A 287,759-nucleotide genomic window follows, 5' to 3' on the forward strand; every position below is an offset into this window, starting at 1 on the left:
CTTTACAATGAGGTTTATCATACATCCAGAGATGTATACAAGTCATAGGTGTATTTTCACAAAGTGAGCACCCCTAAATAACCAGCACCCCCATCAAGAACAACATGACCAGAAGCTCAGAAGCCCCTGCTGGGCCCCTTTTCACCCTCCTCCACCCCACCTACGGGTAACTGCTGTCCTGACATCTCACACCGCAGGTTAGTTTTGCAAAGTGACTTTATCAGAATTTGCATTTTCTTGAATACCTGAGGAGCTAACCATTTTTCCATGTATCAGTCGATGCATTGTAGTTCCTTTTTTTGTAAACTGTCTCTTCACGTTCTTTGTCCAGGAAATGGTTGCCTCTGAAGCAATCTCCTAAGTTGAGTTTGGCTGGCGTTAAACTGCAGTCATCATGACACTGTTGAAAAATGGAAAAGCGTGTGTCCGTGCGTGTGTGGTGACGCTCCCATGATCTCACTGTGACAACACTCATTTATTTAGGCTTCTTCACTGCAAAGCAAGATGGCAGCTCTGTAGGCAACGTTTGGCGGGGCTAACTTTTCGGGGACAGAGCTGAGCCTCGGTAGACTCTGCTATTCTTTCGGTGTCTGTGAGAACTACAGAAATAGGTCACTGAACCTTTTTAAAAATAGAACTGACACATTTGGGGAAAGCATTTTTTCTGCTGAGATAGCACATGGTACAAGATGAAATCATCTCTGGAGGGTAGATGAACTGAGATATTTGATATTAAAAAGAAATATTCTTAAGGGCAATAACTCACAGGAAATAGAGTGTTTTTCATAAGAAAGGTCTCTAAACATTGTTACCTGAACGGCTTACGCAACGCTTTCCTCACTTTCAGTTCCAGTGTGGGTTCTTCTGCGGGGCAAGCGGGAACTTGTTGACCCCTGCCCAGCCACACCTGGCAACAGCTGTTGGTGAAGAGAAGGGCCACATATGTCATCGGCTATGGTCAGCCTTTGTTCCCTCACTGCAGCCAAGATCCCCTGTCTCACCGGGCTTGCTCTCTCCCCTTTTAAGCATTCCACAACCATCCGCTCACCTCTGGATGCCTATCCACAGCTGCAAAACAGGAGGGACAAGGCCATCTCATCACCTGAGTGCAGCTTCATTCCAGCTCTTTCAAGGATGAGTGCTTTATTCAAGGCCAACCCCAGCATCACTACCCACAGGTTCCCCTAGAGCTGTCTAGGGCCCCCAGATCTGCTCCGTGGGCCTGGGGGTAGGGCTTTTCTGCCTGCTCCTGAGATATCCTCAGAAAGCTCTCTAGCTCTTGGCCCAGTCCCTGCCCCTTCTCACACCCCCAACCATCCTTAAGAGATGGGATTCCTTAAGAGCTGTCTACACTACCATGCTCGGGCTCCACTAATGAGAGAGGCAAGATCTGTTGGCTGGAAAAGAAGGGCCCGGAGTTACAACAGAAAAGATTCAGCACCCAGGAGGTGGTTGGCTGTCCCATGAATGGGGGGTGAACAGGGACCAAGAGAGGAGGATGCAGAGCTGGGACAGGCAGACCTGTGTTTCAGTAAAGTCTAGCGGCAGGGAGAGAGAGGAGCGAGCAGCAGCTGTCGGGGAGTGGGGTTGGGGAACAGAAGGGGACAGGTATGAGCATTTCTCAGAAGTAGAACACACAGGCAGGACCTGATGACTTTGACACTGGCATGGAGAGAAGAGGAAGAGCCAAAGATGCTGATGCAGCACTTTAAAATGAGACCACATTTCCATTTATACAACACATATCCGTTCAATAAGCGTGTGTGGATCCATTCAATAATAGTATCTCCCTGTGTCAGATATGGTTGCAGATTCTGGGAATAACACTGCCCAAAGCAAGTTTTCACTCTGCTGGGTAAGGGGCTGGCAGTGCAGAAAACAAATAAATAAGCAAATAGAAAAGATGATTTCCCATGGTGAGGGTTGCTCCTGGAAGATCACTCTGGCTGGGAGAATTGTGTGATCAGGGAGGACTTTTCTGAGCAGGTGATGTTCCAGCTGAGACTTGGATAATATGGAGCCAGTTAGGAGAAGAGCCAGGGCAGAGCATTCGAGGTAATCAAGAATGCCTCTTCAAGGAGTTCCCTTGTGGTGCAGAGCATTAAGGATCCAGCTGCTATTGTTTCTGCAGTAGCTCTGGTTGCTGCTGTGATGTGGGTTCAGTCCCTGGCCTGGGAACTTTCAGATGCTTTGGATACAACTAAAAAAAAAAAGAAAGAAAAAAAAAAAAAAGGCCCTAGGATAGGAATGATCTTGGCATATTTCAGGAAGAAAAGGAAGACCACTGTGGCATGACAAGAGTTTGGCCAGACAAATTGTTTTCTGATCTATTTGCTGAGCTGCCCCTGGACCCACCCTGCCTTAGGGTTTCATCTTTGTTTTCGAGACACTACCGACCCTTTCTAGACCCTAGCCACTTCTCTTTGCTCCTTCTCTCCAGACCAGCTTCAGTAGAAAGTAAGACCATAGCCGTAAGATCCAATCTGGGGCTGAGGAAGTAGCTAGAACCAGTTCAGTCATTCCAGAGCCAAAGGGGGAGGGGGCCCTGGGGCTGGCCTGGCTCCTTTTCTCAGATGTTTCTTAATCATTTTTGAACTACGAACCCCTTTCGCAATCTGATACAAGCTATGGAAAATACACATATACACAATTCTGTACACAATTTTCGGGGGTTTTAGGGCTCTTAGGAAAGCTCATCATAGACCTCCTCCTCAGGTCTCTAATATTTGGGAGTCCTTTTAAAGTTAACCTTGTCCATTTTCTCCTTTAAGTTTTCCATGAGAGAGAGGATACATGGAAAAATCACCTTATATGAAGGTAACCTATCACCACAATTTTTTTTTTTTTTTGGTCTTCTTGTCTTTTTCAGGGCTACACCTGTGGCATATGGAGGTTCCCAGGCTAGGGGTCCAATCAGAGCTGTGGCTCCTGGCCTACGCTACAGCTAGAGCAATGCAGGATCTGAGCAGCATCTGCGACCTATACCACAGCTCATGGCAACGCCGGATCCCTGGCCCGCTGAGCAAGGCCAGTGATCGAACCCACGTCCTCATGGATGCTAGTCGGGTTCGTTAACTGCTGAGCCATGATGGGAACTCCAATTTTTTTTTGTTTTTATTTTTGCTTTTTAGGGTCACACCTGTGGCATATGGAAGTTTCCAGGCTACAGGTCGAATTGGAACTACAGCTACCTACACCATAGCCACAGCAACATGGGATCTGAGCTGGTCAGTGACCTACACCACAGCTCACGGCAAGGCTGGATCCTTAACCCACTGAGCAAGGCCAGGGATCAAACCCGAGTCCTCATGGATTCTAGTAGGGTTTGTAACCCGCTGAGCCACAGTGGGAACTCCCACCTGTATACAGTTTTAGGGGGTTTTAGGGACTTTAGGAAAGTTCATTGTAAACCTGTTCATCAGGTCTCTACCTTGCAGCCCTTTATAAGCTAACCTAGTCCATTTTTCTCTTTAATGCAGTGCTATCTCCACAAGAGAGGATACTTGGAAAAATCACCTTATACAGCAAAGCAGCCTATCACTACAAATTCTTTTGACCATATCTTCCAGAGAGACAAGTCCATGTATGATAAGACGTAACCATGATGACAGTAAAAATACATTTGTACCGTGTTTTGACTTTGTATACACGTTTCCACCCGCATCATTTTATGCCACTGACATCCTTGACACATAGGTAGGGAGGGCATTGTTGTCCCCTTTTACAGATGAGGAGACTGAGGAATAGAAGGCTAAGCGGCTACTTGTGATACCAGTGCCAGTTGACAATGGCTTTGAGACAGGAACCAAGATCTTGTCACTCCCAGGCCGAGCCTCCCAGAGAAGTACAGGTCAGGGCCATCTTGACCTCTCTCCCCTCTGGGAGAGACGCTGTGAAGGCAATCTTTGCGCATGCCCACTCTTACCCCACAGAGCCTTCCCAATGGGAAACAGAGTCATGGAGGAAATGATATTTTCCCACATGAGGAAAGCAGCACTGTGCCCCCCAGTGAAGCCAAGGTTGTGTGGATGGAGGGGAACTTCCTACTAGAGGCTTCCTCTTGGCCAGTGAAACCTAACCAGTCATTTCCTTTTTCTTCTCAAGACTTGCAGCATTTCCTCCTACAGTCCGGCAAAAATGAGTCTAGAGGAGCGCCACCTACTGGACCATAAGGATCGCCACTTATTTGCCCCGCCCCTCTCCAAGGGGCCATGCTGCCTATCGGAAAATTGGACCCATACCTCTTACCATCCACTAGGATAAACGCCACATGGACCAGAAACCTACATGTGAAAAATGAAACCACGCAAGCATGAGAAGACACCATGGGTGGACAAACTTACACCCTGGGTGTGGGAAAAGTCTTTCTCTGACCCAAACCCCGCTACAATCTAAGGGCAGCTCTGGGTACCTGCTCCTCCAGCTGAGAGAGAACACGTGGAGCAGCTTTCTCTCCTACGTAGCATCCGCTCCTCCCAATGAGCTACGCGCCTGTCCCCAACCAAAAGTTTCCTTGGGACAAGAAGGGATGTGGAACTCCTGAGAAACCTAAGAACTAATCAGTCTGGCTTGGCTCACAGTCCGCATCTCCTCAGCAGAAGGGGAAAGAGGTCTCACCATCATGCCTCACAAAAGGGAGACACTTTCAATACCAACATGCTCGGAAAGCCATGCCCAGTCCGACCCTGAATGAATGTTTCCAATGAAAACTAAAATATCCAGACGCAAAAAGGAAAATATTGATAAATTCAGCACATTTTAAAAAACCCTGCTTCCTGGCAAAAAAAAAAAAAAAGTGCAAAGTGAGAGAAAGCTTTGTAACATTTGTCACAAATCCAGGCTAATCTCTAATATTATTAATATAAGGAACGTTTAAATATTGAGAAAAAATGGCCAAGACTTGATAGAAAATTGGGCAGAAAGCATGAATAGACAGTTCCCCCCAACACATACAAAATATATAAATGCATCTTAAAAATATGAAAAGATGTTCGGCTTCACTCATAATGATATAGATGCATATTTGGACTACAATAAGATACTATTTTATTGAGTTGTCAAAAATTTTAAAGTTAGGTAATACGTTCTGTCATCAAGGCTGTGAGGAAAAGGGGAGTCTCATAATCCCTGTTTGCTACTAATCAAATATAAGACACAACTTAAATGCTCACCCATTCAAATACTAACTGAATAAACTATGATGAATTCACACAACAGATTAATATAAAGCTGAAAAAGTTGAGAGATATTTCTATGAATTAACATGTGGTGATTTCTAAAATATATTAAGTAAGAAAATCCAGGTGCTGGAATGTGGATATAGTATGCTACTTTTTGTATAAGAAAAAGAAACAAAGGAAGAGTAAATCAGAAAGTAATAAAAATGGTTGCTGGAGTTCCTGTCGTGGTTCAATGGTTAACGAATCCGACTAGGAACCTTGAGGTTGTGGGTTCGATCCCTGGCCTTTCTCAGTGGGTTAAGGATCTGGCATTGCCGTGAGCAGCTGTGGTGTAGGTCACAGACGCGGCTTGGATCCCGAGTTGCCGTGGCTCTGGCGTAGGCCTGTGGCTACAGCTCCGATTAGACCCCTACTCTGGGAACCTCAATATGCCCCGGGAAGCAGCCCCAGAAAAGGCAAAAAGACAAAAAAAAAAAAAAAAAACCCAAAACCCCCAAAAAACAAATGGTTGCCCATGGTGGATGGATAGGAATGGAGTGTGAGAAATAAAAATAGCAGTAAGGCTTCTGAGTACACTCTTTATAGAGAGAGTTTTGACTTTTGAACCATGTAAAAATTTTATGTATTAAATTTTAAAAGATTCAAAGAAAGCAAACGCTGAAACTAAATGCAAATACAAACAAAGAAATCTAACTGGGTATGAATTTGATAATAGACCCCCCCAACATACAGATACACACAACACACACACACAGATACACACACCACACACACACACGCGCGCGCGCGCGCGCGGTTAATTTCAATGCATTGTGAATACTTTGTACACCTTTAGTGGGATATATTCTAAGAACAAACAGAACTACAAAGTCTTGAATTTTCCTCTGAAGTCTTCTTGTTGGAAATGGTATTGGAACAGTAATTCTGAAACTGTTTTGAGTATGTTGTAGGGTTGAGTAAGTGATTAAGTATACTGAGGTTGATAGGAATCAGGGTTCTCACTGTGAAGGAAGAGAGACACAAACATGGAATGGGAAGGTGAGGAAGAACCCTACAGAGCTGGACTTGAATTGGAGGAAATTTCTTTCGAAAAAAAAGCGCTTCCTAACTCTGTCCACTAAGAGATCTGTAAGCCATATCCCAGGAGCGATGAGCAAACCTAGTGACCAGAGCCAGCTTTCTGAACGCTGTCCTCCATTGAAAGAAACCTTGGAGAGCGGACTGATTTCAGGTCTGGGGCAGGGAAAATGCAAAGTGAGCCAGAAAGTTAGAAAGTGCTCAAAGACCGATGGAAACCTATCAAAGGATATAGACGTCAGCTTGCAGAACTTCTGCTAACCAAATCTGGGAGAATTTGACTATCAGAAAGAAGTTACAATAGTCGATTACATCACTCAGGCGGCTGTTGGCAGGGCTCACCTCCAAGATTACTCCTCTGGGCCTTTCCATAGGGCCACCTCACGAGACACACACACACACACACATGGAAACTGGCTTTCCCCAGGGCAATTGATGCAGAGAGCTTCTGAATTGAAAACCAGTCTTTCTATTACCTAATTTCAGTAGGGACATTCCATATCTTCCGTATTCTAGTCTTCGGCATTGAGCAACTGGGTCCAGCCCACACTGAAGGGGAGGGGGACACATAGAACGTGAATCCCAGGACCTTTGGGACGGCTGCCCACCACACCAGGTAATCAAACATAATAGCATCACCAATAATGGGACAAACTGACATCATACGCCTTCTGATACAAGGCAGTGGGACCGACAGTGTCACCTATGCAGTTCTCTTTGTTTTTTTTTCAAACACCAGGGAACACTGGCACTCTAGAAGGAGATAAATCTGCACTCAAAAATGTTGGTATCATGAAAAAGAAAAAAAAAATGTCAAATTGTCTTAGGCTACAGGAGAGCAAAGAGAAAAGATAACTCAATTAGTGGCCCTTGATTGGATCAAAAAATAAAAATAGCTATAAAAGGATATTCCTGGACTAATTAGGGAATTTGAGAATGGACTATGTATTAATCATTAAGTGTATGTTAATTAGCTGGATGTGATAACAGTATTATGATTATGGAAGGGAATCTTTCTCCTTACCAGACACATCCCCAAATATTTTGGAGGCTGCAAATTATTATTTTTTCAAATAGTTTAGCAAAAAAAGCCAAAACACACAAACCCCCCAAACTCCTAATGTATAAATACATATATGAGAGTGTGTGTGTATGTATATGCAAATATATGCAATATGCAACTATCAAGGGAATATTCATGTTCATCGTCCTACTCTTTCAACTTTCTTCCAGGTTTAAAGTTTTCCAAATAGAAGGTTCTGAGGGTGGGAGACAGAGTTGGAGAGAGGGGGAGTTATTGGGATCTCAGTGCAAATCTCCATGAAGCAGACCCTTGGCATTTGCTAGGCTGTCATGAAGATCCCAGAGAACCCAGAAGTGCCATAACAGTCTCTTGGGGGTGCCTGGTGTACATGCTGGGGATTCTACAGGTCAGTCCTCACTCCATTATGTGGGCGAAAACGTGGGCTGGGGAGTCAGACAGACTTGCTCTGTCTAATCTTTGCTCCATCCCTTCCTGGCTGTGTAACTTGGGGCGACTTATTCAATACCGCTGACTCTCAGGTCCCCTTTGTAAAAAGAGAGAGCATGCCTACCCTGCAGAGTGGTTGTTACGTGCTCAATAAACAATACTTCCTAATCCCACCTCCTCAAACTGTCAAATCATTCGCTCATTCATTCAATAACCACTTATTGTTATTCCCTGCCATGGGCAAGGAATACAAATATGACTCCAGTAACTTCCGGAAGCTCAGACTGTGGGAAATGCTGAAAGGTCCGTGCTGGGTGTTCGCAGCAGCACAAAGACTTCATAGGTAGGGGAGGTGGGGTGAGGGGATGTCCCAGAAGACTTCACAGAGGCCCTGTGGTCTGGAATGGTGTGTTCGGTGGCCTGCGTGGGTGACAAGGAAGGAGAGTGATCTGTATGGAGGGCCCTCAGGGGCAAGGGGTGAAGAGAGTTGGGCGGAGTGGGCAGGATCAGGTCAGGAAATGGGTGTGGGTCCAGGTCTAGGATGACGGGGTTCCTCTAAAGGATGCATTTCCAAACATCTTTTATCACTGCCCACAACAGGCCTTGATGCTGGGTTTACAACACATAGTCATCGGAGTTCCTGTCATAGCTCAGTGGTTAATGAATCTGACTAGCATCCATGAGGACGCAGGTTTGATCCCTGGCCTCACTCAGTGGGTTAAGGACCCGCATTGCTGTGGCTGTGGTGTAGGCCGGCAGCTACAGCTCCGATTCGACCCCTAGCCTGGGAACCTCCCTATGCCACCGTGTGGCCCTAAAAAGACAAAAAGACAAAAAGAAAACATAGTCATCAGCACTCAGCCATACCACACTGGTTTAAAAAACACATAAGGGAGGCGAGCTCCCCATTAGAGAAAAAAATGATACAATAAAAATTAAAAACACTCGAACTGACAAACAAGAAGGAAGTTATGGAGCCTCACCTTTTCCCTGTGGCCCTTCTCCTAGCCCCCCTCCCAGAAGAAGAGAAAAAGTAATAGAAAGTGGCTGCCAAAGAGCAGAGAGTGTCTGTCCCCTTATCTGCCCCCATCCCCTTATCCAGTCTCTGTCGTCAAGCACCTAAGACTATCAGGTCCCTTCATCACCCCAGAAGGTAGAGATTTACACTTTCTAAATCCCACATTTCTGTAAGGCACTAATATTTCCCGGCTGGGGGTGGGAGAGAAGCACTGATGACCTCACCCGTGCCAGTGCCTGGGGGCTGAGAACTCCGGGTCTCCGGGGGTCGCCTGGGCCCTGCTGCTGGCCCCCGGGGCAGGGTGGCGGGGGCCGGGAGCGCTCAGCCCCGCCAAGGGCGCACACACAGAAAGAAAGCTACTTGCCTAATTCCAAATCATTTTTCTAAGAACAAAAACTATGTACAAATGAATATTTCCATCTTTATTTCAAATTCTAGGTTTCAACTGCAATATTAATGCTACTCCACAGTGTAATTTACTTGTAATAATATATCATTATTTCCATTTTACAGTTCTCTTCTTAAAGTAGTAAAGCAAATGTTTAAAACAGCACCAATCCACAGCCCCACAATTCTCCATTCAGGCTCAGAATTTGTGCTCTCCTTTCAGAATTGCACATAATTGAAAACAATGAAAACCCCCGATGTGCTAAATGCTCTAGTCATTAAAGCATTTTTTTACTTTGGAATAAAAGACCGTTCTTGTGGTTATGGTTATTATTTATTTATTTATTTATTTATTTTTAGAAGCCCCAAACAAGCTGCTTCCTGTTCCCAGACTGACATCTGCTGGGGATGTCAGGCTGACCGGCTTCCCGGGGCAGGCCCGCAGCCGGCTGCCACTCACCAGCCCTGGGGGTGGGGAGGGGGCTGACCCCAGGGGGCCAAGGCCCTAGGGGCAAGGCCAGGGCCAGGGCAGCCGCCTCTGCTCAGGGCTGCTCTCGCCTTGGCAGCGATCCAGGCGCATCAACTGGCCCCTGAGGGTCCCCAGTTTCTCTCCTGCTTCCAGCAGCTGGATGAAGCCCCAAGATGGTACTGTCGTGGCACAGGGTCCTTGGTGTTGGTGGCTTAGGCAAGGGGCTGGTGGGCAGGAGAGAGTTTGGGAGCAAAGATAGGCATGCAGGCAGGATGGGTGTCCTTTGTGTGCACACAGATCCCCAGACCTTTTAGAGGCAAGTCCTGTTTCCTTGCTTTCTCGAGCAGGTCTCCATGAGCATCTGCCTTCTTCCTTCCCTCCCTCCCTCCTTCCTTCCTTTCTTTTCTTTCTTTATGTGTTGGCTCCTTTGCCTTTAGTAGAACAGCTCCCTGCCTAGAAGCTCTGGGCCAGCTCTGGTCTTTGAGGGGAAGGTCTCCATTTTTCGCTATTTAGATTCTAATTCCACGGGCTTCATGGTTAACAACCAAGAACAAGCTTCGTTTTCCACCAAGAGTGAGGGCCCCTCTGCCTATTTCCCCATTTGTAGTAAGCCTGGGTATTCTCTTCAACCTAAACAGGGGTCGGGGTGGGGCTGGAGTGTTCTTTTCTCTCTCCAGGACATGTCCTCCAGCTCCAGGGCCCTATTAAGCAAAAGGATGGTCCAAACCTGCGTGTCTGGCTTCCAGCCCCATGAAGGACATTTTTTGAAAGGTGTCCTTAGATCCCCTTGAAGTCAGCATCCTGCCCCCACCAGCCCCCTAATGCACTCCTACAACCCCTGGCGCTTTCCTAGCACCTCAGGTGGGCCTGGATTCCTGCCCCTTTGAATCCTCCTGTCCTTCCATAGCTGGGCCCCATTTGTCCCTTCATGACCAGCAACCTTTTCTTCTCTCGCCCAACTTCTCCTGCTCCAGCCAAACTGCTCACTCCATACCCAGATGAAACTCTCAAAGGCACCCCCCAACCTACTTAAACACCCTTAATGAAACCTCATCATCCACAGAAAAAGCCCAAGTCCTTAGCCTGTGCTCCAGAGACAGCATGGCACAGTCCAGAGCCAGCCAGGGTTTCCTAAGGCTGGGAGCCTGCCCTGGGGGTCGGGGAGTCCATGGGGTGATTTTAGTTGAAATGAGGAGGAAGCATTAAAAATGAAATGACTGAATGAGAAAATAATGCTGCTTTTTTGGGGGGGCAGCGGTGCTTGGCATATGGAAGTTCCCAGGCTAGGGATTGAACCTTAACCTGGATCCTTAACCTGCTGTGCTACAAGGGAACTCCTGATTCTGCTTTTTATTCTCTTTCAGTTCTCAAGGTTAAGAAAGTCGACTTAAAAAAATAAAAAAAAAACTTTTAATTTTAGAATGCTTTCAGCAACTGGAAAAGCTGCAAGAGTCTCACTCAGAGTTTCTGTCTACCCTACACCCAGCCTCTGCATTGTTAACATGGCCAGTGGAGGCTGTGAACACCTACAGTGGGAAGGATGAGCCGGACTCCAACTACACGGCTTCCTTTGCAAGGAATGTATTTTCTGTTACCTTCTCTTTCCAGCAAGTGATACTACTCATCCACATTCTAAAACGCAGAACATTCTGAAAAACGAATTTTTTTTTGTAAGTTTGGGGCCAGAGCTGATTTGAGCCAAATTATATATGTCTTTGTCTTAGTATAAATATTCATACATTTCTCTGCAGAAATAGTCATTGATTCTTTTGCCCCCTGGAAGGTGTTAACTAATGTTGCGTATATGCGTTATTATCACCTTTCTGTGTCAGACAAAAAAATCTAAATTTCAAAACACATCTGGCACTTTGAGCTTTTCATTTATAGTGGTGATATAAAATATCTTTAGATAATAAATGAGTAAAAAGAACAAGTCATTTAAAGAAAAATAGTAAGTACATTGCATGTACAGATGACCTATATTTTCAAGTTTCCCTTTCATTCTTTTTTTTCATATAAACACATAACTACCCCCCCCCAACAAAACAGAGGATCTGCAAGGCCCTCAGGATCCAGACCAAACCCGTCAGCTGCCATTTATGTGAGCTCTGCCCACCCCTCCTGCTCTGCCTCAGATACCCCAGGTCCCGCAAAACACCAGTCACGCTCTCACACAACCAGCTCCATCTCCTGGAAAGGCCTCTCCTACTTCTTTCCCTGGCAAAGCCCCGACCCTTCTCCCAAACTCAGCTTGGATGCCACTTCTGCAGTAAAGCCGTCCGTGCTTGCACCGTCTTACCCCATGCAGTCCCATGGCACACTACACCCTACACCGTGCTGTGGGAAGGAAGTGGTTGGACCCTTGGCTCTGCCCCTTTTTAGGTGGCTGATTTGGGTCACTTAATTCTAAGTTCACTAAACTTAATCAGTGAGATTAGTAATGATAGCTATTACTATTATTATTATTATTTTTTGTCTTTTTGCCATTTCTTGGGCCGTTCCCTCGGCATATGGAGGTTCCCAGGCTAGGGGTCTAATCGGAGCTGTAGCCACCGGCCTACACCAGAGACACAGCAACGCGGGATCTGAGCTGCATCTGCAACCTACACCACAGCTCCAGGCAGTGCTGGATCCTACCCACTGAGCAAGGCCAGGGATCGAACCTGCAACCTCATGGTTCCTAGTCGGACTCGCTAACCACTGAGCCACGACGGGAACTCCAATGATAGCTACTATTGATTGTACTTATGCACTAATCTCAGTGCTTTCCATAGATAAATTCACTTCACTCTCATAAGCCTGAGAGGTAGAAACTATTTTGACCCCCATTTAGCACATGAAGAAACCGGAGTTCCCGTCATGGTGCAGTGGTTAACGAATCCGACTAGGAACCACAAGGTTGGGGGTTCGATCCTTGACCTGGCTCAGTGGGTTAAGGATCTGGCATTGCCGTGAGCTGTGGTGTAGGTCACAGATGCGGCTGGGATCTGGCATTGCTGTGGCTGTGGTATAGGTCGGCAGCTGTAGCTCCGATTAGACCCCCTAGGCTGGGAACCTCCACGTGCCCCGTCTGTGGCCCTAAAAGGACAAAAAGACAAAAAAAAAAAAAAAAAAAAAAAAAAAAAAAGAAAGAAAAGAACCATGTAAAGAAACCGAGGCCCAGCATGGTGTAGTCTCTTTTCCGAGGGTCAAAGTAAGGAGGTGCAGCTGGAATTTCTTCGTCCATCCCTCTTGCTCCTCACTATGGAGCAGCTAGAGCAGCTGAATCACAGGAGTTACTGGGAGCATTCAATGGAATCACCTTGACCACATGCTGTGTTTCATCCTCACAGGCTCCTCTTGGCCAAGCCTTCACTCCTAGCCCAGACACAGAATGGGCTCTTTTACCTATTGAGGGTAGCTCAGCGAGGGGCCTACAAGACCCTGCTCCAGCTGCTCCTCTTTGATTTATCATCTCCTCCTCTTGATTTATCATCTCCTCACCAGAATCTTCTGACTCAAGCCCAAGCTGGGTGGGGCTGGTACATAGCTTTTTACCGTAATTGATATTTATAATTTTGGCCTCTTCCTCTGAGCTCAGCAGAAAGAAATGTGCCAGACTGGAGTTCCTGTCGTGGCTCGGCAGAAATGAATCTGACTAGCATCCACAAGGATGCAGGTTCGATCCCTGGCCTCGCTCAGTGGGTTAAGGATCTGGCGTTGCCATGAGCTGTGGTGCAGGTTGAAGATGAGGCTGGGATCCTGCATTGCTGTGGCGTAGGCCGGCAGCTACAGCTCCGATGATTCGACCCCTAGCCTGAGAACTTCCATATGCTTCGGGTGCAGTCCTAAAAATATAAAAAAAGAAAAGAAAAGAAATGTGCCAGATCCCCATTTGTCTTTCATCTAGCACCCTGCACAGGGTCTGAACCGAGTTTGGCAAATGTGCAAAGAATAAATGATGAAATAAATGTATGGATAAATGGATGGATGGATGAATGAAACAGCAAGAAATGGACACATTTTTGTCTTTAGAATATCTAATGCATTTGACATACCATGACTAAAGCGGAGTGAAAAATAACATTATCCAGATAACACTCTTCCAAGCAGATGTTCAGAGGCTGAAGAAGAAAGAAAAAAAAAAAAAAAAAAAAAAAAGAAACCAACCACATCTCTTCACACTGCATTGCACTCTATGTCTGCGTTTCTAGGATATTCTAGTGATATTCAATCCTTATGATTCTCACTTGAGATGGGTCGCCGGGAAGGGATCAACTGGCATTTGTGATAAAGTTAAGGCATAGTAACTGGCGTTGAACAAATGTGGTGGTAAAATAACACTTACAAGTGAATGTAATGCAGAGCCGTAAATGGCAGCAAAGAGCTGCAGCGCGCCAGCAAGCATTGAGAGGTGCCGGGTCACGTGGGACGGGAAGTGCCGGTCACTACACTTTAGTCCTGGGAAAGTAGCCCCTTATGGGAAAACTACAAAGATGACCAGATATGATCTGAGTCAGGCAATCTGTATCTCAATGGTGACAAAAGGATGAAATGTCATTGACATTTAATTTATTACACGACCATTCCCCTCATCTTTTTTCTCCTCTTCTAAATTTGGCAGCGGAAGGATAACATATTAATTAATGAGTGCAGTTATTAAAGGTAAAAGTGTCTAATTATAGGATAAGAGGAAATTATTTTGCCAGGGAGTGCAGAAGAGCCCAGGAGTCTGGGAATGGCACCCTCAGGCTCTGCTGTTTAATTTATAAGCTATTTATCTCCTCACTTACACCTGGCAGAAACAATTAGCACTTGGTAATTTGTTGATCTTATCGAGGCTCTAGGACTTGTTATCATAGTTGCTACCAATATAAATGCGATGTGAAATAAACAATGGGGAAATGGCCTGCTAGTAAATCATGCCCGTTTAACTGGGTTTGAATTTATTTTAGTCTGGTGAAGTCACTGCATTTTGGCATCACTTCTAGATCAATGTTAATTTTCCCAGGGATTTTAAGATGCTTTCAGACCCCTATAATATCACAGTGGGAATCAGAATCCTTTCCAAAAGAGCCATTGGCACCTCAGAAAGCAGTACCTGTGCAAAACACAAGTGCAAGGGGAGTGGGGGAGATGCAGGCTTGTAAGAAATTTCAGAAAGCCACCAAGCACATCAAGCTCCCCCAAGTTGCCCTCTGCAGCCCCAAGACTCAGTTCTTCCAAGTCAACTGGGACTCCCTCGGCTGCACCCAGCCTCTCCTTTCTTACCTACACTCCAGAGTGAACTGTGGGCTGTCCGTCCTCAGACTGTGAGCCCCGAAGCCCTTTGGTGGCACTTCCTGGGCACCCGGCAGTTGTCCTCCATAGGCCACATGGGAAGCTGCTGGCAGATGGTGCCTGAAATATTCAAACAGGTGTGAATGGGTGAAAGGTATTTTCAGATACGTGCTTTTTCTCATTTCTCCCAATTTCATACTTTCTTCCCCATTTAAGCAGAAAGGCAGTAAAGTGCTCAGTGCCTTAAAGGAGACTTCTGTTAGGACAGAAAACCAAACAGCCAACCTTTCCGGCTTTTGTTATTTAAAATCTAAATCCTGGAGTTCCCATTGTTGCACAGTGGAAACGAATCTGACTAGGAACCATGAAGTTGCGGGTTTGATCCCTGGCCTCGCTCAGTGGGTTAAGGATCCAGCGTGGCTGTGAGCTGTGGTGGAGGTTGCAGATGCAGCAACCTAACTGATTTAGAGATCTTATCAGGGAACTGGTGCTGCTGTGGCTCTGATGTAGACCTGCAGCGGTAGCTCTGATTAGATCCCTAGCCTGGGAACCTCCATATGACCCAGGTGCAGCCCTAATAAGTAGAGGTGGTGAGAGAATTCCAAGAAGGAGGGAGGTAATGGTTTGATTTCATTTCCCCCCATCAATCTGAAAGAAAAGGACTCAGAATCAGAAATTAATAGCTTCTTAGACACTTGAGCCTGTGGCCTGTGGGAAATTTTCCCTTTTATAAGATTTCTCAAAATTATAGTATGCTGAAATAATTCATTCTGGGTCTCAGAGAAATGGATTCAATAGATTACTTGTGTGCTGGTAAATGATCAATAACTGATTTAGAGATCTTATCAGGGATTAAGAACTCTGACTGACCGTCTGCCAGTTTCCATGGCGTAAATACTCTGAAGGGCCATCCCAGCTCCAGAGCTCCCCCGGGCATTTGCTGAGGCCTGTGTTGTAGTTGTAGACCTGACCCAAGACATGTCCTTTTACACACATGTCATCTACTTTGATTAAAGGAAACCATTCCCTGATTCATTACAGTGTTTCTGCATAACTGGGTTCTTTAAGTGATTATAGCAATGCCAAGATCTATGACCTAAGAGGCATAAGATAAAGAACGAATAAAAGACAAGGTTCCCATGGTAGTCAGGTTCCAGGATGGCCTCAAATGATTCCTTCCTCTTGATATTCACACCCCTAAAAAGGGCTGATCTATGTCACCAATGGAGTATTTTGGAAATGAGTATGTGACTTCTGAAGCTAGATCGTAAAAGACACTGTGGCTTTTTGCCTTATCCTTTCTTGGATCACACACCCTTGGGAAAGCCAGGTGCCATGTCATGAAGACTCTCAAGACTCTATGGAGGAGTCCACGTGGTGAGAAACTACAAGCATCAGTTTGCCAGCCATGAGAGTACATCATTTTGGAAGCATCTCCAGCCTAAGATGACTGCAGCCAAGCTCCTGAACTTTCAACTTGCAAAAATCATGCCAGATAATAAATGTTTATTGTTGTTTTAAGATGTTTAATTTGGAGGTAATTTGTTATGCTAACTTGCAACTAAGGGAGTACCTCATCTATAGGAGCTTTACAATTAGCAGGGGAGAAAACACAGATATGGTTATATACAAAGATGTGAAGCCAGCATGTGTATGATCATATGCTGACTGTTATAAGTTCTGAAAAATGGGGAGAGGGGAGGGATGAGGTTGCAGATTTCAAAAATAAAGAGTCCCATTTGGGGAGCTTTCAAGAGGCCAATTTTGGAAGAAAAGGAGGTTTGAAGAAAGGCAGGACGGTATTTTGGGACTTCTCCTTTCTGGGGAATTCAAGTTCATGAGTTGATGCAAATGTTCTTTACAAAATATGAAGTTCACTTGAAAGTCAAGAACGTATCTTTAGAACAACATACATGTCAACCTGTTTTTAGCATTGTCTTATAACAAATGCAAAGAACTTACCAATCTACACAAAAGTTGTTACCAGTTTGCTGTCTACCACCTTTTGTGTTGAGTAAGAGATAACAGAATATTTATTTATTAGGTTGGTTTAAATTAAAAAAGAGATTGGTGGGTTGGTTTTCATGCTGGAGGAATGGACATAAACTGAATTAAAGGGAATGAATCCTATTTAGTTGAAAGGAATAAACAAAAGCCCTCCAATCAACAAGAAAAAAGAAGTACCTCTTTCCAGGCTATTGTTCACTTAGCTTTGCTTTTTCTTAGGGAATTTTAAAACCATAAGTTTAGGAGTTCCTGTCGTGGCTAGTAGTTAATGCAGGTTCGATCCCTGGCCTTGCTCAGTGGGTTAAGGATCCGGCATTGCCGTGAGCAGCTGTGGCTGTGGTGTAGGCCAGTGGCTACAGCTTCAATTCAACCCATAGCCTGGGAACCTCCATATGCTGTGGGTGCAGCCCTGAAAAAAGACAGAAAGACAAAAATAAAGTAAAATAAAACCCTATGTTTAAAACTATAAGTCATGATGGCATGGAAATGCTGGTTTGGAAAGCATCTCAATATCTTTTCATTTTGCCTGATTCTCATTCAAGATATTAGTTTCAAATGACATGAGAAGTTTGCTTAAATCAAATAGAAAATTAAAGCACATGAATTAAGCAGCTGGAAGAAAAAGTACTATAAATATAAAGTAGATGAATAAATATATAAAAAAAAGATACTCAGCCTCACAATAATTAAAGAAATATAAACTAAACTGCAAGGAGATGCAATTTTTAAAAGCCTATTGGGTTGGTAAACACTAAAGAGTTGGATAGTGCTCAGTAAGTGGGATTAAGGGGAATCAGGCAGATCACAGGGCAGGGGTTGGAATGTAAATTGGTACAACCATTTGAGACAGCAATTTGACAACACCTAGCAAGATGTTAAATGCATATACCCTTTGGCATACCAATTCCGTTCCTAGAAATGTGTCCCAGATGTGGATGTATAAGTGCAAGCTCAAGGAAATTCATTGCGGCCTTCTTGGAATTAGTGGGAAAATTAGAAATAGCAATGTACACAAGAGGGCTAGCTAAACAAACAGTAACAAACACAAGGAGTGCTTGCTTGTTTTGTGTCAGTACTGTTCTAAGAGCTCTATGTGTCTGAAACCATGCAGTCTCACAAGAACCCTGACACCTGGTTCTCTTCTTATGATGGTACAACCATACAAATGCCATTCGAACATCCCAAAGCACAGGGGTAGGTCCAGATGGGCTGACACAAAGACGACTCGTGAAAAAGAAAGGATAAGAGGAAATTTCAGAACAGGCTATAAGAGCACAACTTCATTTATGGTTAAAAAAATAATAAAGTGTATATATGTATATGTTCATATTTGTGCAGAAAATATCTAGAGAGATAAACCAGAAAGATACAGTTAGGGAGTTCCCAATGAGGCTCAGCTGTAACAAACCCAACTAGTATCCATGAGGACATGGGTTTGATCCCTGGCCTCAATCAGTGGATTAAGGATTCGGTGTTGCCATGAGCTGTGGTGTAGGTTACAGATGTGGCTTGGATCCCTGCATTGCTGTGGCTGTGATATAGGCTGGCAGCTGTAGCTCTGAATCAACACCAATTCATACGCCAGGGGTGCGGCCCTATAAAAAAAGCAGGGGGGGTGGGGAGGAAGGAAAGAAAGAAAGACAATTAAAGTGGGATCCTCTGAAGAAGAGGGACTGGTGAAGCCAGGAAGGGAGGAAAAGCTTCCATTATAAAATTAATACCTTTTTGCTTTTTATTTTTAAAAACTAAAAGTTACTTATTTATTTTTTTAGGGCTGCACCTGCAGCATATGGAAATTCCAGGGCTAGGGGTTGAATCGGAGCTGCAGCTGCCAGCCTATCCCACAGCTCACAGCAACACCAGATACTTAACCTAATGGGCAAGGCTAGGGATTGAACCCACAGCCTCATAGATACTAGTTGGGTTTTTAACCCACTGAGCCGCAACAGGAACTCCAATACACTTTTACTTCTAAAATTTATTTATTTACAATGCATGTGCATACGCTTTTTGACTGGAGTTAGACAAATGGCAGTTTGAGGTCACAGTTGCCAAGACTGCCTTCCCTTCTGAGACCAAACGCATGTTGGCGGTGGTGGCGGGGGTCGGGAGGCCCAAACCACTCTCAAATTTAATAATTCACTAAAAGGGCTCAGAGAACTCTCTGAGAGCTTTTACATTCGTGGTTGTGGTTTATTACAGGAGAGGGAGGCATATTAAAATCAGCCAAAGGAAGAGAGGCATTGGGCAGAGTCCGGGAGGGTTCCAGATGTGTGGCTTCCATTATCCTGTCCCACAGAGTCAGAATGCGTTTCTCTCCAGACATCCACATGTGACAGTATGCACGGAGTACTGCCCACCAGGGAAGCTTGCCGAAGCATCAGTGTCCAGAGTTTTTATTGGAGTTTCATTCTGTAGGCCTGATTGGTTGATTGCCCACATGGTTAAATTCAGCCTGCGGTTGATACTGTGACTCAAGCCCCACCCCAAATTACATGGCTAGTGTTTCTGGAGAGGCCAGTCCCATCCTACACTCCAGTGTGGGTGTCCTGTGCCTTACACAAAGGCAGCCCTATCAGGTATGCCACAGGTTAATCCCAGAAGCTGAGGGCAAAAGCCAGACCTCTCTTTGGGCGAGTCCGAATTCTTCACTGCACATTTTTATAATTAACACCTGAAACAGGAGTTCCTGTTGTGGTGCAATGAGTTAAGGATCCAACTGCAGCAGCTCCGGTCGCTATGGAGGCTCTGGTTCAATCCTCTACCTGAAGCAGTGGGTTAAAGAATCTGGCACTGCTGCAGCTGTGGCATGGGTTGCAGCTTCTGCTCAGATTTAGTCCCCTGGCCTAGGAACCTCCACATGCTGTGGGTATGACCATAAAAACAAAACAACACAACTTTAAATAGCTATGTGGTTGGCTTCCATGTGCTTCTCTGTATGTAGTATAGTTTCTTCTTCTATTTTTTCTTTTTAGGGCCGCACCTCGGCATATGGACGTTCCCAGGCTAGGGGTTTAATCAGAACTATAGCTGCCAGCTCTACACCACAGCCACAGCAACTCGGGATCCTAGCCACATCTGCAGCCTGCACCACAGCTCACAGCAATGCCAGACCCTTAACCCACTGAGCAAGGTCAGGGATCAAACCTGTGTCCTCATGGATGCTAGTCAGACTTGTTTCCACTGAGCCACGACGGGAACTCCATGTGTAGTATAGTTTCTAAGTTGTATTTTTTTATGTAAGAGGATTGATTTGCACTGAGACTTCCTGATCATGTGGAATTTTTGTTCTGTTTTCTTAGATTCTTTGTTTTTCTACTTGGCATCCATTGATCACAGCTCTCCCTTGTGAGCCAGCTTTTGTGGATGCACAAAAATCATATTACAAACCCTCTAACGAATCACTAGTCCAAACTCCCCATGACTTTCTTTATTTAACTCTCATACACCAAGCCAAAATTCCTCACCCCTAATTCCCCAGGACCAGGTAGCAAACAATAGATACCACCCCTACAGCCCAGAGTCCACTGACATTAGCCAACCAGCCAATCCTGGGAGTTTCCTTCATGGCTCAGTGCTTAACAAACCCGACTAGGATCCATAAGGATGCAGGTTCCATCCCTGGCCTCGCTCAGGGGGTTAAGGGTCCGGCGTTGCTGTGAGCTGTGGTGTAGGTTGCAGATGCAGCTCGGATCCTGAGTAGCTGTGGCTGTGGTGTAGGCCAGAAGCTGTAGCTCCCATTTGACCCCTAGCCTGGAAACTTCCATATGCTGCCTATGCAGCCCTAAAAAGCCAAACAACAACAACAACAACAACAACAACAAAAAAAAAACAGAAAAAGCCCCCCCAAATCTCCCCAAAACTAGCCAATCCTAGGCTGTTTTCCCTGCCTTGGTTTGCCTTTCCTGTGGAAAACAATAAAGGTCTAGGCCATGTTTTCCCTTTGCTGCTTCTGCCTCCTGACCAAACCTGGTGCCTCCCTGGGAGGCCCTGTGTGGTACAGCGAGCTCCCTTCTCTTGGGAAATATAATAACAATCTTCTTTCAATGGCATCAGACTCTGTGTTGTCACTCAGTCACCTCCATAAATTAAAATCCTGTGGGCACAATCAAAACAAGTTTGAAACCCCTCCTTCAGGGGCCTTGGTTTCAAGAAGGCAGTAGTCCTTTACTAGTTGGCACAGGCCTGGATCATTCACGCTTTTTGAATATAATGAACAAGTTTATGGTCATTTCTCCAGTGACGCAGGAGATAAATTATTCATCTTGCTTGATGCAATCATCGCTCTATGTGGAATCTGAAAAGAAGTTCCATGAGCCACTTACGGAAATGCACATTCCAACACATTCTGCCCTGAGTTTACTGGAAACACTTATAGCTGAACTTGGTCACTGTTCTTTTGTCACTCTTCCCTCTCCTGCCCCCACTTCCACCCTAATTCATTAGTTAGCAAATAAGCTTGTATCTACTGTCAGTAACTAAATCTGCCTTGGCCAACATAAAAGCTAAAACTCAGAATGAAGACAAAGCTGTGCTTATTCCTTCTAGGCTTGTTGCATGGTTTATTTTAGGCTCTGAGAAAATGTTAGTTTATGACTGTTTTTGCTTATTACAAAATACCAGAGATTTCCTGGAGCTGGCTTTAACCCAACCACCTTAATTGCACTCTCAGGTAAAGATATGAGAAACAGAAAACCTAGTAAACTGAAGATGTATTTTTGGTAGTTAATTATAAGTGACAGCATCATCGTTTCCAATTTGATGAGCAGTCCCCTCAAATGTGGTTTGGCCACATTCCCACATTTTCAGGGATATGAGGTTTAAAGATATGAGTGGATTGGAAAGGAGAAAAATTGTGATAAAAATATTAAATACAGAACACATCTAAGCCTCTAGTAATAAAAGTGAATAAAGTGCTGAAGTTATGGACAAAGAAGGTTAAGAGATGCCAAGCCATAAAGGATGAAGAATATTTTGGGTTTTGGTAAAACAGGTGAGCTGTTTTTTTTTTGGTCTCTTTAGGGCTGCACCAGCGGCATATGGGGGTTCCCAGGCTAGGGGTCGAATCGGAGCTACAGCTGCTGGCCTACCTCACGGCCACAGCAGTGTGGGATCTGAGCCGCATCTGTGACCCGTGTCCTCATGGATGCTACTTGGGTTCATTACCCCTGAGCCATGACAGGAACTCTATAACAGGTGAGCTTTTATAGCAAAAAAACAAAACAAAACATCAACAAAAATCCCTCACAGTGATGGCCTCAGGCAATAGCAGAGGCTGTTACAGTTGGTTTCCAATCATTCCCAAAGGCTGACACAATTAAGAACTCAAATTCTGAACCAGAAATTTTGGAAAAGCTTTTAAAGATGAAAACTCCAAAATGGCTATTTGGGAACACTGATACTCTCTTTCTACACACCAGTTAATGAAAAATCATTTTATTTATCATATTCCACTTAGCCAAAGTGCACTAGAAAATCAGAAGTATTAAAACACTTTACTTTTATAATACTCTTGGATCTTTAACTATATTTAACAAATTATGAAGCAGGGCTTAACAGCCAAGTGGAAGATGGGGAATTGTTTTTGTTGAGCCAGGATAGAGTATTAGTTATAAATGCTCTTGAGCAGAGTAAGTTCTGTGAAGTCAGCTGTGTCTGCAGGCTTTTAGCTGCAAGTAGTGGAATATTCAACTAAAAATGTCTTAAACAATGAGGGCATTTAATTCTCGCACAAAGAGGCTGATCTAAGATTGGCTAACATTTAGGGCCACCTCTTTGCCCATCTCTGGCTTTCCTTTTTCACTAGTCTAAATACAGTTCTTTATTAAATCTATTTTCGAATAATAAAGGAATCATGTCCAGGGTGTCCTGGACTTCAGCCCAAGTCCCTCATAGCAGAAGGGAAGAGAGAGTAGCAATGTCTTCTTGTCTCCTTCCTCTTTTTTTTTTAATAACATTTTTGCAAATCTCTTTAATGCCAGGGAGGAATTTTTCCTCCAAAGCTCCAGCAAATGTTAGCTTATGACTGTTTTTAACCTTAACCCTAACCCTCAGACCTCTTTAAAAGTCACAGGCCAAAGCTGGTGCTTATCCCTACTCAAGGCAGAAGAGAAGAGAGATCATATGATAAATTTAGACTAGTTATAATGCACTTCCTGGAGCTGGGCATACTTACTCTCCATTGAACAAAGCTGAGATTTTGTTGCAAGGCAAAGGGGGTGTACTGGATATGGGAGAAGGTTATGGGTAAATAATCAACAGTGTTTTTGATATTTGGAGGCATTGGCAGGTGGAAGGTGGGACACTGATCATCATTATTAAAAGCACGCATAAGAAAGAAAATATATCTTTCATTTGTTATATGTTTGAATTGGGTAAAGACCTTAGTCAAATCAGACATTGGATATGACTTTGTAGGAGTTAAGTCAGGGGACAGATCCTTCCTTGGAAATAATACTTGGTCAAATCTAGTACAGTTGTTCATTAAATCTATTTTCAGGCAAAAAAGGATGATGTCCTGAGGTCTCTGGAATTCACTGCAAAGTGATACAAATACAATAAGGCAAATGGCTGAAGTTGATTACATACATTATGTGACCAAAGCAAACTTGCTCTCACACTGTGATCCAAAGAGTGGCAAACTGGAGGCTTTACTCAAAGCAAAGAGAGCAGTGAATTCCAAAGATGAAAGTCCTCAGAGAGGGCAGAAAGATATTAGTAAACAGGGTTAGTTAATCCTGTCAGGCAAGAGTCACGAAAGTCCAAGACATGCTCTCTTGTCTGCAGTGTCATGGGATTTCAAAGGATGCCCATTTATTTATCATTGAGAACAGCAGCCCTGACTGCTACTCTTTACGAGGAGTGAAACTTTTGAAGAAGAGTAAATGTCCCAGAGACTGCTCAGATTTGGCAGGCTTCAAGAGAGCAAGAACTGGGGCATCTAACACAAATATAGGAAGATAAAATGCAGAGCCTCATGAGAGATTACCTTCAACACTGGCATTTTCTATTCCCTAGAATGAGGTAAAGAGCAGGAGCATGAGGGGTGAGAAGGTGCCCATTCCCCCAAGGCTGACACTCAGCTGGTGTGCCATCCCCGTTGATCCTGGAATCCTTCTGAAGTAACTGAGCACTGACTTGAACCTCCAGTGCTCTGTCACCTCCCCAAAAGCCAATAAAGAAGTGTTAATAAGTGGAGGCTAGCCCACAGAAACTTGGTTTAAAGAAAGAAACAAAAGCAAGTGAGCAAGTTGAAGAGGGCTACAGAAGAGCTTCTACTATTCCTTTGAACCTGCTCTCTCTACACACCCTCTGCTATGGCTTCAATCCAGAGCCCCCTGGGAAAACGAGCTACACCTTGTGTTCTTACTGTCTTCTATTCCAGTAGAAGCATCCCTGCATCTACCATGGGCCAGTCCCTCCACCTGGGTTCCAGACCCTTTCTCGCCCCCTACTTTCTCAAAACTACACTTCTTCTGTCCTCTCCTTTCTCTCTTGCCTCACCAGAGGAGCGATGGAGCAGAGACCTCAGGGGTAGGAAAGGAGAATGTCAGATGCCAGAGAGCCACACCTAGCATGCATTACTGTCCAACAGAAATATTATGCCTTCCAATATTTCATTCAGTTAAGTGAAAAATTGCTTAACAATTATAATCCCATTTATGTAAAAATATATGTAGATATACACATATATGTAAATACAACAATTACTATTTGGAAGGATACACACCAGTTAACTGAGGTTACCTCTGCAACCATACTATGCATATTGTTCTGCAACTTACCTTCTCACAAAGCAAAATGAATGGGAAATCTTTCCATGCCAGCTCATGTAGATGTACTTCATTCTTTTTAATGGCTGAAGGTATTCTTTTCTATGGATGTATTATAATTCATTTCACCATTTTCCTATATTGATGGATATTTAAATTGTTTCCAATTGTTTTTGCTACCACAATTGAATCTTAATACAACTGATACGGATTTCAATTCTTTGGATCACAGAAAATAATTTACCTTTGCATCTATGGGAACCAGTCTTTTATCACAGTTCCCGAAATAACACATCCTGTTCAGTTGGGAAATGTGGCCATCTTAAGCAGTAACACAATTTTTTGCATGCAGTTTATATATTGATACCACCACTAACCAGCGTCTTTAAAATTTTAAAGTACATAAGCACTTTATGAAGACTCAATATTACTAGTAATGCTTTGGGCACAAGGGGTATACCAACCAACCACTTAACTGAAGGATGCAATTTTTTCTCTTCTTTTTAAAACTGAGGTGTAACATATATAATAAAGTATTCAAGTCTTGACTGTATAGCTGGATGAAAGTTTACATGTACGTACATCTGAGTGATTGCTCCTCAGATTAAAAAAACATACCGCATGTCCTCCACCTTAGCAGGTAGTGGGCAGCACATTGTCATAGAGTAGGATGCTTTTTAAGCGGCTTTTTTTCCTTTAAATTTCCACATTCCTCATTTCTTTAGGATAAACACTCCTTTATGATTCTTATGATAACAGTAACTTGAACGTGAGGGTAAGGTGAAGAATAGAGGCATCCCACCGGTCTGGTGGGCATTCTCTCATCCCTACTTATCTCTAATCACTTACTAACTTTCAGAAGCTGCTCCATGGATATCCTAGGTTGGATTAATGGGAGAAGCATGGATTGCAGAAACTTTTCAATTTTATATAACACAGACTGGCTGGATTTTCATCCTACCCTCCCAAACTTGTTTCTATTCATTAAGGCCAAAATGGGTCATTCAATGCAAATAATGCTCTACAGTACTGGTTTAAGAATTATGAACAATCTTTTTTTTTTTTTTTTTTTTTTTTGACAGAGGAAATAATGAGCTGTGTAATTTGGGTTAAGGGGTTTAATTTCCTGTGTCTTTACAAAAATACGAATAATCAGAGAGAAGTTGGCTGTGGCCAGATCATCAATGGCCTCAACTGACAAGTTGAGATATTTGGACTTCCCTACACTTTCTTTTTTCTTGGCTGTCCAACACCCCCAACAGTTTTTCAGTCACAATGTGTTGAATAAAATTTTATGGCTACTCTGAAAATGTAATAACCATTTTCTGTGGGAAAGTTAATTTCAACTTCCAAATAATGAATTTATAAATTAATCTTTCAACACAGTTCATTATTTTATTACTTGTCCTGGTTTGCATTACCTTAATCTTTCTGCTCCTCAGTTGCTTTTTATTTACAGGATAGCTAAGTGAAGAGAGTCCGAAATGACATTTTCAGTCTGAGAATTCAATGATTTATATGAGGTCCTGGATTATTATTAGCCAAATGTCAACATTTATCACTTAATTCAACCATTTCCTCTTTCAGAATTTTTTCCGTTTTTTTTTTTTTTTTTTTTTTTTTTTTTTTTTTGTCACACGGGCCTCACATGTAATTCCCAGGCCAGGGAACCCATACTACAGTTGCAACCTGAGCCACAGCTATAGCAATGCCAGATCCTTAACCTCCTGTGCCACATGGGAACTTCCTCAGAATCTTCTTCAGCAACATTAAAATATTAGTATTTCCTCTATAGGACAGGGATGCAAATGACCCCCAGATAAACCTGCTCTATAGCTTTCCTCCATGTGGTACATAAGGATTGGGCCTGTTAAAAGCGCTTGTTTTTAGGTGATGTTAGAGGGAACTATATGGACTTTACATTTATCGTGTGGCTATTATATATAACTCTCTCTAGTCCTTTCACACTAGGCCATTTAATCAATGTTCTTCATTGGACAAATGACAAATCTACGACAGGGAAAGTAATTTGCAAGAAGGTGCTATCTAAGTGGTAGAGGTGGCGCCTAGTCCGGATAGGATTGGAAGCTCTTTCCACCCAATAAGCTGTGCTCCTAACACAGAACAGAAGGCGTCAACTCCAAAGAAGGTATAGCAGAGACAAGAACAGAAAATGGCTATTTTGCTAGAGGAAAAAGTTAAGCTGCTACAATAGAAATATGGTAGCTCAAATACAGTGGCTTTGTATAAACTATTTGTATAAAGGGAATAAACTCTAGTTTATTTCTCTTTCATGTACCAATCCCAAGGGGAGCGGTCAGGTTACTGGGTGTTCTGCTCACCAGAGTCCTTCAGAGCTGCAAGTTCCTGCTATCCTCTTGCTCCACTGTCCCATAAGGTGCTGTCCTTGTATGCATTAACAATGGGTTCTCTGGAAGGAACGTAGCTGAGGGGAGACATAGCCAAGGTTTTAAGGCCTATATCTGGAAATCAGCCTTCACTCACATTCCACTGATAAGAACTTGATCATGCAACCTATACCTAGCTGCATAGAGTCTGGGTGGTAGTTTGCAGCAGGACAGCCATGTGCCCAGCTATACTCTTAACTGTGAAGAAAGAAGATTAAATAATCTGCAAATAATTTTCTTCCAACAGTTTATAGTTATGATTTGGAGAGCAAAGTGTGTTTTATTATATGATCTCAAGAGACCTAGGAAAATGTAATTGAAACTAAATTAAATGAAGATGTGACCTATTCCTTACACCCTTTTCTTTTGGCTGTGCCCACAGCATACGGAAATTTCCAGGAGAGGGAGCAAATCCATGCCACAGCAGTGACCTGAGCCACAGCAGTGACAACGCCAGATCCTTAACCTGCTGAGCCCTCAGGGAACTTCCTATTCCTTATACCCTCAGGGAACAAAGATGGTTTATTTTACCAGAAAAAAACCCCTGCAATTTGCATTAAGACCAGAAGGAAAGTCAAAGAATTGAACATATCACTATTTTTCCTTCTCTCCCACACTCTTATGGCAACAGATTGCACTGACTTTACTGGATCGGCTCTTTGGCCCTCAAACGCAGGCCCCCTATAAAAATTTCTTCCCTCCTAAACTTGCCAAAACATGAAAGCAGCTCTGTTATCCATACGGGAAAGCAGATGCACAAATGCTCCCCTGGAATGGCATCAAAATAAGCCAGTCTCCAGTCTGGGAAGTATAAATTCAGTCAAAGAGCTGGATCTGAGAATTGCAACTCATGTGATTGAGAGTCTTTTTCACATTTCATTAAGAACTGTTATACACCCTAGAGCTTGGAAGTCTGTGATGCTAAAAAGGCAAACCCCTCATTTATCTCCCATTTTTATGTGTCTTTAGAAGAAATACCATAAATACTTGTGCCCATTTTTTCACTCTGACCACACAGAGGCAGGACTAATAAAATGACCTACAGGTCAAGTAGAAAAGACAAATCCTCAACTGGGGACACCCATGGAAGTGACTTCCTAAAGACCACTGACATTTCTCTCTTCTAATTTTACATTCACCAAGCAACGTATTGTGCTGTAGTTTTGTCTCTTGAGTGGATACAGATGCTAGAAGGAAGCACTCTAAATAAAGGTTAAAAGAATTACTAACATTTACTAAGTACTTAGTAGTTACTAAACAGTTTTAATGTTTTACAGGCATATCTCACTTTATGCCCTTTCCAGATACTGAATTTTTTTTTTACAAATTGAAGATTTGTGGCAATCATGTGTCACATTTTGGTAATTCTCGCAATATATTGAACTTTTCCATCATTATTGTAATGTCCATCTGTGATGAGTGACCTTTGATGTTACTACTGCAAAAGATTACAATTTACTGAAAGCTCGGATGATAGCATTTTTTAGCAATAAAGTACCTGGGTGGTGGGGGAGCATGCCTGTAGCATGTGGAAATTCCCTGACCAGGGACTGAACCCATGCCAGAGCAGCGACCCAAGCTGCTGCAGTGACAATGCTGGATCCTTAGCCCACTGTGTCACAGAAAAACTCTGTAATAAAGTACTTTATATTAAGCTATGTATGTTGTTTTTTAAAGACATAATGCTACTGCACACTTAGTAGACTATGGTATAGCATAAATTTTTCTATGCATTAGAAAACCAAAAAATTCCTATGATGCACTTTATTGGGGTATTCGGTTTATTGCAGTGGTCCGGAACCCACAGTCTGTCTGAGGTATGCTTATACATATGTAAATTAACTCAATCTGCACAACAACCCCATGAGGGTGGCACATAATCCCCATTTTATAGCAGAAGAAACAGGCTCAGAGCAGTCAAGTAACTTACCTAACCAAGGTCACACAACTAAAGAAGTGGAAGTCAGGATTCAAGACCTGGCCTCCTGAGTATGGGCCTTCACCACCACTTCTTATTTATATATCAGGAACATCTTTTACTGTAAATGAAAGAAAATGGCATTCTAGTTTATAAATTAGATTCTAAGAAGTTTGGAAAATGTCACATGCAGCCTCAGATGAGCTGGAAAAAAGTCAAGTCCCTAGACCTGCAAAGCCAAGGACCAGACTGGATACATGGTTTGATCACTCTGTGAAGTTATGCTACCTGGGGTGGGGTTGTGGGTGTGGTGTGTGTGTATATGGAGTCCCCTCTTTTTGATAATTCCTAATTGTAACACAAGGCTTTTCATTGATATACTAATCTACAAATGATTCGAGATATTCACAGACCATAAAGGCAAACCAAGAACTGTCAGTTTTTATACAGGGCCTCAAATCAGTTAGGAGACAAAAAAGTCACTCAAAAGTCAAACCTAGCTCTTTATTCTATCACTACAGTGCATTTTTACAAACTTACAATGAGATCAATTTCTCCAGTTAAGGTACTGTGCTATTAGAAACCACATTTCTGAAGTCTCTGGCAAGGTAAAAAAAGACCATTACGTGTATTTAAGTAGACTGATCAGAAAAATGTAAGAGACAGGAAAAGAAGAGATTTTCTGTCTTTGACGCTTTGAATAACAGGGGACAGAGGTGTTACAAAGGAGCTTTGAAAATGTAATACCCAGAGACAACTGTAGATAAACATCAATCTGGATTCTGAGGCAAGAAAGCTGATTAATGATGAGTAAGAAGACTCATTCTCCAAATGGAGCTGGCAGATTATAAGTGAACAGAAGCTTCATACAATTATGTTAATGATAAAAAAAAAGGTATTTGTGCTTTTCAGGGAGTTCTGATCTAAGCCACGCCCAAAGTGAAGTTATGAAGGCAATATGATAAAAAATAAACTGAAATGCTACCACAGATTTTTTCAAGTCAAATCTCTTTTAACTACAAATTTGGTTGACAGATCTACAGATAGGTGAAAAAGTATTCATGTATAATCAAAAAAATTAATTATCACCAATATTAGAGGAGGGAAAACATGAAGATACAGGCATATAACCAGTTACCTACAAGTACAAGCTCTTGGAATTCTCAACTTTTGTAGAAAATATGAATTTGTGTTTGTGTGTACCTATATACATATACACACACACACGTGTGTGTGGACTTATACACATACACACACACACGCATATAGATATAATGTTGCAGAACTTCTAACCAAATTAATCACTTTTAGCATTTAATTTCAGCTCCTAATGAATGCAGTTACCTCAAAACTAACTCCTTTCTCTTATTAATGGTTCTGTTCTGAAAATGCAATTAGCACATTAGAAGTTACAGAAAGTAAAATCATACAACTTTAAAGGCTTTTAAATGAGATCTCAAACTTCTTGAAGAAGTCTATGCAATTTACTTTGGGAAGAACTCAAAAGCAAGAGATTGGACTTCTTATACTGCTCAAGTTCCCAACAACCCACTAATCTACACATTCCTCTTATAGAAATATAACACCATTTTCATTGCAAATTTGGTCAACTGCACCTGTACCTGCTTCATTTATGTTTTCCTTAGATCCTTCTGAAAAAACTTTTCACTTACTTTCATTCTGATTTCTATACTGCAGTTTACTAATTTTTATGTTAGCAAAAGAAGACCACTATTTGATTCTCAAAAAGAATATACGCACTAAAGAGCTCCTAATTTATATTCATTATTCAATGGAATCCTTTTTAAACATCCTTTCCTCTATATAGCAAACTGCCTATAAAATTACTTCTTTTCTTGCATCTTGTGCTACATTAAGTAACTTTCAATGTTAAGCTTATGTGTGTTTTAAAACTTCCTTATCTTTATTTATGTATTTTTGGGTCTTTTTTAGGGCCACACCTGCGGCATGCGAAAGTTCCCAGGCTAGGGGTCGAATCGGAGCTGTAGCTGCCGGCCTACACCACAGCCACAGCCGCACCGTGTCTGAGCAGCGTCTGTGACCTATACCACAGCTCAAAGCAATGCCGGATCCTTACCCACTGAGTGAGGTTGGGGATCAAACCCATGTCCTCATGGATACTAGTTGGGTTCATTACCACTGAGCCACAACAAGAACTCTAAAACTTCCTTATCTTTTACGGCAACAAAGTAACAAAGCAGAGGCAAGGGCTGGCCTAGGTGGGAGTTTGCACTCCACTAAAATGGTCCTCTGACCACAGAGGAGCACAACAGGGCCAAGAATGGGGACAAGGGCAGTCTTGTAGGAGTGTTAACTGGGAGAGAAAGACAGGGCTCAAGGAAAATGGAACCCCTAAGCCTGTCCTCATAAGAGAAGAAGGCTAACTGGTAAATGATCTCCAGATAACAAATCTGTCATTATTTTCTTTCAGAATTTTCTGCCACAATTTTATTTATGTATTTACTTTTTAGGGCTGCACACTTAACCTATATAAATACTAAAATTTCAACTGGTCTTAAAATATTTTAAGAGTAAATATTTTAAAAATTTTATAAATTTCAAGGTCTAGTCTTTTTAGTAGTGAACTTTTTACACTCACTACTGAAACAAAAATATAACCCACCAGATATAAATGGGTTAGTTTTCAGAATAATTTCCTAATTTCAAAGGAATGATAAAAAATGAACACTATCTTCAATATGATCAGAACAACAACGAAATCCTTCAATTTAAAAAAAAATGAACATTATCTTCAATATGATCAGAACAACAACAGTATCCTCTAATTTTTAAATAATTTTTCTTCGGCATTATTATTATTATTGTTATTTTCAGTCACAGTCACCTATGTCATATCCTTTGTAATATCATTGCTATCATCTTTCAATAAATGTCCATCTACAAATTAATTAACTTTCTTGAGACAAGAGACAAATCCCTGGTATACCATTCTTCTGATTCCCATGAAAGACTCACTTTTAAGATACAATTGCAGCTGCCCCACACGCCAGTTACTGTGTCATACACACGCCTTAAAATTCTGTAATCAGCAACTGCCAGGTGCCGTATCGCATTCAGCACACCACAGTCAGTCAATACAGACATCCCCAAACACACCAAGGCTGGTTTTGTCAAATGTTTTATTGAGTGTAGACATCTGGAGTACTGTAAAACATGCATTATCTGTAGATTCAAAAAGGAGCAAGCCACATTGTCCTCACTGTCAAATGTGTCAGGCTTGGTATACATGATGGAGATTAATGAAGTATCATGAGAGTAATATGGTTCCTGAAAAGCTTCTACAATTTGGAGTAGGGTCTTAATCACGTGAAAAGCAAAGCTGTTCACATTTAGTGAACTTGCATTTCATTGGAGGTACACAGTATTTTAATTTTAAAACAAATAAAAATAATTCTGTTTGTAGAAGATTCCTATTCCCAACTTTACCCCATTCAGTTTTCAGAAATTTTGATTTTTCTTTTTAAAAAAGCATATGCCTTCTGGACGTTGTACATTTATCTGAGCAATAACTAAAATTTATTTCTTCTTCGGTTGTTGAGGTGTATTAAATTTGAAGAAGATAATATCTCCATCTTCAACGATATAATTTCTGCCTTGTTGTCTGTACTTTCCAGCAGCCTGTAAGTAGGAAATATAGAGGAAATGGGTTATTTTACAATTAAATATATAAGGTAAATGGTAAGAGCACATGTAAAAAATATTATACATCTTGGGTCATATTAAAGAAAAAAATATATATATACAGGAAGGCATACAAGTTCAAAACTAGACTTGGAGAGAAGCAAAGTACTCCTGATTTGGGCAGCACTAGAGTTTCCATACATACATAATCATAATGTATTCTCCACTAAATTGTTGGTACATAAATGTAATTATACCAATATCATTAAGTTTCATTACATGCTGTTTATGGTACATTTCTGATGTGTCTGCAAACATCCGGCAAGTCACTGTAACAAAACAGATCAAATCAGGCAGGAAAAAAAGATATATAACTAGGTTAAAGCTCAATTTGCTTAAAGAAATCCTTTGGTGATGCTGATAATGCCAAAAAGACAGCTTGCTACAAGGAAAATTATTATCAATTGTCATGTACACATTTTATTTTATTTAAAAAATAAAATTAAATTAAAATAAAATTTTTTATTATAGTTGATTTACAATGTTCTGTCAATTTCTGCTGTACATAAAGTGACCCTATAATGTACAGATTTTAAATTATTTCCTTGTAATTTTTAATCTGGTCTTGACAACGACCATACACAGTGGTGTCTACTAGAATTCATCATGGAGAAGTTTACTGACTGATGGCCCTGGTTATAAGCAGACTCTAACAGGTTGGAAATGCAAAACAGTTATTTTTTTCACTTGTAAATTAGTCAGCAAGGCAAGTGATTCCACCTGCCGGCATGCAGATCAAGGCTTGAGCAATCTGCTGGTAATTCTAACACAAACAAGCGGCAGTTACTGAGACCCAGGTTCACCCTGTGGCATAGCCCACACATGTCATCCTCAGCAGAACAGGCTCTTCAACACGTACATATCTTCACTTAACACTGCAGCCAACCAACCCAGTCCCACATGACCCCACACTGACTACTCAACAATGAGGACTTGAGGATCTTTTGGAAAAAATTCTCAAAAGTATTTTCCTTCTGTTGGAATTTACTGAGAACACGAAACCTTCGCCCAACAAGATTAGCACCTCCCTTTGAAGATACAGATAAGAATGTTCAAAGGCAAGTGCAATTACACTACTCAGAAACAACACTAAGAAAAATCATGCATCTGAGGTTAAAAATCAACAAACCAGATCACAGAGTCCTAAAGCATATTTCAATTATCTAGACCACATATAAAACCATCTATTAGTAAGTGCTATTACAATGATGCTAATTTTTAAAAAGGTGCACATGTGCGCACACACACACACACACACACATGATTTTTGTAGAGCTGTAATGTATGGAAGGCCATACATGCTACTTATTTTGAGAATCTAAAGTCCGATGTTATAAAACTATATAGACAATTTAAATCAAATACATACTGACATGACATACTAATGTAAGTTTATATACTTTGTTATCACTTAAGTTTACTACTAATTAAAGGTGACAGTGTTCCTTTAAATTCTCTAGAGACCATTTAATCCATTTCCACTGCTATCAGAAACACTGGTTGAAAAAAAAAATCAATACCCATTTGTGAATCTTGAGTATGTATTAAACAAGACACGTCTAACCAGTTCATTTGCACTTGAAAGCAGCCATCTGTAGAAGCCAGCTTTGCCTAAGCAGATATGATTGCTAATAATGTGATATCCCTGTAGACTACAAAGCCCACACAGAGCTATTCAGTATATAGTTCACAGCACTGGCATTAAATTAGTTATGCTGCAGTGGTGTTAGAAATACATATACATAGATACATATACACACAATCTTGCTCTCAGACTTAAAACCTACTTGATAATATGCAAGTAAGTATTTGCTGAATAAAAGAGCATGAAGTAATTTATAAATGCTTTATTTTGTTGGAGTTCATATTTTTAAATGTTACTTTTGGAGATTTAAAAACATGCACACATAAATTACTTAATAGCATTCTAAGCTGAAAATCCAGAGGTCATTTTTTTTCCAATTTATGTGTATAAAAGCTCCCAGTTAGTGTTAAGTATTTCTACAAGCAGGCAATATTATTTTATTGTATATTAAAAATTTCTCTGTACTAATAAAGAAGTATCCACAATTTATGAAGTTTATTACAACACAGACATCTCTTAAGGATTGGTAAAACAGGCTTATGCCATGAGAGTATAAAAAAAACTTTTGAGTTCTGAATTCTAATAGAAAAATATCATTATTTTAATCTTTATGGAAAAAATACATGCCAGCATGATGCAGCATGGTGAAAACGAATCTGAGATCTCTCAAGTTTAAGTAGTGTTCTTGACAAAGTTCAATCTTATACACTGCATTTGCATATCTATTGACACAGATGACACCATCAAAAAGTTGATGACTTGGTTTAATTGTAAACTCTAACTTCTTTCACTCCTTTAAAACAAACAAACAAACAAAAAAATCCCCCCAGAAAACGAAATGGTTCTCATTCCACTTTGAACCCATTACACCAAGATTTTCCCCTCATCTTCCTGGGGTTCCCACAATTCTATTACGGTCCTGTCATTCAGTATGATTTTTCCAATGAAAACAGTGACAATAAACTAAACTTGAAATAAACTTTTCTGCATTCCTTTCAAATTATGAAAATAGTACATACAAGAGAGACCTCTTTAAATTCTTTAATATTTTCTCTTGTAGACTTTGAACAACAAGTTAAAGAAGCGTTCTCACAATGTCAGTTTAATCACCTGACCTATCTATCAACTGATGACATACTTACTGGATTTTGCTAAGTAAACCTAATAAAGCCAAACAAGATGAAGCTAGCAACAGAATTTACATTTAAAAAAATCATTTACTACTCATGTATAACATAGCTTCACTATTAGTGGATGCAAAAATCAAATTATACTTATTAGCTAAAATAAAGCACAATTTTGGACCTGCCCTCTAGTGTTGAAAAAGCAAATCAAGTTCCCAAAGATCTATTTTTTTTTAAAAGGTACAACCATAAAGTTTCAGCAAGAACAGGTTTTATCTGAACTAAATTCATATTGTTTTTCTTGAATTAATCATAAGCATACACATACTACTATTTCAGATACTCAAATGTAATAAGCATATTTTTTCATGGGCCATCAGTGAACAAACCCTTTGAAATTATTTATAACTATTTAAAGCCAGCTTTAAATTTTTTTTCAGTTTTAGAAAAACACCACAAAATTACTGACAATTTGCACATTTAAAAAAATTATCTAAAAGCATGTAAACATCTACAGCTCTTTAGTCGATAGTAACATGAACACTGACACATAGTTTAAGACAGTTATATATTTTAATCATGAATGTCTTATATTAGCAAAAATTGAAAGTGTGAAACTAGAAAACAATTCCTTACCTTGACCGCATTTTCAGAACCTTCCTCTTTAAAATCTTCGTATTTCATTACTTCAGCCATAATGAATCCTTTTTCAAAATCTGTGTGAATCTTTCCTGCAGCTTGAGGAGCCTTCGTCCCTTTCTTTGAAAAGAAAGACCAGAGAAAACTAATTGCATTTAAGATGATTGATTGTAAGCGCAGAGTTTCTTTTCTCTGATGTGCAGTTGGGTTCAACTTAAACTTAGTTTAATATCAGTTAAGATGTCAGATATGCAATTAGAACATTTTCAACACTGGGCACTATCTGTGCAGCAGATTAGCACAGACAGATCAGTAGATATTAAAGACGCATAGCTTTGTTTTTCCTAACAGTCATCCACAGATTTATCGATTTAGGTGCAGTGGTCTGTCTTTGGCGTAGGTTTCAATTCGATTTTCTATTCTTCATGGTGGAAAAAAAATAAGGATTTTAAAGTAGCTTTCAAGCTGAATTATCAAAGCTTTTAAAAAGATAAAAAGCCTTGAAAATTTCAGTTCATCTAAAGAACATATAAAAATCAATACATAAAGGGACATTTTAAAGGCATTTTCAACAAATCATATAATCTATCTTCAGCAAATAATTCTGAATTTCTCATAAAATTTTAATAATAAAATTTTGAATACTTTACATAATATACCCTCCCTCTAACCATCATGCAGGAAAATTCAAGTTGATATAGGAAGAGAAATGTCTTATAATTACCCCATGTGTTAAATTACAAGGACATACATTCCAGACACACACAACCATGGAAAGAAATTTGAGAAATAATAGTGACCTAAAGGCTGCTTAATAAAGCATGTTAAAGTGATAAGGAGTCTGACACTATAAAGCACAGTTTTTACAATAAAAGATGTATTAGGTTAATATGGCTACTCACTGATGCTTACCTGACTAAATATCAGCACATTAAATCATGGATACTTACAATCAGTCTTAAGATAAACTGACTCTCACATTTTCAAAGCTTAGAACATGTTATCTTTTCTGCAGCACATACTTAAGTTTGGAAGTTTTAAGGCTTAAAATACAAAGTAAAAATAAACCCTGGTGATTTGTTTACCAGCTCAGATTTGCTTTGACATTATTTTGTAAGTCTATATAAAAGGACCTTACTTAGAAGTCAATCAAACATTTTTTTTTTTTTACAAAGGAAAGAAGAGATCAAAGAAAAGTGAATCTCACATTCACACAACACATTTAACATTATCTTGAACTGACTCCATGTTCCTACCCACCTTAAATCAAAATAAATGTAAGAATAAATTAAGGTAGTCAGTGAACACAGAAATCAAAGCAGCCCTAAAATTTATCATGTAGCATACATTAAAAAGCATAATAAAAGAATAAGACACTATTCCTAAAAGTTCTGATATTATTTTTATATTCTGTAACACTATTTTAGACTACAGAGAGTTCAAAATACTTTTCAATAGTAACTACCATATTATATTTTCATTTAAAAGCAAGCTATTATAGTTCAGTTTCTATTGTCCTCTGGGAATAAATTAGTCATTCTTTCTCATTGTAATCAGTGATACATCAATATTTAAAACATACATCATATTAAAGAAGATGGAATATATAAAACTGCAAAAATAAACACTATTTCTAGGAATTCAAACTAAAAAAGGCATGAATTATTACACATTGAGTTTAGCTCTTTGAGCTCAACTGTGTATCTATGAAGAGCATAATGATGTCATATTGCTTTTATTGCTGAAAATGTAATCCGAGCAAAGCAAAGGAGGAAAGAACCACCCGCAACCCAAACAAACTTAGCGAATACAAAATGAAAAGCAACATCAATTTCACTGCAGACAAACCCAGTCACACAGATTAAGCAAGCACAATACTGGTGCGTCTTATCTCTGACCACAGGAGGAGGGTAGACAGATTCTACAGGATGAAGAAATTCAGACTATGTAATAGGCAGAATCAATTGTTACCTGCCTCAATCAATGCCGCTCCACTTTCACTGTTCAGCAGCTCACAAATAATTAAAGTTATCCTGGACAAAAACCTCATCTGTAATGACTAGCTAACCGCCACCATGACAAACTTCAAAGTCAGTGATATCAATCTGAATTCAATAGTGTGGAACTGGATATAGCTGATGAATAAGTATGAATCTTACCCTGATGGTCCATGCACGCACTTCATCTGGGCCTGCAGTGAAAAAGTATTCTAGTTGGAGTGCTGCAAACCCAGCCTTAATGATCTTTGGCAAAGCACTGAAATAAAATGAAACAAATTCACTCAACATGTAAGTTGATTGTGCCAGAGATAAGTACAGAGCTAAAATGATTCATTTCAAGCAGAAAATGTTAGAGATATTAGTAAATGACCATTCATCTTTTATAATACACTCGAAGAGGTTAGAAAGCATATCACCATTCCTGAAAAATCCCTTCTGTAATTGGTTTTAATTGTACTAGTTTGAACATATCATTTTGAATTGTTTACTATAAAAAAGAGAAAAATTTGATCTACCCATTCTATGATTATTTTCCTCCAATATCAATTATTTCCAGGACATGGGTCATGAATGCAAAATTCTTTGATTGAAATCCAATGTTTAAACAATATATTACTGTTACTCAGAAAAAATTAAGGCAACTGATTCATTCTTTCCCTCCCCCACTGAACATGACGAAAGAGTTTTGGCGATCATTCCCTCTCAAAAATATACATAACTAATACCTATGTTATAATTAAAACACTGTACGGAGATGACAGATGACAGTTAAAAACTTAATTTAAAATAAATCTTTTCACTCTGTCTCATGGTAAAGAAAGGAGAAGATTCCCTCTTTATAATGGTAATTACTCTGTCATTTATTATTCTATCAGCGCAAGCAATTAAATTACTGCAAGGAAATAGTTGATAATAAAGTGTAAGGAAAATGAATGCTAATTAACCTTTGTGTCATGTTCGCTTCCAGATACTTCTGTCTCTCCTCAGCACTCAATTCTTGCAACTTGAGTTCCAAGGCCCCACTAAAAGGAATGACCAAGGCACCTGGGTCATACTTGTCCACCCACTCTTTAATTTTTATCAACCTGTAGACAAAAAAGGGCACAACATTATCTTGTAGTGCATGCATGACTGTACCACATTCATTATTATCAAGTAGCACATACATATTCATAAGAATTGCACGGTTTTATGATGCCATCTTTTTGTGTATAGCTTTCCAAGGTCAAGGCATTAACAGGCAGCAACTGCTTCAGGTATACGCCATAATATTTTACTGTAATCTAGTTTTACTTTAACACATTATCTATAGGAACTATTATACAAATATTTTAAAACTTTTTAAAGTTATAGTAAATTCATTCAGCATTAACACCTGTGACCTTGCAAACCTCAATGTTATGATTTATTTTCCATATTTTACAAAGCAAATTTTTAAAAAGCAAAAAACACCAAGTTCTATATGTATAGGTATCATACCTAAAACTGTCAGCTAATTTTGAAGAGCTGTGGCAAATAAATAATTTGTTCCACCCAGATATCTATATGCCCAATTCAGTTCCTTCTTGAACTAACAAGACATTACATTTGTCACTGGTTTTGGCAGAGATTTTTGCTAACAAAAACAAAACAAAAAAACCCAAACAAACACAAACATGTCCAGAAATAAAGATTTACAAATCTAGTTAATTGTGTACACACTGTTCTGATGAATCTCACTTTTGTAGGCTCATGCGTAATAGAACTACAAAGAAAATATTCCTTTTATAGCAAAGGGTTTGGAAAGCCAAATCAGTTAGGAAATTGATACCAAGAGTTACCTGAAAAGACATTATTGAGTGATTTTTTTTTTTTTTTCCAAAGCATAGAGTACTTAGCCAACTGGTAGTTAGAACATAAATGAAATAAGTATAGTGGATATGTTAGGCAGGTTCCAATCCTACCTCTTTGCTAGCTTTTTATTCCTGGGCTGGTTACTAAATCTTTCTAAGCCTCAGTTTCCTCATCTATGGAGATAATAATAGTACATATTATACTGTAGGTAGAAAGAACCTAGAAAAGTAAAGCTTGGCATATAGTAGACAAATATTAACAGCAGTTACTACGATTAATTTTCGCTCTTGGGTAATCATAGCATCTATGCCCATGATTCTGGAATAGACCTTAGTACAAAACTGAATACAGATTTCATAGCTGAATGCTTATCATAGTCTTACATAGTTCTACTGCCTCTCATGTTAGGACCAAGGTTTTAATAGCTATCATTGCAAAAAACTAATAAGGCAAGAATCCTTAAATAAACAATGCAAGTGTCACTACAGTGGATAAGAAACACAAGAACTAAACCACAAATTCACCAACACGCATTTATCAAAGAAAAATAGCAGGGATGAGAATCATTAGAAAATTGAGAATACGGCCCACTGAGTAGAATTTAGGATGGGATAAAGGAATGAAAAAAAAAATCACACAACAGTTCATACATGTTTGTAATACAAGGCTAATCTGAAATTTACTTACTTAATATTTAAAATATTATCAGTGGTTTCTGATCTTCATAATTTTTTTTCCCTTTTGGTCACATGTTAAAAATAATGGACCAATCCCCAAGATTTATTTTGGAATAAAGTTATATGTATTTTAAAATAGGGAATTCAAACCAATTATTTTCTTGTTCAAAATTATGAAGAAAAGGTTAAAGCAAAAAGTGAAAATTTAAATCGATATTCTGCCTATAATAACATTATGAGATTCTAAGTTATTTTTATATAATTTCTATAGTTATTTTCACTATTCAAACAAAACTGTGTATTAAGATGTAATCATCAATGTTTCAGTAACATACATTTACTATATAAATCAGAATCAGATATGTAGTTAAAAAAAATCACATACCATACATAGATTCAATGAAAGTAAAATAAAACAAGCCCATGTAGAAGGCTTAAAAATGACATAAAAAGATCACACACATTTGGTTTCATAAGTATGGTCAACATAACTAATAAAACTAGAATTGTTATCAGACAACAAGATAAGAAATAACTACTCTGGCTAAAACATCAATTCAGAATAACAATAGTTTTACTCTGTCATTTTAACAGCCTTTCCTGCAGATTCCTCAGAGGGATTATTTGCATTCCTCAGGTGTTCTATTGTACAATTCAGATGAATAAAGACTTACAAATCATTCCTCTACCGCCAATGTGAGACTTTGATCTGGTGAATACACCATTGTACCTTAACTATAATTGGCAAAAAACCTGACAGTGTAGAGCATCACAAGCTTAATAACAAAGGAGAATATCTCAAAGTGTTGACAGATGATCTTCATAATGCAGAAGCAGAGCTGGTACGTTTTAGCGATAAATGAGCACTGAGGTCTAAAGGTCTCTAAAGTGACTGACATCAGACCTGCTACAGCCTCACTAAAAGAAAAAGGTACCGTAGCACTCTCCGTAAAGTGAGTTAGGTCTTTGCCTGCAAGCTTCACTTTTGTGACTTTCACTGTCATAGAAAACACAGGGAAGATGAAAAGTGAGTTAGATTCTTTGGCTATCTGCTTTACTTTTGTTACTTTTACTATTAAACAAAAGTAAGAAATGTCCCAAAGTGATTGCTAATTACATATTTGAAATAAGCCTTGGCTAATTAAAAATATGACTCAATTTCAAGATTACAGACTGAAATACATACAACATATCTATTAGGTCTGATGGTTACAAAAGTGTGATAATGAGGACAAGATCACAAGTTTGAACCCCATTGGGACCAGTTCCCTCTTGCAGAAAAACGTCTATTCTATTGCTACAAATCATACCCCAAACTATAGTCAGTCATCTCAAAAAGGTGAGCTATTGGCACATGAGGGATATGGAAAATCAAAGTTGAGCTTAGTACCACTACGGGAAAAACACTTTCAAGTCCATTCTGTCAAAGTGACTGAATAATAATCTCCATATACAAATGTCAGCAAATGTTTAAAGAAAACTATCCAGGAGTTCCCGCTGTGGCACAGAGGGTTAAGAATCTGAATGTGGCAGCTCAGGTTGCTGCAGAGGGGCAGGTTTGATTCCCAGTGCCCCCAGCCTGGAGCAGTTGGTTAATGGATTCGGCATTGCTGCAGCTAAGACATAGGTCTCAGCTGCGGGATCAGATTCAATCCCTGGCCCAGGAATGTACATAGGCCACGGGTGCAGACATAAAAAAAACAAAATAAAATAAAGAAAACTATCCAACTGTTAGTGACCAAAATTATAATGATAATGACATCATCATGGAGTATTAAATTATAGAAGGGGAGAAAAAACGGTAAAAAGACAGTACAGTACTGGAGTTCCATTGTAAAGACTTTCACAGTATTCATTCTACAAATTTATGTGAACAGAAAACTGCACAAAGCCAGAGCCACACTAATTTCCTCAAAGTCTTATGCAGGACAAATGGAAAGAGGAACTGCCATTAGTCGTATTTTTCTTCCCAGTAATGATTCTATAGCAAGTGGACAAAGCAGGGACAATAAGTTTTAAGGCTAAAAGGGTGAAGTTTGAGATACACTGGCAGGTTGTGATTTAAGAGTCTTTGGCAGAATGGGATCTTTAATATTAAATTAGTATTAGATTCCTAAAAGACTAAGTCCCAAATTTACCTTTGGTCTTATAACCTAACCTTCTTATTCAGTCAGATTCCGTAATTTGATTTTCCTAGTGTTAATTTACATGGTTTGTACTTCTCTACCCAGACACTAATTTTATTTCTAAAAATTGTATTTGTTTCTCTTTCAAATCTACCTGTTCTTTTTTGGTAACAATTTACTCTTGTTTAATGAATTCTCATTCCTTTTCAATATTTTAAAAAGATTAACTTACAAGTCCCTTTCAGACTACTCTAATTATTTTGAGTTTCTTTTGTGTAATTCTGCCCTCCCACCATTTGTCACCTGCTATTGACCTCTCAAAACAGCTGGTTCCTGTGTACATGCTGTGTTGTTCTTGGATATGCGGTCATCTGTCAGGAGACTTTATGTTCCAAGAGAGTCTGTGATTGACTAGCTGATTATCGATGTGGTAGCTCTGTGGTTGTTTCTTCTAGAGAAAGACCTATGGAGGGTCTTGGGCTCTGGATCATTTTGAGGCTTAGTGTCTTTGCACTAGGTTATAGGTAATGCAAATTAAGATCCCCTTCTTATAGCACAGTCCCAGACTCTGATTTCCTAAGAGTAAGAGTTTCCTTCCTTTTCCAGAAGGGGCGGGAGTTGGGGGAGGGGTGTCTTCTATTATCAGATCATGGAAAGCTCTTTCTAGGCTTTATGAATGAGCCTCATTCCAGCACCTATAGCCTGAGGCCTGTGTCCTGAGTCTTATTCCTACACGGACATTAAGGCCTCTAAACCATTTAAGGCCAGGTTTCTCCAAGGGCCATACACTGACAAACTCACTTTCCACTATCACTGAGTTTCCTGTTTGTTTTTGGCACCCAGAGAATCCCTTTTCTTACTTTCAAGTCCTGCTGGGTTTAAAAATACCACATCACCGTCAATACTATCTTCCCTGGTTATTTCCTCGGGTGTTTCTATACATGAGAAACAAGAAGGGAGCTTCCTGTATTGGCTCAGTCTACCCTCTTAACTGGAAGCTCTCCAAACTAAAGTTAAATCCTCCATTTTATTGTGTCCTAATACAAAAGCTTTCAAACTTTTTTTTGACCAAGAAGAAATAAATTTTACATCTGATTCAAACATATGGTGCGCAGACATTATTTTCATATACATATCCAAACTTAGACTGATTTCATAAAACAATACTTACATTTATAATGGGAAAGAAAGCAACCTGCATATGATATTCTGTATAAAATTAAATTCTTTGTTTTTATTTATTTATTTAATTTTTTTTGGGTCTTTTTAGGACTGCACCTGTGGTATACAATTAGGCTAGGGGTTGAATCAGAGCTGTAGCAGCAAGCCTGCACCACAGCCACAGCAATGCAGGATCCAAGCCATGTCTGCAACCTATATCACAGCTCACAGCAACGCCGGATCCTTAACCCACTGAGCAAGGTCAGAGACTGAACCTGCGTCCTTGTGGATACTAGTTGAGTTCTTTACTACTGAGTCATGACGGGAACTCCAAAAAACTAAATTCTTGCAACTTAAACCCCTGAAATAGATCTCTATTACACCTTATTTTTATCTATCTATCTATCTATTCATTTATTTATTTATTTTGCTTTTTAGGGCTGCACCCACAGCATATGGAGGTTCCCAGACTAGTGGCCAAACTGGAGCTACAGCTGCAGGCCTATGCCACAGCCACAGCAATGTCAGATCCAAGCTGCATCTGCGATCTACACCACAGCTCACGTCAATGCCAGATCCTTAACCCACTGAGCGAGGCCAGGGATTGAACCTGCAATCTCATGGTTCCTAATCAGATTCGTTTCCGATGTGCCATGACAGGAACTCCCTACATATTTATTATATATATTTATGTTTTATATTTTATTTTTTGGATTTATTTATTCTTTACTTATTTGGCCTTCTTTTTTATTTTCATTTTTCAAGTTTTATTGAAGTATAGTTGATTTTCAATGTTGTGATAATTACTGCTATACAGCAAAGTGATTCAGTTATATATATATATATATATATATATATATCCATTCTTTTTCAGATTCTTTTCCCATATAGATAATCACAGAATATTGAGGAGGGGTCCCTGTGCTATATAGCAGGTCCCCCAACTCTTTAAAATTATTTGTTTGAATAAAGTTATTAGAAGAGAGTTTTTAAGGAAGTGAGTGGGGGAAAAATAGAAGAAATATCAAAAAAATTCTAGTATAATTGATTAGTATCTGGAAATCTAATCCCTCTTCTTTAAAGAGATTCCTACCCAGAGTTCCCGTTGTGGCTCAGCATGTTATGAACTCTGCTCGTATACATGAGGATGGGTGTTCGATCCCTAGCCTCGCTTAGTGGGTTAAGGACCTGGTGTTGCCACGAGCTGTGGTTTAGGTAGCAGACATGACTTGGATCCCACGTTGCTGTGGCTGAGATGTAGGACAGCAGCTGCAGCTACAATTTGACCCTTAGCCTGGGAACTTCCATATACCACAGGTGCAAAGCTTTAAAAAAATTTTTTAAAAAGCAATAAATAGAACCCCATCTTTAATCTATGTAATAGACTTCAAGTTCCAATGTTCTTGTTTGGCTTTATAGAACTATATAGAACAGCAATTAAATTATGCTCCTTAAGTTGTGGTTTCATCACTTGGGTGCTTCTTAGAAAAGCGGAATCTTAGAATCTTCGTTTTAACAAGTTCCTCAGGCATTTCATATGCATTTAAACAAGAAGTACTGAATAAAAGATTTTGAAAATGAAAGCACATTAACTGAAAACATGAAAACATCTGTAATAATTCTGCAGACCAATTGATAACCAAGCAGATGCTGACTACCTATCCCATTAATATGAGAGAAGTGAGAATAATAGAAAATTTCTTGCTTACATCTCCCAGGTTCAAAATCAAAAGAGGAAAAAAGTCGCTAGAGTTTTAGGAAGTATAAGGAAAACAGTTTGCTCTGAATCCCCTGCAATGTCAAAGAAGTTTTAGATTCAGAGTAAAAATAATTATTTTAGACAGAATTACTATGGTCAACAGTTTCTTACTTTAAAGATATAATTATGCTTCTCTTATTTTAATAAGCCTCAATATCTGGAAAACATCTGTAGTAAGTTATCCCTGGAATCTAGATTCAAATGATAAGAAATGATCCAGCAGTGAGGACTCTGTGAAATATGAATTCATATCAAGTGAAAGGGATATTACCACAAATTGTTCCCTATAAGGACCTCACTATCTGAAAAAACCTCATTCATTTTGTAGTCACTATTTAAAATGGCATTTTTGTGTGTGCACGTGCGCATGCGTGCATGTGCACGCATATTTGTACATAAGGAAATAAATTCCAGGGAAATAGAATTCCTTTTGCAGCAAATAAATAAAAACCGGGCTTCAGAACTTCCGTTTCAAGGATTAATAAGCTTTTAAACTCTAGTAGTTACTGGACTATTACGAGGAAATTGAAATGATAGGTGTTATGATAGACCTTAAAAGTAAATTAGAAAAATTGGGATATACTTATCCCAACACTTTGGGTTCACCCATGACTCTAGGATTTCTTCAATTCTGAACATGCTTAAAAAGAAAAGATAATACATGCAATTAGTCTATGTGTGATGGACATTTAACAACTATATGGAGACACTGTCTATGTTCAGCAAAAAGACTCCATTATAAAAATTATCTTGCAGTGAATAAACAGGAGGAAAACATCAGGGTGCATCCTAATTACTTTGAATAAATCATAGTAACTGCAGCTCTTCTTAACTGGTCTAACTCCAATTTATTATTATTATTGTTTTTTGGCCACACTTGGGGCATGTGGAAGTTTCCAAGCCAGGATTGAAGCTGTGCCATAGCAGTGACAATGCTGGATCCTTAACCCGCTGAGCCACCAGGAACTCCTCCAATTTATTCTTTAAGAAACCAGCTCCTGTAGAGCTCTCCCTGAGTACCTTCAATATGGATGGATGGTATTACCACACTCCATACCATACTATAAAATTGACTATTTTTTGGTTTATTTCCTCCCACTATAATAAAAACTTTTTGAGGTCAGGGGCTTGTCTTTGTTCCCTGATCTATCCCAGAACTCTCCGAGCACAGCACTGGCATACGGTGGGTGCTCAAACATTTTCTCAGTGGGTAACAAGGTGCAAAGTGCTCTGGCTAATAACTGGCTGAGCGACTACAGGTAGCATTTAAGTTCTCTTAGCTTTAGTTTGCCCATCTGCAAGCTGATAAGTAATTTTCAACCTATTCTGGGTTCCCTGTAAGAGTTCCCATGGTTCTAGGAAGAAAAAGAGTGGAAAGAGCAAGGGAGAAAGAAGGTTCTGGACCCTCCACTTTTGCATTTCAATCAGAGTTGCATCATTATTATACGCTGGACTTCTGCATCAGAAGAAAGAGTTCTAATGTTTTTAACAACTCTAAAGTTCAGTGATTGAATGCTACCTTTCAGATGGCAAACTCTACCATTTTATGGAATATGCCAGGAAGTGAACAAGTGCTGAAATCTTTAGGCACTTCAGATTTCTGCGTAAATGTTATTTTTCACCTTCTTAAAAAAAAAAAAAAAAGCCCCTCCTTCCTTTTCTACTTACTCTCACTCTCTATTCCCTCACCTGGATTTATTCTTCTTCACAGCACTTAGTATGTTCTTTTTTTTTTTTTTTTTTTTTTGTCTTTTTAGGCCTGCACCCATGGCATATGGAGGATGCCAGGCTAGAGGACTAATCGGAGCTGCATCTGCGACCTACACCACAGTTCACAGCAACGCCTGGATCCTTAACCCACTGCGCAAGGCTGGGGATCGAATCCACAACCTCATGGTTCCCAGTCGGATTCGCTAACCACTGAGCCACGATGGGAACTCCTGTTCTTAATGTTAATTGTCTTTCACCCAGCATTGGTGAATCCAATTAACCAGTTATTGGGACAAGAAATTTTTTGAATATTTTGTTCACTGCAATATTCCCAGTACCACTTACAATAGTGCCTGGCACAATAACGTTCGGTGGGTTAATGAGTAGGAATGAATTAAGCTGAACATTAATCTAAAATAGATTAGGTAAATAAATACTCAGAGTACACATGATTCTTACAGACCCCAGCTACCTGTCTCTTCTGCCAGAGTCAACCGTAGATTAGTAAGCTATAGCTGACTTGACAGTTGGAGGTATGCATGCTTACTAGAATGGTGAAGTGAAAAATCATACTAACAGAACATGGGGGAAGTAAAGCTAATTCAGGTCAGGCTATACAAGGAAAAAAAGTTATAATACAGTGGGGTTATTTTCATTCCCAAAGTAAATGTGTGGCTGGAACTACTACAACTCAAGTCAGAACCAAAGTTCACTGAGAATGTACTAAAATGAGCACCTCAAACTTCAAGATGTGCCCTGAATCTCAGGCTTCCTACCTCTTTAAGGCTACTAAGTTAAGATCTGCATACACACTAAGTGGTCGCAAGCAAGTTACATCCTGATATTTAAACTATGGTTTCTAGACTTGCGCATCTAGGACTATACCAAGACCCCGAGATTTATGAGCTCTGGAAGTGGGATTTGTACCTAACCCTTACAACACTTTGCTCTTTGATGTCTGAGAAACACTATTTGTGAATCTCTGCCATTTCTTTGTAATTCTGTATTCTTATCTTACACATTACACGTAAAAATATTTTGTAACAATAGTTGTCATGAGGTATAAAACCAATATTTATAGCTTGAGACTAAGAAACCACGTTAGTTGCAAGAAAACTTCCCAATTATATTATGATCCTATAGATGAGATTCAATTACTTCTGGCCCCGAGGCCCTGGGATAAACTATTTTTCCTTCTACTTTTGTGTAAATATATCAGGTTGATGCAGTCTATAATCAAAACATAAATTTATAGGGAGAGCAACAAATACTGATTTAATTATCACAAATACAATTTTTAAAATACAGATGTTATCAGAACTAGGACTTCCAAACCCAGACTGCTTATGGGGATGAAGTAAGTAAAAAAGACTATTTTTGATATCTTAGGTGTGAGAGAGAGAGAGAAGACAGAGACAGAGACAGAGACAGAGAGCGCACACGTGCGCGCACGAGAGTGAGCATGTACTACATGTGTCACCACGGTAATATGCCAATGAAACACAGTACCATAAAGATGATGAAAACTTCAGATTTCAGTTGTTTTGAGATTGGCCTAAATTTAGGAAGGACTTATAGATGATAAAAAGTAAACTGAGATAGGAATACATTTAAGAAAAGAAATATACTTGTTACAAAAAACTATAAAGCATCATTGATAGAAACGAAATATCAAAGTGAAGGCAACAGTGTTCATGGACTGGAAGACTTACTATTGGTAATAATTGATCTACAGATCGCATTAATATGCAATCTACTAAAATTCCAGCTGCCTTGTGTGCATAAACTGACAAGCCCATCCAAAAATTCATATGAAAAATGAAAAGAACCCAGGATAGCCAAAACAATCTTAGAAGAGACATATAGATCAAGAGAAGAGAGTTCAGAAATAAACCCACATATCTATGATAAATTGATTTTTTAAACTTTTGTAACTATGGTTAAAAACTAACATAAAATTTGCCATCTTAACCATTTTATTAAAAAGTACTGCTCAGTAGTGTTGACTATATTCACACTGTTCTATAATGGATCTCCAGAATTTATCTTACAAAAGTGAAATTTAATATCCACTGACTTTTATATCCACTATTTTCTACCACCCACCCTCCAGCCCCTGGAAACCATTATTGGACTTTGATACCTCTTATAAGTAAAATAATACAGTTTTTGTCTGTTTAGTGATTGGCTTATTTTACTTCATAATGTCCTCAAAATTCATCCACATTATAGCAGATGACAGGATTTCCTTCATATTTTTAAAGTTGAATAATATTCCACTGTATGCATATACCGTATTTGGTTTATCCATTCATTTGTTGATGGACATTTTTTTGAAGAGACGTTTATTTAAATCCTTTACTCATTTTGAAATTGGGTTATTTAAGGGTTTTTGTAGTTGAATTTATGCTATCTATGGTCAATTAACTTTTGAGAAGGGTACCAAAACAATTCAATGGGGGAAATAATAGTTAGCAAATGGGGCTTAGGAAAGTGAGTATCCATAAACAATGTATAAAATGGATCCAAGACTTAACTGTGATGTAGGCTGGCAGCTGCAGCTCCAATTTGACCCCCAGCCTAGGAACTTCCTTATGCCATGGGTGCAGCCCTAAATAGACCAAAAAAAAAAAAAAAGAAAGAGTTATAGCTGTAAAACTCTTAGAAGACAGCAAGTGGAAATCTTCATGACCTCTGATTAGGTAATAGTTTCTTAGATATGACACCTAAAGCACAAATAACCAAAGGAAAAAAAAATTAGACTTTATCGAAATTAAAAATTTTGTTCACCAAAAGATACTAAAAGAAAGTGAAACGACAATCCATAGAATGGGGAAAAAATATTTGGAACTCATACATCTGATAAGGGCCCAGCAGAAAGAATACATTAAAAAAATTCAATAACAGATGTGCAATAAGGTTTTGCCATATAGCATAGGGAACTATATTCAGTATCTTATAATAACTTACAATGGAAAAGAATCTGGAAAAAAAAATATGTAACTGAATCATTTTGTATATACCTGAAACTAACACAATATTGTAAATCAACTACATTTCAATAAAAACTGTACTCAATAGTAATTTAAACTTACAACTCAATAATAAAAAGACAGAAATCCAATTTTAAATGGGCAAAGGATTTGAAGAGACATTTCTCTAAGAAGATATACAAATGACCCACATGTATATGAAAAGATGCTCAGTATCACTAATCATCAAAGAAATGCAATGAAAACCATGATGAATCTCACTCCATATCCACTAGGATGGTTATAATTTTAAAAAAGTTGACTAGTAAGTGATAGATCCAGAAAATGGAAAGCAATTCAGTCATAAAAAGTAAAATACTGACACATGCTACAATGTGGATAAACCTTAAAAAACATAATACTAAGTAAGAAAAGCCAAACAAAAAAGGCCACATATTATATGATTCGATTTTATGAACTATCCTCAATGAACAGATCCAAAGAGACAAAAAGTCGACTAGTGGTTGTGAGGGGCTAGGTGGAGGAAGCAATGGGTAGTGACTATCAAAGGGCACAGCGTTTCCTTTTGGGGTGATGAAAATGTTCTAGAATCAGTGGTGATGGTGGCACAACATTGTGGATATACTAAAGCCTACTTTACAGGGAAAATTTTAGTTTATATTAACTATCTAAAAATTTAAAAAATCCAAAGTTAAACTGAGGATTTAAAGATAAAAAACAAAAATGCTAATATTCTGCACACTATGATCCCATAATGTCTAACCTTCCTGCAGAGATGGCAGGGATCAATAGAAAAAGCAGAGATTTGGAGTAAAGCAAATACCAATTCAAATGCCAGCTTAATCACATGCTAGTTCTAAGATTCTGGGAAAGCTACTGAAGCTTCCTGAACCTGTTTAATCACCAATAACACAAATAATATATCCTCACAGGCTGATGGATTAAGGTGCCTAGAACATAGAAAGCCTTCAAATGTTAGCCTCCTAATCTTAGCTGTCTCCTATCAGGGAGTGGGGGCAACAGTGACTACAGAATTAAAAATACCGTTTGATTGCCTTCAAGTAAAGAATGAAAGCTCTTTTTACCACTGCTCTTCAACATAGTTTTGGAAGTCCTAGCCACAGCAATTAGACAAACAAAAGAAATCAAAGGCATCCATATAGGAAGAGAAGAGATAAAACTGTCACTGTATGCAGATGACATGATACTATACATAGAAAACCCTAAGGACTCAACCCCAAAACTCCTTGAACTGATTAATAAATTCAGCAAAGTATCAGGATATAAGATTAACATTCAGAAGTCAGTTGCATTTCTGGATACCAGCAATGAAATATTAGAAAAGGAATACAAAAACACGATACCTTTTAAAATTGCACCTCACAAAATCAAATACCTCGGAATACACCTGACCAAGCAGGTAAAGGACCTATATGCCGAGAACTATAAAACTTTAATCAAAGAAATCAAAGAAGATGTAAAGAAATGGAAAGATATTCCATGTTCCTGGATTGGGAAAATCAATATTGTAAAAATGGCCATACTACCCAAAGCAACCTACAGATTCAATGCAATCCCTATCAAATGACCCATGACATTTTTCACAGAACTAGAACAAACAATCCAAACATTTATATGGAACAACAAAAGACCCAGAATCGCCAAAGCAATCCTGCAAAACATAAACCAAGCAGGAGGCATCACTCTCCCAGACTTCAAGAAATACTACAAAGCCACAGTCATCAAAACAGTGTGGTACTGGTACCAAAACAGACAGACAGACCAGTGGAACAGAATAGAGAATCCGGAAATAAACCCTGACACCTTTGGTCAATTAATCTTTGACAAGGGAGGCAAGAACATAAAATGGGAAAAAGAAAGCCTATTCAGCAAGCATTGCTGGGAAACCTGGACAGCAGCATGCAAAGCAATGAAACTAGAACACACCCTCACACCATGCACACAAATAAACTCAAAATGGCTGAAAGACTTCAATATACGACAGGACACCATCAAACTCCTAGAAGAAAACATAGGCAAAACACTCTCTGACATCAACATCATGAATATTTTCTCAGGTCAGTCTCCCAAAGCAATAGAAATTAGAGCAAAAACAAACCCATGGGACCTCATCAAACTGAAAAGCTTTTGCACAGCAAAGGAAACCAAAAAGAAAACAAAAAGACAACTTACAGAATGGGAGAAAATAGTTTCAAATGATGCAACCGACAAGGGCTTAATCTCCAGAATATATAAACAACTTATACAACCCAACAGCAAAAAAGCCAATCAATCAATGGAAAAATGGGCAAAAGACCTGAATAGACATTTCTCCAAAGAAGATACACAGATGGCCAACAAACACATGAAAAAATGCTCAACATCGCTGATTATAGGAGAAATGCAAATCAAAACTACCATGAGATACCACCTCACACCAGTCAGAATGGCCATCATTAAGAAGTCCACAAATAACAAGTGCTGGAGGGGCTGTGGAGAAAAGGGAACCCTCCTGCACTGCTGGTGGGAATGTAAACTGGTACAGCCACTATGGAGAACAGTTTGGAGAGACCTTAGAAATCTATACATAGAACTTCCATATGACCCCGCAATCCCACTCTTGGGCATATATCCGGACAAAACTCCACTTAAAAGAGACACATGCACCCGCATGTTCATTGCAGCACTATTCACAATAGCCAGGACATGGAAACAACCCAAATGTCCATCCACAGATGATTGGATTCGGAAGATGTGGTATATATACACAATGGAATACTACTCAGCCATAAAAAAGAATGACATAATGCCATTTGCAGCAACATGGATGGAACTAGAGAGTCTCATACTGAGTGAAATGAGCCAGAAGGACAAAGACAAATACCATATGATATCACTTATAACTGGAATCTAATATCCAGCACAAATGAACATCTCCTCAGAAAAGAAAATCATGGACTTGGAGAAGAGACTTGCGGCTGCCTGATGGGAGGGGGAGGGAGTGGGAGGGATCGGGAGCTTGGACTTATCAGACACAACCTAGAATAGATTTACAAGGAGATCCTGCTGAATAGCATTGAGAACTTTGTCTAGATACTCATGTTGCAACAGAACAAAGGGTGGGGGAAAAAATGTAACTGTAATGTATACATGTAAGGATAACCTGACCCCCTTGCTGTACAGTGGGAAAATTAAAAAATTAAAAAAAAAAGAATGAAAGCTCTTTTATAAAATCAGGTCTATATTTCTGCCTAACCAACTCTTTATAGGCAACTGGAAATGAGACTAGAAAGAATGCAAACACAATGACTGCAAATGTATATAGTAAAATAACTAAGCATTATGTTAGACCTTGAAAATGTAACTTTGGAAAAGGAGGTGTAGAGGGTGGGGGAGGAAAAGCAGACAAGTGAATAATTGAAAAACAGCATGAGGGAGTTCCCGTTGTGGTGCAACTGAGACGAATCTGACTAGTATCCATGAGGATGCGGGTTCAATCCCCTAGCCTCACTCAGTGGGCTGGGGATCCAGTGTTGCATGAGCTGTAGTGTAGGTCGTAGATGTGACTTGGATCCCGTGTTGCTGTGGCTGTGGTGTAGGCTGGCAGCTGTAGCTCCGATTCCACCTGTGGCCTGGGAACTTCCATATGCCACGGGTGCGGCCCCAAAAAGCAAATAAATAAATAGAGCATGATAAGCATCATGATAGGTGAAGGGATGTGCCAGGATCCGACAAGGAGGACCGGATGCACACTAATAAAAGGAGGTTCTGGCCTCATATGAAATCAAGACTTAGAGAAAAAGAAACAAATACACTTAATGGTCTTCTCAGTTATACAACTTTTTAAAAAGTAGTAAAAGCAGAAAAGGAAAGGGTTTTTTGTTTATGATAGAGCTGGGATTTTGCTGGGCCAGCAAGAAAATAAGAAACCCTCAAGGGAAAGACAAATATGGGCATGTACGTAAGAATCAATCTGCACAGACATCCTTCCCCATATGGTTCCTTCTTCCTGAGGTTGTTCTTAATTCAGCCTCTGGAGGGTGCTTCCATACAAATGAGTCCAGTTCCTCATGATCCAACTTAGCCAAATCCTCTCACTATCTGTTTACTGTAAATTTCATAGAAGCAGAAGCAGACACAGAAGGATACAAACCTAAGACAAATAGTCACTATAAAATAGGAAAGTTGCTGGTTCTGTATCTTTGGAGAAAAGCGATTTAGGGATAGTGGAGAAGCAGGAGGTACTAAAAAAAGAGAAAAGCTCTTAGTGAAAATCTCAATAGTTGCAAATAGGTACATGCAACTATTCTCATTAACAGATATTTTCCAAGGTGATAAATGAAACCATGTTAGATGAAAAATAATGTGATTTTTCCCTATTGGTGGTATGCAATCCGTGGCAAAACTTCCAGCTGCTTCTGAAAGAACACTTACTCTGTTATAGGAATATTTATTTTAACATAACTTGGTGTGCAGAGTCTTATGCAAAGTGCCAACTGACTTAATGGAATATTTTTACACAAGAAAGGGGATAATTAGGAAATGTGGGAGTAGAATCATATCTTCCAAAATTTGTAGTTGGTTTCATAACTCGTGGTTTGTCCTAGCAAGTAATACTACACCAGAGTCTGTAATTCTACTGAAAAGACGTATGCAAAATGAATTTTGTAAATAAAATACAAAAGTTAATTTATTTTAATGAAAGGAGCCTTATAATGAAAGGATTCCTGCACACAATCCCTTTGTAAAAGGAGGCAATACAGACTATGGTTGTATATAATAGAGTCCTGCAGCCAGATGGAGGAGGGATCCTAGCCATGTCACAGAACCTTTCTAAAGTTTCAGTTTTCTCACCTATATATGGAGATAATAACCACATCTATTTCAGTGGGTTTTTCTGAAGCTTACATGAGAAACTGCATGTAATATGCTTAGCATGGTATTTGACACAAACTAAGTGTTCAACATATATTATCTATTATTATTTATAAAGGGAAGAATGTGGCTTTACCTTTTTTGAATACCATAATGTTCAGGCTACAATTTCTTCAACAGAAGTGTGTTGTATGTTTATCTGTTATCTGGCTATTAACCAGATTTATCTGAGAAGAATTTATATAAGCACTAACCATTTCAAAACTTCATTAAAGGGATTTCTTTTCTTTCTTACTTTCTCCTTAAATTGTCCTGTCTGCTGTATAAGAAAATGGCAAATTTTGCTACTCATTAAAATCATTGATGAGTGATGTTCTGGCAGTGTCTAAGAAGGGCAAAACAAACAAACAAACAAACAAACAAAACAAAACAAAAACACCCAAAACTTAGGGTTGCAAATATATAAAATAGACTTGAAATAAACCAGTTTGCTATAATTTCTAAACTACTATTTGACTTTGCTATAATTTCTAAACTACTATTAATCAAAGTAGTCAGTCTAAGAACTACTTTTAATTTGCCTCTGAGTATTAAAAAACTTCTCAAATCCTGTTGGCTGGACATGTTGGGAGACACAAAATTGATGGAAAAAAAAACCATTTACTCCTTTGTTCCCATTCCCAGTTCAAAGGTTTCTCTCTACTGCCTTTACACATTGCCTGAGACACTTATCTATTGTTTTAAATAAGTTCACTTGAAAAGAAATTGCCAAAAGTAATTTTATTAATGATACGATATTACAGTTAAATGCATATTCTTGAATGGTTTTTCTTACTTTACAGTAAGATTTCTGCTCTTAGAATACATCAAAATAATCATTATAAATGAGAAATCAAATGCTATGCAAATGACTTAAGCCCATGTTTAATTCTGATCCTAGTGAAGATACATCTTCTTTCTAATAATCTGTCTAACAATCATTAACGGTATCCTATCTTTATATAGTAATCAAAAAAGTAAAATATACCACCCGTTGTCTATCATATTAGTAAAGAGGAAAGCAAGAATAACGCCCAGTGCTGACTGGGGTTAAGTAAAATGTACTTTCTCGAACTGCTACAAGGATGTTCACTGAATTTTATTCACTTTAAGAAAAAGGTCAAACAACCTTAATAGAAAACACTGGGAGATCTGGATAATTGAAAGGGGTTAATGACCAAATTATAAAAAGAAATTATACTACTCAATATGAAAAAAACCATACAACTTGATTTAAAAATGGGCAGTGGACTTTTTCTTTTTCCAAAGAAAAAATACAAATGGCCAATAGATACTTAAAATGATGTCCAATATCACTAATCATCAGGGAAAAGGAAATCAAAACCACAATGACATATCACCTCATATTTGTCAGAATGGTCATCATGGAGTTCCTGTCGTGGCTCAGTGGTTGATGAACCCAACTAGCATCCATGAGGACACAGGTTCGATCCCTGGCCTTGCTCAGTGGGTTAAGGATCCAGCGTTGCTGTGAGCTATGGCAAAGGTTGGTTGCAGACACAGTTTGGATCTCACGTTGCTGTGGCTGTGGTGTAGGCCGGCAGCAACAGCTTCGATTAGACCCCTATCCTGGGAACCTCCATATGCCATGAGTGCGGCCCTCAAAAAAAAAAAGAAAAGAAAAGAAAAGAAAGGTTACCATCAGAACCAACACTTGCTACCATCAGTAAGTAACAAGCGTTGGTGAGGATGTGGAGAAAAGGGAACATTTATGCACTGGTTGGGGGAATGTAAGTTGCTACAGCCACTACTGAAAACAGTACAAAGGTTCCTCCAAAAATTAAAAATAGAACCACCACATGATCCAGCAATTCTGCTTCTACCTACTTATTAAAAACAGAAACACTATTTCAAAAAGATACATCCACACCTATATTCATTGAAGCATTATTTATAATAGCTAAGATATGGAAGTCACCTGTGTGCATTGATAGGTGAATAAAGAACACACACACACACACGCACACTGGAATATTACCCAGTAATAAAAAAGAATATAATCTTGCCATTTGCAACAACATGGACCTAGAGAGTACTACTATGCTAAGTGAGATAAGTCAGTCAGAGAAGAGACATATACCTATGATCTGTAGAATCTAAAAAATAAAACAAAAAACAAAACAAAATGAAAAGACTCATTAGACAGAACAAACTGGTGGTTGCTAGAGGAGAGGATGGTGGAGGTTAGGTGAAATAGGTCAAAGGGATTAGAGGCACAAACTCCAGTTATAAATAAGTCATGGAGATGCACTATACAGCATAAAGAATATTTAGTAATACTATAATAATTTTATATGGTGACAAATGGTTACTAGATGTATGATGTCCGCTTCATAATGTATTTGACTATCAAATCACTATGATGTAGACTTGAAACTAACATAACATTGTATGTCAACTATACTTCACTTTAATAAATATAGCAGACCAATATAATATCACTCAGTAATTAGCAAAAGTATTATGAAATATGTGCAAAAACATTCACGATGCATTAAGACTATTCACTCACACAAGAGGTATTTATTTGCCATGTGCTAGTGAAGCGCTGGGTGGGTAGGAATAAACAAGATGAACATTGTCCTTGTCTTCACAGAGCTTACCAAGTCAGCCTGTTGATCTCTTTAGGTATTTTAAGGGAAATAAGGACAGGAAACAAGAAGCCACTGTAGCTTCAATAAGACCCCTAGCCTGGGAACTTGCATATGCCATGGATATGGTCCTAAAAAGCAAAAAAATAAATAAATTTTTTATTTTTATTGCAGTATTTATAAAGAATGAAATGTACAGATCATATGTGTTCAGTTCAATAAGTTTTGAGAATTTTATATATACATGTAACCATCACCCCGAAACAGATATAGGACATTTCCATGTCCCCAGAAAAATTCCTTTATGAGCTTTCCCAGTCAATCCCCACTACCTTTCCATATTGCTCTGTGTATTTCACTGGTGAAGTGAATGACTTCTATTGTATAAACATGCCACAATTTATTTATCCATTTTTCTACTAATGGACATGTGAGTTGCTCCTGGTTTAGGGCTACTATGAAGAAAGCTGCTTTTATTATTTTGTATAAGAAAAACACTCATAACATATGAACGTGTGTTTTCATTTTTTTTAGATAAATATTAAAAGTTGGAATCGCTGGGTAAAAAGATCAATGTACACTTAAAAGAAACTGCCAGTTTTCCAAAGTGATACGTGACAATTCCTATTCCCCTTCCTTGTCCACATTTGGTGTTGTCAGCTATTTTGAGTTTAGCCATTTTCAGTGATTATGAAATCATACCTCACTGTGATTTTAAACTGTCTTCGCCTGATGAGTACCTTTTCATGTTTATTCATGTATTTCCTCTTGTGAAGTGTATGTTTAAGTTTTGCTCATTTTAATTTTTTTAAATTTATTTATTTTTTTGCTTTTTAGGACCATATCCATGGCATATGCAAGTTCCCAGGCTAGGGGTCTTATTGAAGCTACAGCTGTCGGCCTATGCCACAGTCACAACAGGGATCTGAGCTGCGTCTTCGACCTACACCACAGCTCACGGCAATGTTGGATCCTTAACCCACTGAGCAAGGCCGGGGATCAAACCGGCATCTTCATGGATCCTAGTCAGCATTAACCACTGAGCCACAAAGGGAACTCTCTGCCCATTTTTAGAATTGGGTTACTGGTCTTTACAGTATTCATTTGTAGAAATTTTTATTTTTATTTATTTTTTATTTTTTATTTTTTTGTCTTTTTTGTCTTTTGTCTTTTTTGTTGTTGTTGTTGTTGCTATTTCTTGGGCAGCTCCCGCGGCATATGGAGATTCCCAGGCTAGGGGTCGAATCGGAGCTGTAGCTGCCGGCCTACGCCAGAGCCACAGCAACACAGGATCCGAGCCGCGTCTGCAACCTACATCACAGCTCACGGCAATGCCGGATCGTTAACCCACTGAGCAAGGGCAGGGACCGAACCCACAACCTCATGGTTCCTAGTCAGATTCGTTAACCACTGCGCCACGACGGGAACTCCCCCCAATTGTAGAAATTTTTAAAATATATTCTTGATATAAGTCCTTGGTCAGATATATGTAGAGTGAATATATTTTTCCAGTCTTGGCTAATCTATTCATTTTCTTTTGCCTTTCTAGGGCCGCTCCCGTGGCACATGGAGTTCCCAGGCTAGGGGTCCAACCAGAGCTGTAGCTGCTGGCCTACGCCAGAGCCACAGCAATGCGGGATCTGAGCCACGTCTGCAACCTACACCACAGCTCACGGCAACGCTGGATCCTTAACCCACTGAGTGAGGCCAGGGATTGAACCCGCAACCTCATGGTTCCCAGTCAGATTCGTTAACCACTGCACCATGATGGGAACTCCTTCTTTTCTTTTCTTTCTTTTTTCTTTTTTTTTTTTTTAAAGGCTGCACCTGTGGCATACAGAGGTTCCCAGGTTAGGGGTCAAATCAGAGCTGTAGCCGCTGGCCTACACCACAATCACAGCAATGCCAGATCCGAGCTGCATTTGTGACCTATACCACAGCTCATGGAAAGCCAGATCCTTAACCCACTGATCGAGGCCAGGGATTGAACCTGTGTCCTTATGGATACTAGTCAGATTCATTTCCGCTGAGCCATGATAAGAACTCCTCTATTCATTTTCTTAATGGTGTCTTTTGGTGAACAGAAGTTGTAAGTCTGATTTTTTCTTTTATGTTAGTGTTTTTTGGTATTTCATCCAAGAGCTCTTTGTCTATCCCAAATTGTGAAGATATTCAGTTTCACTGAAGGATCATGGATTGAGTAAATGCCAGAGTGAATATGTTTAAAGCAAATCAGAATGTCTTGCATATGAAAACAAGCTATAAAGCCAAGGGTGATAAGCTGGGAGGCTATTACCCAACTCAAAAATAAAATGATACAGTTTTGGTCTGGGTTGATAAGCAGTATAATGAAAGAGGAAGGAATGAATAAGGGCCAGATTTAGAAGAAAAAAGATGGAACTTGGTGATTAACCAAATAAGACATATGAAAGAACACAAAATAAGGAGTTTAGTTCTATACATACTAAGCTTCATAATGATAATGGAATAGCCAAAAGGAGATATCTTGTTGACAGTCGGGAATAATCATACTTGAAAAGGGCTAAGAGAAAAAACTAAGGCTGTGGATTTGCAAATCATTAGCAGAGAGCAGTGCATCTCAAAGTAACACCCATGTACCATCTGCACCAGCAGCAGCTAGGAACTTGCTGGACTTGACAATTCTCAGACTTCATCCCAAACCTAACAAATCAGAAACTGGCAGTAAAGGCAGCAATCTGTGTCTTAATAAATGCTGCAGATAATTTTGGTGCACACTAAACTTTGAGAACCAGTAACAAACAGGTTTAAGAGCAGAGGGAAAGTGAAAAAAGTCAACAACTGAGTGGAGACTCAATTAGTAATCCCTAGGGAAGAGGTATGGCAGGCAGAGAAAATTACTATAGAGAAGAGATTACAACTGGAAAGCGAATATTCCTGTCACATAAAAGCCAAGCAGAAGAGAATGTCATGAAGTTTCTAAGCACTATTTATTCAAAAGGGACAGAGACAGAAAGAGACAGGTACACAGAATGAAGCCTTCTATCATCTATTATATACCTCTTTGTCCCCACCTGGTCTTCCAACAGGGTCATGTTGTTTTGGGGAAAATATTATTCACGATATATTTTCCATACTAGTTTTCCTTTAAATAAGGAAAATCCACAAACAAAGTAACACACAAAAGACTAGTGTACATTTCTTTTAAAGGGAAAGAAGAAAACGACAGGCATCTCATATATGTAATTTCATTTAGTGCTTATATATTCTTTCCAGAGGAAGGAAAGAATGGGCTGTCATGTGAAAGGCAAGTGAGGTCAAAATAAGTTGTTCCAAAGCCTGGAGAAATGACAGCATTGCTTATAGGCCTATGGGAGATGCCACTAGGGAAGGAAAAACTCATGATGCAGGAAAGAGGAGGAACTACTTCAGTAGATGAGTGGGGATATAGAATCACGTGCACAACTCAAAGGCTATCTTTGGCTAAGCCATAGAACAGGGGTCAGCAAATCACTGCATATTTTTTATGGCCCACAAGGTGAGAGTGGTTTTTACATTTTAAAATGATTTCTTAAGCAACAACAAAGGAAGACTATTTTGTGGCAGTGAAATTATATGAAATTCAAATGCCAGGGTCCACAAATGACATTTTATTGGTACATGCCATGCCCATTTGTTTACATACTGTCTATAGCAGCCTTTGCAGTACAACAGCAAGGGTGAGTAGCTGTAACAGACTGTGTAGGCATGAGAGTCGAAAATACACCATCTGACCCATTACAGAAATCATCCACTGCCCCCAGTGTGGACAGTGTATCTTTATCTGCCTATGCTCTAGACCTCAGATGTACCTAACAAGAGACAGACTTCATAGATATTTCTAGACCTAGGTATTTCTATTAACGAAGATTAAAAGTCAGAGTTGAAACACAAGGGATACATTCAACTGATTTCATCCAGCCAGCCATTCAATCAATCAACAAAATTTACTGAATCCAGTGCCAAGCACTAGAAATATAAAACGAATGAAACAGACATGGTCCGCATTCTCATGGAATTTAAATTCCTAGAGGACAGAAAGACAGACAAATAAGTGAGACTATACAGCTTGTGGTAAGTGTTCAGAAGCAAATACACACAATGTTGTGAACAAAAGGGAGTCTGGAGAGTACTCTAGACAGGGTAGTCATCAAGGAAGGGGCTTCTGAGGAGGCCCCTGGAGCCAACCATTGTGTGGGAAGGGGGTGTGGTGAACAGGAGGAGCAAACAATTAAATGTTCTCAAATTTCCACAGGCATAGAAATATGCCAGGATGGAGAAATTTATACATTGTGAGTAGTGCATGCAGAGAACCCTTTCCCTGATGAATTTTCCAATGGTATTTTTACTACGAAGTACACACAGTGTAATTATATAATGGGTTCAAATGGTTTGGGAACAAAACACAAATTAAAAAAAATACAACACTGTATAATTACTTAATTACCCGAGAGATAGGAATGGTTCCAGAAAGCCATTTCTGCTTATCAGGTATATACAGTAAGTCCTTTTTTTTTTTTTTTTTTTTTTTTTTTTTTTTTAAATGGGGGAAAAAACATTCCACACAATGTAAGTTTTACAGCATACTGGCAAATGTAAATATGCCAAAGAAAGTATAAATGGAAGGCATTTCTTAATCGCTTAAAATAAAATTAAGCTTTTCCTCCTACATCACAACAAACAAATATCAAAAATAATCATAAAAGGACAAATAATACTAGAAGCCATAGAATGTATTTCAGTTGTAATTCATATATAGCTAATGCAGTATAACACACCTGACGGAGCTTGACAAATGATAAACTATGAACTTTGGGAAAGAGTTAGTATCACCTGGGGCTTCATTCTAAATTTATTTGGCATATACCAAAATAATTATTTAAAACACAACCTGTCCATTTTGTAGATTGGTTATGTAGTTTGCTCCATGTTAATTAATTTTTTCATTATCTTGCTTTTCAGGTGCAAATAACTTTCTACTTCAAATTTAAGCAGGTTGAGGGAATATACAATAAAATGTTCAGTAATCTTTTTTAGATTTTTATAACATTATGCAATTCTAGTTTATTTTTCCCTTATGAAAAATGCTAAAACATGACTTTCAACTATATGAAAAGCCAGACACAGGTCTATCGAAACGTAAGGTACATTCAATGTAATGATTCATAGTGTCTCTAATAGAAAGATTCAGCAGTTCTCAATCGAGACCTTTATTCCTTCTCTGAATAAATGATGCCTGAAATTTTTATTCTTGTTCTAATGGAATTTCAATGGCCTTCACTGCAAATCTACTGGAAATTTTTGCATATTAAGTGGAAAAAATTAAATGATGTTAACCACATTTTAATGTGATTAAGGCTGACAGGGTCATTATTTCTGCTAATCACTCAGTTTAAAAAGCTCAAACAAAACTTTATAACAGACAAGGTTTTTAATTTTCTGTATATCTTGTTGAAAAAAAATTTTTTTAAAGCTACAAAAGAAAAAGAAGGGAAAAATCAAACTACAGTCCTTGACAAAAACCAATGAGTATTTCCTACAATTCCCAGATGGGTTTCATTATACATAATCTGGTGATGTAAAAACAAAAATGCAAAACAATCTTACACTGCACATGCTTCCCTGGTTTCTTTCCCTTTAAACACGAAGAGGGTAAGAAAATACACTTTGTAGAATTTTGAGTTCTGTGTTTCCTATTTGCTGCTAAATGGAAACAAATACAGTTTTGTCTTTAGATCTTATAGCAAACTAAAAACAGAATTAATGTATAATACTGCCTCAAACAACCCTTCAGCGTTCTATTTTTTAGATTAATCTATGCCATACGACATAGAATATTTCAAATATATCAGCTTAAAATAAAAATCTTCACTGATACAAATCTCCAAGAAGAGTGACACTAATTGCTGTAAAAATAACAGGAATTCTAATGATCAGCAGTACATATCGATAATTTGTCTTTTCTGTTTTCTGACAAGGAAAATTTACTTTGTTCATGGCCATTCTATATTTGAAACTTAAATTAGTTACTTAAGGTGGCAGGTATATTTGATGTAATTTTGGTGCTTTATTTACAAAGAATTTTTTTAAAGTATAATATTCTCAAAGCAAAAATGACTAGAAAAAAAAAAAAAAAAGACTAGGAACCAAGCCTAAGAGACTTAACCAGTATCTTTTCTAATTTTCCTGGCATTTCAATATTTTCCAAAGAGAATAAGCTAGGTATATAACCCATACAATATGTAATGAATGAGTCAAATATCTCACTATTTCTTTTGTTAGCTGTCAACTGCTTAACTAACACTGGTTGTTGAAAATTATCTTTATCTTTCAACTACTAAAATGGTAATTTCTAAAAATGATTTGAGGACTGTAATTCATTTTGACACATGAAGGAAATATGACTATTCCTAATCCAGGAGTTACAATTTTACAGAAACAAAATCAATTCGCCTTTAGAAAAGTACAACGAGCAAATGATTTTTGAAAAGAAACACACACCTGAAGTTCAGGCAGACTAATTCATATTGATTCACCCCAATCTAGTAAACTTAAACCAAATTCTATGACTAAAAACAAAACACCTCACACAAAAAAAGATTAAGTAAATATTTTTTTTTGCATTGTAATTTTTCTAAAGCTGCATGAAACTATGATCACTGCAAATAATAGTTAAACCAACAATTATAAAACTTAAGCTACAGGTGCAGTAGCTTTATCCAAAAAAACCCCAACAGCAACAAACAAAAAACCCACCCCAAACCCAAAACAAAACAAAACAAACAAATCCAATCATGCTTTTCATGGTAAATTACTCAATTGCATGCAAATACATAAATGAGTTTACCTCACTGATCACAATCTAAACAGCTAACAAAAGCAGAGCACCTGGCCACAAACAAGTCCTTTGAAATACAATTTAGTATAAAGTTTGAGAGATTGCTGTTCTGCTTTCATATTAAAAATCATAACCAAACTACTTTTCAGCAGGAAGCTCAGCCTTTTGTGAAAAGAAAGAGATTAGGATCTGTAGTAGATTATATAAATATCAAGAAATTCAATATTAATGCTGCCTTGTAGGCTTAATCTTTGATGTCCATAGAAAGAATATCGTTGAACTTAAAAAAATTTTTAGTGTGATGCTATGCACTGGTGCATCAACTAATAACCCTCCAGAATTTCCATGCTCATCTAAAAAAAAGAGTCCCTGCTGAATGTTCTAATGCATCTTATTGTGAATCTTCAGCAAATAAAACTTCATGTATGAGCTCATGATGTGCTTTGCTGCCGGAAAGTCACAGACTCTGTGGGAAGCTCTTTATCTTCCCAGCAGTCAGTTCTCTGAGAACATCAGTGCAGCTACTGTAGTTACCTGTAGATTACTTGTATTTTCTCACATCTGTGTCCAGCAATCTAAACCATGATGATAAAGGGTCATTAGGTTTTGAGTGAGGAAGGGGATGGACTAGACAATTTGCTCTGATAAGCTCCTTGTTGGGAGCTCCAGTTTAGAATGTGAAATGTCGGTATGTATACTTTTACACTGAAAAGAAAAAAGAATTTCATTTTTCTGCACCAACAATTAAAAACGATGCATTTTAATATCTCACTATAGTCTATTACTTCACATTCTATTTGGGGGATTTACAATTAAAAGTACTTAAGAGAAATAATTTTCTGCTTGTAAAATGGACGTCTACGCTCTATTAGCCACAAAGAATTCAGGTACAATTACTAAGATAACTGCTGTTTGGAGCAGAGCAAAGCAATTTCCCACAGTGGGACTTACAGTTCAATTTACCAGTTGGGCAAATATTTTGTGCTCTGTAGTGGCCTAGAGAGTTAAAAGCTATAGGTAACATTTGAGCCGTGTTATACCTGGAGAAAAGTTTCTTCAATCCAAATGGATGGTTTAAATTTCAAAGTAAAGAGAGTATCCCAAAAATCACTCCCCCAAATTAATATTATATAATTTTAAAACTAACACAAAATACAGTTGTCACAGAAACCCTGACTGACCTCTTGTGCTCCCCAAAACAGAGCTCATAATTTAGAACTCAACTCTGTAATTTATTTTTTTTGTGTGCTGGATGCTAAATCATTCTGATAATCAGATTTTCCTAGTAATCAGCTGATAGATTGTTATATTTGTGACTAGATTATAGAATGGGACTAATTACTTAATTTCAAATGGCTTAGAACAACTGTGTCAGGTTACAGAAATAAAAAAAGAAAAAAATTTTCTGGCATCTTTCAGTTATCATGTGACACATCATATAGACAGAATGAAAAGAATTGTTTTAGTTTAGTGAAAGGAGGAGGAGCTTAAAAAATGCTTGCTAAATTTGCATTCATAATTTATCTCTTTATATTTGGTATGCTTAGTTTTGAACAATATTATATCTTCTACACATCCTCCTCCAAGAGGAAATTTTAAGAGATAATAGCGACTAGAACAAATAAAACAATGCCTTGCTTTAAAGAACTATATTAGTTTCTTACAAAAGTATGTGAATAAAAGCATACAATATTTTAAAATAAAACACTAAGTAGTTGATTTGGCTTTTTGGAAATAGTTTTAAAAATAGTATTCATTTGGATCATTGAAGGCTTTCCAATGCTGCTGGAAAGTACTTATTTTGAAAGTTGTCTGCTAGCACTAAACACAAGCAAGTAATATTTTCCAACAGATTAAAGATAAACTAAGCATTTAAAAATTCCTGTTCTTCCTTTCAGATATATGAATTTGTCTAAAATCCTTTTAAGAAAGACCATAAGATAGAGGATGTCACTATTACCAATGTGGAGACATTTCTTAAAAATTACTGTAAAATACAACATTTGGGTAATTTGGATAACAAACAGTAACATCCTAAAGCAATATGCGAACACAAATCCATAATAATTATTCATACACCAAGCCACTGTAAACCTAAATCATTTCTGAAGACCTGAATGTGTCAAGAACTTTGACAATTATGACTGGAGCCAGGAAACTGTAGCAGTGCAGAATTTCTTATGAATTTCTCCAGTTACTTTTTATAAATGCTGTCTTGGATGACAGCTTAATGTGTACCACATGCAATATTTATTCTTCTTCAGTGTCAGACTGTCTAGCCATCCAAGGGAATACAAAGAATGTCACTTATTAGGATAAAAGCACAAGGAAGGTAATCAAGGACATATGTAACATCAGCCAATCATGCCCTATTTCAACATCCTATTCCATTCATAACAGTTCAACAATTATTTGCTTACTGATAACTTGCTTTCAGGCTGTTTGTGTTCACCATAATGGTGGTTTGCATTTATTTTGCTCTTTAGAATTGGACACTTGCTGTGCCATACGTGTTTGTCAAAACTTTATATCTTCTGTCAGAAATGGCTTAGCATATCAAATAATTTCTATTTGTCAGGAACTACTAATACAACAATCAGTAACCCTTAATGTCAAGAGGGCACTGGAATAACCATAAGGCAGCAAATGTATAAATGTTAAATATTTCACAAAAAATCCCATTAGTGATACACAGTAAGAAAGTCATTATTAGCTAAGTCATACTCTTACACCTTCCCCTGCACATAGCTAAGCATACATAATAAGCATTGCTTTTCCTTTTGTTTCAGTTTTCCAAGACTGTAAAGCTGTTAAGAATTTCCCAGTGTAGTCTGATGGTCTTTAAACTACATAGCCAAACTGTCTAGGTAATACCAAGTCATATTATTAAAACATATATTTGGCCACCAATACAAATTTCACTTAATAGATTTAAAATAATGTCCCATCATACACCATAATCAGGAAACGGGTAACTGTAGAAACATAATTACTTAAACATACTTAATCATTAAACTTAAACCAGAGATGACTTTAACCATTTATCCTAGTAACATTTAAAAGCACTAATTTCAAGAGATTTAGACAATTAAGATGATTACCTCTGAACATACGAAAGGAAACAAATGGTTGATATACTTCATATTCTCCTCATCTCTTCTTTTCTCTTCTCAGACTTGGCCTGAAGTAAAGTTCTATGATGCAAGAAATACCCATGCAAACTATTCTATACAATATTCAAAAAAAGGGAAAAAGACTCAGAAAAAAAAACCTCACTTTTAAATAATAAAAACACTATTACTAAATTGTTCTTTTTCAGTCTATATCTACCTAAACTATTTCGTAAGCCACTGATTTTCTTAGAGATACAGTTCATGTTACAAGGTGGCTGACACGACTACGGAAAAATCCACTTGGATAGAGTTGGAAAGGTACAGGGATTAATCTGATTAATGAAAAGAGAAACAAAGCAAGATTTTCTAAGTGTCATTTTAAAGTCTTGAGAATTCACAAAACAGTAAAATCTCTCCAAATATGAAGTTTGGTACTTACGTTTCTAAACAGATTTATAACCAGACCCCAAACCTTAAAATGGGGCTTTTTTTGGTAGGGGAAGAATAGAGGAAACAAAAATACAAATGGCAGTCATTATTTTGCCTAAGACTTGGATATATGTGTATATATACACACACACATTTGTATATGTAATGTTCTTTCCATCACATTACTATGTGCTAGCATTTGAACAAAATATTGTACAATTTGTCTGCACCTCAACTTATAAAAGAGATGCATTCACATGAACATACATGTACAATTTCCTACTCCCAAGAAGATCTCAAAAATGAATCCCAGTTACTGAAAATGCAAGGAAATAGAACAAATCACTATGTAGTTAAAAACAAACACACAAAACAAGTGGTTGGAAAAAAGTATTTATCTTAAAAAAGGACTGATAATATGCATTTTCCATGTACAAATATATAAACTATTTTTGTCCTTATGAAAGGCTATTAAATTGGTACATGTTTGAAAAATAGCTTTCAAGGATAAGCCCATGGAAATATAGTTTCAGATAAAATTTTTATATTACATTCAGTTAGCATTCTCTAATCAGGTTATAGTGAATTTTCAGTCTCAAATTTTATAGTGTGTGAAGTATTATTTAACAACAAAACTCAGCCTAACTGAAATGTATAGTGATAGGAAAGGTGGCTAGTTAAGTGACCTATTTCTCAGGTCTTGCCTACCTGTCAACATTACCAGTTCCCTGAAGCTGATTTACTACGGTCCAGCAGTAAAGAACAAGAGCTCTGGAAATAAACCACTCGGCTATGCTTGGCGAATCTCGCCACCATTCCTGGCTAAGTTCCCCAATCTCTCTACATTTGCTTTGCCTTCCTTAAAATGATAATGGTACTTTATAAGATTGCTGGGAGTCTTAAATGTAATGCATATAGTTAAGCGTTCAGTACATGTTGACTGATGCCGACTACTACTAACACAACATTTTACGTGTACAGATTATCTGTTGTTATTCTATTTCATGATATTCTCTCATTTCTCTGTTCATTTACACCATCAACTCCCTCACCCCCAGCAGTGAAGAACCGTTCTTAACAAACTGGATGCTATTCTGGAAGAAAGAAAAAAAAAGAAAATTCTATTTATCACATTAATATATAAAAACTCGGGGAGTTCCTGTTGTGGCTCAGTGGTTAATGAACCTCACTAGTAACTATGAGGTTTCTGGTTCGATCCCTGGCCTTGCTCAGTGGGTTAAGGATCCAGCGTTGCCATGAGCTTTGGTGTGGGTTGCAGACATGGCTCGGATCCCGCGCTGCTGGAGCTGCGGTGTAGGCCAGCAGCTACAGCTCTGCCTAGACCCCTAGCCTGGGAACCTCTACAGGTGCGGCCCTCAAAAGACAAAAAAAATTAAAAAAATAAAAATAAAAACTCATCTGTGGTATAGCTATTTTGGGGGGTCTATTCTGCAGTATTATTTTAGACTCAGCAACTTGATGCAATTTTTAGATTGGTTTCGATGAGAACCACTGTATTTTATCCACCAAAATTTTCATACTAGGTATGTTTAAAAATGAATGCTAAAATGGGTGCCAAAAGATATTGCTACAACAATATCATAGAGTTAACAAAATATCAAGGCAAGACAAAAACGGCTGCAGCTAAAACTCATTATCCTAAGAAGGGCACACAGCTGTCATCTTGAGAATTGTTTCCTTTTATTAACCTTAAACAATTTGGTGGAGATATTTTCTGAGATAAAATATAACTCAAAGCAATATTTTCAAAGATTTCTGAAGATTCACAAATATATCTTGTACTATCATGCTGAGAAACTAACATAAACGTTCAAGTTTCTTCTACTTGCCTACTACAAGAACTTGGACATGCTCTGTAATCTCTCCAACTGTCTTATCTGTAAAATGAGCATCATAATATCTATGTTTAATAAATATTCTTAAATTTTGAATATACGTTTCACCTATTCTTCTATTAACATTTCGCCAATTTCTAAGCTCAAAGGGGTGCCTGGCACACAGCAGTAACTTGGTAATAAAGGATGGTTTGCTATGTATGTCTTTTGGTTTGGTGCATGAAAAGCTAGCTAAGTTACCGTCAATTAATGGGAGGGTGGAGGCAGGACAGAGAAAAGAAAAATGGCACAATTTAAAAAGGTAACCATTTAAAATATAAATTATATATGGAAACTACTAGTGACCTTCATGTTTCAAGAATCTAGATATGTTCTTTGAGGAAAAATGAAACACCATTCAAAAAAAAAAAAAGCTAAAAAACAATTACCAACAGATATCATTCAATCTCTTCTTTTTAAATTTCAAAATGGACTAAACCCAAAGACGTTTCCCACTATTCCTTTTAAAGACTTTCTAAGGAAAATGTTGATCATCAGGTAGGAATATCGATGACTACCCCTTGATATTACGACAAATACTTGAAGTACTGAAAAGACACCTTTATATCTGTATTAATGGAAACATATTTTATTCACCTCTCTGCTTGCTGAACCTATTCCTAACTAAAATGCAGCTCTCTTAATCTAATCACGAAAATTCTTCATTTTAGTAAAAATTCAATTCAAGGCCAAAATAATAGTGTCAAAAGTGCCATGTCTGGACTTGTCTGAGGATCCAATGAAGTAATGTAAGTTGAAACACTATAAAGTTTTGACAAATGTAAGTTCTTATTATTCTTAGTAAAGTTCAATCTACTTCCTTGAGGTCATATAGCAACGGGCTTTTAAAAGAAGTGATTTATGAATAGTACTGTGGATCAGCAAGATGCTAGAAAGCATGAGAAGAAAAGATGAAATTAAAAATAAATCTATATAATTTCAAATTTTTACCTGAACACATTTAGGATGTGTTTTAACATTCTTTTTTTTTTTTTTTCTTTCTATGGCCACACCTGCAACACATGGAAGTTCCTTGGACTAGAGATCCAACTGGAGCTGGAGCTGCCAGCCTACACCACAACCGTGGCAACACCGAATCCAAGCTGCATCTGTGACCTACCAGAGGTTGTGGAAACATCAGATCCTTAATCCACTAAACGAGGCCAGGGATCAAACCTGCATCCTCACAGAGATGATGTCAGGTCCTTAATAACTATTTAATTGCAATGTATCTGAGTAAGAACTGATAAGCACTTTTCAAGGGGCTGTCCTCACATTTTATTCTTTTTCGATGCTCCATCACATTTGCCTTTGCATTGGGTATTCCCTCTCCTTGGACTGAGCTTTCCTTAGATCCTCTTTCATGGTGCACTCACTCCCTTACTACATAAAGGTTTTCCCTGACCATCCTAACTAAAATAGCACCCTTTTACCCTGCTTTATTTTTATTCAGCGTTCTAATCATTTCCTGACTACCATTAAAATGTTTGTTGGTTGTTCATTATTCCATGAGACTGTAAGTTTTACGGAGGCTTCAAGGGCTTTTTGTGCTCAGGCTCAGTGAATATTTCCTTAGAAAAGGAAAAAGGAAACACAGTACCTATCTCCTCAATGATTTCAGTCTTCATAAGAAACATAAATTTGAAATTTAAATTCCTAATGACAGTTTTTATGAAGTTAAGTTCTCTTCTTGATACAGCATTAAAAAGAACAGGTACCAATGTGCAGCCCCAAATTTATAGATGGAGGTATACTCAAAGTTCCTAAGTCAGTTATTTTGAGACATTTTTAAGTAGAATTTTTAAATGGGTGATAAAAATGGTCACAGATATGTCTCACCAAACTACTCTTTCTACTGAATTGTGGATTAAGTAGGCTTTTGAGGGTGCTTTATAATCAAATGTTTTTGATGGGGAAATACATTCAAAGTCAATTTAGAATAAGGAAATGTAATAGTTTGAGTAATGTAACTAGCTTCAAATACAGATATGCCAATTCTACAAATAAGTTCTAGTTCTGTTTTGTTCTCATTCTAGCCAGAGCATTAGCTACCCACTATGAGAAAGATGGGAGCATGGTGAGATCCAAAAAAGACTTATTTTCAAGGGTTAGAGATATAGGAGCAGGAATGAGAGGAGGGGGAAAAAGCTAGGTCTACAATTCAGACCAGAAAAGTTGCTCATGAATTGTGTATCTGCAACCTCCAGAATGCTCTGGATTGTCCCAGTGTTAGGAAAAAAAAAAAAAAAATCTTACCATGACAAAGTTACATATGAGGGTTGAAAAGGTACTAGACATTTGCATGGACATCTTTTCTTGTGACTTTGCTATAATCCAATTCAGTAAGATCATAAAATTCTAGCCCTAGAGAGGAACGAACCTTAGAGATGACTTCCTTTAATTCTTATTAACCTTTACTGCCTCACCTCCAAAACACATATGTACATTCAAAAACAAAGAAACTGAGATATAGGTAGCCACAATGGAACTGTTTTAAAAGGCTTTTTAAAGAATGAACACCTATTTTCCCTAAATTATGCTATTGTAACAATTAAAGAATACTTTACTCTAATGGAAACCCTGGAGTGACAGTAAAATCCTTTAAGCTGCAGATGATAAAGTCACAGGGCCTAATCTGAGAGACAAGGGCAGAGTCCTATGGAAGATGGTGGTATCATGGGAGTTTTATTGCTACTGTACAACAGAGATGGTTCTCAGTTGTTTTTTTGTTTTGGATGACACCTGTTTCAAATCAGAGAATTACAGCTGCAAAATATATATGTTTTGTTCCTTTATCCACATAATGGAAAGAAAAACCAAGCGGATGTATCCCAAAGATACATTTAGAAGACTAAACCGTGCCTTCTACTATTATATTCTTTTTGAGTTATGTTAATTAAATTTGGGGAATATTGCTTATACGGAACACCTTTTTTGTGAAGATTATGATGAACTGTCTTTAATACATGAAAGGCTATATTATTTGCCTGAGGTCGAACAGCCAATTAGCAGCAAATAAGGACCATTAACACTCGCATTTTAAATTCTAACACAGATATATTCTTAATATTCCAAATTTCCTAATAACACACACTACCTAATTTACAAATAGACTACATGCTCAAAGTTTCTTAGAATTCATTCTCCTTATGGAACCAATGTTATTAATGGCACCAGAATTTTGGACTAGTCTTTATAACTCTATTTAACTTGTAATGCAGTTGAACTACAACAATATCTCCAAAAGTAGATCTTGTGACTGGGGAACATACGAGAGACCAGAGGAGAGGGGCACAGAAAATAATACTGCTCTCCTGCATAAGCATGAACTATTAGGCAAAACAATAAAACTGCCCCAAATGGCACTTTCTCCTTTCTTTTTCTACAGCCTTCTCCCAGGAAAACATCATTATTCAGATCACAAATTCTGTTTTAAGACTTCATTCTACATCCTTCACAAGGTCCTGCTCTATCTCTTTTATCACCAACAGTCCTAAGATTTCTGGGCTTCAACATTCTTTCCTACCTCTACCAACCTGTACTCAAAACTCCCATTTTATGAGTATAGTTCATCTCGACTCATAGTTTTAGAAACAAAATCTGACTCAGCAGTCCTTAACCTCTGGGACACAGATTTTTAAGGATATTAACAGACCTTGAGGTATTCACCAAAGTGAGTCGAGTAGAAAGGTAGAGAAATTCTTTGTATATATGAATTACTTGTGATTTGAAGAAAACTATATAGCTATATGCCAAAGTCTGTCTTTTATTTCCTATATATGTGTATGCATGTATGGGGAATATATGTTTTAATTTCATTAGAGAATCCTAGAGAACACTTACTTTTAAAAAGAGCTTTAGTGTCTTAAAGCCTGAAAAATATTGTAAAACTTCTCCCTATTATAAGTAGTGAAATTCATGTACTTTAAAAAAAGATGAAAGTCTTGACATTTTGATAAATTACGTCACTCATAAATCAGTAAGTCAATAGATGGTACTAATGAAGATAACAACTGACTCTCCCCCAAGTATCAATTTCTCAAAATCAGTGAATGATCTTGCAAAGAGAAATTACTGTCTATAAACTGTACTGGGCAGAAAGGCAATGAGGCCAGGGGAAATTCCTAACATGCTTAATATGACGGGTCAATAGTATTATGTCCATATAAAAAATGTGCTCTCTTCTATAACTGTCTTTTTCAAATATGGAATCAGAAGTGTGATTTGGTTTCATTATGACTATATGCTCTAGGGCACTAATACTTCTTGAAAGGAATATGAAATTGCTGAAAGAGTAACCAAAAATCATTTATTGAAAACCAGAAAAGCTCACAAGTATTATTACACACACATACATATACAAATGACACAGACATTCCAAGTAAAAAGATTCCTGAATGGGCAAAGGTCTTTTCCTTCCCACTTCTTTCAGCCTTCTTTTTGAAATAAAAAGATTATTGTGCTTTAGTATATTCTTTTTAACTCTCAAGATTTTGATCAGAGAAATTAAGAAACAGTCAACTCCACAAAATCCATTCACCTGAAATTATTTGAAAACCTAATTCATGGTGAATAAGGTACTATTTCAAAGCTTGATTGTAATAGAGATTTAAAAAGAAATAATTGTTAATTATCCAGTAGCAAAAATAAGAAACAGAGAAGGGGGTCTTAAGAAAATACTTTCTTTTTAGATTCATTTAAAACTTACTTTGGTAAAATTAAGAATACTTTGAATAAGATTTACCAATTTAATCAAATCCCATACAAAGAAAAAAGAATCTCTCAGTTGAGACGTCCAGAATACCCCTGACCTTTCCTATAACCCTTTTATATCTGCTAAAGGAGCAAATAATCACTAGTCCTCATAAAGGAACCTCCACTAAAAATTATAAATTATTGCTTATAAAATTTAACTCAGCTAAAAAACCCCTCACATCTTAAGACAAACTTATTAGTGTTATGTTGTGATTTCAACTAGGTAGGAATACACTTAGAAGAAATAATGTATTCTCACAGCTTTCATAATGTTAGGTACTTCAAGATGAAGCTGACACAACATTCCCCTCAAACTATATGAACCACGAGTGATTAAAAAAAAAAAAAACAAAAAAACAGAAAATACAAGCCCAAAGACACATTGTATGGATATTTCAGTGCTTTTACTTTGCCACACTAGTGGATGATAAAGTGAAACACTAAAAAAAAAACAACAAAAAAACAAACCTCATACATGTGATTCTTGCTTTATATACTAGGTTATGTTCCTGAAAATTTCTTATGAATTAAACTTAATTCCAAATTCACTTGAGAAGACTCCTGAGCAAAAATGAATACTTTGTTTAAGAACAATTAATCATTTCCACTTTATTTGTTTCAAGTAAATCAAATGTGTAACAATGTGATTTTTTTTCAAAGCAGCATATCTGTGTTAAATTTCTAGCTTCAGTGAGTAATCTTGTCAGAAATTGATGACTTTTTATAATAGTTTTACAGAATACATCATGGCATTCCTGAAAGGCCAAGGAAATGTTGTGGGAAGAAGGTTATATTAACCTTCTAAAAATGTAATTGTGAAGTGGACTTTTGCTCAAGTTAAGTGTATAGCCTGAAAAATAAAGAAAACCCATTAACAAATCCTCCTATAGTGGTGAATACTGCTCCTCTTGATAAGAGATAATGGAAATATGCTACTATATAATGTGTTGTGGAGAACAACGTCCAAGGATGAGTTAGGTAGAACAATTCCTGTCAGACTTCCTACTGTAAACAGGAAAATAAAACCTAAAGCTCACAGTATAATGGATGATCATTTAATATTACCTCCATGGAGGGTTGCCAATCAACTAAATACTTTTACTGTTGTAAGAATAGCAGTAATTATAGTAGCTGTGTAAAGTATGCTCAAGCGTCAACATCTACACCTATTGTGAATATATGATGAACTCATACAAGAAAGCCCAAGAAACCAAAAGATACTATAGCTCAAACTATCCTATATACCTGAAAGTTTCTTTTTCTGAATAGTATGTAACATATGTAAATTACACACACACACAATTATATGCAAGAAACGAACACACTTTCTCTTTGTAAACAGCTGCTGGGATACTGTGCCTGTAATCCTTACATATAGTTCAAGAAATCAAGAAAATATTCACTGGACTTATTCCATGACTTCCCCCAATCAGGTACCTAATGTATAATGTCACCAAAGTACATTTAGTTGTTACATACAAATTATGTAGAAAACTAACAAAAACAGAAAAGTTGGGGTAGGAGAGACTAAATCATAGTAAAATAATTAATAAAACATTCTTCTATTTAATATTCATTTAGTGAACCTGACCCATTGCCTTTGATTATATAATAATTGACTCATATAACATTGGTCAGAGTAATGTTTAGTAACCAAAAGCTCCCCACAGCATATGCAAATACATGTTTTAAACACACATACACACACACACACACACAAAATCCGAATGTGTAATAAACAACAAAATAAATTGTCCTTTATCAATAGTTTTAAGAGATGGGGACAAGAGAATACAAAAATGAAACATAACTGGCTACATAGGTGTACAAAATACAATTTGTTCTACTGATTTCATAATTGGATAGCATATACTACTAACAGAGCAGCAAAAGTGCAAAGATTGAAATTTACACCCCTAATTAAGCAACAGTTGGCAGATCTAATGTCCTGTACCTGCCTGACACCCTGACTCAGTAGGTGATCTCAAGTGAAAATTAATACTGCATGTAATAGGGTCTTAGGTACAAGTAACTGATCATGTTTAATACATGAAATCTTCAAGTGTTCAAAAATCATTGACATCCACCAAAGACAACAACTTTTGTGTACTTTTATTCATTCAAAGAACAGCAATATATAGTAAGAAAAAAAGGTTTCTGTGGATTCCCCTTCTGACATCTTGATTACTGTCATCTAATCACAACACAACTGTAACTAACCTGGCTGCCATGTCAGCCTCTCTTCAGGGGTGAGGTCTTAATCATAAATCAATGAAATGACTAATTCGACACTGTTAAAGCCAGTGTGTAGATGCTTGGAACCATTCCAGTTTTTACATCTTTCAAAAAGGTCAATATACCTATTCAGTAACACAACAGACTTTTTCAAAATGCTTCCTTCTCTTCTAAGATTGAAAAATATTGTTACCATTTAAAGTGAATTTTAACTAGTAATTAAAATGTTCATTACTTCTGAAATGATGATCCACTAAAAACATAGCTGTAGTCTTCTCGTGGCCAGAATCACAAACCCCTTCTTCTCTTTCCTAACTATTTTAAATAGGTTTCTAGATCTAAAAGACCTGCACACACACAAAAAAATATTCATTACTGCTTCCTCCATCAGTCATAATTTGCTACAGTACATTACATAATAACCTTAAAAAACAAACCCTTTTTCTTTTGCGAAAGGAGCAACTAATGCAAATGGAGCTTAGATAAAAACATTACTTAAAAAAAGCAAGATGCTAACATGCATTTAAAGGTTTAGTAATTAAAATATATTTTAAATATTTACATCTGCTTGCAATGTTACAAATGATGAAAACCTAGTGTTCATATCCTTCATAATAAAAATTTATTCTGCACGTTAATACAAAGGCTATGTTGCATAAACAGAGGATTTAAAGCTGTAGCAGAGTGGCTGAATGAAAGGAAAGTGGCAATCTTTCTGGCTCCAGTAGATGCCATTCCCTATCACACAATGTTTCCCACTCATAAATACATGACAAATACTTCCTCAATCATTTTTTACGAGCAGGGATGCACAGGGGGTAGTCAATGGCTAGCTTGAGGGAAAATAGGAACAGCAGGCGGCAGAAACTGTACAGAAAATGGCTATGTGGTAAATTCTCTTCTGGAACATCACTCAGTTACCCAGTCTTTGATCTTTCAGCCACAATTACACTAACTTCCACAAGATCTGATCCCCCACCCCCACCAAACATACACACTACTCCAAACCAGATCATTAGTTATACATAAAATCTAAAATTCGGTTTTATAAACAGGATCATCCATACCTGTACATTTTTATAAATTAAAATTTGCTATTTAGACAAGAGCTTACTTTCAATTGGCTATAACCATATCATCATCACAACTGGTCTCACAAAAAACATGGGGTGTCTGGCGACAGCTAAATCACAGACTGGCGTCTCTCAAGCAGTCTGTCTACCATTAGGGTCTGGGAAATGGTATTTACTATACAATTAGAGCCAGGGAGTTCTACCTGTAATCATCCAAATACAGGTGTGAGAAGCCCCTTTGGGCACGGAAACTGACTCATCCCTTTTCATGTAAACTTTGATGTCTGTATTGTTTCATGGAGCCTTAGGAAACTTTACCATTCATACAATTGTGAGATTTATTAACTGCGGTCAAATAATATATTTTAAAATTCCTTTTCAAAGGTAATTTTTAACATATTAGTCACAAAATTGATAAGAATTTTATATAAGAAATAAGACAAAACTATTTAAAGTTAATCATCTATTGGAGGACAATGACCAGTCAGAACTAAATTTTCATGTCAGGTTTATGCTTTCTAGAACATTACCAATAAAGAAGACAAATTCAGTTTCCTATCAGGAACACAAAATGTCTTATAGTAATATCAACAGGGCGTTTTTAGTTGCAGTAATTTCACAGAATTTATTCTAATGATTTATTGGAGTTAACCATCTGACATTAATTATTGTTTTGGCTTCCAGTCTATGAATGTTTATTTTTCAGTTTAAAGCTTCTCACTCTTTGATATCATATGGAAATGAGAATTTTTAATGGAAAATTGAAACCATGTGCATCTAAGTACTTAATGAAGTACAGGGGAAAAAACAACAATATATTTTAGGAGAATTCAGATATTTTGCTTTGGATAGTTTTGTTTGTATGACTTAATAGTATAAAATACTGAGGGTCCAGTAAGTACTATGCCAAATGTATATATGCCCATATGTTACACAAACATATTATTTTTTGAAGTTACTAGTGAACAAAAGGGAACCCTGTACATTTTGATTACATGTCAAAAGCGACAAAAGGAAAACTTGTACCTTTTGATTACATGAACACATAGTTTTTACCTTGGTATATTTTAAAGTATTTGAAATAAATACTTGGTCTTTTCCTCTACCCACACATAGTTTTTTAATTAAAATTTTTTTAAGCATTCAATATGGATTCTAAAATTTATGCCCAGGTACAAACCCAAATAGATATTTTAAAGTCACGTGTAATAACAACACAGCTAGAATTTCCTAGCTTAAAAGGCTTTATTGCTCTAACTACATTTATTCTCATTTTGCAAAGAAAAAAAAATAATGTCTATAAAATTTAAATTTGATAAGTAAATGTGGATAATACAATATTGCCTAATTCCTTTTTTTCTTTTTAAGTTCCCTCAGGAGACTCGTCTCAGAAAATAAACACCAGCAAAGCTTTCTCACCCTTTTAAAACTTTTTAATAATAAGGAGAAAAATAATTAGAATCAAACATAGCAGTAGGTACATACATATGTGTGTTTCTGCGCATACAAATATAATATGTCTGAGTATATACATGGGGAGAAAAAAACTTACCATTTGTTTTTCTTTCTAATGTAGTCTTTTTCAGAAAGATTAACCAAGTAGACCATTGGTTTTGAAGTCAGAAATAAGTGTTTATTCAACACTTCAATCTAAAGTGGGAGATAAGAGAAAGAATCCTCTTTAAAAGTTGATTAAAAATTGAGTAAATCACTGAAAAACTTGAAAGAAAACTCTTTTTAAACAAGTAGTCACTTTCATTTTTATAATTCTTGTTTCTAAAAGATTAGTTGTCATGAAATATCAGGAGTAGGGGAAAAGAAAAAAATAACAAGCCTGGGAGTAAGCAACCATTGAGAGAAATAAAGGTTAACTAGATATAATAAGTGTAAAATAATCACAACTCTAATTTGTTCTCTAAGAAATCAAAGCAAAGGTAATAATAGATGACATCATATTTATAACTTACCTCTTTGTCATTCCATCATGATAGAAGCGAACAGGTTTCTTTTGATCTATAACCCAGGACTTGACTTTGCACATTATGTCCTACATACAATTGAGAAAAAAGTAAATGTAAGATGAACACTAAGTATTTAGATACGAAATATTAAAATTTAAAGTTTTCAAATCCTCAAAATAAAAATAAGGTTAACTTTTGTATGACAGAACTAAGTCACACAGATAACTATTTTCAATGTCTCATTGAAAAACCAAATAGCAATGAAACACTAATGTGGCATTAAAATTTTAACAAGTGAAATGTGGAAGACTAGGAAAATTAGCAACAGTCTTAAAAATTTCACAACAATGAAAACATACCAAACACTACAAGAGTTAGCAATATTTCAACATTATCTAGTGATGTCACTTGCAAGATAAACATGCTATTAGGAAATGGGGAGGAGAGGATACTAGAGAAAAACTGAATCAGAATTTTTTCTTCAAAATGAAAAACAAACAAAATAGGTGAAATTGAGCCTATGATTGACGATCTACCCTCCAAAATATTAAATCAACTGACCAAAACCCTTTTTTATTCTGAATTAATTTTTTGCCGACACCTTCTCCCTGCCCACTTCTCCTGTCCCTGCTCCAACCTCTCCCCCCCCTCCCCAACCTGCCAAAGCCTCTATTACACAATGGCAAGAGCCCTGCACTGGTGACCTCCAACCAGCTGCATTCACTTTCAGAACATCTCTCTCTGCTGGAAATCTAAAGGCCTTTTAGTTAGCAAGCTAGTGTGCATTCAGAAGGAGTAACTGCAGGAAGAGCCCAATGTGCTTTGTTTCTCTGGCCTTTCTTCACAGAAAGATTAATCATCTGTGAAATGGAAACGGCAAACAGCAAGTGACACAAACTGAACCCTTCAAGCCTTTCCTCATCAGTTTTGTGGTTCTGAATCTAAAAGCTGCGTGTGGCAAGGTTCTCCTTACAGGCAGGTGTTAATAAAAGGCTCTTGGGTCTGAAAGGTCAAACTTAGCTCTTCTAGAAGAAGTGCGTTTGAGAGTCATCTGTTTTTTGTTGTTGTTGTTGTTGTTAAAGATAACTTATGGATATATCTTAAATATATATTTTACTCAAAATTTATTGTAATATACAATCATTAGTAATAGATTTCTTGGATTTTCATTGAAGTATCCTACTTTACCATAAATCAGTCCTCTATAAATATCCACTTGTATAAATTACCTCAATATTTAGTATACCTTCCTTCCAAATCTTGCTGTTACCAACAGGAAAAATAAGGAAAAAGCCCTATATCCTTAGATCCTGATTTGAAACACTCCAGGAAAAGGATTTCCCACAGATTTTAACAAGGAAGGGGCAAGCTGAAAACTTTTAATGAAATCTAACATGTTCTGCTTAAGAACAATCACTTTTACTCTTCTATAACTGAATTTCACTCATAAATGTTTAAAAGTGGCTAATGCAACACCATTTCCTACAAGGAGAAGATCAAAGTGCTATATTACAAATGCATTATGATTAAAAAAGCCCTGTGCAGCCTTGCTATTAACTGTTCTTTAAACCCTAAAAGGCTTCCCATAGATCTCACTTGGCACTGCATATACAACCTTTGACAAGTAATGTAGACCATTTTTATTCATTGCCTAAAATTGTAGGCAATTATGTGCGTCACACTGGCCACCTGCAAATTCTGAATGCCTGCTCCAGTTGTCAGTGCAAAAAACTAATGTCGGAGGGGATTAATCTAGGGGGAGAGAGTCCTCTTTAATGGCTCCAGCAGGTGAAATGGCCCAGCTGGTTACTATGATGAGTGGCCAGAACAGCTTATGTAGAGACACGCAACAAGATTATACAAAAGAAGGAGAAAACAGTGGTACCATCTTATATTTGGTTCCATTAGTTTTTTTCAATTAAAAAAAGATTAAAAAAAAAGTAGACAAAAGAAAGCCAAACCAAAAATAACGAAGGAAGTTAAATTTTGATCATATAAAAAGTATAAAATACTTTTGTAACTATAAACATTTTTACCAAATCAAAGGGCCTCAATAAATGCTGATCTCTAGTGAAGGAATTTCAGTATTTCTCTTTCATTTTAAATTAACTATACCATCACTTCAGACATAGAGAGATCTTATCACAAAAGCTTTTCAGCATTAGTTTTTTTTTCCTTCACACCAACTTACCACATTACAAATTAGGATCACTCAAATTTTAAAGATAATTAACTCATAATTAAAGTTCTCAAGCAGTATATTCGCAAAAGCCACATTCAAATTGTTTTAGAAAAATTTATAAATTAAAACCAAGTTTTTAGGCAGTTAAAAGTAAAAATATTTTAAAATTAAAAAAAATTTTTAAATGGCTGAATCTGTAGCATATGTAAGTTCCCGGGGCAGTGACTGATTTTGAGTCACAGCTGCATCTACAGGACAGTTGCAGCAGTGCCAGATCCTTTAACCCACTGCACTGGGCCAGGGATTGAACCTGCACCTCTGCAGTGACCTAAGCAACTACAGTCAGATTCTTAGCCCACTGCAGCATAGCAGGAACTCCTAAAATATTTTATTTATACTCAGTACTCTCTTAATTATCCCCACAAAAGATTTACCAGCCAAGGAAAGATTCCTTAGATTACTAAAATGCCGGTTTTACTTACGCCAAATCAAAATAGATTGCTCTCAGATAAATTATCTTATGTAAATGATCATTGTATGGTATAGTTGCAAAGCGCTGTTTTTCTTACATAAAGTAAAAATTAATTTTTCATATTAGCCAAAAAATAAAGATGTTATGCTCCACATCTGAAAAACTTCTGATCAGATGAAAGAAAACATTTGAACTTATTTATATAAAATACTTAATGGATTGACTGAATTTTTTCTTATGCTTGTATATAGAGACGCATATATTAGTAATCATGGTTAAAACAATAATTAGATTCTAGTTAACTGAATTTGGTTAACTGAAAAAATTATCAAATACATACTTAACCCGCATTTAACAAATTAGAATAAAATTAAAACAAAATAAAAACACTAATGGTTGATACATTAGAAGTCACTTTTGGATTTTAAATTTCTTTTTTCAAAAAATTTTTATATTAAAAGTGTAGCTCATTTACGATGTTGTGGCAATTTCATTTACAGAAAAATGACTCGGTTTTACACCCACATGTACATTCTATTTTAATATTCTTTTCCATCATGGTCTATCCCAGGAGACTGGATATAGTTCCCTGCACTATATACAGTAGGATCTTACGGTTTATCCTTTCTAAACTTAAGTCTGTGTCCACCAAATCCCATACTCCTAGTCTATCCCTTTCTCTTCCTTCCTCCCCTCTCCCTCTTGGCAACCACAAGACTATTATTCTCTGTGTCTTTGAGTCTTTGAGTTTCTGTTTTGTAGATAAGTTCACTTGTGCCATATTTTGGATTCCACATATAAGTGATATCTTATTGTATTTGTCTTTCTCGTTCTGATTTACTCTGTTTAGTATGATAATTTCTAGTTGTATCCATATTGTTGCAAACGGCATTATTTCATTATTTTTATGGCTGAGTAGTATTCCATTGGGATTTTGTATTGCTTTGGTTACATCATCATGTAGAAATACAGATGAAGGACTTTCTATAGTGGCTCAGTGGAAACAAATCTGACTGGCAACCATGAGGACACAGGTTCAATCCCTGGCCTTGCTCAGCGGGTTAAGGATCCAGCATCGCTGTGAGCTGTGGTATCGGTCACAGATGTGGCTCAGATCTGAAGTTGCTGTGGCTGTGGAATAGGCCAGTGGTTACAGCTCTGATTTGACTCCTAACCTGGGAATCTCCATAGGCTGCAGGTGTGGCCCTAAAAAGACGAAAAAAAAAAAAAAAAAAAAAAAAAGAAAGAAAAAGAAACACAGATAAAGGAGGAAAAGTGTTTTGATAACTTAAATTCCTTATTTTTAAAATTAATTCTGTACATGACAAAGATTATGCAGAAATTCCTGGTCATTTGAACTTTTTGATTATGTTGCAGCAACATAAGTATACTAACTTGAAAAGTAACAGCTTTGCTTTAAATGTGGGAATAAGTCCTAAATCCACCACTTGCCAGGTCTATGACCTATTACTTCACTGATAATACCTATCTCCTGGGGATTGTTGTAAAAAATCAAGAGAGAGAATGCATACAAGATGTTTAGCACAGTTCTTGGCATAGAGTTAGCTTTCAATAAACCGTGAGTTGTTGCCATTGTTAGGATTGTTGAAAGATTAAATACCAGTTATCTACAAACTTCCCAAGTCGAGGAAAGTTCAATCTAGGCTTTTTCTCATGAAACAGATTTTCATTGTATATTCCAATTGAGGATCTGCCTGAATCAGAATATTAAGCATTTGATGCTCTACTAGATGGATGCTGCTGTTTATGGAGTCCAGAGTAGTGATCCTTGACTACTATCTTTCTACATATTTCAGTGACTAAAACTCCCAGGAAAGAGGCAGGCAACACAGGAACAAACTAAGACACCTGGCAGCAATGCTCTGCATGGCTGAGAGTGTGTGTGTGTGTATAACATTGACTGTCCTCCAAGAATTAAAATGATAGGTTAATTCTAGCAATAATCTGCTAGAATGTTTAATGGCAGTTGTTAAGTTTTCAGTTAGTGATTCAATGAAGTAAATAGTGGAAACTTGAAAAAGCAATGTTCTAGGCACCTGTCAGCTATAAAGTGGCAACTGGGGTGGACACCAATTGATTTTTGAGGTCCAGCTCTCCAGCAGAGGATTTGACCATTACTAAGAAGAAGGCAACTGTCCCCATGATTCCTGTAAATAAGTCTGAATGGATTTCACCATTCAAGGAAGGACAAAGGGAGGGGAAAAGTCCACAAATCTGGTTTTAATAAATCGGAATAAGGAGAACCACAAAAGAAGAAGAAAATGATTTCCCTCCCTCCTTTCCCCTCTCCCTCTCTCTCTCTCTCTCTCTCACACACACACACACACACACACACACACACACATCACACCACATACAACACCCTCCTAAGGAATTATCTGGTATACTTGGCAAAATGTAAAAAGAAAAGGTACCTATGAAACAGCAGCATGAAGCCATAAACAGAGAACACAGTGAGCTTAGAAAAAAATGGATGAAATGTCAAGAGAGTTGACAAACTAAAAATGATTTTTTTTTTTTTTTGTCTTTTTGCCTTTTCTAGGGCTGCTCCTGCGGCATATGGAGGTTCCCAGGCTAGGGGCTGAATCGGAGCTGTAGCTTCTGGCCTATGCCAGAGCCACATCTGTGACCTACACCACAGCTCACAGCAACGCCAGATCCTTAACCTGCTAAGCGAGGCCAGGGATTGAACCCATAACCTCATGGTTCCTAGTGAGATTCGTTAACCACTGAGCCAGAAGAGGAACTCCTGAGTTTTCTTATTTGTAGTTCTTTGCAAACTCTGGAACAAGTTCTTTGTTAGATACTACATATTCACTCTGTAGCTTACCTTTTCAAATTTTGTTTAGCATAGTCCTAATTTTAATGTAGCCCAATTTTAAAATCTTTTTCTTTATAATATCGCTTTCTGTGTCCTGTTTAAAAAAAAATTGTCTATGCCAAGGTCATGAAGATATTCTATGTTATAGTATAGATGTTTTATTCTATAAGGGCATGAGCTGTAGTGCCAGAGGGAGAGATGCTGCACAGAATATATTTTTTAAAAAAATCAATCACCGGAGGAGTAGCCTACCAGAGTAAGAGGGTTAGGCACCAGGGCCATAGTTTCAAGAAGTTAGCTTGCAGCTGGGAGTTCTGGCATACTGATGGCTCAGGAGGCACTCACTTTTTATTCTTTGTAAACTTTAATTTTTGTGCATAGTGTGACCTTGGTGAGAATTTATTTTCTCTCCCAAAACGATACCCAACTGGGCCAATACCATTTCTTGGTAAAAGCATTCCTTTCTCCATTACTAGGCAGTACCATCTTCACCGCCAATCAGTGTATTTATGTCTGTATACCCAGTCTGTTCCATTGTTCAATTTGCCTATTCTTGACTATTTAGTCACTTCAGATTTTTAACAGTCTTGATAGAAGGTTCATGTGTACCAAGTCCTACAACACTGTTCTTTGAGACTATCCTGCTCGTTTTGAGACCTCTGCATTTCCATGTAAAATTTAGAATCAGCTTGTCAATTTCTATAAAACACAACAGGATGGGATTTTGACTGGGATGTGGTTGAATCAACAGATCAATTTTAAAGAGATTTGACATATATAAAACGTCGAGTTTTCCAATCAAAACATGGTGCAACACTGCGAATGTATTTAATATCACTAAATTGTACACTTGAAAATATTAAAGTGGTAAATTTTATTTTATGTATGGTTTCTTACAATAATTTTTTTCTTCCAGTTTTATTGAGATATAATTGACATGGAGCATTGTATAAGTTTAAGGTGCACAGCATAATGATTCGATTTACATATATCATGAAATGATTACCACAGTAAGTTTAGTGAACATCTATCATTTCACACAGACACAGATAAAGAAAAAAATCTGTAATGAGAACTTACTATTTACTCTCTTACCAAATTCATAAATAACATATACCAGTGTTCCCTACATTGATTATGTAGTTATTTATCATTACATCCTTTGTACTTGTTTATTTTATAACTGGAAGTTTGTAGTAACTTTGACTGACTTGTAGCTTCTTCTTTTGTCTTAATGAATCATCTTGCTCAGCCTCCACTCCTCATTGCTAGATTCTCTGGTTTCCAATACCAGTCCTACTCCTAGTTTGACTTAACTCATCCCATATCCTTTTTATTTTCTACTGGAGTATAGCTGACTTATAATGGCATGTTAGTTTCAGGCATACAATAAAGTGAATCAGTTATACACTTACCTATATCCATTTTTTCTCAGATTTTTTTCCAATGCAGGTTATTACAGATTACCGATTAGAGTTCCCTTGCAATATAGTATGTCCTGGTTGATTATCTATTTTATATATAGTAGTATGTATTATCTTAATCCCAAACTCCTAATTTATCCCTCTCTGCAACTTTTCCCCTTTGGTAAAGTTTGTTTTCTAAGTTGGTGAGTCTGTTTATGTTTTGTAAAAATGTTCATTTGTATCATTTTTTTTTTTAAGATTCCACATACAAGTAATATCATCTGATATTTTTTTGTCTTTCTCTGCCTGATTTACTTCACTTAGCATGATAATGTCTAGATCCAACCATGTTGATGAAAATAGCATTATTTTATTCTTTTTTAATAGCTGAGTAATATTCCACTGTGTATATATACCACATCTTTATACATTCCTCTCTTGATGGACATTTAGGTTGCTTCCATGTCTTGGCTATTGTAAATGGCACTGCACTGAACACTGGGATACAGGTTATCTTTCTGAATTATGGTTTTCTGTGGATGTATGCTCAGGAGTGGGATTGCTGGATCATATAGTAGTTCTATTTTTAGTCTTTTAACAAACCTCCACACTTTTCTCTATAGTGGTTGTACCAATTTACATTCCCAACAACAGTGTAGGAGGGTTCCCTTTTTTCCACATCCTCTCCAGCATTTATTGTGTATAGACTTCTCGATGATGGCCATTCCAATCTGTATGAGGTGATACCTCATTGCAGTTTTCATTTGTATTTTTCTAATAATTAGCAATGTTGAGCATTTTTTCATTTGCTTTTTGGCCATCTGTCTTGTCTTCTTGGAAGAGATACCTATTTAGATCTTCTGCCCACTTTTTTTTTAGGCTGTTTGTTTTTTTGATATTGAGCTGTATGAGACAGTCTTATTTCCATTGTATATTCTTGCCTCCTTTGTGATAGATTAATTGACCATATGTGTGGGGGTTTATTTCTGGGCTTTCTATCTTGTTCCATTGATCTACATTTCTATTTTTGTGTCAGTACCATGCTGCTTTGATTGCCATAGTTTTGTAGTACAGTCTAAGTCAGGGAGCATAATTCCTCCAGCTCCTTTTTTCTTTCTCAGGATTGCTTTAGCTACTCAGGGTCTTTTGTGTTTCCACACAAATATAAAATTTTTTTGTTCTAGTTTTGTGGATAATGCCATTGGTAATGTTTAGGGATTGCATTGAATCTGATTGCCTTAGGTAGTATAGTCATTTTGATAATACTGATTCTTTCAATCCAAGAACATGCACAGTTTATCTTTCCATCTGTGTCATCTTCAATTTCATTCATCGGCATCTTATAACAGGTCTTTTGCCTCCTTAGGTAGGTTTATTCCTAGGTATTGTATTTTTTTTTGATGCAATGGTAAATGGTAACTTCTCTTTCTGCTCTTTCACTGTTGGTGAATAGAAGCACAGCAGACTTATGTGTATTCATTTTGTACCCTGCAGCTTTACTGAATCCATTGATGAGGTATAATATAGTAGTTTATTGGTAGCATCTTTAGGATTTTTTTATGTATGGTATCATGTCATCTGTCAATAGTGAGTTTTATTTCTTCTTTTCCAATTTGGATTCCTTTTATTTCTCTTTCTTTCCTGATTGCCATGGCTAGGACTTTCAAAACAATGTCAAATTAAATAGCAAGAGTGGACATCCTTGTCTTATTCCTGACCTTAGAGAAAATGCTTTCAGCTTTTCACTGTTGAGTATGATATTAGCTGTGGTTTGTCATATATGGCCTGTATTATGTTGAAGTAGGTTCCCTCTACGCCCACTTTCTGGAGAGGTTTTTTTTTTTTTTTTTAATCAAAAATGGGTGTTGAATTTTGTCAAAAGCTTTTTTCTGCATCTATTGAGGTGATCATATGGTTTCTATTCTTCATTTGTTAATGTGGTGTATCACATCGATTAGTTTGCAGATACTGAAAAAATCCTTGCAGCCCTGGGATAAATCCCATTTGTGGTCATGGTGTATGATCCTTCTAATATATAGTTGGATTCAGTTTGCTGATATTTTGTTGAGGATTTCTGCATCTTTTTCATCAGGGATAATGGCCTGTAAGTTTCTGTTTTTGTGATATCTTTGTCTGGTTTTGGTATCAGGATCACAGTGGCCTCACAGAATGAGTATAGGAGTGTTCCTTCCTGGGGAATTTTTTGGCAGAGTTTCACAAGGATAGGTATTTACCCCTTTTCTAAATGACTGACAGAATGTGCCTGTGAAGACATCTGGTCCTGGACTTTTGTTTGTTCCTATCTTCTATTTCCTCCTGGTTCAGTCTTAGAAGATTGGACCTTTCTAAGAATTTGTCCATTTCTTCTTGGTTGTCCATTTTAGTAGTCTCTTATGATCTTTTGTATTTCTATGACGTTGGTTGTAACTTCTTTTTCATTTCTACCTTTATTGATTTGAGCCCTCTCCCTTTTTTTCCTTGACGAATCTAGCTAAAGGTTTATCAATTCTAGCTATCTTTTCAAAGAACCAGCTTTCACTTTCAGTGATTGTTTCCTTTATCTCTATTTCATTTATTTCTGCCCAGACCTTTATGATTTCTTTCCTTCTACTATCCTTGGGTTTTGTTTGTTCTTCTTTTTAGGTGCTATGTTTTCAAAATATACCCCCCCTTTTTTTGCCATACCCACAGCATACAGAAGTTCCCAGGCCAATGACTGACTTTTAGCCACAGCTGCAACCTACACCATAGCTGAAGCAACACCAGATCCTTAACCCACTGCCCTGGGCCAGGGATCGAACTCATGTTGCCTCAGAGACACAAAGCTGGATCCTTAACCTCCTGTGCCACAGCAGGAACTCCTCTGCAGTATACCCTTTGGAATATTTTGATTTTAGTGACAAACACATCTGTTACATATTTAAATAATCAATTTTTTTAAAAAGTGAAAAAAAAACAACTTTAGAATTTGCCCTAAGGATAATGAGAAGAAATCTGGTAACAACTGTATTTGGGGGTTCATTAATTATTTAATTCAGAGAGACTGACAGGGAAAAAAAAGACCCATTAATTACAATTCCTGATTGCCTTCTTTAGTTTTTTAATTAGATACAGTTAAGTATGATATTTCCAAGTAATTGATCAATACACAATAAAATTTTCCTTAAAGAGCTGTACCTTCACTTCCTAAATTTTGTCTTTCCAAACAGAATGCATACATACTTAAATAAATTTAACCTTGATCTTGGTACCTTAGTGTTAATTTTATGTCTTAAAAGTGTCCTCCAAAAAGACAGGATGAAATCCTAACCCCTTAGAATATGACCTTAGTGGGGAATTAGCTAAAGAGTTCTATCTTGAGCATGGTTGGCACTTAATCCAATTATGACTGATATCCCTGTAAGAAGAGGTAAATTTGAAGAGAGACACAGTGGGAAGGTAGCCTGTGAAGATGGAAGCACAGAATGGAGTTACACTGCCACAAACTAAGGAATGCCTAGGGCTACTAGAAGCTGAGGAAGCAAGAAAGGATTCTTCCCTCAAGGCTTCAGAGGGCACCTAGCCATTGCAACACCTTGATTTCAGACTTCTAGCCTCCAGAATGTGAAAGAATACATGAACATTATTTTAAGCCATCTAGCCCTCGGAAACTACTATCAATACTAACATATTGGCTGATTAATATCAACAGGAAATGTTTATCTCACTCTTGCCTTCTTTAGCGCCTGAATTTTAACACAACAAGAAGACTGACTTTATAAAAAGTATCTTTATGTCAGGATATATGAACATTACATGGAAAGATTCTGTTTTAGCATTAAAAAGTTGGCTCATGTTTTATGCTAGAGTATATCTAATCCAAGTTTTTTCTGCTTATTTACATAAAAATACAAATGACATCCAAATCTAGAAAATGGAAACTTCATAGGAATAGAGGCTTGAATGTTGAATTTCTGAAAGTAAAGACACATTTGAATGAATATTAAGGAATAATCAATATATGCCTAGTGAACAAAATGATCTGCTTATTTTTCTTGTAACTTTCAAGTAGATTTTATAGCCTAGGATCTACATCTAATTACAGTCTCTGATTCTGTTAGTCAAGATTACAAACAAACTGAAGAAGTCAATCACATTCTATTATCTTTGGACCATCTGTTAAAGAATACAAGAAAACATTAAAAAAAAAAAACAACAAAAAACCTCTGCTACAAGAACTAGTTGATATTGTAATCCCAAAGGTACCTTCTTTGTATTAGGAAAACTAAAGATAAATCAAAAAAGGAAAACTATAACCTTGTGATTACATTTATAATAACACCAAATTAAACCTGTGATCCTAAAGAACCACCAAGAAATATGTAATGATCAGGGTAAAAACTTTAAATGCACACTGGATAAAGAAATATATAGCAGAGACTGTCAGTGCCCTGCCCATTTACTCTTTGCCCTCAGAGATCCAGTTCATGCTGATGGCTTCTTACTGTAAGCATCTGTAACTGCCAAAGCGCTGTGCTCAGACCACACAGACACCAGGTGCTAGGCAGTTAGTTAACACTCTGAGGAGCAGCCTGTAACCCAGTAACTAATGGAAATTACTTGATAATAACCACCACTTCCTCACCATTTCAGTACAAAAACTACAAGACACTTTCCACACTGTTTTCCAGAGGTCCCTGGCAGGACTGAGCTCCATCTGCTCAGTTTCCAACCTGCTCGTATAGATACTTTGTATTGGTTTACTTCCCTTCCTGGTCTTAATTCCCTACTCTCTGATGTGTCTCCTGCATTAACTCCCAAGAAAACTATCTGCACTCCAATTCTTGCTTCAGGGTCTACTTCTGAGGAAACCCAACATAAATTTAGATTAAAAGGCTAAGGGTTGGTGATATGACTCAAAATGTCACAGTCTTGAGAAAACTCATAAGAAGCTTCTTCTTAATCTTTATAAATTACATTGCCTATCCAATTTTTCAGGTTAGTGAAGATGGAATTGATCCTAAAGGCTATGACTTCTCATGTGTGCACCTCTTCCAGCTTCACATCTCCTACCATATTCCTTTTCCAATTTCAGACAGAAACTTCAAAACCCCTTCTCTGGTATAAAGCTTAAATTATATTTGAGGAATACAAATCAGAAACAGCTAAGGACAATGTACATGCATTTACCTCTTTTTTTGGAGGCCACCTAAAGGAAAAAATTTCTTCAGAGGTTTTTTTTTTTTTTTTAAATAATACATTGCTATGAGAAAAAAGTCAATTTACAGAGGTATAGAGGATAAATAGTCAAAGCATCCACCCCAATCACTCTGTCACAACCATTTCCTTTGACAAACACTTTACTGTAAATTTTTTTTTTACTTTCCAAATGTTTACTGTTAAACACAATTGAGTGCATTTCCATACTTCTTTCGATGTACTTATAAAAATACAGGCATCATTTTTTACATAAACTGGATGATACTATAAATATTGTTGTAACTTGTTTTTACATTTCAAGACCAAAGTAGTTGTAATGCAAAAAAATTCACTAATAAACCAACTTCCTAAAATAACTCATCCTCAAATGACTTTCCCTGTGTAATGTTGGTTTGTTTTTCCTCCCCGGCCACACCCATGGCATGAGGAAGTTCCCAGGCCAGGGATCAAACCCAAGCCACAGCAGTGACAATGCCAAGTCCTTAACTGCTAGGCCACCAGGGAACTCCTTAATGTTGATTTTTATCTCCAGCAACTGTCAGACTGCTATATTATGGTATCAGACAAATTGTTGGTAAAATTATATCCAGGAAACCTCCATTTTCAATAATAATGAACTATGAGATTTGGAATAACTGCCCCTATAAAGGCAACAACAAAACGGGACTAAATAGAGAAAATAGCTTCTTATTAAGTACCAAGAACTCAATAAAATCAAGAAGGAAATTAAAAACTACCTTGAAACAAATGATAATGAAGACACAACCTCTCAAAATCTATGGGATGCTGCGAAAGCAGTGCTCAGAGGGAAATTTATAGCAATACAGGCCTTTCTCAAAAAAGAAGAAAGATCCCAAATTGACAACTTAACCCTCCACCTAAATGGATTAGAAAAAGAAGAACAAAAAAGTCCTAAAGTCAGCAGAAGGAAGGAAATTATAAAGATCAAAGAAGAAATCAATAAAATAGAGATTCAAAAAACAATAGAGAAAATTAATAAAACCAAGAGCTGGTTCTTTGAAAAGGTGAACAAAATTGACAAACCCCTGGCCAGACTCACTAAAAAGAGGAAAGAACCTAAATAACCAAAATTATAAATGAAAAAGGAGAAATCACAACGGATACAGCAGAAATACAAAAAACCATAAGAGAATACTATGAACAACTATATGGCAACAAGTTTGACAATCTGGAAGAAATGGACAATTTTCTAGAATCTTATAGCCTGCCAAAACTGAATCAAGTAGAAACAGACCAACTGAACAGACCGATCACTAGAAATGAAATTGAAGAGGTCATAAAATCACTCCCTACAAATAAAAGCCCAGGACCAGATGGCTTCACAGGTGAATTTTATCAAACATATAAAGAGGAATTGGTGCCCATCCTCCTTAAACTCTTTCAAAAGGTTGAAGAAGAAGGAATACTCCCAAAGACATTCTATGATGCCACCATCACCCTCATTCCAAAACCAGACAGAGATAACACCAAAAAAGAAAACTATCGCCCAATATCATTGATGAATACAGATGCAAAAATTCTCAACAAAATCTTAGCCAACCAAATCCAACAACATACCAAAAAAATTATACACCATGACCAGGTTGGGTTCATCCCAGGTTCACAAGGATGGTTCAACATACACAAATCAATCAACATCATACACCACATTAACAAAAAAAAGTCAAAAATCATATGATCATCTCAATAGACGCAGAAAAAGCATTTGACAAAGTCCAACATCCATTCATGATCAAGACCCTCGCCAAAGTGGGTATAGAGGGAACATTCCTGAATATAATCAAAGCCATTTATGATAAACCCACAGCAAATATAATACTCAATGGGGAAAAACTGAAAGCCTTCTCTCTCAAATCTGGAACAAGACAGGGATGCCCACTCTCACCACTGCTCTTCAACATAGTTTTGGAAGTCCTAGCCACAGCAATTAGACAAACAAAAGAAATCAAAGGCATCCATATAGGAAGAGAAGAGATAAAACTGTCACTGTATGCAGATGACATGATACTATACATAGAAAACCCTAAGGACTCAACCCCAAAACTCCTTGAACTGATTAATAAATTCAGCAAAGTAGCAGGATATAAGATTAACATTCAGAAGTCAGTTGCATTTCTGGATACCAGCAATGAAATATTAGAAAAGGAATACAAAAACACGATACCTTTTAAAATTGCACCTCACAAAATCAAATACCTCGGAATACACCTGACCAAGCAGGTAAAGGACCTATATGCCGAGAACTATAAAACTTTAATCAAAGAAATCAAAGAAGATGTAAAGAAATGGGAAAGATATTCCATGTTCCTGGATTGGGAAAATCAATATTGTAAAAATGGCCATACTACCCAAAGCAACCTACAGATTCAATGCAATCCCTATCAAATGACCCATGACATTTTTCACAGAACTAGAACAAACAATCCAAACATTTATATGGAACAACAAAAGACCCAGAATCGCCAAAGCAATCCTGCAAAACATAAACCAAGCAGGAGGCATCACTCTCCCAGACTTCAAGAAATACTACAAAGCCACAGTCATCAAAACAGTGTGGTACTGGTACCAAAACAGACAGACAGACCAGTGGAACAGAATAGAGAACCCGGAAATAAACCGTGACACCTATGGTCAATTAATCTTTGACAAGGGAGGCAAGAGCATAAAATGGGAAAAAGAAAGCCTATTCAGCAAGCATTGCTGGGAAACCTGGACAGCAGCACGCAAAGCAATGAAACTAGAACACACCCTCACACCATGCACAAAAATAAACTCCAAATGGCTGAAAGACTTCAATATACGACAGGACACCATCAAACTCCTAGAAGAAAACATAGGCAAGACACTCTCTGACATCAACATCATGAATATTCTCTCAGGTCAGTCTCCCAAAGCAATAGAAATTAGAGCAAAAACAAACCCATGGGACCTCATCAAACTGAAAAGCTTTTGCACAGCAAAGGAAACCAAAAAGAAAACAAAAAGACAACTTACAGAATGGGAGAAAATAGTTTCAAATGATGCAACCGACAAGGGCTTAATCTCCAGAATATATAAACAACTTATACAACCCAACAGCAAAAAAGCCAATCAATCAATGGAAAAATGGGCAAAAGACCTGAATAGACATTTTCTCCAAAGAAGATACACAGATGGCCAACAAACACATCAAAAAATGCTCAACATCGCTGATTATAGGAGAAATGCAAATCAAAACTACCATGAGATACCACCTCACACCAGTCAGAATGGCCATCATTAAGAAGTCCACAAATAACAAGTGCTGGAGGGGTGTGGAGAAAAGGGAACCCTCCCGCACTGCTGGTGGGAATGTAAACTGGTACAGCCACTATGGAGAACAGTTTGGAGAGACCTTAGAAATCTATACATAGAACTTCCATATGACCCCGCAATCCCACTCTTGGGCATATATCCGGACAAAACTCCACTTAAAAGAGACACATGCACCCGCATGTTCATTGCAGCACTATTCACAATAGCCAGGACATGGAAACAACCCAAATGTCCATCCACAGATGATTGGATTCGGAAGATGTGGTATATATACACAATGGAATACTACTCAGCCATAAAAAAGAATGACATAATGCCATTTGCAGCAACATGGATGGAACTAGAGAGTCTCATACTGAGTGAAATGAGCCAGAAAGACAAAGACAAATACCATATGATATCACTTATAACTGGAATCTAATATCCAGCACAAATGAACATCTCCTCAGAAAAGAAAATCATGGACTTGGAGAAGAGACTTGTGGTTGCCTGATGGGAGGGGGAGGGAGTGGGAGGGATCGGGAGCTTGGACTTATCAGACACAACCTAGAATAGATTTACAAGGAGATCCTGCTGAATAGCATTGAGAACTTTGTCTAGATACTCATGTTGCAACAGAACAAAGGGTGGGGGAAAAATGTAATTGTAATGTATACATGTAAGGATAACCTGACCCCCTTGCTGTACAGTGGGAAAGTAAAAAAAAATTATAAAAAGAAAAAAAAAAGAACTCAATAAGATAGTGAGGTAATACTAGACCAATAAAGGGTTTAGGGGAGTTCCCTGGTGGCCTAGCAGTTAGGGATTTGGCACTGTCACTGTTGTGGCTTGGGTTCAGTTCTATGCCCAGGAACTTCAGGTGACAAGGCCCAGGGAGGGAAAGAGGGAGGGAGGGAGAAAGGAAGGAAGGAAGGGGTTGGGGAAGGCCTAAGACACTTCTACCCTGGGGTTAGGGGTAATATAGGAGTGCGGGTGGCTGCCCTAGAGCACTGACCTTAAAACTTGATTTATCATGTATAAGAATGACCTGGAGAGTCGGTTAGAACATATCCGCAAAGATTCTGATATAATGGCTCTGAAGCTTGTATTTCTGACGAGCTCCCAGGTGATGGTAATATTGCTGGTATAAGGATCACATTTTAATTGTCCCTTATCTAGACTACCGACCGGGACAGCAGGGGATGAGGAAGTATAAAAATGATGTGAGGAACACATATAAGGCCAAAGCATACGTGGGATATCAACTCTTCCTTCTATCTTCCCTTCTCACCTTTACCTCAGCTGTTTTGGGATCCCACTGCTTTTGGCTACTTTTACCTAGACTCATCTGCCAATGCTCAGGAAAGAGCTAAGATGCCAGAGCTCACTGATTTATGAGAAAGGTGGTACTTCATTGGAGTAGGAATAGGACAGTCTATTTAAAAATGGGGCTGGAACAATAGGTTTTCCATATTGGAGGGTGGGGGATGGGATGGGAAATCAAACTGGATGCCTGTCTACTATTCACCAAAAATAAAGTCCAAGTTGGTTAATACCTAAATGTGAAAGATAAAACAATAATGTTTTTAGAACACGAGATCATCTCGATGACCCTGGGGTAGGAAAGATTCTTAAACAAGACACAAAAACACTAACTTTAAAATTAAGACCTGTTCATCAAAAGATACTATTAAAAAAGCAAAAAATAAAAACCACAGAATGGGAGAAGATATTTGCAATCTATTCTAAACAAATGTCTGATATCCAGAACATAGAGGTAACTTTCACAAACTAATGAGAAAAAAACACAATAGAAAATGAGCAAAAGAATTAGAACAGCACTTCATTAAAGAGGAAATGCTACAGGGCCAATAAATAATTAAATAATCGTTTTTAAAAGTCTCCAATGTTACATAGAGAACCGCAAATTAGAACCATAACCAAGCACCAATACATAGCTATCAAACAGCAAAAATGAAAAAAAAAAAAATCTGATACTATTAAGTGTTGACAACAGGGTAAATTCTCATACACTAGGAAAACAGCGTTACCTGGTAAAGTCAAAGATACACATATCCTACTGACTTCTAAATATATGCTTTATGTGCATCAGGATGTAAAAGAATGTTCACAGCTAACATTACTCATAATTATCAAAAACTTTGAGGGAAAATTCAAATGCCCAATGAAAGTAGATTTTAAAATTATAGTAAAGGAGACCCCATTGTGGCGTAGCAGCAATGAATCTGACTAGTATCCATGAGGACATGGGTTCAATCCCTGGCCTCGCTCAGTGGGTTAAAGACCTGGCATTGCTATGGGCTGTGGTGTAGGTCACAGAGGTGGCTTGGATCCCCCGTTGCTGTGGCTGTGGTGTAGGCCAGCAGCTGCATCTCTGATTCAACCCCTTGCCTGGGAACCTCCATATGCCACTGGTGTGGCCCTAAAAATCAAATAAATGAATAAATAAATAAATAAATAAAATTATGGTAAAGTCTTTCAATGAATTACTTTATAGTAATGAAAACAAAAGAATTAAAGATAAATGCAACATAAATGAATTGTATAAGTAATGCTGAATTAAATTGCTCATGTAAATAGATATGATGTGATATCATTTATATAAAGTTTGAAATCAGGAAAATAATTCATATTATTATAGGTGGCACATATACTGGAAAGGACATTATCATTATAAATTTCAGGATTATGGTTAGCTATAGGAAGATAGAGCGTTTTAAAAATGACGGTTAAGTGACGAAGGTATTTTAGTGTGCTAACAATGTTCTATTTCTTGACATATAAGTAGGTTTTACTTTGTTTCACGACTAGTTCTTAGAGGTCAATGCATCTCTTGGGACATATTTTAGAATTCTTAAAAACGTTTTTAAAAAAATTGCAGCATAAATGGCCCCGAAGTTGGAATAATCTGGTTGAAAAACTTGATCCACAATTTACTAAGTATGAAATCTTGAACAATTCACAAAACCTCTTGAAACTTGGCCTACCTCAGTTTTAACATGGAGATGATAATATATTTCTTGCATATTGTGAGGTTTAAATAACAGTATCCAACAATGCCTGGCTCAATAAATAAAAATATAAGATGTTTCTTTCTGTACAGGAAAGATGTTAATTCTCTCCAAACTGAGTCACAGATTCAACTAAAGTCCTAGTTTTGCTAATAACAAATTGAAAAAAATGCTCTAAAAAGCCTTTTTTTTTTTTTTTTTTTTGTCTTTTCTAGGGCCGCACCCACGGCATACGGAGGTTCCCAGGCTAGGGAACTAACTGGAGCTACAGCCGCCAGCCTACACCAGAGCCACAGCAACATGGGATTTGAGCTACATCTGCGACCCACACCACAGCTCATGGCAACGCTGGATCCTTAACCCACTGAGCGAGGCCAGGGATCGAACCCACAACCTCATGGTTCCTAGTCAGATTCCTTAAGCACCGAACCACGATGGGAACTCTAAAAGCCATCTGTTTTTGTTTTTGTTTTTTGTCTTTTTGCCATTTCTTGGGCCGCTCCCATGGCATATGGAGGTTCCCAGGCCAGGGGTCGAATTGGAGCTGTAGCCACTGGCCTACACCAGAGCCACAGCATTAGGGAGAAATTAAATTAATTAAAACTAAATTTTAATTAAATTTTTCCTTAGGGACAGTGATAATTTTTTAAAAGTTAGGAAACATGGATCCACAATTTATTCTGAAGCAGCTGAATCTAATATGAGGAAAGAAAATGACAAAATAATTGCAGTTTTTGGAAGTAAGACAATTAGGCTATTATGTTTTCCAGCTATCCAGAAGAGGAAGGAAATCAGTAGCATAATGCAGATCTCCCTGTTCCAACACTAGGCACTTTTGGCCATAATTTACTGGTAGTGTGTCCATGTTTAGAGGTTGATTCTGTAATTGATTCCTTCCTATTAGAGTTATCAAATTGTGTGTTTCAAACCTTATTAAAAATAAATGAGGAGTTCCCAGAATCCGACTAGGAACCATGAGGTTGCGGGTTTGACCCCTGGCCTTGCGCAGTGGGTTAAGGATCCAGTGTTGCCATAAGCTGTGGTGTAGGTCGCAGACGTGGCTCAGATCCTGAGTTGCTGTAGCTCTGGTGTAGGCCAGCAGCTACAGCTCTGATTTGACCCCTAGCCTGGGAACCTCCATATGCCATGGGTGCATCCCTAAAAAGACAAAAGACAAAAAAAAAAAAGAGAGTAAGCAAAAAAGAGAAGATAATCATAGTTTCAAAACAAGAAAATAAAAAATAACATACTAAAAACACATGAAAAGATAAAAAGGAAGAAAACACCTGAATAGACATCTCTCCAAAGAAGATACACAGATGGCCAAAAAGCACATGGAAAAACGCTCAATATCACTGATTATTAGCTAAAGAAATGCAAATCAAAACTACCACGAGATATCACCTCACACCAGTCAGGATGGCCATCATTAATAAGCTCACAAATAGCAAATGCTGGAGAGGGTGTGGAGAAAAGGGAACCCTTCTACACTGTTGGTGGGAATGGAAATTGGTACAACCACTATGGAAAACAGTATGGAGGTACCTCAGAAAACTATACATAGAACTACCATATGACCCAGCAGTCTCACTCTTGGGCATATACCTGGACAAAACTTTCCCTGAAAAAGACACATGCACCTGTACGTTCACTGCAGCACTATTTACAATAGCGAAGACATGGAAACAACCTAAATGTCCATCGCCAGATGAGTGGATTAAGAAGATGTGGCATAGGAGTTCCTGTCGTGGCACAGTAGTTAAGGAATTCGACTAGGAACCATGAGGTTGTGGGTTCAGTCCCTGGCCTTGCTCAGTGGGTTAAGGATCCAGCGTTGCCGTGAGCTGTGGTATAGGTCGCAGATGCGGCTCAGATCCCATGTTGCTGTGGCTCTGGTGTAGGCCGGTGGCTACAGCTCCGATTCGACCCCTAGCCTGGGAACCTCCATATGCCATGAGAGCAGCCCTAGAAAAGGCAAAAAGACCAAAAAAAAAAAAGAAAAAAAAAAGAAGATGTGGCATATATACACGATGGAATACTACTCAGGCATCAAAAAGAACAAAGTAATGCCATTTGCAGCAACATGGATGCAACTAGAGAATCTCATACTGAGTGAAGTAAGTCAGAAAGAGAAAGACAAATACCATATGATATTACTTACATCTGGAATCTAATATATGGCACAAATGAAACTTTCCACAGAAAAGAAACTCATGGACATGAAGAACAGACTTGCGGTTGCTGGCGGGGGGTGGTGGTGATATATAGGGAATTTGGGGTTAAGAGATGCCAACTCTTGCCTTTGGAATGGATTAGCAATGAGGTCCTGCTGTATAGTACTGCGAACCATATCTAGTCACTTATGATGGAGCACGATAATGTGAGAAAAAAGAATGTATACATGTATGTGTAATGGGTCATCTTGCTATACAGTAGAAAATTGACAGGACACTGTAAACCAGTGGAAAAAATACTGGAAAAAATAAAAATCACTATTAAAAAACATAAAAAGGAAGAAAAATCTAAGACAAAAAAGCACAAAATCAAGAACAGTTTATAGAAGATATTAATAGATGAGAAAAATATAATTAAGAATGCCTTTCTATCATAAAAGACAATTTGATGATATTAAACTAAAAGCTTCAAGATATTTGGAAACACATAATATTACTAATAATTATTTGCTACAATGTGATAGAAAATATATTTTAATATTAAAGACAACAATGACATGTGTTTTCACTCTATAAAAGATTAAAATTATCCATCTACTTTAATAGGGCATTCAATCAGTCAACTGTTATGGAAGACCAATTCCTTTATATATGTTACCTCTTCAAATCCAAAAAACTCACATTCAGTCATGTCTCTAAACCCAGTAAATTCATCATAAAGCCCAATATCTCCAACACTAAACTTGGGATACACAGTAACCATATAAACAGTCAATATTACTGCTAAATATGGCTTGCTAAGGACACCTTAAACAGCTTGTCACCATGACTCTTTGCTGCCAAAAGAAAGTTTCCCAAAACTTTTTTAACAGAAATGATCCCTGAAACCTAAAATTCCATAACAATATTAGAAATTTTATGTGCTTTGTTTTATAAAAATTAATCAAGGCAAATGAATTCATATCTAAAAGAAGCTATAAATTTTTACTTACATATTCTGGTTTTAGTTTTTTATCTCCTCCTCTCACAGCCACTTTTTCTAGTTTATCTATAATAGGTCCAATCATTTCCTCATCTTTAAGCTGAAGCTCTTCATGTATTATTTCTATATCTCGAATAGGGTCTACACTTCCTTCAACATGTGTGATATCATCATCTTCAAAAGCACCTAAAATAAATTAAAGGGAAGCAATTCAATAACACAGAAAGCCATTATTACAGTGAGTAAAGATTCGTAGAAGGTTAACAAGTTGTTTAAATTATTCTGCAAGCTGGACACAGCATTTTTTTTTCCTATTTAGTAATATTTAGGGCACTAGCAACAAGACAATATTTCAAGAGCCCCACACTTCAAAAACGGACTAAATAAGATTACGATCTTTACAAAAAGAAAATTATGCTTCAGAACTACTGGTATTTTCAGGTTTGGTACATTAAAAGATACTGAATTCCAGACTGAGAGCTTGAAGTTCTGAACTGCACTATTAGGGTTTCCAAGGGAAACCGGATTTGGGGGGGGTATGTGAAATCATCTGGCAGACCTCTTCCCTGCTTCAATCTACTTTATCACTGTGGTTCTGACGGTGATTAGATAATGAACCACTCAGACACACAATTTACACAGCAGCTAATTTCATCGGCCTGATTTGAGGGTATGGTTTTTAGGGGGCTATCAAAGAAGCAGATGAAGGTGCATTTGTCATATATGAGTGACAACCATTCACACTATCTGAACAAAACGGTGCTGGCCCTTATTAGAAACACATGCTATTATCACATATTTAAAGTGCAGTTGAAGCCATAATTTCAAATTGCCAACTGGAAACATAAGGGTAAAACAACCAGACATTACCGAAGCATGTGTACTGACTTTATGCCCTTTTGAAGACATAATGTGGCAACATAATTCAACTGAGATTTACTCAAATTATCAGATAACAGTATCACAAAAATGAACAAATACTAAGAAATATTATAAACAAAGAGCAATGATATACCCACAAAACAATAAATACATTTATAAACAAATTAATTTAATTAAAATCACCAATTAGATTATATTCTCCAAATGAGATGTTTTTAAACATAAAGTATCAATTATTTTAGAGGTATCATAGGAATCATGAAAGACCGCTTGGTTGAGTTTGATAAGAGAAAAACAGTAACCATTAGCTGATTCCTACTTACCAAAGACCAAGATATTCTCATTACAGGTTACAAAGAGTTTTTAAATATAATTTCCCAGAATTAAAAATAACTAATCTGTTCATATTATAGTATGGAATTATCTGATAATAATTTTAAAAGGAAATAAATTCTGGAGTTCCCACTGTGGCGCAGAGCATTAATGATTCAGCTCTTCTCTGTGGAGGTGCTGGTTCAATCCCTTGCCCAGCAAAGTGGGTCATGAATCCAATGTTGCTGCAGCTGTGGCAGAGGTCGCAGCCCAGGCTCAGATTCGATCCCTGGCCGGAGAACTTCTCCAGTATGGCAGGAAAAGAAAGAAATTAAATAAATTCTTACAATTCAAATACAAGTAGGGAGTTCCCACGTGTGGAGCAGTGGGTTAAGAATCCGACTACGGCAGCTCGTGTCACTGTGGAAGTGCTAGGTTCAATCACAGACCTGGAGCAGTAGGTTGCAGTGGGTTAAAGGATCCAGCATTGCCGTAGCTGCAGCGTGAGTCAGATTTGATTCCTGGTCCAGGAGCTTCCATATGCCACAGGTGTGGCCATAAAATTTTTTTAAAAATCAGAGTATATTTAAAATAATACTTAGGCATTCTTGGCAAAAACATTATATAGCGCCTGATTCATATGAACAAAACTAGCAAAAAAACGAGGAGGCACATTATATCTTACCAATAAACACCCAGACAATGGTCTAGGTAAATTTTCTGAATATCTGAAAAGTAGGAAAGACATTTCCCTGGAAGCACAGTATTATTTACTTCTTATTATGATGAGGTAACTTACACAAATAGCACAATAAAATAGGAAAATTGAAAATAAAAAGTTAGCTCCCTGACACTCAGAGCAACAAAGGAAATATGTTCAGTTCAGTTATAGACATAAAAAACATTTTATGACTCTGAGAATGAAAAATTTCCTACATAGTCATCTTGATTTCCTACATAGTTAATGAGTAAACTACAGTGATACCCTCAACAACATCCCCACAGTAAGTGCATAAACAGATTTTAAATGGGAGGGTGGCTTTGCTGTGCAATACTTGAATTAGCATAGTCAGAGAGGCCTGAGATGATCCTGAAGCTGAGATCAGTATGAGCAGAATGAGGGAGTAATGTGAAGATCTGAGAGAAGAGAGTTCTAAGAAGTTAAGTATAAAAATCCTAAAATGGAAATAAGCCTGAAATGTTTCAAGAAAAAGAAATAAGGTCAGTGTGGGTGAACCACTGCAGAGGATGGTAAATAAAGGTTAAGTTCACAAACATGTGTAAGCCACAGATGTTTGGCCTTTAATGTAGCTGTAATAGGAAGTCACTGACTAGAAAGCTTTAAATAAAGGGAAAGTAGGGTGAGAATATATGATTTCTGTATTAAAGAGGCCACTTCACTTACTCTAAAAAGAGCAGGTGAGGGACAAGAGTGATGGCAGGACTAAGTGAGAGGGTAGTTACAGTGGCACAGATGAGTAGTAACCGGAAATAAAAGGGCTGTTGTGGAAAGGATGAGAAATGTTTGCACTGGGAATATATTCTAGAATGGACTACATGTAGGATAGAAAGTCATGACTGGAGATACAAAACTGGGAGTTATCAGATGTGTTTAAAGTAATGGGTCCAGATGACATCATGTAGAGAGCACTGAAAAATCCAGGCGTCTGATAAGGAAGGATCTAGCAAAAGAGACCTAGTGACAAAGTCAGAGAAAAAGCAGGCGTCTGCTCTGATAGGAATGAGGGAAAGAAAACATTTCAAGAAGAAAGGAGATTTCAACTATGTCAGAGGCTATTAGAGGTAAAGAAAGTAAGTCGAGAAAGTTGATCATTGATTCTGGCAAAGGGTGGTTCTTTGAGGAATACTTTAATAGCTATTTACTCTTTCATTAATCAGAGATCACAATACCATGACTCAAGGACACAAACATGGACCTAGTCTCTTATTTCTTATAACTAAAGAGCACAAAAGAGCTAAATTTTAGCATTGCTAAGCTCAGTCAGGTTTATAAAATATTACTCTCCATATATTCTAAGTGGATTAAAAAATTTTACAGGAGTTCCCGTGGTGGCGCAGTGGTTAACGAATCCGACTAGGAACCATGAGGCTGCGGGTTCGGTCCCTGCCCTTGATCAGTGGGTTGACGATCTGGCCTTGCCGTGAGCTGTGGTGTAGGTTGCAGATGCGGCTCAGATCCCACGTTGCTGTGGCTCTGGTGTAGGCCAGTGGCTACAGCTCCGATTCGACCCCTAGCCTGGGAATCTCCATATGCCGCGGGAGCGGCCCAAAGAAATAGCAAAAAGACGAAAAAAAAATTTTACAAAGTTAAAACACTAAGAATGTCTCAGTCTTTGAATGAGAGTCTATCAGTCAAGTAGGTAGCCCACTTAGAAGTCATAGCCACTTTCAAATTTTCACATTCCAAGCAAGCTGACATAAATAAAAAATGAAACAAAAATTTACCAACTGATCAGGTCATCAACTGATACAGAATCAGTAATTTCTCTAAATTACTTATTTTTTTCTTTCGAGCTAAGTAAAATATAGTATTCTATTTAAAGCAATACATATACTAATCACATTTTAATAAAACTCTCTAATAACAGACTAAATGCTAATGAAAATAAGCCCTAGTAAGTGAACTATCAATTTTTTAATCTTCCTCTTAATCAGTTTTTTTGCGGCTTAAACTTTTTATAAAGAATGTGCATTGTTCATATAAAACAAGCTATTTTTAAAAGTCATTCTTTTTTAAACACAGTAAACAAGTCTAACGTGAAGAAAATCCTGCACAAATTTTAGTTAAAAATTTTGGTTTTACCAGTGACTAGCCACAAGGAGAAAAATACTATTGCCATTAAAATTATTTTATATCTGTACATTTCTTTGTAAAAATATAAAATGGGTGACTGAAAATAATACTAACTATAGCAAAGTCTCGTTATTAAACAATAAGAGAAATTTAACCATTAGCTAGGCTCACAAAGATTTCCATCACAAAGATTTTTCATCCAGCAATCCGACAATGTTTTCTTTCACAACAAAGCACCTTTTTCAATGCTTCTTGACTTCTCTCACATTTCTAACGCTTTCCTCTTTTCTCTTGCAACCCAGCAGAGGACACAGAGAAAATTAAGGTGGCCTTGGAATACTAAACACTCTTTTTGTTTTTACCCAATCTTTCCTTCTTTCCAGTAGCAAAATGGAAAGCAATACCTTCTACTATTTATGTCCAATCTCTCTACTACCTCTGCTCCTGATCTTAGTCTCTCTCAAGAAAGTTTGCTCAAAGATCTTGATTTGTATTTTCTGAGACCTCAGTATCTTATGCCTCTCTTTCTCCTACATTCGCATCATCTCTCCATTTTCACTATCATTTTCCCATCAACATTTAAGTAGGCTTAGGATTGTACAATAAATTGGCCACATTAATCACCCTCAGACATTAATTTCCCTTCCAGCTATTGCCTTCTTTACTCCAGCTCAGAGCCAAATTTCTTTCTTTTCTTTTCTTTTTGTCTTTTTGCCATTTCTTGGGCCACTCCCACGGCATATGGAGGTTCCCAGGCTAGGGGTCTAATCAGAGCTGTAGCCACCAGCCTATGCCAGAGCCATAGCAATGCCAGATCCGAGCCGCGTCTTCACTACAGCTCATGGCAACGCTGGATCCTTAACCCACTGAGCGAGGCCAGGGATCAAACCCGCAACCTCATGGTTCCTAGTCGGATTCGTTAACCACTGAGCCACAACGGGAACTCCAGAGCCAAATTTCTTGAGAAGGCTGCCTGTACTTACTCTCTCTACTTCTTTACTTCCGATATAAAAACTTAACCTAAGGAGTTTGGAATATGCCTCCATCATGCTATCAGAAATCAATCTCAGGGCATAGATCTGGACAATACTGTAATTTGAAAAGATGCATGCACCCCTATGTTCACAGCAGACCTATTTACAAATGGCCAAGACATGGAAAAACCTAAATGTCTATTGACAGATGAATGGATAAAGATGTGGTACAAATATACAATGGACTACTTACTCAGCCACAAAACAGTGAAATAATGCCATCTGGAGCAACATGAATGGACTTAGAGATATCATACTAAGTGAAAGAAGTCAGAAAGAGAAAGACAAACACCATTTATATCACTTATATGTGGAATCTAAAATATGACACAAATGAACCTACTTACAAAACAGAAACAGACTCACAGACACAGAGAATAGACTTATGTTGCCAAGGTTGGGGTGAGGTTGGGTGGGAGTTTGGGATTAACAGATGCAAACTATACTTCAATAAAAATTTTTTTAAATTTTTTTTTTTTTGTCTTTTTTAGGGCCTCATGTGCAGCATATGAAAGTTTCCAGGCTATGGAGTTCCCGTTGTGGCTCAGTGGTTAACGAATCCGACTAGGAACCATGAGGTTGCGGGTTTGATCCCTGGCCTTGCTCAGTGGGTTAAGGATCCAGTGTTGCCATGAGCTGTAGTGAAGACGCGGCTCGGATCTGGCATTGCTATGGCTCTGGCATAGGCCGGTGGCTACAGCTCTGATTAGACCCCTAGCCTGGGAACCTCCATATGCCGTGGGAGTGGCCCAAGAAATGGCAAAAAGACAAAAAAAAAAAAGTTCCCAGGCTAGGAGTTGAATCGGAACTGCAGCTGCCAGCCTACACCACTGCCACAGCAGTGTGAGATCCAAGCCATGTCTGTGACCTACACTGCCGCTCACGGAAACACTGGATCCTTCAATCACTGAACAAGGCTAGGGATCAAACCTGCGTCCTCATGGATACTAGTTGGGTTCATTACTACTGACCCATAACAAGAACTCCTAAAACAAATTTTTAAAAGGACACCAATGATTTGTCTTCATGAGGTTAAAGAACCATTCTTCAGGAATCCTGAATGACCTCTCAGTAACATCTAACTTCAGAGCACTGAGAAAAATCTCTTTCACTGCTTCTTTTCAACGGCATTCTCCTGTTTTCTTTTCTTTTTTTCTTTTTTCTATTTTCCCCAATCATTTCTTTTTAGGCTATTCCTCTCCTTGCTCTAACTACTCCATAAATGTTGCTATTTCTTTTAACCCTCTTCTCTTGTCCCTCTATTCCACACACATTAACAGAATTTCCAGCCCCAATCTCCCAAATGGCTCTAGCATATTTTCTATCAAAACTATAGAAACAATATTTGACTTGGTGAGATATATTGACTACCCGCCTGGTACTGGACACTCTGCATCATATTTATATTTGGTATGATATGACACAAATGGCTATTTTCAATTATAAATGGGCTGAAGACTGACCAATTTCCTCATCCATTCATTCAAAGACTATCTTATTCCATAAAGATTCGAGTAAGATAAACAAATCCATAACTTTAGGGAGCTAAATCTAACTGGAAAGAATTTCAGAAATAAAAATACACTTCAAAGATTCAGGACTTCAGTGAACTACTTTGCTATATTACCACTTAAACTGGGTTGTATTCAGTTAAAGCAAAGCATCCTTAGCTAGATGCAGAAACAGATTTTAAAACACATGATGCATTTAAGTGTACAGACTTCACCAAACTACTTTATAAACTACCTGTCATGGAAACCTTGATATCCCAAATTGCATGTCTAGAGTTTTCTTGGAAATAAGAGGGTATGTGGTCAAGATGGGCCTATTTCGCTTAGGTTTTTTTTCCATCTTCTACCACTATACAGTGCAGAGATAAGGAATTCCTTGGCATATAAACCAATGCATAAACTGTTACCGCCTCAACACATATGCAAATATGCCTTGCTAAAAGTAAGTTTCTCACTTAAAGATTCCTTATATATCTAACAATATGCTAAGTCTTGTGAGAATTAAAAACAAAAATCAAAATAATAGGACTTTGGTCTTAATGACTGGATAACTGAATGGGAAAATTAATGAAAAAGGAGACCAATACTCACTAGCAAGGTCCTTAAATATAGGCTTAATTAGTAATAATTAACCATTAAGGCCTTTAAATATAGACATTTGGTATAGGTAAAGAAGATAAAGAAAGGCATGACAAGTAACAGGGAAAAGCATCAGAGAAAAAAAATAAAGGTTGAAATAAACAAGGCTTACTGGAAAGCTGACCATAGTTGGCTTTATAGAAAAACCATATTGAAGAGTAGTGGAAAACAAAAATGTATTATATCTGGTAGGGGTGAAGAACAGGGACATCCAAATAGCATGGTAAATCTGGCTTTCATCTCTATTCAACAGGCAGCCAATATTGGTTTTTATGTTGAATGGAAAGGCTCATTTCGGAAAGACTAACCAGAAATGGGGAACCAGCTAAAAGAGGATTGTTGTACTCCAAATGTGGTGATAAAGAAGTACATTAGAATAATGGTGGGAGATATGAAGGCAGGATGCATAGTGAGACTTAACTAAAGAAAACAATGTCAACTACATAAAAGTGATGAGAGAGAGAGAGGGGGAGGGGGGTGGATGTTGACAAGCTTTCAGGCCAAAAGATCTTTATTTGCATCTAAGGTAATATTAGTACACACAAGATTCAGAGCCAAAATCAAGTATGGAACCAACAAGTATTATATAACCAAAATACAGACTCTAGAAAAAAAGAAATAAAATTATTACACAAACATATTGAATCTTAAATCATAGCACCAAAACATCCTGTGTGCTACGTTATTTCACATTCTTTTCAGTTTGTCCTATGTGGTAAATAGCAAATATTCTAACCCAGAGTCCCGCCAAAATCACTGAAGGGTGGGGGGACACATTATTAAACCAGCAGAAGATAAATTATTAAACACAATTTAGAAATCAAGACAAGGACATCCTGCTCAAAAAAGCTTTATCTTTTTGAATTCATAATCTGTTCTTCAAAGTTCTATCCATGTCAGAACTATGATTCCCAACTTCCTTACAATTCTGTAGCTCATTAATAAAAGAGAAAGAATGCTAAACTTTTTTTTTTTTTTTTTTTTAGGGCTACACCCGTGGCATATGGAGGTTCCCATGCTAGGGGTCTCATCGGAGCTACAGCTGCCAGCCTATGCCACAGCTACAGCAATGCCAGATCAGAGCTGGGTCTGCCACCTACAACACAGCTCACAGCAACACCGGATTCTTAACCCATTGAGCAAGCCCAGGGATAGAACCCACAACCGCATAGTTACCAGTCAGATTCGTTTCTGCTGCGCCACAAAGGGAACTCCAAGAGAGCTAAACTTGCATTGGCAATTCACCTAACATCTAAGCTTTATTCATTAACACCAAAAAATACAAGTTCCTACTTATTTTTCATAAATGATATGACAAAAATTCTTTAATATTTGGGGGGAAAAGTAGCTTAAAGGGGGAGTTATAGCCATAAAATACTAAAATAAAATCCTGCCATTTGTGACAACATGGAAGAATCTAGAGGGTATATATATATCATGCTAAGTAAAAGAAGTCAGACAAGGAAAGACATACTATAGGCCCTCGCTTGTGTGGAGAATCTAAAATACAAAACAAATGAACAAACAGAACAAAATGAAAATAGATTCAAAGATACAGACACCAAACTGGGGCTGCCAGAGGAGTAGGATGGGAAGCTAAAACAGGTGAAGAGGAATAAAGGCACAAACTTCCAGTTATAAAGAAAAAAAAGTTATAGGGATGCAATACATAGCATAAGAAATATGTTCCATAATATTGTAATAACTCTGTATGGGGACAGATGGTTACTAGACTTACCGTGACTTTGTAATGTATATATGCATTGAATCACCATGCTGTACACCTGAAACTAACATAGTATTGTACATCAGCTGTATCTGAATTTTAAAAAGAAGATATCTATCACCCTAGAAAGCTCACTTTTCCAGTTAAATTACTCCCCTCCCCCAAATAACCACCATTCTAATGCCTATCACTTAGTTTGTTGGTTCCTTTTTTTTTTTTTTTTTTTTTTTTGTCTTTTTGCCATTTCTTGGGCCGCTCCCGCAGCATATGGAGGTTCCCAGGCTAGGGGTCTAATTGGAGCTGTAGCCACCGGCCTATGCTAGAGCCATAGCAACATGGGATCCAAGTCACATCTGCGACCTACACCACAGCTCACGGCAACGCTGGATCCTCAACCCACTGAGCAAGGCCAGGGATCGAACCCGCAATCTCATGGTTCCTAGTCGGATCCCACTGAGCCATGACAGGAACTCCAGTTTGTTGGTTCTTGTACTTTCATATAAATGGAATTATGTAGTTAAAGAGTGAACGGGGGTAAAGCTGTTTATTGCACACTCCAAATACTATGATTTAGAAGTGTAGTTTAAGCCTAGGTTTATAGATGCACTTTAAAACTCTAGTCTAGGAGTTCCCGTCGTGGCGCAGTGGTTAACGAATCCGACTAGGAACCATGAGGCTGCGGGTTTGGTCCCTGCCCTTGCTCAGTGGGTTAACGATCCGGCGTTGCCGTGAGCTGTGGTGTAGGTTGCAGACGCGGCTCGGATCCCGCATTGCTGTGGCTCTGGCGTAGGCCGGTGGCTACAGCTCCGATTCAACCCCTAGCCTGGGAACCTCCATATGCCGCAGGAGCGGCCCAAGAAATAGCAACAACAACAACAACAACAACAAAAAGACAAAAGACAAAAAAAAAAAAAAAAAAAACAAAAAACTCTAGTCTAAATCTAAATAAAGCCCTTTCTCATCTTGACAATAAAAGCAATTTGAGCAAAAACAGAATCTAATCCATAGTTGAACCTCAAGTTTATAATGTCTCTTTGCCTCTGTATTAAATAAGATGTATAGTTTTAACTATTTTCCTTAAGCTAGAAAGTAGAAAAAGGACATCTCAATTTACTATATTTATTTCAAAAATAAATTTGTCTTCTTAAAGGTATCAGGGAAGAAGGCAAGTTTTGGAACACACAAAAAGAACTAATAAATCATCCTGCTAACCAAATTCTACAAAAAGGATGCAGCTTTAAGTCTCTAAGGCTTCAGAGTTTGAAGCAAATGAAAAGGGTTGTATTAATCAAATTTTAATTACTTTAAGCGGATATATTTATAGACTCTTGGAGAAATAAAATATTTTGTAAACACATAAAAATGGAAATAGCTGGTCTAGTAATATAAACTGTTAATTACTTGATGCAATGGCATAAATGGAATAGTGTAACTAGACTTGGTGGATTGCACTGATTTTACGATAATAAATCAATCAAAAATACTGAAGTCAGGAGTTCCTGTCATGGCACAGTGGAAATGAATCTGACTAGTATCCATGAGGATGCGAGCTCGATCCCTGAACTCATTCAGTGGATTAAGGCTCCGGCTTTGCCATGAGCTGTGGAGTAGGTGGCAGACACGGTTCATATCCCGCATTGCTGCGGCTGTGGTATAGGCCATCAGCTGCAGCTCCCATTCAACACCTAGCCTGGGAACTTCCATATGCCACAGGGTGTGGACCTTAAAAAAAAGCCAAATTAAACTCTATTTTCCAGAGGAAATCTATTCTATGAGATACAGCAAAGGTCTTAAAATAGTCCAATCTGTGCTACAGGCTAACTGTTTAATGCTGGAATAGGAAACAGAACTATGGAATAGTGAAAAATATTTGCTTCTGCTTTGCTTCTCCTCCATCTCCTCTTCTTCCCTCCTCATTTATTATAGGAAAAGGCCCTCAAACCAAATCTTAGCCAGGAGGAAGACAACTATCAAAAACTGATCAAGATTTTCAAAAAGTTTAGTGAAATAAAACACACGTGGCTGACTTTGAGGAACTAATATAAAATTAAAGATTTTAAATGATTCACATAGGACTATAACACAAAGTGGAAGCAATCAATGCTAGAAGCAAAGAATCATTCCTAACATTGAGACAAAATATATTTAGTATAGGAAATAATAAGAAAGTAGATCAGTCAGGTTCTGAGAAAACTTAAATTTTTTCATTTATTATTTTCTCCTAATTTTAAGAGTTCATATAAATTAAAACTAATAAGCTCCTAAGTAGGGACTTGAAAACAAAACATTAAGGTGAATATAATAAAAAAGGAACAGACTCCCTAATACAGAGGACAAACTAGTGGTTACCAGTGGGGAGAGGAGAAAGGAGTAGATTAAGATATACAAACTACTATACATAAGATAAACTACAAGGATATATTGTACAGCACAGGGAATAGTTAATATTTTATAGTAACTATTAGCATAACCTTTAAAAACTGCGAATCTGAATACACAATTTTATATACATGAAACATAATATTTTACATCAACTAAAAATTAAAATAAAAAGGAATACATTAAATAATAATAATAAAAAACATGGAGTTCCCATTGTGGCACAGCGGAAACAAATCTGACTAGTATCCATGAGAATGCAGGTTCAATCCCTGGCCTTGCTCAATGGATCAGGGATCCCATGTTGCTGTGGCTGTGGCTAGCTCTGATTCGACCCCTAGTCTGGAAACTTCCATTATGCCATGGGTGCGGCCCTAAAAAGAAAGAAAGAAAGAAAGAAAGAAAAGATTAAGTAGGAAGGATGACTTGAAGAGAGAAAAAAGATACAGGTATAAAGACTTGAAAAACATGAAGAATTGGACCTTATGTAGTACAGTACCAAGCAAAAAAAGCCTTTTGATTATTAATGACACCACCTAACTGATTAGAAGTATCACATTACAACATTACACAATATAATTCTTTTAAATGCACAGAACACCAGAAAACTCTACCTAACAGTTGCTGGTATTGTACTTACTTGGTAGATAATTAGAGATTCATACCATTAAGGAATCCTTAAAGTCACTTAAAAGTTAGGAATTATAACCCCAGAGTCAACACCTGTACTTAATTATATTCAATTGCTCAAGAGTTTTACATTTTTAGTTGCTGCAATATATCAACCCTTTCCAAAGAAGCAGGCAGAAAAGAAGCACCTTAATGAGCACTAACATTCAACTCTCAACAAAATTTTTGCTTCTTATTCTATATAATAGATACTTAGATGTCTAAAAGTAAATTTAATCAATGGTATTTTGAATTAATATTTATTGAGATGCGGCTCTACTTCCAATGATGAGGTAGCTGCTTTTGCTGTATTTAATCTTCCCAATAACTCTCTTACCAACTTTCTAATTTCTAAAACATCACTTAGGCTTCTGCCATTAGAAAAAGCACTCTACAAACTGGCCTTGACCCACCTTGACCCACCCTCACTCTCGACAAATTCTCAGCTCAAGTCATGCTCTTGTACTGACCCCCAAGCCCTGAAAGTTCATAATATTCAACCATCAGTATATTTTTGCACACTCCCTTCACTAGGCCTCAAAGATACATATCCTTTCTTTATATTACAAATCACATGCATCCCTGAATTCTTGACTATTAGTGATGATATTCACTTAATTTTCCGAGGACTTCGTAGGCACATTGCACTGGATTACATTTTATGGTACAACTTCTTAAATGTATAAATCAAATTAAGAAGAGGGAAAAAACATGCCTATATACTATAAATAAGACCAATAAATGCAGCATAAAAGAAGAAAAGAAAGAAGGAATTGATTAGCATAAATCAGGATGAAGGAGGGAAGGCCTGAGTACAGATGAAGACTTTTAGGGGCAGGTATTCGCAAAGGGAAGCAGAGAATCAAGAAGACATTACAGGTAGGACAGAAGTACAAGTACAGCAGAAGTGATGAAGGGCACAGACTCTGGAATCAGATTATCTGGATTTCAGAGTGTCTGACTCATTAATTGTGTGAGTATTTAATTTCTCTGTGCCTTAGTTTCCTCGTCTGTAAAATCTAGATAGTAATACCTACCCCTTAAGACTGTTCTGAAGATTAAAAGTGGTAATATAGTAAAGATTTTAGGATGTAAGCACTCAAAACATGTCAATTACACTTACAAATGAAAGGCTAACAACTAGGGTTTCTCAACCTTGGCAATACTAACATTTTGGGCCAGATAACTCTTTGTTGTGCGGAACTGACCTGTGCATTGCAGGATTTTAACAGCACAAACCAGATGCTAATAGCGCACACACACACACACACACACACACACACACACACACAGACACATACAAGTGCACGAGTGTGTGCATACATGCACCCAAGCTATAAAGATCAAAAATTCTCCAGACATTTCTAACTCACAAAAGAGAACCAATGGTATACACTAAAGACAAAGGATGGGCTACGCAGCAAGCATAGATATTGCCATGTGTTCAAATATACAGATGTCAATTGGCAAAAAGGTTTTAACACTGAGTTCAGGAGTTACAATTTAATCTCATCAATTATAAAATTCCTATGTAGATTTTTGGAGACTCTTGTTCACTTATTCATTCACCTTCTCTTTAAATTATTCTATCAGTTATATACAAGACCTAATAGCTTGGAGAGAGACTTATGACCACAAACAGAGCATCTGACTGTTGGTACTAGTTATAGAAATAACAAGAAAGTGGTTAAATCCAAAAAAAATTAAAATCTTTACAAAGATTTTTTTTTGGTCCAGTGGGTAGGAAGAATGATATTGAGAAGAAATGAAATGTGGCTGGTCATAAAACTGGAGATGTATAACAGCTAAAGATATATATTTTAACAGACATACTTAATGTTTACTAAATGTTAATCACAAAGAGAATGGTGCCAGGAGCTGGAAGGCAAATTTCAGAGATGAGGAAAAGCTTGGTAAGATTAGTTGCTGCCCTCAGAGATGTTTACAATCCAATAGGGGAGATAGATCAACTTATAATAAATACAAGAGAGTAAACCCAGGATGAAAGGAAGCAGGGAGAGGGTCAGTATGCAGTAGGAGCTGATGGGAAGTCAAGTCCCAAGGTTTCAAATTGAAATGCTGATGTTATGTAGATTCATGTGCAGGTTTTGATGGAAGTATATTTTTTAATCCCATATTTAAGTACATTGATGCTCTGCTAAGAGATAATACTGTCTCTGCTAGAGTTTGAAACTGGTGTTTAAATGCTTGAGAAATGTAAACATGTGAAAGGTGTTAATTAGTCTAATAAGTGTCTGGCTATTAATTTTTTAAATAATTATTTTTAGCTTTATCTATAATATCAATAGATTATGACTTTTACCTCGTTTTGCTAAGATATGAGAATGGGGTGGAGATAGAAGGAATGGAAAAGAAAGGGATCACCGAGAACATTTGGTGTTAGAATAGGAAATTGATGGTTTGATTAAACCCACATTATATGACAGGGATCTTTCTTGAGTCCAAACTGGAAGGTTAATGTCATTAAACCACATAATACACCTCACAAAATAATTATGCCCTTAAATTCAATAATCCACACTTCTAAAATGAGAGCAGCAACACAGAAGAAAGGCTAAGGCCTGAAAGACTAAGGACAGACAAGCACCTGCACCTTTGGAAGCAGATTGTGTAGGGCAGGACACTGCAAACCCAGTAGTCTTCTGACCCAACCTACCCTAACTGGCTCAGCAAAATGGATACCAACTACCTAAGAGATTCCTAGAATCCTACCGCTACCCTAAAGTTCTAGAGATCTAGTCATCACCAACAGTTAAGCCAGAGCAAACAATCACCACCAGGTGGTGCCAAATCAAAGCCAGTACCAGAATGATTTGGCCAGGCCAGCACCCCTCACCTTCTGCAACTAGGTGTGCAGGTTCACCCCAGTCCTTTCATTCGACTAGCAATCAAGGGACCTCATATTTTATGCAACTGAAAATTTTGGAGCCAAGTAGCATATTAAAGCAGAGGAGGGGTGGTAACTGTAATATATTCTTTCCAGTGGTAAGAGGATGGTGGTGGTGGTGATGGTGATGGTGACGGAATTAAGGCTTAAGACTAGTTACAAAGGAGTAAAATTTTTTTTGTCTTTTTAGGGCCAAACCCGCGGCATATGGATATTCCCAGGCTCGGGGTCGAATAAGAGCTGTAGCCGCTGGCCTACGCCACAGCCACAAGAACACCAGATCCGAGCCATGTCTGCAACCTACACTACAGCTCACCACAACGCCGGATCCTTAACCCATGGAGCATGGCCAGGGATCGAACCCTCAACCTCATGGTTCCTAGTTGAATTCATTTCTGCTGCACCACGAAAGGAACTCCCTACAAAGGAGTAAATTTTTTTTAAATTATTTTTGTTTTATGCCAGTACTCATTAATACAAACTCAGATATAGCCTTAAAAATAATCAGGAAAGGAGTTCCAGTTGTAGCTCAGTGGTAACGAATCTGACTAGTATCCATGAGGACTCTGGTTTGATCTCTAGCCTTGCTCAGTGGGTTAAGGATTCGGCATTGCTCTGAACTGTGGTGCAGGTCGGCAGCTGTAGCTCCGATTGGACCCCTCGCCTGGGAACTTCCATATGCCACAGATGTGGCCCTAAAAAAACAAAAATCAAGAAATCATAAATAATGCAGTCCTCAGAAAGTTCTGCCTAATCAAGACTTTAAATATTTAAATATGAACACAATGCCTCAAGGCTTTCCCCACATGCCTCTACTAATGAACCATGATCTTCAATGAGAGTAAAAAGATATAATACTGCTGATCCCTCTGAAGAAAGTTAAATGATCCTATAGCTCTTTGGTCTTTAAAGCATAAAACATGGGGACTACAGTAAAAAACTAATAAGACAAATCTCCCTAGTCCTTCCCCAATGTCAAAAAATAAGGAAGTTCCTCTCAATTTCTATAAGAAACACCTCAAAATTTCTAATAAAAGACTTCATGGCAAACTTACGCCCCTTGATCTCCATCTTATCCCCACCACCATGAGATTTTAGTGCTGCTTATATGCTATACCTGTCAAGATCTGATGACTGTATGTTATGTATTCATCTGAACAGAACCACTACACTTAGTTACAGGCTATCATCAACCAATTCATTCTCTTGCTAAAATCAAGTCATCCAATTACTCCTTGACTAATCAAGGCTGTTTTGGCTTTTTCTTTTTTCAAAAGGTACTCAACAGCATAAACAGTTCACTTACAAGAAATGGAAAGGGGCTAATCAGCAGAATTATTGTTTTGCTGCTACAATTTGCAGTATTTAAATTTAGTTGCTGATTGGACTGAAAGTTTTATGATATAGCATATGAAACTAGTTTAATACAACTGTGAAGCTGTGTAGCTGTATTGTCTTGCCATGGCTATATTGGTCTACTCTATGGGACAGCCTGCTTTCTTTAAAATAAAGATACTTTAAAAATAAGTTTCAGTATACTTTCCCACATATATCGCTTTTATAAAGGCAACAAGCTATTAAAATGCCTGAGCATTTTTAAAGTTAGTAACTGTGCACATACACATATTGTGTTTGTTACATGTTTATAAAACCACAATTGCTTAGGTTTTTAATTTGCATTTATTTTGGCTTCTAAGCAACAATAAACTAAAGAGACATTATTTGATTATTATTTCAGAAGATAAAGATTATCTAAAAGGGTACATTTTAAATAAATACGTGTTACCCTTCATATAAAAATAAAGCAGTGGAAACTATTTGTAAAATGAGGAATAGTTCAATGACATGAATAATTCTGGGTGCACAAAAGGCATAGAATGAAATTATTATCCATCAATATTGTTACTCTTATCTATACAGAATTTCTGAGAGACTGTTTGACAGAATGACTAAAGAACAAAATCCAAATACTAAACTAAAACAAAATTTTATTTATTCATTAAAACATAAGAAAAGACTTGTATATCAAAACCTGGACTGACAATTTTGAAGAGAGATATGATCCAGTCTTTTAACTCAGATTTACCTTGCTAAATATGGACCTTCATTAACAAAAAGGACAGATTTTATTTTGCAGGAGGAAGACATGCTTTTATAAATAAAAAGAATAGCCTGGCTTTTTTAAAAACCTTAAAACATAACCAAATTCTTTATATATTAAATAAAATAATGCTATGCAGTAACCATCAACAAGAACTTACATATGGAGTGGAAAACATAACAGACACACACACATATATACACATAAATAGGAATAAAATAATTTGCAAATATTTTATATATGTCCACATACATAAGCAGTATTCTAAAGGCATATATTTTGCATGCTAAGACTCATCTAAAAATGAAATTCTAGAGAGAACTATAAAATTATATTTCCATCATAAGTCTGATAGGACCATTCCACATATACATACATTTCAGAAAAGTCTTAATTTCACAAATGCATTGACAAGGTATATAACTGCCAGTACATTTCAAACCAATTCTGCTTAATTTCAAAAAATATGCTATTATTTTAATATTTTTAAAAGATTCAATCTTGTTATGTATGCTGAAATTCAAGGAAACAAGTAAAAAATAAAATACATTAATTAACAACAGAGAACTAATATTCTCTAAAGCTGAATATTTCTCAGAGTAGGCACACCTGCCAATATATTAAAAATAAGTAAAATCAACTACAAAAGTGATAAATCAAATGCCATGGTAGACTTGACTTCTCAGACAGCATTTTCAGCCGTCTTTTGTGGCTTTGTTTGGCGCCATAGTCCTTTAAGTTTTGTCTTCATAAAGCCCTAACTAGTTGTAATCATTTGCAGCCTAATTGTGGACATTTATCTGCTTTTCTTATGCATAGAACATAGCTATTAAAGCTGAATGGTGATGGTGTGAAGTATAGGTTAAATTGGGTGAAATTAAAGCAAATTACTCCGGGATGTGGAAATCTGAAAATAGAAACCACCAATGATTTGCAACCCTCTTGATGATCAGCTTCACAGAACCCTAAACGACAAGAAAACTTACATATTTTAAAGTTAACTAGGTTTTTTTTTAAATAATATGTATAAATGTATTTTTAACTACATGTATTTCTTAGCAATAGTGGAAAGATTATTAGTTTAACTCAGCTGCAATGTGAAAAAGATCTCAGGTTTCTATTTTAAATAGTGCAGTTCATTTCTTAAATAAAATTTCCTTTCCATCATATAAATTTTTACCTATAAGATTTCATCCAAGTATATCAAACACAAAATATACACATTATCATATGCTATTTTGCTAGGTTCTAACTCTGAATAAAAGTATTAATACTAGAGATAACACTGGAGAGTCACAGTAATAAAAGCAACTTTTAATATAACCATAAATGTATTTATTATACCTATAGGCTTATTTATACATATGCCATATATAAATCTGCATGTGTGATTAGAACACAGAAAAAATAGAGAAGCCTAACAAATGTAAAACATTAAAATATAAGAATTTTATTTTTATTTCTCTAAAACCTTACTGCTTAATCCACAGTTTGGATAAAAACAATAAAAACATATCCATTTGCACCTAGCATATTCTCTTAGGCAAGCAAGCAAAGTAGTATTTAAAAAAAAAATGACTAAACCATAATTTAGACCAGCTTATTCTACAGCTGGAAAAAAATTCTAGCAACAAAACTGGCATCCTTCTTTTATTTTATTGACTGCTATGCAGAAAGCATATTTAGATATCTGAGGAGAGGTGAAATTATATGATATGGCCCACACCTTCAAGGAGCTTACAGTCTAGTTGGAGAAAGAAGACAAGTGTACATAACTAAATCATGGCTGTAGGAAATGGTACCTACCACATAAAGAAAACTCCTGATCTCAAAGATAAGAAAGAGCAAAAGGGCTGGAGGAGGAGGATCATAGAAGACATGGACCTTAGAGAATAAACTTAGCTAGAGGTACAGCAGAGACAACGGTGAAATGCACAAGGGACATTCAGAGTATAAAGAGCAAATCTTTCTGAGGAAAAACATACTGATGCTTGACAAAGAAGAGCCTTGAGTAACTAGGCAGAAAATGGAATTCCCAGGAAGGCATGGATATTTTACAAGAGGCAGTAACATAACTAAATGCAATGATTCACAAGTGGTAGTACATCTAATTTCTCAATGGCCATATCAAAATTAAAAGTGATATGCCAAAGATGTGATCCTCTGGAATATTATCAATATCCTTAGAACCTTGGTGTTCCCCTTTCTTTGCCTCATAAGGCTACCAAGGTACTGCATCTTATTTAATAACGGTATCCATATGTAGTCATTATCTTTGTGTTTCAGAGCTAACATGGTACAAAAGTTACTGTTCATTATAATATTCAGCTACTAGATTTTTATCTGTGTATATTTTAAAGCCACAGCAACATGTACTGCTAAATAATACTGTAATGTTAAAATGGAAATGAAACAAAATGCACATAATTATTTTCTGCTTTGTGAAAAATAGGCTTTTTTTCCCCCTTCACAGTACAGGATCCAAATTCTTGGACATAGTCACTAATTGGACATAAGAATGGTTGAGAACCACTACTCTTTAAGGAAGAAACTGGAGGAAGGAAAGACTGGTACAGTGATTTTTTTAAATGTCTGAGGTAACAGTTGATTACCAGCCCTCTCCTTGATTCTGGATCACTGAGGTCCTACCTAGGATTCTGCATTTTAAACAATGTGTCTGACACAAATGGTTCCAGCATCACACTGATCAGAAAAAGAGAAGCCCAGCAAGAATTTATTACAAAAATTAATTATAATGCATAAGAGCCTGAACTAAGAAGTGGAAATAGAAAGTAACAGAAAAAGAAGAGGAACACTTCCAGAAAAGACCGACAGAAGTGATACAGAGTATAGCAATAATATAAAATAAATCATTATCTCTAAACAAAAGTATGGGTGACTACCTAGAAAGCTGATCAAAAATTTAAGTCAAAAGAAAACTTTTAACCTAAAAAAGTGAAGAAAAGAAAAGGTTTTTCATCTGGAGAACAGAATTCTTTAACCGAAAAAAAAAAAGCAAAAAAAACAAAAAAACCTGTTTAAAAATGAACAAAAAGAAAAAACTTGCGAAATACAGAATTAAATAAAATTTGTACTAACCAATACAGAGCACTATGAGGAGGCTCTAATGCCATTTTGCTTTATGTTTGGTGATCTTACAAGTAATACATCAGTTTCATTTTCATGAACAATAAACTTCACATATTTAATGAAGAGGAAACATTTTTATTACAATTCTAGTAATGAAATTTCATCAAAATTATACTGCTTTAACTCATAATAATGGGATATTTTAGACCAGTATTATGAGGTATCACAGTGAAAAGAAAAATGACAAATGCTAGTCAAGAATCAAATATCAGGAGTTCCTGTTGTGGCTCAGTGGCTAACGAACCTGACTACATCCATGAGGACGTAGGTTCAATCCCTGTCCTGGCTCAGTGGGTTAAGGATCTGGCATTGCCATGAGCTGTGGTATAGGTCAGAGACATGGCTCAGATCCCATGTTTCCGTGGCTCCTGCGTAGGCCAGCATCTACAGCTCCAACTGAACCCCTAGCCTGGGAACCTCTATGTGCTGCAGATGCAGCCCTAAAAGGACAAAAGAAAAAAAAAAATCAAATATCAAAGTGAATTAATCCCTAAAAATTTTTGAAATTTAACAGACAATGGGAGGGGGAGGAAGGGGGATGGACTAGGAGTCTGGGGTTAATAGATGTAAACTATTGCATCTGGAGTGGATAAGCGATGAGATCCTGCTGTATAGCACAAGAACTGTATCTAGTCACTTACGATGGAACATGATGGAGGATAATGTGAAAAAAAGAATGTATATATAAGTGTGACTGGGTCACTCTGCTATACAGTAGAAATTGATAGAACACTGTAAACCAACTATAATGGAAAAAATTAAAATTAAAAAAATTTTTAGAAAGACATTTTCTCTTCTCTCCAGTTAACAGAATTGCAAATAACAATGTTCATGCCTGACATTGGAATGTAAAGATTTACTGTCAACCTTCCAATATCTACCCATGATCCCTCTCTTCTAACTACCCCTCCCTCATTACTTCTTAGGAGTTAAAGAGTTGAGATGATTCCATCTGCCCACAATGAACAGTCAAGGCTTGGGCATATGACCTAGGCAGATCCAAGTAGAGTAAACCTCAAAGCTTTTTATTGAAAAGCTGAGCCAAAGTCACTCTTTTTCCCTGATGAATGTGAACTAGAAACAACATGGCCAGTAAATTGCTAGAAACCATCTTTGGACCATGAGAACAATCAATCAGCCCTGGGATAAAGCTGCTCAAGGCAGAGGGCAAAGACAGAGATTAAGTCTTTAGGGACAGTTTTAAGTCAGTGAATCAAATACTGCCTAAAACCGTATCTTACCTGGTTAATAGTGTGAGCTGATAATCTTAATTTTTAAGCTAGTTTGAATTCTACTGTACCTGGAAATACCACAACTCAGACATTCCTACCATAGGTTAAACATTATAATAACGAATATCTATTACCCTATATTTAAAAATTAATGCATCCAATTAATATAAGGTGTCATCAGACTGAGAGTTCTAGCTTTAGAAATTATGAGTTCTGCCATTAACTTGCCTAAGGTCATGTAGCTAACAACAATCTTTCTGACTTCTAGTTTCTTCAACTCTAAACAGAGATGTTATCTACTGAAAAAAATAAAAAAAAATTTTTGTATAGCAAAATCTTTGGTACACAGAAGATATAAAACAAGTGTTGGTGCTATCCCCTTTTCTGGAGAGCCAATGCCAAGGAAATTCTTGCTGCCTTTCATCTAACCAGAGTCTATCCAGTTCAAGTTTCACTTCTTCCTTAAACATAACAGGATTCATTTAAATGAGTTTAAGCTCTCATTGATGGTATTCAAGAGTACCATCTACCATCTAAATTGGATAGCTTTGTCAAATAATTTCAGTAAAAAAGCACCTTATAAGATACAGAGACTGTCTCTTTTCATTGTCTAGCAAATAATGTATCAATCATAGCTTAAAAGTCATCTAATAATTATAAGACAATATGTGATACTTTTAAAAATGTTCCTGATGAACATTTTACTTATAACCCAACTTATTTCAATTAATATACTAAAAATATACCAATATACTTATACAAGTGGAACCTAAATTTCCCTCCTGTGGAACAGGAAGATATAACAAAGCTTCTGAGAAGTAACTTCCTGGGAAGAGTTGAAGATATCACTCTATCACTAATATACACACAGACACAACACATGACTAGGAAGCCCTAACAGGAATCCAACTGTGGGAGTGGCAGTAACAGTTCACATACCTAGGAAAACATGATCTGAACATGAACTAGCAACTCTAAAAAAAAGAGACATAGAAACAACCTAAATATCCATCAACAGATGAATGGATTAAGATGGGGTACATATACACAATAGAATACTACTCAGCCATAAAAAAGAATGCATAATGCCAGATGCAGCAACCTGGATGCAATTAGAGATTCTCATACTAAATGAAGTTAGCAAGAGAAAGACAAATACCATTTAATACCACTTACATGTAGAATCTAGAACATGACACAAATGAACCTATCTACAGAACAGAAACAGACTCACAGACATAGAGAACAGACTTGTGGCTGCCAATGGGGAGGGGGTTGGTAGTGGTATGGACTGGGAGTTTGGGGTTAGTAGATGCCAACTATTACATTTAGAATGGACGGGCAATGAGGTCCTACTGTATAGCACAGGGAAGTATCCAATCTCAGGATATGAAAAAAGGAATGTATATATACTTATGGCTGGGTCACTTTGCTCTACAGCAGAAATAGGCACAACATTGTAAATCAACTACACTTTAATTTAAAAAAAAGTTTAAAAAAGAAAAAGAAGACTTTACTTGAATGGAGCTCTGGTCCCTAGAAGAAAGTTGTTTTTATTGTTAGTACTACAGGGTACAACATGGTCCTTTAGCATTTTGTGAAGTATATCTCCAACCATATAATTTAAATATCTGCAAAACTCTATTATGTAATGATAGAGTCTGCTAAAAAAAATTTGTAAGTGATAATCATCAGTACTACTTTTAAAATAATGGGTCACAAAGATGTGGTAAAATACATTTCTTGTACTACTGATTTATCTACCTACTAAGTTAAATTTATGGCCCCAAATTACCCTGCTATAAGATATTAACTTGGACTACCTTTAAGGGAAAAAATATTCCTGTGACTATTTAGTTAAGAATTCACTTATTAGGAGTTCCCGTCGTGGCGCAGTGGTTAACGAATCCGACTAGGAACCATGAGGTTGCGGGTTCGGTCCCTGGCCTTGCTCAGTGGGTTAACGATCCGGCGTTGCCGTGAGCTGTGGTGTAGGTTGCAGACGCAGCTCAGATCCCGCACTGCTGTGGCTCTGGCATAGGCAGGAGGCTACAGCTCTGATTCGACCCCTAGCCTGGGAACCTCCATGTGCCGCGGGAGCGGCCCTAGAAATGGCAAAAAGACAAAAAAAAAAAAAAAAAAAAAAAGAATTCACTTATTATGTCTTCTTTTATAATACTATCATTATAATTATTATACAAGATATAATCACATTAAAAGGTATCAACAATCGTCTCACAGAATCTTAAGTAGAATTTTTTAAAAAGGGAAAGAACCCAGAAGTCAAAACAATATTTAGTCTACCCCTAACAAAAATATTCTCCCCATCTGTAAATATAAACTAGTTACAATTTAGTCATTAACACACTGGACTGAATAATTTATATGTATTCTTCAATTTAATACCAAAGGCTATATGAGAGATAACTCCAGCACAAGTAAATTCAGAATCCTCTGAAATGTAATTCTTATAATTATTGATTATTCACTCAACAGAATTTTATTACATAATAATCAAGGTATAATTAGACTATATTATTCCAAAAGATGAAGTTCTATATAATAATCAAGATTTGATTACATTTTGGTGATAAGTTGAAGTAAACCTATAAATCTCAAATACATTCTTTGTAAAGTTCAAAACCCACTGCCTTAATATGCACACTATCACTATAGGAAGTAAATATTAGTGCACAAATCTGATGAGAAATTGTATTCCAATTCTGGCATGCCAATAATGGCATAGTAAAATACTACTGGAAAACTACCACTCCCCTCTCTAGGGGGAAAAAGAACCATGAAACAAGAACAAGGTACTGAAAAAACAGCTACATAAAAGCACTAAGGAACAAAGAGACTGGTTGAGAATACATGCTTAAAGGAGGGGAGTTATATGACATGAGCTCCCATGTTGAGACTATCAGTCTGAGGCCAAGGAAAGGCAGCACAGCACAAGAAACAGATAAACTGTCTGGTCTGGTGAACCAAAAAAGTAAAGCCAGGGAAACTATGGCAATGGAAGACTGCAAAGGGACAGAAAAGACCAAAGGAAAACAGAAGGAATCCCCAAATTTTGTACACACATTTCTCTGATGCCAGAACCATGCACAGGCAGACTCAAAGTAAACTAATTAAAGACAAAGCATCTGAAGGAAAGAAATGGAGTTTGTAGTTCAACCCCAACTACCAACTAATACAAAAGAAACAACACACAGTAGAGAAAAATAATAGAATCCTGAATCACAACTTAACACTCACTCTGTCCAGGATACAATCCAAATTACCTAAGGAAAGTCAAATTATTATTAAGAGAAAAGAAAACAAGGGAAACTGAACATGAGATGATCCAAATGTTGGAAATAGCTAAGGAAAATATTAAATGCCTATTAAAACTATCTTTGATAAATAAATACAAATACGCACATAAGGAACAAAGAGTTAGGCATTCCTAGCCAAGAAATATAAATGATCTTTTTAATCAGAACTGATAAACACAATGGCTTAAGAAGAAAAAAAAAAAAAAACCTGTATGGACATAATAGCCAAGCTTAGATGACTGAGGAGAAATAAGTTGACTTTCAGATAAATCAATACAAACTATCTGGTCTAAATAACATAGAAAAATAATACTAAGCAAAAATGAACAGAGCCTCAGGAACCTATTAGATTATATACAAATGGTCCAGCATGCATGTAATTAGTCTTAGGAGGAGAGGGAAAAAGAAGGCAGAAAAAATATTGAGTAATTAATGAGCAAAAATATACCTAAATTTATTGAAAGAAAGAGTTTTACAGATTGAAGAAGCTCAATGAATAGCAATAAGAATAAACTCAAAGAAATCCATGAAGAGACATATTCAATGGCAGACACAATAGCAGAGATATGATACAAATGTCAAAGTAAAGAGCAACCTAGAAAAGCAGAAAAAGAAAAATGTTTCAGTTAATGCTTGACTTCTCATCAAAAAGTAAGTAGGCCAGAATAGAGTACAAATTATTAAAATTGCAAAAAAGAAAAAAATTTTTTTTTTTTTTTTTTGTATTTTCTAGGGCTGCACCTGTGGCATATGGAGGTTCCCAGGTTAGGGGTCTAATCAGAGCTGTAGCCACTGGCCTACACCACAGCCACAGCAACATGGGATCTGAGCCATGTCTGCAACCTACACCACAGCTCATGGCAACGCCAGCTCCTCAACCCACTGAGCAAGGCCAGGGATCGAACCCACAACCTCATGGCTCCTAGTCAGATTCGTTAACCACTGAGCCACGACGGGAACTCAGAAAAACTTTTGACATAAAAAAGTGGGGGGGGGCTGTTAACCAAAATTTTATACCCAGCAAAATATTCTTAGATAACGAAGTGAGGAGTTCTGATTGTGGCTCAGCGATAAGAACCCAACAAGTATCCATAAGGATGCAGGTTTGATCCCCAGCCTTGCTCAGTGTGTTAAGGATCCGATGTTGCTGTGAGCTGTGGTGTAGGTCACAGATGCAGCTCAGATCCTGTGTTGAGTTCTGATCTGCTGTGGCTGTGGCACAGGCCGGTAACTGTAGCTCCAATTCGACCCCTAGCCTGGGAACTTCCATATGCCACAAGTGCAGCCCTGAAAAGCAAAAAGCAAACAAACAAACGAAAAAGAAAGAAGCTGAAAATAAACACTTTCAGATAAAAGAAAACCAAGAAAATTTACTGCCAATAATCCTGCGCTTAAGCATGCTCAAGAAGTGTTCAAGTTTATGGGAAATGATAGATGGAGCCTCAGATTCTCAGGAAAAAAAAAAGAACATAGAAATGGCAAATATTTGAATAAATTGCAAGAGACCAATTTTTCCTCTTGATTTATTCATAATACAAACATATGTTTAAAATAAAAGCTCTTTGTGGAATGTACTAAATGCCATTGAAATGTACCTGTTTAAGTGGTTAATTTTATGTTATGTGAATTTTATTTCAATTTAAAAAATTCTTGCATTTATACACTTACAGTATTGCATACAACAACTATAGCATAAAAGAGTGGAAGGGAATATAGGCTTGTATACTTGCAAGCTTTTTATATTTTACAAGAGGTGATACAATACAAATTGTGTATTTCTGAGAAACTTAAAGACATCTATACACTATCTGTGAAAAGTTAAGGATGTGTATTGTAATCACCAAAGCAACTGCTAAACAAAAAGATGAAAAGTTTAGTTAAACACAAAAATATTAAAATGAAATCCTAAGAAATCTTCAGATAATAAAACAACACATAGAAAGTGAAACAAACAAAATACAGAAGCAACAAACAGAACATAAAGAGAAGCACATAAATCTAAATCTATCAATAAGTACATCAAACCATGCTTTTTAAAAGTTTCTATCATAATTAACAATAAAATAGGACAAAACTATATGCTGTGTACAAGAGATGCACTTTAAATATAAAGACTTTAATAGGCTGAAAGTAAATGGATAGAGGGGAGTTCCCGTCGTGGCACAGTGCTTAATCAATCTGACTAGGAATCATGAGGTTGCAGGTTCGATCCCTGGTCTTGCTCAGTGGGTTAAGGATCCAGCGTTGCCGTGAGCTGTGGTGTAGGTCGCAGATGCGGCTTGGATCCTGCACTGCTGTGGCTGTGGCGTAGGCCAGCAGCTACAGATCTGATTAGACCCCTGGCCTGGGAACCTGCAGGCTAGAAAAGGTGCAGCCCTAGAAAAGACCAAAAAAAAGAAAAGTAAAGGGATGGAAATCAACAAGCATAAGATAATTATAGTGGCTCTATCTTACGATAATTATAGTGGCTCTATCTTACGATTCCAAAATTAAAAGTATTCCTAAAGATACTTTATAATGAAAAAAAGCAAATTCATCAGGAAGGCACACATGCATCTATGTGTATATGCTTTATAACAAAGCTTTAAAATATAATAAGTCAAAACTGGCAAAACTAAAGACAAAATAGACGATTCCACAATCAAGATTGTTTACACCCCTCTCTTAACTAAACTGAGAGAAAGAGACTCCCAAAATTGATAAAGACATAGAAGATATAAAAAAATGCTATCAATCAACTTCACTTAAATGATTAATATTTATTGACTATTACAGCTAATAATAAAAAAATACACATTCTTTTCAAAACCACATAGCTCATTTGGCCCACACTACACTCTGGGTCAAAAAACAAGTCTCAATAATCTTAAAAAGACTAAAATCATACAGAATATAATCCTTGACCACAAAGAAATTACATGAGAAATCAGTAACAGTAAGAATAAGTAAACCCTAAGCATTCAGAAACACACATACTTCTTAAGAATTAAGAAGAAATTACAAGAAAAAATTTAAATGATAAAATATATTAATTTGGTGTCATTAGATGCAAACTATTGCATCTGGAGTGGATAAGCAATGAGATTCTGCTGTATAGCACAGAGAACTATTATCTAATCACTTGTGATGGAACACAATGGAGGATAATGTGAAAAAAAAGAATGTATATGTATATATAACTGGGTCACCCTGCTGTACAGCAGAAATTGACAGAAAATTGTAAATCAACTATAATAAAAAACTGTTTAAAAATAATATACCAAAATATGTGGAATGCAGCAAAAGTAGTACTTAGAAGAAAGTTGGTAACTTTAAACGATTACATTAGGAAAGAAGCTCTAAAACCAATGATTTAAGTTCTCACTTTAAGAAATTAAGGGGGGGGACTCTTTGTGGTGCATCAAGTTAAGGATCCCGCATTGTCCTTGCAGCAGCTTGGGTCACTGCTGTGATGTGGGTTCATTCCCTGGCCCAGGAACTTTCATAGGCCATGGGCATGGCAAAAAAATAAATAAGAAAAAGGAAAAAAAAAAAAAAGAAAGAAATTAATTAAGAGGCAAAAGCAGATTTAAACCAAATAGGTAAGAAGTAAATTTGATAGCCCAGATGAAATCACCAAAACTGACCACTATGCTGTACAGCAGAAACTGGCACAACATTGTAAATCAAGTGTACTTTAATAACAACAGTAACAAAAACCGAAACAAGAAGAGACAGAAAATACAAACATCCCTAAGTCAAACGAACTAAATTTATAAATACAATTCTTACCACAAAGAAAACTCCAGGCTCAGATGGCTTTACTGGTAAATTCTACCAAACATTTAGGGGAGAAATAACACTAATTCTCCAAAGCTCTTTCAGAAAATAGAGGAGGAAATATTTTCTAACTCAATTTATGAGGCTAATATGACCCTTATATATAAATCAGACAAAGATCTGAAAGAACAACCACAGAACTGATAATCCCTCATTAATACAGATGCAAAAATCCTTTAAAAAAAATAACTCAGCAAATAAACACAATATAAAAGGATTATTCATCATGACAAAGTGAGTTTATCTTAGGACTATGAGTAGTTTATTACCCAAAAATAAGTCTATGTAATTCACCATATTAATAAAAAGAAACATCACATGATCATTTTGATAAAGGAAATGCATTTGATAAAATTCAATACCCATTCAAGATAAAAATCCTCAGCCAACTAGGAACAGGAGAAAACTTCTTCAACCTGATTAAGACAATATCATTTATGCATGCTATGCTATGCTACAATATCATTTATGCTAGCAAAAAAAAAAAAAATTAAATACTTCAGGATCAACTTAACAAAATATGTACAAGGCCTGTACACTGTTGTTACCTACAAAATATTGTTGATATAAGACCCATATAAATTAAGAGATTTACTGTGCTCACAGATTGGTAGTCTCTACACATAGTTTCCATACAAAGTCAAAAATTAGTAAAAACAGCAGGCTGTTTTTTTAACTTGCAGAAATTAACACTGATCCTCAAATTTATATAGAAAACCTAGACAACAACCTTGAAAAAGAACTAAGTTGTAAAACCTATACTACTTGATTTTAAGACTTATTATGGCTACAGTAATCAAGTGTGATACTGGCAGACTAGACAAACAGACAAATGGAACAGAATTAGAGTCCAGAGATAGACCTACACTTTACCCAAAAGTGTGTTCAATTGATTTCTGATAAGATGCCAAGTTAATTCAATGAAAGAAAAGATATTATTTCCAACAGATGATTCTGAAATAACAAGCTTACTATCCATACAGAAAAAAATTAACTTTAACTCCTTACTTCATGATATACGCAAAATTAAAATGGATAATAGATAATGGATAATAAATGTAAGCACTAACATTACTAAACTCTAATAAAAGGAAATCTTTGAGACACTGAGTTTCTTAAACAGAGCACAAAAAGCACTGAATCAATGAGGAAAAAAATAACATGAATGTACAACGAAAAACTTTTGCTTTCTGAAAGACACAATCAAGAAAACAAAAGCCAAGCCAGAGTCTGGGAGAAAATTTCACATAACATATATTTGATAAAGGACTTGTATCCAGAATATACAAAGAACTCTTTCAGCTCAAAATAATACAAACAGTTCAACTTAACACAGGCAAAAGATCTGAACAGATACATTACCAAAGAAGACAAAGAAGATAGCAAATAAGCACATGAAAATATGTTCATCACTAATCATTTGGGAAATGGAAGCTAAAGCCACAATGAGAAATCGTTTAGAATATCTGAAGTTTAAATGACTGACAGTATCAAGTGTTGGACAAGATGAGGAGTATCTGGAACTCACATAATGCTGGTGAGGAATCAAAGTCATAGCCACGTTGGAAAAGTATATGGCAGTATCTTACGTTTAACACATACTAAACATATGTTTTGGTAATCCCACTGCTAGGTATTTATCCAAAAGAAATAGAAACACATGTCCACACAAAGGCTTGGATACATACATTCGTAATAGTAAAACTGGAAACTTGAAATTCAAACATCTATCAACTAATGAGTGGATAAGAAAACTGTGACATATCCACACTTTAATACCACGGCAATAAAAACAAAATATTAACGCACACAACAGGGATAAATCTCAAAAACAATGTTAGTTTAAAAAAGTCTAATATCAACATACTTCATGATACTATATGAAATTCTAAAAATGATAAAACTATAATGATAGAAAGCAGATTAGTGGTTGCTGGAGCTAAAGTGTTGGAGGAACTACAAAAGAATATGAAGAAACATTTTAGGATGATTAAAATATGTGTATTGATTATGACGGTAGAAACATAATAGTATGCAAAAACCAAAATTCATCAAACTGTACAGGAAGAATGGGTGATTTTATCATATGTAAAATATGCCTCAATAATGTTTGGGGAAAACTTATCTAGAGAAACTTGATATATAAAATTATCTTCGATAAGATTCCATACTTGATTACAGAAGCTCAGTATTATAGATCTCAGGAAGTTAATTAAGACTGAAATTCACCTATTTTGAAATCTTAATATTAGAGAAAAGCAGTTTATAATGATTTACTGTCAAATGAATTTCAGAAATTATTCTGGTTTCAGGTTTCTAGAAACAGAAGTGAAAGATGATAAAAAAATTTTAATAAAAATATAAGAAAAATGATAAACATTATTGATTTAAAATGCATGTTGTCACAAATAATGAATAATTAAAAATTTAAGGGGGACTGCTTGCTATAAAGGAAATAATTACATCCTACTTCTAATAATGTAGGCACTTTCCTAGACTTATTCTCTGCGATTTGGGGGCTATTCTAAACTCCTTCTCATGTGTGACCCTGTGGCTGTGCAAAGAGGCTCTTGACATAGTACTTAGGATATTAAAAGCTGAACATTTTAACCACGGTAAGACCCTGAACCTAGAGAAATAAAGAGCTTCTAAGCACAAAAGGGAGGTGTGGAGTAAGATTAAAATGAAGGAAAAGAAGTATGTTTCTGTGAAAACTTTATTTTCAAAAGGAACCATTTTATTTTAGGTGTCAAAACTCATCAATGCAAAATTTTGTTTTCAAAAGATTTCTTCAATGAAGCAGTTCCTTTTTGTGTTATTTAGTTCACTGTATTTTTACAAGCCCCAGGCTGAGCAAACCATGATTGAGAGAAGCCATCTTATGCACATTGCTGTTGTCCCACATCATTCAGAACAAACCTTTTTAGATCGTTAACTACCACAGGAGTGCTGATTACACAGGCACCAGCAATTTCCTAACCAATGACCACCTGAACAATGATGTGTTCAGCTTCTCAGACCCTGCAGCCTTTCAAAGGTGAATCATTTCAGTTTGGAACTAGATCTCCATAGCAACTTCCCTTTGAGGGTTTTAGAATCACCATCCAGTAATTCTATGATCATCAAGCTCAACCATTCCCAATGGTTCTTTTCACAGCAGATGGAAAAGGAAGCCTTGAAATTTTACAGTCTATTTCAAGCAATTCATCTGGCAGCCTATTAGAATTCAAAATATTTCGACCTTCAATCACAAAGCATGTTATCTGAAGCTGTGGTGATCTCAAGTCAAGACAAGCAGACGTTTTAGTCTAATCATCCATGATGAGAAGAGACTGACAAAAACTCTTAATTCAACCACCATCAAAATGCTTATTTTAACTGCATGAAAGTCTTTCAACAGGCAATGAAAACACACCATGTACCATTTTATCACAACCTTCTGTTCAAGGAAAATATGAATTCTGAATATTGACATGTATCTCTGTGCTTCTTAGGCTGCTTGGAACAAATATGTTTCTTAAAAGTCAGCATAAATCCAATTGAAGAGCACTATTGTTCTCCGCTTGCAAAAGCCAATAACCATAAGCAAATGGCAACGGACTTTCGAAAGTCAGTCAGTTTAATAAAATCAAGTGCATTTGGATCATTTAATTTTTTTCAGACAAACTTTAACATGCTTAATCAGAAAATATCAATTCCTCAGGAAATTAATGTCAATTAAAAGAAAAGTGCAGATCTTAAAGAAAAATTCTAATTCACAAAAAGTCATTGACTTTCCCTCAATTCGATCAATTTTCTAATGGGTTCAAAATATACTAACCTTCCTCTTTGAGATATCAAATTCAATCACATTAAAAAGCTGAACATTTCAAACTGCTAATAAATGCAGTCAAAATTTCTTATCCAAAACAAACGTTTTATACTTAAAATATCTACTACATGTAATAATTTCACTAAATAAATAATTTTCAGAATTTATTATACATATAAACCAAACACAGGTATTTTTCGGTATTCCTGCAGCTATTTAGTGGCATGGTAGAAGCCTATGAAAAAAATTTTAAGTGTCTATTTTCTAATTACTAATCAAATCTAAACATAGTCTTTATAAGGAACTGAAATAACTTTAAGGATAAACACTGGCTTAAAAAAAAGACAACTATAATCTATGAATCACTAAATCAATTCAAAGGAGATGATTTTAAAAAATGAGAACATAAATACTGACTAATTTTTCATAACCTAAAATTTAAGATAGAATATGGAAATCTATATGGTTTTTCAAATGACCACTACTGAACAAACAGACCAATTTTAATTTATGACCCCCAACTTCTTCTACAAAGGAACACTATAAACAAACACCAGTTCCGAAACTTTAGCACTTTGGAAAAAATAAGACCTAAATTTAATTATATCATAAGCAGGAAAAATTTTAATAGACTTACTCTACTTCCTTAAGACAGAGAGACTGACACACACATACTTCATACAATCAAGCTGTTATTAATCTCTGCATAAACTGCAGCAGCTAATTTAAACTGTCTTTACATGAGCCTATGAAATAAGTATGCTTCAAATCAAATACATAGATATTTTATTTTCTGCCTAGTATCTTTAACATAAACTTTATCTTGGCTTAAACATTTAACCACACGGAGTTCCTGTTGTGGCTCAGAGGTAACGAACCCAACTAGTATCCATGAGGACGCAGGTTCGATCCCTGGCCTTGCTCAGTGCATTAAGAATCCAGCATTGCCATGAGCTGTGGTGTAGATCACAGACGCGGCTCGGACCCTGCTTTGCTGTGGCTGTGGTGTAGGCTGGCGGTTGCAGCTCCGATTCGACCCCCAGCCCAGAACTTCCACATGCGGTGAGTGCAGCCCTAAAAATAAATAAATAAATAAATAAATAAATATTTAATCACAAAAAGAGAAGATAGCAAACTTATTTTATGTTGTGGAATTGGTTCCACCAAACTTGTACAAACCACATAAACACCTGACTTCTAAAAACTAGTAAAAATTTTTAAAGGAAAAACAAGCAACTTATTTTAATAATAGCAACATTAAACTCTCCTAAGGAATATCCCCTCTTACTTTCAAAATCTCCACTTTTACCAGGAAATATAGGAGTGTAAAGAAAATGCCAGACATTATGCTTTACTTGCCTTATTTTGGATTATTTTAATTTATGATTTGAGGTATACAACTCAAATTTGAACCAAAGAGAATGCTTAAATTAAAAGAATAGTGAGGTTATATGCACATACACTTATGCAGTTTCCATTTATAACTCTAAGTAGTTTATTTTACTCACATGGGGTGGGGGGTAAAACACAACCAAGAGGATCATAAAAAACATACTAATGAAATTCTCACTAATACCCCAAATTCTCAAAGTGCAATTTAATGACTATAGTATGACAACAATGTGAAAAACTGCGAGGCTATTAGTACAACACATCAAAGTTTAAATAAATAGAAACTTCTCAAAGTAGTTATGCATGAACATTTTTTCATAATACCATCTGAGTTCAGTTTACTAAATATTCCAAAGTTCATATCCATATGCCGGGTATTCAAAAATATATCTGTGTTGGCCTACAAAGCTCTCTTAGAGGCACCCTATCTTAACTTAGGAATACTTAAAAAATTATTCACTATTAATAATTATGGGGAGTTCCTGTTGTGGCGCAATGGAAACGAATCCAACTAGTACCAATGAGGATGCAGGTTCAATCCTGGCCTCACTCAGTGGGTTGAGGATCCGGCATTGCCATGAGCTGTGGCGCAGGCCGGCGGCTACAGTTCCGATTTGATCCCTTAGCCTGGGAACTTCCATATGCCACAGGTAGAGCCTTAAAAAGCAAAAACAAATAATTACGGAATCTGAAAATATTTTTGCTCAATTATCTGTAAAAAAGACAGAGGCTCACGCAGGATGCCTGATAATATATAAAGGTTAAATAGACATTTTTCTTGGTGGTAACAACGTCATACTAAACTTCCATTTATTAACTAATTCTGAGTTATTATGAATTTCATCATCTGTCTTAATTTCCCCATTTGACTGAATTTTTTAAGCACAGATGTATTATGAATTTTACTAACCCAGACTTTAGGGCTTTACATCTGATATTGTAGGTACCCAATGTTTGCTATCAGCTTATTAGATAGCAGTAATGGCTATAATTCAAAACTCCATTTCATAAAACATTCTGGACTATTCTAAACTTACTTTTCCCTTGCCAGTCACATAACGAAAACCAAAAAAAAAAAAAAAGATTAATTTGTTGTGAAAGCTTAATGAAAGAGAAAAATATCTTGATATCTTTATTTTTTAACTTTTATCTTTCCCTTCCCTCCCAAATATACAAGAAATCTACTCCTAACAATAGTTGCTAACATGCAACTATTGAGTTTAGCAGCCTAGAGTAAATTTAAGCTTATTTTTTAACATATAATCAAGCAACATACTGTAATTGAAGCACACTGAAAACAGCAGTTACTAGCTAATCAACAATAGCAGAAACATTTCTCTCAATGAAGAAAAAAATGTTAAAGATGTCATAATGTAATATATGTTGTTATAATAATTATGTGGGGGAAAGTTTACATTCAGTATAAGATTCTAACAACTACAGAATAAATGTATTCATTTTTATTCTTATCAACACCTATGCCTACATTTTGACAACAAAATACTGGGACCATGTATAGTAAAATCAAACTATTTGACTTTAAGTCCAGAATCAGAAACCCATTCATACAATCGGAGTACGAATTTGGTACAGGTGTGTGTGGGTGTGGGTATGTTAGCACTCTTAACTCTTCAATCAATATAGCAAAAATGGAGTTACCACAGTACTTGACCTCTGACTGGGGCAGCAATCTAAAGGAAAGTCCCTCTAGCAAATGTGTTATTCCTCAGATACGACAGCAGGATGCAGTATAATGGCTAAAACTTTTCCCCTAAATACAGTCATACTGCTTCAATGATATTTTAAGCCTCCCATGTTCTGTGGACACAAAACTTCAGGAGAATCTTCTTCTATTAGACTATCTACCCTGACAGAATACTAAAGTATGAAACTGTAAGTTACATTGAAATTTTGACAATCTGGGAAAAGATACAAATCTAAAATAGTACAAGTATTTAAAAGGTATTCATAATAAGTGCTAAAGCCTTAAAAATAAACAAATATAATATATAAACAAGTATAATATAATATATATTATATATACTATATAAAGAAGTATATAATATAAACAAGTATGTTCTGGTGAAGGAGGCAGCTTACTAATAAGTAACAAAAACCTGTAAAATGTGTACACTCTGACTCATGAATTTCTACTTTTAGCAATTTACCCTAAGGGCAAAACTCAAGCAGGAGGACAATGGTGCATGTAAGGTATGGACAAGAAGGTCTATAGTATCACTTACCCACGCATTCAGCAAATATTAAGGAGCATCCACCTGCCTGCTGTCATGGAACTTACATACTAGTAAAGAAAAATAGGTAATAAACAAGTAAATAGATAATTGGCTCATCTTTAATCAGAGAGAATGATGAAGAAGGAATATATGGCAACATGGAGAGGTCACTGGTAACCTAGACAGGAGCATTCTTAAATGCTCTTCTGGGGGCCAAGCCTTACTGGAGCAGGTTAAAACAAAAGAATAGAATATAAAGAAGCGGACACAGCACAAACAACTTCATTTCAGTTGTGTTATAAAAAGAACAGTAAGAAGGAGCTGGAAGGGGTCATTATACCATGTTTGCATGATCATGGGAACAAACCCATGGAGAAAAAACATAATAACGGAAAGAGAGGGCATGAGAACAGGATCACAATCATATGTGAGAAAGGGAAGCATATTTAATGTATAAGTTGGTCTCAGCACGGAGGCCTGTTATACAGAAAGGAAAAGTAGAGTATATGATACAGGTGGATGTAAAATAAAAGAACTCAAAAACACCAGACCCCACTCTGCCTCAGGCCCCTTACATTTCTCACTGCCTCTATGCCCCAAATTATTTACATAATTTGATCCCTTACCTTCTTTAGTTCTTTACTCAAATGTCAACTTCTCAGGGACACCTTCTTCTGCAGCATTTCAAACTGCAACCCCCAACCAACCACTTATTATCCTCTTTCCATACTTTATTTTTCTTAGTATGTTTACCATCAAATATACATATTTTACTTTTTAAACAATTTGCTTATTGTCTATAACAAAGCTCTAAAGATATCATTAAAGAAAATTCTGACATCTCTTTAATAAAGTGGGACACTATTTCAGCAACAACAAAAAAGGTCAATCTTTACTAATGTGACTATCTGCATATAACATACTTTCAGAAAAGTCATAAGTTTATTTCACTGTCATCAGTTGTGAGGGGTAAATTAAGTAAGCCACTGGCATTAGAATGAACTGGACAGTGACAAAGTCAGAATCTTGATAATCCAACCATCAGCTGTGCAACAGTGAGCAGGATAGAAGTGAGATCAGGAGAGTCCAGTCTCTCATGGGTTTCTTCAAGTATTCAAGAAGTATACACTAGGGCAGAGAAAATGGGAGCACATCATTCAGGATGGGGAAAAAAAGAATCCTAACTTGAAAATCTAAGTACACCACATGGTAACATTCATAGTTTTTATCTTTTCACACTACCCGTTAAGTACACAAAATAGCTATCATATCCCTCTATTTAATGATAACTAGGTTGTTCTCACTGATGTAGAGACAAAAGAACTAGTGGCACCACTGCGTACAAGACGAAAAAAAGGTGGGCGTAGGTTTAATGGTTTTAACCTAGATACTACCACTTGTAAGTTGAATGATATTAGGCAAGTCAAAATCTAGTCTCAGTTTCTTCATGGTAAAATATAGATAGCAGTGGTACTTTCCTCTTAAGATTATTCTATTCATGTAGAAGATCTAGCACAGTACTGGCCCCAAGTGGAACTCAATAAATGGTACTCAATGAGTCTTTTCCCATAAATACTACCAGCAAGTTCAGATGTTCAGAGAAAGGAAATTTAACTTAGATTTCCAGTTCAAGATAACTAACAGGAAAAAAAAAAAAAAAAAAAAAAGTGAGGCATTTGGGGAGGGACACAAGCATATTCTATGGTCTTATTTTTTTCTCCTGTTTCCATCTAGTAAGCTAATTCTGGGCAACTAAAGGAAATTCCAGCCTGGTTCTATGCTGACTGGTCAACAGTCCATAGAATCAAAGCAGAAAATTTCAAGTATCCAACTGGCCTGCAAACCTATGATCAACTAATCTATTCTTGACAAAGGAGGCAAGAATATACAATGGGGAAAAGACAGTCCCTTCAATAAGTGGTGCTGGGAAAAGAGGACAGCTACTTGTAAAAGAATGAAACTGGAACACTCCCTAACACTATATATGAAAATAAACTCAAAATGGATTAAAGACCTAAATATAAGACCAGATACTATAAAACACTTAGAGGAAAACATAGGCCAAACACTCTAACATAAACCACAGCAGTATCTTCTAGAGTAATGACAATAAAAACAAAGATAAATAAATGGGACCTAATTAAACTTAAAAGGTTTTCTGCAGCAAAGGAAACCCTAAATAAAATGAAGACAACCCACAGAATGGAAGAAAATATTTGCAAATAAAGTGACTGACAAAGGATTAATCTCAAAAATATATAAACACCTCCCAAAGCTTAATACCATAAAGACAAACAATCCCATCAAAAAATGGGCCAAAGATCTAAACAGACAATTCTCCAAAGACTTACAGATGGCCAAAAACCACATGAAAAGATGTTCAACATCACTCATTATTAAGAGAAATGCAAATTAAAACTACTATGAGGTACCACCTTATACCTTTACACCAGCCAGAATGGACATCATCAAAAAGTCTACAAACAATAAATGCTAGAGAGGGTGTGGAGAAAAGGAAACCCTCTTGAATTGTGGTGGGAATGTAAATTAGTGCAACCATTATGGAAAACAGTATGGAGATTCCCCAAAAAACTAAAAATAGAATTACCATTTGATCCAGCAATCCCACTCCTGGGCATCTATCCACAGAAAACCACAACCCAAAAAGACATGTGTACCCCAATGTTCATTGCAGCACTATATAACAACAGCCAAGACATGGAAACAACCTAAATGCCCATCGAGAGAGGAGTGGATAAAGAACATGTGGTACATATATATACACAGTGGAATATCACTCAGCCATTAAAAGGAAAGAAATAATGGCATTTGCAGCATCACGGATGGACCCAGAAATATCATGCTAAGTGAAGTTAGTCAGACAGTGAGACACAAAGGTCATATGCTAGCACTTATTTGTGGAATCTAAAAAAAGGATACAATGTACTTTGCAGAACAGAAAATGACTCACAGGCTTTGAAAAACTTATGGTTACCAAAGGAGAAAGGTGGGGGAGGCGGTTGGCTGGGGGTTTGGGATGGAAATGCTGTAAAAGTGGGTTGTGATGATAGTTGTACAATTACAAATAAAATAAAATTCACTGAGTTTAAAAAAGAAAATGCATGGAGCTAGAAGGTGAAATTCCAATAAACCACATAGGCTCCCTGCCCCAACCAAAAAAATTGGTCTGAAAGACGTCAAGGTTGATATCTATCAGATTAAAGTTAGCCTTCAAAAATGTATATTTTTCAGAGTTCCCTGGTGGCCCAGTGGGTTAAAGATCTGGCATTGTCACTGCTGTGGCTCAGGTCACTGCTGTGGCACAGGCTCGATCCCTGGCCCAGGGAATTTCCACATGCCGTGGGTGCGGTCAAAAAAAAAAAAAGAGAGAAAGAAAATTTTTCCCCTTTCCTTTTGAATGTGGGCTAGATTTGACTTGCTTCCAAAGAAGAGGAAAAATATGAAAAGGAAAAAATAGTAATTTTAACATGAAAAAAACCTGGCAAACACCATCTTCACCAAGTGATAAAACGTTACATATCACCAATGAAATGAATATACTATGTACTCCTGGATATGACATGAAAGGTACTTCACTTCTGTGGCTCTTCTTTCCAAAAACCCATAACCCTGGTCTAAAACATCAGATAAACTCAATTTGAGGAACATACTACAAAACACTTCAAAAGTCAAAACTGTCAAGGTCACAAAAAAGAAGACTGAGAAACTATCAGAGGGGACCAGAGAAGACTTAAGGAAACATGATAGATAAATATACTGTGGTCTCTTGAATTGGATCCTGGAATAGAAAAAGAACATCAGTAGATAAAATAATGAAATCCAAATGAAGTCTGGAGTTTAGTCAATAGTAATGTACCAATGTTGGTTTAATAAATATACTGTTTCATGTACTTAGTTTTGACAAGTGAACCATGGTAAAATAAGGGGATAGTGAAACAATAATGATAACATAAGGGGAAACTAAAACTGCGTGAGGGTATATGAGAACTCTCTGCTATCTTTGAAACCTTCCTATAAATCTATATTACAAATAAAAGCCATGTTTAAACAACAATACACTAAATAAGAAAAGCAAGTTTCAGTAAAATATGTGTAATATGATCCTACATTCTTTGAAAATGAATTTTACTTGTTTAATTATAAAAATTATGTGTTCACATACTTAGAACACACAGGTGTATTATCCAAAATAAAAACAGAACACAAAATAAAGAGAGCCAAAAATAGAGTAGATTGACAAAATTTTATTTCTCTTTAATTTCAATCTTGAAATGAATGGTCCAGCTTAGTGAAGCAGCTCTGCTCCTTACAGTCATTCATGGACCCAAGTTCCTTTCAAGACATGGATCAACTATCCTCTAAGACAACACCATCATCTGCATGGTCTAAGTACTTCCAATGAAACCAGCATAAAAGGAGAAAAGCACCTACCAGTGGAGGCACAGCCAATGTCTTAAAATCCAATAAAAGTATCACATATCACTTCCTTTCACAATCCACTGCTAAAAATGCAGATATATCTAGTCTCACAGTGGGTTTGGAAATGTAGCAAAGATGAACAGACATGCAAGGAAGGAGAACAGGGACTTGTGTGGACAACTAGTAACTGTCACCAGAAAAAGTAGGCAAAAAAATAAGTTATCTGGCAATCTCCAAATAACCATTTTTAACATTTGAATATATTTTTTAGGCTTTTTTTCTTAGCGCTTAAACAAAACCAGAATACCTATTTTTTCACTTCAGGTATCACACACATACATCTACTTACACTGCACAGTATTCCACTGAATTAATATACCATATGCAATTTCGCTTCATCTGCATTTTATCCACTTCTTCAGAACTTCCTACCCTACCTAACAAAGAATCATGTGAACAGGCTGATGTTTTTAAGTTTCCTTTTTTTTTTTTTTTTTTTTTCCTTTTTACAGACAGAGCTGCAGCATTTGAAATTCCTGGGTTAGCAGTCAAATTGGAGCCACAGCTGAGGCCTACACCACAGCCACAGCTACACCAGATCCAAGCCGCATCTGCAACCTACATGACATCTGCGGCAATGCCAGATCCTTAAGCCACTGAATGAGGCCAGGAATCAAACCTGCATCCTCATAGACACTCTGTCACGTTCTTAACTTGCTGAGCCACAACAGGAACTCCTAAAATATTCTTAATATACAAACAATAATTAAAAACATAATGAAGGAGAAGACTATATTTATAATACACAAAGCGACAGAAAAAAAAGATAAAATACATAGAAACAGATTTTATAAGAAATGTGTAAAACCAACACAAAGAGAACATTTCCAAACACTTCAAAAGTAGGCTTGAACAAGTAAAAGAGCACAGCTTCAATGTGTATTTACAGAAATGCTTTTTTTCCTTTATTCCAAATTGGTGTTTCTGAAGTCTGAAATACAATATACCATTTTATCTCTAGTCATACCCAAGTCAATATTTCCCCTAAAATGAAAATTATTCCTTGAAAGTATATTACCTTAAACTGGTGGGTATCATAGTACAATATCCAATTCCTCTTTATGCAGGTAAATGAATGTCTAAATTCTAGATACTCAATAGGTCCAGGAACTTCCTTGATCATAGCATACATGCACAAACAAATAAAATTAGTTGGAAGTACTCTGCCAATCTCTGGTTTAGATTATCCAAATTTCATGATAATGGATATGACTAGGTTAAAACCTACCATCTTGCTATTTTCTATTTGTTCCCTCAATTCTTTGTTTCTTTACTCCTCTTTCTCTAACTTCTCTTGTGCTGGGCATTTTTTATGATTCCATTTTATTACTTCTACAGATTATTTATATCCCTATTTAAAAATTTTAGTGGTTATCCAATACACTTTTCTTTCTTTTTTTGCTTTTTAAGGCCACACCTGCATCATATGGAGGTTCCTAGACTAGGGTCCAATCTGAGCTGTAGCTGCTGGCCTACACCACAGCCACAGCAAAGCCAGATCCAAGCCGTGTTTGCAATCTACACCAAGCTCATGGCAACCCCAGATCCTTAACCCACTGAGCAAGGCCAGGGATCAAACCCGCATCCTCATGGCTCCTAGTCAGGTTTATTAACCACTAAGCTAAGAAGGGAACTCCTCAATATATCTTTTTAATTAAGCTAAGGCTATGTTCAAATATTATACCACTTCATGTGTAGTACAAAGACTTACAGAAATATATTTCCAATTCTTCTCTTCCATCCTTTCTGCTACTGTTAAATCTTTTATGTACACTATAAACATATAATACTCCTCTTGCTTTAGACAGTCACTTATCTGCTAGAGCAGGGGCAAGCCAACTACAGCCCAAGGGCCAACTCTAACCCATTGCCTGATTTTACAAATAGTTTATTAGAATGCAACCATGGGAGTTCCTGTCATGGCTCAGCAGAAATAAATCTGACTAGTATCTATGAGATTGCACGTTTAATCCCCGGCCTCGCTCAGTGGATTCAGAATCCGGCGCTGCCGTGAGCTGTGGTGTAGGTCAGGGACGTGGCCCAGATCCCATATTGCTGTGGGGTGGTGTACGCCGGTAGCTGTAGCTCCAATTTGACCCCTAGCTTGGGAACCTCCATATGACGCAGGTGCAGCCCTAAAAAGACAAACAAACAAACAAACAAAAAATGCAGCCATGTTCATTCACTTAATGTTTTTCACACTACAATGGAAGAGTTGAATAGATGCAAAAGACTATATACCTTAAGTATTTTTTCTCTAGTTTTTATATTAAAAGTTTGACCTTTATTTCAGAGAAATTAAAAATAATAACTTTTTCCTATGTCTAGTGGTCTTTATGTAGATCCAAATTTATGTAGATCATATTCCTTCTACCTAAAGAACAGTTAAATGTTCTCTAACACTTCTTACAGAGTAGGTCTACCGTCAATGAATTCCCAGTTTTTGTTTGCCTAAGAAAAACTATTTCTCCTTCATTTTTAAAGATATGTTCATTGAGTATATATTTCTAGGCCAATAGTTGTGTTTTTTTTTTTTTATTTAGCACTTTTTAAATATCACCCCACTGTCTCTTGACTCTTATAGTTTCTGATGAAAAATTAGCCATCAATAAAAATCCTACCTTTATTCTTTGTATATGATGTTTCTATTTGCTCTGGATGCCTTTGAGATTTTCTCTTTGGTTTTTTTTCTGAATTTTGTGTGTTTGTGTGTGTGTGTCTACGCAAGTGTGTTACATCCAGGTTGTTATTTTCTGAGCTTCTTGGATCTGTGTTTTTGCGCCTCATTAATTCTGGAAAATTCTCAGTCTTTATTTCTTAAAATATTTCTTTTACCTCATTCTTTTTCCTCTCTTATACCTCTTCTGCTATTACTCTTTATTAGACTCTTCTTAGTTTGGTGGTAGAAAATGGTTGGGGGAGGTGCTGTTCTGAGCAAGTCTCAGCCTTAGGCATGTTTTATGTCTTTGGTTCTTGAGGCTGTAACTTTTTCAATTCTCCTTCTCTTGATTTAATCCCACAGTCGTGGGTTCAGCATATCCTTGAGAAAGTAAGTGTTCCTCCCTGCCCTTCCCCCAACTGCAGTGAATTTCATCAGTGCTATGATGCAGAGGTACTTGTTGCCTTCTTCTCCACCACTCCCACTGCCCAGAGACTAAGGCTCTGGTTATGTAGTGGAGAGAGAGGAGAAGGATCCTGGAACTGCTGTCCTCCTCCCTAGAGTGTGCATCACGATATTTCCTAGGGCTCTTTCCTGTTGTCTGTCTCTTGGGGTTCTTAGCCCACCCACCAGGATTAGTAGAGAAAGATCACACATGAGGGAACAAGGTTCTCCTATTTCTGATGTCCTCACAGATTTCACATGTTCCTGCTGGCTTCTACTTGACCTTAACTATTTTTGTCCACAATTCTAGCTAAACTCTTCTTACTGGTATCCAGCTCTGTCTACCTCAAGTGAGTGTTCATGTCTCCTCTTTCCCTTAGGTTTTGAAGTTAGTTCAGTTCTTTTTCATTTTAAGGGCAGAAGGGACACTCCTAGCTCTCTACATCCCAGGACAGCAACTAAAAGTTCTGATAACCTTTAATTTATTTTTTATTACATTTTTAAAAATTATAGCTGATTTACAGTATTGCGTTAATAATTTTTAAACCCTCTTTTGGAATAAGAATATTTCCTGATGATTATTCTCTGATTTCCAAGATTTAAAGTTCCAATGTGTAAAATAACATGTGCCCAATTCTTACTCAAATGCCTGTACTCTAATTATACTCATTTTCCTCTTGTTAAAAAGATTAATTGAATGGCTAAGTATAAATTTTCTAAGGGAACGGGAAAGATTTCTCCTACTGCAGATTATGCCCTTTGGTAAAATTAAATATGATCATAAGAATTTGTCTTCTGTGGCTTCCTGATTATAAAGAATAAAATACACATACATATACCACAAATCTCCGTACGTCGTTATCATCACCTGGTATTCCACAATGTGCCCCTGGTTAAAGTTTTCACCTCGTGTAAAACCCATGAATGTGCACATACACCTTCCCTTCTTGCCCTACCTGCCTCCCGGCGCCACCACCGCCCCCCAACTCTCTCTGGTGGCGATTTTAAAACTATAGGAATGCAGCAGTTCAGAAGGGACCCAAAACACAGGTTTCTGCTTTAGTTTAGTATCCTATCTGAATCCTGCTGTGCTTCAGGTTTCATCTGGATTTCTCTACTATTGCAACATCAGTATTTGCAAGAAAATCTGCTTCAATAAGCATCTTTGGGCCTATAATGTAAAATCCTACCATAAATAACCATTTTAACATAGGTAAAATTTTATACATTTATTGCTATCCCTTAATTATTACTATGCTAAAAAAAATCACTGTTAATTTTTATTCAGATATCACAGGCATAAATTTTCCAGTCGCATGCATGAAAAAAAATTTTAATATGCTGTCTTCATATAGTAACTAATCCAAAATAGAAAACTATCCTTGCACCGACTGAAGTCTCAGGGACAGATGCACTGATTAGAGACTTCAACAACATAACTTATGCTGTCTGAAGGGCTTCTGAGGCAGATGTTCCATCTTATGACTCATCTGATCATTTACTTATATACTAATGTCCACTATATTATATCATTCACATCAAAGCAACAATGCAGTGAAAAAGAAACTCTAAATTTTGTTCCTGCAAATATAAAGTTCCCATTTAGTTTCAGATTGTTTCTGAAAAGAACAACAAAAGTCTTATTTGTGAGTAGTTTTCTGCTTCTGAATCACTAAACCCATGTAGAGTTTCTGTATACAAACTACTGTCAAGGTGTAGCAAGCCAGATACATTGCAGAGATATACCACTGGCTACCCTGAAAAATGTACTTACACTATACTTTACCATTATAATAAAATTGAACAGTGGCATTACTAAAGCTTTTTACAAAATACAAGGTAAATTTGCTTTAAGTAATTTCATTCCATTAGCTTTGAAATCTGTTCAGTGAAATAATTATATGAAGAAAATACTCGTCAATTTAAATAATGTCAATATATTAGTGCTGTTAACTTATTTAAATAAATTATAACCAGAACTATTTAACAAGACAACAAAGGGAAAAGATTCAGATTACTTAGAATCCACTGGTAAAGTTCCCTAAGCACCAAATTGTTGCATAGAGTTAATGTTACTATAAGTATAAAAGAAGTTATCTAACAGTCTAAATATTTATCCTAGTATCAATCTAAGTCTTAGACTTTGAAATGAAATGAATAAAAATGACTGCAAAACACTTTTAACTGGGAATTTAAAAATTAGAAAATACTATTAAAGTGATAATGAATATATCATATTTGCATTAAACTTCATTTGAAAAGCAAATCACATGAGGGAGTTCCCACTGTGGCTCATGACGAGGCAGTTCGATACCTGACCTCACTCAGTGGGTTAAGGATCCAGCATTGCCAGAAGCTGAGGCATAGGTCACACATATGGCTCGGATCTGGTGTTGCTGAGGCTGTGGTGTAGGCCGGGCAGCCAGCAGCTGCAGCTTCAATTCAACCCCTTGCCTGGGAACTTCCATACATATGGCAGGCGCAGCCCTAAAAAGAAAGAAAATAAAATTGTATTATCCACAAATGCAGAATTTTCTACATTTTATTTCTTTAAGTAATAATGAAGACAATTTTTTTTTTTTTGCCTTTTTTTCTTCTTTTTTTTTAGGGCCACACCCGCGGCATATGGCGGTTCCCAGGCTAGGGGTCCAATTGGAGCTACAGCTGCCGGCCTAAGCCACAGCAATATCAGATCCAAGCCTCATCTGCAACCTACACCACAGCTCACAGCAACACCAAATCCTTAACCCACTGAGCGAGGCCAGGGATTGAACCCTCAACCTCATGGTTCCTGGTCAGATTCGTTCCCACTGCGCCATGACAGGAACTCTTAAAGGCACACTTTTAAACTGAGAAAAATCTTTAATAACATTAACTGCTTTCTTGGAGTTCCTGCTGTAGTGCAATAGGTTAAGGACTGAGCATTGTCTCTGCAGCAATGCGTTAAGCATCCAGTGTTGCCACATCTGTGGTATGGGTTGCAGTTGTGGTTCCAATTTAATCTCTGGCCCGGGAACTTCCATAGGCTATGGAAAAATAAAAAATAAACAAAACAGTAAAAAATAAATAAAAAATAAAATAAAATGATATAACCACTTTCTTATTTGCTACCAAAATAAGGGGGATATTTTTATGAATCTGTCATGTTAAACAACAGTCAACAGGTGCATACAATAAGTAAACAAATTCAGCTCAAGGCAAGAAGAACTAAATCACCATTTAGTAGTTGCAATTTAGATTATTCTAGCATGTAATACTTTAATTGTATAAAACAAAGCTGATGTCACAAACACAAAAGAACTTGCAAAGCAAGTACCACAAATAATTTCTACGCTGCTTGTGATGGCTGACAAGTGATGAGCACTTTGTATATACTCATTTGTGTATAAATGTATATACTATGCACATAAGACAACAAGTGGTCTGTAAAAAGAAAATACTAAAGAAAAACTCTTAAACTTTTCATAATCAACATTTTTATAATGTTTTGACAGAATATCTGCTTTAATCTTTGACTCCCTGAACGATCTCTTCTACACGGAAATATAGTATTTTCAACATTAAAAAAGGAGAAGTTGAACCAGACAAACTAGGATTTATATTGGGCTAAAAGTACTTATATGAGACAATGTATTAATATACTGGCAATGTGTTGATATATTACCAATGTACTTCATAGTTTAATAATTTAAGATATTTTCAGAAAATATTTTAAATCACTTATTAATTGATATGTGAGTACTATTAGTCAGTGCTGGTGAAAGAGCTCCCCATAAAAGCAAACAAAAAACAAATACCCAAGCTCTTTAGGCCTATTTAGCTAACAGCATTAAAGCTATTTTCTCATTGATGGAAAAAAGTGAAAGAGGAGTTCCCATTGTGGCTCAGCGGGTTAAGAACCCAACTAGTACCCATGAGGATGCAGGTTCGATCCCTGGCCTCACTCAGTGGGTTGAGGATCTGGCATTGCCACAAGTTGCGGTATAAGTTGCAAATGTTGGGCTTGGATCTGGTGTTGCTGTGGCTATGGCATAGGCTGGCAGTTGCAGCTCTGATTCAGCCCCTAGCCCGGGAGCTTCCATATGCCTCAGGTGCAGCCCTAAAAAGAGAAGAAAAAAACAGTGAAACAGATGCAAGTGTCCAAAATGGCTAGCACTCCTCACTACTACCACTACCTCGACCTATGAATCTAAACTTTCGACAGAGCACTAGAAGTTATGTTTTTCTTTTATGCTGTTTTTTAAAAAGAGAATAATGCAAAGTAAGAATGAAATAAAACTTCAAGTTCAATACAAAGGTACTCACTACCCCAATTCTCCCACAGCAATCAAATAATCACAAAAGATTTGATTATGAATGGATTATGATTAAAAAATTCTTCCCACTTCCCTACTCCCAAATATTCCTATACACAAAGGATTATACATCTCAACCAAATCAACAAATTGCAAAAGGTTAAATGTACAAGCAAATACAATCCAGCTATCTATCCCCTATTGTGCCAGATATTAAAGAGATTTGCAAAATACAAAACAAACCCATTCTTATTAAATATATTTGTTTTAGAACAAAATTGATATTAACCTACATAAACATAAGTTTTTAGTATATTTAATAATTTTAAAAATGTAAAAGAGTCTTCAGACCCAAAAGTTTGAGAACTGCTGCTTTAAAGGATATTAACTCCTCTTTTTTTTTTTTTTAACAAGAAGTTTATTTAAGCAAGACCCTTGTCTTGAAGAGAAAACTACCTAGGATTCATTTCTTTTACAGTAATTTATCCCTACTTAAAGACAGATTGCCCAACATGTAACAGGTACATACGAAAAAGTTATAAAACTGTCCTTGGTTTTACAATGATAAATGAAAAACATTAAAACTCTCCAATCGAATAAGATATGCAAGGATTTTTATGTTGCTCTTTTGTGTGTGTGTGTGTGTTAAACAGAGAGATTGCAAAATAACTTACTGGAATATAAAGATAAGAAATGAATGAACATGCCACTAATGGAGAGAGGGGATATTTTCACAGAACCAGTATTTTTCCCCATTCCATCTCCAGTGAGGTCAATTAAAACATACCACTGGCCATTTAGTTTAAAAAAAAATGCAATATGCTTGTACACATACACCAGTTACTTTATGTACAATAAAGGAATAGGGAAGGGGGAAATGAAAGAATATTGAAAACTATACTGTAGTAGTCAGGATGTGGTAAAACCAAATTGCGGTTTTCTAACTGAGAATGTCTTCTTGGTCTGTAGGAACAGAATTCTGGAGTAAAGTAGCAGGTTCCCTTTTTAGTAGACACCTCCTGTTTGCTGCTGGCACACATCAATTTGCATCTTCACCCTCCATTTTCACCTGTGCAGGTGTGTCTGTTTCATTGACCGGCTGCCCCGTCAAATTGGAATCTGATTTGCCTCACTGACAGGCCCTGTCATTCACAATAGGCTTTCATTAGTTTACTAAGTGGTCTATGCCTCTTAATCTTAAACTGCACCACAAAACCACCCTGGCCCGCCACCTTCAAATTAATATGATCGTTTTTCTCAGTCTTAACTCCTTCCTTGGGCTTTTCATCACCCATGGTGAGCGCCAGAGTCTCCTCGGCTGCTAATTCACAAGAGAGGTACCAGGTCTGCACAGAACAAGCACACAAGGAGCACCAGGAGCAGCTAATCCCAACTCCTCTTAAGATATTTTTCCGCCTTTCCATACGGAGACAAGCGGCTGGAAAAGCTGCATTTTTTTAAATAAAAATGAATTTAACTAGGGGATATAAAGAGAGAGAGCTGAGCAAGAGAGACTACAGTAAGGAGAAAAAGGAACTGGAGTTCTTTAGATACTTTGTTATTTCCAGACCTAGGGCAGGAAATGGAAAAGATACGACAAAAACACCCTTCATATCACACCAGATAGCATAAAACTATCAAAGACTACTAGTGTGGTATTAAAAGAGTTCAGAAGCCAGTTTGAAGAGGCTCCCTCAGCCAAAGCTGAAACAATCTGAGTATCAGTAAGGATGATAACTGCAATGGACTGAGACATAAGACATGTTTCAATCTATGAATTAATAATCCAAAAAGTATCACTAATCATCTTTAGAGGATGCCGAAGAACCAACTCACCACTGCACCAGTTTATCCTAGGAAAAAGCTAGTATAATCACATTTTTTTGTATCCCACCCAGACACCCAAGGAGGGGAAAAGCCTAATCAGAAAAGTGTTTCAATTGGATCCTTATTTAGTAAAAATAAAACCCTATAGCCTCTAAATACATTTTTTAAATTCCATATAAAATACTGATACAATACCGAGTAGTTATGCTGGGAGCAACATGGGAAGTCCAACTAATACATTAATGCTAATTTACAGTCAGCATCAACTAAACTGTGTTTCACTTACCATACATAAATTACCTTCAAAGAAACCCACACAAAACATCTATCTTTACAAACCAAACAAAATTACAACTTCTCTTACTAAACATGAGCTCTCTGTCCCTCTGAACTCTATCCCTAGAAATGCTTGTGAACATCAAAGTAATTACCATGAGTACTTAGGTTCAAAAACAGAATGCGAGGATTTTCTCGAAAGAACTAGGTTCTAAGGTAAAGGAGACTAAAGACTTAAAATGTGGGACCATGAATGTTACAGTCAATTAACTAAAAGTGGACATAACATATGAGAGATAATGGTTAAAAGGAAGGGCTTTAGATCAAAGAGCCCCAGTTCAACTCCCAGCTCTGCCATTTACTAACTTGACGAGTTACTTAACCTAATTGTTCCTCTAGTATGTAAAATGGGAATAGTAGTGCATGCTTTGAGTAAATCTTGTGAAAGACTAAATGAGGGAACGGATGTAATAATAAAGCCTTAATATACTGCCTATAAGATATTAATTCCTCAATAAGTAAAACTTCTGGTAATAGTACTTGTTATTCTTCATGCCACGTAAAGGGAAAGGAGATGATGGGAAGATGCTGGGCAGAAAAAAATCCTTTCACCAACCATCGCTGTTAAGAGATATCATCATCAATATAGTAAAGGTTAGCTACCATTCTGCCTTAACAGTTATCAAAAATGAAACGAAAATACAGTATATAAACATGCACGTAAATTTTAACAGATACCAGTTAAGTATACCATCCAAAATAGCATTAATTTTTTTCCTTTATTAGATTTCCTAATAAAATATTATCTAAGTCATTTAATGAAAAAAAAGTGTAAAATAACATAAGCCTTCTATATAAATACTCAATAGAAACCTTCTATTTGCAAGTAAAATAGGCCAGTCTCCTAATGCCTCTCATATCAAATGAAGCAATCTTTAAAGTTCTCCTCCATAGAAAAGCTGACAAAAGATCAAAAAGGGATTATAGTTTGATTAGGTCCTATGGGTTTATTTTTGCTCTAATTTCTATTGATTTGGGAGACTGACCTGAGAAAATATTCATGATGTTGATGTCAGAGAGTGTTCTGCCTATGTTTTCTTCTAGGAGTTTGATGGTGTCCTGTCGTATATTTAAGTCTTTCAGCCATTTTGAGTTTATTTTTGTGCATGGTGTGAGGGTGTGTTCTAATTTCATTGCTTTGCATGCAGCTGTCCAGGTTTCCCAGCAATGCTTGCTGAATAGACTTTCTTTTTCCCATTTTATGTTCTTGCCTCCCTTGTCAAAGATTAATTGACCATAGGTGTCAGGGTTTATTTCTGGGTTCTTTATTCTGTTCCATTGGTCTGTCTGTTTTGATACCAGTACCACACTGTTTTGATGACTGTGGCTTTGTAGTATATCCGGACAAAACTCTACTTAAAAGAGACACATGCACCTACATGTTCATTGCAGCACTATTCACAATAGCCAGGACATGGAAACAACCCAACTGTCCATCAACAGATGATTGGATTCGGAAGATGTGGTATATATACACAATGGAATACTACTCAGCCGTAGAAAAGAATGACATAATGCCATTTGCAGCAACATGGATGGAACTAGAGACTCTCATACTGAGTGAAATGAGCCAGAAAGACAAATACCATATGATATCACTTATAACTGGAATCTAATATCCAGCACAAATGAACATCTCCTCAGAAAAGAAAATCAAGGACTTGTGGCTGCCTGATGGGAGGGGGAGGGAGTGGGAGGGATCGGGAACTTGGGCTTATCAGACACAACTTAGAATAGATTTACAAGCAGAACCTGCTGAGTAGCATTGAAAACCTTGTCTAGATACTCATGTTGCAACAGAACAAAGGGTGGGGAAAAAAAATGTAATTGTAATGTATACATTTAAGGATAACTTGATCCCCTTGCTGTACAGTGGGAAAATAAAATAAAATAAATAAAAAAAGGGATTATAACAAAGATTTAAAATTAAAATGATGGTCTGGTTGTAATTTACATCAAATTTAACTCTGAGAGTAATCACAAAACCCTGCCAAGATCAGCAAACTAGGTACAAACCATTCCCCTAGTAAATTCCAGTGCATTCAGGCTCCTTGATTCTCTCCCAACAACTGTTTCTTAAGAAGAGTCCCACTCTTGGAGCTTCTCCAGCTGTTTACTTTTGAAAGTCACTCAACGTTCCCCCTTTACTTTCCATAGGGTAAATAGTTACTATGTAATCTTATTTCACTGATTTATGTACACTTTAAGTTGTCCCTAATATATACTGTACAACTGACATTTACAGTTGGTTAAATGGGGTATGGCAATTTCTACAAAAAGCAAATTCAAGAAACCCTACTGAAAATCAACATGGCAATGTCTAGCAAGAAATGAAATGTAAAAGAAGTATATCTTGTGATTCACTAATTTCTCTCCAATTAATATTTCTTAAGGAAATAATACAATAGAAGCAAATGATATATGAATAAAGACACTCACTGAAAAGATACATATGATAGAATAACTAAAAATATATTCCAATATTTAGGAAATTATAAACTATACATCACTGATGTAATGAAATATCTGCTCAATAAAAATTATTATTAATAGTAAAGCTATTCTAAAACAAGAAAAATGTTTCATAATATTAAGCAATAAAATACCTTTAGGAAGTAAACATAGGGTAGCAATTAAAGCATGAGTTTTGCTAAAAATCTTGACTCTGCTATTCAGGTATGTGATTTTTGAATGTTACTTAACCTCCCTGAGACCCACTTTTCCTCATTTCTAAAATGGGCTAATAAGGAGTTCCCATTGTGGCTCAGCAGGTTAAGAACCCAACGTTATCTCTGTGAGGATGCAAGTTTGATCCCTGGCCTCATTCAGTGGGTTAAGGATCCAGCACTGCCGCAAGCCATGGCCTAGGTCACAGAAGCAGCTGGGATCCAATGTTGTGACTGGCTGTGGCTATGACGTAGGCCTACAGTTAGCTGCAGCTCCAAATTGACCCCTAGCCCAGGAACTTGCATACACTGCAGGTGAGGCCATAAAAAAGAAAAAGAAAAAGAAAATGGACTAGTAAGATCTAACTCATAGGGTTCTTAGGAGAATCAAGTGAGAGCATTACAATGTGGCCTCCTCCTACCTCGACAAATCCCTTCCCTAATACTCAACTGATTCCTTCCTATTACCACAACATGAGTTTATAAATAGCAGAGCATGTCTACAATGGTAATATATGATAAGACTATGGTTCTATATTTAAAGTTATAACTTGTAGTAGATTTCCTTAATAGGGCTTTATTCTCCCCAATAAAGAAGAGTTAGGGAGCCCTAACTCTCCCCAGTTCTTTAAAAGTAAAATATCAACCCTTGACCCCTAATATAACACTGCTTCATTTGTTTTTTTAAAAGCATATTCAAAATAATTTAATTAGAGTTCTTCCTCATTTTACCAATGTTACACAAATCAGAATTCAGCCTGAATATACAAAGACGGAAAGAACAAATTAGGAAAATAGATGGAATACATATAATCCCCTGCATTTTCATTCTAAAGTTTTAATAAAATTTGAACAATAAACTTAATTGGGGGTAAGGAAGAACTCTATTCCCAGAAAGCTATAAATTAATGTATACTACATTGTTTCAGTTCTATCCATCTGACAACCTGGCATGCCAAGAGAAGTCCTTCACAACCAGCCTAAAGAGAAGGTAGATACAGTTGTCCTTTCAACTAGGGAAGAGGAAAGAGGAACAAAATGACCTTCCCCTAACCCAACTCTTTACCTATGTGTCATGCAAAATATCTAAAGGTCTGGTGGGACAATGGGGTCTTCTTCAGGTCTGGTGGAAAGAAGCGAGTCAGTCAAGTCCAGGCCAGCCAGACAAGGCTTCTTCCTCTTTCCCACGCTGGCAGCAAGGACAGCAAAACCAAGTTGGGATAGAAGAAAATGGACCAGGAAGGAGACATCACAGACCTGAATGAGGTAATTGCAGGCTCACAAGAAATCTAGGGGCTCTGAGGGGACACCTTGACCTCACCAATGGAGAGGAGAGAAATCTTTCTGTTCTAAAGGAGCAGTACCGTACAACAGCCTGTAGCCCTCTGAGGAAGACCTGCCTTTCCCTCAAAGGTCTGTGCTGGCAACCCATTAGCTCAAAATTTTAAGTCACTGAAGGAGGAAAACTGTATCTGGCCTAAAAAGGATGATTTAAGGGTGTTGATGTAAAATTTGCAAAAGGACAAGTTATAAGGAAATCGAAGACCATAATAAGACACAAGGGCTCATCTGATTTCATTCAGGCAAGTTAAGTATAACAATGAATGCACTGGTTTTTAAAACCAAATCAGCCTCAATACTTAAATTTTTACCTTAACATAATGACAGTGTTCTGATAACTAAGAATAATGTGGTTCAAAATTTGATGTTTAAAGATCAAGAGACTCTTTAGGACCTTAGAAGTTTCCTTTCCATCCCTAAGTAATTTCAACTCCTTAGTGAGCAAAGAGTTTTAAAAAAGAGTCCATCTAGTTGCTATTTTGAGCAGAGAGGACAGGAAAGGAGACCTAAACCATATCAGAAAAGGCAATCAAGAAAAAAAATGAGAATGCCTCAAGCACCTAAAGTAGATATAAGACCACCATGAATATGAGGATATGTTCAAGCAATTAAACTGTAAATAGCTAGTAGATTAAATAGCTTCATACAATGTTACAATGCAAACTAGAAGGAACTGTTTCCTACTGCTGCAATATTTTCCACAGTAAACAGAAGTTGGTTATTAGAATGCATTGTATATGTAGATGAGAACCACTGCATAATTACTTAACCCATTGAATTTGTACTAAAGAAACAAAGAAAACATATGTTTTTTGGTCAGATTGTTTACTGCAATCCAATACTAGATTAATTTAATAAATACTGCTGAAAAAGAAAATTACAGGACTCAAGGAAAAAAAACTCCATTATTTTAGGATACAATCAAAGACAGCTTTATATTGGCAATTTGTGTCTAGGCAAAAATGTGTGACTCATTTTAAACTTTTAAATGACATTCTTATGGGGTGGGGGGAGGTGGGCTCTTGAAAAATAGTAATTTATGTTCGTGGTAATTAAAGGTGATTTACAAAACATATAAACACCTAACTTAACTTAAAGGAGGGGGTGGCAATTAAATGAAAGCATTTTTACCTTCTCATTTAGCAGTACAATAAAGTTGTAGTGCCTTGAGGGTTACAATTCCATATAAACCAGAAAGGCAACTTAAAACCTATTTCTTCCATCAATGCTACCCTCATCCTTCTTTAGCAAACACAGGCAACAAAACTAAAGGAGCTCTCTGGAGCCTTATTGTCAAAGCTCTAACTAAGCAATTTAGATATATGAAATTCAAACAGATACAGAGGGACAGTAATATAAAACAGAATGAGGACGCATCTGTCATTAATATCAATGGAGAAAGGATAAGGGCTTTTATTCTTCCTGACCAAAAATTCTAACCATCTATAGAAATCATCTACATAGATTAATCTTAGTTCGGTCTCATAAGAACTTGTCTGCCCAGTTTAAGAAGGGTGAGCCCAAAAGAGAAGTAAAATCACATGGCAACGATATTAAAATCACATGGCAGCGGCGGATGGGGGTGGGGGGTGAAGAGATGGGGGGAGGTGACAGACATATTTTCTAAAAATTATAAAACTACATAGATCTTTCAAAATAAAAAGAAATGACATCGAAATCAAACAGTACAGTTAGCAGTTACTCCAAAAACTGAAATGCACTACTGACTAAAGTAGACTTTTTTTTTTAAGGAAAATAAACATTGAAAAGTAAATTCAAATAGAAATTAAATTCCTCCATGTAATCAGAAGAAGAAAATAAGCATATATCCTTTCAGATTTTAAAGAAAAGCAGTTATTTCTGAAGACTGGAAATAAGAGGCAAACATGAAATTTTGTTGTGAATACCTTATTTCTCTTTTGTTTATGATAACCATATATTATTTAGGATTTTTTAATATAATGAATATTTTTTAAAAGTAAAAGCATCTGTTTAGCCATTTATAATCAAAAGATAGAGCAAAATCTGATAAAACCAAAACTGTATGGGATACATGATGCCCAGTTTTTTCCCAGAGTTCTATTCTCCAGTTGCTTGTTAAAGTGATAAAATGTAGGGAAGCTGGGATGACTACAGAGTTACCGTGTTTTTAAACTACCTCTTTAGGTTATAAACAGGCTTGACAATTATGGCAGGGCAACCAACTCCATATTAACATTATTAGCATGTGTCTGAATTGTTGGCATTTTATTTTAATTCCAGTAGAAGGGAAATGATTAGTAAGCACCTAGTATGTATTAGGTACCATAGTAGATTCTAGTCTCTAATGTTGTATTCTATTTAATCTTAACAATTCTACAGAACTGGTGTTATGCGAGCTGTAGAGATGATGATATTGAAAGAGAAAGGTTAAGGCAGAACAGACCATACAAACATAATGCTGTGACAGCTGTCAAGGAAGTAACTTCTTTTTTTTTTTTTTTTTTTTTGCTTTTTAGGGCCGCTTCTGAGGCATTTGGAGGTTCCCAGGCTATGGGTCAAATTAGAGCTACAGCTGCCAGCCTACACCCCAGCCACAGCAACAAGGATCCGAGCCTCGTCTGTGACCTACACCACAGCTTACAGCAACGCCGGATTCTTAACCCACTAAGCAAAGCCAAGGATCGAGCCCACAACTCATGGTTCCTAGTCAGATTCATTCCACTGCACGACAACGGGAACTCCGGAAGTAACTTCTTTAACAGAACCTGCTAATTTGGTTATCTGAAAGTAAACTCCTTTAACTAAATCATCCTGGCAGAATTAACCTGAGTATCCCAGCTAAAAAAAATCAAACATTGTACAGAGATAGTAATAACCACCAACAACTCTCAACTCACTACAGTTTAAGTCAAAACCATCTTCTCACTGTTTTATTTTTTTGGCTGCACTCCAAGCACGTGGAAGTTCCTGGGCCAGAGATCAGACCCACGCCACAGTGGCAACCCAAGCCATTACAGTGACAATGCTGGACCCTTAACCCACTTATTTCCTTCTCACTGTTGTTGTTCTTTTTTTTTTTTTGTCTTTCCTAGGGCCGCTCCCGCGGCATATGGAGGTTCCCAGGCTAGGGGTCTAACTGGAGCTGTAGCCACCAGCCTACACCAGAGCCACAGCAACGCCGGATCCTTAACCCACTGAGCAAGGCCAGGGACCGAACCCACAACCTCATGGTTCCTAGTCGGATTCGTAAACGACTGCGCCACGACGGGAACTCCTCCTTCTCACTGTTTTAATACACAACTTCTGAGAATTGTATTTGAATCATTTGTGCATACCTTACCTTAGTATTTAAGAAAATTCCTCATGTTTTAAAAAATCAGAATACATGTTCACTTTTTTAAAAGCTAATGGTCTACAATAAAAAAGGAAAGTCACCTCTCTCTCTCCACTCCAATTTTATTCTCCAAAAGAACCTATCAACCATTTGACATCTCTCTTGAGATTTCTTTCTATGAATATGTGTGTGTAGAGCTGAGCTATCTAATACTAGAGCCACTAGCCACATGCAGCTGTAAAGTGCCTGAAATGCGGCTAGTCCAAATGGAGATGTGCTGTAAGTATAAATCATACACCAGATTTCAAAGACATGGTACCAAAAATATAACAATAGTTTTTCATATTGACATGTTGAAATAATATTTCGATAGATCAAATGTGTTATTAAAGTTAATTTCATCTTTTACTTTTTTATTGTGGCTATCTGAAAATTTTTAATGACATATGTCACTCACATTTACAGCTCACATTATATTTCTATGGTCAGCACTGGTGCAAAGGCTAACTATAGGTCTTGGAGTCAGACTTGCCTTACTCAGTACTACTCCCAACTATACCATCTACCAGCTATGTAACCTTGGACAGATTTCCTAACCCTCTGTACCTACCTCTATTTTGTTTAGGGAATAAGTGAAATTCCTCACATAAAGCATGGCACATAGTAAGTACCTAATAAATATCTGATGGCATCAAAAGAATAAAACTATAACCTAATTCTTTTAAAATAACTATACAGCACCTGTCTCTTCAGGAAAGTCTCCAGATATGCCTATAGGGTCACTATTGTGAAGAGCAGGTGCACTTGAATTTTCTTTTTCTCTCTCACACACAGACACACACAAATATATGGATCTGGAACATGTTTGCTACATAGATCCTAAACATTTAAGTTGAGAAAAGTACAAAAGAAGCATGGTATAGAGAAAAAAACTGGAAATAGAAAAAATTTTAAAGAAAAAGAAAAGATGGGCTCTATGCCCAATTTACTAGCTATGTGCCCTAGGAAAACTACTTGGACTTTCTCTTTCAATATCCTCAACTGTACAGCTGGAATAAGAATGTGAATAGAAATAAGATTTCTCAATGTATCCCCCAATGTTATATCAACTTTCTTTTTGAACAATGTAAATGTTTTATCTATTTCAATGTATGACCTATCTAAAAATTATTCCAAAAAATCAAAAAATTTTAAACACTAGTATTCTTTTGGTGATAGAGGAGGAGAATTTGGATGTATCTGACAGAATTTTAAATGTATATAACTTTTGGCCTTGTAATTACACTTCTAGGCATCTATCAAAGAAATATCCAGAAAAAATACCAAAAAACAAACAAAAAAACCCAAAAAAACCATATAAGAATTCCATTAGCAACATTCTCTGTTAAAAAAAAGTCAGAAATAGGAGTTCCCCTGTGGCACAGTGGGTTAGGGATCCAGTGTTAAAAGCCATCTCTTAGCCTTTAGGAATTTACAAAATAAATAATTTTCCACTGCCCCTTTATTATAACTTGGGTATCATTTAAAAGTGCTTGACCTAATACGCACTACTACATATAAAATATATAATCAACAAGGATCTACTGTATAGCACAGGGAATTCTATTCAATATTCTGTAATAATGTACATGGGAAAAGGATCTGAAAAAGAATGGATACATGTATATGTATTACTGAATCACTTTGCTCCACACCCAAAACTAACACAACATCATAAATCAACTGTACTCCAATATAAAATTAAAAATTAGGAGTTCTTACCATGGCGCAGCAGAAATGAATCCCCAACTAAGAAACACTGAGGCTGTGGGTTCAATCCCTGGCCATGCTCAGTGGGTTAAGGATCCGGCATTGGCGTGAGCTGTGATGTAGGTTGCAGATACAGCTTGGATCCGGAGTTGCTATGGCTATGGCCAGCAGCTATAGCTCGGATTCAGCCCCTAGCCTGGGGACCTCCATATGCTGCAAGTGCAGACTTAAAAAGCAAAAAAAAAAAAAACTTAAAAATTAAAAAAAATTAAACTAAAAATTAAATTTAAAAGAATGATTAAAAAAAAAGTGCTTGACCTAGAATTGACAAATATCAACACAACTTCTCTGGAATTTAGACAAGTGTTTCTCAAACTGGATTTAGAGCTCACAGGATTGATAAAAAAAATTTGTTATTTAAAAAAAAAGATTTCTTCATTTGCACTGATAATTCTTATCATAGATTAGCGGACTAATACAACAAAGCAAGGACTTTGTAACGAGAGCCTGAGTTCAAAACGTGATTCTGTTTCTTGTCATGTAATTTTGGGCAAGTACTGTAACCTCCCTATACATTGGATTCCTTACTTACAAAATAAGAATAATAACAGTACCCACTCTTATAGAAGTGTTAAGAGGAATAAATGAGTTAATATTTGTAAAAGGCTTAGGACACTATATATTGGTTAAAATAAAAATAATTAAATTATTTTTATAAAATCAGAATTTAGTTTTAGAGTTCCCTGGTAGCTTAGCAGGTTAAGGATCCAGTGTTGTCACTGCTGTGGCTCAGGTCACTGCTAAGACACAGGTTCAATCCCTCACCCAGGAACTTCCTCATGCTGCAGACACAGCCAAAAAAGAAAAAGAAGAGAAAGAAAATTTAGATTTGGTCAGCATTTCTCAAATTGTGATCCATAACAAAATCTCAGAGATAATATTAACTTTTTCCCCTGATTTCATTTATAATCCTTTACCCTTTCATGGAAGGATATATAAAATATATAAGAACATGTGAGGTAAAATTTGTGTTGAAGGTACCTATTTCTCACCTAAAGTTTACCCCCGGTCTTTAAACGGCAACTTATGAAAAATCCTAAATTACACTAACAAAACTTCAAGTATTTTTGTAGAGAAAACAGACAAAAATCAATTGAAATCTAATTTTTGTGATATTCTTTGTGTCAGTATTTCACTTTAATTCAAGCAACACAGGCATAGAGAAAAAGAGGCAAAAAATCCCTCAAGATCAACTATTTGTTTTATTTAATAGCTTAAAGAGCATAAAGCAAATAAAGAGGCATGAAACCTAAAAACTGCTGAATGTTTTGAGTTGTGTTTAGCTCAACATGTATCTAACATTCTGAAAATTCATAACACACTAAACAGCACCTTATTTTTAGGCATAAAATGACTATTAGGTATTTGGAAGCACAACTTTGCTGACTGAAATAATGAACTTCGAGTTCTTACCAACACTACCTCCGTGGAAACTCTACACTCAGGAAAGGACTGCTAGTGGCCCAACAACAGCCTACCAAACCATGCTCCCCTGCAGCCCTGTTCAACCATCACACTCATCCATTGAACTGCTACAGCTACAACTGACCTTGATTTTTTTTCCCTACTTGCAACAAAACATTCAAAACAGATACTTTGCTTCAGATACATTCAACTACCTTGACAATGAAGTAACTGAAAAGACAGTAAAAGGACTTTCATAAAGTACCCTAGTTAAAATCTGCCTAAATTTGTCAACAAATTTTGCAATAGCTAGTCTCTCTTAAAGTTTACTCTAAAATCCTCTAAATGATAAGTCTCACTGGTTTTTTTTTTTTTTTTGCTTTTTTGTCTTTTTTCTTTTTAGGGCCGTACCCACTGCAGATGGAGGTTCACAGGCTAGGGGTCTAATTGGAGCTGAAACTGCCAGCCTACAACACAGCCCACAACAATGCCAGATCGGAGGCACCTCTGCGACCTACACCACAGCTCATGGCAACACGGGATCCTTAACCCACTGAGCGAGGCCAGGGATCAAACCCACAACTTCACGGTTCCTAGTCAGATTTGTTTCCATTGTGCCACGATGGGAACTCCAAGTCTCAATTGTTAAAGCGTCACTCTTTAAAAAAAATTTACTTACATTAATGTTTCATTTCTAATGTTTAGGATTTGATTCCCTCAGCTGGTAATTTATGCATTAAATTTGTAAAATCCTTATTTTTATTTCACATTTAACCCTCCCCCTCCATCTTACATTTTCTGAAAAAACTGAACTCTCCAAGTTAAACTAAATGTTATTAAAAACTCTAAAAGGGTTTTTGTTTTAGTTAGCATTTATTAATAACACTTTTCAAACATAAGAGCTTTTTAAATAAAATAAAAGCACATGATCACAAACTTAACTCAGAGTTTTTTGTTGTTGTTGTTGGTTTTATCTATTTATTTATTTTTGCTTATTACAGCTGCACCCACAGCAAATGGAGGTTCCCAGGCTATGGGTCCAATCAGAGCTACTGCTGCTGGACTACACCACAGCCAAGCAACAGCAACATCAGATCCAAGCCACATCTGAGATCTACACCACAGCTCACTGCAACGCCAGATCCTTAACCCACTGAGCGAAGCCAGGGATCAACCTCATGTTCCTAGTCAGATTCATTTCTGCTGTGCCACGATGGGAACTCCTAGAGTTTATTACATTTAACAAATATAAGTATTATTTTTCCCTATTAATAGAGCAGACAGATGATTTTGTATTCTACTATTTTTAAGTATTATTATGAGTTTTAATTTTTTTTTTTTTCTTTTTAGGGCCACATCTGCAGTCTAGGGAAGTTCCCCAGTTTGGGGTCGAATGGGAACTACAGCTACTGGCCTACGCCAGAGCCACAGCAACGCAGGATCCAAGCCGTGTCTGCGACCTACACTACAGCTCACAGCAACACCGAATCCTTAACCCACTGAGCGAGGCCAGGGATAGAACCCCCATCCTCGTGGATGCTAGTCAGGCTCATTACTGCTGAGCCACAACGGGGAACTTTTGAGTTTTTAAAGACTCATTACTTTATTTGGTGAACACAGGTAAAACAAACTGAGAAAGGTACATACTAAATGCAAGAGACAAGAACCTAATGACAGTGAACACATCAAAATCCTTTACTGACTTTCTACTTTAAAGAATCATGAAACCTTATGTATTTCACTCAGCAATACAAATGACTGGAAACAAAAGAGTCTACCCAGATAGATACTTACAAAAGCATATCAACACTATAATTTAGCCCAAATCCCCTGACTTTGACTCCATGGAGCTATGGCACAGCAACAAGAGCAAAAGCTACTTTATTCCTTAGTAAACCAAGAATTTTTTCCCTGTATCATCAAAGTTTTCCCTCAAACATCTCTATCTTCCAGAGTGTGACAATACATAGGTGAAATTAATGCTATAGTAAGACAGAAAGAGTATAGTAGAGAGGGAATAAAACCAAACTAACTGTTGAATCACAGAGACTGCTCCCTTTTAGTTACATAACTTGGGCAAATCGTTTTACCTCTCTAAGCTTTGGTTCTCTCATCTGAAAATGAAGATAATAATAAGGCCTCTCTTTATGTCACACTGGGCTCTTTGCTGAGCAAGAACTAACAATTTATGAAGCACCAGGTAAATCAGTACTATAAGATATTCATTATTATTATATAAACTAGACCTAGTTGTTTGGCCAGGTAGGCCTCTTGGTAGGGCTAGGGTATTTCTGTCTTAAGCTACAATCCTGCTTCCCAAACTGAGGACTGCATACTGCTGGAAGTACAGAAGGAAACTATGGGATCTAAAAACTTTACCTTAAAGTAAGTATCTGGAGCTATACTACTATGTACCAAAGAGCTCCAGATGTTCCTCACCCTTTGCAGTTAGAGCTGGTACGTGGACAAGTTTGACAAACATAGGATTCTTACCATTTTCATAATATTCTGTATTTCTCAGGCACTTTTATGTTTTACAGATAGGCAGCTTTGCCTATTAGTTCAAGATTTAGCCTGGTTTAAAACAAAATTTTGTTAAACTTTTTTAAAAAGCAAACTTTGAAAGAATAAAGAGCAGTATTTCTCAAATACCAAGAGTAGAAAGTATATTTTGCTACTTAAAGACACTTAAAAGATCCACAAAAGAATGAGAAGAATGGGATTATAGAAAACTAAAAAAACAAAGAACAAGAAACAGAAAACCAACCCCCTCTGGATTAACCCCATCCCCTCCTAGGTTTTCAGAAATGAGTCTGATGAACAGGCCCAGAGAATATGCCAATAATGCCACTTACTTTCACCTGTCAATATCTTTTCAATACAAAACAAAACAATGCACATTCTTATTATTTCATTGACATAATAATCTCAAAAAGACAAAACTTAAGTGACAGAGAACAGATCAGTAGTTGCCAGGGTTAACAATGACATGGGTATAACTATAAAGGAATAGCATAAAGAAGTTTTTTGGGGTGACAAAGTACTCTGCATCCTGATTCTGTGGTGAATGAGGAACATATACTTATGCTAAAATTCACAGAAATATATACTAAAAAAAAGTCAATTTTACCATATGATAATTTTAAAAATAAATACACACATTCATGAACTTTACAAATGAATTTTTAGAAAACATTTGCCTAAAAAACTTATCAATAAGTAATATTTTAGAATCTTTTTTTTTTTTTTAGGGCCACACCTGTGGCATATGAAGGTTCCCAGGCTAGAGGTCAAATCGGAGCTGTAGCTGCCACAGCCACAGCAACACTGGATCTGAGCCGCGTCTGCGACCTACATCACAGCTCATGACAATGCTGGATCCTTAGCCCACTGAAAGAGGCCAGGGATCAAACTCAGAACCTCATGGTTCCTAGTTAGATTCGTTAACCACTGTGCCACGACAGGAACTCCTAGAATCAATTTTAAACAATGCTCCAGCTGAAAAAACTCTGAACAAAGGGATATATGAAAGAGAAACATAATTTCACTGTAGGTGCACCAAAATCCAAGGTTCTTCTCCACAAAATCTTAAGACTCATAAAATATCAGGTTTAACTTTTACCTTTAAATCAATACAAATAGCTGTACCAAACTGCTAATTATTACCTAGAGATATGAGATCATCTCTAATACCTATACTACTGAAAGAATCAGGGTAAGCAAAGAGTCCAATTAAAACTCCCCTAGAAGGAAAGGTTACAGAAAAATTGTCTTGTTAAAAAATTCCCACATCCTTTTTTTTTTTTGCTTTATTAAAGTTAAAATAACATATTCATAATAAATATTCATTGTACTGTGCATAAAATGTACAATTTGATATATATTTATACCTGTGATACCACCTCCACAAAGAAGATTATGAACATATCCACACCCCCAAAAGTTTCTTCATGCCCCTATCCTTCCATCCCTCTTCATTCTCTGACCCCAAGCAACCCCAGGCAATCCCTGATTTGCTTTTTGATAGATTAGTTTGTATTTTCTATAACTTTCTATAAATAGAATCATTTATGCTCTTTTTCTGGACTCACTTCTTCCACATAGCCTTTTATTTTGAGATTAATTCATGTTAATCTATGTAGAAAAAAATTTAATGTTACATCTACCTGCTATACAAAATCAGTCTACATTTGCTACAAACTAGCTTATACACTAGATGAGTAACTTCAATTAGCTACATAAGAAGTTTCACATAGAGAAAAAATTATTAGATCATTCTTCAACTAATATTCTTTTGAAAAAGTTTTTCTAAGCATTTTAAATAGGGCAAGAAAAGTAAGTGACCTTGCAGTAAGTAAAGACTCTGATTCTGTTTTCAAATTAATTATAATATGCAGAGATTCGTTTGTACTATAAAAATACTTCCAACACAGCTTTGCTTATGGAAATCCACCAGCACAGAAAGATTAGCTCTCATAACTCCCATCATGCAAATTCTGACAAATTTCATATTTTTATGTGTCAAAATAAGACTCACTTTAACTTAAGCAACACTTGCTTTGTGAAAGATAAATTCTTGTTTATATAACTGAGTTAGTACACAGTAACTCTAAAAATACATTTTAAAAGACAAGTGTAACTCCAGATCTGCACACATGTGAACAAGACAATCTTTCACTATTTCTAGCATCTCTCATGTCCTAATTAGTGTACTCTGTAAACAAGAAACCCATTGAAAATAAAATTTTAAAAAGAATTCTAAATGAGTGATGTAGGAAGGGGTCTGAAATAACTATACATTAGGCAACAAACCCAACGAGGGAAAGGAAAAATCTGCTAAATTTGAAGAGTAAGCAAACTATGTGATATAAGCAGATCCTTTTACAAAAGAAGCATTGAATATTTTTCATGCTCAGACTTCACTTATGAAAATCATTAGCAATATCTTGAAAAAAAATAATTTCATAACAATAAAATTTCCAACTGTTGGTATCTAATTCCACTGATATCTTAAAACATTAAAACTGTAACTCGACTGAATTACTTCTAGAAACAGTTTAATCTGCCTCCCTGCTCCAAGTCTCCATTCAAAACTTTATACTTAAGCCATCTGAGAAGAAGATCCTTAATATGGTGGACATTGTGAATCCCCAACTATCTCCTGGGCTCTTTTCCATCACTCCTATGCTGACAATTCTTTCATTGCACCATGACCTTTGAAACAAGCCATTTACTCTGAATAATCAATCTCTCCTTTCCTCTTTCCACTAACCTATTAGCTCTCACCCCAACTTTACCTCTCAGCAGAACCATCATCTTCAAGGTGACTCACGCACATACTGTTTCTCTTCTCTGTACACAATTGGAGAATGACATCCAGTATTTATGTGACCATTTATTCAGTCTCTGTCTCCTCCACTATATTATAAACTCCATGAGGGAGAGATCCTTACCTGTTTTTACACTCATGATGACATCCTTCAGTATCTAGCATGCTAAAAAGAGGTGCTCTACAAATAATGTATCAAATGAATAAGATGGGAGTGATCTAAAGACTTAAAGCTATTAAAAGGTACAAACAATTAGGTATAAGTAAGTTATAAAGGTGTACAGTACAGGGAATACAGTCAATATTTTAATAATATCTTTGTATTAAGTGTAATACATAAAAATATTGGATCGTTATATTGTATACCTGAAGATAATATATTTTTTAAGCCAACCATACTTCAGATTTTTTTAAAGTGCTTATTAAAATTACTAGATTTAAAATTAAAAAAAATTAAAGCCAAAGCAAACCAGTCAAAATAACTTAACATTTAAAACAAATATAGGGAGTTCCCACTGTGATGCACAAGGTTAAGAATCCTAGTGCAGCAGCTAGGGTCACTGTTGAGGTGAGGGTTCAACCCCTAGCCCAGTGCAGTGGGTTAAGGATCAGGCACTGCTACAGCTATGGTGTAGGCTCAGATTCAATCCCTATCCCAGGAACTTCCATGTGCTGCAGGTGTGGCCATTAGAAAATACATAATAAATATAAAACAAGTATAAACTTTTGATACAATATACACACATACATCTCATAACCAAGGGAAGTAAATAAGATGAGGGAAAAGTTACTTTTTAAAACTAATGGAAGGAAATATAGCATTAATAAATTAAAATTCAGAAATAAACCAAAACTTCCCATTAATAATTTTTTCCTCTCCTTTTTCAGAAGTTCTAGTGGAAAGCTTTAAAGTGCCCTTGAACACACTAATAGTTATCGCCTATATTGTCCCCTTCCTCAGTAGTTTAAACTAATTGTATAAAACAAAGATAGAGACACTAAAAGATAAAACATAAAAAATGGATTTTTTTCTCCACAAAATAAAAACGATGTTAAGAATTAAAATGAGTTTCAAACATATAATAAGCAAGTAAGTAAACAATTCACAAGTATATCTTTTTAAAAAGTCCAAATTCAACAATGTAACTACACATTTATTAATATAATTATGCAATGTTAATTTCTACCAGTAGACTAGAAGCTTCATAAAACCAAAGAATGTATTCAATTCCACCACCACTATATATTTCCAGCACCCAGAACAGAAAGCGTTTACTACTTAATTAGAGAAAAATAACATCAAGTGAATGTTATTTCTGCTGACTTCATGACATTTGAAAAAAATAATCTTTATGAAGAATAATACCAAAGAAAAAATCTAATTCCACACTCATATTTAATAACCTGTTGAAGATGGAAAATGTATCATAATTTGGAACTAAAGAATTCTCATTTTTCATAGCTTCAAAGTAATCACTTTATCCTTTTACTCTCTACCAGTCCTTTTTATTGTCTACAATTCTATAAAGATTTTTTTAATTCTTGTTAAAAATGTATTACTCTGTGTTCTGTGCATTATACAACAATATGTATATATTTGATCAATTCTAAGATGCATATTTTCAGTTTAACATTTTTGAAATCAATTACTGTAAAAAAGCATGTTACCTAGTTTTATTGGATTTTTTTCTTTCTTAGTATCTCTACCCTGAATGAAATACAACAAAGGATGTATGCTCCTCACCAAATTCATTTTTCCTCTAAAAGTTAGAAAAACATATCAGATGAACTTTACACAAAAGACAACAAAACCAAAGATTTATTACATATGTTAATGGCTTCAAGTTTACCCTAAACTGCTCCAGCTCTAAACACTTTAAGTCAGATATCCCTCTTCAACCACACACTTGCTTACAGCCAACATATTTGTTCCTATACCTCAGGAGGAAATAGATCCATGAACCTACCATTTTTCAGTCCTTTCCTACGTTCACTGCTAACTTATGGTAAGCTCTGTACCAACTCATCAGTTCAATCACTCACATCCAAAGCTTCAATTCTCTTGCCCCCATCCTCCTGTCATACCTGTCCTCTCAATACTACTTTCTTAAAGACACCCCTGTCTGGATGTCCCAGGTACATTCAAAACACTACCCTAAATTGAAATCATCAACTCTCTCCCAATGCTTGCTGCTCCTTCTAATATCTCAGTGAGTAGCATCAAGAGTCATTCTGGCTCAGTCCAAAACCCAAAGTCACACTTGATACCACCCTCTCCTTGAAATTCTCGCATCAGTCACCAGAACCAGTGGAAGGAGAAAAAAAAAAAAAAAAAAGGAAGAAAATAGAGGTTCCTGCCAATGTACAGACATTAGGTAACACTCTCAACATAACTGAACCCCTCAGCCCCAACACAAACATATAACCTTATCTCTGCCTGCACCACAAACCCTTCCAGAAGGTGTCTCCAAATCCAAGGTAATGCTACCTAGATCAGTACTTCTCAAACTATCCATGGTAGGTTTTTGTAAAATATAATAAAAATGAATTACTAGGGTAAATGAATTTTTTAAAAGACATACAAAAACACTACCACAATTTTTTATTTAAATTCAAATGACAAAAAAGTTACTTTTTTCGCTATAAAATTTTCTAAATGTTCATTCTCAATTGCTTATAGTTAACTAGTTGAGGACCAGTAGCAAATAAAAGCACTAAACCAGACCACAGCTGGACCCCACCTCTAATTGATGCTTCCTTTATTTGTATTAATTTGCTCATTATAATACTATTACCATAAAGTACAGTCTTGACCTGAGCCTTAACCTAAAGTTTTTACTCTATCAGAGGATTACTATGTTCTTGGCTCACTTCTGTAGTCAAAAGAACACAAACCAACATCTGGTTCTGCTTATTTTCTCTCTTTGCTTTATATCCCTCTTTCCATTAAGGACCAGCTGATCTACAGTTTCTCCTTAATCCATTCTTCTCCAATAAATAACCTGGATGCTTTTCTCTCCTCTGAAATAATGCAATCCCCCTCCTCTATCAATTCTGCCTTCTCAATACACAAGAAAAGAAAGAATGCAAAAAAGTTCCAGAAGTTAAGAAAATTTCAAAATGCCTTTACAATCAACAAAATTACTTCCACATAGAAACACTTATCAATGACTCTAATCCAGACCAGGGAGTAAAATTCAATTAGACTACGACAGCAACATAGCATATACCTTCTATGAAATAAGCCTTCTCATATGGAGAGGATACTTAATAACATTATAAATCACAATTAACAGAAGAACCCATGATTGATTTTGTGAAGCTAAGCAAACCTTATTTTATTAGGTATTAATTTCATCTGTGCAATAATGCAGAGAAAATATAGATCATAATGAAATCAATCGATTAAATACATAGCTGTACTTACGTGTTAAATGAAAGATTCCATCACAGGCACTAATATGAGATAAAAAGGCATTTCCCAGGCCTTGCCCATTGTGAGCTCCTTTCACAAGGCCAGCAATATCCACTACATTCAGAAAGGCAGGAATTTTGCTGAAAAACAAAAGATGATTTTATTACAAAATAGTACTAAAAACCTGCTTATTAACCAAATGGCTTTCCCAAACAAATTTGTCCTTTCCTCTTTATTTTATTTTTCTTTTTATGGACACACTTGGCATACGGAAGTTCCTGGGCTGGGGGTTGATCAAAGCTGCAGCTGCAAGCCTACATCACAGCCTTCGGCAAACACCAGATCCTTAACCCACTGAGTGAGGCCAGGAATTGAACTCACATCCTCAAAGAGACAGTATTGGGTTCTTAACGCACTAAGCCACAACAGGAACTCCAATTCTTTTCTTTTTAGGAGAGTGTTTAGTAGACTGTCAGTACTAATCATTTGATAAATGAATAGCAAAAAAAAATTTAAACAACAAATAGTCTTTTCAGGAGTTCCTGTCATGGTTCAGCAGATAACGAACCCGACTAGTATTCATGAGGACTCAGGTTTGATCCCTGGCCTTGCTCAGTGGGTTAAGGATCTGGCATTGCAGTGAGCTGTGGTGTAGGCCAGCAGCTGAAGCTCTGATTCTACCCCTAACCTTGGAACCTCCATATGCCACAGGTGTGGCCCTAAAAAGAAAAAAAAAAAGAAATAGTCTTTTCAAACTTTACTACCTAGAATAATGAAGGGAACAAATTTTAAAGTAGGAGAGATGTTTTTATTGTGTCTCTAAAAATTAAAACTCATATCATTAATTTTTTTACTGTTCCTCTGGCACACACATACATACACAAAAGCAGTGGAGAATGTTCAGAGAGTATACCTGATAGAGGCAAGGTAATCATCATCACAGAATGAGCCAATATATTCAACTGATACTTTGTGCCAGCAACTGGACTATGTGCTTTACATGTATTATCATCTCAAAGTTCAACTCTATAAGGTAGGTGCTATTTATTAAACCCACCTCACAGATGAGGAAATTGAGTCTTAGAGAAGTTAAAAATTCATTGTACACAGGATCACTCAGCTAATAGTGACAAAATTGGAATTCAAATAAACACAGGCTATCTAGGTTTTGCATTCAGTTACCACATAGGTTATACAGCTTCAAAATTCATGGAGAGATGTGGACCAGTTATCAACATAGTAATAATCTAGTTGTTAACAACAGCAACAGAAGAGACACAGTAAAGTACCAGTTAACAAAAATTAGAAACCAAGTTAGGAAAACCAGTCATCATGTAAAAATGGAGATAAAAACGTATGAGTAAATAAAGCTACTTTCAAAATGTCATATGACAAAGACGTATAAATATGTATTTATGTATCCTTCGTCAATTTTCAGAAGAGTATCATTTTTCAGAATGTCAATTTTATTATATGATAAAATACAACATAAAAGTTCCACAAAATACTTTCATATTATCTGCATGGAAAATGAGTCCCTTTAAAATAACTGTCCTATAAAAATTTCTTATACAAATAGAAATTACTTGATAAAGGTTACCAGCAAGTCCATAGAAAATATACATAAGATGTGGTTATGTTTTTCACTGGATACTGTAGTTGCCTTCCCAGCATCCTTTGCCCCTTCTCTTGGTGACTATATTAATTGTCATTTGACTAGCCATACCTCCCCAGGGAAGCCCAGAGCTTTGGAAAAGCCAGCTTTATACCTAACTCTAGAAAGGGGTATGTAGCTTGGGCCTATACTAAGCAGTTTAATCTCATCCTTTAGGCATGATTTATGATTTGAGGGCCTTTGTCTCACCCCATTTGCCTAGAAAAATTTAAGGAGAGGTTTACCAGAGAGGGTGAAGAGGGTTCTTGAATAGAAGCTCATCAGTCCTCTGAGAGAGCTTCTAGAGGCAAATCCCTTTTCCTTCACTCTGAACATCAATAAGAAAATATACACTTCCAAGAATTGAGAGGCATACTATGACTAAAAGGGAAGGCAATCTTATGATCAAGCTGATAAAAAAAGTAAAATGAAGAGGGGAATAAGGCCAGGTCCTTGATGACACAATTGAGGTGCTAAAACCAACACTTAATACCATGCTGCATGACACTAATTCAATAAATCAATTTGAGTCAGTATGTCAACTGCAACCAAACTCATCCTAAATAATACAGTTTCAACCAACTAAAACATATCACCCATATGATCAATATGAATTGAGAAGCATAGATATGAGTAGAAAGGCCCTGAATCTGAAGAAGCCTTGGGTTCTAGTCCTGGTTGACATTAGTTACTTGTGTGACCTTGGGCAAATCATTTCACTTTTCTGGGCTTCAGGTTCCTTGTATGAAGAAACCACATAGGACAATCTATGGCTCTGAGATTTTGTTTGCTAATGAAAATGAGTTTCTTAATTCTGATTCTCGATTTGAGGCCAGGATATAGGTTTAAACCATTAATATCTCAAAAAATAAAAACTGGAGCCCTAATTCAAAGATTTTTTTTTATATTGTATCAATGATTTTAAGACTGTTATCAAACCATATGTAACTTTCTTGACACTAAAATGATAAGGTTTAAAATATTTTTAGGATTCCGTCGTGCGCAGTGTTAACGATCCGACTAGAACCATGAGGTTGCGGTTCGGTCCTGCCTTGCTCAGTGGTTAAGGATCGGCGTTGCGTGAGCTGTGGTGTAGGTTGAAGACGCGGCTCGGATCCGCGTTGCTGTGGCTCTGCGTAGGCGGTGGCTACAGCTCCGATTCGACCCTAGCTGGAACTCTATATGCCGCGGGAGCGGCCCAAGAAATAGCAACAATAACAACAACAAAAAAGACAAAAAGACAAAAAAAAAATAAATAAATAAAATAAAATAAAATATTTTAATCATTATAATATAATGAACATAGAATACCAAAAACATTTTAAGTTCTTCTTCAGAAACAGGCTAAAATGATGAAGATTTTTCTTTCATCCAAAAAAACAAAAAAAATTTTTTTTTTAAACTTGCAATATAACATATAAGTTTTGGGTAGCAAGAAGAAGTATGAATTACTGTCAATTCTTTTTTTTAATAATTTTTTTTATTTTCCCACTGTACAGCAAGGGTTTTTTTTTTTAATAATTTTTTTTATCAATTCTTCTTTATTTGCTTGACCACAAAGAGGCCACAATTAAGTCATGGAAAAAATGAAGATGGGTTCCTATTCAATCTTTTCATTTTTATAAAGGCAGTTAATCAATGTTTACCAGCAAAGGAAAAGCAGAGAAATTTTGAGAAACTAATTCCCTTATTGCCTAAAATTTCAACAAATTTGAAGTCCAAGAGCTTTATCACTATTGCTGTTGTTCTCATGTCTCTTAAAAAAAAAAAAATCTCAGCAATGTCACATGACCACAAAGCCCAGCAGTGGCAAAGGCTCACATAAGGAGAAAGCCAGAGTGGGGAGAGAAGGCAACACAACAGCACCTAGAGCCTGTATAAGGAAGGCACCTGGGTAGGAGAGCAGCCGAAGCCAGGAGAGAGTCCAAACTGGGCAACTACCCAGTGGGTTCAAGAAATTTGCTACATATAAAGGGACTGAGCAAATAAGCACATTATTGGGACAACTGGAGAAATCTAAACAGAATCTGTGAATTAGTAAGATTAGATCAATGTCAATGCCCTAATTATGATGGTTTACTATAGGTATGTATAAAAGTGTCTATATTTAGCAAATACAAACTGAAGAATTAAAGTGCAATGTGGCATAACGTTTGCAACTTATTTTCAAAGGTTCAGAGAAATTTGAGCAGAGGGCATACAAGCACTCTACATGTAATTTTGTAGCTTTTATATAAAACTGAAATCATTTAAAAATAAAAAAGTCCTTGGCGTGGCACAGCGGGTCAAGAATCCAACTGCAGCCTCTCGGATGCTGCAGAACCATAGGTTGGATCCCCACCCAGTGCAGTGGATTAAAGGATCCACCATTGCTGCAGCTGCAGTACAGGTTGCAGCTTTGACTTGGATTCAGTTCCTGGCATGGGAACTTCCATATGCTGTGGGTACAGCCATAAAAAATAAAAATAAATAATAATAATAATAGTAAGAGTTCCCATTGTGGTTCAGTGGGTTAAGGACCAGACATTTCCTCCATGAGGATGCGGGTTCGAACCCTGGCCTTGCTCAGTGGGTTAAGGATCAAGTGTTGCTGGAAGCTGCAGTGTAGGATGCAGCTTGGATCTGGTGTTGCTGTTGCTGTTGCCGTGGCTATTGTGTAGGCCTCAGCTGCAGCTCTGATTCAAACCCTAGCCTGGGAACTTACATATGTTGCAGTTGTGGCTGTAAAAAGAAAAAAATAAATAAAATACAATAAAGTAAGTAAAAATAAAAAGTTCTTAAAAAGGATAAAGCAGTCAGCTTGAGAAGCCAATTCAAAGATACAATCTGAGCTATAACCAGTGATTGTGACAGATCACCAGGTGAGTAACACTGATATGAATAAACACATGAATGAATAAATGAAAACAAGAAAGCTCTTTTTACAGTAGAATGCCAACTAATAAATGAAGAAGAGATGGTGGAATTACAAAACCATTATGTGACAATCATCACAGTAATAATTCATCAAAAAATTGGGAGTTCCCATTGTGGCGAAGCGGAAATGAATCCGACTAGGAACCATAATGATGCGGGTTTGATCCCTGGCCTTGCTCAGCGGGTGGGGGATCCGGCATTGCCATGAGCTGTGGTGTAGGGCGGTAGCTATAGCTCCGATTCAACCCTTAGCCTGGGAACTTCCATATGCCCCAGGTCCGGCACTAAAAAGTAAAAAAAAAAAAAAAATCAACAGACTCTGGAGTTCCCACTGTGGTGCATCAGATTTAGGACTCCAAATTGTTTCTGTGGTGGCGCAGGTTCAATTCCTGGCCTGGCACAATGGGTTAAAGAACTGGCACTGCTGCAGCTGCAGCATAGGTTGCAACTGTGGCTTGGATTCAGTCCCTGGCCTGGGAACTTCTATATGCCACAGATGAGGCCCTTAAATAAATAAATAAATAAATAAATAAATAAATAAATCTTGGGCTTAATCTTGCTTATGAGGCAACTTGAGAAAAAATATTGAATTTTAAAAGTCTTGAGGAAGAACAAATTTGACAAAATCTGGACAAGTCAAGTCAGAGGCACCTGCTTAGTCATCTAAGTGTCAGTGTCATGGAGGTGGTTAGATGTATGCATGGAGTTCAACAGAGTTCAGGGCTGGAGACAAAAACTTGGGACTGATGAGCACATTCAAAATAGTGAAAAACTAAAAGCAAGCTAAATTCTCAATAATATGAAAATAGCTAATAAATAGTGTATACTCATATAATATAGTATTAAACATAATTATTATATTAGAAATTATTTAAATCTTATTTTTTCAATCTAGAAAATATTAATAATACCCCAAGTTTTAAAATATCCTATTTCTATAAGTTTATGTGCACAGATTCAGGGAAAAGTATGGAAGGACCTACCACCAAAGCATCTATATTTACTACACTAAGGTAGAAGGATAAGTGATCTTCACTCTTTATGCTTTTCAACATAGTCTTAACATCCTACAATAAACCTGTATTATCTTAGTTTTCCTAATTAGAGATAAAATACATGTTTTTTAATAAAAACTTCAAATAACAGAGAGAAATACAAGAAATAAAGGAAAAAAATGACCTAAAAATTTCATTACCCGGAGATAACCATCAATCAGTTGGTGATTTTTAGCTCATATATTTTCCTGTGAATATACACCTACCTGTATTAATTTTACTTGAATGGAATCACATAATACAAACTAATTCCTATCTCTACTTCATACTCTTCAGAAAAAAACAACTGCAATGTTAACAATAGAGACATACCCTTCCTCATCCTTCTCCATGCTCCACATCACTTTTATAATTACCCAAAACAATAATGCTACATTAATTATGGGGGGAAAAAACAACCCTTCTACATGAGTTTAAATATACCACTTGTATATTTTTATTCAGTCTATATAGAGCCACCAAATGAACAATGGCATAAAGACTTTTCTTACCTTGCTGGTTTGTGGTACTGGCAAAGAAAGTCAAACCTTTCATCTGGCACAGGTACTCTGCTCTCATTAGGATCAATAGTGCAGAATGGGAAGTTTTCTGCTGAAGCTTGACTATTGGTTAATACATTGAAAAAGGTAGATTTCCTAAAATGAATTAAAATAATTTCGATCAATTCTTAGGCTAACACAGAGAAAAATTTATCTCACTCTAATTCCAATGCTCAAATAAAATCCATGAGGATTATAAAACCAATCTGGGAAGAGGGAGATACACATTTTTATAACAAAAATGAGTGAAATTTACAACAATGCAGCTCATGATTTACAATTAGGTTATGTTCCTATCAGTCTACTTGGAACTTGAAAAGAATTTCCCCCAAATAATTTTTGCTATAGATGATAGCTAGTCTCATACTATAATCACGAAACCTATTTTGTACCTGGTTGTATCAGTATTATTTCACCTACATCTAGTATAATCTTCTCTGGCATAATGTAGAGAGGTAAGTGTTTAGTTGGGTCAATTACTTTCCAAGCATTCTGAATTGGGAAACAGATGCACATTTCCTAGTAGGAAATGGCAGTTTTAGCTCAGTCTCCTTTCTAATTGTCAGTGCATAAGGGTTACTGGTAAGTCTATTACTGTGAATTATATGTGATGAAAGTCAAAATGTGAATTTTTTTCCAAGTGTAACTTTAATCAAGAAAAAAGCATTAATAATGAATAAATTGTTCACTAATTTTCTAATTATCTGATTCATAACTGCTCATACCCATTCAGAAAATGTCAACTCATATTACTATTCTCTCTTTTCCACTTTTTTAGGTAGAAATGTTTACTAGATGATATCTAACCCAATATACATCAAAAGTTTATACTTGCTACAGTTAGCTCATCTGACTGAAATTTGGAACCAAAGAACCAGTGTTTCTGTTTTTGTTTTTTCTTTTTCTTTTTTTCTTTTTTCTTTTTAATTCTGAAACTCTTTCAAGAGAGTAATAAACAAAAGGCAGCATGGGAGGCTTACCTAAATACTACTGGTGGGAAGTATGGTTTGGCAACAATAAATTAACTTCTACCTGCCCATAGGTCTTTAAGATATTGCTCTTATATCACATTTAGACTAAACATTTCAAATTAAAGTAGAAAAGTTTCTGAAAATAACCCCTTATATCATTACTGCTTACTTAGAGCACCACTGGTCAAATCAGTAGCTTTCAAATGCCTGCCTATGTAGCAGACTCAGCTGAGAGTGTAAAGGAATGCACTTCCAGGCCTCTCTTCAGAGATGGTATAGGCCCCAGTATTTTAACTCAGCTAACAACTCATTAAATAATATTGACTGTTGTAGAATTTATACTGGTAACCTCTAAGAGAGTGGTAACAATCCCAGAACTCTAGGGATGGTAATGAAGAGAAAATCACTAGTCCCTATAGAGCTAACTTTTCATTTCAATTCTGTTTAGACGAATGTCACCATACTTATTTTAAAATTATCTGTGTATTTATAAAGTTATAGTCTATCTATTTACAGAAAAATCCTGAAGATTAATGCTATTTTAAAAATTAACATATACAATAAGGCAGATAATTTCTTAAAAGAGAACTCACATTCAGACTATAATCTTTAAATACCATATCCATTAAAAATAATGAGGAGTTCTTGGAGAAATGGGAAGCTCCGGGACTGAGACCAGAAATATACAAGATGAACTGCAAACAAATTTTCCCCAAGGGAAAACAAGAAACCTATTAAAGCTCATAGAGTCCGATCAAAAGCACTCTGGAGCCAATCTGAATAGGCCCAAGGGCCCACGATGGGTCATTTTGAGCATCTGTAAAAACAACTATAATGGATTGTAACAAATCAAATTAACTTCTTATCTATGAGTTGCTAAAAATCCTCAACAAAATAACTCCTCCACCCCCCAAAAAACCCTCTCTGGCCACCTTTTAATGATGCTAGGTGACTGACTGTTTTAATGACTGTTAAGTAAAACATTCAATGTGTCTTTCCTATACATACTGCACTTTTAGAGTAACAAAGAGTTGATGAAGAGATCATTTTATAAACATAGTCCAGTCAATAAATGAGAAGAAAATTAAAAGCTCAGAATACCACCATTTTATAACCACTAAGGAGTTAATGGATTTGAGTTATTAACACCAATTACAGTTAATTGCAAAAAAAATTTTTTTAAATAGAATTTAACAGAAGTATGTCCACCATCTTTCAAGTATTTCTGACATAAAAATTATCTGGCACTTGGAGTTCCCGTCGTGGCTCAGTGGTTAACAAACCCAATCAGTTGGTATCCATGAGGATGCAGATGTGATCCCTGGCCTTGATCAGTAGGTTAAGGATCCGGGGTTGCCATGAGCTGTGGTGTAGGTTGCAGACGTGGCTGGAATCTGGTGTTGCTGTGGCTGTGGCCAATTCAACCCTTGGCCTGGGAACCTCCCTATGCCATGGGTGCAGCCCTAAAAAGACAAAAAGACAAAAAATAAATAAATAAATAAATAAATAAATAAATATCTGATATTTAACTGATCAAGTCTTTAGATATTACTACCACTGCCACTTAACAGGAAATACAGAGGACAGGAGAACATATTAAATGATACCACATGATGGAATTAACAAAATTCAGACTTTGGAAAAACAAGTCAGCTGGGGAAGAAAAAATTCTCCTTCTGGGTGAGATACAAAAGCTAAAAACAGACTAGAACTCTCACTCGGAACTGGAAAAGTCATATAAATGCAGAATACAGATAGTATCTGCTTAAAGGGGCTAAGAACCTGGAAATGGGACAGCTGCCCATTCTAGGCAAGGTAAGGCGGCCAAGATCCAGGCTTTACACTTGTAGAAAGCTGACGCTGGAGTGCAGAGAATTCAGCAATGCATTAGAAGACTTGGAGGATGGACCTCGAGAACACAACCAGTTTTCCCCTCAGGATATTTCTCCCAAGAGGGAGAACTACAAAAGTGTGCTGAAGTAAAAATCTGGAGAAAAATACTCACCAGACCTTGTCCTCTCCCCACAAAAAAATAAAAAGTGATACTCAGGTTGCCAAAAAAATCCATGAGTCCTTCCTTATTTGTCTAAACTGTAACTAAAATATTGTATTCCTGCATTGAAAATATTACAAAATAATGGCATGATAAAAATATTTCAAGAAAAATTTAAATATATTAATCAATCCACTTATGAAACACTTGTGCCTTTCTTGGGGGACAAAAAAAGTACAGGTGTGTTTTCGTATACTGTAGATAAAAAACTGCTCGTTGCTCTTAGCAGTCACACTAACTGTAATATAAGAAGGCCACAGGGAGTTTACAGAGTTATTTTTAAATTTATTATTATTACTTAAAACATATTATACAGTAAAAATATAGCAAAAGAAAGTCTCCCTATCTTTTAGGCCACAATAATTCTTTTTTTTTTTTTTTTTGTCTTTTTTTTTTTTTAGGGCCGCACCCACAGCATATGGAGGTTCCCAGGCTAGGCGTCTAATAGGAGCTGTTGCCACCGGCCTGTGCCAGAGCCACAGCAATGCCAGATCCGAGCCCCATCTGCAACCTATACCACAGCTCAAGGCAACACCAGATCCTTAACCCGCAGAGTGAGGCCAGGGATCAAACCCACAACCTCATGGTTCCTAGTCGGATTTGTGTCTACTGTGCCACAATGTTAACTCCTAGGCCAAAAAAATTCCTAACATGCAGTCAAAATAAAGTTGGAAGAGATAGCTCCATTTTCACAGATCATCTCATCTTGGATAGGATTTTAAACGTCATAAAGTCCAAATCATCTGTAACTTCTATTAGCTTTTTGTAGGTACAAAAAAGTAAAAAGGAAGAAGGAAAAAGAAAATTTTCTAAGATCATTAGTATAAGCTTAGTGGCAAGACATTCTGATCTACTCAAATCTATTAAAGAAAAGCCTTGCAAAAGCAAAGTATTTTAAAGTTTTGGCTTAAGCCCCAAAGACTCAAAACTGTAGGAATCTTCCTTATGTAACAAGAGGTTTACATAAATATTATTTCCGCAATGATAGCATTAAAAAAAAAAAAATGGTTAGACTTAATGCATCCCCCCTCCATTTAAGACCCAAATAACTGGAGTTCCCCGTCATGGCGCAGTGGTTAACGAATCCGACTAGGAACCATGAGGTTGAGGGTTCGGTCCCTGGACTTGCTCAGTGGGTTAAGGATCCGGCGCTGCTGTGAGCTGTGGTGTGGGTCGCAGACGCAGCTCGGATGCCGTGTTGCTGGGGCTCTGGCGTAGGCCAGTGGCTACAGCTCCGGTTAGACCCCTAGCCTGGGAACCTCCATATGCCGTGGGAGCAGCCCTAGAAAAGGCAAAAAGACAAAAAATAAATAAATAAATGTACTAAATAACTAAGTAACTAAATGTAATAAATAAATAATAACTAAATATAGAGGAAAAGACAAACCTTCCTTATAGAAGAAGTCCAAATAATAAATATACAAGGAATAGGGGAAGTAGAAAATCACCATTAGAACACCATACTAATAACTGCTGCATGTAAAATCCACTAAAGAGTGATAAAGTTTAGTTGGGGAAACTTTAAGAAGAAACAGAATGTTTAAATAGCCTCAAAATATCTTTCCCCCACAATATTAACTAATTACTGTAGTGGTTTTAACAAATGTCCACAAATTCTTTAATACACATTTCTTCAAAAGAGGGAGCTTAATTCCCCGCCCACTGAACATGAGTTGGACTCAGTAACCTGCTTCTAATGAACAGACTATCTAAAAGGAAAAGGATAATTTCATAGTGGTGAAATCGGGCAGACACCACTTTAACCAAGTCATCAAGGTTAATATCATCAGTGATAAATCATGTTGCTATCATACAGCCCTCCACATGATGCAATGAGAAAGATGCTTCACCTCCATGGTGTTCTTCCCAAAAGTCCACAGCACGATTCTGGATATTAAAACATATTATAAAACTAAAGTGATCAGTGTGGAACTGGCATAAAGACAGACATAGAGACCAGTGGAATAGAACAGAGAGCCCAGAAATAAATTTTCCCATATATGGTCAAATGATCTTTGACAAGGGTATAGAAGCCACACAATGGAGAAAAAACAGTCTCTTCAATAGATGATGCTAAGAAAACTGGAAAGCCACGTGCAAAAGAATGAAGTAAGATCCTTACCTTACGCCATATACAAAAATTCAAAATGTATTAAAATCCTAATGGGAGGGCCTAAGAGTATAAAACTCATAGAAGGAAATGCAGGGGAAAAGCTTTGTGACATTGAATTAGGCAATTATTTCTGAGATATGACACCAAAAGGACAGGCGACAAAAGCAAAATTAGAAAAATAAGACTACATCAAACTTTAAAACCTCAGCACATCAAAAGAAATAATCCCACTCTTGGGCATCTATCCGGACAAAGCTCTACTTAAAAGAGACACATGCACCCGCATGTTCATTGCAGCACTATTCACAATAGCCAGGACATGGAAACAACCCAAATGTCCATCGACAGATGACTGGATTCGGAAGATGTGGTATATATACACAATGGAATACTACTCAGCCATAAAAAAGGATGACATCATGCCATTTGTAGCAACATGGATGGAACCAGAGAATCTCATACTGAGTGAAATGAGCCAGAAAGATAAAGACAAATACCATATGATATCACTTATAACTGGAATCTAATATCCAGCACAAATGAACATCTCCTCAGAAAAGAAAATCATGGACTTGGAGAAGAGACTTGTGGTTGCCTGATGGGAGGGGGAGGGAGTGGGAGGGATCGGGAGCTTGGGCTTATCAGACACAACCTAGAATAGATTTACAAGGAGATCCTGCTGAATAGCACTGAGAACTATGCTAGATACTCATGTCGCAACAGAAGAAAGGGTGGGGGAAAAAACTGTAACTGCAATGTATACATCTAAGGATAACCTGACCCCCTTGCTGTACAGTGGGAAAATTAAAATAAATAAATAAATAAATAATTTAAAAAAAAAAAGAAATAATCAAGAGAGTGAAAGGCAACCTATGGAATGGGAAAAAATAAGTGCAAATCACACATCTGATAAAGAGTTAATACGAAGACTATTTAAAGAACTCTTGCAATTCAACAACAACCACAAAAGTAACCTTAAAAAGTAACATTAATAAATGACCAAAGACGATAAACAAGTGACCAAGAAACACATGAAAAGATGCTCAACATCACTAATCATTAGGAAAATGCAAATCAAAACCACAAAAAAAAAAAAAAAGGAAAAAGAAGCGGGAGTTCCCGTTGTGGCTCAGCAGGTTAAGAATCCAACTAGTATCCATGAGAATGCAGGTTTGACCCCTGGCATCACTTGGTGGGTTAAGGAGCCAGCATTGCCATGAGCTGTCACGTAGGTTGCAGACGTAGCTCAGATTCCATATTGCTGTGGAAAAATTGGTTAAACCCAAATAAAGTCTATAGTTAACAGTAAATAAATAAATAAATAAATAAGCAAAAAAAAAAAAATCTGCAATTATATGGTGATAAGCAAGAGTGACCAGAATTCTGGGGAGAAAAAATGAAAATTAAAAGCTTTAGGGGGACAGAGCAAGATGACAGAGGAGTAAGAGGTCGCGCTCACCTTCTCCCACAAACACATCAAAAAAACACATCTACATATAAAATGTCTCACACAGAACATCAACTGAATGCTGACAGAAGAACTTAAACGTCCAAAAACGGCAAGAAACTCTTGACATGACTGGGTAGAACAAAAGAAAAAAAGAGAGAGAGAGAAAAGGAATCAGGACGGGACTAGCATTCCCGAGAGGGAGCTGTAAAGGAGAAAAGGAACCCACATCCTGCGAAGCCATCTAACTGACAGAAAGTTTAGCCCAGGCCGAGCAACCTCGAAGTCGCCAAGAAAAGTGCAGCAGCTGGACTGAGGACAGCAAAGCAGAGTGAGAGCTGCACAGATCATCTGGCCCACCAGCCCAGACACCACAGCCTGAGACACCTGGGGAGGGGCTGGGCTGAGACTTAGGCTCTCGAGGTCAGTCCCGGAGAGAGACTGGGGTTGGTGCTGTGGGGACAGCCTGAGGGACTAAGCAGCAGTGCTCCACGGGCAGGGGAGGAGAATGCCATGGCAGAGGGAACGAGGCAGAAGGTCCAGACCCACAGGAGAGGAAAGGAGCTACTGCTGGATAGGGTGAGAGGAGAGGGGCAGACCGCCATAGGTAACTCCCTGCACCAGAGCATGCATATGCCTGAGGGCTCTCAGAGGGCGGGGGGGTGGGCTCTGGTGCAGGCTACGGGTGGCAAGAAGCCTCTTGCTCATTTAGGGGAGACTGGGCGCTTCTTGTGCAGGCTACCAGTGGCCAGGCACCTCTTGTGTGGGCTAAGGGCACCAGGGGGCTAAGTGCAACGTGGTGCCTCTTGCACGATCTACAGGTGGCAGGGACAGACTGCAGTGGTCAGTCTGAGAGAGGCCAGAGGGAGGCATGGCTTGCCACCACTGGGAGCCTGTGAGTGGGCTCTACTTGCAACCCCAGTCACCTCAGGGGTTGGCAAAAAAGAAAAAAAGAGGGCACCACAACCAAGCACCATACACTGTTGCTCTCATTACCCTGGGAACACACCCGCCCTCCAGCTGCCACTGCCAAATGCTCTGGGTGGCGCCCAGACACTTGGTCGCTGTCCCTTCCCAAGACCCTACAACTAGGAGCAGCTGGTGCAGCACCTCCTGCCTGGGCTAAGTGGGACAGGGTGCTTCTTGCATGGTCTGCAGGCGGTAGGGGCAAACTGCCACAGTTATCCCTGATTCCAGAGGTGGGCATGGCCCACCGCCACTGGGGATTCTTGAACAAAAACCACTTCCAGCCCCAACCACCTCAGAGGGCACCACAGAGAAGGACACTGTGACAGAACACCACCTGTTGTTGCTCTCCTCCCCTAGGAGCACACCCGCCCTGCTGCTAACACTGCCAAACACTCTGAGAGTGCCCAGATGCTTAATCACTGTCCCTTCCCAGGAACCTGAGATTAGGAGCAGCCTCCTGTGGGGGCTAAGCAGAACGAGGTGCTTCTGGTATGGTCTACAGGAAGCAAGAGCAAACCACTGCAGTTATCTCTGGATCCAGAGGTGGGAGTGGCTTGCCACCACTAGAGATCCGTGAACAGACACCACTTGTAGCCCCATTCACCTCCAAGGCACCACAGAGGAGGGCACTGTGACCGAACACCACCTGTTGGTGCTCTTGCACCCCTGGGAACACACCCGCCCTGCTGCTGCCACTGCCAAACGCTCCAGGCAGTACCCACACGCCTGATCTCTGTAATTTCTCAGGATCCTGCAACTAGGAGCAGCCTGTATAGCACCTCCTATGTGGGCTAAGTGAGATGGGTTGCTTTATGCATGGTCTACAGGTGGCAGGGGCAAACCACCAGTTATCACTGACTCTAGAGACAGTCATGGCCCACTCCCACTAGGGGTCCCAGAAAAGGCACCACCTGAAGTTCCAATCACCTCAAAGGAGGGCAGTGCAATCAAACACAAGCTGTTGTTGCTCTCACTCCTCTGAGAACTCATGCACCCTGCTGCTGCTACTGCCAAATGCTCTGGTCACCTTATAGATCTGCCTAGAGCTCACTACCACTCCACAGGGCCCTGCAACTAGGAGTAGCCTATGCCACCTTCCTGCAGGTCCTTGTTGCTGTTGAGAGCCCAATGACCAGGCACTGACTGCTGCCCCTACTCACTGCCTCCTTCTCCCTGAAAACACACTGAGCATCCTGGGGATAACAGCCTGCTCACACAGAAGAAAGAGACAGCAAATATTCAAACTCTCACACCAAAAATAAATAGTAACACCCCCAAAAAAATACAAAGGGGTAATTCTTGCATAGAAGTAGCCTTACAAGACTACAGTTTGGCTTCCCCAAACTCACAGAAAAAGAAAAACACAAGCAAGATGAAGAAGCTCAGAAACCATTCCCGGTTAAAGCAACAGGAGAGTTCACCTAAAGCAGTCAACAAACAGACCCCTGCAGTCTGACAGACATTGAGTTCAAAAGGGAGATACTGAAAATACTGAAGGAATAAAGAGAGGATAGGAACAGTAATGCAGATTCCTTTGGAAAGGAACTAGAAAATATAAGGACGAGTCAAGAAAAACTAGAAAATTCATTTGCAGAGATACAAACGGAGCTAAAGGCCATAAAGACCATAATGAATAACACTGAGGAACAAATTAGTGATGTGGAAGATAGAATAACGGAAATCACCCAATCAGGACAGCAGACAGAAAACCAAATGAGAAAACATGAAAGCAATATAAGAGACCTATGGGATAATATAAAGCAGGCCAATCTACACATAATAGGAATTCCAGTAGGAGAAGAAAAAGAAAAAGGGGATTGAAAATATATTTGAAGAAATTATGGCTGAAAACTTTCCAAATCTAAAGGATAGTGATATCAAGATACAGGAAGCAAAGAGGGCCCCAAACAAGTTGAACCCAAACAGGGCCACACCAAGACATGTTATAATAAAAATGGCAAAAGTTAAAGATAAAGAGAGGATTCTAAAGGCAGCAAGAGAAAAGCAAAGCGTTAATTATAAGGGAACCCCCATAAGGCTATCAGCTGATTTCTCTACAGAAACACTACAAGCCACGAGGGAGTGGCAAGATATATTTAAAGTGCTGAAAGGAAAAAATCTGCAACCTAGAATACTCTATCCAGCAAGAATATCATTTAAAATAGAAGGGGCAATAAAGAATTTCTTCAACAAACAAAAGCTAAACTAATACAGCAATACTAAACCCATTCTAAAAGAAATGCTGACAGGGCTTCTCTAAATTAAAAGAAAAAAAAAAGAAGAAGAATTAGGATGGAGGAAACCATAACTGGAAAGTAGTCACTTAAACAAGCCAGCATACAGATCTAAACATGAAGATGCTAAAAAAAAAAAAAAAAAAAGACATCGAAATCATACAATGTGGGGAAGGAAAGTAAGAAAATATAGATTGTTTTTTAATTTTAATGATGTGTTTGAGCCTATATGACTATCAGGCTAAAGCAAGCAGATATAGGAAGAGGTTAACATACTTAAAAAACAGGGCAACCACAAATCACAACTGAACATTACATTCACAAAAACTGAAAAGAAAAGTACTCAAGCATAAAATCAATGGAAACCATCCAATCAAAAAAACAAAAGTAGAAAAGAGAAACATAGAATCAACTGGAAAACAAGGTTTAAAATGGCAATAAATACATATCTATCAATAATCACCTTAAATGTCAATGGACTAAATGCTCCAATCAAAAGACACAGAATGGCAGACTGGATAAAACAAAAACCTTCAATATCTTGTCTACGAGAAACTCACCTTTGGGCAAAGGAAACATATAGATTTAAAGTGAGGGGATGGGAAAAGATATTTCATGCCAATGCACAAGACAGGAAAGCAGGAGTTGCCATACTGATATCAGACAAAATAGACTTTAAAACGAAGGCCACAAAGAAAGACAATGAAGGACACTATTTAATGGTTAAAGGATCCATTCAAGAAGAGGATATTACAATGGTCAATATATATATGCCCCTAATATAGGAGCATGCAGATACCTACAACAAATACTAACAGACATAAAAGGAGAAATTGATGGGAATACAATCATAGTAGGAGACTTTAACACCCCATTCACATCAATGGACAGATCCTCTAGACAGAAAATCAGTAAGGCAACAAAGATCCTAAATGACACAATAGAAAAGTTAGACTTAATAGACATTTTCAGAACATTTCATTCAAAAAAATCAGAATATACTTTCTTCTCAAGTGCACATGGAACATTCTCAAGAACTGATCACATATATGGGGTGCAAAGCTAAACTCAATAAATTTAAGAGTATAGAAATTATTTCAAGTATCTTCTCTGACCACAATGGCATGAAACAAGAAATCAACCACAGGAAAAAAAATGAGAAAAAACCTACTACATGGAGACTAAACAACATGCTACTAAAAAACCAATGGGTCAATGAAGAAATCAAGAAGGAAATTAAAAAATACCTCAAGACAAATGATAATGAAGAAACAACCACTCAAAATCTATGGGATGCCACAAAAGCAGTGCTAAGAGGGAAATTCATAGCAATACAGGCCTTCCTCAAAAAAGAAGAAAAATCTCAAATCAACAACTTAACCCACCACATAAAAGAACAAACAAAACATATAAAGTCAGCAGAAGGAAGTCATAAAGATCAAAGAGGAAATCAATTAAATAGAGATTAAAAAAATAATAGAAAAAAATCAATAAAACCAAGAGCTGGTTCTTTGAAAAGGTAAATAAAATTGACAAACCTCTGGCCACACTCACCAAGAAGAGGAGAGAAAAAACCCAAATAGACAAAATAAGAAATGAAAAAAGAGAAGTCACAACAGATATTACAGAAATACAAAAAAAAAAAAAAAGACAGATTAATATGAACAATTGTACGCTAACAAATTTGACAACCTAGAAGAAATGGACAACCTTCTAGAAACTTACAGCCTGCCAAAACTGAACCAAGAAGAAACAGATCAACTGAACAGACCGATCACTAGCAGTGAAATTGAATATGCCATAAAAACACTCCCTACAAATAAAAGTCCAGGACCAGATGGCTTCACAGGTGAATTCTACCAAACATACAAAGAGGAATTTATACCCATCCTCCTTAAACTTTTTCAAAAGGTTGAAGAAAAAGGAACACTCCCAAGGATATTCTATGACGCCACCATCACACTAATACCAAAACCAGACAAAGATACCACCAAAAATAAAACTATAGGCCAATATCTTTGATGAACATAGATACAAAAATTCTCAACAAAATTTTAGCAAACCAAATCCAACAACATATAAAAAAGATCATACACTACAACCAAGAGGGATCATTTCCAGGTTCACAAGGATGGTTCAACATATGCAAATCAGTCAACATCGTACACCACATTAACAAAAGAAAAGTCAAAAACCACATAATCATCTCAATGGATGCAGAAAAAGCATTTGACAAAGTCCAAAATCCATTCATGATAAAAACTCTTACCAAAGTGGGAATAGAGGGAACACACTTTAACATAATAAAAGCCACTTATTTATGACAAATCCACAGCAAAAACAACACTCAATGGAGAAAAGCTGAAGGCCTTCCCACTAAAATCTGGAACAAGACAAGGATGCCCACTCTCACCACTGTTATTCAACATAGTATTGGAAGTCCTAGCCACAGCAAACAAACAAAAGAAATAAAAGGTATCCAAACTAGAAAAAGAAGAGGTAAAATTGTCACTCTATACAGATGACATGATACTACATATAGAAAACCCTAAGGATTCAACCCACAAAATACTTGAACAACAAATTCAGCAAGTAGCAGGATACATTAACATTCAGAAATCAGTCACATTTCCTGTATACTAACAACAAAATACTAGAAAAGGAATACGAAAATATAATGCCTTTTAAAATTGTACCCCAAAAAATCAAATACCTGGGGACAAACTGATCAAGGAGGTAAAAGACTTATATGCTGAGAACTATAAAACATTAATCAAGGAAATTAAAGAGGATTCAAAGAAATGGAAAGATATTCCATGCTCCTGGGTTAGAAAAATTAATATCATAAAAATGGCCATACTACCCAAAGCAATCTACAGATTCAATGCAATCCCTATCAAATTACCCATGACATTTTTCACAGAACTAGAACAAACAACCCAAAAATTTATATGGCACCTCAAAAGACCCAGACTTGCCAAAGCAATTCTGAGGAACAAAACCAAGCAGGAGGCATAACTCTCCCAGACTTCAGGCAATATTACAAAGCCACAGTCATCAAGACTGGTACTGGTACCAAAACAGACATACAGACCAATAGAGCAGAATAGAGAATCCAGAAATAATCCGAGACACCTACAGTCAATTAATCTTCGACAAAGGGAGCGAGTATATAAAAATGGGAAAAAGACAGTCTTTTCAACAAGTGGTACTGGGAAAATTGGACAGCCTCGTGTAAATCAATCAAATTGGAACACACCCTCATGCCATGTACAAAAATAAACTCAAAATGGCTTAAAGACTTAAATGGAAGATAAGACACCATCATCAAACTCTTGGAAGAGAACATAGGCAAAACATTCTCTGACATCAACCTTACAAATGTTTTCTCAGGTCAGTCTCCCAAAGCAACAGAAATAAAAGCAAAAATAAACCAATGGGACCTAATCAAACTGACGGGCTTTTGCATAGCCAAGGAAACCATTAAAAAAAAAAAAAGATAATTTACAGAATGGGAGAAAAGAGTTTCAAATGATGCAACTGACAAGGGCTTAATCACTAACATATACAAACAACTCATACAACTCAACAGCAAAAAAGCCAACAACCCAATGGAAAAATGGGCAAAAGACCTGAATAGACATTTCTCCAAGGAAGATATACAGGTGGCCAACAAGCACATGAAAAAATGCTTAACATCACTGATTATTAGCTAAAGAAATACAAAGCAAAACTACCATGAGATACCACCTCACACCAGTCAGAATGGCCATCATTAAGAAGTCCACAAATAACAAATGCTGGAGAGGGTATGGAGAAAAGGGAACCCTCCTGCACTGTTGGTGGGAATGTAAACTGTTATGAGCACTATGGAAAACAGTATGGAGATACCTTAGAAAACTATACATAGAACTACCATATGACCCAGCAATCCCACTCTTGGGCATATATCTGGACAAAACTTTCCTTAAAAAAGACACAAGCACCCATATGTTCACTGCAGCACTAATTACAGTAGCCAAGGCATGGAAACAACCCAAATGTCCATCAACAGATGATTGGATTAAGAAGATGTGGTATATATACAGTGGAATACTACTCAGCCATAAAAAAGAACAAAATAATGCCATTTACGGCAACATGGATGGAACTAGAGACTCTCATAGTGAGTGAAGTCATTAAGAGAAAGACAAATACCATATGATATCACTTATATATGGAGTCTAATATACGGCACAAATGAACCTTTCCACAGAAAAAAAAATCATGGTCTTGAAGAACAGACTTGTGGTTGCCAAGGGGGAGGTATGGGATGGACTGGGAATTTGGGGTTAAGAGATGCAAACTCTGGAATGGATAATCAAAGAGATCCTGCTGTATAGCACTGGGAACTATATCTAGTCACTTGTGATGGAGCATGATGGAGGATAATGTAAGGAAAAGAATGTATACATGCATGTGTGGTTGGGTCACCTTGCTATAAAGTAGAAAACTGACAGAACACTGTAAATCAGCTATGATAGAAAAAATAAAAATCATTTTAAAAATAAATAAATAAAATGTCCAAAAAATGTAAAGGGTAAATATGAAGACAATGAGGAGTAAAAGGAAAACAGTGAAAACTATCCAGACAGAACTACCATATAAAAAATATCTGAAATAAAACAACATTGAAACCAACACCCTGGGTGTGATTACCTGCAGATTAGACACTGCAGAAAAGATCAGTGAACATTTAGACAGAACAATAAAAACTATCAAATGAAGCAAACCTCGACAGACCCCAAGCTAAAATGGCATAGGAAAATCATACCAAGGTATATGAAAATCAAATTTCTGAAAGTCAGAAGTAAGAGACAGTTTTAAAGACACACAGAAATACTACTCAGCCAATGGCACAGTGGAAACGAATCCAACTAGGAACCATGAGGTTGCGGGTTCAATCCCTGGCCTCGCTCAGTGGGTTAAGAATCTGGTGTTGCTGTGAGCTGCGGTGTAGGTCACAGACTTGGCTCGGATCCAGCGTTGCTGTGGCTGTGGCCTAGGTCAGCAGCTGTAGCTCCAATTTGCCCCCCTAGCCTGGGAACCTCCATATGGCACAGGTGCAGCCCTAAAAAGACAAAAGGAAAAAAAAGATAGAGAAAACAAACTAGCGGTTATCAGTAAGCACAGGGAAGGGGATGGGGCAGGATAGGAGTAGGGGAGTAAGAGGTATAAACTACTATATGTAAAATAAATAAGCTACAAGGATATATTATACAACATAGGTAATATAGCCAGTATTTTATAACAATTATAAATGAAGTATTATCAATAAAAATTTTGCACCACTATGTTGCACACCTTATAAACTAATATAATACTGTAAATCAACTATACCTCAATAAAATTTTTAAGTAAATAAACATTGGTAAGAATGTGATACATACATACATTGCTGGTGGGAACATAGACTGACATACTAGCTTTGGAAAACAGTTTTGCAGTTTCTCAAACAGTTAAATATGCAATCACATACAACCCAGAAACTCCACTCCTAAGTATACCCCCAAGAGAGATGAAAACATGTCAACACAAAACTGTTTATTTCAAAGGGGAGCAGAGAAGTACAAATAAGCCTGGAACATAATGTGGAATAAGAAAGTAGAAAATACTCAAAAAATAGAGGACACTTCAAAAGGAATATGGGAGTTCCCATCATGGCTCAGTGGTTAACGAATCCGACTAGGAACCATGAGGTTGAGGGTTCGATCCCTGGCCTTGCTCAGTGGGTTAAGGATCTGGCATTGCCGTGAGCTGCGGTGTAGTCGCAGACGCGGCTTGGATCCCGCATTGCTGTGGCTCTGGCGTAGGCCGGCGGCTACAGCTCTGATTAGACCCCTAGCCTGGGAACCTCCATAAGCTGTGGGTGCGGCCCTAGAAAAGACATAAAGACCAAAAAAAAAAAAAAAAAAAAGTCAAAGACATGAAAGACAAAGAGAATGTGAGAAACTGTTCCACTAGTACAGGAAACTAAGGAGACAGAACAATTAAATGCAACATACAAGTAATTCTGGATTAGATTCTGGACCAAAAAATAGACATTAATGAGACAACTAATAAAGCAATGCTAATTTCCTGATTTTTATAACTATACTATTTAATACTTGGGGAATGTAAGCAGATATCATTTAGTAATTTTTTTAAACTAGCTTAGTGTTAAATTTTTTAATTGTGAAACTACTTCAAAACTACTTCAAAAACATTTTTGTTGTTTTTTTCTTTAGGGCCACACCTGTGGCACCTGGAAGGTCCCAGGCTAGGCATCCAATCAGAGCTGCAGCCGCCAGCTTACACCACAGCCACAGTAACATAGGATAGGAGCCGCATCTGCGACCTACACCACAGCTCACCACAATGAGGGATCCTTATCCCACTGAGCAAGGCTGGGGATTGAACTCATGTCATCATGGATGCTGGTTGGTGGGCTAGGACTGGAACTCCTCAAAAACATTTTTTATTGAAGTTCCCTAGTGGTGCAGTAAATTAATGACCCAGCATTGTCACAGCTGAGGCTTGGTTCAATACCTGGTCCCAGAACTTCCACATCCCACTAGTGCAGCCAAAAAAAAACTTTATTTAATTTTAAGCAAAAAAAAAAAAAAAATCACACAGACTGGGAGGAAGTAGGTTCTACTACAGATCCAACAAGGTACCCCCATCTGGAATAAAAAACACCTAATCATTAATAAGAAAAAAACAATGCTTCACAAAAGATGTCCAGTAAGCATGTTAAAAGATGGTCAAATCAGTAGCTATCAGATATATGCAAAACAATAATGAGATACTATAGACTAGTATAGCCAAAATGAAAAAGATCAATAACTCCAAGTGCTAGTGACGATGCAGAGCAATTAGAACTCTGTTACAATACCAGCACTATAAACGAGAATAACCACTTTGGAAAATTGTGTGGTAGTATCTACCTAAAGCTATTTAATTCCTAGGATGGGGAGATCAGGGGATAAAGGTTGGTGGGGTGAGTGTATCCAATCACCCAAGAGAAATGAGTTCTTTGATCTACCCACCAAAAGACATGTCCATCAAAGTTCAAAATTGCTCTATTTATAAAAACACCCAAAAAAAAGGAAACAACCCAAATGCCCATCAACCACAAAATGGGTAAACATATTTTCTCAGACATAATGTTGACTTATGAAAGATATAGAGTGTGTAATGTGTGATTCCATATGGATCAGGCAAACTAATCAATATAGTGACAGAAACTGGAATGTTTATCCTAGGAAGGACAATACTGAAAGGGGAAGGGATACAAGGAAGTCTTTGGTGTCACTGGATTTGTTCCAGATATGCATGTGAGTACTTGTTACATGGGTAAATTAAAATGTAAAAATGCATTATGTACATTTAGATTTTTTACATTTTACTGTATATGTTATACCTCAATTTAAAAAAAAGAAAAGAAAATTGGGACAAGATGGCAGAGTAGAAGAACTTAAGCTCACCCTCTCTCACAAAAACACCAAAATTACAACCAACCACTGAAAAACCATCAAAGAAATAGACTGGAAACTACCAAAAAAGATATCCTACACCTAAAGACAAAGAAGAAGCCACATGGAGATGGTAGAAAGGGTGCTTTCTCAATATAAACAAAACAGAAAGCCACTGGGGCAAAACAAAAAAAAGAATCACTATAGATAATGCCCTAACAGAAAGTCCACTTAAGCCTCTGGAATAATTCAAGTAAGAAATGAGCGGAAATGAAGATGTGTGAAGAAAACAGATCAGAGAGATATTTAGGCACCAGGTTTGCTGCCCTACTGGAAAATACAGCTGAGAGAAGGGATGCACTGATAAATCTCTCAAGTATTTGGGTAGAAAATAATATTATTATGCAAGGTAGGGAATGCAAGAGGAAATGAGCTCTGTTTTAGATGTGCTGAATGGAGACATTTAACTGGAGATTTTCAGGCAGTTAGATATATGAATCTGGAACTCAGATGCAACCTAAACAGGACATATAAATTTAGAAAAGAGAAGCCAATCAAGAGAGGGTGAGACTGCCCAGGGAGACAGAATAAAAGAGAAGACTGCTACGGACATAAACCTAATATTAGAGAGCAAACACAGGAAGTGAAACAAGCATAAAACACTGAAGGAAGAGTAAGAGAGGTGGGCAGTTACCAAGAGTGCCAAATAGGGCAGAGAGGTTAAGTAAGTTAAGAACAAAAAAATGAGTAGCAATTTTGGCAATGAGATCACTACTGCCTTTTGCTACTGTTTTTGTCAAAAGTAAACATTTTTTAAAAGGCCTTAAATGACCTAAAAAAAGTTAAAATACACAATTTGCACCACCCTGTACCTTTATTACACATCAATTTCAAACTAGTTCATGTAAGCAATCTGCAAAAAACAAATTATTAACAGTCATAAGTGGAAGATATTGTTAAGAATTTAAAACTATAAAAGGGGAGTTCCCATTGTGGCGCAGTGGTTAACAAATCCGACTAGGAACCATGAGGTTGGGGTTCGATCCCTGGCCTTGCTCAATGGGTTAAGGATCCGGCATTGCCATGAGCTGTAGTGAAGGTCGCAGATGCGGCTCGGATCCAGCGTTGCTGTGGCTCTGGGAACCTAGCCTGGGAACCTCCATATGCTGCGGGAGTGGCCCTAGAAAAGGCAAAAAGACCCAAAAAAAAAAAAAAAAAAAAAAAGCTATAAAAGGAAAACATCTTCTATCCTAGGGATAAAATAAACATAATTGTTTATTGCTTCTTATATATAATGTATATATAATAAACATTATTCTGTATAAAGTCAGTGGTTTTTCTATACATGAAATTTTTTATAATCAAATACTGAAAAAAATCTGGCCAGCATGAAAAATAAATATATTTATGTATTTAAAAAGTCAGTTATTGGAGTTCCCTTATGGCATAGTGGGTTAAGGATCCAGAATTTCACTGCAGTAGCTCAGGTTGCTGCCATCACACTGGTTCAATCTCTAGCCCAGGAACTTCTACATGCCTCAAACGAAGCCAAAAAAAGCCAGTTATTTATTGAGCACCTAGAGAATAATATTCCTCCAGTGAGTTTCTTGAGGCAATCAACAAAGGAGCTTTTTTCAGTAAGAACAACAAGCTAAAAAACAGGAAGAATTCTCCAGAGAACAAATGGATGTTATACAAACTACACTAGGAAAACAGTGGAATGCAGTGGGTTAAAGATGGGTACACATTCTTTGCCAACCCTCCCATCAAGAGGCTGAATCTATTTCCCTTCCCTCCTTAGTCTCTAGGCTGGTGTTGGGACTTGCCTTGACCAAAAGAATTAGGTAGACGAAGACGTATTGAACCACTACCACATTTTCACTCTCTTGAGAGCCAGCCACCATATTATAAAAAAACCTGGGCTGGAAACCACTTCGAGAGAAAGAAGCCAACTAAAGGAAGACAGAAATGCCCTAGACTTCCAGTGGACCTGATGAGGCCCCAGCCTTGGGGGTATGGCTAGCTTGGACGGTCCAATCCTGACTAACCACCAGATGAATGCAGCGACATGAAGGATCCCAAGTGAGATCAATGGTAGACTCACCCAACTAACCTACAGAATCATAAGAAACAATAAATAGTTATTATTTTAAACCACAAACTATTGGAATGATTTAATATGCAACAATAGATATAACTAAAACATTTCCTACAATGTTTTCCTCAACGGTAATAGTATATAACTTCTAAAGACTCTGTGGTTAGTCTCTGGCAAATTGGGAAAAGGCAAAATACAGGAACAACCAAAAAACATTTCCAGAAGCATCAACTAAGCAACATAAATACTCCCCTGGGGCAGTTGCTGAGTGTTGGAACAGAGTATATAGCTGTCCCCCCATATCCATTCTCTTCTTCTTTCAGAGTAACAGAATTTTTAACTGAACATATGACTATCAAAATAAAGACTACATTTCCTAGCCTTCCTTGCAAATAAGTTCTCATGACTAAATCTGGACAAAGGAATATTACCAGGAGTACAGTGTGGCAGTTTATAGGAAAAAAAAAAAAAAAATCCCTGGTAGACTGCAGGTCAAGTTATTTGGCCCTTTAGCCCTTCAGATAACCAGCTGTCTGGAATTTACAATACTTTGGACCATGAGAATGAAAGGCTACTCCCTTGAGATTGCCAGGGCATGAGGTGAAAGGAGCTGGAGTTTCTAAGACTTCATAAAGCAAAGTTAATGTGCCAATCTGTAACTGAAAAATTTATACTTTTACATAAAAAAAGAAACTTCTGTTTAAGTCAAAGTTATTTGGGGTTTTCTGATACCCTCAACTGAACCTAATCGCATCTCATGCAATGGTAGCAAAAAGAAGCACTGTTCCATGACACAATAAAGAAGACTAGAATATCAAAACATAGTTTCTTTGAGCAAAGCAACCCAATAGTGCAAAGACAGTCTTTTCAACAAATGGTACTGGAACAACTGGACATCCATATGCCAAAAAAAAAAAAATCTAGATAGAGACGTTACATCCTTCACGAAAATTAACTCAAATGGATCACAACTTAAATGTAAAATGCAAAATTATAGAACTCCTAAAAGACAGACAGGAAAAAAACCTAGATGACCTGGGGTATGGCAATGACTTTTTAGATACGACACCAAAGGAATGATTCATGAAAGAAATAATAGAAAACGTAGAGTTCATTCAAATGAAAAACCTCTGCTCTATGAAAGACAACATCAAGAGAATGAGAAGACAAGCCACAGACTGGGAGAAAATATCTGCAAAAGATACATCTGATAAAGAACCATTACCAAAATATACAAAGAACTCTTAAAACTCAACAATAAGAAAAATGGGCCAAAGACCTTAACACGTATCTCACCTCAGAAGATATACAGATGTCAAATAAGATTCTTCACATTATACGTCATCAGGGACATGCAAATTAAAACAATACTGAAATACTGCTACACACCTATTAGAATGGCCAAAATCCAGAACACTGACAACATCAAACACTGGCAAGGATATGGAGCAACAGGAATTCCCATTCACTGCTGGTGGAAATATAAAACAGTACAGCCACTTCAGAAGCTTCTTATAAAACTAAACATACTCTTAACATACAATCCAGCAGTCAGGCTCCTTGGTATTTACCCAAATGAGTTGAAAATTTACGTCCACACAAAAACCTGCACATGAATGTTTATAGCAAACAGTTTTATTCCTAACTGCCAAAACTTGGAAGCAACCACATTACCTTTCAGTCAGTAAATGGATAAATAATGGCACTTCCAGATAATGAAATGCTATTCAGCACTAAAAAGAAATGAGCAATAGCCAGGGAAAGACACGGAGGAAACTTAAATGCACATTACCAAGTAAAAGAAGTAAATCTGAAAAGGCTACATACTGTACCATATGACATTTTGAAAAAGACCAAAGTATGGAGACAGTAAAAAGATTAGTGTTGAGGAGATATATGAACAGGCACAGCAAAGAGGATTTTTATTTTTTTATTCATTTCTTCTTAATTTATTTTTTTTGCCACTGTACAGCAAGGGGATCAAGTTATGCTTACATGTATACATTTTTTTTTCCCCACCCTTGTTCTGTTGCAACATGAGTATCTAGACATAGTTCTCAATGCTACTCAGCAGGATCTCCTTGTAAGTCTATTCTAAGTTGTGCCTGATAAGCCCAGGCTCCCAATCCCTCCCACTCCCTCCCTCTCCCATCAGGCAGCCACAAGTCTATTTTCCAAGTCCATGATTTTCTTTTCTGTGGAGATGTTCATTTGTGCTGGATATTAGATTCCAGTTATAAGTGATATCATATGGTATTTGTCTTTTGTCTTTCTGGCTCATTTCACTCAGTATGAAATTCTCTAGTTCCATCCATGTTGCTGCAAATGGCATTATGTCATTCTTTTCTACAGCTGAGTAGTATTCCATTGTGTATATATACCACATCTTCCGAATCCAATCATCTGTTGATGGACAGTTGGGTTGTTTCCATGTCCTGGCTATTGTGAATAGTGCTGCAATGAACATGCGGGTGCATGTGTCCAAAGAGGATTTTTAGAGCAGTGAAGCAACTCTGTATGATATACTGTATTGGTGGACAAAGGTCTTTATACATTTGTCTAAATCCATAGATGTAAGACACTAAGAGGGTACCCTAAGGTAAACTATTGGTGTTGGGTGATCATGATGGGAGGGAAAAATATATAGGAAATCTCTGCACTTTCCCCTCAAATCTGCTGTGAACCTAAAACTTCTCTAAAAAGAATTTTTTTTTTTTGTCTTTTTAGAGCCACACCAGAGGCATATGAAGGTTCCCAGGCTAGAAGATGAATCAGAGCTGTAGCCCCTGGCCTATGCCACAGACACAGCAACACGGAATCCAAGCCATTTTGGATGAGCCTCGTTTCCACTGAGCCATGACGGGAACTCCTAAAAAAAATGTTTTTTTAAGTAGTTTCCTGTTGATATGAATGGCATGAATAAGTCTCAAAATCAATATGCTGAGTGAAAGAAACCAAACAAAAGAGTACAAACTGTATTTACACTGAAAGAAATAAGATTCTAGAAAATGTAAACTAATCAATAGTGACAGGAAGCAGACGAGTAGTTGTCTGGGGATGAGGTAGTGGAAGGGATGGGTTACAAGAGGGTAATGAAAATGTTATCTTGATATAGGTGATGGTCTCATTCATATATCGATATACAGATATGTTAAAATGCATAAAATTATACACTTCAAATATTTGAGGTTTATTATATGTCAATTATGCCTCAATAAAGTGGTTTTAAAGGGATGCAGAGAGATAAGAGCTGGTGTAACTAATGCAATCCCACCTATACAATAAAAAAGATTTGACCAGGGCAGGAAAAAAAAGTTTTCCCCCAACAACCACCAAGCCTCACACCCACAATAGTATACTGGCCCAAGAGGAGCTAATTTATAAAAGGTCTTTCATGAAAGAAAAAAAAGAACAAAGCTAGAAACAAATCTTCATGCTCATACTCTTCCTACTTCTATTTCATTAAAAGTAACCATTAAAATATGCCTTATCATTAAACCTACAAATGGCATCAAGGGTACAAAAACTATCACATTCACAAATAATTTAGTGAGTGACTTTTAAGTTCCTAACACCAGTCTAGGTGCTAGAACTATAATGATAAACAAGAAGATAATCCTTGCCTTCATGGAATTTACATTCTAACAGGAAGGCATGGGGGTGTTAAACATTGATTAAATTAGATAACACTAATAAAGTGCTCAGAATAGTGACAAGCATATAGCAAATAAGTGTTCCATAAACGAATCTGACTAGTATCCATAAGGACGCAGGTTCGATCCCTGGCCTCACTCAGTAGGTTAAGGATTCAGTGTTGCTGTGAGCTGTGGTCGCAGATGAGGCTCATATCTGGCGTTGCTATGGCACAGGCCAGCGGCTACACCTCCAATTCGACCCCTAGCCTGGGAACCTCCATGTGACATGGGTGATGCCCTTAAAAAAAGACTGAAAAAAAAAAAGGTCCAGTAAATACCAGCTAGTGTGAGCTATAAATATTACCTCTAAGTACTCAATCTTATGGCTACTAGAAAGCACACCTTATTCATCCAGTTCTCTAAAAATCAAGAGATTTTTTAGATGGTTTCTGTAGGACATGTCCTTATTTTTAATCAGCAGCCCATCCTTCAGAGAACTGCCCTCTCTCTACACACCATTTCTTGTGGGCCCAGCCCAGAGGTAGCATGTCCAGTCAGATTTCCTGGACACAGAAATCTGCATCACTGGAGAGGCAGCAGGTGATGAGAAACACTGAGAAGTTCAGTTCACATGGCTGAGCTCCACGTGGACCCATCTCTGCCAGCACGACCCTGGCTCCTGTCCTTCCTGAGGCTCAGCTATTCAGTGTGTCCTTCAATGCTCTCCTTCCAGTAAGTCTCTTCTTCTTGCTTAAAACAGCCAGAATTTGTGTTGCTTACAAAGAAACCTACCTGATACAATTAGGTAATGTAAGATCATTCTACAAAAAGGAGTGTTCATAACCAAACACCATTGCCAAAATTCATTACTAAAATGAATTTAACTGTTTATAAAGTATAACTCAATAAAACTGGGGGGAAGCAAAAGGAGTATTTATTTTAAAAGCATAAAGAGCATATTTATACTGAATAATAAAAATATTTCAGGTTATTTTCACATATATTGATTTTGTTATGCTCTATGCTAAAAACCTCATTAGGAAACACTCTTAAGATGGCCCATTTTAAAGTAGTCCCATTTAAAGTCAAGCCGCATTGACTGCAATAAGGCCAGAATAAGAGAAGTAAGTTAATATCTAAAAACTATGTCTTGCTTACTAATGCAATAAAGCTCACAACATACATAATGATCATATCTTGCTTTCAAGTTTATTGACAGCACCCTACAGTACTTTGCCTAATTATCTGTTTTGCTTATATTCCCACTCTCTATTTAGTCTTACTTTGCAAGCAGCCTATATCACAGCAGGAAATCCCCTCAAAATGCAAACCTCTCCAGCTCCACATTGAAATTAGGACAGCCACACTTGTCATGTTTTACATTACAAGAATTTCAGAACTGCCTTACTTGGTCACACTATGCTCCATTCACTAAGCATCCTCCATGACAGAGGCTCCAAAGAACACATGAAAAAACATGATTCTCCTACCTGCCACCACTCTAAAAGCCTAAAGTACATGCCAAAATACCTCCAATCATGTTAATAAATCCATACTGGATTAGTATATCCTAATCACTCCTGAGACACTTTATATATATACACACATACACACACACACACACACACACATTTTTTTTTTTTTTTTTTTGTCCTTTTGGTCTTTTTAGGGCTGCACTCATGGCACATAGAGATTCCCAGGCTAGAGGTCTAATCAGAGCTGTAGCTGCTGGCCTACACCACAGCCCACGGCAACACCAGATCCTTAAGCCACTGAGCGAGGCCAGAGATCGAACCTGCAACCTCAAGGTTCTTAGATTAATTTCCACTCTGCCACGACAGGAACTCCCAAGACACTTTATATTTTAAGGTCAGTAAAAGGTATTAAAATAGAAGGACAAATAATGAAAAAATAGACTTTGCACATTTACATTGCATGTGTATAGATCTGTACATGATAAACCCCACAAATATTTCCTATTACTGCAATACTACAATAAATAATTCACTTTAAACATTACAAAACTCAAAATTTTGTTCTCGTAACTTTCAAATTTAGCTATTTTATAACAGATACTCTTTTATCTAGCAACTTCCAATATTAAGTTCAAAACTGTCACCTTCTCAAGTAAAAGTTCAGCCACCTGATGGCTGATCTCCCGAGAATTGAAATAAATTTATAATGAGGCTTTTAAAACTATTTCCTAAGGTATCCTACTGCATGGCCTCTGGTAGCCAGCCTAGGTACCCTAAATAGCCAGCCAGCACGAAAATCTATTTAAACTACTCCAATTCCACATGAATTCAATACTGTGTCTTTCAACAGTGTGTCAAGCAAACAGAGCTGATCTGATTCAACTTGATGTGTAAACTCTCACTGCTTCTTCCCCTGAGTTAAGCAAAACAAACAATATAAGTAACTCAAGTTTCAACAGTATCTGTGTAGAAAGCCAAAAATAAGATCTAAATGAAAACCTTATTTTGCAACATATTAATATTCCAGCTTTCTAGCCTCTTTTCTTCAATTTAAATTTTAATTACTTCAGAGTTGCCCATTTCTACAACATGATCCAAAATATTTATAAGACAAAAAATGATAAAAGCCCAACATTCACCTACCCAACATTTGGCAATCCAACAATACCAATTTTCAAGGAGGTTCCAAATCGTCCAATGATTGGGGGTGGTTTAATTGCATCACCTCCCTTTTTGGGGGGCATCTGAAATGTCAAAACAAACATACATATGAACAAGACTTCTTACTATCCCCATCGATCGAAAGCACATCTCATTACTCAAAATTCACTACTGAACAATAGATTAAGAATAAAATATATTGTATATATCAATCCAAAAGTGACACTTTATTTTTCAACAAAAATGAAAACAAAAAAAGTTCTGTTAACAATCTGATTCTGATCATTGTCAAAGCAGTCATTCCTGAGAAGTCCTGGAAAAATTGCCACATTAAAAATATGTGGCATCATAAATCAAAAATAAAATTTAACTGCCAATTTCCCATCCTGACTGTTCACAAAACATTTTCTTAACCTGACATGTGGTTGTACGAATGAAAGCATTTGAAAGCAGGAGCAGAGCTAAGAAAGCCAAAGAAAATCCATTCTAGAACCACTAGCAACCGAGTTACCTCCCACCAAACCATTCCCCCCCCAATCTGGAACCTGTTCTTTCCTATTTCGCCCCCAAGCACAATATTTCACATAAAAGGAACGGTATCAAGGTCTTTCGAACAAGTCTCTTCCACCTTTTGCACTGAAGGTACAGCTCATCAGTCCTAAAAAGCAATCTTCGGAATCTACACTGGCTATTACTGGTTGTAAATGGATCCACTAACCCTTTTTATTTACAGGTCGAAACTTTGTCGGTGCCTGCGGATCTGGCTCCAAGTTCCTCGTGCGGAATGGATCCCACTTTAGGGCTGCAAACCGAACTCATGGGGACTGCTAACGTTGCAGAAACTGGGAACTACAACTCCAGTTGAACCTCCCGGTGACACGCTGAGGCCCGGCTCATGAAGTGATATTCCAGCCTCTGATCCCTGACCCAGAGGGCCACTAAGTTCCCTCCTCAGGGTCTTGACTCACACCTGTTCCCAGCCAATCCCCAGGATGCCAAGGCACAGCTGCAGGGGCAGAGGCTCTCCAGTCTCCCGGCCTGCTACCAAGGGGTGGCCGGCCGGCCGGCACAGCTGGGCACCACCCAACACCTTCCCACTAAGGACCGGGCCACTAGCCGTCCTGGCCTCCGGAGGCTTTCACCAAGGCGTGCCGGGTGAGGCGTGGGCCGCTCTCGGGACGCGCGGCCTAGTCCAAGAGCGCCTCATTCATCCGCACTCTCCACGCCACCCGCTGCCCTCGCCCCATCCCGGCCATCCGGCCTTGGCCTGACGCCGGCCTCTGAGCAATGGGCCATGGGGTCGAAGACACAGCGGGGAGCGCGCCTGCAGCCTCCCTGAGGGCCTCACCGTGCTCGGGGATGACGGTGACACGCGGTCCCAGCGGCAGTGGGAGACGGGTCCTACCGGCAGCAGGAGGCGGGGAGGAAGGAGGAGAGAGCGCAGGCCCAGCCCCTCCACCAAGCCGCACGCACGTCGGCGGCGGCGGCGGCGGCGGCGGAACGGGCGGGCCGGGAACCGGGCGGCACCTGCGCGCAGGCCGAGAGCCCCGCCCGCCCTGCCCCGCCCCGCGCGCTCGCCCGCCCCGCCCATTGGCCGGGCCGACCGGGAGGCGGGAGTAGAGTGGGAGGAGCTGCGTGGCGCCTGAGCAGACAGGAGCCGGTGCCCCTGCCAGAGCCAGCCTGACCCCTTCCCACCCCTGACCGGAGTCTTCCGCTTTCCTTGCACATGGGGCTTCTCAGTATGGCATCTCGCTTCCTTCCTGGTCGACCCTCGCGTTGCCCTAACAGGCTCGCTCGCCGCCCTGCAGACCCACACTTCACACGCTTGACCTCAAAGCACCCTCGGCCGGACCGCTGGCCCAGAGACGGGTCGCCTGTGTCTGGCGATCAGCCGCACCAGCCCTGCTTGGCCACCAATTGAGCCCTCGAGGACCACGACCCCAGCTCGCCTCCTTTTTCTGTAACGCTCTTCAGTCAATCCAGAGAGTGAGAAGGCGTTAAACTTTCTTGTAGGAAAAAAGGACCAAGGGAAGCTAATGATCTAAGGAGTCCTTCGTCGCCTTATTGTTCACGCGTTTTACAGGCACTGTATCCTAGAATGCGTTTAATACAGTCAGTTTCCACCACCAGCCCCCTCCTTTTCCTCTGGATGGTTAAGAACAAGGGCCTTTGGAATTTGGGAATCATAGATTCCAATCTGGATTCCACTACTCATTAGCTGTGTGACCCTGACGAAAGTAACCTCTCTGGGCTTCAGTTTCCTCCTGGATAAAATGAGGCTATTGACACCCAGCTAAGAAGGTTATTGTGAGGATAAAATGAGGTAATGTGTGTAAACCTTGTAGCAACAGTACCCAACCCAAATAGGAAAGGTTCATAAATAGTAATAAGGCTATTGCTAATATTAGGGCTTCATCTCACCTCATCCCCATCTGACTACACCATGAGCTCCATCTGTAGAAGGAATTCATTCATTCATAGGTCCTGGCCTTCAGTTAGCATTCAAAAATTTATTACATGAATGCAATACCTGTCCAAAGATTGTGACACTTCTTTAAAGACGCTTTTTTCAAAAAGATTAGTCTCTAATAAAGGAAAAGATGTGAGTTGGCTGGTGTCCCCATTTTACAGATGCAGGAACAATATCAGAAAGGTTACGTAATTTGGATAGAGTCACACAACTAACTGGTAAGTGTCAGAAACCAGATTTCAAGCCCCAATCTAACTGAAAAAGTCTTCCCTTTCAGCCAAAATTCTTTCTAATAGGGACTTTTTATAAGCACAGTTGAGGCATTATTTATAATGAAACTGCATTAAGATTTTCCTTAACCCTATGAGAGTGACCTACTGAGATAAAGTAAAAAGATTTTTCTGCAAATTTGGAAATTCTCATGGACATGAGCAACTCGATTTGGGGTTTGCATTATTTTTTCTTTATATCATTGGTAAGTATGCACTATTTAAATTCTCTCAACCTACCTCCCTTGTCACAAAAACCTGGTGTTTATAAAAGCAAGTGTCTGAGTGAACACTAGCTATGAAACAGAAAAAAGCTAAATAGCCCATGTTTGTACCCACGGTCAGTATAAACTCTTATGAGTAGCCCTAACAAAGTAATTCCAAAAATCATTTACTCTTTTAGTAGTGAAGTCCTGTAATGGGCTTTCACACTGCTGCTTGCGAAAAAAGAGAGGAACCATTACTTAAACAGCTCAAGAATCCCAGAGAGCCCAATCTGCCCAGCAACCAGCCACTCCAATACTAACTGAAAACGTTCCACAGTCGTGGAGTAGTAGAATTATCTCCAACTTATCACTGTCTTTTGGCCAAATCTCACTACTTCTTCAATCTCGATATCTCTGCAATCTACCCATTCCCTTCAATTCACACTGTCAAGTCCTTGAGTCAATCACCTGTTTCTCTATTTGCAGCTACATCTTTTACTTGCACTTTTGACCACTTTTAAAGTGCCTTGACAAAGCAGGTCGTGCAGATGTCAGTGAGCTAGGCAGAGTTTGAGGAGTGGTCAATTGCTGCTCCTAACAGTTACCCAATAATAGGACTCCATTCCCATCTCACTGGGGAAAATGTAACTCACTTACAGTTACTGAGGGTCAATTCATGAGAAAGTGAATCTAGCTCTATGAAAGGTCCAATCAGCCTTGGTCAGGTGGGTGGGGGTCACACAGTAGAAACATCTCTGTGAATGACCTCTCTCTACTAATGAAGCAGGGAGGTCTCAAAGAAAGAAAGAAAAAGAAAGAAAGAAAGAAAGAAAAAGAAAGAAAGAAAGAAAGAAAGAAAGAAAGAAAGAAAGAAAGGAAGGAAGGAAGGAAGGAAGGGAGGGAAAGGAAAGAAAAGAAAGAAGGAAAGAAAGAAAGAAAAGAAAGAAACAAAGAAAGAAAAGAAAGAAAGAAAGAAAGAAAAAGAAAAAAAAAAAAAAAAAAAAAAAAAAAAAAAAAAAAAAAAAAAAAAAAAAAGAAAGAAAGAAAGAAAAAGAAAAACTCTAGTAGGTATCTTCTGTTCTACATGACAAATGAAGACTCAGAGAGACAAATGGGATGTTAAGAGTTAACAGTAATACCAAGCCTAAGAAAATGACTTTAAACACAGCAAAGCTTGTCCTTCAGGCTGCTGCACAAAGGGAAGTCTGTTGAGTACCTGTTGAGCTCAGTGATTAAGTGAAGCCTAGGGGAAGGAAACAGCAGCAGTCTAGAATGGAAATCGAGCCAAAGATCTCTTTATGAGGAGGAATGAAAATAGATCATTGGATCCGCTCAACATAAAGCTGCTGCTGAGGAAGGATTAATGGGTTGAAAAAAGTAGATCTCACTCTTAGCTGTTATTAGCCTTTCAGAATTTTTCTTTCCTTCCCAAGCATCAGCCAATGACCAGTGACCAAGTGAGTTGACCAAAGTTTGTAAAGGAGCTAGGGAGTGGTTCGGAGTCAGTAATTTATTCCCCAGTATGGAATAGCTCAGTTGGAAATCCAGAGATTTAGTGATTCTGTACAGAAAGCTAAGGGACAGGAGACAGGAAGTTTACAGAGAGGATCAGAATAAAAGGAGGAAAACAGAGTAGTGACACATTCATCATCATAATTGGTAAGGCTGGACTATACCTGTTGACCAACTTCATCCACATCTGTTACATGCATGAAAGGTAACAAAATAATAGTAATATCTACACTAGAGGGGAAATTGAGTTCTGATAATAACTTTAAGGGGAAGGGAACAGCTTTCAAAAAACTAAGCATATGGGAGTTCCTGTCATGGCTCAGAGGTAACGAACGCAACTCGTATCCATGAGGGCATGGGTTCGATCCCTGGCCTTGCTCAGTGGGTTAAGGTTCCTGCGTTGCCAGGAGCTGTGGTGTAGGTCACAGAGGCAGCTCAAATGCTGCATTGCTGTGGCTGTGGCCTAGGCCAGCAGCTACACCTTGGATTCAACCCCTAGCCTGGGAACTTCCATATGCTGTGGGTGCAGGCCTGAAAAAAGACACACACACAAAAATAATAAGTATGGGATGGGGGATGGGGGGAAATTTGGCACATGGTCAAAGGGTATAAATTTGCAGTTAGAAAATAAGTTCTGGGGATCTAATGCGCAGCATAGTGTTATAGTTAACAATACTGTATTATATATAAACTTGAAAGTTGCTCGAAGACCAGATCTTAAATATTCTCATCACAAAAAAGAAATGACAATTGATGAGGTATAGAGATGCTAGTTACACAATAGTGGTAATCATTGCAATATGTAATTATATAAAATCAACACATTATATGGCTTAAAAGTACAATGTTGTATGTCAATTATATCTCAATTAAAAAATAGGTGCTCTATATAGAGTTATTAAATAGCATTTTCTCTATGTTACCTGTATCAGATTTTCTCTATATATTAAGCTTTCTATTATAAAGTGTCCAAAAAGAGTTCCCTCAAAAGATATTTAGAATATCCTGTTCTTCACTTTTTGTTGTCCTTCATATAAAATTATTCTCTTGAGTACCTACTCCATGCCAGGCATTGCTCAAGGCTTTGGAGCAGTAAAGAACCAGATAAACATGGCCCTTACTCTCAAGGAACTTACAGTCTAACAGGGTAAGCAAACGAGTAATTACACAAATAACTAAGAACTTGGTAAAATCTATAAGATAGCTATATACTTTGATTACAATTTCAAGATTTAAAATACACCACCACCAGAGTTCCTGTTGTGGCTCAGCAGTTAACAAACCGGACCAGTATCCATGAGGACACAGGTTTGATCCCTGGCTGCTGCCTCACTCAGTGGGTTAAGGATCCAGCGTTGCTGTGAGCTATGGTGTAGGTCACAGACATGGCTCAGATCTGGTGTTGCTATGGCTGTGGTGCAGGCCGGCGGCTACAGCTCCGATTCGACCCCTAGCCTGGGAACCTCCATATGCCATGGGTGTGGCTCTAAAAAAAAATAAATGAATAAAATAAAATAAAATACACCACCACCTGATATTCACTTACTTGCAGGACTTCTGATATTATGTTCCAAGCAGTGCTCAATCATCCCCTTTCCCTGTTCTTTGACCAGCAGTACTCAGACCCTGTCAGGCATCAGCAAAGAAACAAATTTTCGGTTTTCATTCCTCCACTTGACAGATTGTGATTTTGAATCTTTGAAATTTGACTGTAAGTTAACCTGTGAAGTAAACATGTTTAATCATCTGCTCCCTATTCTGGAATGGCTCATAATCTTTGAAAAAAATCTGACTGATTAAAGAATTCAGTTACTATTGCAGAAACTACAAGTTTTGCTATCTAATCTCTATCATAATTCATTCATAAAGATTTAGGGAGTCCTTTTTTTTTTTTTTTTTTTTTGTCTTGTTGCCATTTCTTGGGAACCTATGGAGGTTCCCAGGCTAGGGGTCTGATCAGAGCTGTAGCCGCTGGGCTACACCCCAGCTCTCAGCACTGAGGGATCCAAGCCGCGTCTGCAGTCTACACCACAGCTCACGACAACGCGGGATCCTTAACCCACTGAGCAAGGCCAGAGATCGAACCCTCAACCTCATGGTTCCTAGTCGGATTCGTTAACCACTGAGCCATGACGGGAACTCCTAGGGAGTCTTAAAAGAAAATAATGCGTGCCGTTTTCTCAGAGGCAACCTGAAAAGGCATATGGTAATAAATAAGTAAACATAGGCGTTCTCTTGTGGCACAGCAGGTTAAAGTTCCAGTGTTATCACTGCAGCAGCTCAAGTCACTGCTGTAGTGCAAGTTTGATCCCCAGCCTGGGAACTTCCACATCCCATGGGTGTGGGGGAAAAAAAGGAAAAATATTAGCTAGGATGCTTTAAGCTGCAAGTAATAGAAATTCTGATTCAATGGAAATTGGTCCAGAGAGGGCGGGTTTCAGGATTTATAGCTCAGGGATCCTGGTTTCCGTATCACAGCTCTGTCTTCTCTGGGCATCCTCTGGTTTCATCCTCAGGCTATCAGCAAAAAGACTGCTGTAGCAGTTCTAGGTAACACATCCAGAAATGACAATGTTTAGAGGGAGTAGGGGGGAAAAAAACATCTCTTCCTGCAGCTCTCCCAGAAAAAAAAGTAAATATGTCTTAGAAACCCTCCAGCAGACTCCTTCCACTGGGCAAAGTACAGCCTCATGCTTGTGTCTGAACCAAATACTGGCAGGGGAAAAGGAGTTAGCTTGAGACGATTCAGCCCAGCCTTGGGTTTGGAAGAGAGCTCAGCTTCCTCTGAGGCACCTGCCTGTAAGGGCTATAGTTAGGTCTCTGAGCAAAATCAGGGCTGTATAAGGAGAGGACACCTGTGTTCACTTCTACTTCCTGAACCATTTTTTTTCAAGAGAACAGCTTGCACACGGAACGATAGTTCTAATCAGTGGCATTGGTGGTCATCTGATATTTTTTTCTTTTGTCTTTTTAGGGCTGCACTCACAGTATATGGAAGTTCCCAGACCAGGGGTCAAATCGGAGCTGCAGCTGCTGGCCTGCACCACAGCTCACGGCAACACCGATCCTTAATCCACTGAGAGAGGCCAGGGATCAAACCCAGGTCTTCACGGATATTAGTTAGGTTCATTACCGCTAAGCCACAATGGAAACTCCGGTGGTCATCTGATTTAATGTATGTAATTATAATGTAATGAATGTTAGTACACCTGGTTCACTGAGAAAACACTGCAGAAAACATCATCTTCTGATGACACTTAATGGTGTTATAAAATGAAGGCCTGCGAAAATAATATTTTTATTAACTTTCACAAGACGCTTAAAATTCCAGTCATGGAAAGTGAAAATTACCAAAATGTGTCCCAAGAGTCCCATCAAGTTGAATTGGAAATTGGGGACTCTCTCCCATAGTCTACGTCCCCAAACTCGTGGCCTCTCAAATTAGCACCCACTCGGCATAACATTTCACCTTCATTACAGTATTGAATCTGTGTTGTTTATTTCAAAGAATATGTGTATGAGTCAGGATAAACTAGATTATAATACAATAACAAACAACTCTAAAATGTCAGAGGTGGGGCGGGGGGGTTCCTGCTGTGGCACAGTGGATTAAAGATCTGGCATTGCCTCTGCTGCGGTGTAGGTCACAGCTGTGGCTTGGATTTGACCCCTGGCCCAGGAACGCCCATGTGCCTCAGGTACAGCCAAATAAATAAAATAATAAATAAATTAATGAATAAAATGTCCAGGAGGTTACAGAATAAAATCCTTCTCTTACATGAAGTCCCCTGGAGATCTGCTAGCTGCCATGCGTTAGTTTGGCACTTGCAGACTAAGTGGGTCATTAAGTCCTTCTATATCAAAGTCCTTCCCCCACAGAGTGACATTTCATCAGCCACGTGAAGTCACATGGCCACATCGGACTTCAAGGGGCAAGGGATACTGGTACCCAGCAGTAGAGGAGAACTAGGTACTAAAACAATAGTGATAATGCCTAACACCATTTTCACAATAGATTCACTAATAGATTGTGTGAAGGACAGCCTTTCTAAATCAGTTTGCTATTGTCAGTATATGAAATACTACAATCAAGACTGCCTTTTTGGAGTTCCCACTGTGGTGCAGTGGGTTAAGGATCTGGCATTGCTGCACTGGCATAGGTCACAGCTGCAGCTCAGATTTGATCCCTGGCCCACAACTTCCATATGCCCAAGGCACAGCCAAAAAGAAAAAGATTGCCCTTCTTTCTAAAATGATTTTAATAAGAAGTCATGACTGGACTTCCCGTCATGGCTCAGTGGTTAACGAATTCGACTAGGAACCATGAGATTGTGGGTTCAATCCCTGGCCTTGCTCAGTGGGTTAAAGATCTGGCGTTGCCATGAGCTGTCACTCAGATCCCTTGTTGCTGTGGCTCTGGCATAGGCTGGTGAATACAGCTCCGATTAGACCCTTAGCCTGGGAACCTCCATATGCCGCAGGAAGCAGCCCTAGAAAAAAGGCAAAAAGACTAAATAAATAAATAAATAAATAAGATGTCATGACTGATGTTACTTTGGTGATGCCTACTCATCCCGTGGCCCCTTCCAAGAACGATCCATCCCTCTCATCCAACTGAGGGGGCAGGCCTAAATCTTCCCGTTTATAGCACATGAGCTTTAGCCACAACAGATTGGACTGGGGTGGGTGAAAGCCCAACCCAAGCTGAGCTATCAAGATTCTCTTTTATCTTGAGAAGTTGGATTTAGGACACAGCAATAAATGCTATGGACTGCTTAAAGGGAACATAGAATCAGGGCTATGTTGAACATTTTCTTGACGATACAGACAAAGCTCTTTGAAAGAAAGAAAAATCAAACAGGCAGGCAGGAAAAAAGGGGAGGTAATCAATCACCCACATGGTTTTTTAACCACAAGTTCTGCCTTTCAAGTTACAGACAGTTCTCCTAAAGTTCTGTGTATTTTCTGACTTGGGACTCTGAGACAGCCTGTGTTCTACCAAGATTTCTATCTTATGTTTCAATTGGTTTGCAGTGGTTTCTATTTATTTTGCGGGGGAATGGGGGAGCAAGGGACATGCCTATGGCATATGGAAGTTTCCAGACCAGGGGACTGGACCCATGCCATGCAGCAACTGAAGCCACAGCAGTCACAGTAATGGATCCTTAACCCACTGAGCCACCAGGGAACTCCTGGGTTTCTGCTAATGACAGCCAAACAATAGTTGCAATAGCCAACCTCATTAATGTATTTTAGAATCCCATTGGCCCAATGTTCCTCTCACCTGTAGTTTTTTTTTTTTAATGTATTTTTTCTTTTTCTTTTTAAGGCTGCACCTGCGGCATATGGAAGTTCCCAGGCTAGGGGTTGAATCGGAGCTGTAGCTGCAATGCTGGATCCTTAACCCACTGAGCATGGCCAGGGATTGTACCTGCATCCACATGGATACTAGTTGGCTTTGTTACCACTGAGCCTCAACGGGAACTCTCTACCTGTAGTTTCAAATTATGAGACATAATTTCCTAGAATGTGTTCTGTGGAAAATACAGAATCCTCCACATTGCTCTATGGAACAATGGATCTAGGATTAGGTAAGTTTAGGAAGTGCTGCATCCTGCATCCCCTTTTAGGATATTATAATGTACACTAGTACATTTAAGGATCTGAGAAATTCTGCAGTAAAGAGACCTGTTAAATCTCCTTAACCCAGCATTACCAAATGGGTACATGGTGTTTTCATATAATGCACATTAAAATCTCTTGGAGCATGTGCTCTGAGGAGATCAACTCTTTGAAAGTTGCTATTAAATAGTGATTTAGGAGTACTTTTTGCTGCAGCAGAGAGCTATTAAACAATGCTCTCTTCCCTTGCTGTTTTAACAACTCCCTAATGACAAAAATAATTATTTAACAAGGAAAAAAAGTGAGTACCAAGCACAAGGAAAGCACTGCTCCCACCAGATGTCTCACTACCAAGATGAAATTTAGCGTTAAGAGTCTTGTGCTTCATTTTATCCTGGATGAGAAAATACCTTTTCACCTGGAGGGAAAGGTCTCCAAAGAGTGGGATGAAACATGTAGGTTTTCTTGAGTGGCCTTGGAAAATTACCAAGGAATCTCCTAGAAACCATCTCTGGGACAGCCTACCTAACTCTTGATAGGAGAACCCCTGACTAGGACAGCCACTCTATTATGTTACCTCTGTGCCTTATACAAATTAACAGGACTTAAAAGACCGCTCAACACTTTGGCTTCCTGGCCAACTGAAGCGTCACAAGCCCAGGTTGGTGCTCCTCTAAAGCAGAGCCAGATTGTACAAAATGACCTGAGAATCAAGAGCGGAAGTAGCACTATATTCACAATCATTCTCAAGATCAAACCATTTTTCCTGCTTCTGTTTGTCCTACGAGGTTTTTAGGTAGAGAATAAAGATAGTTATTAAACCCTCTAATGTGGGCCAGACATTGTTCTAGCCACTTTCCGTTTGTGACCTAATTTACTAACTTTATTACTATGCCCCTTTTGTAGCTAAAGACACCAAATCCATAAAAGCTTAGGCAGTTTTATTACAGTCTCATAGTTAGGCATGTAACTATTAACTATTAGGCAATATAAAACCAATTCTATCTGATTCCAGATGCACTTTCTATTTAAACATGCTTGTCCACAAGAGCCAAATGATGTTTTACATGTAGTAAATGATGCAGTCTGTCTTACAGTATAGATAAAAAAGAAAGGGGTGTGTGTGTGTGTGTGTGTGTGTGTGTGTGTGTGCATGTGCCATGCACACGTGTCTGTGTGTGGTTTTTACCGGAGCAAAAGATTAACTCAAATATTTCATGTAAAAAAATTGACCTCAAAGGCAACTTCTGGCTAGGATTTCTTTTTTTAATCATGAATATTTCAGTTCAGTAAATAGGACTATTAACATTATTGGAAGACATATTCAATATATCTGTAGGCTTTGATATTCAAGGGCAAACAAGAGCCTGGAAACATTAAGGCTTCAGTCTTCATGACATGACCAGGATTATCTAAATTGATGCTATGATTAAAATGTTTTGTCAGGGAACAGTTTATTCAGGGAATCCAGGATGAATTGCTGTGAAATCATTGGTGAACTATTAAATGATGCATATAAGCAGGAAGATGAGGTCCCAGAACTGTGCTTCTTCCCATTTTGTCTGTCTTTAACTTTAATTCTCATTACAGCTTGAAGAAAAGTATTTTCTAATGATGCTTGTAAAATAAACAAAGAAAGAACATTGCCTGACAAAGTACAAAGACTCTTTTAAAACAAATGAATTTAACTGTATATCAAGTTGGTGATACAAACACACAAAGAACTATTTTGGATTCACGGGTGGCACAGTGGATTAAAGATCTGGCATTGTCACTGCTAAAGCTCAGGTCATTCCCGTGGTGTGGGTTCAATCTCTGGCCTGGGAACTTCTGCAGGCCACAGGCAGAGCCAAAAAAAAGAGAGAAAGATCTATTTTTTAAAAATTTTAGAATATAAGACTTTGATTATATGTATTCTTAGAAGTATGTATTTTAAGGACAAAAAGAAAGGTAAGTTTTGTTTGTTTGTTTGTTTGTTTTAGAGCCGTATACCTGGCATATGGAAGTTCCCAGGCTAGGGATCCAATCAGAGCTGCAGCTGCTGGTCCATGCCACAGCCACAGCAATGCCAGATCCAAGCTATGTCTGCGACCTACACCACAGCTCATGGCAATGCCAGATCTTTAACCCACTGAGAAAGACCAGAGATCTAACCCATATCCTCATAGATACTATTCAGGTTCTTTACCACTGAGCCACAGTGGGAACTCCTGGCTGTTCCCATGGCCAAGTGGGTTAAGAATATAACTGCAGCAGCTTAGGTTGGATCCCCGGCTTAGTGAAGTGGGTCAGAGTATCTGGCATTGCTGTGACTGCAGCACAGGTTGCAGCTGTGGCTCAGATTCAACCCCTGGCCCAGGAATTTCCATATGCTGCAGGTCAGTCATTAAAAAAAGAAAGAAAAAAGAATTTATCCTGTCTTTCACGTACCAAATACACTAAACAACCCTAATTCAGGACAGAAATCCAGTTAATAAATGTAAACAGAATGATAGAATTAGAAAAACACTATTTGGTGGTAAGAGGCAGTGCTCATCAATGGATGATTAAACTATTAGGGAGAAAGGTTGATAGTTCACTTTACAATGTAAAGATTAAGCTATTACCACTTGAATCTACCAATCAATAAAAGATCACTAAAAGTGGGGCAACCAGACATTATATGCTTCCCGATATGAGGCAACCTAACTTACATAGCATCACTTATGAGATATTCTTACTAAAGAAGCTAAAACGGAATGAACTGAACCTTTAGTTTTAACTTCCAGTTTACAGAAACCACAGTGGATGGGAGGACAAGTTAAATTAAACTACAAAGAAGTGATTATCCAAACCCAGAATGTAAGATATTCTGCAGGGCAACTGACCTGATCTTGTCAAGTCTATGGCATGAGAAAATAAAGGGAAAGATGATTCTTCCAGATTAAAAGAGACAGAAGAGTCACAACCAAATGGAATGTATTGCCCTTGTTTTGATCCTGATTTGAACAAGCCAACGTAAAAAGTGTTTTTGAGAAAATCAGAAAAATTTGATGATTATCAATGAGATGATATTAAAGAAGTAATGTTGGAGTTCCCGTCGTGGCTCAGGGTTAACGAACCTGACTAGCATCCATGAGGACGTGGGTTCGATCCCTGACCTCCCTCAGTACGTTAAGGATCTGGCTTTGCCATGAACTGTGGTGTAGGTCGTAGATGCGGCTCAGATCCCGCATTGCTGTGGCTGTGGTGTAGGCTGGTGGCTACAGCTCTGATTTGACCCCTAGCCTGGGAACCTCCATATGCCATGGGTACAGTCCTAAAAGACAAAAAGACAACAACAACAAAAAAAATAAGGAAGTAGTGTTAACATTTAAGTGTGATGATATATGTTTTTTTAAAGTCCTGATTTTTTAGATATATACGTAAGTATTTAAGGGTGAAATGACAGAGAAGTGTCAGAAACTTGCTTTTAGAAAACACAGAAGAGGAGTTCCTGTTTTGGCTCAGCAGTTTAAGAACCAGACTAGTGTCCATGAGAATGCAGGTTCAATCCCTGGCCTCACTCAGTTAGTTAAGGGTCCATGTTGCCCTGGCTGTGATGTAGGCCCAAAGCCGCAGCTCCAGTTCGACTCCTAGCCTGGGAACTCCATATGCTGCAAGTGCAGCCCTTAAAAAAAAAAAAAGGAAGAAAGAAAAGAAAATACAGAAGAGAATGAAAGAGGAAGAAAGGGAAGGAAGGATAAAAGATATGGTAAAATGTTGATAATTGTTGAAACTGCTAGACCAGTAGTTCTCAAAACGTAGTCCCCCGACCAGCAGTAGTAGCATCATTTAGGAACCTGTTAGAAATGCTAACTCTTGGATCCACCCCAGACTCACTGGATCAGAAACTATGAGTGGCACAAACTACAGTAGCAAGCTGTAGTTTCACAAACCCTCCAGGTGATTCTGATGTGTAGCTAAAGTTTGAGAACCTCGGTGCTAGACGAAAGGGCATCTGAGAATTTTAAGTGTTGAATATTTTTCTGTATGTTTGAAAACTTTCATTATCAAAAAAAAGTTAAGGAGTTCCTGTCATGGTGCAGTGGAAACAAATCTGACTAGGAACCATGAGGTTGCATGTTCTATACCTGGCCTCACTCAGTGGGTTAAGGATCCAGCGTTGCAGTGAGCTGTGGTGTAGGTTGCAGATGCGGCTCAGATCTGGCATTGCTGTGGCTGTGGTGTAGGCCAGCAGCTGTAGCTCCAACTCGACCCCTAGCATGGGAACCTCCATATGCCTCACATGAGCCTGAAAAGCAAAAAAAAAAAAAAGAAAAAGTTAAATAAAAAACAAGTCTTTGTGGTATATGCAAGAATCTGAAGGAGAATAAATAGTAACTACCTCCAGGAGTTCATCATAGCATAAATAACCCTAAGAGGTGATTCATAAGGCATGTGAATTATCTCTCAATAAAGCTGTTTAAGAAAGAAAGTTAATGTTTTTCTGTGGTTCTTCTTTCTAAGGCTTGATTTTTTTTTCCTCTAATATAGAGAGGCTTCCCTTTCACTCTCTCCTTTAATAAGCATTTATCAAATTTCTTTTTTTTTCATTTATTGAATATCTAATGCTGTGCTAGGTACTCAGCTGAGGGATGGGGAGATAAAGATGGATAAAATGCAGTTGCTTTCCTCAAGGGTTCCATAGCATAATAGAAAAAGAGACAAAGGAATCACGCTGTAAAAAATGAGGGTTAAATGCAATATGGCCCCAAGACTGAGAGTGACTGGAGGGCTTACTGGAGTAGGGGACACTTGTGCTGAATTGTAAAGGTTGAGATGAGATGAATGAGATGCAGTGCACATCTCAGAGAAATACAAGAATACCACTCACTCACAAAATCACAATGAAGAGCTGCCAGTGGCAAGGGCAGAGTGAGGGGTTCATGAGGGCAGTGAACAGAAACAAGATAAGGAAACAGCCTGCCAGATTCCTCACTACTGCTGTCTCCATCAATATTTCTGGAGGGAAAAAAAAGGAGTTCCCGTCATGGCTCAGTGGTTAACAAACCCGACTGGTATCCATGAGGGCTCAGGTTTGATCACTGGCCCCGCTCAGCGGGTTAAGGATCCATCATTGCCGTGAGGTGTGGTGTATGTCCCAAACACAGCTCGGATTTCATGTTGCTGTGGCTCTGGCATAGGCCAGCAGCTACAGCTCCGATTCAACTCCTAGCCTGGGAATTTCCATATGTGGTGGATGAGGCCCTAAAAAGACGAAAAGACAAATACATATATTTGTACACAAATAGTGTACACAAAAATGTAATAAAGACCCTATCAACTGGAAAAATAACCCCAAGAAGAGCCAGATTATGAAACTGAAAGTCTAGAGCAATCAAATAAAAGATAAAATTTGGCCTAAAACCAATGCTCACATTCATATAGAATGATATTGCTAAAAAGAATGCTAAAAGATTCCTTTGTATAGAATTGTTAGCTAAATATAACTACCTAAACATTTGCAAATAAATTGAAATGAGCTATGTTGGGAAAGTATAGAAATGTCACTATTCTTTAACCACAGATTCCATCCTAGATACAGGGCTTTGAAGCAAATATTTCATGGTGTTTGAAGATTTTTTAGTGCTAGCGTTCTAATCCACATTTTTTTTTTCAGGAATCTTGTATCTATCAAATGCAAATAAATATCTTCTGCTGCAGTTTTTATCTATGCCACAAATATGAAATTTAAAGAAAATGGAATGTAATGAATAGATTTTTGTCAGCTGGTTTGACAGCACTAAACCAACCAAAAAATCCACAAGTGACAAGAAGATTTTTCTACAGAAATACAATTACAATTTATTATCAAAATAAGCAGCAAACACATATTCCTGTTATTTGACTAATACATGCTGCTATGGCCATATCACCTTGAGTGCACTTGATCTTGTCTGAATGCATGCTAAAAGAAGAAATTAAGATCAGTAAGTCTATTAACTGAGACTATGACAAAACAAAAATTTGGCTTTCTGTACATTAACACCGTATATAAAATAAGAATTTGCTGGCCCATAATATAAACGAGATTTCTAGAGTGGTACTGTTTAAGAGTTCCCTGGTGACCTTGCACTTAGGGACTCAGCATTCTCACTGCTGTGGCTTGGGTTTAATCCCTAGCTCAGAAACTTCTGCATGCCGTGAGCACAGCCGAGAAAAAAAAAATAGAGTAGTACTGTTTAAAATAACCAGTCATACTTTTCTGTACGTTAAACCTGAGGTTTTCCTACTAATTATAAAGTATTTGTAAGTGTCCACAGTATACTAAAAAGAACACAGGCTTTGGAGCCAGATAATCTAGACTGAAATTCTGGCGTTACCTCTTACTAGCTATGTTATTTGGATCCACTTATTTGTCCCAGACTCAGTTTCCTGATCTTGCCACCATCTTCCTCTCAAAGGTTTTATAACAAAAATGGCATGTATAGTGGCAAACAGGCTACCTGGCACAAGGTTTTACAAGGGTTAACAAAAATGGTGTGTATAGCGGCAAGCGGGCTACCTGGCACAAGATGAAAGCATTCTGCAGATATTATTAGTTCCCTTCAATTACAATCCTCTGTACAAACAAAACTAAGGCACAAATATTTAGTATTTCTCACATTTCTGTGGGTTATCTGGGTAGTTCTGCTTCCAGATGGGATTGGAAGCCTAGGCACTGGGATTGCTAGAAGATCCCAGATGGCTTCACTGATTGGCTGACACTGGCACTAGTCAGCTGGGGCTGTTGGTTAAATCATCTCAGTCCTTTCCTCCACGGCTTTTCCATGGCACTCAGGCATCTCACAGCCTGGTAGCTGGGAAGGGAGCATTTTAGGAGCAATGAGCTATGGAAGCTGTCAGTTCTTTTAGGGTCTAGTTCCAGAAGACCTGGAATATCACTTTGTTCACATGTTACTGCTTAAAGCCAGTCTGGATCCAAGGACAAGGGAATAAGCTCCATCTCTTAATGTTAAGGATGACAAGTATACAAGTTGAATCAGGAAGTATTTGTGGGAGTTCCCGTCGTGGCGCAGTGGTTAATGAATCCGACTAGGAACCATGAGGTTGCGGGTTCGGTCCCTGCCCTTGCTCATTGGGTTAATGATCCAGCGTTGCCGTGAGCTGTGGTGTAGGTTGCAGATGCGGCTCGGATCCAGCGTTGCTGTGGCTCTGGCGTAGGCTGGTGGCTGCAGCTCCGATTCGACCCCTAGCCTAGGAACCTCCATATGCCACGGGAGCAGTCCGAGAAATAGCAAAAAGACAAAAAAAAAAAAAAAAGTATTTGTGAGGGAAGGGACAATCTTTGGAGACTAGCTACTTCAGTCCACCCTCTGGCCACAACAATTCACATCCTTCCCATGTGCAAAATATACTCATTCCTCAGAACCCCTAAAATCTCATACTCCTATAGCATCAGGTCAAAGTCCAGGACTTTGTCAGTAAATATGGCCCAGGAGCAACTGAAGCTTTTAAGGGTGGTCGCTCAGGTGCAGCCCTTAGTTGCAAAGACCTATGAACTAAAAAGATAAATTATCTGCCCTGCCTGCAACCAACCATTCCATGGTGAGAAATGGACAGGATAACTGTAAAAGATACCTCTGTTCAAAACGGGGGAATAGATACGATTCAGCAATCCTACTCCTGGGCATACAACCAGAGAAAACTCTAACTCGAAAAGACACAAGCTCCAAATGTTCGTAGCAGCACAATCTGCGTATTTACAATAGCAAGACATGGAAGCAACCTAATGTCCATCAACAGATTAGTGGATAAAGAAAATGTGTGTGGGGGGGTGCATGTGTGTATACACATACAATGGAATATTACTCAGATTTTAAAAAGAATGAAATAATGCCATTTGCAGGAAGATGGATGGACCTAGAGATTATCATACTAAGTGAAGTAAGTCAGAAAAAGAAATATCATATGATATCGTTTATATATGGAATCTAATACAACACAAATGAACTTATTTATAAAACTGAAACAGATTCATAGACATAGAAAACAAACTTACAGTTGCCAAAGGAAAAGTGAGTGGGGAAGGGATAAATTTTGAGTTTGGGATTAGCACATACAAACTGCTATATATAAAATAGATAAAGAAAGAAGTTCCCCCGGTGGCACAGGGGGTTAGGGATCTGGAGTTGCTGCAGCTGTGGTATAAGCTGCAGATATGGTTTAGATAGGATCCCTGGCCTGGGAACTTCCATACACCATGAGAGCAGCTAGAAAAGGAAAAAAAAGATAAACAATAAGGTCCTACTGTATAGCACAGGGAACTATATTCAATATCTTATAATAAACCATAATGAAAAAGAATATTATGTATAACTGAATGACTTTGCTGTATCCCGGAAATTAATATGATGTAAATCAACTATACTTCAGTTAAAAGATTAAAATTAACCATTAAAAAAAAGCAAAAAGACAACTTACAGAATGGGAGAAAAGAGTTTCAAATGATGCAACTGACAAGGGCTTAATCACTAACATATACAAACAACTCATACAACTCAACAGCAAAAAAGCCAACAACCCAATGGAAAAATGGGCAAAAAATCTGAATAGACATTTCTCCAAAGAAGATATACAGATGGCCAATAAGCACATGAAAAAATGCTCCACATCACTGATTATTAGAGAACTGCAAAGCAAAACTACCATGAGATACCACCTCACACCAGTCAGAATGGCCATCATTAACAAGTTCACAAATAATAAATGCTGGAGAGGGTATGGAGAAAAGGGAACCCTCCTGCACTGTTGGTGGGAATGGAAATTGGTACAACCACTATGGAAAACAGTATGGAGGTACCTTAGGAAACTATACGTAGAAATACCATATGACCCAGCAATCCCAATCTTGGGTATATATCTGGACAAAACTTTCCTTAAAAAAAGACACAAGCACCCATATGTTCACTGCAGCACTATTCACAGTAGCCAAGACATGGAAACGAACTAAATGTCCATTGACAGATGAATGGATTAAGAAGATGTGGTAAAGATACAAAATGGAATACTACTCAGCCATAAAACATAAAATAATGCCATTTACGGCAACATGAATGGAACTAGAGACTCTCATCCTGAGTGAAGTAAGTCAGAAAGAGAAAGACAAATATCATATGATTTCACTTATATCTGGAATCTAACATATGACACAAATGAACCTTTCCACAGAAAAGAACATCATGGACATTGGAGAACAGATTTGTGGTTGCCAAGAGGGAGGGGGAGGGAGTGGGAGAGACTGGGAATTTGGGGTTACTAAATGCAAACTCTTGTTTGTGGAATGGATAAGCAATGGGATCCTGCTGTTTGGCACTGGGAACTTGTTTTTGTTTTTTTGTTTTTTGTTTTTTTTGGTCTTTTTGCCTTTGCTAGGGTCGCACCTGCGGCATATGGAGGTTCCCAGGCTAGGCGGCAAGTTTGAGCTGCAGCCACCAGCCTACGCCAGAGCCACAGCAACACAGGATTCGAGCCGCATCTGCAACCTACACCACAGCTCATGGCAACGCCGGATCCTTAACCCACTGAGAAAGACCAGGGATCAAACCCGCAACCTCATGGTTCCTGGTCGGATTCATTAACCACTGAGCCACGACAGGAACTCCCATGTCTGGTCACTTGTGATGGAGCATGATAATGTGAGAAAAAAGAATGTATACATATATGTGTGACTGGGTCACCTTGCTGTTCAGTAGAAAATTGACAGAACACTGTAAACCAGCTATAATAGAAAAAATAAAAATCATTATTTAAAAAGATTAAAATTGACAAATAAAAAATAAAGGGGGGATAGGAGGCACATAGCAGTTATCAGGCCATAGTAATTCTGAAAGGCATTCTATCATTTCCTCCAACTCTGAGATCAGAGAATGTGCCTTGTTGCACTTACTGAGAGTAATTCTCTCAGATTCTCTGGGCCCTTGGCTTTGTCCACTGAGTCATCTTTCATTTTCCATAAGAAATGGTCTGTGTTTGCAATTGAATAGCTTTCTCTGCTTCCTTCCTGTCCAGAGAAAGTTGTGGGCTCAGAGCCCTCTTACATTTTCTTATTTCAGGCAATGCTTTTATAATTCCTTTTTTAAAACTTTATGGGAGTTCCCATTGTGGCACAGTGGAAATGAATCCGACTAGGAGCCATGAGATTGCGGGTTCAATCCCTGGCCTCGCTCAGTGGGTTAAGGATCCGGCATTGCTGTGAGCTGTGGTGTAGGTCAAAAATGTGGCTCAAATCCTGTGTTGCTGTGGCTGTGGTGTAGGCTGGTGGCTGCAGCTTGGATTGGACCTCTAGCCTAGAAACCTCTACATGCCTCGAGTGCAGCCCTAAAAAGCAAAAAAACAAAAACAAACAAACAAAACTTTATGGACTTCCAACATATCAAATTTTCCTCCACTCTATTTGATAAAAGCCATACCCACGAATCTCTGAGACAGACACCTCTATCTCGGATTTAGAATAGGTGCTATGGGACAATGGCCTAAAGAGTCTCAGAAGCCCTTTTGTCTAGCAAAGAAAATCCAAGAGGAGTGCACTTAAAATTCTTAGAAGCCCTATTGTCTAGCTGGCAGCACCTTGGATTTGATCCTTGCCAGCAAAGTCCTGGCTTGGACGCTGTATTCCTATTTCATCATATGCAGCTTAGAGAAACCAGTTGGTACTTTCAGCATTCTGCCTGCAAATCACCTTAGCCATTTATGAGGTTTGTTTTCTATCTTGTATATTACCACAGCCAACGGGGTTGCCAAAATTTCCACCACTACTTTTCTCCAATATCCAATAACACTTGCATCATTCTCCTCCTGGATCATTTACAGTCTCCTCAAATTCCTTCTGGCCTCTGCCCTCCAGCTGGTCCCAAAGCCAATGCCACATGTTTTTAGGTTCTTGTTACCATAGCACCTCACTTCCGGATTCCAATTTCTTAGTTATGTATTGTTATATAAAAAACAGCCCCAGACTTGGTGACTTAAAATGATTGCAGTCATAGCGGTCAGTTGGATCCAGAATGTACACGTCTCTTTACTCACATGTTTAGTGCCTCGGTGCTCTTTCTCGCGGTCTCTCTCTCCATATGATATCTCATCCTCCAGGGTCATCCCATGTAGCAGCTTCTCTCCAGCAGGATAGTCTGGACTTCTTACAGGATGGCTCAGGGTTCCAAGGTGCAGAAGGTGAAGTGCTAGCCCTCTTTTTTTTTTTTTTTTTTTTTTTTTTAGGGTTGCACCCATGGCATATGGAAGTTCCCAGGCTAGGTGTCAAATCAGAGCCACAGCTGCCAGCCTATGGCACAGCTACAGCCACGCCAGATACAAACCGTGTCTGCAACCTACGCTCATGGCAATGCCAGATCCCTGACCCACTGATTGAAGCCAGGGATTGAACCCACATCCTCATGGATGCTAGTCAGATTCATTTCCTCTGTGCCACAATGGGAACTCTGTGCCGGCCTTCTTAACATGTGATTTGGAAGTCCTGGAAAGCCACTTCTGTTGTGCTCTGTCGGGCAGATCAACCCACAAGACCAATGAAGATGGAAGGGGAGTGGAAATAAACACACAAAAGTGTTATGAATGGAGTGTTTGTGTCCCTCCCAAATTCATCTGTTGAAATCTAATCCCCAAAGCCATGGTCTTAGGAGACAGGGCCTCTGGGAGGTAATGAGGTCATGAAGGGGGAGCCTTCCTGAATGAGTTCACTGCTCCCCTAAGAGGCCAGGAAGCTGGCTCTCTCCCCTTCCACCATGTAGGGGAGGATACAAGAAGTCAGCCTCTCTAACCTGAAGGAGGGCTCTCACCAGGACCCAAACAGGCTGGCACCCTGATCTCAGACTCCCAGCCCCCCAGAACTGTGAAAAATAAGTTTGTTACTTAAGCCATCTAGTTTTGTGCAGTTTTGTTAAGGCAACCTGAACTAAGACACTTGGCTTCTAAGGATGAGAAATAAAATCTGCATCCAGGAACTGGAGGAATTTGAGGGAGTCAATTTTAGGCTCCAATTTTATCACAGCAGTTAAGTCTAGCACTGCCTTGTTTGGAGTAAATGGCAGCAAGTCTAGGTTCTGACTCTTTTCTTCTTACATGTTGGTGCACTTCAGTGTGAGGGTAGGTCTCTGATTAACCAAGCACTGCTGCTCTCAACCTCAAACCCAGTTTCAGATCATCAGGGAATATTACGCCAGACATTAGAAGACTGCTAAGTTCCCTCTTCCTTTTTTTTTTTTTTTTTTTTTTGTCTTTTTGCCATTTCTTGTGCCGCTCCCTTGGCATATGGAGGTTCCCAGGTTAGGGGTTGAATTGGAGCCATAGCCGCTGGCCTATGCCACAGCCACAGCAACGCGGGATCCGAGCCGCGTCTGCGACCCACACCACAGCTCACGGCATTGCTGGATCCTTAACCCACTGAGCAATGCCATGTATCGAACCCGCAACCTCATGGTTACCAGTCGGATTCATTTCCGCTGCACCATGACGGGAACTCCATCCCTCTTCCTTTTCATCTTTCCTTCCTTCCCTCTTTTCCTTTCTCTTTTCTCTTTCATTTTTTTTCTTAAAGAGGCCATGAATGCATTCAACTGGTCTTGGTAAAGAAAAAAATCTTGCTTCTAAGTCAAATTAATATTTGTTTTGACTGCATTACCTACTTTGCTTGAATTATAAAATGTTTTCTCAACCAATTACCATTTGACTGGCCTTCCCAAAGCAGTATAAGAGAGTGTGTTAAGTAGTATAATACTTATTACTGGTTGATTCCAGTCCTGGCTATTTGACTTATAAACTAGAGACTCAGATTCATCATTAAGAGTTCAGCATATGCAGTAAACCAGCTATAATGGGAGAAAATAAAAATCATAATATATAAAAATAAGAGTTCAGCATGTGTACTGAGACTTTTTTCTTTCTTTCTTTTTTTTTTTTTTTTTTTTTTTTTTTGTCTTTGTCTTTTTAGGGTCGAACCCATGGCATATGGAGGTTCCCAGGCTAGGGGTTGAATCAGAGCTGTTGCTGCCGCCCCACGCTACAGCCACAGCAACACCAGATCTGAGCTTCGTCTGTGACCTACACCACAGCTCACAGCAACGCTGGATCCTTAACCCACTGATGAGGCCAGGGATCGAACCCGCAACCTCATGGTTCCTAGTCAGATTTGTTTCCACTGTGCCATGACAGGAACTCCACAGAGACTTTTACATAAAAGACATAAATAAAAAATGTTTGATGTATGTAGAAATCTTAAATTCAAAAAAATAGGAAATACGACCAACTGAATAAAAGATAAGCTTGACTTCGTTTTTAAAAAACTTAAATCAGAAAACTTCATAACTCAGGTGTGATAGACAAGTATAACAAAGCAAAATATACTAGCGACGGGGCATTAAATTGGAATAAATCCTTTATTTCTAGGTAGCATATACAATGTGTCATATAGACCTTGTTTTAGTTTCCAACAGCTTTATTCACTTTTTAAAAATTGAGCTATAATTCACATACCATGAAATTCACTTTTTTTTTTTTTTGGCTGCACTCTTAGCACATAGAAGTTTCTAGACGAGGGGTCCAATTCATCAATTCATGCCGGAGTTGCCCAGATCCTTAACTCACTGCACCACAAGGAAACTTCTGAAATTCACCTTTTTAAGATGTACAACTCATTTTTTTTTTTTAGTATATTCACAATGTGCAACTATTGTCACTAATTCAAGAATATTTCATCACTCCAAAAAGAAAGCCTATACCCATTAGCATATGTCCACAGGCTCTTTGGCTTCTTTCTTAGCTGTAGCATGTAACAGTACTTTTTGTTGTTGTTGTTGTTTACTTTAGGGCTGCACCTGCGGCTTATGGCAGTTCCCATACTTCGTTCCTTTTTATGGCCAAATGATATATAGATACATAAATAATACCGCATTTTATTTATTCGTACGTCAGGTAATAGATAATTGAGTTGGTTTCACTTCTCGGCTATTATGAATAATGCTATGAATATTTGTGTACAGTTTTATTCACTTTATAGACTATCCTAAGTAAACAAGTTTAGTGGTTTTCGTTTTTGTTTTTTAAGTTTTTATTTTAATACTATAGAGAGTTTTTTGGAAAAGAAAGCCGTCTAAAAGAAAATTGATTTCTGGAGGGAGAAATTAGGACAAATAATGCAGAGTTAGATAAAGTGCAGAGTGTGAAGTCAGAAATTACAGGTCCACTTTACTAATCAAACTCATAACCCCCAGAGAATGACAAGAACATAAAAGAGAGCTCAAGCTGTTTTTCAAAGGTAGGGGGGATTTATATAACGAAACTTAAATAAAAGTTCCCTTGTTTCAAGAGTTACAGGAAGTATAAACCAAATAAAATTGCCTTATTATGAAAATTTAGGCAAAGCATTCTTTCTAGCTAGTTATTTAACATCGCAGAGGGCAGAGTACTTACCTCTCCTGTCCTGTTTCTTGTTTTGAGGGTGTTTTTGTTTTTACATATAATTAATGGTCCCCAGATGTACTTGCTTTTCAGAGCTCTATCTTTTCACTTTCATCTTCCTCAGGGAACAGAGGTTTCCAATATTTCACCAAGCCCAAAGTTTTAAAAAAGAACAAACAATAGAGCCACGTTGACCACATTTTTAGGAAACTCTCCTTTGAGGTCAAATGTCCAACTCTCCGGTGGAATCTCACCACATATCTCCACTCATTAACACAGACTTCAGGACCTGGTCGCTACCTGAAGCTGCTCTCTCCCCTGAAGTCTTTCATTAGAAACCTCTTTGTTTTCACCACCACTTCCTTTGTGCCTGCATTTCACGTGTCTTTCGTTAAACCTGCTCTTCAGGCTTATCTCTACCTCAGACATCCTAGATAGTCAGACTTCTCGCCCCTCCTGGTTCCTTGTCTTTCCCCTGGCATGGATCCCCAAATATCAGCCCCTCTCTCACCAGCACGCCTCACCCAGTTCCCTCAGCCTAGGACTTTGGCCTCATCAACTCCGTCAACTGTCCACACAGAAATCCGCCTAGTTCAATTTCTCTGTTCCAGGACCACTATCCTCCGGCCCCTCCACAACTGTGTGAAAGCATACACTCCACTGACTGTGGCTCAGAAATTATTTTATTACCTTTCTCTTCATGGTGGCCACCCCAAACCGTTACTCTTCTCACATCCCAAGCTTTATCCACCATTCTCTCAGCAGAAGCAAAAACAAAAGCAAAAGCAGACATAGGGCAGGAGCTCCTTTACTGCCCCTCCATCTGTTAACTTCTGTGAATCTTTCCCCATGCGCACATCTTCCCCTTTTCTTCATCCATCTCCTTCTCTGTGCCTTTTGCACCCCTTGGCTTCCTTCAAGACTTCATCCTGTTGACTTGCTCGGTTATAGCTTCAGATTCTTCCACACCATCGACTCCTCCTCTACAGTCTCTACATAGCACCCTAGAAACCCGCCTTCTGGCTTCCCCATCTCTCTGGATTCACTCTTCCTAATTAGTTTCCCTGCCTTCAAACACTTTCTTTTCTATACTCCAATCCCCATGCAGACAGAGCATGCAAAAACACAAATATGGAGTTTTCCGGTGGCTCCATGGGTTAAGGATCTGTGGTTGTCACTGCTGTGACTTAGGTCACTGCTGTGGTGCAGGTTCAATCCCTGGCCTGGGACCTTCCACATGCCCCATGGGTGCAGCCAAAAATAAAACAGAAACAAAAAAACCCACGAATATGGTTGCGCCATTTTTATAATATAAAATTGCCCATGGCGCCTCATAGTCTCTGGGATAAAGCCCAAACTCCTCTGTCCAACAGGCAAGACCTTTCATTCTGTGAGCCCCATCTATTTCTCCAGCCCCGTCCCTCTCCATTCCCCAGGGAGCACGTTAAACTTTTGCTAGGGCAGATACACAGTTGTCGCTGTATACTCTCATGTCTTCAAGCCCCTGCCTAGGACTCTCTGTTATGGGATGAATGCATCCCTCCTTCAAATTCATGTGTTGAAGTCCTCACCTTCAGTACATCCGCACTGACTATATTTTTATGGAGACTGAGCCGTTACAGAGGTGATTAAGGTAAAATGAGATCAGATGGGTGCTCCCTAATCCAATATGCCTGGTGTCCCATGGAAGAGATTAGGACACAGATGCAGAGGGGTAACCACATAAAGACACAGAAAGATGGGCACCTACAGCCCAAGGAGAGAGAAGAAAAACCAATCAGAAACCTCAGAAAGAAAACAATCTTGGGGTTCCCATTGCAGCACAGTGGAAGCGAATCTGACTAGTATCTGTGAGGCTGAGGGTTCGATCCCTGGCCTTGTTCAGTGGGTTAAGGATCCAGCATTGCCATGAGCTGTAGTGTAGGTCGAAGACACGGCTCAGATCTGGCGTTGCCGTGGCTGTGGTGTTGGCTGGTGGCTGCAGCTCTGATTAGACCCCTTGCTTGGGAACCTCCACATGCTGAGGGTGCTTCCCTAAAAAGCAAAAATAAAAAAAATAAAGATTCTTACCACATACAATTAATGACATTTTCATAATGCTTAACAGTGAGATTTTCAGATCTTCTTTGTATATTGATGCCTCTTAAAAGTGTGTTTCTAAGCATGGTGGTAAAGGATACGGGGACTTTTACCTAAAGAAACAGGTAGTTGTAGAGTGTTGCTTTTTAAAGACACCCCCAAATAAAGAGTAGACCTTTATGATGTGAAACAGGTTACAACCCTTGCCAGACCAGCTGGGGTTCTTACAAGACTGCAAAAGGCATCTTCCTTTAAGATGGCACTTTCTGCAGTAATGATGGAGACAGGATCGGGCTGCATGCTATCTAAGGTCAGAGGAGTAGAGAGAAAGGAGCAATGACATGTGTCTGTATCCTCACTCATTAGAGCCAGAAAGAGCATCTTAGGCAGGCAGACAACAAAAGAGACTACAGGAAGATCTCCTCTATCACGATGAAGGCACTGGGAGAGCATGTGCTTGCCATAAAGTTTGAGGTTGGAGTCATCTCAGTAAGGCTTAGCTTCAAGCACTTTTCAGGGTGATTGTATGGCCACCCAGCTTTCTTATGACTCAATTCTGACATTTTAAAGGACACAAGAGGTGGTACACACTTAAGCTGCAGAATTTAAGGACAGAAATTGTATGTGTAGATAGAAGATAATGCTTCCACAAATCTAGTCTGAAAACAAAAACAAAAAAAAGACAGCGCAGGGAATTACTGCCACAGATAATAACGGCATGGGAGACTCCATGGACTCATTTTCGTTGCTGCCAGATGCTCTGCAGAAATAAAGGAAACAATCCTATTCCTTGGCCAATACCTTCCTCACTTAAGTCACTATCCTCAACTTCTAGCTAAAATCACACGGTCAAGACCTAATCCAGTCCAGTTTGCACCACCTCTGTTTCCAGCTTTTCCTGATCTACCTTCCATCCTACATAGACAGTGACTTGAGCAACAGGAGAAGTCATTGGCCAAGAAATGGAACAGCCTCTCTTTACTGCTCCATGGCTTTTTTAACAGCAAAGGGAATGAGATTTTAGGACAGTGCTCCTTCCTGCTTTGAGGTTATCAGCATCAGATTTCTCTCCTTCCCACCTTTTCTAGCTGTCACCATCAAAAGCTACTTTTTCTCAGGTGCCCTGAATTCCCACTTTAACCCCTAATTGACAGAGGCATAGTAGCCAAATGTTTACCTGGAGCAAAGGAATAAAACAATGGTTCTACCTCCCAACGCCTCATGTGATCTGATGTTCTGCACATTTCCCTGTCTTGTTAGGCATTTTATACTGTCTGTGGAAGAGACCCTGGACTCCAAACTCGCATTTAAAGGTTAACTTTGTTACTTCTCTCTTCCATGGTTCTAAGCACCCTCATCATTACCTTGGTATAGGTTCCTGGTGGTAAAGAACAGCAGTTTTACATCTGCCCCACTCATTCTGTTATTATGACATTCAAACAAGGTGATGATATATGTGAAAGCTTTCGGTGAACCCTAAATCATTATGCAAATATGAAGAGTCATTTTTATTGTTATTATTCTAAAGTTTTGATCACACAGGGGAAAAGTGCCCTGCAATTCATTCATTTCTTCACACACTCAACAAACTGCTGACTTTAGAAATAAAGAGGTAAATATGTGTGTGTGTGTGTGTACATATATATGCACCATTTCTTCACTTTTACTTTGTCCAAAAAAGCTGTTTAAGCACTTTACATAATTGGAGTTCCCATCATGGCTCAGCAGTAACAAACCTGACTAGTATCCATGAGGACACAGGTTCAATCCCTGGCCTCGCTCAGTGGATTAGGGGTCTGGCATTGTCCTGAGCTGTGGTGTAGGTCACAGACTCGGCTCGGATCCCACTTTGCTGTGGCTGTGGTGTAGTCCAGCAGCTACAGCTCTGATTGGACCCCTAGCCTGGGAACCTCCATATGCCGTGGATGTGGCCATAAAAAGACTATATATATGTATGTGTATGTGTGTATATGAACACACATATCGTTCATATATATGTGGCCGATTTCTGGACTATTCTGTGTGTTCATCTTTGTGCCAATATACCTCACTGGTTACTAAAGCTTTACAAAGTCTGAAAACCAAATAGAGTTAGTCCTCCAACTTTGTTCTTTTTCAGTTCTTTTGGCTATGCGAGGTCCTTTGCATTTCCATATGCATTTTAGAATCAGTTTGTCAATTTCTTTCTTTCTTTCTTTTTTTTTTTTTTTTTTTTTTTTTTTGGTCTTTTGTCTTTTTAGGGCCACACCAGAAGCATGTGAAAGTTTCCAGGCTAGGGGTCAAATCTGAGCTACAGCTGCAGGCCTACACCGTAGCAATGCAGGACCCAAGCCCCATCTTCGACCTACACTACAGGTCATGGCAACGCCAGCTCCTCAACCCACTGAGGGAGGCCAAGGATGGAACCTGCGTCCTCATGGATGCTAGTCAGATTCATTTACACTGAACTGCGACAGGAATTCCAGTTTTTCAATTTCTATAAAACAATCTGCTGAGTTTTTTTTTATCAAGATTGCATTGAATATATACATTAATGTCTTAACAATGCTGATGTCTTAACCTCATGAATAAAGTATAACTCTCCTTTTATTTAGGCCTTCTTTCATTTTTCTCAGCAATGTTATGTGTTCTTAGTGCATAGGTGTTTTACATCTTTAGTCAAAAAAGCATTTCATATTTTTGATGCTACTGTAAATGTTCTTTTCTTAAGAAATTGCATCTTTAAGTTGCATTAATCAATCTTTAACTATAGAATATTCGTGTATACTAGGACACGGCGGTCTGTTTTGAGAATAGAAATGTTTTAATGTAAAGAATCTGTAAAATTACCATACTTCCAGTTCTGTTTCTTATTGACTAGGAGAAGAATAAGTAGTCTTGATGGAAAGGCTTCACTCAAATGGCTAAGTATTTCAGTTCTTATTTATAGTTACTCCTTCCCAACTACAAAGAAAACATGCTTCTCTCTCTAACTTTCTAATTAGGAAACCCATGAAAAAATATGTATTCCAGTTGCATTTTTGGAGCCAAGTTTCATTTTTCTGGTGAATGAAAACATTTCCAGCTTCCTGCCACAATCCTGGAAGGTGCTTAACAAGTATATGCTGTAAAGGAAAGAATAGTTGGCGTGCATGTGGGGCCCAGAGGCCCTCCGGGAAGATGCTTTCTGCAGTTGAAGGAGTCAGGATCTTTCATCTAGGCTATGCCTGGATTTTATAATTTTACTCAACTTATATGTACTCACCATTTTATATTTATTTCAAAGAACTTTTAAAATGAGACACCCTTGAAGATGCTGAAATTGTGGATGGATGGGAAGGAGCCAGTAGAGATGAGTTGGTTGAAGTAGAGAACAGGAAAAAGCAGCCATAATTTAAGTGTGTTCTTTGAGAAATCAAAAGATAACAGAGTCCAGGGCACAGATGGAGGGGTTGACCTTACACAGGAGAAAGGCAGATGCCTCTTCTTCTGAAGTTAGGGGAATAGTGGTTATGGATGCAGTGTAGGCTGAAGGGGTGTTGCCAAGACTTTGAGGGCTCTGGGTCTTGTTGTGTCTACATCCTCTGAGAGTGTGAGGCAGAGGGGAAACGAAGGTGTAGTATGAGAACACCAGTGAAGAATCATATTCTAGGAGTTCCCTGGTGTCTCAGCAGGTTAAGGACCTAACATTGTCATTGCTGTGGCTTGGGTTACTGCTGTGGCACAGGTTTGATCTCTGACCTGGGAACTCCTACATGCCTTGGGCATGTCCAAAAAAAAAACCAGGAATCACATTCTAGATCATTTCCTATGGATGATAGCTCTATCTTTAGGCTACAAAATTATTCCATTTCTACCCTCCCCTCAAAATCCCACCCCAAACCTTTGCCAAACACTTGCTGGTGCCATTGAGGGCCCAGTGATGTCAGAGACCATGAATGAATGAATGAAAAGCTCACATTTTAAGAAAAAAAAATTGCATGTTTTTAAGCTTTCTGATCATTTCTAGTTATGTTATAAAATCATAAAAATTAAGTATTAGGAATCATTTTTTTTGCTGTGACTTTAAGCACAAACCAATATAAAAACTCTATTAATAGTTACAAATTCCAATATTGCTTTTTGTCATAATCTTTAGCACTTTGAAACTCAAAGATGAGAAATAGTTTCATTATATAGGATCCTTCACTACCAGTGATAAGCAGTTGATAACCACTGAAGTCAGCCAAAAAATTACTCTTATTTCATCTATTCTAAAAGGCAAAAAAAAAAAAGCAGAAAATTAAAAAGTGCATATTTTACTTTTTTTTTTTTTATCTTTATGTCTTTTAGGGCCATACCCATGGCATATGGAAGTGAACCCCAGGCTAGGGATTGAATCAGAACTACAGCTGACAGCCTATACCACAGCCACAGAAATGCCAGATCCGAGCCAAGTCTGTGACCTACACCACAGCTCACAGCAACACCAGATCCTCAACCCACTGAGAGAGGCCAAGGATTGAACCCAAGTCCTCATGGATGCTAGTTGGGTTCATTAACCACTGAGCCACAATGGAAGCTCCCCCCAAAATGCATATTTTTCACAGCTTAATATCTCAGGAATCAAAATGTTTCTTGCAACTGATGACATTATAATTGGAGGCATTTTTTTCTTTTTCTTTTCTCTTTTTTGTCTTTTTAGGGCTGCACTTGTGGCATATGGAGGTTCCCAGGCTAGGGGTCAAATTGTAGCTGTAACTGCCAGCCTAAGCCACAGCCAGCAGTGCCAGATCCAAGCCAAGTCTGTGACCTACACCACAGCTCATGGCAACGCTGGGTCCTCAACCCACTGGGCAAGACCAGGGATCGAACCTGCATCCTCATGGATACTAGTCAGATTTGTTTCCACTGAGCCATGACGGGAACTCCCATTTTTTTCTTTTTAAAAAATATACCAAATAAAGTTGCCCTTATGACCAATAGATTCCATGAAATAGCCCTTTTTTCTCTCCACTCCCATACTTCTTTTCTAGACTGACGGGAAAAAAAAAAAAAAAAAACAAGATTTGATGCATTCATTCTTTGTGAGGGACTGATGGTTAAGAATGTTACCTATCCCCAAAATATTTGCTTTTAAAAAAAGGATGGTTGAGGGAGTTCCCGTCGTGGCTCAGTGGCTAACAAATCCGACTAGGGACCATGAGGTTGAGGGTTCGATCCCTGGCCTTGCTCAGTGGGTTAAGGATCCAGCGTTGCTGTGAGCTGTGGTGTAGGTCACAGGCGCGGCTCGGATCCCGAGTTGCTGTGGCTCTGGCATAGGCCGTTGGCTACAGCTCCGATTCGACCCCTAGCCTAGGAACTTCCATATGCCGTGGGAGCAGCCCAAGAAATGGCAAAAAGACAAAAAATAAATAAATAAATAAAAAGAGATGATTGAGATAAGAGATGAATTTGTCTTATCCTATGATACCAAAGGAGATTTCTTTTGGGGAAGGCGTTTGGGGACCCTCAGATCTGCTGTGTGGACAACTCTTTGCTCCTCTGAGATGGTTCTGCCATTACTTCCTAAAAATTAAACTTGTGAGTAAAATGAGGCCTAGGTTTTTGCCTGTAGAATAACCCTATGGAGTTTCCACTGTGGCCCAGTGGATTAAGAATACATCTGCAGTGGCACAGGTCACTGCAGAGGCATGGGTTTGATCCCCAGCCTGCAGTGGGTTCAAGGATCTAGCATTGCTGCAGCTGTGGCTGGGATTCAATCCCTGGCCCAGGAACTTCCAGGTGCTGTGTGTGTTGCCATAAAAAAAATTAATAAAAAATAAAAAGGAATTACCTCAGAGTTCCCTCATGGCTCAGGAGGTTAAGGATCCAGTGTTTTCACTGCTATGACTTGGGCTGCAGTTATGGAAAAGGCTCAATCCCTGGCCTGGGCACTTACACGTTCCATGAGCAAGGTGCAGCCAAAAAAAAAAAAAGAATTACCCTAAATGCAACTCCAAAATTCCTTGAGGAGTGCACTTATCCCATCAAACAAAGAAGACAATCTCTTAAAGGGTCTGGTCTACAAAAATATGTTCTCATCAGAGCAACTATCCCCTTCTCTTCCCAGAAACTCCAAGGATAAAGGCTTGAAGCAATATTTCTCAAATAGCATGTTCTAGCCAACCGCATAAGAATCACCTGAGAACCTAGTTAAAATACAGATTCATGGGTCCCATGTCAAGGGATAAGACACAGAAAATAGCATTTTTAACAGGCTAACACACACACACATTGAAATCAGCGATCCTGGACCTCTTCAGAGAAGCTCACTACCTTATAAGAAGCTTTATCTGGCAAACAAAGCCTGGCATGTAAATACCATAAATAAATGGTAGGGACTTGTATTATTTTCTAGATTGCCATATAGAAAATTACCCCCAAACATAGCAACTTAAAGAATGAACATTTTTTACCTCAGTTTCTGTAGGTCAGGATTTTGGAAGAGGCTTAGCTGAGGGATTCTGGCTCAGGGACTCTCATCTTGCATTCAAGATGTTGGTCCTGGCTAGGGGCTGTCTAAATGCCTGCAAGAGGATGGCTCATCCACGTCTTCCCCACAAAGGATGGCTCCCCACAAAGGAGAAGTCCTCCTTTTACTCCCATTGGCTACTCTCTGGAGGCTCAGTTCCTCAATCAAAGAGCCTTTCCATGGGATTGCTTGAGTGTTCTCTTTTTTTTTTTTTCGGTCTTTTTAGGGCCACACCCTCGGCATATAGAAGTTCCCAGGCTAGGGGTGGAATCGGAGCTGTAGCCACTGGCCTACACCACAGCCACAGCACCGCGGGATCTGAGCCACGTCTGCAACCTATACCAGAGCTCACAGCAACGCTGGATCCTTAACCCACTGATCCGGGCCAGGGATTGAACCCACATCCTCATGGATACTAGTCGGATTTCCGCTGAGCCATGAGGGGAAATCCTTGAGTGCCTTCTTGAGATTGCCTCATAAGATGGCCACTGCTTTCCCCCAAGCGAATGATTCAAGAGAGAGCAAAGAGGAAGAATCAATGCCTTGTATGTGTGACCTAGTCTCCAATGTCATGCCCCAGTATTTTCACCATATTCTATTTGTCACTAAGTCCAGCCCATTATCAAGGAAAGGAGAATTAAGTGGCAGATCCTGAAAGGAAGAATGCCAAAGAAACTTTAAACATTTTTTAAAAAAACTACAACAATGCTAATATTATTTCTTTATGGTAATGCAGAGGGCAAAGCTTTGTGAAAGGGCCCCTTAGTTTAAATCTCCAGAAATACCCTAACTTTGCACTTATATTTTAGGGGAAGACTGGCAAAGAACCCAACCTTACAGAGGCTTTTTGATGCCAGACACGACTTCTTTCCTAATTATGGATGGGAAGTGAACCTCCCTATATGCTTCCTTCCCCTGCAAACAGGCTTTGGCTCAGCTAGTGGTTAAAATAGCTCAACAACCTGCAATCATAAATGTTGTAGAGCTATAGGAAGGGAGAAAAAGCTTGAAGTGGGTGTTATTTTCTCCCTCTGTGGTACCAGGTAGCAATGGAAATGCCAAATGGAATTGCCACAGCTACATTTGAGACGCAGCTCCTGGACCTGTCCATCTGGAGGTGAGCATTCCATAAAACCAATGGGGATATGATCTTTGATAATTTGCCTTTTAATAACAAATCCTTCATTTTATAAAAATCTGGACCATAACATTCCTTGAAGTAACCAGCACTATTAATACGCCTAAACTATTTATTTTATTTTTTATTTTTATTTTTGTGTGTGTGTCTTTTTGCCTTTTTGGGGGCCGATCCTCAGCATATGGAGGTTCCCAGGCTAGGCGTCTAATCGGAGCTGTAGCTGCCGGCCTGTGCTAGAGCCACAGCAACATGGGATCCGAGCTGCATCTTTGACCCACACCACAGCTCACAGCAACGACGGATCCCCAACCCACTGAGCAAGGCCAGGAATCGAACCTGTAACCTCCTGGTTCCTAGCTGGATTCGTTAACCGCTGAGCCACGACGGGAACTCTTAAAGTATTTATTTTAAAATTTAAACTACAGAGATGCATGAGAGATACATCTGCAGAACTCTAGAAGCATATCAAAGTTATACAGCTTCCAAAAGCATTTGTTTACAACCAGCAAGTAGTTTGAGCCATGGAAGCATTGGGCTGATTCCAGGGCTGCCTTAGCTGACAATCTGAAGGGAAATTGAGAGCATTACAAGATGGAATCAAATTCTGATCTTTCTTCGAATGCCTATTGTCTGTTTTATCAAAGACATTCGATATTGACACAGTGCAAGCTATTGAGTCTCAATAAAATCTATTCTTCACTTTCCTTTACCTCATCTGCAGACTGTTGACATTTTCTTTTATTTCACCACTGATGTTTTTCTTTTACATTGGAGATTTTAGCACTGATGTTGTAATTGCTTATCACACAGCTGGCCCTGTTATGATGTTCTTGTGAATGTCCCTTCATTTTCCTGATGGTCCTGTGATCCAATCTACAATCCATTTAAAAACAAAACATTCATGTGCCATTTTATGCTGTGGCTCTTTTGGAGTTCTATTTCAGCTTCATTAATATTGATGCTGTCTGTCTCCTTGCTTATTTCAGAAGATTCTTTGAAATTAATCTTCAGAATTCGCTGTGATTTGTTGCTGTTTTGTACGTCAGCTCCAGTACAGCCTGTCTCTCGTTAATTTTGTTTTTCTTTATTTTTACGCGTCTGCTATGACTGTTCTCCTACTTGTACTACTGGTGTGTGTCAGGTCCTTTATGGAATCCGGGTTTCGCCTCTGCCTTTCACTGTGATTTTCCATCATTAGGGACCTCTTGAATAAAAATGTAGTCCTTGTTTCTGACAGAGTCCATGTTCCTTTTCTTTTCTTTCTGTGTGATTTTCCATCATTATGGTTCTTAAATTTCTTGAATAATGATATATACTATGAACAAATGGACAGAGCAGTAATGGCTTCATCAGTGTTTTCTAAAATGTTATCTGCAGCTTTTAGAGCACACAGCGCCACAGTAGAATCTGTACTGCGTATGTAAAAGAATTTTTAAAATAGATTTTGTGGTCTGTTGGTGACAATGCTCTGGTGCATTAATAATTCACATTCTTGCTTACAGCCTCTGCTTGTTAGAATGGCAGTTCCACAGAGCCAAGTTGGAGAATAGCCTTAGGTCTGAACATCTTTGAGGAAGAGAGGTGCATTGCTTTATCTGCCTTTTTTTTTTTTTTCCTATGACATTTTCAAAGGCTGCCAATATTTCCTTGACTGGGAATGCTAAGTTGGAAATAACACTAATTTCAAAAATGAGGTAGATGAAGCCAAACTTTACTCATTTCAGTTATTTTGGTCTGCCGGGATGAGTAATTTCATTGACCACTTCTGAATAAAATAGCTCCATATGCCTAGTTACAAATAGGCAAGAGAGTATTATAGGTGATAGAAGAACAGAATTCAAATTTAACAACTACAATTCACTTAAAGCCAAGTCAATAAATGCCAAGAAATAGGAGGGTAAAGCTGAAAATACTGGCTGTCCAATCATTGTTGTAAAACTACAGAAAGAAAGTAATACTAAAATAAGAAAATAAAATACACTGTTCACTATTAGTTAAAAACTATCCTTGCTTCATGTTCAGAATATCAATTACCACCTGAAGAATTCAGTCAGCTCAAGCAGTTTGATTTTGAAAATACCCTATAAAATCAAAACCTATAAACAGCTGATATTTCAGAGGTTTTACAAATCTATGATGCTCCAATGATTTCAAAGTCACAAAGAAATCTAGTTGTTTCCCTTGAATGAAAACCAGTGTAACTTGGACATAAACCTAGAAATCAGAAGTTTTGAGTTCTCAGTTTGTTAATACACTTCATTAGAATCATATCAGTTCTTTTTTTTTTTTTTTTTTTTTTTTTTTTGTCTTTTGTCTTTTAAGGGCTACACCCATGGCATATGGAGTTTCCCAGGCCAGGGATCAAACCGGAGCTGCAGCTGCCAGCCTACACCACAGTCAGAACAACACAGGATTTGAGCCAATCTGTAACCCACACCCCAGCCCATGGCAACGCTGGATCCTTAACTCACTGAGCAAGGCCAGGGATCGAACCCGCATCTTTATGGATACTAGTCGGGTTTGTTAACCACTGAGCCATGACAGGAACTCCTCAGTTCATTCATTAGTACTTTCCATATTTTAAAATAGATGTAAAATACCTAGAAAGTGGACTAGCTCTCCACATGCAAAATAATGAAGTTGAACCCCGTCTCACATGATATTCAAAAATTAATTTAAAGTGGATCAAAGATCTAAATGCAAGAACTAAAACTAGAGTTTCTACTGTGGCTCAACAGGATTGACCGCATCCTGGGAATGCTAGGATGCAGGTTTGATCCCCAGCTCAGCACAGTGGGTTAAGGATCCAGCATTGCTGCTGATGCGGCTTAGGTCAAGACTGTGATTCAGATCTGATCCCTGGCTGGGGAACTCCATATGATTTCAGGGCACACACCCCCCACCCCGCAAAAAAAAAAAAAATTAAAACTATATAGCTCTTAAAAGAAAACATGGGAGTTAATCTTCATGATCTTGAATTAGGAAGTGGCTTCTCAAATGACACGTAAAGAACAAACAACCAAATTAAAAATAGGTAAATTAAGCTTCACCAAAATTAAAAATTGAGAATTCCTATTGTGGCACAGTGGGATTGGTGGTGTCTCTGGAGTACTGAAATGCAGGTTCGAGCCCCAGCCTGTCACGGTGGGTTAAGGATCCCATGTCACCACAGCTTTGACATAGGTTTCAAATGCAACTTGGATCTGATCCCTGGTCCAGGAACTTCATATGATGCAGAGCAGCCAAAAAAAAAAATTTTTTTTAATTGGAGTGCTTCAAAGGACACAATCAAGAAACTGAAAAGACAGCCCACAGAAGAGGAGGTAATATTTGCAAGGTTTTTATCTGATGGGGTCTAGTACCCAGAATATAAAATGAATTCTTATATCTAAGTAATAAAAAGATAACAAATTTAAAATGAACAAAGGACTTAAATAGGCACTTCTCCAAAGAATATATAAAAATGGCCAACACGCATATGAACAATACTCATTCAACACCTAAGTCACTGGGGAAATGCAAATCAAGACCACAATGAGCCGTCACTTCATATCTGCTAGGATGGCTACAATGGAAAAGATGGTCAATAACAAGTGCTGAAAAGATGTGGAGAAATTGGAACACACTTATATGGATGATAAGAACATAAAATAGTGCAACCACTTTGGAAAGTAGTCTGGCAATTTCTCAAATCGTTAAACATAGAGTTATTATATGACCTAGGATTCCACCCTAAGTACATACCTAAGAGAAGTGAAAACATATTTTGACACAAAAATGTAGTACACAAATGTCTATAGCAGCATTATTCATAATAGCCGAAAACTGAAAACAATTCAAATGTCCATCAACCAATGAATGGATTAACAGAAGGAGATATATCTGTACAATGGAATATTATTCAATTATAAAAAAGAATGAAGTACTGATTCATGCTAAAACATGAACAAATCTTGAAAACATTATGCCAAGTTATAAAAGCCAGACACAAAAGGCTACATATTATATGGTTCCATTTATACGAAATGTTCAGAATAGGGAAATCCATAGAGGCAGAAAGTAGATTAGTGTTTGTCAGTGATTCTCACTCCCTGGAGACATGGGGAGGATGGGAGGTTACTGCTAATGGGCACAGGATTTCTTTCTTGGAGTAATAAAATTATTCAGTAATTATATAATGGTGATGGTCACATAAACTTGTAACTATACCAAAAACTACTGAATAACACACTTTAAAAGGATGAATTTTATGATTTTTTTCTTTGATTTCTCTTGAATTTTTATGAATTTTATTTTTAAAAAGAAAGAAAAATGCCTGAAAAATGTCTTTGTCGGAGTTCCCGTCGTGGCGCAGTGGTTAACGAATCCGACTAGGAACCATGAGGTTGTGGGTTCGGTCCCTGCCCTTGCTCAGTGGGTTAAGGGTCCGGTGTTGCCGTGAGCTGTGGTGTAGGTCTCAGACGCGGCTTGGATCCCTTGTTGCTCTGGGTCTGGCGTAGGCCGGTGGCTACAGCTCCGATTCGACCCCTAGCCTGGGAACCTCCATATGCCATGGGAGCGGCCCAAGAAATAGCAAAAAAAGACAAAAAAAAAAAAATGTCTTTGTCAAGCAGAGTATTATAACTGAAATACTCTATAAATATTAACATGGATTTTTAATTTGTGTCAAATAGAAATGATTGTTTGAACCTGGGAAAGTGTACAGAACTGGGCATTGAGTGTAAAACAATATTAGAAGGCTATATTCACATTTTCCCACGAAGATAAAACTGAAAAATTCAGAGAGGATTAAGACGGCAGAATAGAAGGACTGGAGCTCAACTTCTCTCCTAAAAACAACAAAATTCACAACTAAAAGCTGAGCAATCCCCAACCAAATGGACCGGAAACCTTAAAAAAAGATACCCTACTCTAGAAGAACAAGAGGAGGCCACATCAAGAGGTAGGAGGGGCGATTTCACGATATAAACAACCCCATACCTCCAGGGTGGGAAGCTCCACAGACTGAAAACTGGTTCACAGAGAGAGACTCACCTACAGGAGTGAGAGTTCTGAGCCACACATCAAACCCTCACTTGCGGAGATCCAGCACTGGGAGAAAGAGCCCCTGGAGCATCTGGCATTGAAGGCCAGTGGGGCTTGTGTGCAGGAGCTCCGCAGGACTGGGGGAAACTGAGACCCCATTCTTAAAAGGCACACACGGACTTTCATGTGCACTGGGTCCCAGGGCAAAGCAAAGTCTCCATGGGAATCTGGGTCAAACCTGACTGCAGTTCTTGGAGGACATCCTGGGAAAACAGGGGTGAATGTGGCTTGTTGTGAGGGAAGGACATTGAAAGCAAAGCTCTCGGGAATATTCAGCAGCATGCCTTTCTCTGGAGGTGGCCATTTTGGGAAAATCTGGCCCCACCTGTCAGTCAGCTGCTGAGAAGCCCCAGGGCAAACAATCCAGGTGGGATCACAGCCCCACCCCTCAGTAAACTGCCTAAAGACCCCTCAGGCACACAGCTGCCTCTAATCTCATCCAGAAACTAAGCCCCACCCACCAGAAGGATTAGAATCAGCTCCACCTACCAGTGGGCAGGCATCAGCCCCTCCCATCAGGAAGCCTACACCAAGCCCCCATACTGACTTCAGCCACAAGGGAGGCAGACACCAGAGGTAAGAGAGGCTACAACTCTTGTATCTGTAAAAAGGTCACCACACCAAAAACCTATAAAAATGAAAATACGGAGAACTATAACTCAGATGAGGGAGAAAGGAAAAAACCCAGAAAATCAGCTAAGCGATGAGGAGATTCTTAGCCTCCAGGAAAAAGACTTTAGATTGTTGATGCTGAAGATGATGCAAGACATTGGGAATAAACTGGAGGCAAAGATGGATAACTTACAGGAAACACTGAGCAAAGAGATACAAGATATAAAACTTAAACAAGAAGAGATGCAAAATAAAATAACTGAAACAAAAAATTCACTAGAAGCAACCAACAGCAGAATACAGGAGGCAGAAGAACAAATAAGCGAGGTGGAGGACAGATTAGTGGAAATTATGGATGCGGAACAGAAAAGAGAAAAAAGACTGAAAACAAATGAAGAGAGTCTCAGAGATCTCTGGGACAACGTGAAACGCAACAACATCTGTATTATAGGGGTGTGAGAAGGAGAAGAGAGAGAGAAGGGGACAGAAAAAATATTCCAAGAGATAATAGCTGAAAACTTCCCTATAATGGGAAAGGAACCACTCACTCAAATCCAGGAAGCACAACAAGTACCATATAAAATAAACCCAAGGAGGAACACACCAAGACACATATTAATCAAACTGACCAAAATTAAAGACAAAGAGAAAATCTTGAAAGCAGCTAGGGAAAAGAAACAAGTAACATACAAGGGAACCCCAATAAGGCTATTGACAGATTTTTCAGCAGAAACTCTGCAGGCCAGAAGGGAGTGGCATGATATACTTAATGTGATGAAGGGAAAAAAACCTCCAACCAAGATTACTTTACCCAGCAAGGCTCTCATTCAGATTTGAAAGAGAAATCAAAACCTTCACAGATAAGCAAAAGTTGAGAGAATTCAGCAACACTAAACCCGCCTTACAACAAATACTAAAGGAAGTTCTCTAGGCAGAAAAGAAAAGACAGCAACAGGAAACAAAACTTCCACAAATGACAAGGCTTACCAGTAAAGGTACATATACAGTAAAGATACGAAATCATCAATGCACGATTATACCACCAAAATCAGAAATCATGAGAAGAGGTGGATACAAATGCAGGACACTGGAGATGAACTTGCAATTAAGAGAACAACAACTTAAATCAATCCTGTATACATATAGACTCATATCAAAACTTCAGAATAACTGCAAACCAAAAATCTACAATTGATACACAAACAAGGAATCTCTGAAGAAGAAATATATCTCATAGTAAATAAATGCATAATCCACCATGAAGGGGGTCATTTGACATCATTCTTGGAATGCTGAAGTCTTCTTAGAACTAATTCTGATTTCCTCTCCATCAAAGAATTTATGATAATTATAATTAAATAATGCAATTGTACAATTAAATAATATGTCTACAATTGTATTATTAATAACCCTTTCTTTCCATGGTACAATGTAAAGTCTATAATGTCTTGTTTATCACATTACCTAGAATGGTGTAATGCCTTTATTGAAGAATTGATGAGATGTAACAAATTGTGAGGACATACTTATATAGTTACACTGTTTTTTAACCAACTTATGCATTTTATATTTTACTTATTTTCAGAGGGTATATTATTTTTGTTATTCTTACCAGTTAAGTTATTCTTTCTATTATGCTATATAAAATATTTAATGGTATATAAGGCTTTCTTCTTTATGAATTTTAGTGGCATAATACACACAATTTTAATATAATGCTAATTTTATAGAAAAATTGAAATGTAATAGATAATACTAAATAGTAAAGATGAAAGCCATACAAAATGGGATAAAGTATAGAATAAATTTCCTATTTGTCTCAGCATATTTTCCCATTCCACTTCTCCAAAGGGAGTCGCTTAATATGTTTCTTAAGATCCATTATATAATAATCTGTGTGAATGTAATTGTGTTTAAATATATGTATTTTATTTTGTAAAAAAAAAAAAGTAAATCCTTTTGTTCACCAAAAGACACTATTTTAAAAAGTCAAAAGATTGAAGGAAAATGTGAGCAACATATGTAACTAATAAAAGGTGAATACATATAATTTATAAGGTAAGTCTATAAGTCAACAGTTAAAAAATAAATATTTCTTTCTATTCTTCAAAAAAAAAACTGAAAAATTCAACTTGCAATCATCTGGTTGATGGACATTATATTTTTGATATTTCATCAGGATATTTGATATTGAGACTTTTTCATCATTTTCCCAACCATATCCATTATTTGGTTCACCTTTCTGAGTACTATATATTCAACAAGTATATGTGGATTTATAACTATTTACATAGACATTGGCTTATATACATAATATAATGTATATAATGATCACTCAAAGGAAGAGATCCTGGGAAAAGAAAATTTCACTTCTGAATCTAGAGTGTAATGCTGCTACAATAACATTGAATGTTGAAATATATTTCTGTTAGGTTTTTAAAAATTCACTACATTCTGATCAGAACTAATTACTTAGTTTACCTGAATAAACTGATATGAATAGTCATATTCATAACTCGTATTTTGAGAATTCTTGGATCTAAATTATGTTATAAATCAGATAAGGAGCCAGAAAGTGGCAGATGCTCCCAGTTCATGGTCTTCCTTTGAAGTCCCTGGGAATGCTCTCAATTCAATGTTACATTTCCTCTCTATTTACATCAGACAAGGCCATCAGATTGGCAGAAAAAATTCTGGTAAGCAGCTGAATTCTAAGGTTACCATATGGACTCATGGATCTTGGCACAAGGTGATAGATTCCTGATGCAGGTATATCCAAAGAGCCTAGCAATGAACTCTCCACCATGATATCCTACCTTACTATGTCCTACTCACTCAGAATGAAAGCCCGAAAGCAAGTTCCATGTTGTACTGTTAACCATGCCACTCTTTTTTTGTTCCCATTATGATTTATGGGTCACCTCTGGCCAACAGTCTTGTTCCTTAAGGGAGCAATATATGCAGAGAGCCTAAACACTTTAGTGATTTACATAATACTGGTCCTTTCATTTACCACAAAATAGGCTGCAGAAGGCCAGCAGCAAATTGCCATCCTGGACAGCACTTCAAAGGGGACAGGATAGTTGGGTGCAACTTCCAGAAATTCAGTCAAATTAACTTGCACTATTCATCCACCATCAAATGGATTTTCTGGAATCACATGCCTCCTGGATACAATCTTTGTGACAGCAGAAATAGGAAATATGCAGGGAGCAATATATTTTCATTATTCTTTCAAAGAAAAGGCCTGCTGGAATAAGAAGGGCTGTAGAACAGCTGTTTTTTTCCCCAGTTTTGCACATAAAAGAATCCTATATGTAAAACACCTGTAAAGCATGGATTAACTAATATGTTTACTCGAAGTCCACTAGGCAGTGTACTGCTTATCCAATTATGAGCCCAAGCAAACATTTGAAACAAATGAAAGCCAACCATTTCTAGGCTTGGAATCTGAACACCACTGAACGCATTTGGTAGGCCTGAAAATCCTGACTCTTTACTTTGATGTTGCCCATGGAGAGTGAGTTAATTCTCTCCAAGCAATAGAATGAAGCGGGGTTGGAAACAGGTTCAGATTGGTATATCCTGTTCTTCATAGATATTTCGAAGGCACAAGAAAGATTTCTTTTTTCTTTTTCTTTTTTCGTTTCTTTTTTTTGAGGATCCAACTGGATTTTATTTGACACAGAATACAATATGGCTGTAGGAATAGCAAACTGAAAAGACAAAGCAGAAAAGACATGGTTCTCCCTAATTTATAATTAACAGGAGGGCTAGTCATTAAATGAATAACAAAGCAGTTGAGCTTGATGAAAGAATTCTTTTTCTGATGTCTGTACTTTTGGAATTCCCACTCTCTGCTGTCCAGTGGATACACCTGCTGTGTTTTGAGCCTGTGAGAGACACAGTGGAAGTGGAAAACATGGTTACAGAACCCCCATGAAACAGTGCACTCTTCAGAAGAAGCAGACACCTGGTTAGCTTGACATTCTATGCAAAGAACCATCATGTGATTTCTGCAGCTGGCACAATTATCAACCACAATACCCCAGGTCTAGAGTTCCCACTTTCTCATTCCACCTTTTCATTTCAAAGAGCCTCTTGCCTATGCAAGGACACACACGACCATCACTGCCACCATTTGGAAATGCACGGTCTGTCTTCTGGCCATTACAATAAAGATGTCTTAAATTGCTTAAGAATAGGGGTAGTTTTACCCGGAGCAAGCAGGACTGCACTCTCTCTGCAAGGGACTTAACCCAGGAACTAAAATATTTAATGAAAAAGGATAGAGAGAAAAAAAAAATCCAACCTTCCCTAAGGAGGCAGGCCCCATCTCATTTGTTTTCTTTTGCTTCATGAGTGAGGAGAAAGCACCAAAAAGGAAAAATATTTCTGAGTGTTTTGAACAGAGGACCATGTCAGCTCACTACATGAAAGCAATGAGGAGAAAAAAGTGCATGTCTTTAATCACAATGACCCCACCCGCAGGTAATTGTGGTCTCATAAGTGTCTTGACTTCTGACAAGAGTATCAACTAAATCCTCCTCCATAGAGAAAGGGGCACGGGATTTCCTTCTTCCTTTTCATAGTTCACAGAATACAAAATCCTTATCTAAGAGAATAGCTTTCAGCCTCAGATTGGCTTTGGCCTACACAGTCCCCACTGCCATGACTTGCTCCCACCCAGTCTGAGTTGGATACTTGGTGATGTAGACACTCAGCAGTCTGAGTGCTCACCTGAGTAGGATCTGGGCAGCACCAACACTAGAACTGACAGAATTCTAGTCTCTTCCAGGAACCATCTGCCTGTTCTTATCACAGGATGTAGACCCAGTGCCCTAACCAGAACCATCAATCACTTTCCTTCCTGGGTTCTGCCTTTTCCTAATTACCTAAAGACAGAAGAAAGAGAGTTCTCTCTCTGGTTTCAAAATTCCTTGGAGAAATCCTGTATTGACTGACTAGTCGTCTCTTTCCCATTGATGAAGATGGGACCTTTAGCCTTGACCTTTTTCTCAATCCCTTATAGGATTTCTGAAGCCCTTTTGCTGATGAATCATAAAGACTTTTAAGGAACAATTTGCTTTTTCAGCAATTCCATTCATCTTAGTCCTCATAGCATGAGCTCCATCTTATATCAGCATCCCACGAAGGACAAGCCAAAGAATTTCTGACTCTTCAAGTTCAAAGTTTATGCCTCTCTGTTGGATCTTCCATTCAATTGCTGGTTTTGATCTTTTGGAAACCTCGAACTCTCCACTCATGTGCCTGGCTAAGATGAGAGGCGAGTTCTAAATGCAATGAATAATCTCACCTTCACCTACTCTATCAGATCTACCCATTGTCTGGAATCTCTTTGATGACTCATCTCATCCCATAATAATGACAGTTTTTCTCTCTAAAGGCAGCAGGTGGGGTAGGGTGGAGATAAATCTCTTACATGCACTAATAAAGAAAAATTAGCAATAATATCAGGAAGACCATCATATCATAATGGGAAAGTGAAAATCAGGGTAGAATCCAGCTACAGACAAAAATTAAGGTCTTTGAAATTCTGGTGGAGCTCAATCCCTCTCACAAAATATAAAATTCGACTTTATGCCAAAGTTCTTAAATCATAAACAAAGACTTACAAACACTGTATGGTAGCAGAACTCTTCAAAAACAGTTCCCTGCTCAGGACATGTGTGTGGCATCAGGAGAACCAACTAGCTCCTATATTTAGTGACGATGTGGGGATGATTACATGCCAGAAGTATTGCGGGAAGGATATTCACTGACATTCTGCTTCAAACAATGTGGCATCTCAATGGAATACTGGAGAAAAATCAATGACAGCTCTTCTCGAGAAAAGATTTTGAGTAGGGGACAAATTTTAAAGGACAGAGTTACAGACAGTAATAGGAACAGTGAATGGTGGTGGCTGCCATTTTTAACAAGAACATGTGAGCCATATGTGGAAAGAAATACTTTACAGCACTGCTGTTATTAGAGAAGAGTCACTATCTTTGTCATAACTAGTTAGTGACTGATCCTGCTAAGGACACTTCTCTCCCTCATGTTTCACCAAAAATAAAAAATAAAACCCAAAAAACCACAATGGCACTGAGTAGCAATTGTTTGTATTGCACAAGAAGTTTCATGACACTTTAATTGCAGGGATAAAATTTGAAAGGATATTACAAAAACCATTAGGTTAGACTTATTTGAATGATCAGAGCAGAACAGTATGTTGAATTATTTCTTCATCAGATGCATCCCACTTAGTAACGGTGGAAGACTGCATTATTTTCAATTATTTACCACACTTCCTGTAAGAGAGTTATATAGTCCATACATTTCCATGTGACTTGAGTCCCTTCCTATAGGAGGCGCATACTTCCTTACTTTATTAACATTAGGTTTAACTATGTGACTTGCTTCAGCCAATGAAATGTAAAGTGTAATCCACATATACCATCCAAACAGAAGCTTCAGTGCCATTGTATGGTCCAACCATTACACTCTTTCCCCTCGCCACAAAAATGAGGGTCTTAAATAGGTGTTGCTTCGTCAGCCTGGATCCTGAAATGAATACACTGAGCACAGCTACAGCTGACATGTTCCGTGAGTGAGACGGAACCTTTGAGCCACTGAAACATGCGCATGTTTCTTACTGCAATATAAACTGTCAAAATTCATTCATACAAAAACGATGTAAATTAATACAGCATTTGTCAACTATGCAATATATATATTCCAGATGTAGTGCTGGAGTTCAAATAGCTTAAAAACAGACCTCACAAAGAGGTATAATTAATGTTAATCTTAATTTTCTACCCAGGACTTTTTCACTTATTTGAAAGGTTGATAACAGTTTGTAGAGTATAATATATCCAGCTCGCCCATCTTCATTAAAAAGATCTTCATTGTATTCAAGTCAAATTAAGATTGTTTTCAGGAGTTCCCATTGTGGTTCAGCAGTAACAAATCTGACTAGTATTCATGAGGATGTGGGTTCTATCCCTGTCCCTGCTCAGTGGATTAAGGATCCAGAGTTGCCGTGAGCTGTGATGTAGGTCACGGATGCGGCTCAGATCCCATGTTGCATAGGCTGGCAACTACAGCTCCCATTCAACCCCTAGCCTGGGAACTTCCATATGCTGCAGGTGAGGCCCTAAAAAACCTATATGCTAACTTTTAAGGGAATCCTCATTTTTGGTAAAAATACTACCAATTTCCAGAATAACTGTATAGAATAAGAAATGAATTTATATTTATGTGTTTAAATAAATAATTCAGTTCATCTGTAACATTCCCAAAGGGAATTAGAAGCAAATCATATAGTATAACAGAGCACAAAAGCATTAGGAGCCAGGCAATTTTCTATGGGTTTTTGTAGTGAATAAAAACCTCCAGCCCATCATTTGTTCCTCTCTCAGTTGTATTTTATCCTGAGAACCTATTTTAAAATCATTTCTAGGCTTGGTATCTTCAAGGCCAAATAGTACAGCCTCAATTTTTGAAGGAAAAAACTATTTTAAGTTCTGTATCTATACAATGTCAAAATGTAATCAATAAATGTATTAGCCAAGTCCACGGTTTGATACAACATTGGCCTGAAATAAGTCCTTTTTCCTGGCTTTGGTCTTTTATGTAGAAACATCTTTGCTTCCCTGTGATTATAAAGATATGTACCATGTTCTTTGGGTTCTCATACTAAGGCTGAAATAAGAAGACTTAGGGAAGTACATCCAGGCCTGGCTAGAGGATCGCTCCCTGCCCATTGCTTCACTTGGGGAGGCAGCACCACTCAACTGGGTGGGGATTTGCAATCTGAGTATTCACAGAGCTATGTCCTCCTCGCTTGAGGAAGGCGAAGCTGCAGGCACCCTAAAAGGGGAGCTTTCTGAATGCCTGTTCCCATCTCAACTTACGTTCAGCCAGGCCCACAAAAAGCCTGCTATACTGATGGCGTAGGGTCCCAATGGAGGGGACACTTGAAGGGAGAATCAAACACTGACCTACACCCCTACTGAGGAAATCCATACCAAATGTCTGTGCAAATCAGTCTGAACCTTCTTTCCTTCTCCTTTTCTTTAGGAAAGAAAATATACAGAGTTCCCATTGTGGCACTTCGGAAACAAATCCGACTAGGAACCATGAGGTCATGGGTTCGATCCCTGGCCTTGCTCAGTGGGTTAGGGATCCGGCATTGCCGTGAGCTGTGGTGTAGGCTACAGACACGGCTCAGATCTGGCATGGCTATGGCTGTAGCATAGGCAGGCAGCCACAGCTCCAATTAGATCTCTAGCCTGGGAACCTTGGGTGCAGCCCTAAAAGGACAAAAGACAAAGAAAAAAAAAAGAAGAAGAAGAAGAAAATATGGGCTTTGCATGTATCAGTGGAGAGCTTGATTTAACCTCTGAGTTTTTCGAATACTTCTACTAAGGCCAAACAGGTTTTCTAATACTTCTACTAAGGCTATTATAGCATTTAGTCACAGACAGAGCTCCTGGACCAACCCCTGTGCCTCCCCTCCAAGCAAATCAGCACTTTGTCCTATTTCGTCATATGTTTTACTTCTACATGTGTTGTAAACCCCACACCACATTATTTTGTTATTTAGATGGTCAATTATCTTTTTAAAAGATTGAATTAATACTGAAAATATCTTAACACATTTATCTACATTGTTACCATATCAATTGTTCTATATCCCTTTTGGTAGGTCCATATTTCCAATTAATAATATTTTCCTTCTGCCTAAAAAATTTAACATTTTTTGTAAAGTGGATATGCTCGTGATGAATTCTTTAAGCTTTTTAATGTCTGAAAAGGCCTTTATTTTGCTTTTATTTTAATCAATTAACTTATTTATTTATTTGTTTTTGGTCTTTTTGTCTTTGAGGGCCGCGCCAGCAGCATATGGAGGTTCCCAGGCCAGGGGTCGAATCAGAGCTGTAGCCGCCGGCCTATACCACAGCCATGGCAACACCAGATCTGTAACCCACTGAGAGAGGCCAGGGATCCAACTCACATCCTCATGGATGCTAGTCAGGTTCGTTAACCACTGAGCCACGATGGGAACTCCCCATATTTTGCCTTCATTTTAAAAAGATATTTTAGTACAGTATCTTTTTGACCACATTTTGTTTTTTGTACTTTAAAGATGTAGTTCCACTGGGTTTTTGTCTCTTTGCTTGTTCACTTGCTTATGTTGTTTCTGACAAGAAATGTTCTGTCATTATGATCTTTGTTCCTTGGTACATGTCATGTTTTTCCACCCCCCTGGTTGCTTTTCATAATTTCTCTTTGTGACTTGCTTTAATGAATTTAACGAATTTAATTTGGTGTAGTTTTCTTTGTGTTTTTTTTGTGCTTGGGGTTGGTTGAACTTTTTGGATCTAGTTTTTATTGGATTGGGAAAAAATTTGGCTTTTATTTCTTCAAATACTTTTTCTGTCACACTCCCCCTATCTCACCTTTCCATCAGAGCTCTAATTGCATATATATTACGCCACTTGAAGTTGTCCCACATCTTACTATAGTCCTTTTCTTTTCCCAGATTTATTTTTGTCTGTATTCATTGTGCACAGCTTATACCACTGTCTTCAAATTTACTCCTGATTTTCCTTCAGTATCTAATATGTTTTTAACGAATCCTATCCAGTGTATTCTTTCATCTGTATCATTATTTTCATCTCTGGAAGTTCAATTCGTACCTTTTTCACATCTTCTGTGTTTCTACTTAATATGTTCAATCTTTGCTCTAGGAATTCCTGCTGTGGCACAGTAGGATCGGTGGCTCTTGGGAGCACTGGGGTGCAGGTTTGATCCCTGCACAATGGGTTAAGGATCTTGCAATGCCGCAGCTGCGGCTTAGGTCGAGATTGTGGCTCGGATCTGATCCCTGGTTTGGGAACTCCATGTGCCACTGGGAGGTCAAAAAAGGGAAAAAAAAATCTTTCCTCTAGATCAGAACTTCTCAGCTTCAGCAGTACTGCTATTTTGGTTTGGATAATTCTTTGTTTTGGGGGCTGGGATGCAACTAAGTTACCTGGAAAAAAATTGATCCTTTGAGGTCTTGCTTTTACGTTTCATTAGCTAAGGTCAGAAGAGCATTTATTTAATCTAGGGCTAATTTTGCCTCCTACTGAACAAGGCCCTTCTGCAGGGTCCACCCAATATCCCATGAACTGCGAAATTTTCCAGTCTTGCTCAGGGGCATTGACACTCTTTCTGGCCCTGTGTAAGCTCCTTATGGGTGGTTCTTTACCTGATCTAGTATAGTTTCCACACATGCATACACCGATAAGTTCTCAGGTGACTACTTTAGGGAGAACCTCTGGACAGTTTGGCACAGGGTTCTCTCTTTCTCTGAGAAGCTTTCTCCTCTCTGGCTCTTTTTCTTTTTTTCTTTTTATGGCCACACCTGCAGCAAGTGGAAGTTCCCAGCATAGAGGTCAAATCAGAGCTGCAGCTGCCAGCCTATACCACAGCCATGGCAATACTGGATCCAAGCCAAAGCGGTGACCTTTGTGGCAATGCCAGATCCTTAACCCACTGAGCAAGGCCAGGAATCAAACCCACATCCTCAGGGACACTATGTCGGGTTCTTAACCTGATGAGCCACAACGGGAACTCCTCTGGTTCTTTGTTCTGAAAACTCCAGCAGATTTGGCCTCTCTTAGCTTCATCTCTTAAACTCCCAGCTCCATCTGCTCCACTCAGATGGTTGCATCCTGTCTGGATTCCTTCTCCTGCACTGCAGCCTGGAAGCTCTTCCCAGGCTCTAAGCTGGGATAATCACTGGGGTCATTTGCTGTGTTTTCCATTTCTCAGGGATCACTGTCCCTTATTATCTCATGCTCAATGTCTTGAAAATCATAATTTCATATATTTTGTCTGATTTTTTTTAGTTGTTTCAGGCAGGAAGGTTAATCTGATCTCTGTTTCTCCCTCTTGACTACAAATGAGTATATTTTAAGTTAACTGGAATTTACATGGATGTTAAAATTTCTGAGTTATTAAATTTCTGAGTAACTCTGCTTTGCTCTCACTTGATTGAAAAGTTTGAATTGAAATAAAATTCTACTCAATATAATTTTCACTCTAAACTGAAGTTGTTTTTCCCTTGTTTTGAGCATCAAATGTTGCAAATGGGAAATCTGATGTTTGTTAATTCTTGTTCTTTTGTAAATAACTTTTTTTCTTTCTACAGGATTTTCGAATCATCTCTTGATGTATAGTGTTCTGAAATTCCAGAGTGATCTGTTAAGGTATGGATTTTTTTTTTTAAATAGTGTCTGTGAAATCATGAGTTTGACAGACTAATTTTACTTCTACAACCCATTATAAAACAAATATATAATCATTAAAATAAAAAACAAACATTTATCCATGCCATTTAAAATCACCTTTAGTGTTATATATACCACCCCTTGGAAAACTTTGGATTAAGGCATAGTGTTAAACAACAAAGGAAACCATAAACAAAACAAAAAGACAACCTAAAAACTGGGAGTAAATATTTGCAAACAATGCAACGTACAAGGTTAATTCCCAAAATACACAAATAGCTCATACAACTCAATATCAAAAAACACAAACGACCCAATCAAAAAATGGGCAGAAAAGCTATGTAGACATTTCTCAAAAGAAGACATAAAGACAGGCACACGAAAAGTGCTCAACATCTCTAAATATTATAGAAATGCAAATCACAACTACAATGAGGTATCACCTCACACAGGTCAGAATGGCCATCATCAAAAAGTCTACAAATAATACATGGTAGAGAGGGTATGGAAGAAAGGGAACCCTCCTACACTGTTGGTCAGAATATAAGTTGGTGCAGCCACTATGGAGAACAGTACAGAGGTTCCTTAAAAAATTAAAAAAGAGCTACCATATGATCCTACAATCCCACTCCTGGGCATATATTCAGAGAAAACTCTAATTTGAAAAGATACATGCACCCCAATGTTCACAGCAGCACTATTTATAATAGCCAAGACATGGGAGCAACCTCAGTGCCCACCAACAGATGAAAGGATAAAGAAGATATGGTACATATATACAATAGAATACTACTCACCCATAAAAAAGAATGAAATATGCCATTTGCAGCAACATGGATGGACCTAAGAAATTATCATACTGAGTGAAGTAAGTCAGACAAAAAGAGACATATATGATATCACTTATGTGTGCAATCTAAAAAATAATACAAACTTATTTACAAAACAGAAATAAACTCACAGACATAGAAAACAAACTATGTAGGGGAAGGATAAATTAGGAGTGTGAGATTAACATATACACATCACTGTCTATAAATACACAAGAAGGATTTACTGTATAGCACAGGGAACTAAATTCCAACATCTTGTAATAACTTATAATGAAAAAGAATCAAAATAATAATATATAACTGAATCACTCTACTATATATCTGAAATTAGCACAACATTGTCAATCAACTATACCTCAATTTTTTCTTGCTTTTTTTTTTTTTTTTCTTTTTACAGCTGCACCTGAAGCATAAGGAAGTTCCTGGGCTAGGGGTCAAATCTGAGCTGCAGCTGCCGGCCTACACCATAGCACAGCAATGTGGGAACCAAGCCACACCTGTATCCAACACTGCAGATCAAAGCAATGCCAGATTCTTAACCCACTGAGCAAGGCGGGGATCAAACCTCCATCCTTGGGGACACTATATCAGGTTGTTAACCCACTGAGTCACAATGGGAACTCCTATACTTCAGTTTTTTAAAAAGAATAGTGTTCAGAAAAATTAAAATAGAATGTTAGGGAAAATGCAGAATGGGTGAAGATTATTGGGAATCTTTTCAGTGGATGTTGTCTAGGTGATCCTTTGGCATTATCTGACTATATAGGGGTCTGGTTTTCACCATCTTTGGGAAATTTTACATATAACTCCATAAATTGTAGGAAATGAATGCAAATGAGTCTTATCTATAGACATGACAATAAATTCTGTTTGGTGAAGATGCAACTGACTATCACCATGTGAAAGAGATGATTCCAGGAGTTTCCATTGTGGTTCAGAAGTAATGAATGAATCCAACTAGTATCCATGAGGATACGGATTCAATCCCTGGCCTTGTTCAGTGGGTTATAGCATCTGATGTTGCTGTGGCTGTGGCGCAGGCCAGCAGCTACAACTCCAATTCCACCCCTAGCCTGGAAACTCCCATATGCTGTGGGCATGGCCCTAAAAAATAAATGAATGAATAAATAAAAAAATAAAAGCAATGATTCCAAATATTTTCTCTCTTTTTTTTTTTTTGGATCCTTAACCTGCTGTGTCACAAGAGAACTCTTAAACATTACACTTTGTTCCCTGCAAATATTGTTTTTTCACCTATTGGCAATTTCATTTCAGCATTATTTTTTATTTGTTTGTTTTGTTTTTTCTTCTGAGTGCTGTACCTGCGGCATATGGCGGTTCCCAGCTAGGGGCTGAATCAGAGCAGCACCTGCTGGCCTACACCATAGCCACAGCATGCCAGATCAGAGCCACGTCTGAGACCTACACCTCAGCTCACAGCAATGCTGGATCCTTAACCCACTGAGCAAGGCCAGGAGTCAAACCTGCGTCCTCATGGATACTAGTCAGATTCATTTCTGCTGAGCCACAAGGGAACTCCCTCATTTCAGCATTCTTGATGGCTACCATATGTGTTGTTCTTTGCATTCTCCTTTGACAGGGTTTTAACCTCTCACATTGCCCTCATTAATTATTAATGAATTAAATAAGGTCTTTGACTTGTAGGTTTCTGTATTTATGTGACAATCATGATTTTTGCCTTATGTATATTTTATTAATAGCATATGTTTAAAATAGCACATCTGAATTATCAAAATCTGCATTATTACTATATTTATTATGTTTGAGAGGATGTGGAGGATACTTCAAACTGGGCTTTGGAACAAAGTACATTTGGGCTAGGTCCCGGCTTGTCAAAATTTCTATGGCAAATCTGGCTGGCCACTTGTTTTGTAAATAGAGTTTTGTTGGCACACAGCCACATTCATCCATTTACATATAGAGTCGAGAGTTGTATCAGAAATAATATGACCCACATGCCTAAAGTGTTTGTTATCAGTCCTTTTACAGAGAAAGTTTGTTGACCCCTGTTGTATGATATGACACCAACCTGCTTTTTAGCATATTAACCACAAATGAAAATTCTATACTAGGGGTTCCTGTTGTGTCTCAGTGGGTTAAGAACCCGACATAGTCTCTGCGAGGAAGCAGGTTTGATCCCTGGCCTCATTCAGTGGGTTAAGGATCCATCATTGCCATCAGCTGCTGTGTAGGCTGCAGATGCTGCTCAGATCCTACGTTGTTGTGGTTGTGTCATAGGCCTGCAACTGTAGCGCCAATTCAACCCCTAGCCCAGGGACTTCCATATGCTGTAGGTGTGGCCTTAAAAGGAAAAAAGAAAAAAAAAGTGTATTACCTATTTAGCTTGAGATGGTTAGGATTTTCTGTACCTCCAAACGGATGTACAATGCCATTTGCAGGGGTAGAGGGAATTTCTTCATTTGGTGAGACTGAATAGCATAGTGTTAAATATCTCCCACTGGCCTTGGGGCTCCTCCTCTCAATGCCAAAACCCCAGAATGGGGAGCCCGACGTGGGGCTCAGAACCCTCATTCCTCTAGGAAAACCTCTGCAATATGGTTATTTTCCAATCTGAAGGTTACCCACCCAGCGGGTATGGCATTGGATTATATCATGAAAGGGCCCCTCCTACCATCTTGCGGCTACTCCTTTGTCTTTGGATGTAGAATATATATTTTGGTAGGTTCCATTTTTTTTTTTTTTTTTTTTTTTTGTCCATGGCTGCTCAGCAGTTAGGCGTGATTTTGGTGTTTCAGTGGGAGGAGGTGAGCTCAAGTCCTTCCTGGCCACCATCCTGCTGCTGCCTTGCGCCACTGGCCTTGAAGTCAGAATGGGCTGAGTGTGAATGCACACTCTCTTACTGATAGCTGAGAGACCTTATCAGACTGTTAAACCTTCCCAAACTTTAACCTTCCTAAGCCTCAGTTTCCTCATCCATAAACAGAGGCAATGATATCTTACATGGTAAGTGTAAGAATTAAATGAGCTGGTATACATAAAGAGCTTAATACTCAGGACTTAGAAATCCATGCTGATATCAGGTATGGATCAACTTTGAAAGGCACAGAAAAATTAGATCTCTGCCTGTTTTTGCAATCTTCTAAAGTCCATATCTGTTGCTGATCTGCCCAACTTAAAGCTTCTCTCCACTCTTCCAATGAAGTTCTCTTCTTCCAACTCAAAAGGTAAAGCATTTTGATTTTTTTCTTTTTCGTTTTCACAGCCGCGCCTGCAGCATATGGAAGATCTCAGGCTAGGTGTTGAGTCGGAGCTGCAGCTGCAGCTCTCCACAGATTTACTGCAGCTTCCCCCCAAGGCTGAACCCTTAACCCATTCAGCAAGGACAGGGATGGAGCATGCATCCTCTCAGATACTATGTCGGATTCTGCTGAGCCACAATGGGAACTCTGAGGTAAAGCACTTTGAAGGCTGCATGTTTGGTTAGTTAGGGACACTTCTAGGGGAAATTTCACTAAGGTATCACTAACAAAGTCTCATCTTTATCATGGTAAATTAATTGCAAAAAACGTCTTCAATTCTTCTCTCCCATGTATCCATGACTCTTTCCTTTTCTTTTTGACCTCACTCAGAGCATGTGGAAGTTCCGAGGCCAGGGATTAAACCCATGCCACAGTAATGACAACACTGGATTCTTAACCCACTGAGCCATGAGGGAACTGCCAGGTATCCATGCCTTTTATTATGTGGCTTCGAATCCCGTCTATAGGTACAATCTATTTTCCTTGCCTTTGAATCCCTACTGGGCTTCTTACCTGCTTAACCAATTGAAGGCAGCAGAAGTGAATGTGCCAGTTCTGAGCTGAGGCCTGCAAGAAGGCTTACACGTGTCAGCGTACTCTTTTGGAAGCCTGCTTTCACCACAATGACAAGCACAGGATAGCCTGTGGGAGAATAAGTGTTCAGAGATGAATCATCTCACCCATGGCCATCCTGCTTCAATCAGCCCCCAGCTGACCCGCCAGCTGATCACAGACTCAAGTAAACCCAGGTGAGATCAACCAAGCCCTGCTCAGATCAACAGAACTTCCTAACCATGTTACAGATTCATGAGCAAAAATACGTATTTGTTGTATGCCAAATAAATTAATCTCAGATCATTTTCATCATTGAAATCTTGGCTACTGAATGACTCCCCTATTTGCTTGGGGATTGTTGAGCATACATATCTCACACATCAAAGTAGAGTGATAATCTGAAAATATGGTCCTAACTTAGCCCTGTTGTGTCAGGACAGGGCTGAAAGGACAGAACTAGATGCACACTCAAGTAGAGAGTTTTCCATGAAAGACTTGGACAGAATTCACAGCTCTTGGCTACAAAGATCATGTAACAGTGTTATGGGAACTTTTAAAGCAAAGATTGTAAGTAGTCATTCCATCTACAAGACCAATTCTTATAACAGGGACTATTACAACCAAAATTTTTGCATGACAAAAGGACTTTTGAGTCCCTCTGGTTAGCCTCCTGTTTGGAAATAGTAGTTAACAAAACAAAATGAGTACTGCTAGAAAATGCACTGTTACTGGGGACTATAGCAAGAAGTGATGTGATTATTTTATGGCATGTTTTTCCAAGGTAGTTAAAAAGAAAACATTCTTTCCGGGGGGTCTCTGGTGTTTCCCTTGTGATTTTGTGGATGACTGTGCCTTTCCACTACTGACATTCTGCTACCCTGTATCATTCAATTGCTCTGGGCCTCAGTTTCCTCATATGTCCTACGACGGTGTTGGATAATTTCTCATGTATCTTCTATCCCATGTCAGTTGCAGATACAAATTTTGTGCTCACCAATTTCTGTTCTCACTCATCAAACATTCATTTCATATCTATTATGTGCCAGGCATTTTACTAGTCACTGGAGATACAGCAGTTAATAATGAGACATGGCCTCTGCCCTCATGTTAATAATGATAACAAAAATGACAGCAAGTATATCATTAACAATAACTGATGCTATACTACATTATAGATTCTGAAACACTTTCACAGGCATTTTTATATTTGACCTTCACTGCCGTGCTATTAAATGGTTAGGACAAGATATTACCATCTGCATTTTACATATGAAGAAACTGAGACTCAGGAACATTAAGTAACTTGGCCAAGGCTCTAAGGAACTCATCACTTAGGATTTAGAAATTCCAGTCCTGGTTATTTACAAAAAAAATTTCACATGAGCTGTTTCAAACTTACTAAAAATAGTAGGATGATAAATCTCATATACCTAAAACTCCAAATTTTAAATTATCAATATTTCCACCATATTTCCTTCACCTTCCCCCTTTCTTTCCTTTGAAGAAGTATCTAAGCAAATCCTAGAGATCATGTTATTTCATCTCTTTTACTCAATATAAATATTTGAAAAGTAAGGCATTATGTTAACAAAACCACAATGCCATTTTCACACTTAACAATATCAATAATACTTTGTCTCACGTAGATGTTATTTTTGATGTTTATCTGGAAAAGAATGAAATTTTAAAATTATTTTGCTATTCAGTCACTTACTGACCAGCCCAATATAGTACAAATTTCCCTCCCTACAATAGTTTATTGGTTTCTAGATCATCCCTCCTCCCCCAAAGAATTTATTTTATGGTAAAGAATACTGTTTGCCCCCAATATATCATCTCCTTTTTCTCCTTATACAATTTTGTCTTTTTTTGCCTTTTCTTGAGCTCCTCCCGTGGTATATGGAGGTTCCCAGGCTAGGGGTCTAATCAGAGCTGCAGTCACTGGCCTACGCCAGAGCCACAGCAACAGAGGATCCGAGCCGCATCAGCAACCCACACCACAGCTCACGGCAAGGCTGGATCCTTAACCCACTGAGCAAGGCCAGGGATCAAACCCGAAACCTCATGGTTTCTAGTCGGATTTGTTAACTACTGCGCCACGATGGGAACTCCAATATACTTTTTTTTTTTAAACCTAGAAACATGGTGACAAAGAATAAGAACTGTATTTCCCGGAAGTTTCTTTGTGGCATAGCAGGTTAGGGATCCGGCATTGTCACTGCTGTGGAGAGAGTTCAAGACATGGCCAGGGAACTTCTACATACCATGGGTGTGGACACACACACACAAAAAAAGGCTGTATTTCCAGCCTTCCTTGAAGCTGAATATGACTCTGTGAGTAAATTCTACTACATGAGATGTTAAGTGAAGTGTTAAATTAAGCTCCTGGGTAACATTCTTAAGGGAAAAGAGTGTGTTTTCTTTGCCTTTCCTCTTTGCTACTGACTTGAACATAGAATCAGTAGCCGAAACTTAACATCTTGACCTATAAGACTGGTCCTAAGTAAAGTAGGTGAGACCTCAAGGGAGGCATCAGATCCCTGATGATCATGGAGCGGCCATATCAGTTTAGAAGTAAGCTTCTATTTCATAAACTTCAAGCCAATGTTATTTATCTTGGTTTCTGGTTGTTTTGACACATGTGCCAGATGAATACTAACTTTGATACATTTCTGTGTATTTCTTCTCCATCCCTCAATTATGATGGCACTAGAACACAGAAAAATGGGTTAATTTTTTAGTGGGATCTGAACAAATGCCTCCAGATCAATTTAACTATTAACTAAGAATATTACATTCAATTTAATTTTTTTTGTCTTTTTTTTTTTTTTTTTGATCTTTTTAGGGCCACACCTGCGGCATTTGGAGGTTCCCAGGGTAGGCGTCCAATTGGAGCCGCAGCTGCGGGCCTATGCCAGAGCCACAGCATCGCCAGATCCAAGCTGCATCTGCAACCTATACCACAGCTCACAGCAACGCCGGATCCTTAACCCACTGAGTGAGGCCAGGGATGATCTGCAACCTCATGGTTCCTAGTTGGATTTGTTTCCGCTGCACCACGACAGGAACTCCCAATTTAATGTTTTAAAATGACAGACTGTCAACTTCCAAAACTCCTTTCCTTTGAGTCTATCCCTGCAATATCATCAACAGCTTTTCTGTCTTCCTCATTGAAAGGTTGCCCCAATACACCAATTGTTTGTATCTTTAAAAAAGGTATTTTGTTGATAAGGTTTGCAGAAAGGATTTGGAGAAGGGTGGAAAGGGCCTGAACTGTTGAATGCGGAGCAAGCATGGGATAGTGAAATCAAGCCTAGTCTCATGACCAGTCTCAGATCTCTGAAAATTCATCACTGATTTCAGAGTTAGTCTGGGTGAGCTACAGTGAGCTGTCACAATTGATACAGTCATTATCAGAAGATCACAGTATATGTACAGAAATTCAAATATTGTCAACAATTCTACACTTAAAAGATTTCTTATGTTATTTTATAGCTGGTAAATCAACCCCTGATGACACAGTGAAATAAGGCCAGTATATTAAAGCATTTAAACATGGGTTTTTAATTTGTTAACCAAACTTTTGGACATTTCCTCAGTCTCTTTTCATATTAAAAAAAAAAAAAGACTTGCAGTAACAAAGTAGTAAAGTTTCTTTCAAAGATGCAGGCTAATTTCGAATATTCCAAAACTTTGCATTAAGTAATCAATTAGAAGCTAATAGAGAGAGAGAGACTGAGCATTATTTTTTTTCTATTATCAATAATTCTCTACTAAAGCGTCTATCAGACTTTAAAGAGATTCGAGTGACCAAGTTATTAGATCAATACTTTTGCTACAGTGTTTTGAGCCAACAGAGAAACTCTGATAGATGGTGAAATTCTGTACTTGCTGTTATTTTCACCTGCTGATAAGTTTAAAGAATTGTTATGCAGTTACCAATTGTACATGTGAGAGCAAAATGTTAGTCAAAACACTGCAAATTTTATACTTGCATGAAATTAGTAGAAAATAATTTTTTTTTTTTTTTTTTAGGGGCACACCTGTGGCATACAGAAGTTCCCAGGCTAGGGGGTCGAATCAGAGCTACAGCTGCTGGCCTACGCCACAGCCACAGCAGATCCAAGCTGCATTTGAGACCTACACCACAGCTCACCACAACACCGGATTCCCATTAAGCCACTGAGCAAGGCCAGGAACTGACCCACATCCTCATGAATACTAGTTAGGTTCTTAACCTGACGAGCCACAGTAGGAACTCCAAAAATAATTCCGAATAAAGAAAGCATAGGCGGAGTTCCCATCGTGGCTCAGTGGTTAACGAATCCAACTAGGAACCATGAGGTTGCGGGTTCGATCCCTGGCCTTGCTCAGTGGGCTAAGGATCCGGCATTGCCGTGAGCTGTGGTGCAGGTTGCAGACACAGCTTGGATCTTGTGTTGCTGTGGCTGTGGCATAGGCCAGCGGCTACAGCTCCGACTAGACCCCTAGCCTGGGAACCTCCATGTGCCACAGGAGTGGCCCTAGGAAAGGCAAAAAGACAAAAAAGAAAAAAAAAAAGAAATCATAGGAAATATGTAAAATCCTGCTTTACATCTTAGACTGTCTTTATTGTTTATTGTTTTTTAATGATTCACACAAAATATTTATTTCTCACTTCTATGAATTCCAAAATGGGTATTCATGGAGTTCCTGCTATGGCACAATGGGTTAAGGATCCGACATTGCCACAGCTGTGGCTCAGATTCACTCCCAGGCCTGGGAACTTGTATATGCCTTGGGTGTGTCTGAAAAAGAAAAAAAAAAGAAAAGAAAAAGAAAAATGGGTGTTCATTTTTGATGGGCAGCTGCAGAGGAAAGACTTTAATTTTCGACTGCCACAGACAGTGAAAAATAGCTCTCAGATGTCAACTCTCTGCACTCTGTTAGGAAGCTTCCTTTACAGGTTATATACATATATTATTGCAGACAGTATTTTCCAAAAGGGACTGAAACAGTATCTCACACCCTGAGTGTTCTTTTTACAACTTGATCTTAACACTCCTCTCATGGAGAGGTGGCGTTTATGGCTGTTCTCCTCAAACATGGGCAAGTATTTGTGACTGCCCCAATCAAAAGATCTCCAAAATATCACGCTGTTTCACCCTGCTCTCTTGGGACCCTGGCTCTAGGAATTCACAAGCATGCTGTGATGAAACCCAAAACCAGCCATGCAGAGAGCATGTGGAGAAACCATGTAGGGATGTCCACAGCATCCACTGCCAGATGTGTGAATGAAGAAGACTCTCCAGTTGATTCTAGCCCGGATCACTAAGCCTCCCAGCCTTCCAGTTTGTTGACATTAATGGTAATCATTTCAAAATATTAGTACATACTATTATAACAATAATAATGAGTTTGATATTAATACAAATTTTAAGCAGAAGCAAAGGAATGTTCTTACAAATGCTCAGAGGCTAGTTGCTCCCCAAAGCGCTAATGTACAGCTTTTTTCCTTGCTCACTCTCCTCTACTTCACCTCCTTGAAAAGCTAACACATGTTTGATCAAATCTATGACACGCCACGCTGTGTGCATCACCCCCTCTCTTAGTCCCTTCCCTCGCCTCACTCGCTAGCATCATCACCTGCTTTGGCAACTGCACATCTACCAAGGTGTTTTCCAACAGTAGAGGATTGGCTCTTCTACTCACCTTTTTCCTCTTATTAAACCTCAAGGGACTGATCTAATGCCCTTTAACCATCCTCCCTCTTTAAAAAAAAATAAATAAATTAAGTCTTTTGGTTTGTTTTAGTGCTTCTTCTCACCCAGAAACTCCACCGGTAGGTTGAGGCCCTTGTCTGATAGCCAGTGACAGATGCCGAATCCCATCCTTACTGGTATTTGCTCCTTGGAGATGAAAAAATAAATGTTTTATAAAGCTCAAATTGGCCTTATCAAACAAAACATCTGCTAGATCAGTGAATGACTGGTAACAGCAGGAGACAGCAGTGCTGGCCTCTCCAATAGAAGTCACTGCAGTTAATGGAGGCTATTATGGGAAAATTCTGGCAAGAAGTTTTCTTTTTCTTTTTTTTTCTCCTCCAGACAGCTAAAATTTTTAAAAAGAAAAAATGTATTCAGTTGCTAGGGTAACTGTGGTTTCAAAACTACCGTAACAAAAGCCAGATATCACATATCAAACTACTAAATTGTTAATTTGACTGGTATTTTAAAATAACTACTTAAAAGAGATGTTTTCTCCTTATCTAGCTATGGAGAACAGAGAAAAGGAGAAAATAGGAGGAAAATAAAGGAGAAGAGGAAGAAAGGAAACTGGTAGATTTGTTTAAGAAATGCTTTTGCTTTGCTAAATATTTGTTGGAAATAAAAATCCCTTCACTATGTTATAGATACATTTGCATGCAGGAATTATTTAGTCAGATTCAAAACAGAAGGAGGATACTGAGTTATCCTGTTTTCAATTTCTCTTCCCACATTCAAACCCTGCCTGCATTTTTCTGTGAGCACTTAGCAAAGGAACTAGTTGCTTAGGAGATCAGGCATGTTCTGAAATCTTTTATGGGTGATTGTGTTTTTTTCTGTGTCTTGCTTTTCATCACTTGATTTAAAGGGAATATAATAAAGCCATTAAGTACTTGGACTCTGGAATCAGACATAGCTAGGTCAGAATTCCCTTTATATCTCTTACTAAATTCCTTTAATCTCTCTGAGCCTGTTTTTTATTTATAAAAAGGATATCAAGACAAATGACTATGTTACCTCAATAAATAAAATGCAAGGAAAGAAAAAGAGGGAGAGAGACCTATGATTAAAAGAGACATGAGAGACTAAATGTGCAGATATTGCTTAGATCTGATTTGAAAAAAAAAAGAGCAAATTGTAAAAAATCATTCATAAGTGTAGAGTCTTGAACAAGGATTAGATTTTGATAATATTAAACAATTATTTCAAATGTGTTTAGGTATGATTATAACATGGCATATTGTTTTTTCTTAAGAGTCATCATCTTGTATTTGCATAATAATGGAATATTTACAAATAAAATATGATGTCTGAGATCTGCTTTAAAATAGAGGAGAAAATGGATGGAATAAGGATTGAACAAATTTGGTTGTGAGCTGAAAATTATTGATGCTGGGCGATCGACATAAAGGGGTTCATTATAATATACTCTCTACTTTCAAGTATATACTTGAGATTTTTCCATAATAAAAGTTTAAAAAGAGAGATATCAGAAATACTCATAATACTCACCTAATAAGATTATCATGCGGATTAAATGAGATGCTGTGTATAAAGTACTTGGCATCGTGCCTGGTGTATAATAATTGCTCAGTAAATGTTAACTGTTATTGTTACGAGACAGTATCTCCTCTTTCCCACTGTGCAGACCTGTGAGAACCAGACCATGAAAGGCATGTGCTGCTGACTGGAGCAGCTAAACCTCACTCCTTCCAAAACAGGCAGCTGCTAGCGGTCCTTGCATTCACCCTCTTCCAACCTGATTTTGTACTAGGTCCTGTGCTTTCTACATACACACTAATATCCTGTATTAAAGTAGCTGTTGATGGTTTTTCTTTACGTTTCCAGGCCAGGGATCGGACTCATGCCACTGCAGTGACCAGATCCACAGCAGTGACAACGCCAGATCCTCAACCCACTGCACCACAAGAGAAATCCTAAAGTAGCTGCCAATTTTGCCTTTAGCTCCCAATTTTTAGGTGTATTTCAGTGGAAAATGGAAGGCAACAATTAAAAGTATTGAGTATGTTGCTAGGAGTTTCCCTATAGAGTTTTACTTAACCTTTCTAATAATTCTTCAAAGTCAAAATTATTAGCTTCATTTTCGGAAGGAGGAAACTGAGAAGTTTACTGGCCCATCCAAGGTCATAGCATTAAGGGGTGGACCTTAACTCACACCCAAAGGGTTTGTGCCATCCAGGAGCCCTTGGCCATCAGCCTTCTTGCCTTTCTTGTCCTAGCCTAAAAACAACCACAGTCCAGAAGAAGTTAAGTCAATGTCCCCACCTGAAGGAGTCTGATGCCATATTTATCTGTCCTGTGGACTTAGTGGCAGGCGGATTTGCAGCAGGGTGGTAAAAATCTGCATCTGATAAGGAGTCACAGGCTTGGCTGGAAGCTTGAGGCTGGCAGAGGGGAGTCTCAGGAAGAAATGTTAGACAGAAAAAGGATTGCACTAACATTTGTGTTTAATTTTCTTTCTGTTCTAAATGCTATTCAACTTTTATGGGAAGGAGAAAGTAGAGAGAGATACCTTATACGAGAGATGTTCAATTCCAAAAATTAAAACCAGCTACCATCCAAAACCGTGGGCCCCCATACAAGTCTCAGCTGTGTTCGGTGGTTGCGCCGACACCCTAAACTTGCAAATCATCAGTTGACTTTAGAATCCAGCTTATTGTAAACGGGGCAATTCCACGCAAGGCGGGTATCTGATTACAACCGGAATTATTAGTTGTTTATATCGAACATTCCAGGGAATGGAGCGCACAGGAGAAACAAACTCCCAGCGACGAAGTGCCCAAGGAGATAGTGTCAATGCCTCAAACTGGATGGTCTGCCTCCTGGGCCCCACTTCTGGGCGTTGGGAGGGGTCGGGCTCTTCCAAAAGCCGCCGGGATGAGGCCCAGATAATTAACTCTTCCCCTGCCGAGCCAGAGGCCCTCACCCTAAGGACACTCCGGCAGGCAGGCAGGCAAGCTGCGGTGAGGAGCCGACACCACCCCCTCGCCAGAGGGGACCGCCCACCTCCCCAGGCCTGCCCACTCCTTGCTGCGAATCCGAGTCGCTCTCCCTAGCACTGGGCTAGGGTCCTCTTAATTAGGAAACAATAGCTATTTAGAAAGAAGCGCCAATACCCGCAGTTCTGCGCGCCCAAGCGTGGAGTTCTCGAGAGTTCCCGCGGGGCAAAACCTGGCTGCTCCGAGCGGAGGCAGAGGAAGAGATCCAGCCGGCTTGCGAAGGCCGGGGCGTCAGGAACAGCCCGACCCGCCTCCCCGGGCCCCGCCCTCAGGCTTCCTGCTCCGCGGAGACCTGCTGGGTGCGGAGCCGCCCTCGTCACCGCTGCAGATTTGAAGGGGAGGGGTTCAGAAACCCTCGGGGTGATCGCGCAGAGCGCGGAATTTAGTGGCTCGGCTGTCAGGGCGGTCCCTAGTCCAGCCTTAGTCCCCCGCGCCCGGCGCACGGTGTCACAGCCAAGAAGAAGTCCTTTTCTTCCCTGAAGGGAGCCGGCTCTCAATCCCTCAGAGGGTGGAGATTCCTTACGTTCCCTCCTCTCCCTCTCCAGGTCGGAGAAGAGATGTGGGATTAGGCTGGATGAATATTCCGTGTGTTCTGTAATTACGCACACACTGAAATCTTCACCGTTGACTTAAGTTACTTGGCGCTGCGAGGGCTGGGGCCCCGCGTATTGATTAAACGCAGCCTCTATTTACCTAAACAATAAATGTAGAGATTAGCAACGTTCACTTGATCACAATAATGGGGTCGACAATTAAGGGGCAATGCATCCCAGATGTAACCGAGCCTGTGGAGGCGGGCAGGCAGGCGGGCTGCAGGCTTCTCGGAGACCAGCTCTCGGGGGCTGCGGCGATGGAGGTGCAAAGCGGGATGGAGAGTGGGGGGCCGCGCGGTGAGCGCGGCAGGAGGCGAACTGGAGGCCCAGCCACAGCGAGGCCGCCAGCCACCCGGCCGGAGAGGCCTGCAGCTGGCTTTGGGGGACCCAGATATGCCCACTTCCAGGGTGGCATCTGGAGCGCGGAGCCTGCCTCCCCGTGGCTTGTCACCTGCCTCAAGGCCATCTCGCCTGCTGCCGCCTGGCTGGGAAGGAGGATCAACGCCGCTGGCGCGTGCCGGAGTGAGTGTGTCTGTGTCATCAGTGTGCATTCCGCCTGCGGCAGCGGGGGGGTAGGGGGCAGGAGGAGGCGCACGTGTCCAGTGTGTGCGGAGCCTCCCTGTGTCCCCCTCTGTACTGGGCTCTGGATACTTCAAGAGGCGAGTCAGGGTAGAGGTGTCAATCTGGCCTGGAGATCAAGGTGGGTGTCATCAGAGAGGACTTCTGGAGTAGCTGAAATCCAGAAAGCATGTTGGCTCAGATCAGGCCTGTTTTCGGATGTCACAGAATGAATGCCTGCGTGCTTGGTGGGACAGTAACCGACCTTCTTTCTCAGGCTTTCCCTAAGCTGGAGAGCCTTGAGAAGTCCTAGGAACGAGGGGAAAGAAATGAAACAACTCAGGGAAGAACTCAGGAAATTAAGATATGGGGTAATAAAGGACAGATGAGAGCAGTTGGCGGTAGGGGGAGGGGTGTGTGTGTGTTTAAGATCGTGATCCACCTAGAAGAGTTTCCCAGAAGAGTTTGCAGCATAGTGGCTGCAAAAAAGACACAGGTAGCAACTCTCCCAATGCATACAGTTTCTCTGCTTTTCCCTTCTTCCCTCTGTGCCCTTTATAACCCAGAATGCTTCCCATTCCACCTATAGTCACGAACAAAAGGATTTGTCCCAGACACCCAGAACATGCCAGGACGAAGCCCTTTCCCGCCAAACCATTAAGGTCGGGAAATAAACAGCGCCTTCCCAGGCCCTGGGCGCGGAGCCCACGAGCAGACTTGAATGGCAAGATCTAGAGAATTGGAAAAAGGGAAGGAGAAAGGAAGGGAGGAGATTAGGAAAGAGAAGAGAGGAGGAAATGGGGGGGGGCTGCAGGGACAGAGTTGGTCTTGGGGTTGGGTTACGATCGCCCCCCTCCACGCCCAGGGTCTTTCCGCCCGCTTCCTCTCCCCCAGTTCAGAGCTGGAGGCAGACTGGGGTAGGAGGAGATGAGACAAAGGGAATTCTCCTCCTCTGGGAAGTGTGAAGTGCGTTTGTCCTCTGCTTATAGGCTCTGGAAAAACTGGCAGGAATTTCCTTGCCGTGAGAAGACCGAAGAGAGTCTGCAGCAGAGGAGACAACTGCAAACAGACTTTGGGGCGGGAAGGAGGGCGGGAGGAGGGGGCTGGCAGGAGCCAGCTTTGATCGCTAGGGCTCTGTTGTAATTTTGTCTTCGCCAGTTAGATTAGCTGAAACAGTAAGCCCTAGCGAGGAGTTCCGTTCCAAGGAGTCCTCTCCCTCCCTACCGCCCCCTCCCTCGCGTCTTGTGCACGCGGGGAGCTGGGTCGCTGCTTCTGCCGGAGTCGCGGCTGAAACTTCAAGGGCTAATGGTTCTGTGTTCCTGCCGTAATTAGGAGGCCACACAGCTCTCCAACACTCCGTTAAAACAAATGTGTAAGTCATCCTCCTCCTCTCTGGGGACAGACCCGGGGAAAGGAGGCAGCTGGGACCGCTACGGGCGGTGTCCTCTAATGGGGGAGTGGTGATGCGGTGAACCCCGGTTGCTCCTCCCGGCCATGGGGTCTTTCGAAGCTCTTCCTTAGAAAGAAGAAAAGGGGGCAAAGAATAGCACCTCGCCATCCACCGAATGAGTCAGGCAAGCCTGTCTCTCTGCTTGAAAAGTTTTCAGAATAAATCTCTTTGGGGTTCTAAGCAATGATGAAGGGGGCCTGGGCCTTGGTCTTCTCCAGAACAGTGCGACAAAGTAAAGGATATAGAATTATCCTTCCTCCACCTCTTTTCTTTTTCTTCTCCATATAAATCAGCCTTATAAATCATTTGCATTGTTTAAGGTACATTGATCAATCTAATGGCTTGTAATAGGCTTCTAATTGCCACTTGCAGAGTTCTGCAGGCTCCTGTTTGAACAGGGAAGGTTCTGGACCAGCGGAAGTCCATCTTAATCTTGAGATTGGTTAATTACAGACCCAGGAAGAGCACCACAATGACCAGGTCACTTCAGTCTCAGTGCTTCAGGGGAGAGAGAAAAGGGGGCTCACTGGAGATATTTGGTGTTTCTTTTTTCTTTTCAAATTTCATTAATAGGCAAAGCTAAGGCTGTGAGTTATTGATTAGTGTAGACTAAGGATGCTTTTGCTTTTATCAGACAAGTAACCTTCCTTATTTGCATTCCCTGTGTCTGTAGGTGCTGTAAAAACTTCCTTAGGCACAAACCAGCGTGCTCTTTGCCATACGTTTTCTTTTTATTTTCTTATTTCTAACAGGGCAACATCAGGAATTGTGATAGGAAATAATATGGGGGGGGGGGAGAAACACTGTTAAAAGAAGGAAGAAAAAGCCAAACTTTCTCCAATATGGAGTCCTGGAGATATGCCTAAACTCCTGTTTCACAACTTGCAGTACAAGCCCTGGATGGAGGAAGAAGAGTTGGAAGTCTCATTAAGGGCTGCCTATGAAAGTGTAAAACTGAGGAAACTGGTACCCTGGCTGAGAGAAGCCGATGAATGACCAGAATTCCCTGGCCTTTGACTTTTTTAAAAAAGATGAATTTGGGGACTGTGTGAAAAGATTGCTTTAATGTCTTCAAAGATGGTTCCATTAGAGTTGGCTGAGACAACAAATGTTCTCCATTTTGGTAGAAATGCTTTAAAAAAGGAGGAAGCCAACACTGAATGGCACATTTGCTTAGGTCTAAGACCCCTCTGCTGTAGTTGGTGAAGGAGGGAGGAAGGTAAACCCCCAAGCCGAATAGGCCCCCCATAGTTTCCAAGTAAGGCAGTAAACAAATCTATGATGCTTGTTGAATAATCTTCCAATAATTGCAGTCATTAAAATCATCACACAGTCTACAGTCACCTTCCTTCCTTTGACACACCAGAGTCTTTCCTTTAATTGTTCATGCATTTTTGGCTCAGATAAACAGATCAAGGCAGGCTTAAAATATATGGCCCAGATACATCTAGCAAGAGAAAATAAGTTGTGTAGCAAATGTTTGGAGTGTCCTTAATACATAGTGTTTTCAGTTTCTCCAGTAGACCTTACAGACAAAAATGCTTTGCATCTCCTGCCACTTCTAAATAGCAGTAACACTTCTGAGATAAAGAAAAGAGGGAAGTTCCAATAGCCTATTGATCCTCCCCGGCTCTTTTATTTGCAAGGGTTGGGCTGGAATGAGGGCATTATAGAACAAATATTAAATGAAAGCTCAATGGAAATGGGGGGCTTCAATTTTCAATTAATTTTCTCCATCCATTTGATCTCAAGGCTGGTGTTTTTAAAAATATAGATAGATGTATATATGGTAATTATAATAGATTCCCTCCTAATCAAAAGCTGCAGTTCATTTTCACCCACAATTGACAAACTTCAACAGAGGAAAAGAGTCATTGGACTCAACAGGCGCTACCATCTGTACTGGCTTCCTTAGCCCCTGCTCTTGGCAGGTGACTATGGTAGGCAGGGCAGCTTTTCGGTGTGCGTGGTTTTGTTTTTGTTTTGTATTTGACTCAAGTTATTAATGTATCTCCCCAACTCCCACACCGTGCTGACCTGATAATCACTGCTATAGTGTAGATCATGCAAATGAAAAGCATAATTAATTGCGCGAATTATTCAGAAATGGACCACTGCGGCTAAGCAAATAAATAAATAAAAGCATGCAGGAGGAGGACAGGTCAGATAAAAGCTTTTTACAGGCTCCTCGACCTGACCTCTCCTCCCCCCCCGGGGGGGGGGCATCCTGGTCCTGGTGGCCGAGGCTTTGGCAGCACCCAGCAGAGACCCGGTGAGAACCTTCGGTTCCTCCTCCCCCAACGCCTCCCCTCCCGCCCACATCCGTGAATCTCCTCAACTCCATCTCGCCCCACCCGCGTGCTGTATATCCGCTGCTGAACTCTGCGACTGGCCAAAGCCCTTGGGAGACGGGCAGCCACCTAATATTTCGAGTTATTTCGAAGATAACTGGTCCTCTCCCTCTCCCTGTGTAACAGCGAGAAGCATTTTTTTCCTATGGCGTAGGAGCTCGAATCCTTCGGATCCGCGCTAATGATGGAATTGTTTCCCGGCTTTGCCTCCTAAACGCAGCAACTTGAGCAGTTGCTCGGATCAAAGCTCTCTGGAGAGGCAAGATGGGGGAAACAATATTTGTTCAAAGGAAGTGAACTCTTCCCTTTAATTACTCTATTCTTCTTTATTAGGATTCCTATTGAAATTTTTTGCAAAAAAAATTATGTTGATTTAACCATAGTGTATTTACGATGTAAATATATTCCAAGATGAAAACGTCACGGATCAATTGTAAAGGACCCGGATACATAATTTTAAAAAATCAGTTTCAGTGTATATGAGGTTCTCACCCCACTTTCGCTGCTCAGTCAGATTTGTTTATGCAGAATCGACATTTAATAGTGCTAATTGCACTCCAGTTAAATTGCCCTGATTGCAGAAAGGGAAGCAATTTTCGTGCTCTCTGTCTGGGTTTGGAAGAAATTGTTTTATATTCACCTCTTTATAAAGAAGTGGAGATAAGGCACCGGGGCCTTTGCACAAATTGCACTTAGGGGCTGACTGGCAGCATTCAGGCGCTATAATAGAGCATTATTTGGCCGTTTTGAATAATGTAAAGCGTTTGCTGAAAGCTATTCTCCTGAAAATTGCTTTAACTTTTAAAAGGGTGATGATTCACTCCAAACCAGGCCTTTGTTACATTGTCATTATTTCCCCAAATGTTTTAACAGTCAGCTCAACACTTCAGCATAACACATTGATCTTTGTTTAAAAACTAGATTTTTTAGAGGATGAAAAAAATCTGTCTCTCTCTCTCTCACACACACACCCACCCACACACACACACAAACTGGACTTCTTCTGAAAGATTTCTTTCGGGGCCCCACCTTAGAGTTGAAGTGTTCGGGGCGTCTGCTTGTGATCCTTTGAAAGATTTCCTAACTTTCATTTGATTCGGTTGTGTGTATCTAAAGGAATATCCGGGTGTCCACGTAGAGAGTCTGACAGCTGGAACTACATTGAAAATGAAGGAAGGGGGAGGGGAGGAAGAGGAGAAGGAGAAGAGGAAGGCAATCACTGCGCCGGCAGCCTGAGGTGCCAGCGTGAACTGTTTTAAATGGTTGACTGGAAAATGTCACCAGTGCTAAGTGGCTTTTCGGATTGTCTTATTTACGACTTTGTCAGGTTTCCTTAAGGAGAGGGTGGGTTGGGGGTGGGGGAGGAGGTGGATGGGGGAAACCTCCGCGCTTCTCCTCCCGGGGCTGCACTGGGTGAGTCGGAAACGCCTCGCTGCCACTTAACAATCCCTCTATTAGTAAATCGACGCGAAGACTCTACGGGAAACCGAGCACCAGTCTGCCCTTCCAGGGCAGAATTCACCTGTTGGGAACGGCTCCTGGGTCCCCCTACCGGGCTTTCTGGCTGTTCTGGGCTACCTGGATTCCCCCTCACCCCTCCACCCCGGGTCCCCCGGGCACTTTCACAACCCCCCTCCCTGTCCCCCATGTCGATTTTTATCACAATCCCCCAGGGCACACAGCTTCATTATAGCCGCGCGAGTTTTCTCACTCTCTCCCCTCCCTCCTTTCTCTTTCTCTGTCATACTTTCCTTGGTGCTTTCGCCACCTTAGCCCAAAGAGGTGGTGGTGGTGGGGGGAGCATTTTGAGCAAAGTACTCTAACGAAAAGCAAAGAAAGCAACCCACATAGCCTTCGCCACCTTTGGAGTGCACCAGGATGAACGCAGGCTCCATCTCGGGGCCGAGAGAAGAGCCACGGTGGTGGCACTTTGGGCCAAGAGATATTGCAAAAAGAGGGAAGGAAAGGCTGGGGGCACAGTTCCACGTCCTCCTCACTTGCCCCGCCTCCTCAACAACTCGTCTTTTGCACCCAAGCATTTGAGGTTCCAGGTTAAAAGTGTCTTTTAAAGCAAGATGTGGGTTTGAGGGGAATGTGGTGCATTAAACCAGTACCCAGGTCTGTCGAGGGCACTGGTATTTCTGGTTCAAAGGCTGCTCCTGGCTTTCTTAAAGTAGAAAAAGAAAGGGAGACCGAGAAGGATGAAAAACAAACCGCTCAGCGGGTGCTGAGGGGCTCCAGGACGCGCAGCTGTCCATCTGAGGATGTGTCTTCTCACACCGACTGGATCCGGAGAGGACTTCAGGATGCTTCCAGCCTGCAAAATGTGGAGGCGCCCACGTGTGGCCTCGTCCCCCGCACTCACGGATGGAGGTCGGGGAGAAAGGCTCCCTGAGCAAGGCCACGAAAGCAGGGCGCTAGAGGCGAGCCCATCTCTCAACCGGGCGCCCTTGCCCTGCAAAGGAGCCTCTAGGCCCAGGCGGTATGGGGTAGGAGTAGATTGGAGCAAGAAAACTCGATTCCAGGCAGAAACGTGACATGTAAATCTTCATCGGGTTAAACAAACAGCCGAGCAAGCTGCAGCTTCAGCTGGGGTGGCGGTGGGGGCGGACGCGGCTCGCGCTGGTCTCGGTTTCTAAAGTTGTTACAATGTGAAAATAAGCGGCTTCGTGCAGCGTGTTGTATAGGCTGATGCCTCCCACCCCCAGGCCAGCCCCCAGCGAAACCCTGCAGATAATCAGCACGTCCCACTGTTTAGTCATATTTGACAACTGGGTTAACCTGGTATCTAGGCGCTGGCAAAACGGTACAAAGGGTGCCCTCAATTACCACTAGAAGCTTCTGTTGTGAATGGCACTTGTATTACCCCCTGGGTCAGAGGCCAGAGCGACAATTAGGAAGTCACTTAGACCGCTAGAGGAAATGGCGGGATGCAGCAGGCTCCAGGCCCTCCTAACAGCTCAATGGGTGTAGACCTGGACCAACAGGCCTATTTCTCTCCTCTCGGAGGAACCGTCCCTTCGCCCCCTTCTCCTCAATGTGACTCTGAGATTAAAACTAAATCCAGTGGGAATAAGAACATGGGTAGACAAACGACGGTGATAAAATCGCGAGTGAGAATGATAGATTCCAGCTGAAGTTGTGCTCCGCAGGCGAGAGCCTGGACACACAAAGTGAGCGTTGACATTTCCGTCTCCACTTGGGCCTTGCTGGTGCGGCCTCCGCCTCGGCGCCCCCTCCCCTCCTGCCTCCTTTCCCACAAGTGGAGAGTCGAGTAGGACTGTCAGTTCTAACTTGCATCGTGTCGGGGAGGCTTGAGGGGCATGTGGCTCCATCTCAACCATACTTAAACCTGGCTTGGTGCGTGTGGGTAAATTTTTAATTGCACTGTAATTTCTTCAGTCCCTAGCCCGCGACCCCCCCCCCGCCCCCACCTCGCTAGCCTCGGTGACTGGCACGCGCCGGGAGCCCGGGCTCGGGCCCCTCGGCGCGTCTGATTGGCTGCGGGGCAGCTCCCGTCTGCTCTGCCTGAGCCCTCATTGGGTGAGAGGCGCAGCCAGCGGCACTTCAAAGCGGGTGCTCCTCGCACTTAGGCTGAGTTTAGCCGGCGGGAGCCCGGAGTCCGCTCGGCGCGAGCGCGGGGACGCGGGAGGCTCGCGGAGTAGGAACAGTTTTCGCGAGCAGCCGTCAGGCTCAGCCCCGCTCCCGGCCCCGCCGCGCCGCCCAGGGACCTGCTATGGCCACGTCTATACTTGGGGTAAGTCGGAAGTGCGGCATTTGCTTGTTTTAACTGAAGTAATTTTTCCTTATGGCTTCTCCGGGTCGGCGGCTCCGGAGAAACTGTTGCTGCAGGACTGCAGCCTCAGCGTCTTTTAGCACTTTCCACATTTCCAGGACTGATTCTTTCCAAGTTACTGGAATCCTTGGAAGAAAAGGATTTGTTAAGCAAGTCCTTTTATTATTTGATTATAAAGAAAACCTGGAGGTTTCTTTTCTTCCCCCCGTGATTTATACCCCACCCCCCTTGCTTCGGGGCTTGTTGCAATTACGCGACAGCGGTGTTTCCAGAAAACAGCCTTAATCGTTTTGCAGTCCGTGTAGTCACGTTAACATTTACACTTCTGCGGCTCCCCAGTTCGTCTGTGACTTTGAAATCCATGGCGGGGACGCTTCTCCTCGGATTCTTGTTTTCCTAATCGTGTGTGTGTGTGTGTGTGTGTGTGTAAACATTTAAAACGTTTTCTATTAAAAATAAGAGTCGAGTCATAGCCACCCTTGAGAGGAGTACCTCAAGCTTCCCCCACCCGGGCCGCTGTTTCGGCCGTCTCTGCCCTCACTTGGTGTTTGTTGTCAATGTGTTTACCTCCGTGCTTCACCCCAAGGGCGATTTGGGGGCTTCTGTGAGAGGAGTGGGCTTAAGGCGAGCGGAAGGCGGGCGACTCCAGTCCGGTTTGGGGCAGGGGTTGCTGCGACTGAGGCGGGGAGAACCGAGACATCTTGAATTTGTAGCCCCACCGAAGAACAACTTTCCAGCGCCAGGCCCCCTCGCCCTTGTGATCGATCGCCTCTGCCCCGCGCAGGGCGCGGCGCATCCTCGGCGAGCGCGGGGAGGAGGCGCGAGCCGGGGAGCCACGACCCCCCGGGGCCGGCCGCGGGGGGACCAGGCTGCTCACGGGTGCACTTTGTGTCTTCCTCCCACTTCTTCCTGCCCTCCTCCTCCTCCTTGCTCCCTCCCCCACCCCACCCACTCTAGGAAGAGCCGCGCTTCGGAACGACCCCGTTGGCCATGCTGGCGGCGACCTGCAACAAGATCGGCAACACGAGCCCCCTGACGACGCTGCCGGAGTCGAGCGCCTTCGCCAAGGGCGGCTTCCACCCCTGGAAGCGCTCCTCGTCCAGCTGCAACCTCGGCTCCAGCCTCTCGGGCTTCGCCGTGGCCACCGGCGGCCGCGGCTCGGGCGCTCTGGCGGGCGGCTCGGGCGCAGCCAACAGCGCCTTCTGCTTGGCGTCCACGTCCCCCACGTCGTCCGCTTTCAGCAGCGACTACGGCGGCCTCTTCTCCAATTCGGCGGCGGCCGCGGCGGCGGCGGCCGGGGTGTCCCCGCAGGAGGCGGGCGGCCAGTCGGCCTTCATCTCCAAGGTGCACACGACGGCGGCCGACGGCCTGTACCCGCGCGTGGGCATGGCGCACCCGTACGAGTCGTGGTACAAGTCCGGCTTCCACTCGACGCTGGCGGCGGGCGAGGTGACCAATGGCGCGGCGTCGTCGTGGTGGGACGTGCACAGCAGCCCGGGCTCGTGGCTGGAGGTGCAGAACCCCGCTGGGGGGCTCCAGAGCTCGCTGCACTCGGGCGCCCCCCAGGCCTCGCTGCACTCGCAGCTCGGCACCTACAACCCCGACTTCAGCTCGCTCACGCACTCGGCCTTCAGCTCCACCGGCCTCGGCTCCTCGGCCGCCGCCGCCTCGCACTTGCTCTCCACCAGCCAGCACCTGCTGGCCCAGGACGGCTTCAAGCCGGTGCTGCCCTCCTACTCGGACTCCAGCGCCGCCGTGGCGGCCGCCGCCGCCAGCGCCATGATCTCTGGCGCCGCGGCCGCCGCCGCGGGGGGGAGCTCGGCGCGCTCGGCCCGCCGCTACTCCGGCCGCGCCACCTGCGACTGCCCCAACTGCCAGGAGGCGGAGCGGCTGGGCCCGGCCGGGGCGAGCCTGCGGCGCAAGGGCCTGCACAGCTGCCACATCCCCGGCTGCGGCAAGGTGTACGGCAAGACGTCGCACCTGAAGGCGCACCTGCGCTGGCACACGGGCGAGCGGCCCTTCGTGTGCAACTGGCTCTTCTGCGGCAAGCGCTTCACGCGCTCGGACGAGCTGCAGCGGCACCTGCGGACTCACACCGGCGAGAAGCGCTTCGCCTGTCCGGTGTGCAACAAGCGCTTCATGCGCAGCGACCACCTGAGCAAACACATTAAGACGCACAACGGGGGCGGCGGGGGCAAAAAGGGCAGCGACAGTGACACGGACGCCAGCAACCTGGAGACGCCCCGCTCCGAGTCCCCCGACCTCATCCTGCACGACTCCGGCGTCAGTGCCGCCCGGGCGGCGGCGGCCGCGGCGGCGGCGGCGGCCGCGGCGGCAGCGGCTGCGGCCTCGGCGGGAGGCAAGGAAGCCGCGTCTGGCCCCAACGACTCTTAGAGGCCGGGCGTGAGGCGCGAGCGAGCGAGCGAGCGACTAGAGACTATGAGAACGAGCGAGAGGTTCGGAGGGCGAGCGAGCGGGGGACGGACGGGCGGGGTCTCCTGGGACGCCCCCGGGTCAGCGCGAGGCGGAGAGGCATCCGGCTCCCCGGCCGCCGCTCGCCGGCCACGCCAGGAACTCCCCTCCGCTGCCCGAGCCCGAGCCCAGACGAGTACGCGCGGTCCGGGAACAAAAGCGAAGCATCTTCCGACACAAACAACACTTTAAAAAACTGCACACACAGATACACACGCCGGAGACCTACAACCACAAGCACGCACACTCGAGCGCGCGTACACACACTTTCACACCACTCGCACAAACTTCTCGAGTGAAGAGCAATACACAGAAACGCTCCCTCTTCCCCCACCGCCCACCCCCTTCCACCACCCTTCTCTTTTCCTTTTCTCAAAAAACAAGGCACTACCCTGCAAAGGACTGTCAGAACATTTAAGAACAAATGGGACCTATAAAAACGACCCTTTGTGTGGATTATATTATATATAAAATGCTCCAAGTCCTGCTTGATATCTACTTACAATGAGACTTTTTTCCTATAAAAGGAAGCATCAAAAAAGGCCGAAGGTGAGAAATTAAACTGGAAGTCTAGTGACAGTTTCTCTGTATTTCATAACATCTGTATAAATAGGGTTCGAAAGATTGTGTTCTCTTTTATTTTCTTGTAAATGTTCATTCAAATAGTTTTTTTTTTTTTTGGTGAATTCCTGAAATTCAGGGAGTGTTTTTTTAATTTTCTGATGCACTTTGTGAAAGTCAGTATATATGTAAAAGATATTTAAAATGTTGAGTTATCATTTCATTCACAAACACGTAAGTTAAGGTCATCTAAAGAAATTAAATGCGTTTATCTGTATGAAGAAAATCTTGACATCATATTTTCATTTTTGGTATTATTAAAGGACTCTGAACAATACACTTTCTTTTTTTAATCCTGTTCCCCCCCCCATAACCTTTACGTGGGTGGACTTTTTTAGTTGGGAAAAATTCCCTTAATGTTAGTTTTAAGTAATGTAAGGTTTATGTGAGTTTTAAAAGCCATAATACGTATGTTTTTGAGAAATCAAAATTATTTATTTGTATATCAATAGCATAAATTAAATTGGGTTATAAGAGCTGGTAGTTGTGTTACTTAATGAGAACCCTCAAAAGGTGACATTTTAAAACTCTGGGGCGCCGGCGAAAAAGCAAAGGTCCTTGGCAGCTTTAACTGGGGAGTTGCCTCCTCCTCTGGGAGGGGTCAGACAAAACTCCAGTGGGTTTGTTTGTTTTTAAAAAGCGATTTAAAAACAATCTGTGAAAGGAGAGAGCTTTTTAAAAGAAGTCTTTTAGCTCCCAAGACCCTCTACGTAGGGAGGCGACTCAGGGGAATAAATCGCTAGAGTCAATACCCCGGAAAAGACATTTCATGCCTAAATGAAAATCTTGTTAAATGTTATTAATTTTGACTTAGAGCACACAGCAGCCCCCTGTGCCTTGTATTCCCTTATTAGGGATTCATGTCTTATCAAATATCTAATTAATCTCCTAGACATCATTTGTTCTGGCCAACTTTATCTCAGCTGGTCCACGGGGAAAACTCCAAATATTCTCCGTGACAAAGCTCCCTTGAAAATCTTTTTAATTGTCTAAATTAACTGCACCAAATTTGCATGTCAAACGGTAAAGGGCAACCTGAGATAAAATGTAAACGTTTTAAAAGCCCCCAAACTAAGCACTTGATTTGATAACTAGGCTTTTTAATGTTATGGAAGACAACTGCTCCTTTCCTTTTCAAAGACGGCTGATCTATGCAAATAGTGAATTGGAAATGCCTAGGTCCCCGCGCCGTCAAATGGCCCTCGCAGGTTATTTGAATATCAGTGGCGCTGCTTCTGAAAAGGTTCAAGGATGCTCTCTGACTTCTTTGTGATTACTCAGTGCGGCGTCTTATTCTGAAGAAAAAAAACTCAGGAATAATTAAAGGCTGGGATCAGGCCTGGGAACACATTTGGGACAGGAATCTCATTTAGACAGTCTCTTTCAAAATAAGGCACAGTTAAATTGACCAGAAGGCAATTATTGAAATGAAAATTATTTTCACTCTCTTTGTCTTCTGACCACCAACTTAACAGCCCCAGTTTAGAAGAGAGGGAGAAGAGAGGGAGAGACGAAAAGAAAATTAGTAAATGAGATAATTTCGCAATTCGAAAAATGTTAATTCAGAAAATAAAGTACATATTTACAGAATAAAAATATTTCTAAAAGGTTCCCCACACAATAGGAAATCCAAGCAAAGTAAGCCCCAGTGCTGTGGAAAAAAAAAATTTTTTTTTTGATTACTGTGTCTTGGGAACTTGAATGAATGTTTTTATTTTTAGGGAAGAAAAAAATTGTTGTCATTAACAGTCTACAAAATGTTTTTTCACAAACGCTGCAGTGAAAAGCCAAGTAGCAAAGTAGCGTGAAAACGTAGAGCGAAGGTCCTTAGAGGGGCGTTTGCAGCGTGAAGTTGGGTGGCTTCTTCCCAGCTCCTCGTTCTGAAGGTCCCCGCAGCCTCGGCTGCCCGCGCTCTTTTTCGAGTGTTTCTTTTCTTTGGCCATTTTCTCTCCCTGCTCAAACAGTTCATTAACCGCCCCCAGCCCACGCCCCGCGCGCTTTCTGGTCCGGGTCTGGCCTGGAAAAGATGGCAAGGGCATCGTCCATCCTGGGGGCTTGAGGCGGAGGCGCTGGAGGCCGGGAGGGTGCCCGGCGCATTTGGGGGCTGCGGGTAGGCGGCGTGGAGGTCAGGGTGTGGTGGGGTCTCCCGAGGAATGAGGGCGCCCCGGCGTCTGTCCCAGGCAGCTTTGTTTCTCGTGGATAATAAAGGCAGATCAAAGGGCCTGGCGGTGCAGGTCCCGCTCGCCGCGCAGCTCCCTCCGCAGCCCAGTGATCAAGGCCTCTGGTCGCTGCCTCTGCCCCGCGGGTCAGCCAACGTCCATCACGCAGCTCCCGAGAACTGCGGGCGGCGGCCGGGCCTGAGCGTCCAGCGGAGAGAGCAGAGCTCGCGGAACCTAGACCCGGAGGGAGCGGGCCCCTGCCCACAGCGGAAACGGGCCTGCAAGGCAGGCCCCCGCCCACCCCACAGCCCCAGGGGGCCCTGGGGGAACAAGGATACCTAGACTGCCGCGGGCGGCAACCCGCTGGGGCCGAGCAAATTGGAGAGAGCGTGCGTGGGAAGAGAGAGCCCACGAATCAGGAGACGAGTCTGGAGTCCACCTGAGGTGGGGTCGCGTCTCCCCAGAGCCACTTGGGGGGTTGCAGCGGCCTGGGCTGCTGGTGGCTCCGGGCCCTGGAGAAACTGGAGGTCGTGGCCAGGGGTCGAGGCGCAGACAAGGGCTGCTGCCTAGGGGCTGGTGTGGGGCGAGAGGAGCAGACGGGGGCCCTGAGTCTGCTCAGGCCCGGGTGAGAGAAAATTCGATTTCGTTTCAGCCGGTTTCGTGCACAGTAGAGGATCGAAAACCACATTTTCCTCGGTCCTGCGCCTACTCAGCCCGAATCCACTCCACATCGAAACACCCCGGGGGTTTCCTTTTCTGGCTTTAAATTTTTCTCCTTTGAGTGAATTAGATTCTACCTGATGAGGAAAAGAAAAAGAAAGAAAAGAAAGCTTTTCTCTCCTCAAAGAGGGAAAACATTATTTTGACGAGATTAGATGGTGCACCTGAGCGGCCAGTCTGGCCATCCCGTCAAATCATTACAAGTCGTGTAAAATTGAATTTCTTTTTATTCAGATGGAAACTTTATTTATTTTAACTCTAATCTTATTTGCATCTATTATCTGTATTCACCAAGGCTCTCTCCCACTACAAAAATGCAGATGAAGTAAATCTTACATAAATCCCGCCCATTTGTGTAATTGGTATACTAAGTGTTTATTTTAAGTGAGAATAATTTAGCTACAAATTTTCTTAAGGAATAACATTCTTAACACATTAAAAAAACTGAAAACTCTGATTTGCTTTTATGTTTGACAGTCGCTCTTGATTCTCTTAAGAGGAGCTCGGCGAGTGCGGCTCGCTGGCGCCATCTAGAGCTCCGGGAGGGGAAGGCCGCGCTGTCCGCCTTGCTCGCCCCTACGAGCGCGGGGAAACGGCGTTTGCCAAGAGCTGCCAAGAACCCTCCGACTCCAGCAAAGAAAAGCGAGTTTCCGTGTTCCGGGGGGAACGAGACCCGCTACTGGGGGGCCGGGATACTACTTAGTAATGGCCAGTATTACTGCTTCCAGGGAAGAAAGTCTTTTCTGGAACGTGCTATCTGAAAGTCCAAACAAAATTAACAAAATAACGCCCTGCTTGGCCCTAGTCTTAGAATTGGCTCATTTAACATCCTTTCAAGACAACTTCAGGGTCTTCTAACTCGGATTAGAGTACGCCGGCGCTGTCGGAGGCGACGTCGACCCGGGCATAGAGACAGGGCCTGGGGCACAGCCTGCCTTGCTCTTCGCGCAGTGACCCAGGACCCGGGGGTTCCAGGTCGGCGGGGCCAAAGTGGACTATCCTGGACTGACGGAACCAAGCTGATTAAACTAGGCAACTGGACTGTCCTACATCCCTAGGCAGCCCCCTGTGTAGGGGGAGGGAAGCGAGAGACCCGCAGCTTCCTTCAGCCCAGACCTGGGGGTGTCCAAAAGAGCCTCCTGCCTCGCCTTCGTCCTCCAGGCGCGGTCCTGCCCAGGCCAGTCAGGCTGGGACCCCGCGGGGCGCGCAGGGCCCCGGGGGCAGCTACAAGCCCCGAAACCCCTCGCCCCAGTCCCTCCCAAAAGGTCCACACTTCTTGCCTGCACAGTACCCTTTTTGCCCCCACCTTTCCCCTTGGAAATCCAAATCTAAAATCGGATAACAGTTGGGGGCGTTGACCAATTTTCTCTCCACTGTGTGCCTCGCCCTCCCCACGCCGCCCCTTTCCCTCCTCTTCCTAGTCCACTACTCCACCCCTGGTCTTCAGACGTCGTGCAGTGGCTTCCCCTCCTTTCTTGTCACCCCCTCCCCCCGCACGTTTATTGTATTTTAATCTTAAAAGCTACACCTCCAATTCCCGCTCCCGCGGCCCGCGGGATCCCGCAGTAGCTAGAACCAGCCGAGGCGCCGGGGCGCGGGGCTCCCAGATCTCGCGCCAGGGAAACGCCGTGCGTTTCTCGGAACTCGCAGCCACCTTTGCAGCGGGTAACTCGGCTGGGTTTGTATTTGCTGTTTTAATACAAACCCCGCCGCACTGCTATTTCAAAGATGTGCTAATTACTACTTGGATAGCAGGGCGCAAAGTCCTTGTCCATTTCCCAGTACAAAGTAGGTTGCTAGAAAATTTGAAATTGCCTTTCAGCCTAAAGCTGCCTTACCTGAATGTCATAATTACAGTAATTATGTACATCCAAATTACATGCTAATTAAATTAGAATCAAATCGTTCTAAATCGAAATCAAATGAGGTAGTGAAGAATTAATCAATGACAACATAAATAGAGAGCTTCCTTCAGAGATATTTATTGTAACGATCCAAGGAGGAATTTGATCTGAAAAAGTCACCTGTTTATTTACTTTCAAATTAGTAATCAGTTATTATCCCTTCTCCATAATTTTAACCGTTCAGTGTTATTTACCCTCACCCTTTCCAGACGCTGGAGTTTATAGAAATATGTATGAGGTAAATACATAGAGACATGCCTACCCTATACGTTATTGATATAAATATATACAGTGTGTTTGCAACTCCAGTTACGGGAAATTTTTCAGCCTGTCCGTGGAAACACATTCCTCCATGGCCTGTACTCAGGGATCCGGGAAAGAAAAGCAAGTTTTTAAGGTTTTCCAAGACCCTGGCATGCTCGTCCTTTGGAATTCTTACTAGGGATTTTGCATTGTTTTGCAAATATCTAACCATTTCTGGGTGGTTCACTTATAAAAGAAATGCGAAGCGTAAAGTGTCTCCCCCTACCCCACCCCACCCCCAGTCTGTTCTCTGCTTGCAGATTGTTAGAGAGAGTCGACGTTTTCATTTTTGCCTCAGGAAGAGAGATTAGCACTGGCGTCCTAAAGCGCCCTCTTCACCTGTAGAGCCCGAGAGACGGGAGACATTCACTTGCTTTCCTTACGGCTGAAGGCGAGTCCGCCCTCCCACCTGAGCAGGCATATCGCGCCAGAGGCCCGGCGAGCTTAGGCGGGAACTGGCGGGCGAGGGCGCGCGGCGGCCCTGGCGTGCTGGTCCTCAGGGCGCATCTCCTGTGGCCCGCAGCCTGGAATTTCTTCTGAGTGGGCTCCCCGCGGGGGTCGGCGGGGAGGGGACCGGTGCTGCGAGCCAGCCCGCATCCTTTATCATTACGCTTTGTCAGTGGGGAGTCCAGCGGCCTCCTGGCGCAAGAGGCGCATCTTCTGGGAGGGAGATCCGCTCCTACCTCGCAGGCTTTCATCTGGGTTTGAGGTGCGTTCAGAAGGCTGTCAGACGCGTGTCTAGAAGGAGAGCACCACGGTACGCAGGGGTGGAGTGGCCTCTGGGGCTGGGACCCGGCCAGCCGGCCCGGGACTCACTCCACCGCCTGCCTCTTGCCGGCTTCCGGTTTTCTTTGAGTCCAGAATGAAGTCCTGGGAAGCCCCCCTCTGGTCTGCACCCAGGCGGTACCAGCACCTCTGCCCACCCCCTCGCGAGGACCTCCACGCCAAAAGGACTGGGGTTATTTTTCCGTGTCTACGAGTCGGGGAGGGCGACTCATGGGCAGTTTGGGCCGGAGTGTGAGTTTTTTTCTATCACAAGCCGCTCCCGGGTTTCATCTCTCACTCGCTTCCTTATTAGTTACATTCCGAGAGTGAGGTTAAGTGTGGCGTGAAGGAAGGAGAAAGGGTGCAGGTGATGAGGGTCTGCTTTTCTGTCAGCAGGAACTGGGTTAGAGGAGCCTCATCAGCTCTCAGTTGCCATTTCCCGAATCTTAGAATTCCCTCGGTCTGAGTTGTTCCTCACAACTTTTAAAAAGCATGTCTCCTTTTTGATCCAAGAAGCAAAACAACAACAACAACAACAAAAAACAAGAACAAAAAAACTGCTCCCAAGGCCTGCAGCTATTGCGTGACTATCTCTTTTCAAGAAGTGGTAACTATCAAGATTTTCTTTTCAGAAAACCAAAATAAGATTTCTTAATATCCTTCAGCTACTGAAGCTAAAATGCAGCTTTCTCCCTGATCTTAAGCTGAAAGTGTGGAGGATGCAGCCTTGCTGAGCGGCCTTCACCAGCGTCTTGGCCCAGCAGTCCTTAGGTGAGGAGGTGAGTGCAATGGTTCGGGTGGATTTGTAAATCTTTGCGATTCAATGCTAAAACCTAGTAAATATTCGGTGACTAAAACTGGGAAATACCAAGCTCCCAACAGCATGGACTGATGTGATTCACTATTAGCAAGCCATCTCATGGAAGAACACCAAGAAAGGTTTCTCCAAGCCTTTCAGATAGAAAGCTTTCTTCACATTAAAACTGCATGATACACAGCGAGATCTCCATTTCTTGTTGCAAGGTAAGCAGACCTGCCGTTATGCTGCAGCAACCTCTGCCTATTTTGGCACATTTATTAAATGAAATTACATCTAATTTACCACATAGACATTCAGATAAATAAACAAGTCCTAACCTAGTAACCTGATCCTGCCTATTTGTAAATCGACAGCACCTCCTACAGGAATTAATTTGCTAGTGTTAAATTATGTTAAATGTTAGGCCAGGGAAAAGAGGAGGGAGGGTACCCCAATAATGTCAAAGTTGGCCCATGCAGTGCCAGACTGCTTGAACAAATAAAAATGTCACTAGGCCTACTGAGATTTCTTTAAAATAACTTCTCTATTAAGGATAAGAAGAATGACAAGTGTCACCAGACTTTTCCTATGGTTTTCTAAAAAATGTCACTGTTGAGGACTTTTGTCCTTGAAATGATATTCATTAAACTTGAAGGATTCTTTTTTGGCTTTCAGTTCTTTGGGAATCTCTACACATACAACTAGACATCCTTTTTATAGGGAAGGTTATCTCTTTCGTTTTTACCTTGTATTTCAAAAGCAAAAGTATTATTAGGTGCTTGACATTTTAAAAATCACTTTCCTTTTACCCTTATCATTAGAATATGCAGAACAAGTAAGGTGAGCCTCCTTAAAGCTATTTGGTACAATGCTTGTACCTGAAAATACCTCCCTTCAGTTTTTGAGTTTGCCAAGTTGGAATACTAGTCCCTTGAGGGGTGTCTAGCATCCCTGGGTGACCAAGACTGAAAGCCAAACAGCAAACCAACATTTTCTATAAATATGTGGGAATTTTTCTCACCATTGGATGGGTAATAATACTGGGGTTATTGGTAGCACTTTATAGTTTCTCATCTTAACAGTGAAGGATAATTAAGCCAGAGATTTAAAAAATTCTTGCAGCCACTTATAAAGTTAAAAATGGACCACACTTTCGTGAAAGTCCAAGTGTAAGAAATGATTATATGTATTTCTTTAACACATTTTCAATTATAGGATGCATTTCGACATCATGAACACTGTATTGGCTCAGAAACTCTTTAAGGCAGTAAGTATTGCATAGGTTTTGGCATTATAAAAATTATAAAGTCTAAAAAGGCATAAGATAGAAAATAATCAGTGCAACCCTGATGAACTCAAGGTGTAAATTAGCGTCTTTATCAATTTCAAATGCATGCTTTTTTTAAATGAAGAAGCAAAGGAATCTTTGAAGTGTACTGTAAGTTATTGAGGAAGACTGCAGAAGGAATTCAAGTTGTCCCCTCCCAGTTCTCTTAAAAATGTAAACAATGAAAGAGTTGCTTATGCCTTTAGTTTGTTGCTTGTAAATCAAAGGACATTTGAGTGTGTGCATATCCAAGACAGATGTATGTATCAGACAACATAAAGAGGTTTTACTTCTCTCCTTTTCAACTTACTTCTTATACACTTTATGAAATTATGACTGCCAATCCTCAAAACCATCCAAACTAATCAATAGTTGTATTGTATCAAATAAGAGGTGTTTTAAAAATGTGGAACCCTGATAAAAATACTTGTGCCCATGATTCTTAGAATATGTTTTTTGGCATTGCATGTTAACTTGTAATCTGAACTAAATAATTTTTCTATGGTTTTCCTTTACCATAT

At 38.8% G+C, this 287,759-nt stretch overlaps 2 protein-coding genes and 1 pseudogene across 2 annotated transcripts; 1 reads left to right on the plus strand and 2 right to left on the minus strand.

Annotated features, from left to right (window-relative positions):
* Positions 32,111-204,319, minus strand: OLA1 (Obg like ATPase 1). The gene is given in 12 exon segments (XM_021076152.1): positions 32,111-32,626; positions 36,035-36,157; positions 38,197-38,293; positions 38,982-39,122; positions 79,731-79,828; positions 80,146-80,162; positions 80,165-80,225; positions 101,733-101,908; positions 171,007-171,134; positions 177,111-177,254; positions 202,790-202,890; positions 204,156-204,319. Coding segments are annotated over 11 exon segments (1,188 nt in total). The 5' UTR covers positions 204,156-204,319; the 3' UTR covers positions 32,111-32,524.
* On the minus strand, positions 149,262-152,762 carry LOC110257166 (annotated as a pseudogene).
* Positions 275,992-278,654, plus strand: SP9 (Sp9 transcription factor). The gene is made up of 2 exons (XM_021075752.1): positions 275,992-276,129; positions 277,126-278,654. The coding sequence occupies exons 1-2, from the start codon at positions 276,109-276,111 to the stop codon at positions 278,560-278,562; spliced, it is 1,458 nt and encodes a 485-aa protein (XP_020931411.1). The 5' UTR covers positions 275,992-276,108; the 3' UTR covers positions 278,563-278,654.

This window comes from Sus scrofa, chromosome 15 (genome assembly GCF_000003025.6).
Source record: "Sus scrofa isolate TJ Tabasco breed Duroc chromosome 15, Sscrofa11.1, whole genome shotgun sequence".
In the NCBI taxonomy this organism is placed as follows: Eukaryota; Metazoa; Chordata; class Mammalia; order Artiodactyla; family Suidae; genus Sus; species Sus scrofa.

Bases quoted from the DNA above. Each gene is read 5' to 3' on its own strand.
- SP9 (XM_021075752.1), top strand. From the start codon at position 276,109: ATGGCCACGTCTATACTTGGG. The intron at 276,130-277,125 runs GTAAGTCGGAAG...CACCCACTCTAG, and splicing joins TGGCCACGTCTATACTTGGG to GAAGAGCCGCGCTTCGGAAC.